Source organism: Macaca mulatta, chromosome 3, assembly GCF_049350105.2.
Source record: "Macaca mulatta isolate MMU2019108-1 chromosome 3, T2T-MMU8v2.0, whole genome shotgun sequence".
NCBI classification, from domain to species: Eukaryota; Metazoa; Chordata; class Mammalia; order Primates; family Cercopithecidae; genus Macaca; species Macaca mulatta.
In genome coordinates, this window is record NC_133408.1 from 11,115,097 (window position 1) to 11,402,634 (window position 287,538).

At 46.1% G+C, this 287,538-nt stretch overlaps 4 protein-coding genes, 2 long non-coding RNA genes, 2 other non-coding genes and 4 pseudogenes across 31 annotated transcripts; 5 read left to right on the forward strand and 7 right to left on the reverse strand.

The window, feature by feature from the left end:
- Window positions 1–24,285: 24,285 nt before the first annotated feature.
- Window positions 24,286–27,821, forward strand: LOC699038 (serine/arginine-rich splicing factor 9 pseudogene; annotated as a pseudogene).
- Window positions 27,822–29,039: 1,218 nt separating this feature from the next.
- Window positions 29,040–152,198, reverse strand: DOP1B (DOP1 leucine zipper like protein B). 2 transcript variants are annotated; one of them, XM_015132917.3, is made up of 37 exons: window positions 152,039–152,198; window positions 143,960–144,123; window positions 110,786–110,967; window positions 110,215–110,385; window positions 101,539–101,728; window positions 98,145–98,243; window positions 97,700–97,823; window positions 95,571–95,680; window positions 95,204–95,318; window positions 92,811–92,931; window positions 88,373–88,492; window positions 86,020–86,122; window positions 84,472–84,663; window positions 81,248–81,932; window positions 79,002–79,273; window positions 77,834–77,986; window positions 75,938–76,038; window positions 74,691–74,881; window positions 67,498–69,127; window positions 66,550–66,661; window positions 65,608–65,796; window positions 62,674–62,796; window positions 60,798–60,935; window positions 54,117–54,172; window positions 51,588–51,692; window positions 51,424–51,490; window positions 44,900–45,044; window positions 44,219–44,298; window positions 43,287–43,396; window positions 43,016–43,162; window positions 41,040–41,101; window positions 40,088–40,216; window positions 34,608–34,744; window positions 33,938–33,993; window positions 33,543–33,704; window positions 31,128–31,257; window positions 29,040–30,001 (listed from the first exon to the last, which is right to left on the reverse strand). In XM_015132917.3, exons 2-37 carry the CDS (start codon window positions 144,095–144,097, stop codon window positions 29,750–29,752), a joined length of 6,897 nt encoding a protein of 2,298 aa, XP_014988403.3. In that variant the 5' UTR covers window positions 144,098–144,123; window positions 152,039–152,198; the 3' UTR covers window positions 29,040–29,749. The 2 variants fall into 2 exon arrangements, with proteins under 2 accessions (XP_014988403.3, XP_077851912.1); XM_077995786.1 differs by lacking the exon at window positions 152,039–152,198 and adding an exon at window positions 151,385–151,404.
- LOC114677263 (small nucleolar RNA U13) lies at window positions 56,312–56,416 on the forward strand. The gene has a single exon (XR_003728550.2). It is a non-coding gene; the product is annotated as a small nucleolar RNA U13 (small nucleolar RNA).
- LOC106997251 (large ribosomal subunit protein uL3 pseudogene) lies at window positions 138,071–139,652 on the forward strand (annotated as a pseudogene).
- Window positions 152,199–152,668: 470 nt separating the features above from the next.
- LOC144339659 (uncharacterized) lies at window positions 152,669–188,054 on the forward strand. 3 transcript variants are annotated; one of them, XR_013414919.1, is made up of 5 exons: window positions 152,669–152,772; window positions 156,456–156,573; window positions 161,802–161,857; window positions 179,039–179,115; window positions 183,324–188,054. It is a non-coding gene; the product is annotated as an uncharacterized LOC144339659 (long non-coding RNA). The 3 variants fall into 3 exon arrangements; XR_013414921.1 differs by having other exon boundaries at window positions 183,342–188,054; XR_013414920.1 differs by lacking the exon at window positions 161,802–161,857.
- On the reverse strand, window positions 161,548–173,177 carry CBR3 (carbonyl reductase 3). Its single transcript, NM_001193746.3, is given in 3 exon segments — window positions 161,548–162,037; window positions 170,317–170,424; window positions 172,790–173,177. Coding segments are annotated over 3 exon segments (834 nt in total). The 5' UTR covers window positions 173,079–173,177; the 3' UTR covers window positions 161,548–161,600.
- LOC699424 (small ribosomal subunit protein uS4 pseudogene) lies at window positions 174,919–178,770 on the reverse strand (annotated as a pseudogene).
- A 19,470-nt stretch (window positions 188,055–207,524) lies between the features above and the next one.
- On the reverse strand, window positions 207,525–216,573 carry LOC144339658 (cytochrome c oxidase subunit 7A2, mitochondrial pseudogene; annotated as a pseudogene). Its single transcript, XR_013414918.1, has one exon. The product of XR_013414918.1 is annotated as a cytochrome c oxidase subunit 7A2, mitochondrial pseudogene (transcript).
- An 8,729-nt stretch (window positions 216,574–225,302) lies between these two features.
- On the reverse strand, window positions 225,303–228,432 carry CBR1 (carbonyl reductase 1). Its single transcript, XM_015132918.3, has 3 exons — window positions 228,050–228,432; window positions 227,407–227,514; window positions 225,303–226,024 (listed from the first exon to the last, which is right to left on the reverse strand). Exons 1-3 carry the CDS (start codon window positions 228,336–228,338, stop codon window positions 225,588–225,590), a joined length of 834 nt encoding a protein of 277 aa, XP_014988404.2. The 5' UTR covers window positions 228,339–228,432; the 3' UTR covers window positions 225,303–225,587.
- Window positions 228,433–231,909: 3,477 nt separating this feature from the next.
- On the reverse strand, window positions 231,910–232,012 carry LOC114677197 (U6 spliceosomal RNA). The gene has a single exon (XR_003728498.1). It is a non-coding gene; the product is annotated as a U6 spliceosomal RNA (small nuclear RNA).
- Window positions 232,013–236,182: 4,170 nt separating this feature from the next.
- On the reverse strand, window positions 236,183–237,837 carry LOC106997252 (uncharacterized). Its single transcript, XR_001443389.3, has 2 exons — window positions 237,756–237,837; window positions 236,183–236,295 (listed from the first exon to the last, which is right to left on the reverse strand). It is a non-coding gene; the product is annotated as an uncharacterized LOC106997252 (long non-coding RNA).
- A 304-nt stretch (window positions 237,838–238,141) lies between these two features.
- On the forward strand, window positions 238,142–262,791 carry SETD4 (SET domain containing 4). 20 transcript variants are annotated; one of them, XM_077994675.1, is made up of 13 exons: window positions 238,142–238,636; window positions 239,530–239,638; window positions 241,592–241,687; window positions 244,892–244,929; window positions 246,430–246,547; window positions 249,352–249,440; window positions 251,764–252,193; window positions 253,833–254,007; window positions 255,903–255,984; window positions 256,841–256,921; window positions 259,223–259,346; window positions 261,231–261,397; window positions 261,521–262,546. In XM_077994675.1, exons 5-12 carry the CDS (start codon window positions 246,533–246,535, stop codon window positions 261,363–261,365), a joined length of 1,131 nt encoding a protein of 376 aa, XP_077850801.1. In that variant the 5' UTR covers window positions 238,142–238,636; window positions 239,530–239,638; window positions 241,592–241,687; window positions 244,892–244,929; window positions 246,430–246,532; the 3' UTR covers window positions 261,366–261,397; window positions 261,521–262,546.
- Window positions 262,792–287,538: the final 24,747 nt, after the last annotated feature.

Consider the following 287,538-nt stretch of genomic DNA (forward strand, 5'->3'; position numbering starts at 1 on the left):
TAGGCAGAGGTTGCAGTGAGCCGAGAGCCACTGCACTCCAGCCTGGGCAACAGAGTGAGACTCTATCTCAAAAATAAAAAAATTTAAAACACAGTTAAAAGGTATCCTCATCAACCCCAAGACAGGAGCAAGTGGAACAACATGCATGAGTGTGTCCATTTAAGAACAAAAGAGGGGGGAGTGGCAAGATGGCTGAATAGGAACAGCTCTGGTCTGCAGCTTGTCTCCCAGTGAGACCAACGCAGAAGGCAGGTGATTGCTGCATTTCCAACTGAGGTACCCGGCTCATCTCATTGGGACTGCTTGGACAGTGGGTGCAGCCCACAGAGAGTGATCAGAAGCAGGGTGGGGCGTCACCTCACTCGGGAAGCGCAAGAGGCCAGGGAACTCCCTCTCCTACCCAAGGGAAGCTGGGAGGAACTGTGCCCTGAGGAATGGTGCACTCCGGCCCAGATACTACGCTTTTCCCACAGTCTTCACAACCTGCAGACCAGGAGATTCCCCTGGGTGCCTACACCACCAGGACCCTGGGTTTCAAGCACAAAATTGGGTGTCCATTTGAGCAGACACTGAGCTAGCTGCAGAGTGTTTTTTCATACCATATTGGCGCCTGGGATGCCAGCGAGACAGAACCGTTCACTTCCCTGGAAAAGGGGCTGAAGCCAGGGAGCCAGGTGGTCTAGCTCAACAGATCCCACCCCCACAGAGCACAGCAAGCTAAGATCCACTGGCTTGAAATTCTCGCTGCCAGCACAGCAATCTGAAGTTGCCTTGGGATGCTTAAGTTTAGTGAGGGGCGAAGCGTCCACCATTACGAGGCTTGAGTAGGCAGCTTTCCCCTCACAGTGTAAGCAAAGCTGCAGGGAAGTTCGAACTCGGGGAAGCCCACTGCAGCTCAGCAAAGCCTCCATAGCCAGACTGGCTCTCTAGATTCCTCCTCTCTAGGCAGGGCATCTCTGAAAGAAAGGCAGCAACCCCAGTCAGGGACTTATAGATAAAACTCCCATCTCCTTGGGACAGAGCACCTGGGGGAAGGGGCGGCTATGGGCACAGCTTCAACAGAATTAAACGTCCCTGCCTGCCAGCTCTGAAGAAAGCAGCAGATCTCCCAGCATGGTGCTTGAGCTCTGCTAAGGGACAGACTGCCTCCTCAAGTGGGTGCCTGACCCTTCTGCCACCTGACTAGGAGACACCTCCCAGCAGGGGTTGACAGACACCTCATACAGGAGAGCTCCCCCTGGCATCTAGTGGGTGCCCCTCTGGGACGAAGCTTCCAGGGGAAGGAACAGGCATCAATCTTTGCTGTTCTGCAGCCTCTGCTGGTGATACCCAGGCAAACAGGGTTTGGAGTGGACCTCCAGCAAACTCCAGCAGACCTGCAGCAGAGGGGCCTATTAGAAGGAAAACTGACAAACAGAAAGGAATAGCATGAACATAAACAAAAAGGACATCCACACAGAAACCCCATCTGAAGGTCACCAACATCAAAGACCAAAGGTAGATAAATCCAAGAAGATGAGGAGAAACCAGCACAAAAAAAGGCTGAAAATTCCAAAAACCAGAACGCCTCTTCTTCTCCAAAGGATCACAACTCCTCACCAGCAAGGGAATAAAACTGGATGGAGAATGACTTTGACAAATTGACAGAAATAGGCTTCAGAAAGTGGGTAATGACAAACTCCTCTGAGCTAAAGGAGCATGTTCTAACCCAATGCAAGGAAGCTAAGAACCTTGAAAAATGGTTAGATGAATTGCTAACTAGAAAAACCAGTTTAGAGAAGACCATACATGACCTGATGGAGCTGAAAAACACAGCACAAGAACTTCGTGAAGCATACACAAGTGTCACAAGCCAAATCAATCAAGCGGAAGAAAGGATATCAAAGATTGAAGATCGACTTAATGAAATAAAGCGTGAAGACAAGATTAGAGAAAAAAGAATGAAAAGGAACGAACAAAGCCTCTAAGAAATATGGGACTATGTGAAAAGACCAAACCTATGTTTGATTGGTGTACCTGAAAATGACGGGGAGAATGGAGTCAAGTTGGAAAACATTCTTCAGGATATTATCCAGGAGGACGTCCTCAACCTAGCAAGGCAGGCCAACATTCAAATTCAGGAAATACAGAGATACTTAAAGATACTCCTCAAGAAGAGCAACCCCAAGACACATAATCATTAGTTTCACCAAGGTTGAAATGAAGGAAAAAATGTTAAGGGCAGCCAGAGAGAAAGGTCGGGTTACCCACAAAGGGAAGCCCATCTGACTAACAGTGAATCTCTCTGCAGAAACTCTATAAGCCAGAAGAGAGTGGGGGCCAATATTTAACACTCTTAAAGAAAAGAATTTTCAACCCAGAATTTCATATCCAGCCAAACTAAGCTTCATAAGCAAAGGAAAAGTAAAATCCTTTACAGACAAGCAAATGCTGAGATTTTGTCACTACTAGGCCTGCCTTACAAGAGCTCCCGAAGGAAGCACTAAATATGAAAAGGAAAAACCAGTACCAGTCACTGAAAAACATACCAAATTGTAAAGACCATCACCACTATGAAGAAACTGCATCAACTAACGGGCAAAATAACCAGCTAGCACCATAATGACATGATCAAATTCACACATAATAATATTAACCTTACATTTAAACAGGCTAAATGCCCCAATTAAAAGACACAGAATGGCAAATTGGAAAAAGAGTCAGGACCCATTGGTGTGCTGTATTCAGAAGACCCATCTCGTGCAAAGACACACATAGGCTCAAAATAAAGGGATGGAGGAATATTTACCAAGCAAATGAGAAGCAAAATAAAAGCAGGGGTTGCAATCCTAGTCTCTGATAAAACAGACTTTAAACCAACAAAGATCAAAAAAGACAAAGAAGGGCATTACATAATGATAAAGGGAGCAATGCAGCAAGAAGAGCTAATTATCCTAAACATATGCACCCAATACAGGAGCACCCAGATTCATAAAACAAGTTCTTAGAGACCTACAAAGAGACTTAGACTCCCACACATTAATAGTGGGAGACTTTAACATCCCACTGTCAATATTAGACAGATCAATGAGACAGAAAATTAACAAGGATATTTAGGACTTGAACTCATCTCTGGACCAAGCGGACCTAATAGACAGCTACAGAACTCTGCACCCAAATCAACAGAATGTACATTCTTCTCAGCACCACATCACACTTATTTTAAAATTGACCACGTGATAGGAAGTAAAACACTCCTCAGCAAATGTAAAAGAATGGAAATCATAACAAACAGTCTCTCAGACCACAGTGCAATCTAATTAGAACTCAGGATTAAGAAACTCACTGAAAACCACACAACTACATGGAAACTGAACAACCTGCTCCTGAGTGATTACTGGGTAAATAACGAAATTAAGGCAGAAATAAGTAAGTTCTTAGAAACCAGTGAGAACAAAGACACAATGTACCAGAATCTGGACACAGCTAAGGCAGTGTTTAGAGGAAAATGTATAGCATTAAAAGCCCACAGGAGAAAGTGGGAAAGATCTAAAATCGACACCCTAACATCACAATTAAAAGAAGTAGAGAAGCAGGAGCAAACAAATTCAAAAGCTAGCAGAAGACAAGAAATAACTAAGATCAGAGCAGAACTGAAGGAAACAGAGACATGAAAAACCCTTCAAAAAATCAATGAATCCAGGAGTTGATTTTTTGAAAAGATTAACAAAATAGACTACTAGCCAGACTAATAAAAAAGAAAAAAGAGAAGCAGCAAATAGATATGGGCGGAGGACTACCCAGGTGCTGAGGCAAGAGACTGAAGGCACAAACTGTTTCAGTATAATAAAGAAAATAGTTAGAATAAGAATAGTCATAATATAAATTAGATACAGAGATGATCATGGACAATATCAATCATTAGTATAGACATTATTAATCATTAGCCTTTAATATTACTCTTTGTTTTATTACTAATATAACCAAGGAATAACCGGCAGATATAGGGTCAGGTGCTGAAGGGACATTGTGAGAAGTGACCAAGAAGGCAAGAGGTGAGCCCTCTGTCACGCCCGCATAAGAGCCACTCGAGGGCTCCTTGGTCAAGCTCCTTGGAGGAATCAGGGAACACTCTGCTCCACCAGCTTCTTGTGGGAGGCTGGATATTATCCAGGCCTGCCCGCAGTCATCTGGAGGCTTAAACCCCTCTCTGTGGTGCTGTGCTTCAGTGGTCACGCTCCTTGTCCACTTTCATGCTCCTCCCGTACTCCTGGTTCCTCTTTCAAGTTCTTAGAAAATAGCGGTAGAAAAAATATAGTGAAAGTCTTAAAGTCTTTGATCCTTCTGATAAGTGCATAAAAGAAAACACTGACATATGCTGCCTTCCCTCTCTGCTTCGGCTACCTAAAAGGGAAGGGCCCACTGTCCTATGATCACGTGACTTGCTTGAGCTTCTCAATCACTTGGACGACTCACCCTCCTTACCCTGCCCCTTTGTCTTGTATACAATAAATATCAGCATGCCCAGCCATTCAGGGTCACTACCGGTCTCCGTGCCTTGGTGGTAGTGGTCCCCCAGGCTCAGCTGTCTTCTCTTTATCTCTTTGTTTTGTGTCTTTATTTCTTACAATCTCTTGTCTCCGCACACGGGGAGAACAGCCACTAAGCCCCGTAGGGCTGGACCCTACAAATAGACACAATAAAAAATGATAAAGGGGATATCACCATTGATCCCACAGAAACACAAACTACCATGAGAGAATACTATAAACACCTCTACGCAAATAAACTAGAAAATCTAGAAGAAATGGATAAATTCCTGGACACATACTCCCTTCCAAGACTAAACCAGGAAGAAGTCGAATCCCTGAATAGACCAATAACAAGTTCTGAAATTGAGGCAGTAATTTATAGCCTACCAACCAAACAAAGCCCAGTACCAGACAGAGTCACAGCTGAACTCTACCACAGGTACAAACAGGAGCTGGTACTGTTCCTTCTGAAACTATTCCAAACAATAGAAAAAGAAGGACTCCTCCCTAACTCATTTTGTGAAGCCAGCATCATCCTGATACCAAACCCTGGAAGAGACACAACAAAAAAAGAAAACTTCAGGCCAATATCTTTAATGAAAATCGATGCAAAAATCCTCAATAAAGTATTGGCAAACTGAATCCAGCAGCACTTCAAAAAGCTTATCCACCACAATCAAGTTGGCTTCATCCCTGGGATGCAAGACTGGTTCAACATATGCAAATCAAGAAACATAATCCATTACATAAACAGAACCAATGACAAAAACCACATGATTATCTCAATAGATGCAGAAAATCCTTCAATAAAATTCAACACCCCTTCATGCTACAAACTCTCAATAAACTAGGTATTGATGGAACGTATCTCAAAATAATAAGAGCTATTTATGACAAACCCACAGCCAATATCATACTGAATGGGCAAAAGCTGGAAGCATTCCCTTTGAAAACTGGCACAAGACAAGGATGCCCTCTCTCACCACTCCTATTCAACACAGTATTGGAAGTTCTAACCAGGGCAATCGCGCAAGAGAAGAAATAAAGCATATTCAAATAGGAAGAGAGGAAGTCAAATTGCCTCTGTTTGCAGATGACATGATTATATATTTAGAAAACCCCATAGTCTCAGCCCAAAATCTCCTTAAGCTGATAAGCAACTTCAGCAAAGTCTCAGGGTATAAAATCAATGTGCAAAAATCACAAATATTCCTATACACTAATAATAGACAAACAGAGCCAAATCATGAGTGAACTCCCATTCACAATTGCTACAAAGATAATAAAATACCTAGGAATACAGCTTACTAGGGATATGAAGGACCTTTTCGGGAGAACTACAAACCACTGCTCAAGGAAATAAGAGAGGACACAAACACATGGAAAAACATTCCATGCTCATGGGTAGGAAGAATCAATATCGTGAAAATGGCCATACTGCCCAAAGTAATTTATAGATTCAATGCTATCCCCATCAAGGTACCATTGACTTTCTTCACAGAATTAGAAAAAACTAATTTAAATTTCATACGGAATAAAAAAAGAGCCCATATAGCCAAGACAATCCTAAGCAAAAAGAACAAAGCTGGAGGCTTTATGCTACCTGACTTCAAACTGTATTACAGGGTTACCGTAACCAAAACAGCATGGTACTGGTACCAAAACAGATAGATAGACCAATGGAACAGAACAAAGGCCTCAGAAATAACGCCACACATCTACAACCATCTGAACTTTGATAAACCTGACAAAAACAAGCAGTGGGGAAAGGATTCCCTATTTAATAAATGGTACTGGGAGAACTGGCTAGCCATATGCAGAAAACTGAAACTGGATCCCTTCCTTATGCCTTATATAAAAATTAACTCAAGATGGATTAAAGACTTAAATGCAACACCTAAAACCATAAAAACCCTAGAAGAAAATCTAGGCAATACCATTCAGGACATAGGCATGGGCAAAGAATTCATGACTAAAACACCAAAAGCAATGGCAACAAAAGCCAAAATTGACAAACGTAATTAAACTAAACAGCTTCTGCACAGCAAAAGAAACTATCATCAGAGTGAACAGGCAACCTAGAGAATGGGAGAAAATTTTTGCAATCTATCCATCTGACAAAATGCTAATATCCAGAATCTACAAAGAACTTAAACAAATTTAAAAGAAAAAAAACCCATCGAAAAGTGGGTGAAGGATATGAACAGACACTTCTCAAGAGAAGACATTTATGCGGCCAACAAACATATGAAAAAAAGCTCTTCATCACCGGTTATTGGAGAAATTCAAATCAAAACCACAATGAGATACCATATCATACCAGTAAGAATGGCAAGCATTAAAAAGTCTGGAAACAAGAGATGCTAGAGAGGATGTGGAAAATAGGGAATGCTTTTACACTGTTGGTGGGAGTATAAATTAGTTCAACCATTGTGGAAGACAGTGTGGCGATTCCTCAAGGATCTAGAACCAGAAATACCATTTGATCCAGCAATCCTATTACTGGGTATTCTATATCCAAAGGAGTATACATCATTCTACTATAAAGACACATGCACACATATGTTTATTGCAGTGCTGTTCACAATGGTAAAGACTTGGAACCAACCCAAATACCCATCAATGATAGACTGGATAAAGAAAATGTGGCACATATACATCATGGAATACTATGCAGCCGTAAAAAAAGGATGAGTTCATGTCCTTTGTAGAGACATGGATGAAGCTGGAAACCATCATTCTCAGCAAACTAACACAGGAACAGAAAACCAAACATCGCATGTTCTCACTCGTAAGTGGGAGTTGAACAATGAGAACACATGGACACAGGGAGGGGAACATCACACACCAGGGCCTATCGGGGGGTAGGGGGATAGGGGAGGAATAGCATTAGGAGAAATACCTAATGTAGATGACAGGTTGTTGGGTGCAGCAAACCACCATGGCACATGTATACCTATGTAACGAAACTGCATGTTCTGCACATGTATCCCAGAACCTAAAGTATATTTAAAAAAAGAAAAAAAAAAAAGAACAACAGCAAGATGGCACCTATATCAATGAATGAGAACCACCAGACTGTAGCTAGGACTCAGGGAGCGGGAGCAGTCTGGCCCACTCGGATTTTGAAAAATAAACCAACCAGCGTGCCTTTCCAGGACAAAGCCCTACATGGGGTGAAAGTACTGGGAAGACAACCAACTGAGCAGCAGGGAATCAATAGGGTCAAAGGCAAAAAGACATCTATAAATGTCAGGAAAACTAATTTCATATAAAAATGAGGTGTGGGCTAGGCGAGGTGGCTCATGCTTGTAATCCCAGCAGTTTGGGAGGCTGAGGCAGGTGGATCATGAGGTCAGGAGATCAAGACCAGCCTGGCCAACATGGTGAAACCCTGTCTCTACTAAAAATACAAAAATTAGCCAGGCGTGGTGGTAGACACCTGTAATTCCAGCTACTCAGGAGGCTGAGGCAGGAGAATCACTTGAAGCCGGGAGGCGGAGGTTGCAGTGAGCCAAAGGGTGCCACTGCACTCCGACCTGGGCAACAGAGCAAGATTCTGACTCAAAAAAATAAATAAGTAAAAAATAAAAATGAGGTTTGATTTCTTTGTTCTTTCTCCACTTCCACCGCTCTACGTGACTACTCTTTAAAGAAAATGAACTATATGGCCAGGTGCCATAATACATGGCTGTAATCCCAGCACTTTGGGAGGCTGAGGTGGGAGGATTGCTTGAGTCTGGGAGTTCCAGATCCTCCTGGGTAACAAAGTAAGACCCTCCTCTTTGCAAAAAATTAAAAGAAGAAAAAAAAAAGGTCTGGCACAGTGGCTCACGCCTGTAATCCCAGCACTTTGGGAGGCCAAGGCAGGTGGATCACTTGAGGTCAGGAGTTTGAAACCAGCCTGGCCAACATGGTGAGGCTCGGTCTGTAATAAAAAAATATATATATTTTCTTAAATTGGGTCAGATGCGGTGGCTCACGTCTGTAATCCCAGCACTTTGAGAGGCCAAGGCGGGCAGACCACCTGAGGTTGGGAGTTTGAGACCAGCTTGACCAACATGGAGAAACCCTGTCTCCACTAAAAATACAAAATTAGCCAGGCGTGGCGACGCATGCTTGTAATCCCAGCTACTCAAGAGGCTGAGGCAGGAGAATTGCTTGAGCTTGGGAGGTAGGGGCTGCAGTGAGCCGAGATCTTGCCACTGTACTCCAGTCTTGGTGATAGAGTGAGACTCTGTCCCCCAAATAAACAAAAAAAAGAAACAACATATTAAAAGGACACAGTTGGCCAGGCGCAGTGGCTCACACCTGTAATCCCAGCACTTTGCAAGGCCGAGGCCGATGTATCACCTGAGGTCAGGAGTTCAAGACCAGCCTGGTAAACATGGTGTGTCTACTAAAAGTACAAAAATTAACTGGGTGTGGTGGAACACGTCTGTAATCCCAGCTCCTCAGGAGGCTGAGGCATGAGAATCACTTGAATCCAGAGGCAGAGGTTGCATTGAGCTGAGATCATGCCGCTGCACTCCAGCCTGGGTGACAGAACAAGACTGTCTCAAAAAAAAAAAAAAAAAAAAAAAAAAGCCGGACACGGTGGCTCACACCTGTAATCCCAGAACTTTGGGAGGCTGAGGCCGGCAGATCACAAGGTCAGGAGTTCAAGACCAGCCTGCCCAACATGGTGAAACCCCACCTCTACTAAAAATACAAAAAATTAGCCAGGTGTTGTGGCAGGTGCCTGTTATCCCAGTTACTAGAGAGGCTGAGGCAGGAGAATCACTTGAACCTGGGAGGCGGAGATTGCAGTGAGCTGAGGAGGCGCCATTGTACTCCAGCCTGGGCAACAGAGGGAGACTCTGTCTCAAAAAAAAAAAAAAAAAAAAAAAAAAAAAAGGCACAGTCGACTGGGTGCAATGGCTCACACCCATAATCCCAAGACTTTGGAAGGTCAAGGCTGTTGAATTGCTTGAGCCTAGCAGTTTGAGACCAGCCTGTGCAACAACACAGTAAAACTCCATCTCTATTAAAAAAAAAAAAAAAAAGGCCGGGCGTAGGGGCTCACGCCTGTAATCCCAGAACTTTGGGAGGCCGAGGCGGGCGAATCACGACGTCAGGAGATCGAAACCATCCTGGTCAACATGGTGAAATCCCTGTCTCTACTAAAATACAAAAAATTAGCCAGGCATTGTGGCATGTGCCTGTAGTCCCAGCTACTCAGGAGGCTGAGGCAGGGGAGTCACTGAACCCGGGAGGCGGAGGTTGCAGTGAGCCAGATCATGCCACTGCACTCCAGCCTGGTGACACGGCAAGACTCCATCTCAGAACAAAAAAAAAAGACACAGTAAATGTCTGAAGACACTAACCTAGAACCACCAATACCAAGGCTTACTCTAGTAAAATTATTGGACTTTAATTTCTTACAAATCCAGGCAAAATAACCAAGTTATTTGTAAAGGAAAAAAAAATCAAACTATCATCAAACTTTGCCAGCAGTGCTTTAGGCCAAAAGAAAACTCAATAGTGTATGTTTTTTAATATACTGAAGGAAAGAACATATGCGCCAAGAATTTTATAATTAGCCAAAGTGAGATTCAAGATAAAGGCCACAAACTGTCATCAATATTCAATAACTCAAGAAATATTGTTCCTATGATTCTTTTTTAGGAATCTTCCAAAGAACAAACACTAGACAAATAAAATGTCTGGAAGTATATTAACATAAAGACGATGATGAATTTTAAATATATATATATGTTTACTTGTAGGAAGAAATCAAAATCAGGGATGTAAAAGATGTAAGGGCCGGGCGCGGTGGCTCACACCCATAATCCCAGCACTTTGGGAGGCCAAGGCGGATCACTTGAGACCAGGAGTTCAAGACCAGCCTGGGCAACGTGATGTATTTTTTCTCTACAAAAAAAAAAAATATACAAAAATTAGCCGGGCGTGGTGGCACATGCCTGTAGTCCCATCTACTCAGGAGGCTGAGGCAGGAGAATCGCTTGAACCTGGGAGGCAGAGGTTGCAGTGAGCCGAGATCACGCCACTGCACTCCAGCCTGGGTGAAAGAGCAAGGCTCCATCTCAAAAAAAAAAAAAAAAAAAAAAAAAAAAGACATACTGTATAAACATAATATAGAGAGTCAAGTAAATACCCAGCCAGCAGTTTTGACTGTGAACTGGAGGCATCAAGGCTTATGGGGGCTTCCTGACCATAGGAGCTGCTCAGCCACACACCTGTGCTGCTCATATCAGACAAATTCAAATTTACTTGTAAGTCTAACGAACAAAAAGTCAGACCGGGCGCGGTGGCTCACGCCTGTAATCCCAGCACTTTGGGAGGCCGAAGCAGACAGATCACAAGGTCAGGAGATCGAGACCACGGTGAAACCCCGTCTCTACTAAAAATACAAAAAATTAGCTGGGCGTGGTGGCGGCGCCTGTAGTCCCAGCTACTCGGGAGGCTGAGGCAGGAGAATGGCGGGAACCTGGGAGGCGGAGCTTGCAGTGAGCTGAGATCGCGCCACTGCACTCCAGCCTGGGCAACAGAGCGAGACTCCGTCTCAAAAGAAAAAAAAAAGACCAAAAAGTCAAATCTGAATTTGCTGTGAATCAGAAATATCACTATGAATTCATGAGAGGTTTTCTGGGGGTGGGGTTGTTTTTGTTTTTTGTTTTGAGACAGAGTCTTCGCTCTCACCAACGCGGGAGTGCAGCGGCGCGCTCACGGCTCACTGCTGCCTCAACGTCCTACGCTTAAGTGATCCTCTCACGTCTCAGCCTCCCAAGTAGCTGGGACTACAGGGCGCTACCACACCCGGCTAATTTTTGTATTTTTTTAATTTTTATTTTTGTAGAGATGGGATTTTGCCATGTTGCCTAGGCTGGTCTCAAACTTCCAGGCTCAAAGCGACCCACTGCCCTCAACCTCCTCAAGTGCTGGGATTACAGGCGTGAGCCACCGGGTCCCCTCCAGCACTTTAAGAGGCTGAGGCAGGTGGATTGCTTGAGGCTAGGAGATTGAGACCAGCCTGGGCAACATAGCAAGACCTTGTCTCAACAAAAATAAAAAAAAATTAGCTGGGTGTGGTTGTGTGCACCTGTGGTCCCAGCTACTTAGGAGGCTGAGGTGGGAAGACTGATTGAGCCCAGGAGGGCAACACTGCAGTGAGCCCTGATTGTGCGAGTACACTCCAGCCTGGGTAAAAAAGGGAGACTCTGTCTCGAGAAAAAAAAAAAAAAAGTCTGTTTTCTAGCTGTTAGTTCTTCACTGAAAAGGCCTAGAAACAATGACCAACCTAGCAGCAATGAGAACATATAGAATTAGGATTGTAGGCGGGGCGTGGTGGCTCACACCTGTAATCCCAGCACTTTGGGAGATCGTAGCGGGTGGATCTCCTGAGGTCAGGAGTTCGAGACCACACTGGCCAACATGGCGAAACACTGTCCCTCCTAAAAATACAAAAAATTAGTTGGGCATGGTGGTGGGTGCCTGTAATCCCAGCTACTTGGGAGGCTGAGCCAGGAGAATTGCTTGAACCTGGGAGGTGGAGGTTGCAGTGAGCTGAGATTGCACCACTGCACTCCAGCCTGGGCAACAGAGCGAGACTCTGTCTCAAAAAATAACTAACTAAATAAAAAGAATTAGGATTGCAATCTCAAAATACCATTTTCCTACTGTTTATTTGTTTGTTTGTTTTTCCCAGGAAGAAAAAAAGAACAAGACATCTAAGATGACTGATTCCAAGTCTGCTAAGAGAATCCTGGAAACTCTTGTCACAACAGATCGCAAAGACACTATTAAAGACCACCATACAGTGTCAAACAGATTGAGAGCCAATTTGAACAGACAGTTTTGTTAGGTTTCTCAAATGACCACATTTCTTTTTTTTTTTTTTTTTTGAGACGGAGTCTCGCTCTGTAGCCCAGGCTGGAGTGCAGTGGCCGGATCTCAGCTCACTGCAAGCTCCGCCTCCCGGGTTCACGCCATTCTCCGGCCTCAGCCTCCCGAGTAGCTGGGACTACAGGCACCCGCCACCTCGCCCGGCTAGTTTTTTGTATTTCTTAGTAGAGACGGGGTTTCACCGTGTTATCCAGGATGGTCTCGATCTCCTGACCTCGTGATCCACCCGTCTCGGCCTCCCAAAGTGCTGGGATTACAGGCTTGAGCCACCGCGCCCGGCCAAATGACCACATTTCAACAAATTTAGTTTAATGATAGAATTGGCTTTTTTTGTGAGTCATGAATGGGCAGCATCTCATTTAAAAACACAGGTGCTCTGTTGGGCAGAACAGTTGGGTTTGGAAGGTAACTTGAGCAGGAACAAGAAAACAGCAAATACAAAAAGCAGATTGGTTAATATCTGGTTACTTCAGGTTACCTTCCTTGTAAGGGAAAACAGAGGAGACTTCCTTATTACGCTGGCTAACACTGGCCCATTTGCGTCAAATTAACAACTTAGTTTTGTTTGGTGACGTGCAACTTTGGCATGAGTGACTCCATTTTGGTCTAATGCCAGTGTTGCATCCAAATAAATGGCTTTCCATATATTTTATTTATTTACTTATTTATTTTTATTTATTTGTTTATTTTTTTGAGATGGAGTCTTGTTCTACAGCCCAGGCTGGAGTGTAGTGTCACAATCTTGGTTCACTGCAACCTCCACCACCTGGGTTCAAAGGATTCTCCTACCTCAGCCTCCTGAGTAGCTGGGACTACAGATATGTACCACCAAACCCGGCTAATTTTTGTAGTTTTAGTAGAGATGGGGTTTTGCCATGTTAGCCATGCTGGTCTTGAAATCCTGACCTCAGGTGATCTTCCCACCTCAGTCTCCGAAGTGCTGTCATTACAGGCACGAGCCACCTCGCCCACCCCATAGATTTTATTTAATAGGCAGAATAGCCAAAGATAGCCACATCCTAATCTCTGGAACCTGTGAATGTAAACACATATGGCAAAAGGGAATTGTAACTGCCCAACGGGTTTATTTTGCCAACTGCCCGGATAGAGCCAATTTATCAAGACAGAGGGATTGCAATAGAAAAAGGGTTTAATTCACACAGAGCTGGCTGAATGGAGTTTTATTATTACTCGAATCAGTCTCCCCAAAAGTTGTGAGGACTAAGCTCTGAGTTTTTTTTTTCTTTTTCTTTTTTCTGAGAGGGAGTCTCCCTCTGTTTCCCAGGCTGGAGTGCAGCTCACTGCAAACTCTGCCTCCCAGGTTCAAGTGATTCTCCTGCCTCAGCTTCCTGAGCAGCTGGGATTACAGGCACACTCCACCACGCCCAGCTGATTTTTGTATTTTTAGTAGAGATTCAGTTTTGCCATGTTGGCCAGGCTGGTCTTGGAACTCCTGACCTCAGGTGATCTGCCCACGTTGGCCTCCCAAAGTGCTGGGATGACAGGCATGAGCCACCGCACCTAGTTTAAACTCTAATGTTTTTCTTATCTTGACGAAATTCCTATCTAAGGGATCTGGGGACTCATGCCCTACAAACCATAAATTCTCATCAGACGGGTTTTATTTAACCCTATATATTATGACTTACTTTCCAATCTGACTCTGGCATAACATTAGGTGACAAGAAAAATTTTAACCTAAAACATGTTTCTTTGTCATATTTTGCAATGGCCCTGCAAAGCCATCCTTTGTGCAGGGAAATTTGCATCTGTAAAGAATCTCTATTAACATAGCTGGATTTCTTTCTTCCCCACCCTTCCAATCTTGAAAAGATTAAGACTCTAGCACTTTTTGGCCTGGCCGTAACCCCAGCTACTGGAGATGCTGAGGCAGGAGCATTGCCTGGGAGACGGAGGCTGCAGTGAGCTGAGATCACGCCACTGTACTCCAGCCTGGGCGACAGAATGGGACTCTGTCTCAAAAAAAAAAAAAAAAGAAAAGAAAAGAAAAAAGATAAATTGGCTCATTTGGTCTTGTGGTCTCCACCCAGGAGCCGACTCTGGACGAAAGGACAGCTTCAACCCCCTATATTTCATCTTCAACCTGACTAATCAGCACTCCCCACTTCCTGGCCCCCATCCACCAAATTATCCTTAAAAAACCCCAGTCTCTAGGGAGAGGTTGCAGTGAGCCGAGATCACACCACTGCACTCCAGCCCAGATGATAGTGCAAGACTCTGTCTCAAAAAAAAAAAAAAAAAAAAAACCCAGTCTCCAAATTTTCAACTGTCTACGAAAAGAATCAAACTCTGTAAAATATGTGAAGAGATTTATTCTGAGCCTAATGCAAGTGATCATGGCCCATGACACAGGCCTCACGCTCAGGAGGTCCTGAGAACATGCGCCCAAGGTGGTTGGGGCACATTTTAGGAAGGCATGATAAATCAATCAAATACATTTGAGAAATACATTGGTCAGCCGGGTGCGGTGGCTCATGCCTATAATCCTAGCACTTTGGGAGGCCGAGGTGGGTAGAACACCTGAGGTCAGGAGTTTGAGACCAGCCTGGCCAATATAGTAAAACCCCATCTCTACTAAAAATACAAAAATTAGCTAGGCAAACTCGGGAGGCTGAGGCTGGAGAATCTCTTGAACCCAGGAGGCAGAGGTTTCAGTGAACCAAGATCTCAACAAGAGCGAAACTCTATCTCAAAAAAAAAAAAAGAAATACATTGGTTTGGTCCAGAAAGTCAGGATAACTCTAAGTTGGGGGGCGGGGTGGTGGGCAGGGTTGGAGGCTACAGGTAAATTTAAACATTTTCTGGTTGACAATTGGTTGAGTTTGTCTAAAGACCTGGTATCAACAGAAAGGAAATGTTCAGGTTAAGATAAAAGATTGTGGAGGCTGGGTGTGGGGGCTCACGCCTGTAATCCCAGCACTTTGGGAGGTCAAGGTGGGTGGATCATTTGAGGTCAAGAGTTCGAGACCAGCCTGGCCAACATGGTGAAACCCCACCTCTACTAAAAATACCAAAAAAAAAAAAAAAAAAAAAGCCAGGCATAGTGGTGGGCACCTATAATCCCAGCTACTCAGGAGGCTGAGGCAGGAGAATCACTTGAACCCGGCAGGTGGAGGTTGCAGTGAGCCGAGATCACCCTACTGCACTCCAGCCTGGTCAAGAGAGAGAGGCTCCATCTCAAAAAAAAAAAAAAAAAAAGGAAAAAAGATTGTGGAGACCAAGGTTCTTTTGAAGTCTTTATACTGGCTGCCCTTAGAGACAAAGATGACAAATGTTTCCTATTCAGACCTTTAAAAGGTGCTAGAGCCTTGTTTTTGTTTTTGTTTTTTGAGACGGAGTCTTGCTCTGTCACCCAGGCTGGAGTGCAGTGGCAAGATCTCAAGCTCTGCCCCTGGGTTCACGCCATTCTCCTGCCTCATCCTCCTGAGTAGCTGGGACTACAGGCGCCCACCACCATGCCTGGTTAATTTTTTTGTATTTTTAGTAGAGACGGGATTTCACCGTGTTAGCCAGGATGGTCTCGATCTCCTGACTTCGTGATCCTGTCTCGGCCTCACAAAGTGCTGGGATTATAGGCATGTGCCACAACACCCAGCTAATTTTTATTTTTTATTTTTCAGATGAAATCTCACTCTGTCACCCAGGTTGGAATGCAATGGCATGATCTCAGTTCACTGCAACCTCTGCCTCCCAGGTTCAAGCGATTCTCCTGCCTCAGCCTCCCGAGTAATTGGGACTACTAGCACAAACCACCATGCCCAGCTAATTTTTTGTAATTTTAGTACAAACGGGGTTTCACCGTGTTGGCCAGACTGGTCTCAAACTCCTGACCTCAGGTGATCTGCCTGCCTCAGCCTACCAAAGTGCTGGGATTACAGGCATGAGCCAACAGAAGATTATTTGACTGCTGAAGCAGAGAGAGACGAGAAGATGCTGTGCTTCTAGCTTTCAAAATGGAGAAGGGGCCTTGACCCAAGGAATGTAGGTGATGCAGCTCTGAAAGCTGGAAAGGCAAGAGACTGCATCCTAGAGCCCTTAGGGCCTCCAGAGGGATCGAGACCCTGTGGACACCTTGGCTTCAGCCTAGTGAAACTCGTTTTGGACGTCTGGCCTCCAGGACTGGAAGAGAATACATTTCTGTAGTCTTGTTTTCTTTGTTTTGTTTTGTTTTTGTTTTTGTTTTTTTGTTTTTTGAAACAGAGTCTCACTCTGTCACCTGGGCTGGAGTACAGTGGCATGATCTCGGCTCACTACAACCTCCGCCTCCCGGGTCCAAGCAATTCTCCTGCCTCAGCCTCCCAAGTAGCTGGGATTACAGGCACCTGCCACTATGCCCAGCTAATTTTTTGTATTTTTAGTAGATACAGGATTTCACCATGTTGGTCAGGCTGGTCTTGAACTCCTGACCTTGTGATTCACCTGCCTCAGCCTCCCAAAGTGTTGGGATTACAGGTATGAGACACCAAGCCCGGAATTCTGTGGTCTTAAGCCACTAAATTTGCAGTAATCTGTTACAGCAGCAATAGGAATAGAAAATAGTCTATTCATGTCTAAGTAAATACATACCTATACATACAAATTCTTGCCCGTCCCACTTCCCCACTTTTTTTTTTAACACAATAATAACATACTGTGAAATTAATTCTACATTCCCAAGTTTTACTTATATAAGAGAAGCAGATGGCAATCAAGTAGAGGTTAAACTTACAAGAGATTGGTATAAAATGATTTTTTTTTTTTTTGAGACTGAGTCTCGCTCTGTTGCCCAGGCTGGAGTGCAGTGGCGAGAACTTGGCTCACTGCAAGCTCCTGCCTCCCGGGTTCAGGCCATTCTCCTGCCTCAGCCTCCCGAGTAGCTGGGACTACAGGCGCCCGCCACCTCGCCCGGCTAATTTTTTTTGTATTTTTAGTGGAGTCAGGGTTTCACCATGTTAGCCAGGAAGGTCTCAATCTCCTGACCTCATGATCCACCCACCTCGGCCTCCCAAAGTGCTGGGATTACAGGCGTGAGCCACTGCGCCCGGCCAGGATTTTTTTAAATTATAAAAACTACTCCAGATGTGGTGGCTCATGCCTGTAATCCTGTAATCCTGCCACTTTGGGAGGCTGAGGTGGGAGGATCACTTGGTTCCCGGAGTTTGAGAGCAGCCTGGGCAACATAGTGAAACCCTGTCTCTACCAAATATTTTTTAAAATCAGCTGGGTGTGGTGGTGCACGCCTGTGGTCCCAGCTACTTGGAAGGTTGAGGTGGGAGGATCGATTAAGCCAGAGAGGTTGAGGCTCCAGTGAGCCTTGATCCTGCCACTGCACTCCAGTCTGGGCAATAGGGTGAGACCCTGTCTCAAAACAAAAACAAAAACAAAAACCCAAAACAAAACAACATAAAAAAACAAACAAACAAACAAACAAATCCCTATTTGCTCTCTTGGGTCCTTGCCTCCAAGATGACAAAGATAAGGACTTTGGGAGTCTGAGGCGGCGGATCACTTGAGGTCAGGAGTTTCAGACCAGGCTGGCCAAAATAGTGAAACCCAGCCTCTACTAAAGATACAAAGGAAACGAATAATGGTCCTGCCAAAAGGGGCAGCGGCCACATGCAGCCAATTCGCTGCACAAACTGTGCCCCATGTGTGCCAAAAGACAAGGCTATTAAGAAGTTCCTCTGGCCGGTGCTCATGCCTGTAATCCCAGCACTTTGGCAGGTGCATCACCAGAGGTCAGGAGCTCAAGACCAGCCTGGCCAACATGGTGAAACCCCGTCTCTACTAAAAATACAAAAACCATCCGGGCGTGGTGGCGCACGCCTATAACCCTAGCTACTCAGGAGGCTGAGGCAGGAGAATTGCTTGAACCTGGGAGGCAGAGGTTGCAGTGAGCCAAGATCGCACCACTGCTCTCCAGTCTCCAGAGCGAGGCTCCGTCTCAGAAAAAAAAAAAAAAAAGAGCTTCCTCACAGTATTTTGCAGCTTCATAATATTCCATTAAATTGATGTATCACAATTTATTTAGCCAGTCTCCTACTGGAGAACACAGAGTTTGTCTACAAACTTATGTTACTATCAGTACTACTTTATATTTTATTTATTGATTTATTTTGAAACAGGGTCTCACTCTATCACCCAGGTTGGAGTACAGGGGCACGATCTCAGCTCACTGCAACCTCCGACCCCCCGGGTTCAGAGATTCTCCTGCCTCAGCCTCCTGAGCAGCTGGGATTACAAGGACATGCCACCATGTCTGGCTAATTTTTGTATTTTTAGTATATATGGGGTTTCACCACGATGGCCAGGCTGGTCTTGAACTCCTGACTGACTTCAAGTGATCCACCTGCCTCAGCCTCCCAAGGCGCTGGGATTACAGCGTGAGCCACCACACCTAGCCAGTACTACTTTAATGTATAATTTGTACATAAGTCATTTTGCACATATGCACATATATCAGATAAATTCCTGGAAATAGATTTGCTGGGTCAAAAGGTACATGCATTTGTAATTTTGATAGAAATTGACAAATTTCTTCCAGAAAGGTTGAACCAATTTATATTCCCACCTGCAATATATGGGGTATCCTGTTTTCCCTTATTGATACCTGCAGATGATCAGTGAATAATATCTCAGAACAATTTTTATTTGTTTCTAACATTGTAAATTTCAGCATATTTTTACATGTGTCAAGGCCAACTGTATTTTTTGGTAAACTCCCTATTTATATCCATTGCCCATTTTTCTTTTGGTAGGCATTCTTCAAGTATTGGAGAAATAAGCTCTTTGTGATAGGAGTCTAAAATATTTTTCTCAGTTTACCATTTATCTTTTACCTTGCTTGTGATATTGATTATGCAGCTTTTTTTTTTTTTTTCTTTTTGAGACAGGGTCTTACTCTGTTGCCCAGGCTGGAGTGCAGTGGCTCGATCATAAGTCACCTGAGCCTTGAACTCCTGGGCTCAAGTTATCTTTCTGCCTCAGCCTCCTGAGTAGCTGGGACTACAGGTTTGTGCCGCCATGCCCAGCTGATTTTCTGATTTTTTGTACAGATGTGGTCTTGCTACATTGCCAAGGCTTGTCTCAAACTCCTGGTCTCAATCAATCTTCCTGCTTCAACCTCCTGAGTAACTGGGACTACAGGTGTGTCATGGTGCCTGCCTAGCTTCATGTGTACAAATTGTAAAAAGTAAAGTAGAGGTTCCTCTTCAAAGACTTTCCTCCCCATTTAATTAGGAATAAATAGTAACTTCTCTTAGAAGCAAAATGTATTCAAAGACCTGTGCTAACATTCTCAAATATCTGCTAGCCGCGATAAAGAAATCAATGTACTTTATGTTCTTCGCTCCCACAAATTAGCCTAAATATTTGCCTGGGCATGCTTATACTGGTCCAAGCAAGCATTAGGTCATAGCCTGCTCCTCTTCCTTATTTGAAGGTGTTTTTACCTTTCTCAGCATTCCACAAGTTACTTCCTCCTTTCTTTTCTTGCACTGTCATCCAGGCTGGAGTGCAGTGGTGCGAACTCAGCTCACTGCAAGCTCCGCCTCCTGGGTTCCCGCCATTCTCCTGCCTGAGCCTCCTGAGTAGCTGGGATTACAGGCGCCCGCCGCCAGGCCCGGCTAATTTTTTTTGTATTTTTAGTAGAGATGGGGTTTCCCCATGTTAGCCAGGATGGTCTCAATCTCCTGACCTCGTGATCTGCCCACCTCAGCCTCCCAAAGTTCAGGGATTACAGGCATGAGCCACTGCGCCTGGCCTTCCTCTTTCCTTTGTTCTCCTCTACCTTTGCCTCTTTTAAAAAGTTCTAAGTTGCTAGCCAATCGGGACAAATACAGAATGTGAGGTCCCGTTTCAGCCAATGGAAACCGGACACAGCAGTATAAATGACCCTGTCTCCTTTGTTCCGTGTACTCGTGTGGCAAAACTGCTGGTGACTGTACCCTTTCTGCAGGAAGTAAAAATGGCATTGCTGAGTAAATTAAATTTATGTTCAAGTGCTAGTTCTTTATGGCACCGGGGAACAAGCATTTCAAACAGCATTAACCTAATCGGTTGCTATTAGGCCAATCATCGTCTTCAGCTGGCCACAAGAACTACCCCTCCCAAAACATTAAACAACTTGTCTGTTTCCTGACACAATTTATTTATTTTATTTATCATTTATTTATTCTTTTGAGACAGAGTCTCATTCTTTCACCCAGACTGGAATGTAGTAGTGCGACCTGGGCTCATTGCAGCCTCTGCCCCACTGGGTTAAAGCGATTCTCCTGCCTCAGCCTCCCAAGTAGCTAGGATTACAGGCATGCATCACCACATCCAGTTAATGTTTGTATTTTTTGTAGAGACAGGGTTTCACCATGTAGGGCCAGGCTGGTCTCGAACTCCTGACCTCAAGTGATCTCTCCCAAAGTGTAGGGATTACAGGCGTGAGCCACCACATCCAACCACGAAATTTAGATTGTTATCTTGGATAAGATGGAAACAAACAAAACATAATACGAGGAGAAACACGGAACAATATTTGATTGAGTACTTCTTATTTAACGCAGTACCATTCACATAACACAAAGAGCTGCAAGAAGTGCAGCTGTTCACCGAGTTCTGTTTGCTTGTCAAAGGGTCCAGTGAGACTTATGGACAAGCCTAGTAAAGACAGCATGGGTGATCTTCACTGAGATGCTTTAGTGGGGTTGGACCGAAGATGGGTGGTCCTGGAACCAGCAGGGACTCATGCTGGCTGTCTTCACCGAGATGCTTTAGTGGGGTTGGACTGAAGCTGGGTAGTGCTGGAACCAGCAGGGAAGAGGTAAAAAGCATGTCAGGGAGCTCGGTGTGGTGGCTCACACCTGTAATTCCAGCACTTTAGGAAATTGAGGTGGGAGGATTGCTTGAGCCCAGGAATTTGAGACCAGCCTGGGCAATATAGGGAGATCCAGTCTCTTCAAAAAATAAAAAACAGGCCAGGTGCAGTGACTCATGCCTGTAATCCCAGCACTTTGGGAGGCCGAGGCGGGCAGATCACCTGAGGTCAGGAATTTGAGACCAGCCTGACCAATATGGTGAAATCTTGTCTCTACTAAAAATACAAAAATTAGCTCGGCGTGGTGGTGGATGCCTGTAATCCCAGCAACTCTGGGAGCTGAGGCAGGAGAATTGTTGAATCCGGGAGGTGGAGGTTGCTGTGAGCCAAGATTGAGCCACTGCACTCAGCCTGGGTAACAGAGCCAGACTCCATCTCAAAAATAAAACAAAATAAAAATAAAAACATTAACTGGGCATGGTGGCACACACCTGTGGTCCCAGTTACACAGGAGGCTGAACCTGGGAGGTTGAGGCTGCAGTGAGCCATGATCACGACACTGCACTTCAGCCTGGGCAACAAAGCCAAAGTGAGACCTTGTTTCAAAAGAAAAAAAAAAAGAGCCAGTCATGGTGGCTCACGCCTGCAATCCCAGCACTTTGGGAGGCCGAGGTGGGCACATCACTTGAGGTCAGGAGTTCGAGATCAGCCTGGGCAACATGGTGAAACCCTGTCTCTACTAAAAATACAAAATTTAGCCAGGCGTGCTGGTGCATGCCTGTAGTCTCAGCTACTCAGGAGGCTGAGGCACAAGAATCACTTGAATCCGGGAGACAGAGGTTGTAGTGAGCTGAGATCACGCTGCTGCACTCCAGCCTGGGCAACAGAGCAAGACCCTGTCTCCAAAAAAAAAAAATAAAGCATGCCAGGTAGAGCATCCTCGTGAGCAAAAGGTGGGTGATCAGTGAAATAGCATCTGCCTTGGGGAGATGATTATTAAGATGATGAAATGTCCAAGTTTGGGGCAGAAAACCCACTGTTCTCTGAGCCCCCCACCTGTCTAGTCCTACAAATTAATTGATGAAACATTTGGTTTAGTACCTTCTCTCTTCCTTCTAGCACCACCTTGGGCAGATACATCAATCTTCATGTTTATTTAGTCACGTACCGGGCATCTATATATGCCAGACACTGCTAGGAACTGAAGATAGAGACCCTGTTTGTTTCAAAAAGTACTCCTGCCCCACAGCCAGCAGTGGGCAACTACGTTTTTAGGTGCAATCATAAGGCCACCCTGTGACAAAGTTCCTCCCTGTACCTGAGGAAGTACAGAAAGAGAGCAGGAAGCTTCTCAGAACCAGATCTCAGACTGGCTCCCATCTATTTGTTAAATAAACCAACAAATGACTTAACTAGGGCCGGGCGCGGTGGCTCACGCCTGTAATCCCAGCACTTTGGGAGGCCGAGGCGGGCGGATCACAAGGTCAGGAGATCGAGACCACGGTGAAACCCCGTCTCTACTAAAAATACAAAAAAATTAGCCGGGTGCGGTTGTGGGCACCTGTAGTCCCAGCTACTCGGGAGGCTGAGGCAGGAGAATGGCGTGAACCCGGGAGGCGGAGCTTGCAGTGAGCCGAGATCGCGCCACTGCACTCCAGCCTGGGCGACAGAGCGAGACTCCGTCTCAAAAAAAAAAAAAAAAAAAAAAAAAAAATGACTTAACTAGGACTCTGCCAGGTGGAGGAGGAGGATAAAATAATATCAAGCAGATGGAATGGCATATGTTATGAAGTGCAAGAGATGATAATGCTGAGTGGTTGAAGGAGGCAGAAGAGACAGATAAGTGGCCGCCAGGAAGGAGGCTAAAGAGAAGGGCCATCTGTTCCCAAAAGTCATTATTATAACATCAGTTTAGGGTAAAATGTCAATTGACTTCCATATCTATAGCCAAAACATTGAAGGGCAAGCTTCTGCTTAATTTGCTACCTCTCATCTGCTTCTGGTTGACTTAGGGGTGAAAAACACCTCTGAGGATGGGACAGGCGCTTGCTCCTCGGAGAAGGCGGAGCCCCGGCTCTCTCCAGCTGCAGAACAATCACACTTGTCTCCCCTGCCCCCACTTTCAGCCCACAGTGTTTTGTTTTTAATTTTTTTCACTGTAGTAAAAGATACATACAACTTTTACTATTGTTAACTTTTTTTTTTTTTTTTTTTTGAGATGGAGTCTTGCTCTGTTGCCCAGGCTGGAGTGCAGTGGTGCAATCTCAGCTCACTGCAACCTCCACCTCCCAGGTTCAAGCAATTCCCCTGCCTCAGCCTCCTGAGTAGCTGGGATTTTAGGCACCCACCACCACACCTGGCTAATTTTTGTAGCGACGGGGTTTCGTCATATTGGCCAGGCTGGTCTGGAACTCCTGACCTTGTGATCCTCCTGCCTCGGCCTCCCAAAGTGCTAGGATTACAGGCGTGAGCCACCATGCCCAGCCGACAGCTGCATTCTTTTACCTCAGAGCATTTAAGACCGATAGCACAGAATCTGCCCCCCAAGACAGTTGTTTAAAACTTTACAGTCTTCATCAATGATCTCCATGATTCCAGCTACTTCTACTAATTTTCAATTGGGCATTGTGTGCAAATACTGGAAAGTAAGGCTTGCTCTCCTTTAAAACACACTTCATCACGCCTTGTAAGCGGGGAACCTCCTCTCCGTGTATGATCTCCCATCTCCTCTGCTGTGGGCCTGGCAGGAGCTGGTTTAGCAGGAAGTTGTAACTGGGTGGGGCAGTCTCAGAAACTGTCTCTTCCACACATGACCAGACAGCCCCAGCTATCTGGTTCCTGTTTAACTTTCTCAGCACTGCGGTTGACAACATAGAGCACTAGTGAGAGACCTAGGTTTCGATTCTTCACCCTGCTTCTCTGCGCCTCAGTTCTGCTGGCTTTGTAGAATGGGCCAAGGGTCCCCACTTTCTGAGGGGTGGTAATAAAATCATGCACATGAAGTCCTGAGCACACCCTGGCTGCTACGGTAGGGCTCATTTCTTGCCCACATACACACGGGCTATGCCCACACCAGCACTCCCTGAAGCTCCGTGTGTTCAACCCTCTGCTCGGTGAGAATTCCCAGTCTGTTCTCATTGTTTGCCACAGCCACCCTTGGCAAACACCAGCCCTTCCAAAACACTGCCTGCCCTTGGTGTAGCGACTCTTTGGTCCTACGGCCACATATGGCCTACTTCTGGGACAAACTGAGTTACAGCAGTTGTCTCCAAAGAGGGTGCAGAAGCTCATTGTTGGGGGCTAAGAAAAAAATATCAGGCCATGTGTGGTGGCTCACACCTGTAACCTCGGCACTTTGGGATGCCAAGGCAGGAGGATTGCTTGGGCCCAGGAGACTGACCTGGACAACATAGAGAGACTCCTGTGATATGGTTTGGCTCTGTGTCCCCATCCAAATCTCACATAGAATTGTAATCCCCACGTGTTGCTGTTGCGGGAGGGACCTGGTGGGAGGTGATTGAATCAAGGGGCAGTTTCCCCCATGCTGTTCTCATGATGGTGAGTTCTTTTTTTTTTTTTTTTTGAGACAGAGTCTCGCTCTGCCGCCCAGGCTGGAGTGCAGTGGCGTGATCTTGGCTCACTGCAAGCTCCGCCTCCCGGTTTCATGCCATTCTCCTGCCTCAGCCTCCCGAGTAGCTGGGACTACAGGCACCCGCCACCTCACCCGGCTAGTTTTTTTTTTTTGTATTTTTTAGTAGAGACGGGGTTTCACCGTGTCAGCCAGGATGGTCTCGATCTCCTGACCTCGTGATCCGCCCGTCTCGGCCTCCCAAAGTGCTGGGATTACAGGCTTGAGCCACCGCGCCCGGCCGATGGTGAGTTCTTATGAGATCTGATGGTTTAAAGTGTGTGACAGTTCCCCCCTTCACTCTGTCTCCTGCCGCCATGTAAGATGTGCCTTGCTATATATGCCCCTTTGCCTTCTGCCATAATTGTAAGTTTCCTGTGGCTTCCCCAGCCATGGAGAACTGTGAGTCGATTAAACCTCTTTTCTTTATAAATTACCCATGCTCAGGTAGTTCTTTATAGCAGTGTGAAAATGGACTAATACACCCATCTCTACTAACAATCAAAAAGTAGGCTGGGCATGGTAGTGTGCACCTGTAGTCCCAGCTACTCAGGAGGCTGAGGCAGGAGGATCGCTTTGAACCCAGGAGTTCGAGGCTGCAGTGAGCTATAATCATGCCACTCTACTCCAGCGTGGGTGACACAGCAAGACTCTATCTCTAAAAACTAAAAAGAACAAACTGGTGATTTTGTTTGTCTTCATTTTTTCTGTTTTTTGAAACAGAGCCTTGCTCTGTCACCCAGGCTGGAGTGCAGTGGGGTGATTACAGCTCAGTGCAACCTTTGCCTTCGGGGCTCAGTCAATCTGCCTGCCTTAGCTTCCCAAGTGGCTGAGACTACAGGCTTGCACCACCACACCTGGCTAATTTTTTTGGTATTTTTTATAGAGACAGGGTTTTGCCATGTTGCCCAGGCTGGTCTCAAACTCTTGGACTCCAGTAATCCTCCTGCCCCAGCCTCCCAAAGCTAGAATTACAGGCATGAGCCACCGTGACTGGCCTGTCCTCATACTTTTTTTTCTTTTGAGACGGAATCTTGCCCTGTTGCCAGGCTGGAGTGCAGTGGTGTGATCTCTGCTCACTGCAACCTCCATCTCCCGGGTTCAAGTGATTCTCCTGCCTCAGCCTCCTGAGTAGCTGGGACTACAGGCACGTGCGGTGCCACCATGCCCAGATAATTCTTGTTTTTTTTAGTGGAGATGGAGTTTCACCATGTTGGCCAGGATGGTCTCTATAGCTTGACCTCGTGATCCGTCTGCCTTGGCCTCCTAAAGTGCTGGGATTACAGGTGTGAGCCACCGCGCCCGGCCCCAGTCCTCATACTTTTAAAATCCCCATCCTCTGTTTTTTTGTTTTTTTTGTTTTTTTTTTTTTTTTTGAGACGGAGTCTGGCTCTGTCGCCCGGGCTGGAGTGCAGTGGCCGGATCTCAGCTCACTGCAAGCTCCGCCCCCCGGGTTTATGCCATTCTCCTGCCTCAGCCTCCCGAGTAGCTGGGACTACAGGCGCCCGCCGCCTCGCCCGGCTAGTTTTTTGTATTTTTTTAGTAGAGACGGGGTTTCACCGTGTTCGCCAGGATGGTCTCGATCTCCTGACCTCGTGATCCGCCCGTCTCGGCCTCCCAAAGTGCTGGGATTACAGGCTTGAGCCACCGCGCCCGGCCCCCATCCTCTGTTTTATAAAATACACATGTTGGAACCCAAGTAAATTAACGTAACACATAGCTTATAGATATTGGGGCTGGAGAGAAACTTAATTTTTACTGCTGGGTGTGTGATAAAAACTGCTTAAAGATCACAAGAGTGGCAGAACTGGTTAGTTGCTACCACCGTAAGAGGTAGTTACCATGGATATTCCTACCTTAAAGATGAGGAAACTGAGACACAAAGTATGCGCAGACCAGTACATGGCTGAGTCAAACCCAGGCACTGCGGAGACTATATGCTTAACTACTGTGCTATATCCTGTGACAAAAGGAAATATCTAGACGTACATCACGCGTGTAGGACTGTTTTATGAACATGAAGATATGAGTGCTGTTAAATCCCTATCTTTGCAGACATCGCTGTACATAACTGTAATCCCAGTTACTCAGGAGCCAGAGGCAGGAGAATCGCTTGAATGCAGGAGGCGGAGGTTGCAGTGAGCCGAGATCGCGTCACTGCATCCAGCCCGGGTGACAGAGCAAGACTGTGTCTCAAAAAAAAAAAAAAAAAAAAAAAAAAAATAGCCGGCCATGGTGGCGCACCTGTAATGCCAGCTACTTGGGAGCCTGAGGCAGGATAATCGCTTGAACCTGGAAGGCGGAGGTTGCAGGGAGCCAAGATCACGCCACTACACCACTACACCAAAAAAACAGACGCTGGCGGGGGGAACCGTGCTGAGGCGGCGGCAGCAGCGATGCAGGCCGATGCGGGCTGCGGTGGGCCCGCGGCGTCTGGCGGTGCGGGTGGGTGTCGGGCTGGGCGGACAGCGCCGCTGAGAGGGCGACGGGCGCATCTACCGGCGCATCTACGTGGGGATCCTTCCGACCGACGTGCGCGAGGACCTGGAGGGCCTGTGCTACAAGTACAGTCGCAACCGCGAGATCGAGCTCAAGAACCGGCACGGTCTTGTGCCCTTCGCCTTCGGGCGCTTCGAGGACCCCCGACATGCACAGGATGTTATTTATGGAAAAAATGGACTTCCTCCATCATGCAGTTGGCAGGACCTGAAGGATCACATGTGAGAAGCCCGGATGTCTGTTATGCTGATGTGCGGGGATGGTTGAGTATCCCAGAAAAGAAGACATGGAGTATGCCCTGCTTAAAGACACCAAATTCCGCTCTCATGAGGGTGAAACTTCCTACATCCGAGTTTATCCTGAAAGAAGCACCAGCTATGGCTACTAACGGTCTCTGTCTGGTTCAAGGGGCCGTGACTCTCCATAGCAAAACTGGGGTTCCCCACACTACTCTCCTTTCAGGCTCTACTGAGACAGGCGATGGGAATTTTTTATTTTTTAGGTTAACTGAGCTGCTTTGTGATCAGAATCTACATTCCAGATTGAGGATTTAGTGTCTTAGGAAATTTTTTTAATTTTTTTTTTTTAAGAAGAAAACAAACTACATAATTTCTACCAGGGCCATAATAGCAGTGAAACATTTTAAACTGCAGAAATTGTGGTTCTGGTTCAGAAACAAGTTGTATATTTTTCACCCCTGATTATGGGAAAAAGTCAGTTCTGTCTTTGTGGGTTGCTCTGCTATGGAGAGCAACAGTTACTGTGACTGAATCGGCCCATTCTGTTTAGAAATATATTTTAAACGTTTAGGGGGGAAAAAGAAAAAAAAAAAAAAAAAGAACAGAACAGAACGTGATGTCAGAAATTTAAAACCCTGGCCGGGCGCGGTGGCTCAAGCCTGTAATCCCAGCACTTTGGGAGGCCGAGACGGGCGGATCACGAGGTCAGGAGATCGAGACCATCCTGGCGAACACGGTGAAACCCCGTCTCTACTAAAAAATACAAAAAACTAGCCGGGCGAGGCGGCGGGCGCCTGTAGTCCCAGCTACTCGGGAGGCTGAGGCAGGAGAATGGCATAAACCCAGGGGGCGGAGCTTGCAGTGAGCTGAGATCCGGCCACTGCACTCCAGCCCGGGCGACAGAGCCAGACTCCGTCTCAAAAAAAAAAAAAAAAGAAATTTTAAACCCTGTACTTATGTTGTTAAACTGTGCAAACGTGATTTTTTTTTTTTTTTTTTTTTTTTGAGATGGAGTTTCACCCTTGTTGCCCAGGCTGGAGTGCAATGGTGCGATCTTGGTTCACGGCAACCTCCACCTCCTGGGTTCAAGAGATTCTTCGGCCTCAGCCTCCTGAGTAGCTGGGATTACAGGCATGCACCATCATGCCCAGCTAATTTTGTATTTTTAGTACAGACGGGATTTCTCCATGTTGCTCAGGCTGGTCTTGAACTCCTGACCTCAGGTGTTCTGCCCACCTTGGCCTCCCAAAGTGCTTGGATTACGGGCATGAGCCACCATGCCCGGCAAACATGTAATTTTTAATGTGTGAGGGTTGAATTCATTGGGGTTATCTTTGAATACATTGAGGTTACCTTACCTCTGCTGAATGGGTGAGGGGCAATTATTGTCCTTGGAAAACAATGTATTTTAGTTTTAAAATGGAGTACCAAAATAAGCACTTCAAAGGACATTTGTGTGAAAGATTAAAAATAACATTCTTTTAATAAGTTTAAATTTTAGAGAAATATACTAAGACCCATATAACTGCTTCAACAAAGAAAACAACTTCTTCATTATCTTTATACTTCACATTACAAATTTTGTGCTACTGTTAGATGATATATTAATTTTATTTTCATTACATAAATTGAGGAAGAAATGCAGAATCAGATTCAAATATATTACAAGGCATTAAGGGAGGTGTGTCCTGTTTGTTGCTGAATAGCAAATTGGCTGAAATCTACTTTCTTTCTTTTTTTTTTTTTTTTTTTGAGATGGTCTCATTCTGTCACCCAGCTGGAGTGCTGCAGTGGCGTGATCTCAGCTCACTGCAGCCTCCACCTCCTGGAATCAAGCAATTCTGTGCCTCAGCCTCCCAAGCAGCTGGGATTACAGGCACCGCCACCACACCCAACTAATTTTTGTATTTTTAGTAGAGACAGGGTCTCACCATGTTGGTCAGGCTGGTCTCGAACTCCTGACCTCATGTGATCTGCCTGCCTTGGCCTCCCAAAGTGCTGAGATTACAGGTGTAAGCCACCGCACCTAGCCTGAAATCTACTTTCAAAATGGAAATAGGCTTGTTTAAAAGCGCTATCCTGCCTTCTTTCTTCTTTAGAATATAACTTGGTTTTCAGTAAAGTACCAATACATGGATTAAACATATTCTCTCTCACGTGGTTAACATTCTGGATGTTCCAGAAAATCATATTCGATGCATTCTTCCAGTTGCTTTAAGACCCTTGAGCTATCTGTGACAGGAAAGTCCAAGAATGGAGCTCCTGGGGTATCAGCAGGCAGCTGTCTTTGGGTTTTAAATGCACAGTTTAGAGTCATGAAGAATGGCATCAACTGCCTGATGCTGGAAACAGAATGTTGGCGCAGAAGCGGGAACTCAGTCTTCATGGTGATCTCATCAGAGCTACTGATTTCCTGCAGAAGAAACAAACCCATAGCAATGATACGGTTTTACTGAGGGCTTTAGATGGCTGGGAAGCACATGCATGTGGCAAAACCTAAGAAATAAGGTCCTTTTTTTTTTTTTTTGAGACAGAGTCTTGCTCTGTCGCCCAGGCTGGAGTGCAGCAGCGTGATCTCGGCTCACTGCAACCTCTGCCTCCAGGGTTCAAGCAATTCTCCTGCTTCAGCTTCCTGAGTAGCTGGGATTACAGGTACCCGTCACCATGCCCAGCTAATTTTTGTATTTTTGTAAAGATGGAGTTTCACCATGTTCGCCAGGTTGGTCTCGAACTCCTGACCTCTGGTGATCTGCCCACCTTGGCCTCCCAAAGTGCTGGGATTACCAGCCTCGTGAATATAATTTTTAAAAATAAAAGCAGGCTGGGCACAGTGGCTGTCACCTGTAATCCCAGCACTTCAGGAGGCTGAGGCAGGCGGATCACCTGAGGTCAGGAGTTCGAGACCACCCTGACCAATATGGTGAAAACCTGTCTCTACTAAAAACACAAAAATTAGCCCCAAGTGTGGTGGCACGTGCCTGTAGTTCCAACTACTCGGGAAGCTGAGGTGTGAGAATTGCTAGAACCTGGGAGGTGGAGGTTGCAGTGAACTGAGATCTCCCCACTGCACTCCAGTCTGGGCAACAGAGTGAGACTTTGTCTCAAAAAAAAAAAAAAACAAAAAAAACAAAAAAACAAACCCCAAAACAAAAAAACAAAAATTAGCCAGACATGGTGGCATGTGCCTGTAGTTCCAGCTATTCCAGAGGCTGACAGGAGAATCGCTTGAAACCAGGAGGCTGAGGTTGCAGTGACCTGAGATTGCGCCACTGCACTCCAGCCTGGGCAACAGAGTGAGATTCCATCTCAAAACAAAACAAAACAAAAACGAAATTAGCCAGGTGTGGTGGCACATTCCTGTAATCCCAGCTACTCAGGAAGCTGAAGCAGGAGCACCACTTGAACCTGGGAGGTGGAGGTTGCAGTAAGCCAAGCCCACACCATTGCACTCCAACCTGGGTGGCCGAGTGAAACTCTGCCTCAAAAAAAAAAAAAAAAAAGAAAGAAAAGAAAAGAAGAGAGAAAAGAAAAGCACTTACCCCAAACTTTAATTTTAGAAGTTCTAGAATCTTGACAGTGTGGGGTTTGCATTCTTGGTGATTCTCCTCTATATCCGACAGGAAGGCAGGGTCCTCTGTGTCCACTTCTGGAATAAATGCCCACCTATAACTGCGGGGAACAAACAGAAGGTCAGGACTGCTGGTAAGAGCCCTTCAATGTCATTAAAATTAGTTTTACTAAGATATCATCCACATACTGTATCTATTTAATATGGACAACTCAATGCCTTTTATTATATTCATAGAGTTACATGTCTATTATCACAATCAATTTTAGAGTATTTCATTACCCCAAAAAGAAATCCTGCCCCGCTCAGCCATCACCACCCCAACCCCCTATGCCCTTGAGACCTAGGCACCCGCTAATCCACACTCTGTCTCATCATGGACATTCCATATGAGCAGAATCACACACTATGTGTTCCCTTGTTTCGGCTTTCACTTAGCATCATATTTTCCAGGTTCATCCAGGTTCCAGCGTGTCTCAGTTCTTCAATTCTTTTCACTGCTGAACCGTATTCCACAGAATGGGTATGTCACGTTATCTATCTGTTCATCAGCTGACGGCCGTTTGGGTTTTCTCCACTTTTTGCCTATTATAAATAACGCTGCTATGCACATTCGCATATATCAGAACCCAGTTTTGTTTTTTTTTTGAGACAGAGTCTCGCTCTGTTGCCCAGGCTGGAGTGCAGTGGTGCAATCTTGGCTCACTGCAACCTCTGCCTCCCAGGTTCAGGCAATTCTCTGCCTCAGCCTCCTAAAGTGCTGGGATTACAGGCGTGAGCCACTGCGCCCAGCCTCCACTTTTTTTTGTTTGTTTGTTTTTTGAGACGGAGTTTCGCTCTTTCTCCCAAACTGGAGTGCAGTTGTACGATCTTGGTTCACCACAACCTCTGCCTTCGGTTTCAAGCAGTTCTCCTGCCTCAGCCTCCCGAGTAGCTGGGATTACAGGCGTACGACCCCACGCCTGGCTAATTTTGTATTTTTAGTAGAGATGAGGTTTCTCCATATTGGTCGGGCTGTTCTCAAACTCCCGACCTCAGGTGATCTACCCGCCTTGGCCTCCCAAAGTGCTGGGATTACAGGCATAAGCCACCGTGCCCGGCCTAATTTTTGTATTTTTAGTGGAGACAGGGTTTCACCAGGTTGGCCAGGATGGTCTTGAACTCCTGGCCTCAAGTGATCCACCCACCTTGGCTTCCCAAAGTACTGGGATTACAGGCATGAGCCACTGTACCCGGCCTAATTTTTGTGTTTCTAGTAGAGACAGGGTTTTGCCATATTGGTCAGGCTGGTCTCAAACTCCCAACCTCTCAGGTGATCCACCTGCCTCAGCCTCCTAAAGTGCTAGTATTACAGGTGTGAGACACCACATCTGGCCCGAACCTGCTTTTTAAAAACTAAAAGACTTCCTTTTGTGGAACAGCTTTAGGTTCACAGCCAAATGGAGCAGAAAGTACAGTTCCCGTATATCCCATCCCTACACACATACAAGCCTGCCGTATTATTGACATCCTGCACCACAGCGGTACATTTGTTAAAACTGAAGAACCTCTACTGATTCACCATTATCCCCCCAAGTCCAGAGTTTACATCAGGGTTCACTCTTGGTGGTGTACATTGTATGGGTTTGGAGAAACGGACAATGACATGGATCTACCATTATAGCTCCGTATGCAATAATTTCACTGCCCTAAAAACCCTCTGTGCTTCACCCATCCATCCCTGCCTCCCTCTCCCCAACCCCTGGTGACCACTGATTCTTTTTACTGTCTCCACAGTTTTGCCTTTTCCAGAATGTCACATGGTTGGAATCATACAGTGTGTAGCCTTTTCAGTCTGGCTTCTTTCACTTAGCAATGTGCATTTAAGAGAACCCACTTTTTAACCACAAACATTTCTATATGCTTACTCTCTTTGTGGGGGTAGGAGAGAGAGAAATAGCCTCTGGGGCTGGTCATGAAATTAAACAAATGAGCAGCTGTGCTAAGCCTGCAGGAAACATAAGCCTAAGGGGCAAAGTGAATCGGAGATGGCAGGCTCCAAATAAAGGCATTCTTATCTAACTAAACAGACAAAAAGGTCTACACAAAGGCGGTGAGGACCACCAGTGGGTAAGCCCTGTTTTATAAGCATTCAGTAGCAAAAACCACACACACACACACACACACACCATAGAAACACATTCATAAACACTCCTATGAGCCAAATTCGCAGAGCCACAGATGTTGCAAGTAATCTGAAACTCGGTGTTCCGAGCTGGCTCAGCTGTCACTAGAAACCCAGATGGTGGTTTCCCATAAACTGTACATGAAAAGCAAGTGAAAGTGCTTAAAAGGAAAAAACAAAATCTCCTGCTTCAAAAAGGACACATGATCCTATCTGACTTACATTTGAAATAATGGCATCTTGTCAGGTGGAAAAGAAAGCGCTGTGTCCAAGAATTTGCAAGCTGATAAATACAAGATGAGTTCACTCTGGGGTATCTCCCCCACTGAGTGTCCATTTGCATCCGGGACTGAACCTTTCGTTCTGTTTACTTTGTTGTTGCTTCTGTAAATTTGCAAAGAAACGCTTGTTATAAATTCATTCAGAGCTGTTATAGTCCATTCACCTATGACATGTCCCTCAGAATAATTTTCCTTTTAAGAAATGTTTGGAATAGCTGGTCCTTTCACAAGTACTTCAAGAAAACAGCATTTAACATTAGATAACCATACATCTAAAGTAATGTCCTTTAATCGTGACCATCTTTTCCTCTTGTGCACAGATCTTGTACTGCTTACCTCAATGACTCATCTTCGTCTTTTAGATCTTCTTCAAGCTGTGTGAATGTCTGAATCTGAAAACAAAAAAAGCATTCAAGTTACTATCTGAGAGAGACTAAACCTACCCAAATTTTTTTTTTTTACTTATTTATTTAAAAAAATCGATTAATTTATGAATGAATGAATAAGATGGGGTCTTACTCTGTCACCCAGTCTGGAGCACAATGGTACAATCATGGCTCACTGCAGCCTCAACCTTCTGCAGATGTAACTTCCCACCATGCCTAACTAATTTTCCTATTTTTTTGTAGACAAGGAGTTTCATCATGTTGCCCAGGTTAGTCTTGAACTCCTGGGCTCAAGTGATCCATCCACCTTGGCATCCCAAAGTGCTGGGATTATAGGCATAAGCTACCACGCCCAGCCCAAATTTATAGTATATAAAAAAACTAGTAAATATTATCCAATGGTACAAGTTAGTTGGAATTACTGACAGGGTGAGAGATCAAATATGATCATAGGGTAAAATATTCTCTATTTAACCAAGAGCTAACCATGTGCTACCAACCTGATTAAAAATAACTTTTAGATAAAATGGGATATATATGAAATAGTATGTTATATGCTACTGAAAAAGCATTTTAGAAAGCTCCAACCTTGTTTTCAAGCTTACAATACTTGTACTCACCAATTCAGAGACCATTATTGGCCACAATGAAGTCAAATGCTGAGGAGATATTCTTAGCAGCAAAACTCTGAAAAAAAGAAACATCTGAGCAGCAACTGTGGATGTCTGTCCGACTCTGAGATTGTCTGTCAGGCGTTCTAAGGAGAGAAGATTTTAGAGACGTCACACAAATATGCAGTTTAAGGTTTCTTATCAGACAAAGAAAAATAAAATTGTGACTGTTCTGACATTCTGGTAAGAACCCAGTGTAAGGAATGAGTGTTACAGGCCAGGCTCAGTGGCTCGCGCCTGTAATCCCAGCACTTTGGGAGGCCGAGGCAGGCAGATAACAAGGTAAGGAGATCGAGACCAGCCTGGCCAATATGGTGAAACCCCGTCTCTACTAAAAATACAAAAATTAGTTGGGCGTGGTGGTGGGTGCCTGTAGTCCCAGCTACTTGAGAGGGTGAGGCAGAAGAATCGCTTTAACCTGGGAGATAGAGGTTGCAGTGAGCCAAGATCACACCACTGCACTCCAGCCGGGGTGACAGAGTGAGACTCCATTTCAAAAAAAAAAAAGAATGTTGGTGATGCTTTTGTGCAACTAGTCTACCCCAGCCCTCGTCTTTGTGAAATACAGCAGTTCATGGCTCTTGCCAAACCTCAAAGGAAATGATTCCCATGGGCTGTCCCCCTGCCACAGCTGAGTAGAAAGACATGAACATCTGTCACCAGAAATCCACTGGATGACCAACGGCCACTTAAAATGTTCTTTTAAGAATATGAATGAGGAGACACAGAAACCAAGCAGCCCATGGTGAGGGATGGATTTACACAATCATATGGACTGGCTGGCAGACAACACCGTATTTTGGGGGTGGTAGGTGGGAAGTGGAGCAAGTAAATATAATAGATTTATTCAGCAAGGTTTAAACTTGATGGCCATGACAAAAACTTTAATTCCTATGGAGGGAAATGTGTTTCAAATAACTCTCTAGTCCCTAACACTTCCCTGCGTCTCCCCTGAAATGGTTGTTTGTAGAATGAGACTTTTTTTTTTCTCTCATAGCTTAAGGTTTCCTAGGAATGTAACAAATTGCTACAGCAAACAGCTAAATGGTAGGCATGCTAGTTGTAGTACATTAGAACAGTATCAGTTGTAGTACATTAGAACATTAGTATATTAGTAATAAACTTTTCTTTCTTTTTCTTTTTTTGAGATGGAGTCTCACTGTGTTGCCCAGGCTACAGGGCAGGGGAGCAGTCTCCGTTCACTGCAACCTCCGCCTCCTGGGTTCAAGCAATTATCCTGCCTCAGCATCCAGAGTAGTTGGGATTACAGGTGTCTGCCACTACGCTCGGCTAATTTTTTGTATTTTTAGTAGAGACAGGGTTTCACCATGTTGGCCAGGCTGGTCTTGAACTCCTGACCTCAGATAATCCACCTGACTTGGACTCCCAAAGTGCTGGGATTACAGGTGTGAGCTGCCATGCTCAGTCAGTTTTTTTTTTTTTTCTTCTTTTTCCTTTTTTTTTTTGTTTTTTTTTGAGAGAGAATCTTGCTTTGTCACTCATGCTGGAGCACAGTGGTGCGATCTCAGCTCACTGCAGCCCCTGCCTCCTGGGTTCAAACGATTCTCATGCCTCAGCCTCCCGAGTAGCTGGGATTATAGGCACCTGCCACTATACCCAGCTAATTTTTGGTATTTTCAGTAGAGATGGGGTTTCACCATGTTGGCCACGCTGGTCTCGAACTCCTGACCTCAGATGATCTGCCCTCCTTGGCTTCCCAAAGTGCTGGGATTACAGACGTGAGCCACTGTGCCTGGCTTTGACCTTTCTTTTTTGTGGTAAGAGCACCTAAAATCTACTCTCTTGGCAAATTCCCAGTACATATGCAGCGTTATTAATGACAGTCCTCATGTTGTACATGCCTTCTCTAGACTTACTGATCCTACATAATTGCACCTTCGTACCCTTTCACCTACACCTTCCCAGCCGCCGAAGATGTGAGACTGCTGTCACTCTGAGCCGAGATGTACAGAGCTGCTCAGCTCCCACCCGTGCACCATCTCCTCCTCTGCTACTTGATGGTGCGACAGCGTCCAGGGAAAAGGACCCCAAACGGTATTCCAGGAGAGAAGCGTTAGAAATTCTCCACTCCTGCTTCTCTTTTTTTTTTTTTTTTTGAGATGGAGTCTCCCTCACTCTGTCACCCAGGCTGGAGTGCAGTGGCATGATCTCGGTTCATTGCAACCTCCACCTCCAGGGTACAAGCAATTCTCCTGCCTCAGCCTCCCGAGTAGCTGGGATTACAGGTACCTGCCACCATGCTTGGCTAATTTCTTGTATTTTTAGTAGAGATGGGGTTTCACCACGTTGGCCAGGCTGGTCTTGAACTCCTGACCTCAAGTGATCTGCCCACCTCGGCCTCCCAAGGTGCTGGGATTACAGGCCACTGTGCCCAGCCTCCTGCCTCTTTTAACTGGGCCCAGACTATTTACTATGGGACATGTCTTGGGAGCTTCTGGATGCATCTACCTCTCTGAGGCAGATGTGGGTATCATCCCTCCACAGGGCATCTCCAGGCAAGTTCAGTGTCCTCCAGCTCTGCCAGAGGACACTCTGAGTGCCATCAACCCAGGACTCAGAGGGGCTGGGCCTACCAACGGACGTCCTGGGGACAACAACATGTAGGAAAGTGCTCTGTAAACTGTCAGTTCATCAAAAATGAAAATGGGGCAAAAGGCTTATTTTTTAAAAAACATGTAGTATTTCTAGAAATATAGCACTTGAGCTATCCAAAATGAAGCGTATTTATTTAGAAATTCTTCTTTCCCTGCCAGGCACAGTGGCTCACGCCTGTAATCCCAGCACTTTGGGAGGCCAAGGCAGGTGGATCACTTGAAGTCAGGAGTTCGAGACCAGCCTGGCCATCATGGTGAAACCCCATCTCTACTAAAAATACAAAAATAAGCTGGGCATGGCAGCAGGTGCCTGTCATCCCAGCTACTGGGAGGCTGAGGCAGGAGAATCACTAGAACCTAGGAAGCGGAAGTTGCAGTGAGACAAGATTGTGCCACTGCACTCCAGCCTAGGCAACGGAGTCAGACTCTGTTCCCCCACCCCCCAAAAAAAAAAATTTCTCTTTCTCAAGAGCTCAAAACCTACCTCTGTTTTAGGTCAGCATTCTGCTGACTTTATTATATATATGAATATACAATATAAGCAAGTATATTATATGTTATATAGTATAATATTTAATATTACTATTTAGTTATTAGTTATTACAATCATGTCAATATAATACAAATATAATAATTACATGTTATAATGTCATATAATTATATAACATATTAATATATTATGTAAAACATGTTATATATGCATGTTATATATATATGGTGCGATATATATGTATATTCTATTATATTGCCCTTGCTTGCTCCCTCTCAGAGAAATAATTTCTCAGAATTGCTGGGTGTTTAAACTGTACCATGGTCAAATTCTCCACACCCCTGTTTGAGAATGACTGTTGTCTATCTTTTTATTTTTTTGGTTCTAGCTTCTATACACCTAATGCTGTCTCCTTAGCTATCTGGGCCTCCTCCCAAATTTGAGAGGAGTGTGAGATGGGGTAGAAAGAAGGAACAGGGCTGGGTGCAGTGGCTCATGCCTACAATCCCAGCACTTTGGGAGGCCAAGGTGGGTGGATCACCTGAGATGAGGAGTTTGAGACCAGCCTGGCCAACATGGTAAAACCCCGTCTCTACTAAAAAAAAAAACCACAAAAATTAGCCGGGCATGGTGGTGGGTGTCTGTGATCCCAACTACCTGGGAGGCTGAGGCAGGAGAATCACTTGAACCTGGGAGGCGGAGGTTGCAATGAGCCAAGATTGCGCCACTGCACTCCAGCCTGGGTGACAGAGGGAGACCCTGGCTCAAAACGAAAACAAAAACAAAACAGAATGTCAACTTTGCCACCTGAACATTCTATGAGAAGAAAAAAAAAAAAAAACAAAAAAAACCCCTGACAATCACGTATGATACGATGATGTTGGCAATAATAATAACAATTTATTATTATTATTATTTTTGTGTGATGGATTCTCTCTCTGTCGCCCAGGCTGGAGTGCAGTGGCATGATCTCGGCTCAGTGCAACCTCTGCCTACCGGGTTCAAGTGATTCTCCTGCTTCAGCCTCCCCAGTAGCTGGGATTACAGGTGTGAGTCACCACACCAGGCTAATTTTTGTATTTTTAGTAGAGACGGGGTTTCACCACACTAGGCAGGCTGATGTCAAATTCCTGACCTCAAGTGATCCACCCGCCTTGGCCTCTGAAAGTGCTGGGATTACAGGTAGGTATGAACCACTGTGCCCAGCCAGCAATAAATTATTTTTGATGCAGTCAAAGAATATAATGGGCATGAAGAAAAAAAATTGTTAAGGAAAAATTAGATCCTTCTCCAATATCTTGCCCCTTCCCTGGCCTCAACTGAAGGTGCGATTAAGGGAGTACTATAAACACCAAGTATCTTGACTGCAGGAGGACTCTAGCAAGAGATAGTGCTGAGGAAGTATTATTCCTATACTGTAGTCAGGCTTTTAAAAACTAATACAAATTAATAACACTGTAATTGATTTTATTAAGTATTTATTTAGAGACAGAGTTTTGCTCTTGTTGCCCAGGCTGGAGTGCAGTGGCGCAATCTTGGCTCACTGCAACCTTGGTCTCCTAGGTTCAAGTGATTCTCCTGCCTCAGCCTCCCAGGTAGCTGCAATTACAGGTGTAATTGCAAGTAGCTCCCAAGTAGCTGCAAATACAGGCACCACGCCTGGCTAATTTTGTATTTTTAGTAGAGACGGGGTTTCACTATGTTGGTCAGGCTGGTCTCGAATTCCTGACCTCAAGTCATCCACCCACCTGAGCCTCCCAAAGTGCTAGGACTACAGGCATGAACCACTGTACCTGGCTTATAATTGATTTTAAAATAAAGTTTCAGATTTACCAATATACTTCTGAAGTTCTATAACTCTGCAGAATACTTGTTTTAACACGTGGTAATCATGCCAAAGCACGCAGTAGACCCCTCTAGTACTTAATCATCTCAGCCCCTCATGGGTCTATCTGTATGTGGCGGGGTGAGGGCAGGTCACCTGTTGCTGTGGTTTGAATGTTTGTCCTGTCCAAAATGCATGCTGAAATTTTATTGTAAATGTAGTATTACTGGGAAGTGCGGCCTTTAAGAGGTGATTAGGCCACATCATGGATGGGATTGGTACTGTAATAAAAGGGCAGGTCAGCCCCGTCTTGCTCTTTTGCCTTTCCACCTTCTGCCATGGGATGTCGCAGCAAGAAGGCTCTTGCCAGATGCCAGCCCTGAATATAGGACTTCTCAGCCTCCAGAACTGTGAGGCAATAAATTTCTGTTTTTATAAATTCCCCAGTCTCAGGTATTCTGTTATAGCAGCATAAAACAGACTAAGACAGCTGTCTTACCTTGTATCAGTGGAAGGTAAAGGTGGTATTGATCAAGTTCTCCACTGAAGACAGCAAAAGCCTGGCGTTTTAACAGCATGGCTTTCTGTTCAAAACTTGAGAATAGTTTCAAAGAACTGCTCTGCATGTCTAGAATAAATACAGCAAATATGTTTTACTTAGTGAGAAAACCACAATTGGAGGTAAGTGATGGGAAATTCATACTAGCGTAATTCTGTATTCCCTGGTGAAAAATAATGATCTTTATTAAGTAAGGACATGAGATTATTGTTCCCATGTATATTTAAAAAAATACTTATTTCTCTTTTTATTTCTTATTTGAGACAGGATCTCATTGCCCAGGCTGGAGTGCAGTGGTGGGATCAGCTCATTGCAGCCTTGACCTCCTGGGTTGAAGTGATCTTCCTGCCTCAGTCTCCCAAGTAGCTGGGACTACAGGTGTGTGCCACCATGCCCGGTTTTTTGTAGAGATGGGGTTTCACTATGTTGTCCAGGCTGATCTTGAACCCCTGGGCTCAAATGATCTGCCCACCTCAGCCACTCAAAGTGCTGGGATTACAGGCGTGAGCCACTGTGCCCAGCCAATACTTATTTCTTTAATGATACTTAATGATAGTGCATGAGAAGGGATCTGAGGTGTACAAAAGTCCTCCCAGTAAATTATGGAAATTACTTTCAGCACAAACGTTCAGATGTGAAGCTAGATGCTTTCAGCAGTATTTCTCCACTAAAAACTATGAAAAAGGTTGTCACAGCATTCTTGTCAATAAATTGCAACTGGAAAAGACTCATTTATTTAGTTCTGCCATATTATGAACATCGCATTACAGTCTTTGTGGCTCAGACAGCACCATAAAAGTATGAGTAGGGTTCGGAAAGACATGATAAACGCTGGTTCTATTGGTATTGATCCTATCAAGTGTGAGTTATGCAAAAGTAACACAGAACTTACTCATTAAATCCTTAAACATTGTTTTCTCATGAGTCAAAAGATGGTCAATAATGGACTTCCAACTGGATATTAAAGAAAGCAAAATCAATTAAATTTGCAGTGGATGATAGTTTGATTCAAAACATTAAAAAAACAACATACCCTCTTAAGATATATTAAAAACTGCTTTCTGTGCCAGGTGCAGTGGTTCACGCCTATAATCCCAGCACTTTGGGAGGCCGAGGTGGGTGGATCACCTGAGGTTGGGAGTTCGAGACCAGCCTGAGCAACATGGAGAAACCCCATCGCTACTAAAAATACAAAAGTAGCAGGGCGTGGTGGCACATGCCTGTAATCCCAGCTATTCGGGAGGCTGAGGCAGGAGAATCGCTTGAGCCTGGGAGGTGGAGGTTGCGGTGAGCCGAGATTGTGCCACTGCACTCTAGCCTGGGCAACAAGAGCGAAACTCCATCCCAAAAACAAACAAACAAACTGCTTTCTGAAAAGAAGTTAGTGATAGAAATAAATAGTTTACATATAAAAGAAAGCTACACTAAAGCTTTTCATTTATAACCCTAACATAGGGAATGAATAATGACTTTTTCCAGTTTACCACAAAGAAACAGATTGACAAGGCACTCTGGCTTTTTCAAGGGTTATTCTTAAATATGTTCATACAGGATGATATTCACCCAGTTGTGTTGATGAAAAGAGTGGGGCAGTGAAGACAAATACCACCCTTAGCTCTTCTTTCCAAATGGGCTACCCCAGCAGAGCAACAAGATCACATGGAGGGAGGCCACAGGGCCACCAGCAGCCCTCTGGGGGTGGCCATGCTTTCATGCCATACAAAAAGGTTCCCAATCTCTACCCTCTATTGCTGAGCCTTCCTGTCATTAATAAAGGAGTAGCTTTCTTTCTGGTTATTTTCAGACAGGGCCCAGGGTCTTGTGCTGTCGCCCAGGCTGGAGTGCAGTGGCACAATCACAGCCTACTGCAGCCTCAATCTCCTGGGCTCAAGTGATCCTCCTGCCTCAGGCTTCCATGTAGCTGGGACCACAGGCATATGCCAGCATGCCTGGCTAATTTTTTTTTGATTTTTTTTTTTTTTTTTGGTAGAGATGGGGTTTCACTTTGTTGCCCAGGCTGGTCTCCAACTCCTGGGCTCAAGCAATCCTCCTGCCTACGCCTCCCCAAATGTTGGATTACAAGTATGAGCCACCACGCCCAGTCCTGAGTGATTTTCTTGATCTCAGGAAAAGGCCCAGGAGCACATCTTGCATCTGAGTCTCAGTGGATCTCTGCCTGGCTACTCGCTGAACTTGTGGAGTATTCAGCCGAGAAGTGGGGTAAAGACACCCCCAGGGTCACCCAGTGGGCTCTATCATCTTAACACTGGCCAATTACTTTGTGATTACAAGACAAAGCAGTATTAGACAGAACAAGTATCACTGGAACCCCAGGTTATGCTGCTTATTTATTTGAGACGGAGTTTTACTCTTGTTACCCAGGCTGGAGTGCAATGGTGGGATCTTGACTCACTGCAAACTTCACCTCCCAGGTTCAAGCAATTCTCATACCTCAGCCTCCCGAGTAGCTGGGACTACAGGCGTGCGCTGTCATGCCTGGCTAATTTTTGAATTTTTTAGTAGAGACAGGGTTTTGCCATGTTGGCCAGGCTGGTCTCGAACTCCTGGGCTCAGGTGATCCACCCACCTTAGCCTCCCAAAATGCTGGGATTGTAGGTGTGAGCCACCATGCCCAGCCAAGAAATAACATGCTCTCTGAATTAAGTGAAATTCTTCTTTGTACTTTAAAAGACTTAATCCCTTTCCCGTGAACACATGGTCAACATGTGAGCCTGTGACAGGGACGTCCTGTTATCTGGGGTGACGCTATGGCTCTGCTTCTATTTCAGGAATGAGAATTATGTAAACCAAAACACTGTTTCCACCTGAGGATCCAGAGCACATTGTTATCAGGACAGCATCTCTTACTGAACACAAGAAGTATCCATCTGAAAGAAAGCAGGGTCGAGAAACAGTTCCAGGACCTCCTTCCGCCAGGCTCGTTTGGTGTAGGCATAGCCACTCAGAGAGCTCAGCAGCTGAGCGCTAGCCCGGAAGCTGGGAGCATTGTAGGCACTGAGTGGGAGTGGGAAGAAAGAAGGGTCAAGGTCAAGGACTGTGCAAGGAAAACCACTTGATTCATTTCTCAAGACATATTTTTCTGCATATGGGTGGGAAGAAATGGCGACGATGACGTTACCTGTGGTTGCGTAAGTATGGAAAAACATAGTAAAGCAGACGGGAGATTAACGGCACAGCTTTCTCCTTCTCGTCACTTCGATAAACCATGTCCAGGAGGGAAGCCAGTACCTAAAAGAACAAGACCCTAAGAAAACAGAAACTGGCTGGGCGTGGTGGCTCACACCTGTAATCCCAGCACTTTGGGAGGCTGAGGTGGGTGGATCACTTGAGGTTGGGAGTTTGAGACCAGGCCGGCCAACATGGTGAAACCTCATCTCTACTAAAAATACAAAAATTAGCCAGGTCCTGTAATCCCAGCTACTCAGGAGGCTGAGGCAGGAGAACTGCTTGAACCCAGGAGGCAGAGGTTGCAGTGAGCCGAGATCACGCCACTGCACTCTAGCCTGAGTGCAGACTCCAGAGCGAGACTCCATCTCAAAAAAAGAAAACAGAAAGAAAAAAAAAAAAAAAAAGAAATCAGAAACCCTTGGAAGCAAGCGACAATAAGAAGTGCAGTCATGGCCGGGTGTGGTGGCTCACGCCTGTAATCCCAGAACTTTGGGAGTCCAAGGTGGGTGGATCACGAGGTCAGGAGATTGAGACCATCCTGGCCAACACAGTGAAACCCCATCTCTACTAAAATACAAAAAATTAGCTGGGCGTGGTGGCGGGCACCTGTAGTCCCAGCTACTCAGGAGGCTGAGGCAGGGGAATCACTTGAACCCGGGAGGCGGAGGTTGCAGTGAGCCGAGATTGCGCCACTGCCCTCCAGCCTGGCAACAGAGCAAGACTCTCCACGGTGCAGCTTGAGGCCAATGCTGCCTGATGGACAAGCTCACCTGGGAGGGTGCAGCCCATGCTCACTGGCACTCGAGAATGAACAAATGTCTTTGCAACAACTTGTGACGGCACTTACTTCCATAAAGGATGACAGGTCAGGTGTGTATTTACCTCTGCCAGGAGGGAGAGGGCTTGCACGCTGTACACGGAAGGGGCGGATGAAGACACCATTGCTGAAGCTGCAGCAGCATCTGTGAACAGAAAGAGGCATTTGTGTGTTAACTATGATGGATGGGTCACCATTTACTGTCCCCAAAAGCACTGCATGAATGTGAGCCATCAGCTCCCACCTTTCACACCAATTGTGTCCATATGACTCAGGTACTCCTCTCTGTTAACATTCAACATTCATTTATTTATTTATTTATTTATTTTTTATTTTTTATTTTATTTTTATTTTTTGAGAAGAGTCTCACCCTGTCGCCCAGGTTGGAGTGCAGTGGTGTGATTTCAGCTCACTGCAGCCTCCACCTCCCAGGTTTAAGCAATTCTCCTGCCTCATCTTTCCGAATAACTGGGACTACAGGCATGTGCCACCATGCCTGGCTAATTTTTGTATTTTTAGTAGAGATGGGGTTTTGCCATGTTGGCCAGGCTGGTCTCAAACTCCTGGCCTCAAGCGATCCTCCCGCTTTGGTCTCCCAAAGTGCTGGGATTACAGGAGTGAGCCACGGCATCCAGCTTATCTTAAATACTTTCTTTTTGTGGTGAGAACACTCAAGATGTCTCTTAAGGAAAAGCTAGAACCACCCGCTGACCAGAAGCACCATCCGCTGACCCGTCTCCACCTACCATACAGGTCCTCCTCAGCATCAGATTCTTCTAGAGAGGCCTGAGGTTGGGCCTTCACTTCCAGATTTCTGCTTAGCCAGCTGGTTTGCTCCAAGGAAGAGCCGGCAATGTTCCCCACAGCTTCTAGGATTTTCTGAGTGATTTCCTGAGAATAATCAGGAGGACGGGGAAAGGAAGTTAAATAAGGAAAAGAATGTTAAGTGCCTAAAACAGCACTGTCCAATAGAAATAAAATGCAGGCAACTGTGAGCATGTATGTAACATTAAGCTTTCTAGGAGCCACATTAAAGGTAAAAATAAACAGTTAAATTAATAATATAGGCTGGGTGTGGTGGCTCATGTCTGTAATCCCAGCACTTTGGGAGGCTGAGGCTGAGGCAGGGGGATCACTTGAGGTCAGGAGTTCGAGACCATCCTGGCCAACATGGTGAAACCCGGAGTCTACTAAAAAAAAATACAAAAATTAGCTGGGCGCGATGCCACATGCCTGCAGTCCCACCTACTCGGGAGGCTTAGACAAGAGAATTGCTTGATCCCGGGAAGCGGAGGCTGCAGTGAGCCAAGATCATGCCATTGCACTCCAGCCTGGATGACAGAGTGAGACTCTGTTTCAAAAAAAAAAAAAATTAATAATATATTTTATTTAACCCAATATATACAAAATATTATCAACATGCACTCAATATAAAAATTATTAATAGGCTGGGCATGGTGGCTCATGCCTATAATCCCAGCACTTTGGGAGGCTGAGGTGGGCGGATCACCTGAGGTCAGGCGTTTGAGACCAGCCTGACCAACATGGTGAAACCCTGTCTCTAGCAAAAATACAAAATTAGGTGGGTGTGGTGGTGTATGCCTGTAATCCCAACTACTTTGGAGGCTGAGGCAGGAGAATTGCTTGAACCTGGGAGGTGGAGGTTGCAGTGAGCCTAGATCGTGCCATTGCATTCCAGCCTGGGCAACAGGAGCAAAACTTTGTCTCAAAAAGAAAAAACAAAAACAAAAACAAAAACTATTAATGAGATTTTGCATTCTCTTTTGTGTGTGCCCTAAGTCTGAAATCCAATGCGTATTTTGCACTTATAGCACATTCAATTCAGACTACCACATTTTTTTTTTTTTTTTTTTTGGGAGGTGGTGGGCAGGACAGGGTCTTTCTCTGTCAACCAGACTGGAGTGCAGTGGTGCAATCAAGACTCACTGCAGCTGGGCGTGGTGGCTCATGCCTGTAATTCCAGCAGTTTGGGAGGCTGAGGCAGGTGATCACAAGGTCAAGAGATCGAGACCATCATGGCCAACATGGTGAAACCCTGTCTCTACTAAAAATACAAAAATTAGCTAGGCATGGTGGGATGTGCCTGTAATCCCAGCTACTTGGGAGGCTGAGGCAGGAGAAATGCTTGAACCTGGGTGGCAGAGATTATGGTGAGGCAAGATAGTGCCACTGCACTCCAGCCTGGTGACAGAGTGTTGCGTGAAGTCAGGGACCCCGAACACAGGGACCGGCTGGAGCCGTGGCAGAGGGACATAAATCGTGAAGATTTCATTTTAATGTGGACATTTATCAGTTCCCAAACAATACTTGTATAATTTCTTATGCCTGTCTTTACTTTAATCTCTTAATCCTGTAAGCTGAGGATGGACGTCTCCTCAGGACCACGGTGGTAACTGTGTTACCTGTACAAATTGATTGTAAAACATGTGTGTTTGAACAATATGAAATCAGTGCACCTTGAAAAAGAAGAGAATAGCAGTGATTTTTAGGCAACAAGGGAAAACAACCATAAGGTCTGACTGCCTGCAGAGTCGGGCAAAAACAGCTATATTTTTCTTCTTGCAGAGAGCCTTTAAATGGATGTGCAAGTAGGAGAGATATTGCTAAATTCTTTTCCTAGCAAGGAATATTAATATTAATACCCTGGGAAAGGAATGTGTTCCTGGGGGGAGGTCTATAAACAGCCACTCTGGGAGTGTCTGTCTTATGTAGTTGAGATAAGGACTGAGATATGCCCTGGTCTCCTGCAGTAGCCTCAGGCTTATTAGGGTGGGGAAAAACTCCACCCTGGTAAATCTGTGGTCAGACTGGTTCTCTGCTTTGGAACCCTGTTTTCTGTTAAGATGTTTATCAAGATAATACGTGCACTGCTGAACATAGACCCTTATCACTAGTTCTGCTTTTGCCCTTTCCCTTGTGATCTTTGTTGGATCCTTATCAGTAGTTCTGCTTTTGCTCTTTGTCCTGTTACCTCAGAAGCATGTGATCTCTGTTAGACCCTTATTAGTAGTTCTGCTTTTTGCCCTTTGTCCTGTTACCTCAGAAGCATGTGATCTCTGTTAGACCCTTATTAGTAGTTCTGCTTTTTGCCCTTTGTCCTGTTACCTCAGAAGCATGTGATCTCTGTTAGACCCTTATTAGTAGTTCTGCTTTTTGCCCTTTGAAGCATGTGATCTTTGTACCTACTCCCAGTTCTTACACCCCCTCCCTTTTTGAAACCCTTAATAAAAACTTGCTGGTTTTGAGGCTCGGGTGGGCATCACAGTCCTACCGATATGTGATGTCACCCCCCGGTGGCCCAACTATAAAATTCCTCTCTTTATACTGTCTCTCTTTATTTATTAGCTGGCCAACACTTATGGAAAACAGAAGAACCTACGTTGAAATACTGGGGGTGGGTTCCCCCAATAACAGAGCAAGACTCCATCTCAAAAAAATAAAAATAAAAAAGACTGACTGCAGCCTCGACCTCCTGGGCTCAAGCCATCCTCAGGCTCCCGGGTAGCTGGGACTACAGGTGCATGCCACCACATCTGGATAATTTTTAAATTTCTTGTAGAGATGAGGTCTCCCTATGTTGCCCACACTGTAGACTAGACACACTTCAAGTGCTCAACAGCCATCTGTGGCTAATGGCTACTATACTGGCCAATGTAGGTAAAATATACAGAGATTGCAAGTCATCGCAGCATGTGATGAAAAAGCCATAAATTGTATTCAGTGGATTGGCTTTCTGGTTTATCTAGGACCACGGGTTCTTCCTAGAAATGCATCTTTCAATAATATAACAAGAAACAAAGGTCAATAAGTTAAACTGACTCAGTGGGGTAAAGTGAGGAGTCATCCACTCTCAGGAGTATGATCAGTAAAGAATCTGGTTAGTAGCTAGAGAGACAAACTTGAAGCTGGCTTCTGAGCCAGTGTCATCAAGTGTCATCAGCTAAGAGTGGCTATAATCCTTGACATCTGAGAATTTTATAATCCTGATCTCAACTGTGCCACAAGGTTCCCAGGCTCAGCAGTTGTGTTGAGGCGTGAAGCAGGGCACACCTGCCTGCTGGGTGGGTGCGCTCGAGGGAACAGGCTAATCGGCTAACTTAGGCAGGGCTGGGTGTGAAGGGCAGAAGGAAAGTCAGGAAAAGGGTTTAGGGGCTTAGAGGAGTTCCTGTAAGGACCGATGAAAGCACTGAGTGGATGAGTGTGATATTGTGGAAATGTTTTCGGCCTTTCTCCCCATTTCCCAGCTATAACTCCTAAATTCCTTGGATTCTCCAAAGTAATATGTGTCTTTTTGTATGCTACTGAGATGGCTGTGGCTGCGGACCCCCAGATAACTTCAGCTCCCCAACCTCCAGGAAGGGGAGAGGGGTTAAAGGTTAAATTGATCAGCAATGACCAATGATTTAATCCATCATGCCTATGTAATGAAGCTTCCACAAACCCCAAAGTAACTGGGTTCGAATGAGCTTCTGGATGGCTAAACATGTGGAGGTTCCTAGAAGGTGGTGCCCAAGGAGGGCATGGAAGCTCCGTGCCCCTTCCCAAGTCCCTTGCCTAATCATCGATTCATCTGTATCCTTTCTAATCTCCTTTATAATAAACTGGTCAGCCGGGTGCGGTGACTCATGCCTGTAATCCCAGCACTTTGGGAGGCTGAGGCGGCCAGGTCATAAGGTCAGGAGTTCAAGACCAGCCTGGCCAACATGGCAAAACTCTGTCTCTACTCAAAATACAAAAATTAGCCGGGCATGGTGGCAGGCGCCTGTGATCTCAGCTACTTGGAAGGCTGAGGCAAGAGAATCGCTTGAACCTGGGAGGCGGAGGTTGCAGTTAGCTAAGATTGTGCCATTGCACTCCAGCCTTGGCAACAAGAGTAAGACTCCATCTCAAAATAAATAAATAAATAAATAAATAAATAAAATAAAATAAACTGTTCAATGTGTTTCCTGAGTTCCATGAGCCACTCCAGCTAATTAACAGAACCCAAGGAGTGAATGGGGGAACTCCAATTTAGAGCTGGTCTGTCAGAAGCACAGATAAAAAAACTTGGGGCTTGTGATTGGCATCTAAAGGGGTGGGGCAGTGTTGTGGGACTGCACCCTTAACCTGCAGGATTTGAAGATATCTCTAGGTGGAGAATGCCAGAATTGAATGGAACTGGATGACGCCTATCTAGTGTCCACTGCAGAACTACTAGCTTGGTTGCTGGTGGGGAGAAATCCCCACACATTTTGGTTACGAGGTCACCGAAGTATTTTATGTTATGAGACTGTGGTAGGAAAATCACATTTTGTTTTTTTCTATATCCCCAGTGGGGAAGAAGTATAGGGTGTGGCTCAAAATAGTAGGAAGGAATAAGTGTTGGGGATGCTACGTGTCATGAGACAGAAAGAAGCAGATGCCACCTGGTCCCCTCAACCAAAAGGAGCAGAGAAGAGGCGTTCCAGCTGCAACAACAGAGGGAATGTCTGTGGCCAGAGCCCTCTCCAGGCAGGCTGAAGAGAGAGGGTCCTGCTATAGGCAACAGGCCACAAAAGCAGGGAGGGCTTAGGTGAGCAAGTGCTGTCCCGGCACCTGGACGGGCAGCATCGGCACTGTAATGATGTTTTCTTCTCTGGCTACAAGTCAAGGCCAAAGGAGGAGGCACCGGAATTTTCCAATTATGCTTTATGGTATTTTTTTTTTTTTGAGACCAAGTTTCATGCTTGTCACCCAGGCTGGAGTATAGTGGTGAGATCTCAGCTCACTGCAACCTCTGCCTCCCAGGTTCAAGCGATTCTCCTGCCTCAGCCTCCCGAGTAGCTGGGATTATAGGTGTGCGCCACCACGCGTGGCTAATTTTTGTATTTTTAGTAGAGGTGGGGTTTCACCATGTTGGCCAGGCTGCTTTCAAATCCCTGACCTCAGGTGATCCGCCCGCCTCGGCCTCCCAAAGTGCTGGGATTGCAGGTGTGAGCCACCGTGCCCAGCCTACTGTGCTTTATACAGTACTTTTGTGGTTCAGAACTGCGGACCTGAGGCTGTTTCTGGATATACCTTTCACAAATGCCAGGGATCATAAAGATTAGCAGTAGTATCGCCAAGGCTATAAATATGATAGAAAAGCCAACTGAATCAAGGTCTATAATGGTTTGCAAAATAGTGATTATCCCAACTTCATCATAACTTCCATATTTATTAGTTGGCACTCCACTCTGAATTTTCCTTCTCCTATGGATGGGTTTTATTTTTCAGTATTAAACAAATTTTTATGAGCATATATTACTGTTATAATGGGAGATGAGGCGTTTAAGGAAAGAAATCCATGTATGGAGGCTGGGTGTGGTAGCTCACGCCTGGAATCCCAGCACTTTGGGAGGCCGAGGCAGGAGGATCACCTGAGGTCAGGAGTCTGAGACCAGACCAGACAACATGGAGAAACCTTGTCTCTATTAAAAACGCAAAAAATTAGCCAGGCGTGGTGACGTGTGTCTGTAATCTCAGCTACTTGGGAGGCTGAGGCAGGAGAATTGCTTGAACCCAAGAGGTGGAGGTTTCGGTGAGCTGAGACCGTGCCACTGCACTCTAGCCTGGGTGACAGAGTGACATTCTGTCCAACCTCCCACCCCCCCACCAAAAAAAAAGAAAAAAAAAAAAGAAATATCCATGTATGGAGATAGCTTCCTTTTTTTTATTTTTTTGAGACAGGGTCTCTGTTGCCAGGCTGAAGTGCAGTGGCACAATCACAGCTCACTATAGCCTCAACCTCCCAGGCTCAAGGGATCCTCAATAGGTGTAGCTACCACACTAGGCTAATTTTTGTATTTTTGTAGAGATGAGGTCTCACTATGTTACCCAGATTGGTCTCGAACTCCTGAGCTTAAGCAATCTGCCCGCCTCAGCCTCCCGAAGTGCTGGGATTACAAGTGTGTGCCACCGCGTCCGGTGGGAGATAGATTTCTAATTCCACTTATGTTTCACAGTGAGGTCCACATACATCTGCATACAGCGTGGAGGGTGAGGGGTGCAGCTGTCAGTTCCACAATCGATTGCTCAAGCATTACACAAGAACCTTCATGAGAAAACCTGGGCCCCAGGTCTGACTGAACTCTCCAGAGACAGCGAGGGGGGAAGAAAGACTTGAGAACAAGTGCAAAGCTAACCTCAGATTCTGTCCAACGTCTCTTGCCTATCTGCTATCTGATATCCCCAAAGGAGGACAGCACTGCTGGGGTAATATCATTTGGCTGAACCTCTTTCGTATACAAACCTGCAGGTCTTTTAGATCCTTCTTGTTTTCCAGGTTGGGAGTTCTTGTTACAAAGTCATTCAGCATGCTGTCGGGAGACAGTCAGCTTCAGATTAAAAATGCCGCAGAAATAAAATATGTGCCAAAAGAAAATATTACACAATGACAATGTGGTGACAAGATACCTGAGAAGCAGAAAATACCCAGGTGGGGCTAGATTCAACTGTACAGACTCCTTCAATACTCCCAACAGTGAAGAAAAGTTCTCTTGCAAGGCTGGTACTGGAAGCCTGTTTTTTAAAAAGATAGGAAAAACACTTAACCATGAACAGGTCAAAATACAACATTTATTTATAAGCACATTTAAGATCCTGGCGGTTGGAAAGCAAAGGGTAAACAGCACACCCCACCGACCTTTTTCTTTTTAAAAAATTACAACATACACAAGCTAAACTTTGGTATTCTGGCAAGCACTTGGAGTTTGGGAACCTGAAATCCTACTGCTGCCTGGTTTCCTTGTCTGTAAAATAAAAGCCTTAAACTAGATGATCAACCTTGATCTCTCAGGCCTTTCCTTTTTTGTAAGACAGAGTCTTGCTCTGTCGCCCAGGCTGGAGTGCAGTGGCGTAATCTCGGCTCACTGCAACCTTTGCCCCACCGAGTTCAAGTGATTCTCATTCTTCAGCCTCCCGAGCTGGGATTACAGGCGCCTGCCACCACACCCGGCTAATTTTTTGTATTTTAGTAGAGATGGGGTTTCATCACATTGGTCAGGCTGGTCCTGAACTCCTGGACTCAAGTAAATCCACTTGCCTCGGCCTCCCAAAGTGCTGGGATTACAGGCGTGAGCCACCGTGCCTGGCTAATCTCTCAGGCCTTTTTGAGCTGATATTTTGCTTCCCTAAAGTGGCTGGTAACAGAGCATCACCTGTCGGAAGGCTGCAAAGCAATAGGTCCCGGGACACTCACCAGGAAACTGGCCTATCCCCCTCTGTAGCTCTCAGGATGAGGATTCTGAGATGACTGCTCCAAAGCAAGACAGCGCAGCTCAGGAAGTGAAAGCTCAGACTGCAGTCAGAGTGTCCCAGGTCCAAGTCCTGGTTCTCCAACTTACTACCTACTGTGTAACCTAGGTGGTTCCTCCTCGGCAAAAGGAGGACGACCAAATCTAACCTGCAGCTGCTGGGAAAGCTCGGCTATCCCTTAGGCCCCTACAGTCAACATTCGCCAGCAACACAACATATATTAGCTGTCATAGGAGGGAAGTGACCGGCTCATCTTTAACTCCTGGAGGAAAGAACGACAATGATGCTCACGGGGGAAGTGGTCTGAATTTAACCCCACCCTGGTCATCTACCAGGAGGCCTCGATTTACCGTCCTGCAACTTCAGAATGTGGTGAGTGGGGAATAACCACAGAATGTTAACTGTGTGAACCAAGGAGCCTGTGCCTGGTTGTCAGCGTTATTTATAGTGAGACTCCTGATGGCTATGTAGGGATACTGAGGCTTCCCTGAGAAGTGGTCTCTACTTCCCTCACCCCCCCCCCTTTTTTTTTTGAGATAGACTCTCATTCTGTCCCCCAGGCTGCAGTACAGTGGTGTGATCTCAGCTCACGTCAACCTCTGCCTCCTGGGTTCAAGTGATTCACCTGCCTCAGCTTCCTGAGTAGCTGGGACTACAGGCATGACACAACCAAGCCCTAATTTTTTTTTATAGTTTTAGTAGATATAGGGTTTTACCACACTGGCCAGGCTGGTCTCAAACTCCTGGCCTCAAGTGACCCACCCACTTCAGTCTCCCAAAGTGCCGTGATTATAGGCATGAGCCACCGCACCCAGCCCCCTCACCCTCATTTACAGCAACACAGAGCTGTGCCTGGGATGCGGCCATTGTAAGATCTGAATGAGGTCCAATAAAGCTTATTTTTCATCCATGGGGAAAAACCTGGGGAATCCTCTTTAATGCTCTGTTGGCTAAGACACCTAATACCTATATTAACTTAGCAAATCAAAGCGGAAACCTCTCCACATCAAACACGGGATGGCACACTGAGAACGTCACCAGATTTTTTTTCTTTTGAGACAGAGCCTTGCTCTGTCACCCAGGCTGGAGAACAGTGGTGTGGTCTCGGCTCACTGCAACCTCTGCCTCCTGGGTTCATGCAGTTCTCCTGCCTCAGCCTCTGGAGTAGCTGGGATTACAGGTGCATGCCACCATGCCCAACTAATGTTTGTATTTTTAGTACAGACGGGGTTTTACCATGTTGGCCAGGCTGGTCTCAAACTCCTGGCCTCAAGTGATCGGCCTGCCTCGGCCTCCCAAAGTGCTGGGATTGCAGGCATGAGCCACCGCACCCCGCCCATTTCTCCTTTTTCTAAAAGAGGTCTTTAACACTTCCCTATCTGTGTTTTTTTTTTTTCTTTTTCTGTATCAATTTAATGCAAATCTGAGCCTTTTAAAGTTTAATAGGCCTCACATAAAGCTTTGCTCATATAAAGTGTTCGAGATACAGTGTACAGATTTTAAGATGTTAACTCTCTGGAGAAGGAAAAGTACAGATCAATACCTTGGGAAGAAATGATGACAACTTTAAGATATTTTCTGAACTGTGGCTCTCTGGTAGTCTAGAAATAAAACCAGAGATACTATGCATGCTCACTGCCACAGTATCTGTATTTAAGGAAGTTTTTAGAGGACGGGAGACTGGATTACCTTTGGAGAAAAGCATAGCAAAATTGCAACACAGGGATGTCCACTAGGGGCGATTTCTGAAAATGAAAGTAAAATCAATTACTCCAGGTTGGTGGGAAATAAGGCTAAAAAGAATTCAGATACAAAGTGAAACAGATCTATAGCCTAACAAAGCAAAGGTTTTCCACTAAAGAATCTTTCAGATAAAACAACAGACATGATAGTGCCCATCATGTACAATTAAAATAAGTGTGTCCTAGGAGCCCCCAAATCATTCGCGCCCCCTTAGACTTCTACAGTGATCTCCCATCCTGTGTACCCCCTTTCCATGCCAGGCATCAGGAAGCATTTAGGGAAAATCAGTATTGTAACTGAACTTCCCCAAACAGAGAGCTAGGGCCAGTGTTGACTCCAATGAATGCACATGATTACCAAGAGACAAGGCAAAATTCTAATTCTTTTGCTTCTTTCTCTCTTCTCTTCTCTTCTCTTTTCTTTTCCTCTCTCCCTCCCTCCCTTTCTTTCTCTGTCTCTTTCTCTTTCTCTTTGACACAAGAGTCTTGTTCTGTTGTCCAGGATGGAGTACACTAGTGCAATCTCAGCTCACTGCAACCTCTGCCTCCCTCGTTCAAGTGATCCTCATGCCTCCGCCTCCCAAGTAGAGCCACCATACCCAGCCAAAAAATTCTAATTCTTAGTTTAGAAGATTACTTCGAACCCAACCCAAACAGTTTCCCCAAAAACCCTGCGGCTGGAACTACTTGGAAACAAGTTCCAAAACACACGTTTCCCCCGCTCCTTGCTTGTAAAAAGCTATTTGCAGCTATTAATTAACTAAACTAACCACAAAATGTAGTTTTGTTATTTGAACCGCCAAAAACCAGTCAGCTAAATAAAATCCAGTTCCTTTATAGCCCAGGAAAGACTAGAAATTGCAGGTATTTGTAGAAATTCAAATAATGTGAAGGAACACAACCTAAAAACACTCGCTCTGGCTGTCACAGCCTCTGCAGAGCTGTCTTCAGGACAGCCCCTCGAAGAACCCCTTGGTTCTACGGCCACCAAGCCTGCAGTGGCACAGACTGCCCTGTGGCGTGTCATTCCCACTCCTAACATTTATGGACAAGAGTGAAAAGAGGCCAAGTGTGGTGGTTCACGCCTGTAATCCCAGCACTTTGGGAAGCCAAGGCGGGTGGATCACTTGAGGTCAGGTGTTCAAGACCAGCTTGGCCAACATGGCGAAACCCTATCTCTACTAAAAATACAAAAAAATTAACTGGGCATGGTGGCGCAAGCCTGTAATTCCAGCTACTCAGGAGGCTGAGGCAGGAGAACCGCTTGAACCAAGGAGGTAGAGGTTGCAGTGAACCAAGATCATGCCACTGCATTCCAGCCTGACTCCTGACAGCCTGGCTCTCTTTTTGAGAGCGAGACTCCACCTCAAAAAAAAAAAAAAAAGGCCGGGGACAGTGGCTCACGCCTGTAATCCCAGCACTTTGGGAGGCCAAGGCCAGTGGATCATGAGGTCAGGCGATCGAGACCATCCTGGCTAACACGGTGAAACCCCGTCTCTACTAAAAATACAAAAAATTATCCAGGCATGGTGGTGGGCGCCTGTGGTCCCAGCTACTCGGGAGGCTGAGGCAGGAGAATGGTATGAACCCGGGAGGTGGAGCTTGCAGTGAGCTGCGATCAGCCTGGGCGACAGAGCGAGACTCTGTCTCAAAAAAAAAAAAAACAACAAAAAAAAACAAAAGTGAAAGGCAACAGGACAACCATACGTTCTTGGGAGATTGGGAGACCTGGGCCAGATCCCCAAGAAATACTGTGGGAGTCATTGGGGTCCTTTTACATTTGGTGCCTTAAGCACTGAGCCGGCTCCGCAGCCCGGCCTCGCCGTGGTGTTACTGAGCCGGCTCCATAGCCTGGCCTCGCAGTGTTGTTATTTTTTAGGATGGCTTCGCTTCTCTTCTCTCTTCTTTGCCAAGCTAGAATATAGGAGGACTGAGGGCAGGAACTGTTCTTTTCACTATTTAGCCTCCACCACACCACTCAGTGCGCATAGGGCATTATCGATCAACACTGGAACGAAGGAAGAGACCAGGGGCTGGAGGATAACCAGCTGGGTGACGCCCAACGGCCAGGCCCTCGGGGCCTGGACATTTCTATAGGGGGCTGCCCTGCGTCATATGCGAGGCTGAAAAAAAAGTCTTCTGATCCATCTGTAGTTCATGAGTGTGATGACTGGGTGTTCACGTGCATGTGTGAGATGTACCACCCTCAAGCCTTGTTACAATGGTCGGCACATTACCTGTCTGATGTGAAAAAAAAAAAGTATTTCTTTCGTTTTGAGACGAAAGGGTCTTGCTCTGTACTGGAGTGCAGTGGCGTGATCTTGGCTCAATGCAGCCTCAACTTCCCTGGCTCAAGTGATTCTCCCACCTCAGCCTCCCAAGTAGCTGAGGCTACAGGTGGGTACTACCATGCCTGGCTAATTTTTTTTCTTTTCTTTTTTTTTTTTTGGAGAGTCAGGGTTTTACTTTGTTGCCCAGGCTGGTCTTGAACTTCTGGGCTCAAGCAATCTCCCTGCTTCGGCTTCCCAAAGTGTTGGGATTACAGGAGTGAGCCACCCGTTAACACTCTAAAATCATATCTATCTACCTACCTACCTACCTACCTACTTCTATCTATCTATCTACCTACCTACCTACATCTATCTACCTACCTACATCTACCTACCTACCTACATCTATCTACCTACCTACATCTACCTACCTACCTACATCTATCTACCTACCTACATCTACCTACCTACCTACATCTATCTACCTACCTACATCTACCTACCTACATACATCTATCTACCTACCTACATCTATCTACCTACCTACATCTATCTACCTACCTACATCTACCTACCTACCTACATCTATCTACCTACCTACATCTATCTACCTACCTACATCTATCTACCTACCGACCTACCTACATCTACCTACCTACCTACCTACTTCTATCAATCAATCAATCAATCAATCAATCAATCTATCTATCTATCTACCTACCTACCTATCTGTCTTCCTGCCTACCTCCCTATTTTTTTTAATGTGTTTCTGTCCAGTTCTTGGTTCGTAACTCCTGCCCTCCTTTTACCTGTCCCAAGGCAGGACTCTAATCTGACTATGGTTCATAAGACTCTCATTCTGGGGAGGGTCCTGTCCCACACCCTGGAGGAAGGAGTGCTGTGCAGACAGGCCAAGAAGAATCTGAACAGGCAGGCCCTACTGGGTTTCCCCAGTCACTGTATTAAGTATTAGATCACATTCTTTTTGTCCAATCACATTTCGACACGGTTGTCCATGCTTTAGTCATGCCCATCCAGTGAAGTTTCCATAAGAGGCCCAAGAGGACTGGGTTTGGTGAGCTTCTGGAGAGCAGAGCACATGAAGGTTCTGTGCCCACGGAGGGTGTGGGAGCTCCGCACCTCTTCCCCCATGCCTCGCCCTATGCACCCCTTCATCTGTATCCTTAGTAGTGGCCTTTATAATAAACCAGTAAACGTGTTTCTGGAGTTCTGCAAGCTGCTCTGACAAATTAATTGAACCCAAAGAAGGGGTTCGTGGGAATCCCAACTTGAAGCTAGTCAGTCAGAAGTTCCAGAGGCCCGGACTCATGACTGGTGTCTGAAGTTGAGGGTGCTCTTGGGACTGAGTCCTTACCCTGTGGGATCTGACACTGTCTCCAAGCAGATAGAGTAGGAATTGAATTGGAGGACACCCAACTGGTGTCCACTGCGGACTCAACTGCTTGCCTGCTGGTGGGGAGAACTCCCCGCATATCTGCGGTAAGAGGTCTTCTGTGTTGATTGTTATGTTGTTGAGGGAGGACACAGTTGAGTTTCTTTTTTTTCCCCCCAGATATAGAACTGTGTTAGTCCTCTTGTGACTGGCTTACTTCATTCAACTTAATGTCTTCAAGGTTCATCCATGTCGCCAGGCGCGAGGGCTCACGCCTGTAATCCCAGCACTTTGGGAGGCCAAGGCGGGCGGATCACGAGGTCAAGAGATCGAGACCATCCTGGCCAACACAGTGAAACCCCATCTCTACTAAAAATACAAAAAATTAGCCGGGTGCAGTGGCAGGCATCTGTACTCCCAGGTACTCGGGAGGCTGAGGCAGGAGAATGGCATGAACCCAGGAGGCAGAGCTTGCAGTGAGCCAAGATTGTGCCACGGCACTCCAGCCTGGGCAACAGAGCGAGACTCCGTCTCAAAACAAAAAAAAGGTTCATCCATGTTAAGGATCTGACATCCATGTTGTAGCACGTGTCAGAATTTCATTCCTGTTAAAGCTGAGTACTAACCCACTACATGCACAGATCTCACTTTGTTATCTGTGCACCCACTGATACACACATGGATTGCTTCTGCCTTTTGGCTGCTGTGAATAATGCTGCTATGAACATCAGCACACAAATATCTGTTCAAGTAAAGCTATATTTTTTAATAATCACTTTTCCATTGCACAAATTTTCTTTTTTGTGGACAGGGTCTCACTCTGTCACCTAGGCTGGAGTGCAATGGCTCCATCATAGCTCACTACAGCCTCATACTCGTGTGCTCAACTGATCCTCCTGCCTCAGCCTCCCAAATAGCTGGGGCTACAAGTGTGCACTACCACCCCCAGCTAATTTTTTAATTTATTGTAGAGACGGTGTCTCCCTACATTGCCCAGGCTGGTCTTGAACTCCTGGACTAATGTGCTAGGATTACAGGCATAAGCCACCATGCCCAGGTCCCCTAATTTTCATTTAGATTATTCTTAAATTTTTGCTAACTGTATGATTTTAAATTGTTTGACAGAAGGCAATTATTTCAAGATTGAAATAAATCCCTGGTTTTTATTAACTTAAGAGCAAAACGGCTCTGCTGCTTTCAATGATGAAGTCTGCTTTGGTAAAAACAAAAACAGAAGACTCTAAGGGAATGCAAATATTAAACCACACAGCTTGCCCTGTTTTAAATCCACTGTGTATAACTGAAGAAGCTCTCTAGACGACATGGGCCCTCCAGGCTGCTGTAATGAAATTGAGCAGAAAAATTACAAGGAACTTCTTGGTTCAATGACATCACCCTGAAGGTTTCTGTTTCACAGCAGCCAGATGAAATCTCTTTCTCAGAGTGTCTATCATGACTTATGTTCTCTGACATTTATTTTCTACTTTTATAAAAAATTATGCAGCCAGGCATGGTGGCTCTCGCCCGTAATCCCAGCACTTTGGGAGGCCGAGGCGGGAGGATTGCTTGAGCCTAGTAGTTCCAGACCAGTCTGGGCAACATGGCAAACCCCGTCACTACAAAAAATATAAAAATTAGTCAGGCGTGGTGGTGTGCACGTGTGGTCTCAGCTACTTGAGAAGATCACTTGAGCGTGGGGAGGTCGAGGCTATGGTGAGCTGTGATTGTGCCACTGCACTGCAGCCTGGATGACAAAGTGAGACTTCCATGCACCTCCACTCCCAGCTACCCAGGAGGCCGAGGCACAAGAATCACTTGAGCCCAGGAGGCAGAGGTTGCAGTGACTTGAGATCGCACCACTGCACTCCAGCCTGGATGACAGTGTGAGACTCTGTCTCAAAAAAAAAAAAAAAAAAAAAAGGTACGCAAATTTTAGTTTGCCCTTGACAAAGACTCTCTCCTTGAGCTGACTCTAGCTAGGCTCCTCTGAGCCCTCTGCTTGACAAATGATTCTGTCCACCCCCACACCAAGGGACTTGAGCAAACACCACCAGCATGGATCCCTAGGATGGGGACACCAGTCCTCTTCAAACGCCTGCCCAAGAAAGCTCAAGGTTGCCAAAGAATTTGCTGTTTGTTCCTGCCAACACCTGCAGAGAGGCCCCTGACCTCCCTTTCTCAGAGCATTTTAAGTTTACAATGATAAATACTTTCTCTGTCCCTTTGAGATGTGTATGTGTCTCCCACAGCCTAGGAATGTGTTTCTCAAGGACCTGGGAGCCATCCCTTTGAAATAGAATCACTGAGACAGACAGAGTCTTGATCTCCCAGCCTCTGTGGGAGGGTAGGAGCCTCATTTGGATAAGCCCCAGTTAGCAAACCCAGATGGCCTAATCACATCTATGGACTGAGCAGCCTCCCTGCCTGCTCTTTTGTAATTTTCTACTTCTCCAACTCTCCTTAAATCCCTGCTCCTTCTCCTCCCTCCTCCCTCATCCTTTCCCAGTCATCTCCACACAAATCTAAACTGAACCCAGCACTTCCCCTTACCGCAGTGGTTACTGAATCACATTTGTCTTTACCACCTTTCACTAGAGTCTGGTTTTGTTCCTCTTTGACATCTTTACAGCTGCAAGTTCCTTAAGGCAGGTGCCCTTTCCCCTTTCTAAAGATTTTATTCCATTTAGTGCCCAGAAGGCGTGTACCAGGCAGTGTCCTCAGCAGCAGGGTACAAGGATGAGAGCCCCTGACCTCAGGCAGTTCCCACCTTAAAAAAGGAGCACCAAATCTTCATAGGTCTCCCCCAAAGCACAGCAAACAGCACCTCCACTTCACTACCCCAAGCAGTCCCACTCACTCTTGTTACCTATCTTTCCCTCCCAAACACAATTTATAAGGAAGTAGAGTTATGACGAATGCCACCCACTCATCTACAGAAGCCTAGAGGACTCCCCAGTCTCCTTACCTCGTCACCCCCTTTGACTTGGGGTGGCCTCTTCACCACCTCCTTCACCAGGTGCAGCAACGTGTCAGTCTGCAGGGTGCTGAGTGCACACACCAAGTCGACAAGGGTCAGCTGGGATGCACTCGCCGCTGGGATAATCTGCCAAGAAAAAAAAAATTCCTTGAAAGCTTAAATAAGGATGATGTACAAAAAGTATTCTATAGTAGCCGTCCCTGGAGAAATCAATCTGCTTTCATCTTTTTTTTTTTTTTTTTTTTTGAGACAGAGTCTTGCTCTGTCACCCAGGCTGGAGTGCAGTGGCGTGATCTCGGCTCACTGCAACCTCTGCCTCCCAGGTTTAAGCGATTCTCCTGCCTCAGCCTCCTGAGTAGCTGGGATTACAGATGCCCACCAACATGCCTGGCTAATTTTTGTATTTTTAGTAGAGACAGGGTTTCGCCATGTTGGCCAGGCTGGTCTCAAACTCCTGATCTCAGGTGATCTGCCCGCCTGGGTCTCCCAAAGTGCTGGGATTACAGGTGTGAGCCACCACGCCCAGTCTGTTTTAATCTCTTAAACAAACATTTCCTATTGAACTAAGTAAAGGCTCCACCCATGGGAACAACATAATTTGATACAAATTAGGAATAAAAGGTGCAGTCCCTGATGGGGCTGTAATAGTGGTATGTTTGAATTTAGTAGAAAGCAGGCCGGGCGCGGTGGCTCAAGCCTGTAATCCCAGCACTTTGGGAGGCCGAGATGGGCAGATCACGAGGTCAGGAGATCGAGACCATCCTGGCTAACACGGTGAAACCCTGTCTCTACTAAGAAATACAAAAAATAGCCGGGCGAGGTGGCAGCGCCTGTAGTCCCAGCTACTCGGGAGGCTGAGGCTGGAGAATGGCGTGAACCCGGGAGGCGGAGCTTGCAGTGAGCTGAGATCCGGCCACTGTACTCCAGCCTGGGCTACAGAGCGAGACTCCGTCTCAAAAAAAAAAAAAAAAAGAAAGCATTTTAGAAACAAATATACTAAATTTGAAGGAAACAAGAGGTGGAATAAAAAATACGAAGACAGGAAGGAAAAACAGATAAACCAGCCTCCCATTTGCTGGGCTTGGAAGGAAAGGCCTGGTATGGGAGGCATATTTTTGATGACATAAGTCTGCACACCCTGGTCACGGGCATTTGGAAGAACAACAACTAGTGCCAGGCTCCTCACCAGGGAAGGAGCCCACAGGCGCTCAGGAGGGTGGCATCAGACACCGACCACTGACCCTTCCTCAGAGAACAGATGCCCATGTCAGCCACAGAGGCTGAGCACTGGGGGAGTGTCCAGGAGGTGCAGCAGCAGACCCTGAGCAGGGGATGGAGCAGGGGTGGGAGGGAATAAAGAGGACTGAGGTTGAAAAAGGTAGGCCAACCCCTGCAGGACTTCATGGTGGACCAGTCAAGTGGATAAAGAATGGGCAAAATGCAAACTGAAATTAATCTTTGGGCTCACGCCTGTAATCCCAGCACCTTGGGAGGCCGAGGTGGGCGGATCACGAGGTCAGGAGTACGAGACCAGCTTGGCCAACATGGTGAAACCCTGTCTGTACTAAAAAATACAAAAATTAGCTGGTCATGGTGGTGGGCACCTACAATTCCAGTTACTTGGGAGGCTGAGGCAGGAGAATTGCTTGAACCCAGGAGGTGGAGGTTGCAGCAAGCCAAGATCGCACCACTGCACTCCAGCCCGGGTGACAAGAGAGAGACTCCATCTCAAATCGATAAAATGATTAAATCAACTCAATAGTTTCCCATACTGGCCTCCAATGTCACCTTTGATTCCACATGATTCTGTGGTATTTCTTTGTCACGGTAAGTTTAACTGCTCCTCTAACTTTTTAAACTTTACCTTCATCTTACTGTGACGCTGGGCTTTCTTTCTGCTCCACACTGCCGCAACAGCTGCTGTCAACTGAACCCCAAGATGGGCCGTCAAGGGGTTTAAGAAGTCTAAAATTTTCTGTCTTATGGTCTAGAAAATAGGAAAAAAAAAAGTTACTGCGGGGTAATATTGGGGCTACGGCATCCTATACATTGAACCAGCACCTGCTGTCCATTCCCGAGATCAAAGACCCTGTCATGTTCGTGCCCAATGCTGTGCTGAGGTGCTTCCCTGACGGGCGGATCCCAGCAAAGGGAGGAATCAGAACCCTTTCCGGAAGGAGTCGGATGTGTGATGGTGGCGTGTCATGCCGGGGGGAAGGAGCAGTGAGCGGCCAAGGTGGAGAGACGGACGGCCAGCTCGACTGGCCAGGTGGGGGGACGGACGGCCATTTCGACTGGCCAGGTGGAGAGACGGACGGCCAGCTCGATTGGCCAGGTGGAAAGAGCGGGGGCCAGCTCGATTGGCCAGGTGGAGAGATGGACGGCCAGCTCGATTGGCCAGGTGGAGAGACGGACGGCCAGCTTATTGGCCAGGTGGAGAGACGGACGGCCAGCTTATTGGCCAGGTGGAAAGAGCGAGGGCCAGCTCAATTGGCCAGGAGCATCTCGGGAGATGATGAGTTTCATCCTTGCTGCTGTGAACACAGCAGGGGTCTTGCAGGAAGGCTGACAAGGCTTTGCAGCACTGTTTCCATCTGGAAATCCCACAGCCTCAGCTTGACTCCATCAGCTGCGGAAGGGCTTATATTCATTAGGAAAGTACTTGCTCAATTTCCAGAAATAAGCACCATTTAACTAATTTTATCATGTAATCAATTTAATTAAACCTGTAACATGGTCCCGATGTCACTCACCACCTTCCGCTTTGCTACTGATGAATTTCTCTGTGTTCCTGCCACGTTCCTCGCTCTGTAAATCCTGCTGCTCTCCCAGCCTGAAATGCCCACCCTAGTTAAATCCTCTCCACCTGGGGCCTCAGCTAAGTCACGCTGCCTCAGGAACCCCAGACCAGGCCAGGGCTCCTGTTCACACATTCTCAGGAAACCCTGCGTTTCTCTGAAGCCTTGCTCACATCGTTATTCCACCGCCAGTTAATGTCTGCCACAGCCAGGGGGCAGGGACTTCATCTCTCTTGTCCCCTGGTAAAGCAAGAGAGCCTGGTGCTTGGCAGCAGGCACAAAACGTCTTGTCGAAGGGACGGATTTACCCAGTGCTTCCTGTGTCAACTGCCCATGTTTATTCCACATTAGATACAACTGAGCCAGCATGGAGCTGTCCCCTCCTTTCCACCATGGTTTCCGCTCTAGAGGGACTAATGGGGGATCCCGCTCCTCGGCCCTGAGTTCCTCAGGGAGGGCTAAGAGTTAAGTGCCTAATGAGCATCAGCCTTTATCGTAATTACTCTTCCCACCAACCCATGAGGATAGGATGCTAGCCACAGCCTGGTTTAACAGAAGAGGAAATGGAGGCTCAGAGAGGCTGAGTGCTACAGGAAGTTCCTCTAAAAAAGGTTTAGAAAATCTTTTCTTTCTGAGTGAGAAAAAAGGTTTTCTGAATCTTTTTAAGAGCAAGTTCTTGTAGAAGCTTGAAATACAGAATTCCCTTCTAGGGCACCCTTGGAATCGACAGAATGTCTGGAGGCCACCTGTGCACCATGGTACCTAAACGCAGGATGGCAAGGCTCATCCCTGAGGCCACAGATGGCACCTGGGGGCACTCAACTGATGTCAGATGTGGCAGATAATTCTGAGACACCATACACAGTAACACAGATGGTGAGCGACCGAGTCCTGCGCCTACGGCCTTCTGAGGCAGACACTGAAAATGGAAGAAGACTAAACTATAATATAAATATTCATGGTTGTACATTTTTGGTTTAAGAACTCAAAGGCATCCTGACATTCCATACTGATGGGGCCATGTTTGACAGGCACCACTAAAAGCAGAACAGAGATGAGCTGTCCAGCAGAAATGCTTTAGAGACTCAAGACTTGGGTCTCTAAATCATTTAGAGGTGAGGACCTAGGTACCCCCGCCTTGAACCACTGGAGACTATTTTTTTTGAGACAGGGTCTCACTGTTGCCCAGGCTGGAGTGCACTGGCATGATCTCAGCTCACTTCAACCTCCACCTCCTGGGCTCAAGCAATCCTCTTGCCTCGGCCTCCTGAATAGCTGGGACTACAGGCGCCTGCCACCATATCCAGCTAATTTTTGTATTTTTTGTAGAGATGGGGTTTTGCCATGTTGGCCAGGCTGGTCTCGAACTCCTGAGCTCAAGCATCACCCATCTTGGCCTCCCAAAGTGCTGGGATTACAAGCATAAGCCACCATGCCTAGCGCTAGAGATTTTATTTATTTATTTATTATTATTATTTTTGAGATGGGGTTTTGCTCTGTTGCCCACACTGGAGTGCAGTGGTGTGATCTTGGCTCACTGGGTTCCAGCGATTCTCCTGCCTCGGCCTCCTGAGTAGCTGGGATTACAGACACGTGCTACCACACATGGCTAATTTTTGTATTTTTAGTATAGACAGGGTTTCACCATGTTGGCCAGGCTGTTCTTGAACTCCTGACCTCAGGTGATCCATCCGCCTGGGCCTCCCAAAGTGTTGAGATTACAGGTGTGAGCCACTGTGCCCAGCCAAGGCTTTATGTTTAACTACAAAATAAGGTGAATGGAAAATTAGAAGAAAACAGGCTGAAACCACTCGGACTCCTCCATTTAAGGTGTAGGAAACTTACTGATAACAAACGAACCAGAGATTTCTACTTCTGACCTCTGACGTGGGTTTCATCGAGCACATCTGTTGATTATGCACACTTTCCTGTACATATTTATTTTGGGTGGAACAATACAAGACCAAGTAAATGACAGAACTACACAGACATCCTCTTACTTTGGTGGTTTTAAAGTAAACGGAAGAGGATCCCTTTGTGGCCCCCAGGAGATCGACAGGTCTCTTTTGAGTCTCCTCCTTTCTGAGAACATTCCAGAGAAGGGCCATGGTGTTAACAGTTCGAGGCAACTCTTCCAAGATGGCATTTCTGGCATTCCTCAAGTTGGCAGGATCACCTGTGGCCATGGTCTAAAAATTAAAATGAATACATGAGGCCGGCTTTGTCTATGGAATGGTTTTTCTTCCCACAAGGGCAGCAGTGCTGGCGGGATTAAGTCTGGGCTGTTGGACTCTCTTCTAAGCAACTCATACATGTGGTGGTGTGGGAGCAATAAGCTTCCCTGTGCATTTCAACCCATGGTTCTCTTTCACAGAGACAGCTGTGAGTCTGATGTTCCAAATTACAAACTTTTCAACCACTCAACCAAAGTGTTAGATGGATTCTAAGACTTAATCCCACACAGGGTAGAATAACCAAGCTAAAATGTCTGCCAACTCAGATTTCACGAACACTATGACAGAAAGTAAAAAATATGTGGAAAAAGATGACTATAAGCCTAAAAATCAAACAAGTGGCTTTATACGTTATCTCATAGGCTACTGATGGAACAATGGGCAAAGGGCTGGCACAGGGATTGCCAGCAGGAAGAAAACTATGTTTTCATGGCTGACATACATACATTACTTATACACATGCATTTGCGTTAATTATATACATGCATTTGCATATGCATTTGCATATATACTTGCATTGCTAACACACATGCATTTGCATACATGTGTACATGACTTATGTAATATTTGCATACACATTTACATTACTTCCATATGCACATCAGTTACATACATTACATACATACGTTACTTATTTGAAACAGTCATAAACCAAAGACAAAACAATATATGAAAATTGCCTTGAACTCAGGAAAAAAAAAAATTTACCTTTTTGTTTTGGTTGGCTTGTTCCAAAAGACAAAAATGACTAATAGTCGTCAGACCTTCTAAAAGGGTGAGTGGATAATCTGGAGAAATATTTTCCCTCTTGGAGGTTGTGCTGTGGTGAAGAAAAGAGAAATTGGTTTGAGAATTTTTAAAGAATGAGGCCATAAGGGTTTCTAATCCTACATATAAACACAGGAACTAGAGAGAGATCACCATCTCAAATAAACTGGAGCTCTCGTCATGGAATATCATTATAATAATGTTAACCATCCTTTGTGCAATTTTACATTCATATAGTCACTTTGGAAAAATAGTTTCAATGTTTTAGAATTTCTGTGAAGATGATTCACATTTTTATTTCTGTTTTGCAAAAATAGTAGAGAGCAGCTGACATGCCCTGCAACACTGAGCTAGACTGGATACCTGTGTGTATTTAACATAAAGGATCAGGGCTGGGTACAGTGGCTCACTCTAGCGCCTCAGCACTTTGGGAGGCCAAGGCAGGTGGACTGCCTGAGCTCAGGAGTTCAAGACCAGCCTGGGCAACACGGTGGAATCTCGTCTCTACTAAAATACAAAAAATTAGCCAGGTGTGGCAGCAGGCACCTGTACTCCCAGCTACTTGGAAGGCTGAGCTAGGAGAATTGCTTGAACCCGGGAGGCAGAGGTTGCAGTGAGCTGAGATCACACCACTGCACTCCAGACTGGGTGACAGAGACTCTGTCTCAAAAATAAATAAAATAAAATAAAATATAATAAATAAAATAAAATAAAATAATATAAAATAAAATATCAGAACATTTAGTTGCCTGCTACCCTTCTCGACAATGCTAAACAGGCTTCTCGGTGGGATGAAATTATCCTCCAACCGACATCTGTGGCAAAACAGTCATTCGTTATAAAAACCATCACTAAAGCAATAAACATGTCACAAAGAGCACAACGCACCTGACAGAGAGCTTCACAGATTCGCTTTCATACTGCTTGACCAAGTCATCCAAGTTTTTGCAAATCTGGACAACAAAGGGTGTCACTGTCCAGCCCAGGGACTTTCCGAAGTAGGGCAAGGAATGCGTGACCAAGCTCACCCAGGCGGGATGCATGCCGTAGCCGTAGGCAGGCTGCAGACCCCTCACCACCGCAGAGACCAGCAGCCCCTGGGAGGTGAGGGGGTGCGGCTGCACGTACTGCAGGGCACTGATGGCCTGCTGGAAGTTCAGGGCTCTCTGCCACTCCCGGGACAGGTCCGGCTGGTTTTCCCCCTCCTCGTGGGCCCGGCCTAGGTGGTGCTCCAAGACAATCAGCACCTGCAGCAGCTTCAGCAGCTCAATCTGCAGTGGGTGCTCACTCCAGATCTGGTCCTGACCCAAGTTGATGAGACTCTCCTCAAAGAGGCTGTCCTCCGGCAGGGCCCTGCCGTGGTGGGCGGTGGCCAGCCCGTAGCGCTTCTGGCTCGTGTACATGGACGCCGACAGGGAGAGCAGGACGAACTCCTGAACTTTGCACCTCTGCAGCAAGCTGTGGATGAATTCCACGTTCTTCCCTTCCGAAGACTTGGCCACCGAGACCAGCTGCGTCATGATCCTGATCAAAACCTCGACACTTTTGACCTGCACGTCCCGGTTGCCGAGAATGTCTCGGTGCGTCACCTTCAAATAGCAGGGGTAGTAGGAGCGCAGGAAGCTCAGGCAGAGGTAGGTGAGCAGCTCCAGGAGCAGAGAGTGGGGGCACACGTTGGGGGCCTGGGTCTGGAGCTTTCCGTAGAAACTCTGGCCAATAAGGGCCTCCTGGTGGCGAGCCAGGAGGTTGGAGATGAGGTTGAGGTGCGCGGTGGAGCTGGTGTCCATGCTAGTCCTGGACACGGCCTCGATGAACTCCTTAGGGTTGGTTTTGAGCACAGCCTCCAGCACCGAGAAGGCATAGAGGACCCGCCGAGAGTCGTAGGGCTGCAGGTAGAGCAGGATGTGCTTGAACAAGGCCTCGACGGCCTCCTGCCTTTCCCGCTGCTGCTTTAGCAGCCTGGACGTAGTGAGGGCCTGGAGCTCCAAGTCGGCCTCCTCATCGCTGGAGAACGACTCAGAAGCCTGCGTCTTGTCCGAGTCCACCCGCACCAGGCTTAACTTGGCCCCAGCCTTGAAGCTTTCTGACTGGAAGGCCGCCAGCAGGGCCGAGCGCTTGGGGTATGCCCTGCCTCCCATGGGGATGGGCGCACAGCAGTTCTCTTCATTGCTCAGCTCCTGCGGGTCGTGGGAAGGGGAGGAGAAGGAGGACGTGTTCTCGCTGTCCGTGTGGCCGGAGCTCGTGTCTGCGGACTCGGTGTGCTCGCTGCTGTCCGGGGCGCCGTGGGCTGTCCTGTCCGGAAGCTCCACGTAGTAGGGCAGCTCTTCCTCGCTCAGCTCACCTTGTGGCGGGTACTTCTCGGGCTCCTTCTCTACTTCAGCCCAAATGGCTTCACGGTCCACTGTGGTGAACTGGCTCAGAGGCAGGTGCTCTTCAGAGCCGCTCTCCTGAGGCTCGGGCCCTGCAGATGCTTCTCTGAAAGAGGTTTTTTTCCTGTTAAACCAACGGTGCCAGTCATCTGAAAATGACAAGATGACAAACGACTTTAGAACAGAAGGCTCAGCTGTGACACATTAGCTGTAGGGCGGTCTTTGTCTTAAAGCCAGACAGAAAGATTAGTCTTCCTAAAACTCTCACATGAACCACCACCACCAGAGTCCGGGTTATATTACAGACAAAAGCAGACAAAGGAAGGTGGATAGGTTTTACAGAACGTTCAAGGATGGGATCATTTAGTTACATTGTTATAGTAAACTTAAGTATCATAACTCTTTGGGGGCAGCAATTTTTAAAAACACGTATTATTTTTTCCTAGGAATTCCCTTTCAAGAAATGTATCCTGGCAGGGCGCAGTGGCTCACACCTGTAATCCCAGCAATTGGGAGGCCAAGGCAGGTGGATCACCTGAGGTCAGGAGTTTGAGACCAGCCTGGCCAAAATGATGAAACCCCGTCTCTACTAAAAATATAAAAAGTTAGCTGGGCATGGTGGCGGTCTCCTGTAATCCCAGCTACTCGAGAGGCTGAGGCAGGAGAATCGTTTGAACCCAGGAGGCAGAGGTTGCAGTGAGCTGAAATTGTGCCAGTGAACTCCAGCCTGGGCAACAAGAGCAAAACTCCATCTCAAAAAACAAAAAAACAGAAATATATCCTGCAGAAATGTCAGCAGAAGACTTTCAAAGCCATAAGGATGTGGATATTCACCGAAATGTTATGTGTGTATAAAGACAAACTGGAGGCCAGGCGTGGTGGCGTGGTGGCTCATGCCTGTAATCCCAGCACTTTGGGAGCCTAGGCGGGCAGATCACTGGAGGTCAGGAGTTTGAGACCAGCCTGGCCAACATGGAGAAACCCTATCTACTAAAAATACAAAAATTAGCTGGACGTGGTGGTGCGTGCCTGTAGTCCCAGCGTGGGAGGCTAAGACAGGAGAATCACTTGAACCTGAATGACGGAAGTTGCAGTGAGCTGAAATCACACCACTACACTCCAGACTGGGCAAGACTCTGTCTCAAAAGAGCGAGACTCTGTCTCCAAAAAAAAAAAAAAAAAGAAAGAAAGAAAAAATCAAGCCAGGTACAGTGGATTATGCCTGTAATCCCAATACCGTGGGAGGTCAAGGTAGGAGGATTGTTTGGGAGTCCAAGGTAGGAGGACTGCTTGAGCCCAAGAGTTCCAAACCAGCCTGGGCAACATGGAAAAACACCACCTCTACAAAAAATTTAAAAGCTATCTAGGTATGGTGACACACACTGGTAGTCCCAGCTACTCGGGAGGCTGAGGCTGGAGGGTCTCTTGAGCCCAGGAGTTCGAGACTGCAGTGAGCTATGATGGTGTCACTGCACTCCTGCTTGGGCAACCAAGTGAGACCCCTGTCTCTAGAAAGAAAGGAAAAAAAATCAAGCAGCAGAAGAGTACTGTATAGAATGAGTCCAGTTAGGAGAGAATATGTATAATACACAGCCACTAGGAAAGTCTGGAAGACTACCTGCCAAACCATTAACAATCCCTAGTTCTATCAATGAGCTTTACAAAGGACTTCCATTCAGGTTTTTATGTCCTCATTATTTCCATTTTAAAAATAAGCATGTTGGCCGGGCGCGGTGGCTCAAGCCTGTAATTCCAGCACTTTGGGAGGCCAAGACGGGTGGATCACGAGGTCAGGAGATCGAGACCATCCTGGCTAACACGGTGAAACCCCGTCTCTACTAAAAACTACAAAAAACTAGCCGGGCGAGGTGGCGGGCGCCTGTAGTCCCAGCTACTCGGGAGGCTGAGGCAGGAGAATGGCGGGAACCCAGGAGGCGGAGCTTGCAGTGAGCTGAGATCCGGCCATAGCACTCCAGCCTGGGCGACAGAGCGAGACTCCGTCTCAAAAAAAAAAAAAAAAAAGCAAGCATGTTACTACTTCTATAATCAGAAAACATATGACACTTTTAAATATTCAAGTCTCTTTTAGGAGAAGTCAAACAGGCCACTGACCACTACCTATTTTTTTTAAAAAAAGAAGTGAGTCAAAAGTCTTTGATATTGCCAAACATTTTTAATAAGCAGTGTTCAATAAATCTATGCCATGAACCGGGCATGGAGGCTCACACCTGTAATTCCAGCACTTTGGGAGGCTGAGGTGGGCGGATCACTTGAGGCCAGGAGTTTGAGACCAGTCTGGCCAACAAGGTGAAACCCCATCTCAACTAAAAATACAAAAATTAGCTGGGCGTGGAGGCACGTGCCTGTAACCCCAGCTACTCAGGAGGCTGAGGCAGGAGAATGGCTTGAACCCGGGAGGCAGAGGTTGCAATGAACCAAGATTGCGCCACTGCACTCCAGCCTGGGCCACAGAGCGAGACTCTATCTTAAAAAAAAAAAAAAAATCTGTCATTCTCATAAGGTTTTTAGGATGATCAAACAAGATAAAGGCACACAAAAGAGCTTTAAAAAAATTCTACATCATGGACATTAAGCAAGATCAAAAATGGAAGAAGAATATCAGAAATTGATGAGCTGCTTGAAGTGCATAGCAGTATTTTAAAAATAGATTTCTACAGGATTACAGAAGTAGGGTAAGGGTAAGCAGGACACTTATTTTTTTCAGAGAAAGAAAATGGCAGAGCAAAGACGTTCTCTCCTACTTGGAGGTGGCAGACTATTTCTGTGGTCATTAGGAAACAGATTAGAGGAAGCAGCAAGGTAGTGCTGGGTGACTTTTAGAGACCAAGGAAGGCTAGGCGCAGTGGCTCACACCTGTAATTCCAGCACTTTGGGAGGCCGAGGCAGGCAGAACACTTGAGCTCAGGAGTTCAAGACCAGCCTAGCCAACACGGCGAAACCCCCATCTCTACTAAAAATACAAAAATTAAGGCTGGGCGTCAGGAGTTCAAGACCCAACCTGGCTAACATGGTGAAACCCCGTTTCTACTAAAAATACAAAACATTAGCTGGCTGTGGTGGCCATCGCCTGTAATCCCAGCTACTCAGGATGCTGAGGCAGGAGAATCGCTTGAACCTGGGAGGCAGAGATTGCAGTGACTTGGGATCACGCCACTGCACTCCAGCCTGGGCGACAGAGTGAGACTCTTCTTCTTCTTCTTCAAAAAATAAATAATAATAATAATAATAATAATAATAATAAAGCCCAAGGAACTATGGAGATAGAGCTTTCCTCTTAAAATAGAAAAGAAATACTAAAAAATGTAGCTGCCATGAATTGTAGCCAAACTTTTAAGAAGGTTCTTTGTTTACACTTCAGTTTTACTTTCTTATAATGTGGAACAATAAAATTTGATAGGGCCTATTTGATAGGGCAGCCAGCTTTTCCCCTAAAGAAAAACCAGAGGTTAGAGGTTTAGGCCAGGAGCCTTATAAAGACAGGAAGCCATTTAATATACCTCTGCTTACTTAGCCGATGGGCTGCTTTTCTCTGTAAGATAAGATTGAGACAGCCAGGAGAGGTGGCTCATGTTGTAATCCCAGCAATTTAGGAGGCCGAGGCGGGCAGATCATTGGGGGTCAGGAGTTCGAGACAAGCCTGACCAACATGGTGAAACCCTGTCTCTACTAAAAATACAAAAAGAAAAAAAAAAAAAATTAGCCAGGCGTGGTGGTACATGCCTGTAATCCCAGCTACTCAGGAGGCTGAAGCAGGAGAATCACTTGAACCCGGGAGGTGGAGGCTGCAGTGAGCTGAGATCATGCCACCGCACTCCAGCTTGGGTGACAGAGCAAGACTCTGTCTCACACACACAAAAAATGATTGAGATAAATACAGGATATTTATAACCCAGCAAGCTTGTTGTGGGAAACTGAGGACTAGAGAGACGGATATGGGAAAATAGGAGGATGTTTATTTTATGCTATGCACTGGCTCAGTGGATTCACATCCAAAAAACCGAGCATTGAACAGAGCGGCGGGGTTTTTACAAGCAGGCTTACAGAAGCAAAACAAAAGCAGTTAATCATATGACAGGTCACGTAATCTATAGCATAACTGATGACTTGGCATAACTTGTGGCCTTGCATAGCTGGTGGCCTTGTAGCTGCATCAAAAGAAAAAACAAAAACCGGCTAAATACAGACATTTGTCTTTTCTTTTCTACTACACCCCTTGTTCCGGAGTTGGGGTGTCTGGAGTCTATTCCTTTGGTTTCAACTTCTCGAACAGCGTTAGCTTATAACTATCCTTGAAGTGAGCTTGCTAGGCAGAGGAAAACTTGCTCTTCTTTTCTTTTTTTTCTTTTCTTTTTTTTTTGAGATGGAGTCTCACTCTGTGGCCCAGGCTGGAGTGCAGTGGTGCAATCTCAGCTCACTGCAACCTCTGCCTCCCAGGTTCATGCCATTCTCCCGCCTCAGCCTCCCGACTGGCTGGAACTACAGGCAACCGCCACCACGCCCAGCTTAGTTGTTGTATTTTTAGTAGAGACAGGGTTTCACCGTGTTAGCCAGGATGGTCACAGTCACGGGTCACAGGCCTGACCCCGTGATCTGCCCACCTTGGCTTCCCAAAGTGCCAGGATTACAGGGGTGAGCCACCGCCCAGCCCTTCTTTACTTTTTAACCCTTGTCTTGCCACATTCTGGGCCTTGGCTTTCACTTCTTAGACTAGGGCATTACAACCTTCTTATAGCCTTGTCTGTTACTTTTCTTTGAGTGAATGAATGCAGTACTTATTATTGTTATTATTTAAATTTCTGCCTCAAGCTAAACAAACTCACTCAAAGTTTGCAAACCATCCCTTAGAAAATTGGGAAGTCATTAAATACAGCTATTGTAGGAAGTAATGTTAGTTCATAAAATGCATTCGATATTAATCATTGAAGTTTAATTGACTCATCAGGCTTAGTTTTTCTTTTCTTTCCTAATTTCTACCTATATTCTTTTACATTTGTGTTAAAGATGCCTCTGGAAGTTCTCTGAACTGAAAGGTTTATTTCTTCTTCATTTCTGATAATCTGATTAATAGGATTTTATAGTCTAAAAGAATCTTAAAGCACAAAGAGAAAATAAACTACTTACCTTGTAGTTGAAGGTTCACAAATAAAAGTTATTTTATTTATTTATTTATGAATGACAGAGTCTCTCTCTGTCACCCAGGCTGGAGTGCAGTGGTGCCATCTCAGCTCACTGCAATCTCTACCTCCTGGGTTCAGAAGATTCTCCTGCCTCAGCCTCCCAAGTAGCTGGGATTACAGGCATGCGCCACCACGCCCAGCTAATTTTTGTATTTTTAGTAGAGACAGGGTTTCACCATGTTGGCCAGGCTGGTCTTGAACTCCTGAACTCTGGTGATCCACCTGCCTCAGCCTCCCACAGTGCTGGGGTTACAGTTGTGAGCCACTATGCCCGGCCAATTTTCCTTAATAACAAAATAATCTGGTTTTTCAGTGAAAACAGCAAACCCACTCACTAATAGCTCTAAATGCTAGATCACTGGGTCCTTAAATTGTCGAAGTCCTCACAATTTACAAAGCACCATTTGCATCTAATAAAACTACCTAGTGGGCCTCAGTCCCTCAACGATCACTACTGAGGTCCAGTCCCCTGACCCGTTCCTCCCTCACCCTCGGTCCCATGCAGGCTGCTCACCGGCCGAGTTCTCCTGCTTGAGGCAGTGGATGGAGGTTCTCTGGGTTTTTGGCTGCAGCAGGAGCAGGAGCACGGGTTCGAGGATGCGAGCCACGTCCCCGAGGGAGAGCGCACGCACCAGCCAGCCCTGGGCTGCTGCGCTGATGGCGCCATCCGTGCAGGCCAGACTGTCCAGCACGACGAACAAGGACCTGCGGTGGGAAACACACTGGTGAGTCTGCTCGCGGCCACCCCTGTGCGCCATGCACCATGGCGGACACTGGGCATAGGGCAGGGTGCCAACACAGGGCCCCCAGGAGCTCCACCCAAGCTGGACTTCCAGACCCAAGTGGATGAGGACAAGGGGGACTCCACTTGGGTTTCACGTTGGAATCACTAGTGGGAGCATTTAAAATCCCAATGCTCAGGCCTCACCCCAAATGGGTTATGTATCTGAGTCTGGGCCTGGGCCCCAGGCATCAGAATCAGCTGGCGTCTCTAAGGCTGAGTGCCTGGCCTCATGCCTAGAGTTTCAGAGGCACTCGGGAAAAGCAATGTGGAGTAGAATGGGCTGCAATCAAGTTCCCCTCTTCAGCATGAGTCAGTGATGGGACAAGCACGCACGCCAATTGTGGTCACTCCCCCAGGGGAGGTTTAGGCCATCTGACCTCCCTGCAAAGTCCCCTCGTAGGGGCATGTTGTAAAAGCTGCACAGGTGATTCCGGGGTATGCCGGGATTCCTCACATCCCAAACAAATTAACAAAATTCCTAACGTGTTCACATGTGTCTGGCCTAAATTCACTTGTTTATGGGAACCACTGGCTGTGCTCGGGGGGGTCATGAGCAGGGGTCAGGTGTTCTTTTTTTGAGATGGAGTTTCGCTCTTGTCACCCAGGCGGAGTGAAGTGGCGCAGTCTTGGTCCACTGCAACTTCCACCTCCCGGGTTCAAGCGATTCTCCCGCCTCAGCCTCCCAAGCAGCTGGAATTACACATGCCCACCCTCATGCCCGGCTAATTTTTGTATTTTTAGTAGAGATGGGGTTTCACCATGTTGGCCAGGCTGGTCTTGAACTCCTGGCCTCAAGTGATCCACCTGCCTTGGCCTCCCAAAGTACTGGAATTACAGGCATGAGCCACTGCGCCCGGCCATAGGGGTCATGTTTTCAACTGCATGCACCTCTCCCTCCCCAGCCCCACATGTTGGGCAGGAACCTCTGTGGAGTTTCCTTGAGAGTTAATGGTAGATCATAACGAAGACCGCCTTACCTGTCAAAGGAGCGATTGTGAGATGTTACTCGACTGCCTTGGATCTCTCTTGTCAGGTGCCAGATCACAGAAAATCTAAATAGAGCTTCCAGCCTTGTTCCCTTGATGAGGAAATAAATGGGAGTGAGGAACTTGGTTTCATAACTGACCGCTGTCTTCAGTCACCATAAACCCCATTTAAACAACAGATCAAAGACTTCAGCCGAACTGACAGCAACCACAGCAAAGATGCTGCATTCTCCTTTGACTGATTCGGCCAGAAGGAAAAGGAGAACCTGTGTTCTCTCTCTCTGATTGTTCACTTTAACAGAGCAGCACATTCAGAGCTCAGTATTGGAGTCCAGGGTCACCCCTGTGGTCTGCAGCCAAAGGAAAACACAAAGGAGCATGGCTTCCTTGCAAGTGTCAGCCCCAAGTGTCTTAAAGAACGAGGACACACAACAGACTGCAAAGGAGATCCAGGACAATAAATTCTCAATAAAATATATTTTTTAAAAACATTGGTTTATTATTTTTATTTTTATTTTTTATTTTTTGAGACGGAGTCTCGCTCTGTCACCCAAGCCAGAGTGCAGTGGAGTGATTTCCGCTCACTGCAACCTCTGCCTCCCAGATTCAAGTGATTCTCCTGCCTCAGCCTCCCAAGTAGCTGGGATTACAGGCACGTGCCACCACGCCCGGCTAATTTTGTATTTTTAGTAGAGACAGGGTTTCACCATGTTGCCCAGGCTGGTCTTGAACTCCTGACCTCAGGGGATCTGCCTGCCTCGGCCTCCCAAAGTGCTGGAATTACAGGCGTGAGTCACCATGCCTGGCCTTATTTATTTATTTATTTTTGGTAGAGATGGATCTCACTCTGTTGCCCAGGTTGGAGTGCAGTGGCATGAACTCGGCTCACTGCAACCTCTGCCTCCCAGATTCAAGTGATTCTCCTGCCTCAGCCTCCCGAATAACTGGGATTACAGGCATGTGCCACCACGCCCGGCTAATTTTGTATTTTTAGTAGAGACAGGGTTTCACCATGTTGCTCAGGCTGGTCTCGAACTCCTGACCTCAGGTGATTCGCCTGCCTCGGACCCCCAAAGTGCTGGAATTACAGGCGTAAATCACCGTGCCTGGCCTTATTTATTTGTGGTTGCTTAGGCAGGTCTTGAACTCCTGACCTCAATTTCTCCCACCTCAGCCTCCCAAAATGCTGGGATTACAGGAGTGAGCCACCATAGTGAGCCACCACGTCCTGCTTCAGTAAGTTCTTCCAGGGACAATCAATTCCCTACAACTGCCTATTCTGCCAACACCTGCAGAAGCCCTGCAAGTCCTTACAGCAGGTTTGGGCAGGTTTCCCTGGTGAGCCTCAATATGGTCACAAACCACATTTTCAGGGCTGTAAAATGAATGGCTCAAGCTTCCAGTGGCCTTCCAGGATTGAAATCCTGGAACACCTCTGCTTATTTTATTTTATTTTATTTTTATTTTATTTTATTTTATTTTTTGAGACGGAGTCTCACTCTGTCACCCAGGCTGGAGTGCAGTGGCCGGATTTCAGCTCACTGCAAGCTCCGCCTCCCGAGTTTACACCATTCTCCCGCCTCAGCCTCCCGAGTAGCTGGGACTATAGGCACCGCCACCACGCCCGGCTAGATTTTTGTATTTTTTTAGTAGAGATGGGGTTTCACCGTCTTAGCCAGGATGGTCTCGATCTCCTGACCTCGTGATCCACCCGTCTCAGCTTCCCAAAGTGCTGGGATTACAGGCTTGAGCCACCGTCTGCTTATTTTATTAATCACGACGTCCACTCAGCTCCAGAAAGACTTCGACTGGATGGATGTCGGCCAAGCGCATGTACAACAAGGGCCTGGGTGCTGCAGGATGGAGGTGGCAGCCAGAAAGGCTCACCTTGTCAGGGTCCAGGAGGGCGTGGCAAATGATGTCCTCGCAGATGTTGGCCGTCGGGGCCAGGCAGTGCAGCCGGTAGAACAATTCTACACAGGTGACGTGATGCTCCCGGGTCTCTTTGTTCAGCTGATTCCAAAGCACACGAGCCACCCTCTGGAACAAGGAAAAGGCAGGTGGTGGGGGGCCATGTCAACACAGGCAGCATCCGCTCACATCCTCCTCACTCAGTCCCAGCCCCGACACGCTGGCTCTCACCTATATTTGCCATGTGAGAATCCTCCATGCCCAGAGACACATCATCATCAAATAAAGCAAGAAACCCACCAAAGGCCGGGCGCGGTGGCTCATGCCTGTAATCCCAGCATTTTGGGATCCGAGGCGGGTGGATCACCTGAAGTCAGGAGGATCCCAGCCTGGTCAACATGGCAAAACCCCATCTCTACTAAAAATACAAAAACTAGCCAGGTGTGGTGGTAGGCCCCTGTAATCCCAGCTACTTGGGAGGGTGAGGCAGGAGAATCGCTTGAATCCAGGAGGCGGAGGTTGCAGTGAGCTGAAATGCTGAGATCACGCAACTGCACTCCAGCCTGGGCGACAGAGTAAGACTCTGTCTCAAAAAAGAAAAGAAAAGACCCACCAAAGTCATCCGGGCAGCAGAGGAGGTCAGACCTGGAGGTTTCTGGCCAAGAACACTGCAGCTCTTGCCTAGAGCTCAACGTTACTTTCAGAAAGGGAATTAACGGGAAACTGGACCAGAGGGGTTGAGGCATTCTTTCAACAGGCAGGTACCGAGCCTCACCCTATGCAAGTGATGCGCCCTGTAGGGAGTTTGATGTGGCAGAGACTAAATCCAGGTGAGTGCAGTGGAGGAGTCATGGGCTCCCTGCCTCCACCCAGACCCCACTCCCAGGCAGGGGTTCCACTCAGTCACGGCAGGCCCAGAATACTGGGGCCCCAGTTGCTCTCACCATAGCTTGCCCGGAGGGTGAAAGTTACATGCTGGGAGAGGCAGTCTCAGAAGACCAAAGGCTACTGCCTCTGCCCAGTGCCCTATAGGAATATCACTCCCAGAGAAGTGGGCCACTGCTCCCATCCCCAGCTATACAGTTCTGAGTTTTGCTCAGGGGGAGAAGGAGGCCATAAGAAGAGTGTTCCCAGTGGGAAATACCTGATAGAAATCTGTTTTCTCTGCAATGACTTTTAAAATCCCTGGAGCAATGGGAGGAACTGTCACCATCTGCAGCTTGCCAAAAAAAGGGTTGTGTCCAGAGCTCTTGTAACGTTTCATCTTGTCTTCAATGACAAGAGCCAGGGACTGGGAATGGTTTATCACTTCCAGCAGAGTGGAAATGGCCACGTTCTGGAGGTAGCAGTCAGTCACACAGCAGCAAATGGTCATAAGGGATTTCAGCCAAGATGGAAAACTGGAATCACCGGCTCCTGAAAGGAAGCCCACCGGAGAGGCAGAAACAAGCAGAACCACGTGAGAATGGGTCCCCAGTCTGCAGATTCTACAGCTCCCTAGATCTGGGAAGTTACCTGAGAAATCCATCTGGACAGCAGTGCACTAACTTCCTGCTGGTGAGACTCATTTGAAAATAAGGTCTTTACAGAGGTAATCAAATTAAGATGAGGTCGTTAGGGTGGGCCTGATTAATCCAATATGACTGGTGTCCTTACAAGAGGGACATGCCAAGGGAAGACAGGACATACAGAGGACACCTTGTGAAGACAAAGGCAGAGACGGGACTGATGCAGCTGCAAGCTGAGGAGTCCCCCAAGGGTTGCCGGCCAGCACCAGAAGCTGAAGAGGCCAAAAAATATTCCACCTGGAGTCTCAGAGGAGGAGTGTGGCTCGGCTGATACCTTGATCTTGGACTTCTGGCTTCCAGAACTATGAGACAAATTTCTCAGTTTACTGTACTTTGTTAGGGAGCCCTAGCAAACCAATATACAAATACTGGCCAGGCCTGGTGGCTCAGGCCTGTAATCCCAGCACTTTGGGAGGCCAAGACGGGCAGATCATAGGAGGCCAGGAGTTTGAGACCAGCCTGGCCAACATGGTGAAACCCCATTTCTACTAAAAATATGAAAATTAACAGGCGTGGTGGCTCACGCCTATAATCCCAGCACTTTGGAAGGCCTAGGCGGGTGGATCACGAGGTCAAGAGATTGAGACCATCCTGGCCAACATGGTGAAACTCTGGCTCTACTAAAAATAAAAAAATTAGCTGGGCATGGTGGCACGTGCCTGTAATCCCAGCTACTCATAAGGCTGAGGTAGGAGAATCACTTGAACCCGGGAGGTGGAGGCTGCAGTGAGCCAAGATTGTGCCACTGCACTCCAGCCTGGCGACAGAGTGAGACGCTGTCTCAAAAAAAAAAAAAAAAAAATTAGCTGGGCATAGTGGCACGTGCCTGTCGTCCCAGCTACTGGGGAAGCTGAGGCAGGAGAATCACTTGAACCCAGGAAGTGGAGGTGGCAGTGAGCTGAGTTGGTGCCATCACACTCCAGCCTGGGCAACAGAGCCAGACCCTATCTCAAAAAACAAAAATCTTTATCAACAGGTATCATGAAATAGTCTATTTACTCCCACTGAATGCCACTCATGTTTCAGGTCTTCTGATGGGCTGTGCTGGACACCCAAGCCTTAAAAATATAGGCCCCCCCTTACCACTTTGCCATGTAGCGAGACACAAGTCAAAAATGTCCTAAGTACAAATGAGGAAGGGAACAAATGAGGCCAATAGCGCCTTCTTGGCTGACACGATTTGAGCTAGTCTTTAAATACAGGTTGACAATCTCTAATCTGAAATCCCAAATCCAAAATCTGAAACCTTATTAGCACTGACATGATGCTCGAAGGAAGTACTCACTGGAGCATCTTGGATTTTGGATTTCTGGATTAGGAATGCTGAACCGGGGCTGGGCGCGGTGGCTCAAGCCTGTAATCCCAGCACTTTGGGAGGCCGAGACGGGCGGATCACGAGGTCAGGAGATCGAGACCATCCTGGCTAACACAATGAAACCCCGTCTCTACTAAAAAATACAAAAAACTAGCCGGGCGAAGTGGCGGGCGCCTGTAGTCCCAGCTACTCGGGAGGCTGAGGCAGGAAAATGGCGTGAACCCAGGAGGCGGAGCTTGCAGTGAGCTGAGATCCGGCCACTGCACTCCAGCCTGGGCAAGAGAGCCAGACTCCGCCTCAAAAAAAAAAAAACCCAAAAAAAAAAAAAAAAAAAAAAAAGGAATGCTGAACCGGTAAGTGTAAGGCAAATATTCAAAAAAATCTGAAAAAAGTCCAAAATCCAAAATAGTTTTGGTCCCCAGCATTGCGGATAGGGGATATTCCACCCACATCGATCGCCTCATTGTATGATTCCTGAAGAGGGACTTCGGCACGGCCGCCTCTCACCTGGCAGCTGGAAGAGCGTTGCACAGAGCTGCTCGGTCTCTTCCTCGGACAGGTAGACAGGGAAGGTGGCACAGTCCAGCAGCAGGTGGCAGGCGGCGGCAAAGGCCTCCCTGCATTCCTCCCTGGAACCCCTCAGGTCAATGACCACCTGTTCAACATCCCATTCTCTCCCGCTTTTCCTGGCGGGGCTGCTGGGCGAAGACGACGGTGACTCTGAATTTTTTGTCTTGAATGGAGACCCTCGCGCCATGAACAAGTCCGAAAGCATCTGCTTGAACTGAGGCACCGTGATGGGCTTGGGCTCCCACGAGTTCTTCCTGCTGCAATCCTCGGCCGCCAGGCTCTGCGTCCCACCCCGGTCTCTCTTCCCCGCAGGTTCCTCGGACTTGCTTTCTTCTCCTGACGCTGTCAGCTGTACTCCAAAAATGTTCTTGCTGGCAAAGTTGGCAATTAGCTCTTGGATGCAAAGAAACGTCCTCTGCATGCTCCCGCCCTTCTTCCAAACGTCGTCCCTTTCCAGAGAAACGCGAGGAACCCTCAGGTGCTCAGAGAGCTCTGGTGACGAGGCACTGAGCCCGATCCCACTGTCCTCAGACTTCAGAGGGGGAAACGAAGCGTCTTCATCACCGGGAATCACTGCCTTTGTTTCCAAAATTATTTTGTTGTTTTCACCTTTTACTGGACTCTGTAAAAAATAAAAAGACATGAATTGTGCATCTCTTAACACTAAGGTATTCAAGCATCAGTTGAAATCATGAATATATTTCAATTCTGTTTTTCAAAATCATCACTCTCTAGACTAGAGAATCTCTGTGTCAAGCGTATAATGAAATTTAGGAGGCACCCAAAGCAGGGGAAGGAGAGGAGTGGGTGGCAAAGAGGAGACTGGTGGACCCACATGCTCCCTGGGGAGGCTGGCTTTTGGGCCTATTTTTCTTGTGTTTTTGCCTAAATATACAAACCCTTCAGAGTTCAAAAAAGTTGTTGAAAAGTTGTTTCTGCCAGGGCATGGTGGCTCAAGCCTGTAATCCCAGCACTGAGAGGCCGAGGTGGGTGGATCACCTGCCACAGGTCTCTGGACAACAGAGCAAGAACGGTTTCCAACAAATTACCAACTATGAATGAGGAAACTGAGCTGAGGGTAAAGTAAAGGTATGAAGAAATAAAATAAGGTCAGGAGTGGTGGCTCATGCCTGTAATCCCAACACTTTGGGAGGCCGAGGCAGGTGGATCATTTGAGGTCAGGAGTTTGAGACCAGCCTGGCCAACATGGTAAAACACTGTCAATACTAAAAATACAAAACATTAGCCAGGCATGGTGGTGGGTGCCTGTAATCCCAGCTACTCGGGAGGCTGAGGCAGAATTGCTTGAACCCATGAGGTGGAGGTTGCAGTGAGCCGAAATCACACCACTGCACGCCAGTCTGGGTGACAGAGAGAGACTCTGCCTCAAAAAAAAAAAAAAAAGTAAAGCAAGTTAGAGAACAGTGTATGTTATGTTATCTTCAAAACGATGTTGAAGTCCTAACTCCCAGTACCGGTGAATGTACCTTAATTTGAAAACAGAGTCTTTGCAGATGATCCAATTAAGATGAGATCATTAGGGCCGGGCGCGGTGGCTCAAACCTGTAATCCCAGCACTTTGGGAGGCCGAGACGGGCGGATCACGAGGTCAGGAGATCGAGACCATCGTGGCTAACACGGTGAAACCCCGTCTCTACTAAAAAATACAAAAAAACTAGCCGGGCGAGGTGGCGGGCGCCTGTAGTCCCAGCTACTCGGGAGACTGAGGTAGGAGAATGGCGTGAACCCGGGAGGCGGAGCTTGCAGTGAGCTGAGATCCGGCCACTGCACTCCAGCCTGGGCGACAGAGTGAGACTCCGTCTCAAAAAAAAAAAAAAAAAAAAGATGAGATCATTAGGATGGGCCCAAATCCAGTAGGATTGGTGTCCTTATAAAAAGGAGAGATCTGGACATAGAGACAGATACGCACACAGGTTGACGGCCAAGTGAACATAAAGGTAGAGACTGGGGTGACGCTTTGACAAGCCGAGGAATGCTGAATGTTGCCAGCAAACCACCAGAAGCTCGGGGGACGCACGAGACAGACTCTTTCTCCCCAGTGCGCTCAGGAGGTGCCAACGTTGCTGACACCTTCCCGTCAGACCCTGGCCTTCGGAACCATGAGAAAACAAACACCTGTTGTTGAAGCCACTCGGTCTGTGGTACTTTATTATGGCAGCCCCAGCAAACTAATCCAGTACCTCATCTCGCTTATATTTGAAATAACCAAAATCACACACTACAAACACACACATGAAACAGTCTGCAAGGCTAGTTATAACTAGCCCATCAACTGTAGCTACATAGTTATTAACTATATCTAACCATTAACTGCAGTTACAGAGCAGGCAAGTAGCATGAGAGTGGGTGAAACAAAGAGTGCTAAAACTTAAATTTTTTTTTTGTAGAGACAGGGTCTTGCTCTTACTCAGGTTGGAGTGCAGCCGTGCAATCATGGCTCACTGCAGCCTCAACCTCTTGGGCTCAAGCGATGCTCCCACCTCAACCTCCTGAGTAGATGGAACTACAGGTGAACACCACCATGACTAATTTTTATTTACTTATTTATTTATTTTTTTGAGACGGAGTCTCGCTCTGTCGCCCAGGCTGACGTGCAGTGGCATGATGGCTCACTGCAACCTCCGCCTCCCGGGTTCAAGCAATTCTCCTACCTCAGCCTCTGGAGTAACTGGGACTATAGGCACATGCCATCATGCCTGGCTAATTGTTGTATTTTTAGTAGAGATGGGGCTTTGCCATGTTGGTCAGGCTGGTCTTGAATTCCTGACTTCAGGAGATCCACCCGCCTCGGCTTCCCAAAGTGCTGGGATTACAGGTGTGGGTCACTGTACTTGGCCTAATTTTTATTTTGTAGAGAGATGAGGTCTTGCTGTGTTGCCCAGGCCAGTCTCGAACTCCTGGGCTCAAGCAATCCTCCTGCCCCAGCCTCCGGAAGTGTTGGTATTACAGGTGTGAGCGACGGCACCATGCCAGGTGCTAAAACTTTTTCAAGTGAGAGTTTTACAAGCATATTTGACATATCACCTGGGTATCTTCTAGTGTTTATTCCTATCCTAACCAACCCTAAAGACTTTCTACTCCCATGAAGGCATAAGCTGCTTTTAGCCCCCAGAACCATTTCCGCCCCTCAGAGCACACACCGAGGTTCCGCTGGTGGACTCCGTGTCGAGGTAGGAAGGCGGCATCTGGACTTTGCTGAGCACCTTGAAACACGTCTTCAAGGCATGCGTGAGTTCAGGTAAACTTAAGGCCTCCATGTCCTCAGCAAGAGGCTGCACCAGGCAGCCGAGCACCTGAGGGAGATACTGGGTTTGCACCTCAGAGTACAGTTCCTGTGAAATAAACACATGGGTTAATCCCACATTGCTGGTTTACAATCAGAAAAACAATGCATCTCAAAATGGCATCTAATTCAATTTTTTAGGGCATAAATTTCACATTAATTTTCAAATCAGAAAACAAAAGAAGATTAGGTGCAGTGGCTCATGCCTATAATCCCAGCCAGCACCTTGGGAGGCTGACGCAGGGAGATTGCTTGAGCTCAGGAGTTCGAGACTAGCCTGGGCAATACAGTGAGACCCCATCTCTACAAAAAATACTAAAATAAGCCAGATGTGGCGGCACATGTCTGTGGTCTCAGACACTTGGGAGGCTGAGGTGGGAGGACTGCTTGAGCCTGGGAGGATGAGGCTACAGTGAGCTGAGATCATGCCACTGCACTCCAGCCTGGGTGACAGTGAGGCCCTATCTCAAAAAGAGAAAAGAGGCTGGGCATGGTGGCTCACATCTGTAATCCCAGCACTTTGGGAGGCCAAGGCGGGTGGATCACCTGAGGTCAGGAGTTCGAGACTAGCTCAGCCAATATGGTGAAACCCTGTCTCTACTAAAAATACAAAAAATTAGCTGGGCGTGGTGGCGGGTGCCTGTAATCCAGCTACCTGGGAGGCTGAGGCAGGAGACTCACTTGAAACCCGGAGGTGGAGGTTGCAGTGAGCTGAGATCATGCCATTGCACTTCAGCCTGGGCAACAAGAGCAAAACTCACACACACACACACACACACACACACACACACACACACAAAGAGAGAGAGAAAAGAACATTTCTATTGTTTTTGTTTGAGACTGGATCATGTTATGCTGTCCAGGCTGGTCTCAAACTCCTGGGCTCAAGCGATCCTCCTGTCTCAGCCTCCTGAGTAGCCGGGAATTACGAGCGCATACCACAGAGCCAGGCTCGGTATTTCAACTTGATCTAGACAAGTCAAGGATGTTACTTCTCTCCTCGCAAGTGGCTTTACACTTTCTAATAGAAAATAAAATTGGCACGTTGCTATATTAAGGAAATTAGTTTCCTTTGAGAAAATCAGCCAACAGCACAAATTTAACTAGGAAACGTATTGACTCTTCCCCTAAGATAACTGTAGTACAGGAAGGATACCCAGTTCATCAGCTGGTTGACCTAACTTCAGTTTTGCCCACTTACAACTGGCCCAAAAGTCATAGCCCTTTTAAATAAGACATTAAAAATATAAGAGATTACATCCAGCTGTATCTTTTATGCCAAAACAAACATCAAAACAGTGTTGCCTATTTATGTAAAACATTTTCAGTAATGTGAGGTTGATAAAGCAGGCCATCACCACCAGTAAGAATGTAAACAATAGCGGGTCTATTCCCCAGCACTCACCAAGGGAATGACATCCAGCAGGAAGACCAGGAGGGTGCAGAGCTCTGAGACCGTCGGGGGAGGGCTGACACTGCTCCTCACACTGTAATGCTGCTTCACTGGTCTATAAATCACAGCAAAGAAAAATCAATTCTTGGGCCAGGTGTGGAGGCTCACGCCTGTAATCCTAGCACTTTGGGAGGCTGAGATGAGCAGATTGTCTGAGCTCAGGAGTCTGAGACCAGCCTGGGCAACATGGTGAAACCCCATCTTTACTAAAGTACAAAAAAATTAGCCAGGTGTGGTGGCCCACGCCTGTAGTCCTAGCTACTCCGGAGGCTGAGGCATGAGAATTGCTTGAACCTGGGAGGCAGAGGTTGCAGTGAGCCAACATCGCACCACTGCACTCCAGCCTGGGTGACAGAGCAAGACCCTGTCTCAAAAATAATAATAATAATAATAATAAAAATAAATAATTCTTCCTGCAGCAAGTCCAAGCATTTCTTACAATTTCCAGTAACGTTATTCTACTTCAAACCTAACGAAAGTAAGACAGCTTTTGTAGTTCTCGTAACTAAATTTTGGTGACTAAAAGTATCTAACATGGAGAAGTGTCAATAAGTGTCCTGAATCTGTTGGTGTCCAAACAGGTTCCCTCTGACTTGAACTCTACCGATTCAGACACGTGTGGTCCCATACCCAGGAGACATGGGGTGCTGTCGACAGATGTAATCCCAGGTCCCCAATCCAAGCCCAAAGGCGCAATCCAAGGGAACGAGGCTGGGCTGGAGAACACCACAGTTTACACGGCTGTTCGCCCTGCTATAGGAGGTGGCCTCCTATAGCAAAGTAATACCAGGAGTTGATCAGCACCTGAGTTGCCTAGAATGCTTCAGCTTCTGTAGAGAAGTGTAACCCCACCAATCAACTATTGTTAGTTGCTTATCTTAAACTGAAATTCAAGACTTCTTTTTATATAAACAGGCTACCAGATAAATGGATAAGTTAAAAAGTATCTATTGCTTTTCATCTCATAAACCCTGGGATGAATAAATTAACTGTAATAGGATCCACAGGCAACAGCAAAGCCATGTTATACTGAAGACAGACATTAATCTCAGGACAGTGATTAACTCTGGGATGAAAGGAGGACAAAATGTTGCAAAGGTGGAGAGTCAGCTCTATCTGGGTAGAAACATTTTATTCTTTTTAAAAAAAAAAATAACCAGGAGAGCCAGATTTGGTGGCTCATGCCTGTAATCCCAGCACTTTGGGAGGCCACGTCGGGTGGATCACTTGAGGTCAGGAGTTTGGGACCAGCCTGGCCAACATGGTGAAACCCCGTCTCTACTAAAAATACAAAAATTAGCTAGGTGTGCCTAGCTAATTTTTTGGGAGGCTGTGCCTGTAGTCCCAGCTATTTGGGAGGCTGAGATGGGAGGATCGCTTGAACCTGGGAGGCAGAGGTTTCAGTGAGCTGGAATCGTGCCAGTGAACTCCAGTCTGGGTGACAGAGAGACACCGTCATAAAATAAAAAATAACATAACATAACAGCCAGGCTGACCAAAGCATACTCTAACCTCAATAAAATATGGCCTTGCTGTTGCCTGTGGATCCAATTGCAATTAACTTATTCATCCCAGGGTTGTGAGCTTATTTGGACAGAAAAGCATACTACTGGTAGCAGCTGAGAAGTAAGACTCTAAGACAGCCAAGAGCATTATAGTGGAGATGAACAAGAAATAAGTTTTAAGGCATGCCTCATAGGACAAAACAGGGTTTGCGACATGACCTTATTCCTCCCATAAAGAAAATGGCATGGGAAAGGCCTCTCCAGGAAAGCTCGGTGTTCCCGGGGTACGCCAAGGCAGACAATTTAGAGGTGGTGCAATTCACCCGGTTAAAAGAGATGGTAAAGCTGATTATAATAGCTTAAAACAGAAATGCTTTTATCTGACCAGTCATCCATTGATTTCAGTAAAAATTTAAGAAAACTGAAGATTTCAAAAATGCTCTATCCAGTCACAAAGCCACGAAACTAAGCTGCTTTCAACAGATCAGGCAGCCAGGAGAGGAAAGCTGATTTGATGAATGTAACGAGAAAATGCACGGAGGATTTTCTAAAGTTAGACTTTTAAAGCAGCTTCAGAATTACAAGGCAAAGATTATGTGAACCTTCTTATTGGAGATGTTTTTATTCTGCTAGAATCTTAAGTGAATTCTTTCCAATCCTGTTTTAGTTGAATTTTAAAACTCAGGAAAGACTACTCAGCTTCAGCTACTTATATATAATCTGACATTCTAAGCAGCTACAAAATCGTTAAACCCTCTCATCCTTCCTAAATATTCTGTATTCTCGAACTGCATACTTACCTAAAGCATTCCTCAAAACACCTCGTCATATAATCCCAGAGAAAGTCTGTGCTTAGAGAAGTGATCAGCAAATTTACCGTTTTGACAATCTCAGAGGCATTTCTGTTTTCTTTGATTGCACTGTAAAAGGGGAGGACATGAATAAATATATCTATTTAAAAATCCTGAATTATAAAAAGTGTCCAAAAAACTGTAATCGATTTCACCATCTGCAACTTATTTCTAGAGCTGACACATCCTGATAAAAATGAAAATACTACTGTTCTTATAATGTGTTTGCATAATGCCATCCTAAACAATATTTATATTGATACAGTCTCTTAAAAACAAATTTCAGGGCCGGGTGCGGTGGCTTACACCTGTAATCACAGCACTTTGGGAGGCTGAGGTGGGTGGATCAGCTTGGTCAACATGGTGAAACACTGTTTCTACAAAAATACAAAAATTAGCAGGGCATGATGGCGGATACCTGTAACCCCAGGTACTCAGGAGGCTGAGGTGGGAAAATCGCTTGAACCTGGGAGGCGGAGGTTGCAGTGAGCTGAGATTGCGCCACTGCACTCCAGCCTGGGTGACAGAGTGAGACTGTGTCTCAAAATAATAATAATAATAATAACAATAATTTCAGAGCTACTGTAAAAAGAATTTGTACAGAAAATCAGTTTTAGTCCATACTCTATTGGTGGAATAACATGGTACACGGATATTCAGCAGGGAAATTTAGCCAAGATTTTAAATGTTTATCTTCTTTTTTTTTTTTTTTTTGAGACAGAGTCTCACTGTTTCCTAGGCTGGAGTGCAGTGGAACAATCTCGGCTTACTGCCATCTCCGCCTCCCAGGTTCAAGCAATTCTCCTGCCTCAGCCTCCGGGGTAGCTGGGATGGATTACAGACGTGCACCACTTCAGCTAAGTTTTGTATTTTTAGTAGAGACGGGGTTTCACCATGTTGGCCAGGCTGGTCTCAAACTCCTGACCTCAAGTGATCCACCCGCCTCAGCCTCCCAAAGTGCTGGATTACAGGCATAAGCCACAGAGCCCAGCCTTAAATGTTTATCTTCTATGGCTCAGGAAATTTATTCAAGAAATTTATCCTACCAAAATCCCTGCATAGGTACATAGATGTGTGCAGAACTGCACCACTAAAAGGCCATTAAAAAATACTGAAAAAGGCCGGGTGCGGTAGTTCACACCTGTAATCCCAGCACTTTGGGAGGCCGAGGCAGGCGGATCATTTGAGATCAAGAGTTTGAGATCAGCCTGGCAAACATGGCAAAACTCTGTCTCTACTAAAAACATAAAAATTAGCCAGATACGGTAGTGGGCATCTGTAATCGCAGCTACTCAGAAGGCTGAGGCGAGAGAATTGCTTGAGCCCAGGAGGTGGAGGTTGCAGTGAGCCAAGATGGCGCCATTGCACTCCAGCCTGGGTGACAGAGTAAGACTCCGTCTAAAAAACAAACAGCCCACATGCGGTGGCTGACGCCTATAATCCCAGCACTTTGGGAGGCTGAGGCAGGCAGATCACGACGTCAGGAGTTTGAGACCAGCCTGGCCAACATGGTGAAACCCCATCTCTACTAAAAATACAAAAAATTAGCTGGGCGTGGTGACAGGTGCCTCTAATCCCAGTTACTCAGGAGGCTGAGGCAGGAGAATCACTTGAACCCAGGGGGTGGAGGTTGCAGTGAGCCAAGACCGCATCACTGCACTCAACAGAGCAAGACTGGGCAACAGAGCAAGACTCCATCTCAAAAGCAAACAAGCAAACAAAACTGAAAAAGCAGAAACTGTCTAAAAGTCAATCAATAAAAAATTGGTCAGTCAGGATTTATTATTTTTATTTAATTTTTGAGACGAAGTGTTGCTCTGTTGCCGAGGCTGGAGTGCAGTGGTGCGACCTCGAGTCACTGCAGCCTCCACCTCCCGGGTTCAAGGGATTCTCGTGCCTCAGTCTCCCAAATAGCTGGGCCTACAGGCACACGCCACCACACCTGGCTAATCTTTGTATTTTTTTTTTTTTTTTGTAGAGACCAGGTTTTGTCATGTTGGCCAGGCTGGTCTTGAATTCCTGACCTCAAGTGATTTGCCTGCCTTGGCCTCCCAAAGTGCTGAAATTACAGGTGTGAGCCACTGCACTTGGCCTTAAATAAATGATAAATGCTTAACAAAAAAATCCAAGGCAACTAATCCCATAGGAGAACAGTGTAGAGCTACTTACAACTTGCATTTCCAAAAAACAAGCAGTGGCCAGGCACGGTGGCTCACACCTGTAATCCCAGCAGTTAGGGAGGCTGAGGCAGGAGGACTGCTTGAGGCCAGGGAATTCAAGACCAGCCCGTGCAACATAGCAAGACCTCGTCTCTACAGAAAAATTAAAAATTAGCCAGGTGTGGTCGTGTGTGCCTATCATCTTGGCTATTTGGGAAGCTGAGGTGTGAGGATCACTTGAGCCCAGGAGTTCAAGGCTTCAGTGACCTTTGATGGTGCCACTGTGCTCCAGCCTGGGAGACAGAGTGAGACCTTGTCATGCTGGAGAGGGACACTCCAGAGAGTGCCAGGCACGGGGGCTCACACCTATAATCCCAGCACTTTGAAAAGCTGAGGTGGGCGGATTGCTTGAGCTCAGGAGTTTGAGAGCAGCCTGGGCAACATGGTGAAACCCCGTCTCTACAAACAAACAAACAAATATACATATATATATATATATATCAGCCTGGCAAACATGGCAAAACTCTGTCTCTACTAAAAACATTAAAATTAGCCAGGTATGGTAGTGGGCATCTGTAATCCCAGCTACTTGGGAGGCTGAGTCAGGAGAATTGCTTGAGCCCAGGAGGTGGAGGTTGCAGTGAGCCAAGATGGAGAACTGCAAAATATATATATACATACGTGCGCGCACACACACACACACATTTTTATATATACACATATATATTTATATATACATATATATTTTATATATGTATATATACACATATATTTATATATACACTTTTTAATATATTTATATATACACACATATATTTATATATACATATATACTTATATATTTATATATACATACATTTATACATATATTTTTATATATTTATATATACACACATATATTTTTATATATACGCATATATATTTATATATACACATATATATTTTTATATATATGCATATATATTTATATATACACATATATATTTTTATACATATGCATATATATTTATATATACACATATATTTATATACACACACACACACATATATATATATTAGCTGGGCATGCTGGTGCATGTCTGTAGTCCCAGCTACTTAAGGGGCTGAGGCATGAGGATTGCTTGAGCCCAGGACGCCACTGCACTACAGCCTGGGCGACCCTGTCTCAAAACCAAACAAACAAACCAACAACAAGAAAACAAAAGGAAAACCCCAAGCAACTAAGTAACTGGGTGTAATTCCACCTTTAAAATAAAAGACAGGCATCTATGTATTTACGTATGTAGTAGAAGTCTAGAAAGAGGTAAAAATGTTTTATGGTTTTCTCTGAAGGGTGCTAGGATTATGGGTGACATCTTTTTCTTTATCTTTCAAATATCAGTAAATTCGACAACGAACATGTATGACTTTCATATTCAGAAAAACAATAAACCGCTTTCATTCTGGGAGAAAAAAGCAAACACTAAGAACTCTTGGTACACTTATAACTAATAAACCAGAAAAACAGGAAAATTGATTTAAATTTTCAATGTACCCAATGCTAGTTCAGGCAGAAGGAAATTACATTAAGAGTAAAGCAAAAAAGAAAAGGTTGTATCCCTTTAAAAGGAACAAACTAAACAAACAAAACAGGGTTTGTGTATAACTGTGCACCTGAGGCCGATGTGCCTGCTCTCTTCCAAACACCACTCACTCTGCCTCCGGGACAGTGGAGCCTGTGCCCTCCGGTGCCCTGCCTGGGTCTCCCCCAATCTCCCCCAACACACCCCAGACTCCTGTCCTGAAGACTCACATCCCCTTTCCACTTGCCAGGCACACTCCCCTCCATTTTCCCTCTTCTCTCCATCCTGTAACTCACCACTTGGGTATACTAGATCAAGTTGCTTTTGTTAAATGAGTTTCATACTTGATCAATACATACATTTCATTGTTTCATACTTGATCAAAAATACACTTCATACTTATCAAAAAATCAATAAATACCTGTCATCCCAGGCTGGGGGAAAGACTACATCAAACTCCCTTTAAACTCTTCACAGTACTCAGTAGGGAACAGTCAATTCCCACTGACTGACTTCAAGGCATTGATTATTTTAACCAAGGGTCTCACCTGCTGCATCTCCACTTTCTCTACTACTTCACAATTTATAGTAAGCAAGAGAGGAAAAAAAAAAATCATAGTACCGGGGAGGGAAAGAGATGTGTGATGTTAAAGGCCAAACTCATACCTTATCAGCGAATTTCCACTCTGGGTGTAGCTAAGTTTAAGATCAGAACCAAGGGCATCTCTGCAGTAAGAATAAAAGGCCCTGATGACTTCGAGAAACAAATTCCCAACCACCTGAGGCCCTGCAATTAGAAGGAAGATGGTCAGAGACAGATTAACAATCCCTTTTAAATCAGTGACATATACATAAGACATATATACAGTAAACCTGCGCATACAATTTATATAGTCTAAAATATACAGAAACTTAACTTTAGTGGTGACAACTTTAGCTGGGGAAACAACATTCATGAAGATAGCCAACATTTTTGTAGAACTTCCTATGTGCCAGACACCCTTCTACGCATTTTACATCTATTAACGTATTAAACCCTCGTAACAGCCATCTGGACAGATCCTGTACTGCTGATTACACATAAGAAGATGGAGGCACAGAGAGGTTAAGTAACTTGCCCAAGGCAGACTCTGCTAGATGAAGGCAGAGAGCAGACAACGTGTGTTAAGTGTGCATAAACTGCTGGCCAGGGACATTACTCAACAGAAATATCCAGAGAGCAGGGCAACTTCTTCAATTCCTTTAGTCATGAGCTGGAGCAACACAAAAGAAATGATGCCCATCCTGAAATGCTGAGAAAGATGGCACAAGAGAACTGGACCAGCTGCATGTCAGAGAAGCTTCACTGCAACCAGGCAGGGGATGGACAGGGCATTTCTGCTCTGCAAACCGCAACCCTCAGGCAGCTGAGGGCCTGACTTCTTACCCACGTATCCAGAGGAAGAAACACGCAATCAATTCAGAGAAAACGAAAGCTCTGTCAACACTGGCAAAAAAGCAAATTAATCCAATCTTTTACACTTTCTTTTCACAAAACCAAAAGATGTGTCTCTGAGAGAACTATTTTCATGCTAAGTTTCCTGTGTATTTTTTTAAAGATAGAATTTATTATTATTTGTTTTTTGGAGACAGAGTCTTGCTCTGTTGCCCAGGCTGGAGTGCAGTGGCGTGATTTCAGTTCACTGCAACCTCCACCTCCCGGGTTCAAGCAATTCTCCCGCCTTAGCCACCCAAGTAGCTGGGATTACAGGTGTATGCCACCACGCCCAGATAATTTTTATATTTTTAGTAGAGGTGGGGTTTTGCCATGTTGGTCTCGAACTCCTGACCTCAGGTGATCTGCCCACCTCAGCCTCCCAAAGTGCTGGGACTACAGGCATAAGCCACCGGGCCCAGCCACAGATTTCTTTTTAAAGTGAGGGAGAGGGCCGGGGCGGTGGCTCACACCTGTAATCCCAGCACTTTGGGAGGCCGAGGCAGGCAGATCACTTGAGGTCAGGAGTTTGAGACCAGCTTGGCCAAGATGATGAAACCCCATCTCTACTGAAAATACAAAAATTAGCCAGGCGTGGTGGCGCATGCCTGTAAACCCAGCTACTGGGGAAGGTGAGGCAGGAGAATTGCTTGAACCCAGGAGACGGAGGTTTCAGTGAGCCAAGATTGTACCAGTGTGCTCTAGCCTGGGCAACAGAGCAAGACTCTGCCATTCATTCATTCATAAATAAATAAATAAATAGTGAGAGAAGGTCACTTTTCTCAACCTATGCTAATACGATCATAGTCTCTAAGAGGGGAGCCTTCGGTGACCAGAGTCTAGTTCACCCCCCTTCATTTTACAGTGAAAATGTTTTTACTCTACACAGCGAAAAGAAGTGGCTTGCCCAGGATCCCAAGGCAAAAAGATGGAGGAGGTCCCCTACTTAATTGAAAATCAAACCGAAGCTCATTTTAAGTATGACACTGCAGAAACAGTCTTAAAAAGGAAATACCACAGGCGTTCTGTAGACACTATAGGAGCGCAAAGGTATTTTCCTAAGAAAAATGTTCAGATTATTGTGCAAAACGTTTTTTTCAGATAGCGTCTCACTCTGTCACCCAGGCTGGAGGGCCGTGGTGCAATCACAGCCCACTGCAGCCTCGACCCCCTGGGCTCAGGTGGTCTTCCCACCTCCGCCACTTGGTAGCTGGGACTACAGGGAAGCACCACCATGCCTGGCTAATTTTTTTTGTATTTTTTTGTAGAGATGGGGTTTTTCAACGTGGCTTTTCAGCCATGTTACCCAGGCTGGTCTCAAATCCATGAGCTCAACTGATCTTCCTTCCTCCACCTCCCAAAGTGCTAGGATTACAGGCATGAGCCACTGCGCCCAGCCATGCAAAACTTTTAAGTGACCACAGATCTGATCATTGAACCATATAACATGACTTCAAATTTCTGAAATTCCAAAGATTACAGTATATTCAAAATAACACTTCGGTTGTATCTCACCGTGTTGTATTTCCCTGAAAACAGGTAATCTGTATTCGGCATAGGATTGTAGCAGCATTTCTAACATTACCTATCTCTGGCTTGTCAAGCAGACTGATGAGGACGCGAAAAGGCTTCAGGTATGCATGATGGCGTTCCTCCACGTCGCCATCTATGAACTTCTGATGCAATATCTCAGCCAGACCCTATTTATTTTAAAAAAGCCACATATTAGAATATCGTATATCATAAAGTGTAACAACATTACTGGCTATTTTAATTGTTAAATACTCTGGGACAGAAGGCAAACCAGTCACCCAGCATGCAACAAATACACTGCAGTTCCCCAAACCAGGGGCCAAGGAACATGCTCACTGCCTGTGTGGAAGCCTCCCAAAGAAATCCACCGGAGAATCATCACCAGGGATGCCCTGAACTTTCCAGAAATGCTCCTTTACCTCAACTAAAAGATCCTTGGAGTATTTTTCAAAAAAATAAGACGACTGATCTTCATAAGAATTTGAGATTTCAGATTCTGGCACAACGGTATTTCCTTTAATGTCTGAGCCTATAAAAGAACAAGCACCGAGCTGTAAAGAGAGCTATGTTTTTAAAGGACATCATATCGTGCAAAAGTCTCATGCTCCAATATTTTTAAAAGTATATTCCTCTGACGGAAAACCAAAATCAGATCCAGAAAGACCAAGTCAGATTTTCTTCTTCTGACAGGGGTGTGGCTAATGATCAGACAGGCAGAATTCCATCTCAATGGGTATCAATTTAGTTTGTTCTAAGAATTTATCCTGTTGGCCAGGCGCGTGGCTCATGCCTGTAATCCCAGTACTTTGGGAGGCCAAAGCGGGTGGATCACCTGAGGTCAGGAGTTCGAAACCAGCCTGGCCAACATGATGAAACCCCATCTCTACTAAAAATACAAAAAAAATTAGTCGGGTGTGGTGGCGCACACCTGTAATCCCAGCTACTTGGGAGGCTGAGGCAGGAGAATCACTTGTATTTTTTAGTAGAGATGGGGTTTCACCATGTTAGCCATGCTGGTCTTGAACTCCTGACTGCAGGTGATCCACCTGCCTCGGCCTCCCAAAGTGCTGGGATTTTACAGGCATGAGCCACCAGGCCTGGCTGAGGATCATTTTTTAAAACCAGTGTTTTTTTGTCCAGCATTATGTGAGATCAAGGTATTCTCATGCACATGCCCCCAGTAACTGGAGCCTTGGATAAGTCTGCGAGATTCTCAGGGCAAGGAAGTGCACCCTCATGGTACGGGCAAAGAATATGGGACTCCTGGGGCCGCAACTAAGTGAGTCAGAGTTGGCGCTGTGGTCAGGCCCAGTGCCCTCCACATAGCATATCAAGTCCCGTAAAAGCAGAGCTGTGCATTTAACAAAATCATCCTTTACATACAAGTCCTTAAAGAGCCGATAAATAGTCTCCTTAAAATCCTTAGTAAGCTTCCATGCAATGACTTTTAAAGGTTTTATAACTAGGGAGAAGAGAAGGAAGAAGGACTGAAGAGGACTTCTTGACTTTGGTAAGATCTTTGGTACAGATCTTTGATAAGATCTGAATGCTAGGCTGAGTGCGGTGGCAAGTAATCCCAGCACTTTGGGAGGTAGAGGTGGGCAGATCGCCTGAGGTCAGGAGTCCAAGACCAGCCTGGCCAACAGGGTAAAACCCCATCTCTACTAAAAATACAAAAACTACCCGGCTGGGGTGGTGGGTGCCTGAAATCCCAGATACTTGGGAGGCTGAGGCATGGGAATCACTTGAACCTGGGAGGCGGAGGTTGCAGTTAGCCCAGATTGCACCAATGCACTCCAGCCTGGGCGATGGATTGAAACTCCATCTCAAAAAGGAAAAAAAGGATCTAAATGTTGAGATTTAATCAGAGCTGTAAAGTCCTGTCACAATCGTTCTGCATACCACCTTTTCTTAAGTGTGTGAATATGGGACTTCAGAAAATTCATGAACATGCTATCTTTTAAGTTGCAATTTCCTAGACTCTGTCCCTGGGAGGCCTTCCAACCAACAGTCAAGGGGCCTTTGCCAACAAATTTATAGGCAGTCCACACACTCTGACACACAGAAACAAGGCCCTGGGGCTCTCGTGATCTCCAAAGTTATCCAAATGTCTCCCAAAACATTTCCACTTACACAAAACCTCCTCCTTTATTTACATATCTTCCACAATATTTGTAAGTTTTCTCCATGATACACCCTCATCCCATGAAACTTCTCCATAGCAACAGGCTTCTACTTGAATAAGGTTTTGCTACCATGTTTTGGTGGTATTTCAAGCTCTTAAAATGGAATTCGGTTGGCATTTTAAAAATCCCACTTATTATTTCCCCTTTTAAAAAACAAAAAAAAAAAAAAAACAACTGCAAAATAACCAAGCTATGTGTAGGCAGCAGACCTCAACTGATCAGTGCCGTATTTAGTCATTGTGGTATCTTTCCATACTTCATGATTCAGGGATACATCACCAAGACCAAATCTTATCCCAGAAGCCAGCACTAAAAGGTTTCACATTAACTTTGACTTTAAAAGGGTGCATACTGCTCAGTACCTAGTAACCATGCATACAGTCTTCTGTTCAGGGACATGTCCCTTCTCAGTAGTGTCTGGGTGGCAGCTGAGAGAATGCGCACGATGTCAGATCTGAGGAGGGGAATGGCTCTCTCATTGGAATCCTATTAGAAGGACAGAGAAATTTACTACAAGGGAACGATAGGGGAGATTGGTGACTTTTTGACATGCAGCCTTCCTTGCCGGTCTACAAAGCTCAGTCTCAAAAAGGGCTGGTTCCTTACACATTACCTATGGAAAGAAGCTATTCAATACGTGCAATGAAAACGCTATCCTTGCAAAAATGAACAAGGACTTTTCACTGGCTACCAGCAAATAACGCCCATGAGTGGCTGAGCTGTCCTCTTAGGATAAAACTGCTTGAAATCTATATTCCACCCCTTGGGAAACACCAGTGACTTACCAGAAGAGTACAAATGACTTACCAGACAGGTATAAAATGGGAAGAAAAACAGAACGATTTCCAGATTATTTCTTTGCACAAGAACATTTGAGTCCAACAGGGAGGCACACAAAGATTTCACCTGTAAACGATCAAATGATGTTAGCATTTTCAGGCTACTTTTTATGGTCATAAAAATGAAAGTAACCTTTCCCGGGAATCTTGAAACTGTGTTGTATCACTCAGAAGAGAACCAGAAGCCGCAGGTCAGGAGGGCGTGGGTTCTAGCTCTCGAGGCCGGCAGGCTGCGTGACATCAGAGAAGACGTTCAGCTGCAGACCTCACTGTTCCACGTGAGAGCCGGAGGGATTTGGACCAGATGGCCAGGTTCTATGATCTCAAATTCTACAATCCCAGAAAGGATCCAACAGGAACCTTAGAGTAAACTAAAGCTCTGAAGACACATGGGAAAATAATTCCTGATCAATTCAGTAGATATTTTGAGTGCCTTTTCTGAATACAGATAGGTAGACTAGAGATGCATAAGAAATTAGAGCCACAGACAAATGCTCAGAGTTCAGAAGAGGAGGGCTCTTTCAACTGCAGAGAACAATGATGCTCCACAGGAAAGCGGGGCTTGAAGGACAGGAAGGAGCTACACTGAGACTGCGAAGAAGGGCAGGAATCGAGAGCCAGTGGGACAGGAGGGAATGGCTGGGAGTAAAGGCGCTGTGAGGCCAGGCCCAGTGGCAGTTGTGTGGGAGCGCAGGGACTGCAGGGAAGTGTGAGGTGTCGTGGCTGGGAGCAGATGGTTAGACTGCTCTTGAGCTTGGACTATAGCTGTTGACAATGGGAAGTCAGATTTATTTTATTTTATTTTATCTTATTTTATTTTTGAGACAGCATCTTGCTCTGTCACCCAGGCTGGAGTGTATTGGCGCAGTCTCGGTTCACTGCAAGCTCCGCCTCCCGGGTTCACGCCATTCTCCTGCCTCAGCCTCCCGAGTAGCTGGAACTATAGGCACCCGCCACCACGCCCGGCTAAGTTTTTGTATTTTTGGTAGAGACGGGGTTTCACCGTGTTAGCCAGGATGGTCTCGATCTCCTGACCTTGTGATCTCCCTGCCTCGGCCTCCCAAAGTACTGGGATTACAGGCGTGAGCCACCGTGCCCGGTCTATTTTTTTTATTTTATTTTATTTTTCTTTTTTTTAGACAGAGTCTTGCTCTGTCGCCCAGGCTGGAGTGCAGTGGCGTAATCTCGGCTCACTGCAAGCTCCGTCTCCCGGGTTCAAGACATTCTCCTGCCTCAGCCTCCCGAGTAGCTGGGACTACAGACACCTGCCACCACGCCCGGCTAATTTTTTGTATTTTTAGTGGAGACGGGGTTTCACCGTGTTAGCCAGGATGGTCTCGATCTCCTGACCTCGTGATCTGCCCGCCTCAGCCTCCCAAAGTGCTGGGATTACAGGCGTGGGCCACCGCGGCCAGCTATTTTTTTTTATTTTCTTTGAGACAGGGTCTTGCTCTGTCACTCAGGCTGGAGTGTAGTGGTGTGATCTCGACTCACTGCAACCTCCGCCTCCTGCGTTCAAGTGATTCTCGTGTCTCAGACACCTGAGCAGCTGGGATTATAGGTGCCTGCCACCACACTCCGCTAATTTTGTTTGTTTTTGAGATGGAGTCTCGCTTTGACGCCCAGGCTGGAGTGCAGTGGTGCAATCTCAACTCACTGCAACCTCCACCTCCCAGGTTCAAGCGATTCCTTTGTCTCAGCCTCCCGAGTAGCTGGGACTACAGGCGCCCATCACCACACCCGGCTAATTTTTGTATTTTTAGTAGAGATGGGGTTTCACCATGTTGGCCAGGCTGGTCTTGAACTCTTGGCCTAAGGTGATCCACCCGCCTCAGCCTCCCAAAGTGCTGGGATTACAGGCGTGAGTCACTGCGCCCAGGTTAATTTTTGTATTTTTAATAAATGTGGGGTTTCACCATGTTGGCACGGCTGCTGCTGACCTCCTGACCTCAGGTGATTGACCTGCCTCGGGCTCCCAAAGTGCTGAGATTACAGGCATGAGTCACCACACCCAGCCGGGAAGTCAAACATTTTTAAAGCACAGGATACATATGAGCAAAGTTAGGCTTTGGAGAACCAAATCTCTCAGCAGTTGATAAGGACTAGATGGGGAGAGAGTAGGATGAGGATAAACCAGTCAGATCCAAGAGTAAGAGATAAGCCAGAGCAAGGCTGAGACGATGGAGAGAAAGAGACAAAGGGGATACTGACAGGGCAGGAAAGGGACGTGTTCATTGGGATCTCCTGTGTCCTGATCATTGTGCAAGGCGCTTTTCATCCATTTTTCCACCTTGTCCTCAGAGAGACCCTGTGAGGCAGGTCTACAACCCCCATTGTGCAATGAGAAATGGACTCAGAGGGGTAATTTACACCCAGCTGCAGACCTTCTCACCTGCGAATTCAATCTAAACACTTTAAGATCAAAGTGTGGGAACACCACCAGGTAGCGAAAGACAGCAAGCCATAAAAACACAAGAGGCAGGTTTGGGGAAAAGAGACAAGGATCTGTGAGGTTAGCATTTCTAAGGGCACCAGAAGGGATGTCATTACCAGGGAAGAAAGCTTCCCTTGAAGGGCCTAGAGATGGATACCTGACGAACCCCGATAATTTAGATTTGAAAGCAGCCAATGGAGACAGGAGAGCAGGGGGAGGATGCCAAGGGAGGAGGGGGTTGCCATGTGCGAGTGGGCAGTGGCCCCCGTGACACAGGACAGGGGAAGGAAACAAAGACCTGAAAATGCGGCAGACCCTGTGCGTGCAGAGGCCTTCTGAGCACTGTGTGCAGCTAAGCACATTTCTGCAAAGCCAGGGGCCTCCAGAAGGGACCTCTGAGGGTGTGAACACTTATTTGAATGTATAAATCTTAATGCCACTTTGGGAGGCCACAGTGGGTGGATCAGCCGCCAGGCAGGCAGTTCAAGACCATCCTGGCCAACATGGTGAAACCCCATCTCTACTAAAAACACAAAAATTAGCCGGGCGTGGTGGCAAGTGCCTGTAATCTCAGCTACTCGGGAGGCTGAGAGAGGAGAATTGCTTGAACCTGAGAGGTGAAGGCTGTAGCGAGTCGAGGTTATGCCACTGCACCCCAGCCTGGGCAACAGAGTGAGACTCTGTCTCAAAACAAAACAACAAAACAACAACAACAAAAACTTAATGCATATGTTAAAAAAGCCACCACCATCCTCAACTGCACGAGGCCTCCTTCTCGCCTTGCTCAGCCATTTGTTACCCAGACTCAAGTGTAGTGCACTTCCCTTTCCTAGATGTCCCTTTGTAGCTTCAGTGACAACCTGCCCATGAGGATGCTGTGCCCACGTGTCGCCCCCTCCCCATGCCCCGTGAGGAGCACGGCACTCACCGTGAGTTGGTGATCGGTCCCCAGCATGTACTTCTGCTCCTGGCCGGGGGCGTCCCTGCTGATGTGGTTCACCACGAAGACTGAGGCGGGGAGGCGGATGGACGGGCTGGCCAGGACGCTCCCCCAGAGGGCGGTGTAAAACACCTCTTTGCCGACCACCAGCGATAGTCTCAGGAGCAGAGCATCCGTTCTGTTGATGAGACAGGAGAGGGTTCAAGGGCTCGCCCCGTCTTCCTGAGTCCTGCTGCACACCGCTCTGTGAAAGCTGCATGAAGAACCGCAGTGGATTCGTCTGGCTGGGGAAGCCCCACCTTCCTCACTGCCGGGAGCCGCTGCCATCTCTCACCCTGCTGTGTGTGTCCACCTGCTGGCTGTCACACTGACCCTGGATTTGCTAAAACCAATGTCACTAGGCAGCGCGGTGTCCTGGCCAATGGGAAGTGTCTAAGCAGTTATGCGTGGCGGGGCAGAGACCCATCCCCACCCCGGCCGCGCCACGGATGCCGAGGTGCTCACAGAAGGGAGGTCCCACCATAAGAGGGATGGGCAGGTCAGCCACTTCATAGAAAAGCAGAAGCCATTTGTGCATCAAAAACAAGGATACGCCGAGGACACTGATGACTTAAGCAATTAGATGCCACCAACCTGAGCACAGGCAAAAATGTGCCAAGTAACATCTGCCTTTAGAAATGCTAGGGGCAAATCTGCCTGGGGCTTCCCACGACCCTGCAAATTCCATCAGCCTGTTTCCTTTCAGTCTGCCCATAGCACCTGCATGTGCTGACTCCCGCTCCCAGGGGCTCTTGTGCTGAGGCCGGGCATTTGTTCGCCTCTCATCTCTACCTAGGTCTCCCATGATACAAAGTCAGCACCTTCTCACGCATCCTTTAAGAGAAGCAGCATCACCAGTGGATCAGGGCTCGTTTTTCCACTGACACTGACCAAGGCCAGACCTGTGTCTGTTCGGTGGTGTCCCTGCAGCTGACTGCGGCCCCTTCCCTGTCCACAGTGCACACAACCTGCAGGCTGGGTGACAGCATCTACCAGTAAAGCAGCAGAGGCACATTCCCCCTCAGGGATTTCGCCCCACGAAGGATCTGATTCATTACCTGAAAGGATTCATCCGCAAAGACCACAGAAAACAATGACAGCAAAAGCAACCCAGGGGAATGTGTTGGTTCACCCAGCTTGCCAGAGTGGGCCCTCCCGTGTCCAGATCCTGGCTGGGATGCCTCCTAGCTGCAGGACCTCGGACAAGTCTAACATCTGTGCATGCCCGTGCTCAGCTAACAGACTGGGAAGTAGCCTCGACCTCATGGAGATGTTGTGAGAATGAAGTGAGAGTCCCCTCGGAAAAAAAAAAAAAAAAAACAGTTTGGCTTGGTGCGGTGGCTCACACCTGTAATCCTAGCACTTCGGGAGGCTGAGGTGAGTAGATCACCTGAGGTCAGGAGTTTGAGACCAGCCTGGACAACATGGTGAAATCTCGTCTCTACTAAAAATACAAAAATTAGCCGGGCATGGTGGCAGGTGCCTGTAATCCCAGCTACTGGGGAGGCTGAGGCAGGAGAATTGCTCAAAGCCGGGAGGCGGAGGTTGCAGTGAGCCAAGATGGCGTCACTGCACTCCAGCCTGGGCAACAGAGTGAGAAGGAAAAAAAAAACAAAAAAAAAAACTCAGCGCTGGAGAACAGACCCAATGCTTGGGCCATGCCCCCTGCAATTACTAGTAGGTCCGCTCTGTTTGCTGTCACAGCCCCAGTGCCTATTTGAGCGTCTGACTTCAGGTTGGCACTCGAAAAATCCCTCAGATAATTTTTTTGTATTTCCTTCAAAAAATAGGTACCATCATGTTATATTAAAAATGCATTTTGTTGGCCGGGCGCGGTGGCTCAAGCCTGTAATCCCAGCACTTTGGGAGGCCGAGGCGGGCGGATCACAAGGTCAGGAGATCGAGACCACAGTGAAACCCCATCTCTACTAAAAAAAATACAAAAAATTAGACGGGCGCGGTGGCGGGCGCCTGTAGTCCCAGCTACTCGGGAGGCTGAGGCAGGAGAATGGCGGGAACCCGGGAGGCGGAGCTTGCAGTGAGCCGAGATCACGCCACTGCACTCCAGCCTGGGCAACAGCGTGAGACTCCGTCTCAAAAAAAAAAAAAAAAAAAATGCATTTTGTTCTCCTTAAAATTAGCCTGAACTTTTTGGGGTCTTGTAAAATGTTGTAGGAAATAGTGCATGGTACCCTCTTCTTAGAAAAAATAAAACTGAAGAGGCATAAGTAATGGCTAAGTGTTCAGAAGAAGTACACAGGGCGATTTAGTGGCCTTTCAATCAGGGCGATTGATTGGCCTTCTATTAAAGGTTGAGTAAACAAATAGAGCTTGTCTTTGCCCAGCTCTGAAATCATCACAAATACTATAATGTACACACCCTGGTGTCACAGTCCCCCTTTGCTTAGAACTGCATATTCCCAAAGTATGTTCCATGGAACACTGGCCGCTAGAGATGTTCCACCGAAGAGGGGTTCCACTGTCAAAAAGCTTGGGAAATGCTGTCTACGTTATCTCTTCAATATTCTGAAAACTGGCTACTAGCTTTCTATTAAAGAAATACATCTTTTTTTTTTTTTTTTTTTTTTTTTTTGAGGCAGGGTCTCATTCTGTCACCCAGGCTGGAGTGCAGTAGTGCAATCACAGCTCACTGCAGCCCTGACCTCCCGGGCTCAAGCAATTTTCCTGCCTCAGCCTCTGAGTAGCTGGGATTACAGACCCATGCTGCCACACCGGGCTAAGTTTTGTATTGTATGTGTAGACAGGGTTTCATCATGCTGCCCAGGCTGGTCTTAAACTTTTGGCTTTAAGTGATCTGCCCTGCATGGCCTCTCAGTGCTGGGACTACAGGTGTGAGCCACTGTGCCCAGCCAGTTTTATTTTTTAAGTCTCATTTTATTCTTAAAAAAAATGGACGCATGCTAACAATTTAAATGACATCACAGTAGAAACTACAGCAATTATGACAAACCTTTGGTATGAGAGAGCAAAATAACTGGGGTTAAAAATGAAATAACTTCCTATTCAACAAGAGTTCCTTTGATCATCTGGGTTGTTAAATTCCAATATTAGTGTGCAGTTTACAGGCCAGAACTCCAAACTTTTTTTTTTTTTGAGACGGAGTTTCGCTGTTGTTGCCCAGGCTGGAGTGCAATGGCACGATCTTCGCTCACTGCAACCTCCACCTCCTGGGTTCAAGTGATTCTCCTGGCTTAGCCTCCTGAGTAGCTGGGATTACAGGCAGCTGCCACCATGCCTAATTTTTGTATTTTTTTGGTAGAGATGCAGTTTCACCATGTTGGTCAGGCTGGTCTTGAATACCTGACCTCAGGTAACCCACCCACCTCGGCCTCCTAAAGTGCTGGGATTACAGGCATGAGCCACCACGCCCCGCTGGGAACCCTAAACTTTTAATTCAAAATCACAAACAGGCCAGGTGCGGTGGCTCCTGCCTGTAATCCCAGCACTTTGGGAGGCCAAGGCAGGTGGATCATTTGAGCTCAGGAGTTCAAGACCAGCCTGGCCAACATGGTAAAACCCCGTCTCTACTAAAAATACAAAAATTAGCTGGGCTTGGTGGTTTGCACCTACAATCCTAGCTTCTCGTGAGGCTGAGGCAGGAGAATTGCTTGAACCCGGAAGGTGGAGGCTGCAGGGTGCCAAGATTGCACCGCTGCACTCCAGCCTGGGTGACAGAACGAGACTCTATCTCAAAAAACAAAACAAAAACAAAAAACCAACAAACATTTAAAAAAAACAACAACAACTTCCAAACCCCAAGTATTTCCATCCTTCCTAACTCATCCTGGCTTATGCTCTTTCATGCCTCTTGCAAACACAGCTCCTTCAAATGACACTGGCATGCTCCACTCTTTGCAACTGAGAGCAGGTGAGCGGCATGGGCCGGGCACTGCTGACCCCAAGCACTCCACAACTTCGGTTCTGCAGCTGCTTGCCGAAAGGACAACCATGGAAAGACAAGCTGTCACAAGACAGCACCATTTTGGTACAATCATCTGAAACTGAAGAGGCAGGGCAGTGACAACAGCGCCCTGTACCGCAAACTGCAGGTCAGAAACAGGGCTAAAGAGGGGGTAAAAAAAAGTCTCGAACCAGCACAGATGATTATCACAGTGCCTGAAACCAACCAAAAGAAATGTTGGTGCTCGGTGCGGTGGCTCACGCCGTTAATTCCAGCACTTTGCGAGGCCGAGGCAGGCGGATCACTTGAGGCCAGGAGTTCAAGACCAGCCTGGCCAACATGGTGAAACCCCGTCTCTACTAAAAATATGAAAATTAGCCAGGCGTCATGGTGCATGCCTGTAGTCCCAGCTACTCGGGAGGCTGAGGGAGGAGAATCGCTTGTTTCCGAGAGGTAGAGGTTGCAGTGAGCCAAGATTGTGCCACCGCACTCCAGCCTGGGCGACAGAGTAAGACCCTGTCTCAGAAAAAAAAAAAAAAAAAAGGTATGTCAGCCAAGTGGGGTAGCTCATGCCTGTAATCTCAGTGCTTTGGAAGGCTGAGGCCAGAGGATTGTTTGAGCCCTGGAGGCTGAGACTAGAGTGAGCTATAATCCTGCCACTGTACTCCAGCCTGGGTACAGAGCAAGACCCTGGAATTCAATGTGATCTTGTGCGTCATGCATACTGCAAGTCCCCAGTAAAGGGTCCATTGGTTTCCTCCACAATAGGGGCCCTAAGAGGGTACGTCTTCCCCCCCTCACACAGTGACACTGTGGGTAACTGTAATGGGACAGGACATCATGGGAACCCTGCACTATGGCCTCCCTTATTAATGAGCTCCAAAAGAAAAAAAGAAGAAAAGAAATGTCAATAAATATTTTTCAACTCTTTAAGTCAGGATTTCTGAACTTCCACCCCACTGACATCTAGGGCCGGGTCTTTGCTGTGGGGCACCCGTGTGCACTGTACAATGTTCAGCAGGCCCCTGGACTCTACCCACTAAATATCAGTAGCACCTTCCCCACCCCCAGTTGTGACAACCAAAAATGTCTCCAGATATTGTTAAATGTGTCCTGAGAGTCAAAATTACTACTAGATTGAGAATTACTGGTTTAAATGGAAATATCTGGTGAGCTAGTTGTTGCCTTCTTACAAACCATTTAAAACATTCAGCTCTCCTCATCTCCTTAGAAGAAGGGTTTGGTGCTTTCCCTGTTCTAATCTTGTTTTCTTAGTACAGCAAACAACAGCTATGTAGCTATTTCATGGGCACTTAAAAAAAAAAAAAAAAAAAGGATTTCTGACCAGTAATAGGTTATCTGCAGACCCCAAAGGGTTAGAAAGCCAGGGTGGATAACAGGTCCTAACAGGGGCCAAAAGTTTCATTTCTTATGGTTCACTAAAAATCACACACCAGGAACAGCCTCCACCTACATGAAACCTGTGAGTCACCCCAGCCTTCACCAGCTCAACCTAACTCACCACTTTGCAATTTCTACCCACGTGCTCAACATGACCCCTACTGCACCCTCCCTTTCTGCTCTCTGTACATTTTTTGGGGTGTTTCACTCAATTCCCAAGCATTTTTTTTCTTTTCTTTTTGAGATGGAGTCTTGCTCCATTGCCCAGGCTGGAGTGCAGTGGTGCAATCTCAGCTCACTGCAACCTCCACCTCCTAGGTTCAAACGATTCTTCTGCCTCAGTCTTCCAAGTAGCTGGGATTACAGGTGCCTGTCACCACACCTGGCTACCCAAGAACTTTTGGGAACAGTTACCAAACTGTCTCAGACTAAAATGGGCACAGCAACCAAAAAGTCTTGCACAGTCACTTCAATTACTGTGGCTGCAACACACTGGCTCAGAGGTTATTGTATAGCCTTTCACCGGCATCCACCTTGGAGAGCTGATAACTAATCACTGCTGGGTGCCACACTGCATTTGGTTTTCTGTCACAGCTAAATTGATTCAGTGATTCATGAAGCTTTACTTGGCTCTTGGTTCAATGTCAAGAAACCACAATATTTGGAAAAAAAATCAATGTTAAGCAACTTTAGCAACTGTTCACATGAACCTTCATTTATCAACTAAGAAAACAAACAAAAACACTCCAACTATTTCCACTTCTAGTGTGATTCACACAGATTTAAAAGATCACAGTAAGCTTTAGGGAACTAATGTGTTCATCGGTCCAATGATGGAAAAATCACGTAGGACATATACTCACATATCTGTCATCAGAACACAAACATAGCAGAACTTCTAGAAAGGGCCTGGGATTAGGAGTCCATTGGCATGGAGTCTGGTAATGTCCTCCAGCTGCCTCCTGTGTGACCTGGACGGCTCATTAACTCAACACACACTTACCGAGTCTCACCGTGTACCAGCCACAGGGCCTGCAGCTGGACTTAAAACTGCAACGAGACAGATTGTGCCTCCTAAGGTAGAAACTGTAAAGGTGGATTCTCCTCTGGGAAATGGAAAACCAACACCTGGTCTATGTGAGAGCTTGAAATGGTTAAAGGGCAATGTTTTGGTTACATCTGTCACGTCCTGATATAGAGCTCATGAAATGCACCCTTGGCTACTTCCTGACTAACCCTTCAAACCATTCTGATTACTTGGTTTACTTCAGGCTGGGGGAGCTGTGCAAAGGGACCTGGATTGATTCATGGGTTCCACTCCAGCCTCCTGCACCCCTCAGTCACAGCTAACACCACAGGAAAGGGTGACCTGACTAGGGCCTCCAGCACAGGGAAATGTGAGCAGTGCGTTGTATAATCACATGGAAGCTTTTACAAGCACAAAAGTCACCAGTGACTGAACATGGGCTCTTAAAACAGGTCCCATTAACAGAGATGAATCACTGTGGCGTCTCTCAGAAGAGTTAATAAGCTGGAAGTGAGTTCTTACTTTATAATTCTCCGGAAACAAAGGTCACTGTATATACTCAATAGTTTTTTTTTTTTTGAGACGTAGTCTTACTCTGTCAGCCAGGCTGTAGTGCACTGGTACAATGTCGGCTGACTACAACCTTCGCCTCCCCGGCTCAAGCTATTCCTTTGCCTCAGCCTCCCAAAGAGCTCGGATTACAGGTGCATGCCACCATGTCCAGTTAATTTTTTTGCGTTTTTAGTAGATACAGGGTTTCACCATGTTGGCCAGGCTGGTCTTGAACTCCTGACCTCAAATGACCCACCTGCTTTAGCCTCCCAAAGTACTGGGATTATAGGTGTGAGCCACTGTGCCCAGCCATACTCAATAGTCTGAACAGATACACTTTCTCCCATTCCTAAGCAGTGACCGGAAAAAAAAAAACAAAAAAAAAAAACATGAACTTTTGTGCATATGAGTGTTACACATTTCTTCAAGGTGCTACTGAAATCTGTCAAGATATTCTGCTTCATATCACACTAAATTGCCTTTTCAAGCCCTGCCCTGGCTTTGCTTTTTAATTTAGAAGCAGCCTAGTTTAATGGAAAGAAGAAGGACTTTAGAATCCGATACGGGATGGGCGCGGTGGCTCACGCCTGTAATCCAGGTACTTTGGAAAGCTGAGGTGGGCGGATTGCTTGCGGTCAGGAGTTTGAGACCAGCCTGGCCACCACAGGGAAACCCCATCTCTACTAAAAATACAAATATTAGCTGGGCGTGGTGGCACACGCCTGTAATCCTGACTACTTGGGAGGCTGAGGTGGGAGAATCGCTTGAACCCATGAGGCAGAGGTTGTAGTGAGCCAAGATCGCACCACTGCACTCCAGCCTGGGCGATGGAACATGATAGAACAAGACTCTGTCTCAAAAAAAAAAGAATCCAATAGACACAGTGGAATAGAATCCCAGCTCTGGGGCTCGCTGACTGTGCGAGTGGGAAACCTTCTCACCCTCGGACCCTCACCTGTAAATGGAGGTAACTCCTGGAGCAGAGGAATTCATCACGCAACGTGATCAGGTGTGTAAAGCAGGCTCCAAGCGCCCAGGAAAGGGTCCATTCATTTCCGCCACACTAGGGGCCCTCAGAGGGTATGTCTTCCCCTCCACACTTGGTGACTCAGCGGGTAACTCCGTAGCAGGACAGGACACCATGGGAACCCTACACTATGGTCTCCCTTATTAATGAGCTACATTTCTCTCCACATAAAGGATCTCATCGCTCCAGGCTCGGGACTTCCCCTTTGGTAAAGAGACACAGAGAGATTCCTGGGAGGAACACGGCATTTTGAAATCACAACCACCAAGGAAATGTGAAAGAGCAACCCGACCTCCACACCTACTGCTGCTTGCCATGTCTCTGCACTTCCTTCCCCATGTCTTTTTTTTTTTTTTTTGAGACTGAGTCTCTGTTGCTCAGGCTGGAGCACAGTGGCATGATCTGGGCTCACTGCAAGCTCTGCCTCCCGGGTTCCCGCCATTCTCCTGCCTCAGCCTCCGGAGTAGCTGGGACTACAGGCGCCCGCTACCATGCCCGGCTAATTTTTTGTATTTTTTAGTAGAGACGGGGTTTCACCGTGTTAGCCAGGATGGTCTCGATCTCCTGACCATGTGATCCGCCCACCTCGGCCTCCCAAAGTGCTGGGATTACAGGCGTGAGCCACCGCGCCCGGCCCCTTCCCTGTGTCTTATAAAGCAGTGGAGTAAACACAGCCTGGACAGGACGCCCACGCACCTGTCGGAGATCTCGGAGCCTTCTTCGAGGCCGGGCAGCAGGCCCACGATGAACGCCTGCAGGCTGGGCAGGAGCAGCTTCTGCAGTGGGAGGAAGTACTTCTCGTACAGGGCGAGCAGCACCGGCCTCACCGACACCGCCGCATGTGCCAGGAGAGGAAATAACCCGCAGCTTCGAGAAAGAACGAGAGGGAACGGGGCAGAAATAAGATACCCAGTCAGAAGTCCCACGTGACAAGCCAGCCCAGGGGAGTTTTCAGAAGCAAACAGCTGGCCATTTAAACTGCTGGTTTCGATGTGTGTGTGACATGAGATGGTCACAAAACACTGTTATATAATGAGCCGGCAATGAAGCTGTCCGCACGTTCAGATCCTAAAGTTCCCTTACAGAAAAGTCGGGACGGATAGACTCTAGAAGGCGCCCAGTGACGTCTCCTGATGATGGCTTTATGATTAATTGCTGCACACACAGCCCCACGCTTATATTGCCTGTTTGTCATTTTCTCATCTTGTGAGCTGAAATACTGGTTACTTGGGTAATAAAAAGGAACACAGCAGAGAAGCAATCGTACCTGTACAGAAACAAGTCCTTGGCCAGCCATTTGGTCCCCACAATTTTAAAGATAATCTCATAGGTTTCTAGGGCTTTTAAGTGCACACCACTGGGCAGGGCAGGATGCAAACACTGAGCTAATCTTTTACTGATGAGGAGCCGTCTTGGCAACAAGGAGTACCTCAGGTTACTCTGAAGAGCCTGTCAAACGAGAAAAAACAACACATGAGGAAGAAGGCAGTGATACTTACAATGGAGCGTGAATCTGCTGAAGCCAGAGAGACTGCAGCCGTGCCCTGGTGTGGCTGTCAAGAAAGAGATGCACGCAACAAGGGGGTAGAGGGACTGCATGGCGAGAGTCCACGGCAGCTCTGGCAGCGCTGGAGATGAGGCAGGCACAACGACTTTCTTAGTACGTGGCCAGCTTCTCGGTCACACCTCGGAGCCCATGGTGGGTGAGGGCCATGTGCTTCTCTGTCTCAGGAAGCCATGAGTAGGGGTTCACCCAGAAGATATGGATTGGGATTAAAGGAGACCCTTCCAGGCTGTGACTCCTGACATTTCTACCAGTTGGAGATGGTGCTGGGAGGGACCCGTGTTCCCAGGAGGAAAACGGCACCACCCCACCGGCCTGGAGCAATGGTTGTCCCGAGCTAGGCTTCCATAAGCAGGACACACGACATGCCTGCGGGAAAGCATCCCAGGGTGCTCGCTCTACCCAAGAGACAAAGCCGAGAGTGTGAACAGATCTATGCCGTCCTTTATGGCATCGAGTAACCATGGGCAGAGCTTTGTGTGTGGGAGGCCCCTCATGGCTTAATCTTTTTTTTTTTTTTTTGAGACACAGTCTTGCTCTGTCACTCAGGCTGGAATGCAGTGGCGCAATCTCAGCTCATGGCAACCTCTGTCTCCCAGGTTCAAGCAACTCTCCTGCCTCAGCCTCCCAAGTAGCTGGGACTACAGGAGAGTGCCACCACACCTGACTAATTTTTTGTATTTTTAGTAGAGACAGGGTTTCACCGTGTTAGCCAGGATGGTGTCAATCTCCTGACCTCATGATCCACCCGCCTCGGCCTCCCAAAGTGCTAAAATTACAGGTGTGATCTACTGCACCTGGCCGGCTTAATCTTACAACAGAGTGTCTGATGTTATGGGGGAACGATCCGCATAAGTAGTTCACTTGCTCACACAAATATTTACTGAAAGCCTAAGGGTAAAGTTCACGCTTCTTTTTTTTGAGATGGAGTCTTGCTCTCTTCTCTCACCCAGGCTGGAGTGCAATGGCATGATCTTGGCTCACTGCAACCTCCACCTCCTGTACCTCCTGGGTTCAAGCGATTCTCCTTCTTTAGCCTCCTGAGTAGCTGGGATTACAGGCACACACCACCACATCCAGCTACTTCTTGTATTTTTAGTAGAGATGGGGTTTCACCATGTTGGTCAGACTGGTCTTGAACTCCTGACCTCAAGGGATCCACCCGCCTTGGCCTCCCAAAGTGCTGGGATTACGGACGTGAGCTACTGTGTCCGGCCAAGTTCACGCTTCTTAAAAGATCATTCAAAGGCCTCCCAAGCACGGCTCCTGCCTGTTCTGCCTGCAATCTGTGGCTCCAGCCTGCCTTTCACTGCCCCTCGCCTAAATGCCCTTCCGGCCACCTTGCTAACTCTTCCTCACGTGTGATTTAGCTCAGTGCCCCCATCTCAGGGAGGCAGAACAGGCCCCCCTCTGCAGTGCGAGGGCAGGGACTATCTTACTCTTCTCTGCTGTCTCCAGCACCTTGCACAGTGCCTAGAACAAAGCGGGCAGTCAGGAAGAGCATCTAAGACGTGTGCAATGCCAGCTGCATTCCATCCACATCAGAATCGTGGGCCCTCAGCCTCATGACCGCAGGACCATGACAACTTTCCTCCTGTATGCAAAGACTGCGATCCCACCTCTAAAACACACTCAGGTTATGTAGGACATAAAAGGAAGACAAGGAAAACAAGAATATTTTTCATCAGAGGCCTGTGGTCTAAGTGAATTCTCAAATTCAACAAAACGACATCTTTAAAAATAAAAATCAGATATGGCCAGGTGCGGTGGTTCACACTTATAATCCTGGCACTTTGGGAGGCAGAGGTGGGTGGATCACAAGGTCAGGAGTTCAAGACCAGTCTGGCCAACATGATGAAACCCCGTCTCTACTAAAGCTATAAAAAATTAGCCGGGCGTGGTGGTGAGTACCTATAATCCCAGCTACTCGGGAGGCTGAGGCAGGAGAATCACTTGAACCCAGGAGGTGGAGGTTGCAGTGAGCCAAGATTGCACCATTGCACTCCAGCCTGGGCGACAGGGTGAGACTCCACCTCAAAAAAAAAAAAGGAAAGAGAGAGAGAGAAAAATGCAGGAAGAGCAAAGGCAATGAGCCAACAGGACTTAGAAAAATGAGAAGATGCCTTCCCTTTGTGATAAGAAAAATAAAATTAATATTATAGTGAAATATCATTTTCTTCACCTGTCAGAGAGGTAAGCTTGACTCAAGCACATAGGTTCAAGCATACAGCAGAGCGATCTAGAGATCAGGAACAAAGCTAATCAAAACCAGGTCTGGATTTGGCCAGACAGAACTTGCTGGACTGCTCCTTGGAGCTGTCATCACACAGAGATTGAGTGTTTACACACTCCACATGGAGGCTCGCACTTAACAAATGCTTCAAAACTAAGGCTAAACAAACCAATAAACGAAACTGAGGCTATTACTAATGCCTGGTCTAAGTATGCAAGCTTGGGCACCAGAGCCTCCAATTCCAGTTTCACAATTTGCTGGTTGGGCAAATCACCTTTCTGGGCTGCAGTTTCATCTGTAAAACTGAGGACCGTGATACCTCACGAAGTTACAAGCGTAAAGAGATACCATGTGTAAGGAGTTTAGCATAGTGCCCAGCACAAAGTAAGCAATCCACACACATGACCTCTTATTATAATAACAAACTGAAAAATAAGCAGAAGATTTAAAGAAGGAGACAAAATGCATTGCCTTTTAGGAGAATCAGTTGAAACCCAGTTGTTTACTAGTGATGTCCTTCATCGTTACAAAAGCAACAAGGGCATTAATTAGAGAAACTGAGAAAAATATAGTATTAGAAAAGAAACTGTTGTATGTTTGATGGTGAGATCAACTGCAGGCCCAAATATGGCGAGAATTTTAACAGATGCCGAAGTCATGGAAGAAACCTGCATGTAAGAGGTACAGCTGAAGAACCTAAAATTTCCTTTTAAGATGACACAAAAAAGATAAATAATAATTTAACATTAAAAGGAGATAAGGTATTATTTCTTACATGACACAGTGAATTTTTTTTTTTTTTTTTAAAGACTGAGTCTCACTCTATTGCCCAGGCTGGAGTACAGTGGTGAGATCTCGGCTCACTGCAACCTTCGCCTCCCAGGTTCAAACGATTCTCCTGCCTCAGCCTCCCAAGTAGCTGAGATTACAGCACCACCACCACGTCCAGCTAATTTTTGTATTTTTAGTAGAGACAGGGTTTCACCATGTTGGCCAGGCTGGTCTCAAACTCCTGACCTCAAGTAATCTGCTCGCCTTGGCTTCCCAAAGTGCTGGGATTACAGGTGTGAGCCACCGCGCCCAGCCGACACAGTGAAAAATGTCTAAAGAAACAATCTGCCTCCGGACACAAGACTGGAGATTAGAATCAACCAGGTGAAAATGCTTTCCATTTAATAGATTTGAAGCACTTTTGGAAACAAAAGGTTACTCACTCTAGTCCCCTAGACAGAACTCCCTTGTCCCCCTGTGTAGACTTAATCCATGCAGAAAATAGGGTGGTGAATCCTATTGAAAAATATCTTCCGCATCTATTAGAAGGACCAAAATCCAGAACACTGGCACCACCGAATGCTGGTGAGGATGTGGAGCAAGAGGAACTCTCATTCATCGCTGATGGGAATGCAAAATGGTGCAGCCACTTTGGAAGACAGTTAGCAGTTCCTTACAAAACTAAATGTACTCTTCCCAAATGGTCTAGTAATCATGCTTGCTGGCATTTACCCAAAGAAGCTGGAGATCGATGGTAGGGTACACATCGATGGTAGGGTAGAATGTACTTAATACCACTGAACTGTGCACTTAAAAATGGTTAAAATGGTCAACTTTAGGCCATGTGTATTTTACCACAATAGCATAAAGAGAAAAGAAATAATGCTATTTCGTGGCAACTGCTCTTGCCGGCTAAGGCTGCATGAGCCACAAACTCTCTTTTTTTTGAGACGGAGTCTTACTCTGTTGCCAGGCTGGAGTGCAATGGCGTGATCTCGGCTCACTGCAACTTCCACCTTCTGGGTTCAAGCGATTCTCCTGCCTCCGCCTCCCAAGTAGCTAGGATTACAGGCACGTGCCACCATGCCCAGCTAATTTTTGTATTTTTAGTAGAGACGGGGTTTCACTATGCTGGCCAGATTGGTCTCGAACTCCTGACCTCAAGTGATTCGCCTGCCTTGGCCTCCCAAAGTGTTAGGATTACAAGCATGAGCCACGACGCCTGGCCTAGCCATGAACTCTTGAGTGACGCTTGGACGCCAGCCCCTCCTGGACTGAACTGACCAGAGAACAATGGCACTGATTTCACAAATCCTGAGGCAGCCCAGGGATTTGGTTCAGCTCTCTTGAGAGTGAGCTTTCAATCTTTAATTAGCACAATAACCACCTTCTAGGGCTTGCAAACTCCTGACTTCCTCTTCAGGGTGTGTGTGTGGGTATGTGTTTTTTTTCTGGCTTGTTTTTAAAGTTCTAGTGGGCTTTGTCTTATTCTCTGACAGCGTCTTCACCCTTCGCCAAACAACACACTTCAGCTCCCATTTGGCAACGTAGCTGACACTATGACCCACTAACCACGGCTAGAAAAACTCCAAGATAAGAAGTATTTGGAAGCCAAGAAGGAAGCCCTGCTCTCAAATTCCTTCTAACTCTCATCTAGGAGGAGAACCAAGAGCTCCTGCCCTCATGGACAGTCTTGGTGACTTTTCCTTCTTTGAGCTAAAACTGGGCCACATGTCACTCTCATCCCTCTCCCAGCAGGCCCAGGGCTGCCAAGACTGGAATCACAGCACAAATTGGGTGTGCCACCCTCACACTACCTTTCTCATCTCCATCCTCCATCCAGGCTTTGCCAAGAACCTTCTCCAGCAAGAAAAGCTCAACAAACATTTCCGGGACAGTTTCACTATCCAGAAACCCAAACTGGCTGGCCAGTAAGCTTAATATATGTATCAGATGAGAAACGTTTTTCTGCAACTATAGAATAAATATCACAGAGAAACAGATGAACTGAGGCCAGGCGCAATGGCTCACACCTGTAATCCCAGCACTTTGGGAGGCTGAGGCGGGCAGATCACTTGAGGTCAGGAGTTTGATATCAGCCTGGGCAACATGGTGAAACCCTGTCCCTACTAAAAATACAAAAATTAGCCAGGTGTAGTAGCATGCACCTATAATCTCAGATACTCAGGAGACTGAGGTGGGAGGATCATTTGAACCCCAGTGAGTTGAGATTGCGCCACTGCACTCCAGCCTGGGTGAGAGAGTGAGACTCCATCTCGAAAAAAAAAAAAAAGAGATGAACTGGCCAGGAAAAATGGCCATGTTTTCAAAATCACCTTTTTTTTTTTTTTTTTTTGTTGAGACGGAGTCTCGCTCTGTCACCCAGGCTGGAGTGCAGTGGCCGGATCTCAGCTCACTGGAAGCTCCGCCTCCCAGGTTTACGCCATTCTCCTGCCTCAGCCTCCCGAGTAGCTGGGACTACAGGCGCCCGCCACCTCGCCCGGCTAGATTTTTGTATTTTTTTAGTAGAGACGGGGTTTCACTGTGTTAGCCAGGATGGTCTCGATCTCCTGACCTCGTAATCCGCCCGTCTCGGCCTCCCAAAGTGCTGGGATTACAGGCTTGAGCCACCGCACCCGGCCTCAAAATCACTTTTAATTTCATTAATTTATTTATTTAGAGACAGAGTCTCACTCTGTCCCCAAGTGCTGGAGTGCAGTGGTGCAATCTCAGCTTACTGCAACCTCCACCTCCTGGGTTCAAGAGATTCTCCTGCCTCAGTCTCCTGAGTAGCTGCGATTACAGGCGCCCACCACCATGCCCAGCTAAATTTTTTTTAATTTTATTTTTAGTACAGACGGGGTTTCACCATGTTGGCCAGGCTGGTCTCAAACTCCTGACCTCAGACAATCTACCTGCCTCAGCCTCCCAAAGTGCTGGGATTAAAGGTGTAAGCCACTGTGCCCAACCCAAAACCTTTTTTTTTTTTGAGACACAGTCTCTCTCTGTCACCCAGGACGGAGTGCAGTAGTGCGATCTTGGCTCACTGCAACCTCTGCCTCCCAGGTTTCAGCAATTCTTCTGCCTCAGTCTCCCGAGTAGCTGGGACTACAGGCGCGTGCAACCATGCCTGGCTAACTTTTGTATTTTTTAGTAGAGACACGGTTTCACCATATTGGCCAGGCTGGTCTCGAACTCCTGAATTCATGGTCCACCCACTTCAGCCTCCCAAAATGCTGGGATTACAGGCGTGAGCCATTGTGCCCAACCCAAAATCACTTTTTTATTTTTTTTGAGACGGAGTCTCACTTTGTCACTCAGGCTGGAGTGCAGTGGTACGAACTCGGCTCACTGCAACCTCTGCCTCCCAGGTTCCAGCGATTCTCCTGCCTCAGTCTCCTGAGTAGCTGGGACTACAGGTGTGTGCCACCACACCTGGCTAATTTTTGTATTTTTTAGTAGAGACGGTGTTTCACCATATTGGCCAGGCTGGTCTCGAACTCCTGACCTCGTGATCCACCCGTCTCGGCCCCCCAAAGTGCTGGGATTACAGGTGTGAGTCACTGCACTCGGCCTTCAAAATCACTTTTTAAAGTGAAAAAAAAAAAAAAGGAGAAACTGATTTAACAGGAAATTAAACTTTCTTACTGATTTCACTCAGGAACTATACTGTTCTAAAAGCATTCCTTGAGATATAATTAGGACATAATTATAATATTTTTGACCTCATTATATTCATAGGCTCAGTAGGCTGGACTTAAAATACTAAAATGTAAGTATAAAGTATGTTTGGAAAAAAAGATTCAAACTACATCCAAGCTTAACAGAAATCAGGAAGTGTCGCCATTGCTCCACCCAAGAAAATATCTTTGTTTTCCTTTGACTTTACACAAACTGACAGTATGACAGTCCCCAGGACACGGCATGATTTAGAAGCATTCTGTGTAGGCCACACGATGAAAACTTCCAGAAGGCTACACCATGGATACAAAACTTAATATGCTTAAAAATGGTTAAGATGGTACATTTTATGTTATATGTATTTTACCACAATTTACAATGTTTATATGTATTTTACCACAATTTAAAATACTTTTAAAAAGGAGTAATTTAACATATGGGTGGGGAGGGGAGAGAATTATGTTTCATTTTTAAAACGCTTTATTTAGCCTGTAAAATAAAAATGTGAAATGTTTCCTTTAAAAGTTCCTAGAAGAGAGAGTCACCCTACTGTTGCACAGAGTACAATGCTGACTTCAGAACGCCAGATGTCTTTGTCTAGAAAGAAATGTAAGTCGGCCAATGTAAAAGCACGTCTCCCATCAAGCGAACGAGGAGCTGCATTTTTCGCGGTGAAACACCGACACGTCTTCCTTCTGGAAGTCAGGCATCTTTATAAGGGTGTTCTTTTCATGCCACTGAGAGGAAGCTGCACAGTGGCACAGTGAGTCGGGGAGGCCAGGTGGCACAGGCTCGAACGCTCAGTGAAGCACTTGCCAGGGGGCACTGTTAGTGCCCTTTAGACAGGATGAAAATGGAACAGACGCAGAGCCGTAACAGACCAGCACTTGGCCGTGACTTCCCAAGTGCTCACGGTGTGGCATTCCCCCTTGCCTGAAATGGCATGACCCGGTTGCTTTGCCAGGTTGAGGGAGTGGTGGTGGCCAGAGATAAGCTGGAAAATAGGCACAAGGCAAGGCTGTCCAGAGCCATCTCAGGGAGTCAGGGTTCCACAGGTAACCAGTGAGACCAGCTTTTGTTGAACTGGGAGAGCAATGCTGCTGTAACTCCTATGTAAACAAGGAGCTTCCTTCTCTGAAAGGTCACAGCTGAAATATCATTGTGTTCTATTTACCTAAGTCAGCTGAACCCTAACAGGGCCATGCACGCGATTAATCAGCTCTCAGCATGAGTTATGACATCCACATCCCCAAATCCCAGCTTCCAATAAAGCTGCTAGCAAGGAATGGGTCACTCAGGCTAACTCCATCTTCTGCATCAGGTAAGGAGACACATTAGAATATGCATTTTTTTCCTTTTAAAATGTTCTTAAAATTACTATGCTGCTTGAGTAGGCGTAGAACTGAAGGCTGAGTATATCACCTACTAGAGATTTTAAAAGCATGTTCAGAAAAAGAGGCAGGCCAGGTGCAGTGGCTTATGCCTGTAATCCCAGCACTTTGGGAGGCCAAGGTGGGTGAACTGCTTCAGTCCAGGAGTTGAAGACCAACAACATGGCAAAACCCTGTCTCTACAAAAAAATACAAAAATTAGCTGGGCATGGTGACGTGCACCTGTAGTCCCAGCTACTCTGGAGGCTGAGGCAGGAGGATCACTTGAGTCTAGGAGATCAAGGCTGTGGTGAGCTACGATCGCACCTCTGCACTCCAGCCTGGGCAACAGAGTGAGACCCTGTCTCAAAAATAAAATAAAAAATAAAATAAATAGGCTGGGCATGGTGGCTTATGCCTGTAATCCCAGCACTTTGGGAGGCCGAGGAAGGCAGATCACCTGATTGGGAGTTCAAGACCAGCCTGGCCAACATAGTGAAACCCCGTCTCTACTAAAAAAAATACAAAAATTAGCCAGGTGTGGTAGCAGCCTCCTGTAATCCTAGCTACTCGGGAGGCTGAGGCAGGAGAATCACTTGAACCTGGGAAGCGGAGGTTGCAGTGAGCCAAGATGGTGCCACTGCCCTCCAGCCTGGGGACAGAGTGAGACTCTGTCGAAAGCCGGGCCTTAGCTTCAGCAATGTCATTCCCCCAACAGACGGTGAGTGGGTGCTGGCCACAGTCAAGCACCCGCTTGACAGGGGAGGGGAGGGGAGAGGAGAGGAGTGGAAGGGAGGGGAGGGGAGGGGCGGAGCAGCCAGCTCATCCAGGCCAGGCCCTGGGGGAAGAGCACAGTGGGTGCTTGACTGTGGCCAGCACCCACTCACCATCTGTGGGAGGAATGACATTGCTGAAGTCAAGACCTGAGTCTTGGCAGCTTGGCCAGTTCAGAAACTCATTTGTATCAGTTTACCCAGAGGTGGCTCTGCTGTGGAGGGAATGTTTTGCTGGCCGCTGGTCGAGTTCCTAAGACGAGCTCCAAAAGTCAGTGGGAGGGGAACTGTGACAGAGGCCAGGCTCTGAACAGCAGGCCGGGGTCTGAGTCCAGGCTCCACCTCTCATCTGAGCAAGCCTGTCACAAGTCACCAGATAGCTCTGAGGCTCTGCTTTCTCACCCATTATTTCTGAAATCTGGAATCCTCCAAAGTCGGCACCATTCAGCCCCTTTTACTGAAGAACGAGCTAGAGCTCAGAGGTTTGCCTGCAGCTTCCCAGGTGCACAGAGTATTTCAGGTCCGCCAGCGCCCTGCAAAGCCCACACTCCGGGTAGGGGTGGAACATGCAGACATGTCAGGGGAGGCTGAGGAAGTGCTGTAGGTGACCAAAAATGTGCTATCACCTACTCATAAGCTGGTCATGCAGGATAAACTCAAAGAGGAGCTGAAACATACAGAGTATTCATTCTATTTCCACTTCCCCAGTGTGTCAGGGTTAACACTGGATATGCATACACATGTCCACACATGCAAGCACACAAATACATACATACATACTTCCCATATACACACACCCTCTACACATGCACATACACATTCCACACATATACACTGCATACACACACACACATGGATACACACATCCCACACGTGTACACATGCACAAGTCATGAGCAATAGGGCCTGTTAACGACACAGGCTGTTCCCAATCTCTTAGTTAAGACGACTCAGGAATCCACATGCTAGATCAGAAAATCACTTCTTTTTTTTTTTTTTTTGAGACAAATCGTGCTCTGTTGTCCAGGCTGGAGTGCAGCGGCACGATCTTAGCTCACTGCAACCTCCGCCTCCTGGGGTTCAAGCAATTCTCGTGCCTCGGCCTCCCGAGTAGCTGGGATTACAGGCGCCCGCCACCACGCCCAGCTAATTTTTGTATTTTTAGCAGAGATGAGGTTTCACCATGTTGGCCAGGCTGGTCTCAAACTCCTGACCTCAAGTGATCCACCCGCCTTGGCCACCCAAAATGCTGGGGTTACAGGTATGAGCCACCACGCCCGGCCCAGAAAATTACTTCTTAAAACACAAGGCAATAAACTCACCGCTGCCTCACAGCGGGTAAGCTGCAGCACACATGTGCACATGCCGTCCCTTATTTCTCCTGTCAGAGTTTATTATGACACTTAGACTCAAAGCCACTCCATCTTGCCACTAACGCCTATTTTCCCTGTCTTCCCACAGAGGAAATTTAGGTAGCTGTGATGCTGTATAGTACCTTCCGCATTTCTAGACTTATTTTATTTTATTCTTTTGCAATTGCACAGCACTTCCTCAGCCTTCCCGACATTGTCCCGTGTTACCCTCAACCCTGGAGTGTGGGCTTCACAAAGAGCTGGCCGACCTGAAATACTTGTCGTATACCTGGAAAGCTGCAAGCAAGCCTCTGAACTCCAGTTTCTTTGTCAGTAGAAGAGGCTGAGTGGCACCAGGTTTGGAGGATCCCAGGTTTGAAAAACAATGGTGGCAGGCATATAATACGGGCTCACAAAGCAAATTGTTCTATATGGGGGGTCTAAGAGCTAACAGTCTCAGAAGTGGTGAAAAATGGCAGGAGGAGGTGAAGGCAGCTGAGTTCCGTAATAAATCACAGGAAAAGAAGGTAAGGATGTGAGGCCAACTCACCCTTCAGAACACAGTCTACACCTTGAAACGTACATGATGCAGAGAACACTGCCATTCTCACGCATTTATCATCACAAACCAGAAAATCAAATAATAGTGATCATACCATTAAAAATATAAAATGACATGGTATCGGGAAATATTATTTTTCTAATTTTTAAACATATTTTAATCTGCATACGAATGATCTGTTTAACAAACAGCAAAGCTTATAGGGAAACCTGCTTGTTAGAGACAGAAGAAAGAAAGAACGCCTTGGGGACAGAGTCATCTTATGAATCCTCAACACGTTTCAGTCCCCAAAGTCCTACTGGTAGAACTCAATATTCTTCAAAAATCACATCCAGAACAGAACTGGCATGCTCTAATGAAATGAGATGTTATCTCCTCCTCCCCAGTTCCTTCTTCTAGAGAACTCCCAGAGGTCTTCCTGATCCTCATTGCTACAGCAGAGTGGGTGCAGAGTGGCTGTTCAGAGTTCCAGCCTCAACCTCTCACAATGATCCGGTTCCCTGCAGCCCGCAGAGCCTCCCACACCTGAAGCGCATGTGGGCTGCCTGCTGGGACAGCACTTGTGTATGCCGGGCAGCCTGAGCACCAAGGAGAACGCAGAGCCTCAGGCCAGCAGCGAAGCACACAGCTCTCCACGATGGCCTGTTCTGAATCCAGTCTGTGGTCTTCCTCCTCGAGCTTTTTCATCCTGCTTCCCTAAGCTACTTGCATGGAAACAGGAGGCCTGTGAAAGAACCAGCTCTCGGCAGCTGAGTGGGAAGGGGCCTTTAACAGTGTATACAGGGGCTAGGCGTGGCGGCTCATGCCTGTGATCCCACCACTGGGAGGCCGAGGTGGGTGGATCACTTGAGGTCAGGAGTTCGAGACCAGCCTGGGCAACACAGTGAAACCCATCTCTACTAAAAATACAAAAATTAGGCCGGGCATGGTGGCTCACACCTGTAATCGCAGCACTCTGGGAGGCCAAGGCAGGTGGATCACCTGAGGTCGGGAGTTCGAGACCAGCCTGGCCAACATGGTGAAATCCCATCTCTACTAAAAATACAAAAATTAGCTGGGCGTGGTGGTGCACATCTGTAATCCTAGCTACTCGGGAGGCTGAGGCAGGAGAATCACTTGAACCTGGGAGGCGGAGGTTGGAGTGAGCCAAGATCACCCCACTGCTCTCCAGCCTGGAAGACAGAGTATGACTCTGTCTCAAAAAGAAAAGAAAAAAAAATAGAAAAAGCAAAAAACAAAAATTAGCCAGGCGTGGTGGTGTGTGCCTATAGTCCCAGCTACTTGGGAAGCTGAGGCAGGAGAATAGCTTGAACCTGGGAGACAGAGGTTGCAGTGAGTTGAGACTGCACCACTGCACTCCAGCCTGGGCGACAGACCAAGACCACGTCTAAACAACAAAAACAACAACAACAAAACCCACGTACACAGGAAATGTGAAGACGGCATGAAAGCTGGGCTATCTCCAGATATGTTCAAGCCCAAAGCTGACTCCTCTCTCCAAAAGGCAGCAACTATACAACTCCGTCCCAGGCACTCAGAACAAAGAGGCAGAGTGCTGTGGCTGGCAGAGGTGGCAGGTGCTAGAAGCACAAGACCCCCTCCAAAACACAACAAAGGTTCTGTACTTGGAATGGTGCCTCCCCCATGGGAGACAGAAGGTCCTCCGCAACTGCTCTGTAGGAGTCCTGCTCCCAGCCAGAAACCACTCCAACGGCTGCTAGACACTGCACGTTTTAAGGATGCACAAAAAACCTTTACTGTCAATAGACAAGCACATCTACGTCTGCCTGCAGAAGAAACAGGCTCTGGCTCTGGGGTTAAGGATGGTCCAGGGTTGTGAGCTCAGCGAGGACATGTGTGGCTGTAAAGAACAGACCATCCAGCCATACAGGTTTAAATGAAGAAATGTATTGCCTCACAAAACCAAAGTCTACAGCAGTGGTTCTCAACTGGGGAAATTTTGCCCCCAGGCGACATTTGGCAACGTGTGGAAACATTTCTGGCTGTTACAACTTTGGGTGGAGGAGGCGGTGATGCTGGCATCTACTGGACAGAAGTCAGGGAGGCCAGGATGGGAATAAGCATTCTACAGAGAGCTGGACATGGTGGCACACACCTGTGATCCCAGCTACTCGGGAGGCGGAGGCAAGAGGATTGTGTGAGGTTGTAGTGAGCTATGACTGCATCTGTAAACAGTCCCTGCACTCTGGCCTGGGCAACATAGTGAGACCCTGTCTCTTAAACAAAACAAAACATCCTGCAGTGCACAGACCACCACCTACCCGCAGCCAGAATGTCTGCCACGCCACAGCATGCCAAGGCTGGGAAACCAGGGATACAGGAGCTTATTTCTGCATTTTGTTCATGCAAGGGCTCAGTGACATCCTCAAAAGATCCAAGCATTTTGGTGCCTTACATGCTGCCAATGATGAGTCGGCTCTTTTTTTTTAGACAAGGTCTTGCTCCGTGGCCCAGGTTAAAGTACAGTTGTGCAAAGACAGCTCACGGTAGCCTCAACCTTCTGGGCTCAAGCGGTTCTCCTGCCTCAACCTCCCAACTAGCTGGGACCACAGGTACACACTATCACACCTGGCTAATTTTAACTTTTATTGTAGAGATGGGGTCTGGCTACATTGCTCAGGCTGGTCTCAAACTCCTGGTCTCAAGCCGGCCTCCCGCCTCAGCCTCTCAAAGTGCTGGGATTATAGATGTGAGCCAGCACGCCCCGCCAGTGAGTTGACTCTTAACCTATCTTTCCCTGTCATGGCAGTGTGTGCTCCTTTTTGTCTCTTTGTATGAGAACAAAACCTTTCCAACAGCCACCCTGCAGCCTTCCCTGAATCTCTCACTGGGCTAGAGCAGGTCATGTGCCCACCTTGAAATTAATCCCTGCCAAGGAAAACAGGATTTCTAGGATGAAGTCCTAGGACAATAACATTTACTGCTGGAGCACATCACCACGTGATCCCCAAATATAACTGGGGTTCTCTATTGGCAAGAAAGAAGAGGGGAGAATGGTTATCAGGTAGGTAACCAGCGAGTCTGCCCCAATCTCAGAAGTAAGTGGTGAGTCTGAACATGACCCCAGGTGCTCCAATTCCAGGCTACTTCCCAAATTCCACAAATCTGAATTAGATTATTTTCCAACCTATTTGCTTCCCAGGCACATCTTAGGCGTTGGGAAAATCTAGCCTAAGTACAAGAATCACCCCCAAACACAAGAGTAATATGGAAGGCAGAACTGTGATGTCTGGCAAAAAGCAATTCAATACTTGACATGTTGATCAGGTAATGAAATGACATGCCTTTCTTGCCATATAAAGATAAGTAGTTATTAAAGTTAGTAACCAAGGAATAAACTGATCCTTTATGAGACAAGAAACAGAGGGAGGTCACAGGGCAGAGATAACGGCGAAACACTACAGACTCTTCCATTAAACTCAGTGCATGCCAGGTGAGTGCAGGCACTGGACCTGGCCCACCCAAATCACGGCTCCCTTCTTCAGTTAGGGCTGCAGCTGGGCCATGGCTGCCCAGTCTCCCTGGGAGGCACGGGTGGACATAACACGTGCCATCAGGACCTGGCTTGTTAAAACCTCAGTATGTGTGCTTCTCTGTATCCTTCTCTCTTCCTGTGGGACAGAATGGCAATGAACACAGAAACTGTGAAAGTCACGTGTTCAAGAAGACAGAGTCCTGAGCTGGGCGTGGTGGCTCACACCTGTAATCCCAGCACTTTGGGAGGCTGAGGCGGGTGGATTACCTGAGGTCAGGAGTTTGTAACCAGCCTGGCCAACATGGTGAAACCCCATCTCTACTAAAAATACAAAAATTAGCCAGGTGTGGTGGCACACGCCTGTAACCCCAGCTACTCGGGAGGCTGAGGCAGGAGAATTGCTTGAGCCTGGAAGATGGAGGTTGCAGTGAGCCGAGATCGTGCCACTGTACTCCAGCCTGGCTGACAGAGCGAGACTGTCTCAAAAAAAAAAAAAAAAAGAAGAAGACAAGAGTCCTGGCTTGAGTTTCTGGAATGACCGTGTAGAAGAGAGCTGCCCATCTACCTGAATAATATGCTTAACTGATACATGAGTGAGGATAAACTTCAATTATATCAAGGGCATTGACTTTGGACTTTGTTACAGCAGCCAACATTATATGGTTAATACACTGAGAGTAACATTGCTATTCAACACTGTTCCAGGAAATGCTAGCAAAACATTAGAAAAAAATAAAAATAAAAATCAGTATTGGTTGATGGTACACCTGTCTACCCGAGGAAAATAATCCCATTTACAATAGCAAAACAACATGTATAAAATACTTAACATACTTGAGGAACAGGAAGGTCTTATGTAAGAAGAACTCTTAAGGACACAAGTGAATACTTTTTTTTTTTTTTGAGACACAGTCTCACTCTCTCTGACAACCCAGGCTGGAGTGCAGTGGCATAATCTCAGCTCATTGCAACCTCTGTCTCATGGGTTCAAGTGATTCTCATGCCTCAGTCTCCTAAGTAGCTGGGAATACAGGTGTACGCCACCATGCCCAGCTAATTTTTGCATTCTTAGCAGAGACGGGGTTTTGCCATGTTGGCCAGGCTGGTCTCAAACTCCTGACCTCAGGTGATCCATCTGCCTTGGCTTCCCAAAGTGCTGGGATTACAGGCATGAGCCATTGTGCCCAGCCACTTTTTTTTTTTTTTTTTTTGAGACGGGAGTTTCACTCTTTTGCCCAGGCTGGAGCACTGTCTATTGCCCAGGCCTGATCTCAGCTCACTGTAACCTCTGCCTCTTGGGTTCAAGTAATCTTCCTGCCTCAGCCTCCCGAGTAGCTGGGACTAACAGGTGTGCGCCACCACACCCAGCTAATTTTTTGTATTTTTGGTAGAGATGAGGTTTCACCATGTTGGTCAGGCTGGTCTCGAACTCCTGACCACAGGTGATCTGCCTGCCTCAGTCTCCCAAAGCGCTGGGATTACAGGTGAGAGCCACTGCGGCCAGCAAAGTGAGTACATCTTAATGAATGATGGGAACTACCACATTTCTAGAGGGAAAGTCCCAAGTGTGTAAAGATGTCACTTCTTCCCAGAATAATCTAAACTGTTATTATCTATAATGGTTAATATTAATAACCCCCTCCAGTTTTTTTTTTAAATTTATAAATTATCCAAATGCTCCCAACATGGGAAGGGTGGAGAAATTCTGGAATCAGAAGAGTGACAAGATTGGGGCAGAAAATGTGGTCCTGCTGGATAAACACATGACAAAGTACAGGAGGTGACAGCCTGTGACTCTGGCATCTGTGCAGGCAGAAGAGTGGGGCAAATAAAGGCCAGCACATACCCATGTGTCCAGAGGCTTAACTGTATGTCCACTGACCCAGCTGTTCCACCTCTAGCAATTTATCTTGACAAAAATAGCCACGTGCGTAAAGATGTTCATCACAGCTTTATTCAAAGTCGTGAAAAACTGGAAATACACTAGTCCAACAATAAGGGGCTTTGAGATCTTGTCCACTCCTATACAGTACCCCCTCCTTTTCTCTCACACATACACAAGATTGAGTGGGCTATACGTAAACTGTTCGCCTATGCTTTTTTGCCCTCTTATTTATAAGCATTTTTCATGTTAGTAACTACCAGTCTACTTGGTTCCACGGCTGTGCGTGCATTATATTGTCGTTTCATGACTTGCTTCACAACTACTCCCCCACCAGGGGTGGTCACTCCCAATTTTTTCCTATTACATACAATAAAACAGTGAAGATTCTCACAGTGATCTTTATGTTATGCGTCTATGGAAGTAAAACAAAGTTACAATGACCGCTTACTGACTTTCTAATCATCTGTCACGTGAGAAATGCAGAAGCCACAATAAGAGAGTATTACACTCTCATTAAAATGACCAAAGTGAAAAAGACTGACCATACCAAGTGTTGAAGAGGATGGGGGAGAACTGGAGCTTTCATACACTGCAGCTGGGAAGGTAAAACGATAAAATCACTTTGGCAGCTTCTTAAAAAATTAAACATGTACCTACTGGAAGCAACCCAAATGTCCACTAATGGGAAATGGATAAAGAAATTGTATCTATCCATGAACTCTGACTCAGCAGTAAAAAAGAAGGAACCTTTGATGTACACAACAGCCTGAATCACTCTCAAAATAGCTTTGCTGAGTGAAAGAAGCCAGACCAGAAGAAGAGAGAGAGGGCACATACTGTGGGATTGCATTTATATAAACTTTCAGAAAATGCAAACAAATCTATGGTGACAGAAAACAGATCAGCAGTTGTCTGGGGACAAGGGAGGGAGGGAGAGGACAAAGAGCAGGAGGAAACTTCCGCGGGTGACTGATCCATGCTCATTGTCTTGATTGTGGTGATGGTTTCACAGAGATAAACGTTATGTCAAAATTCTTCATACACTTTTAAATGCCTGAAGTTTATTGTATGTCCAATAAAGTTGGAAAGAAATTTAAAAGGAAAAGACTATTTTTAAAAGATAGGTAAATGCGAATGCCTGTATGTGACTCAAATACAAGCTTGAATGTTGGTATTCCTGTTCAAACAGTTGTGGTTTTTTTTTTTTTTTTCCTGAAAAATACAAGTTTAACTTAGTTCCTTCTGTATTAGTTGGCCCAGGCTGCCGTAACAAAACACCACAGAGTGGATGGCTTAAACAACGGAAATGTACTTCTCCCAGTTCTGTAGGCTGGGAGTCCACGATCAAAGTGCCAACAGTTTCAGCTCTCTTCCTGGCTTGCAGACAGCCATTTCCTCACTGTGTCCTCACATGGTGGGAGGTGGGAGGACGTCTGTCTCTTCCTCTTTTTTTTTTTTTTTTAAGAGACACCTGGGCTCAAGCAAACCTCCCACCTCAGCTTCCCAAGTAGCTGAGACTACAGGTGCATGCTACCACACCAGGCTAATTTTTTTTTTTTTTTTTTTTTTTTTTTTGTAGAGATGGGGTTTTCCCATGTTATCCAGGTTGGTCTTAAACTCCTGGGCTCAAGTGATCCACCCGCCTGAGCCTCCCAAAGTCCTGAGAGTACAAGTGTGAGCCACTGCGCCTGGCCTCTTCCTGTTCTTGTAAGGCCACAGTCCTATTAAATTAGGGTCTCATCCTCATGACCTCATCTAACCTAAATCATCTGCCAAAGATCCTACCTTGATATACAGCCACACTGGGGTGAAGACTTCAGCATATGGGCTTGAGGGGAGGAGGAGACACACAATTCAGTCCACAGCACCTTCCATACCAAGGCCTGACACGGAGTTTCTAGCTCCTAATTTACATTTCTGGGCAGAATTTACATAGTGTAGCTGGGTCACAAACCCTTTCCCTCATCCATAAACTCAATTCTGTTAGGTTACTGGATGTTTTAGTCTATTTTCTGTTGCTATCACAGAATACCTGAAACTGGGTCATTTATAAAGAAAATAAATTCACTTTTTACAGTTACAGAGGCTGAAGGGGCTGCATCTGGTGAGGGCCTTCTTGCCGGTGGAGACTCTGCAGAGTCCCGATGTGGCGCAGGATATCACATGCCAAGGAGGCTGAGCATGCTAATGCTAGCTCAGGCCTCTCTTCCTCTTCTTATTTAGCTACCAGTTCCTCACCCAGGATAACCCATCAATGCATTAATTCGTAATCGAGTAACCCATTTATGAGAACAAAGCCCTCATGATCCAATCACCTTTTAAAGGCCCCCCAATCCCAATATTGTCATATTGGGGTTAAGTTTCAGCATGAACTTTGGAAGGGCCATTTAAATCACAGCACTGGAGGAATAATTCATCTCTAAATCTGGACTACCTCCATCCCCACAGCAAACCTGAAAGGAAGAATGGCAAAAATATTCCTTCACTCAAACACAAAATAAATAGACTATCCTGGCTACAAATTATCGAAAAGCACATCAGACTCTTCAGCAAAGAGAAATGCTCTTTTCAAAAAGACCACCTCAACCTTACAGTGTGAGTGGCCCTCACTGAGGCTGCTGTCAAGCCTGGGGTAGCAGTGCCCTTGCACATCCTCAGCTCCTCCAGATAACCTGGGGTAAGGGGCGAAGCTGCAAAGTCATCAGAGCCCCAGCATGGCAACCACAACAGAATGACAGCAAAGTTATTCAGCAGCCTTTGCCACACCTTAGAAACGGAAGTTAGGGCTGGGCACAGTGGCTCACGTCTGTAATCCCAGCACTCTGGGAGGCCAAGGCAAGAAGATCACCTGAGGTCAGGAGTTCAAGACCAGTCTGGCCAACATGGCGAAACCCTGTCTCTAATAAAAATATTAAAAAATTTGCCAGGTGTGGTGGTGCATGCCTGTGATCCCAGCTACTCATGAGGTTGAGGCAGGAGAATCACTTGAACCAGGGGGTAGAGGTTGCAGTGAGCCAAGATTGAGTCACTGCACTCCAGCCTGGGCGACAGAGTGAGACTCTGTCTCAAAAAAGAAAAGAAATGGGAGGGGAGGGGAGGGGAGAGGAGAGAAAAAGAAATGGGAGTTGGATCTGCATCTTTAAAATCCTGGTGCCAAAAGCATCAGGACACTGCCAGAGACAAATGGATGCTGGGCTGGCCCCTCTCCTGCAGAGGTGCAGGATCTAGTTTAATGTGAAGCCTGTCAAGAATTCCCATCAACAGCATCCTTTCCATTTGGTCTCTTCTCAAGCAATTCAGGCCTTTATCATTCCACAATGACCCTGGCCCTGCACTTACCTGACCACCTCCACCCTCACGGTCACAGCCACCAAAGTCATCAGAACAAACGTTGCTGGAAAATGGCTAAAATCGTAGCCCCAAATTTAGGTGTCACACTCTAACAGATGAGGCCCTACAAGTGAGATGCTGAGATGAAACCAGGCACCCTGCAGGCTGAGAGGTGCAGCTCATATACAAGGAGGCTGGCAGGGCTGGTGGCCTTGTTCCAGTCCACTGAGCAATGCAGGGTCTGGCCAGCAGGGATAAGCAGTGCAGAGCTAACTGTGGCAGCAGCACCAAGGCTCCAGTGGGGGAGGAAGGCTGAAAGGACCATCCCCAGCAAACATGCAGGATACCCCCACAATGCAGTGCCCCATGAATAAGCTGGTGCAGAGCTCTTGGCATGCGATGGAGGGGGCACAAATCACCTGGAAGGCTTTCCTGACTCAACAGTTCTGGGTACGTCACTGTGTCACCACACACATGCACGCACACGCACACACGCACAGGCACGCACACGCGCACATGCATACATGCACGCACACACCCCAAAGCCAAAGCTCACTGGGCTCCTGGACCACGAACAAGACTAAAGAAATCACACTTCCTCTGTTCCTCCACTAGGTGCGTGATACAAGACCATCTGGGCTTCCACCAGAAATCAGCTTTGTAAACAGATGACAGGTGGAGAGACAGCCTGCACCTCCTCATCACACTCTGTCATGGTTGAACTGTATCCCTCTCAAACTCGTATGGCAAAGACCTTCCTGACCTCCACCTGAGACTCAGACTGTATCTGGAGACAGGTTTTGTTTTGTTTTGTTTTGCTTTTGTTTTTGTTTTGAGACAGAGTCTCACTCTATTGCCCAGGCTAGAGAACAGTGGCGCAATCTTGGCTCATTGCATCCTCTGTCTTCTGGGTTCAAGTAATTTTCCTGCCTCAGCCTCCTGAGAAGCTGGGATTACAGGCATGTGCCATCACACCCAGATCATTTTTGTATTTGCAGTAGAGACAGGATTTCGCCATGTTGGTCAGGCTGGTCTTGAACTCCTGACCTCAAGTGATCCACCCACCGTGGCCTCCCACAGGCCAAGGGATTACAAGCATGAGCCACCATACCTGGCTGGAGATAGGATTTTTAAAGAGGTAATCAAAGTAGAATGAAGCAGTTAGGGTGAGCCCTAATGCAGTCTGACTGGTGTCCTTATGAGAAGAGGAAATCTGGGCCGGGCGCAGTGGCTCACACCTGTAATCCCAGCACTTTGAGAGGCCATGGCGGGTGGATCACTTGAGGTTAGGAGTTCCAGAACAGCCTAGTCAACATGGTGAAACCCCATCCCTACTAAAAATACAAAAATTAGCTGGGTGTGGTGGCAAGCACCCGTAATCCCAGCTACTCTGGAGGCTGAAGCAGGAGGATCCGGGAGGTGGAGATTGCAGTGAGACGAGATCACGCCACTGCACTCCAGCCTGGGCAACAAAGTGACACTCCATCTCAAAAAAAAAAAAAAAAAGAAGGAATCTGGACACAGATACATTCGGAGGGATGATCCTGTGAGGACCCTGGGAGAAGACACCATCTCCAAGCCAAGCAGAGAGGCCTCAGAGGAACCAATCCTGCCGACACATTGATCTTGGACTTCTGGCCTCCCGAACTGTGACAAAAAAATTCTGTTGTTTAATTCACTCTGCTAGTGGTATTTTGTTATGGCAGCCCTGGCAGACTAACACAGTCTCCAAGCTGAAGAGGGCTTATGTGAACTATACTAGTCAACAGGGAAGAGGAGTTGATTCAGGCAGTGGTAAAAAATCAGGATCCTGGCCAGGTATGGTGGCTCACGCCCATAATTCCAGCACTTTGCGAGGATCACTCGAGCTCAGGAATTTGAGACCAGCCTGGGCAACATAGTGAAACCCTGTCTCTACAAAAAGAAAACACAAAAATTAGCCAGGCTTGGTAGTGCACACATGCCTATAGTCTCAGTTACTTGGGAGGCTGAGGCAGGAGGATGACCTCAGCCCAGGAGGCAGAGGTTGCAGTGAACTGAGATCATGCCATTGCACGCCAGCCTCAAAAAAAAAAGGATTCTGTTGGACTCACCAAGTTTTTATTAATTAATTTATTACTTTGGTTTGTGGTCACCCAGGCTGGAGTGCTGGAGTGCAGTGGTGCAATCTCAGCTCACTGCAACCTCCACCACCCAGGTTCAAGAAATTCTCTGGCCTCAGTCTCCCGAGCAGCTGGGATTACAGGTGTCCACCATCACGCCCAGCTGATTTTTGTATTTTTAGTAGAGATGGGGTTTTGCCATGTCGGCCGTCGGCCAGGCTGGTCTCGAACTCCTGACCTCAGGTGATCCACCCACCTTGGCCTCCCAAAGTGCTGGGATTACAGGCATGAGCCACCACACCAGGCCTCTCACCAAGTTTTTAGGTAAAGAGGTCTTGTAGCCGATCTGTAAAGGGCTAGAGTAGTTCACCAGGTCTCCAAACTCCAGCCCATGTTCTTCCCACCACACTGCAGCACTAATTCTGAAACACCACAATCAGGAGGCTCTGCTTTAAACAGGAGGTGCTTGTAGCTAAGTGATGAAGACTCCGGAAGCTGAACTGTGTGACACCACAGACCTCATATTGCCCTTCCTGTTCATGGCTGCTCTGTGAAACTGTAGTATGTTATCAGATAAAAGCAGTAAAAAAAAAAACAAAAAAACAAAAAAACAAAAAAACTGGTTCATTTAGGACCATTACGACTTTTTTTTTTTTTCTAAAAAGCTTTAATGATAGGATTTTTAAATCCAGAGTTAATTTATTTCTATGAGCCTTCATTTCCAAAATCAAAGCTGTAAATCATGCTTGGTAGAGCACTTGGGTTCAGGACTCAAAAGGCACTTGATTAAAATGTTTTTCTTGGGCTGGGCAAGGTGGCTTATGCCTACAATCCCAGCACTTTTGGAGGCCGAGGTGGGTGGATCACTTCAGCCTAGGAGTTTAAGACCTGCCTGGGCAACATAGCAAAATCCTGCTTCTACAAAAATTACAAAAATTAGGTGGGCATGATGGCATACACATGCCTGTAGTTGCAGCTACTCAGGAGCTGAGGTAGGAGGATCACTTGAGCCCCGAAGGTTGAGGCTGCAGTGAGCCACGGCTGTGCTACTGCACTCCAGCCTGTGTGACAGCCAGATCCTGTCTCAAAAAAAAAAAAAAAAAAAAAAAAACCAAAAAAATTTTTTCAATTGACTAAATTTTTTTATGTTTATCATATGCAACATATGAAATATGTATACGTTGTGAAACATCTAAATCAAGTTAATTAACACATGCATTACCAATATTTTCTCATTTTTGTGGTGAGAAACACTTAATACCTATTCTCTTAGCAATTTTCTATTTTTTTTTTTTTTGAGATGGAGTTTCATTCTTGTTGCCCAGGCTGGTGTACAGTGGCATGATCTCAGCTCACTGCAACCTCCGCCTCCCGGGTTCAAGTGATTCTCCTGCCTCAGCCTCCCGAGTAGCTAGGATTACAGGCGCCTGCCAGCATGCCCAGCTAATTTTTGTATTTTTAGTAGAGATGGAGTTTCATCATGTTGGCCAGGCTGGTCTCGAACTCCTGACCTCAGGTGATCTGCCCACCTCGGACTCCCAAAGTGCTGGGATTACAGGTGTGAGCCACCACACCCGGCCTCTCTTAGCAATTTTCAAGTATATAATACATTGTTATTAACTATAGGTGCCATGTTGTACAACAGATCTCTTGAACTTATTCCTCTGATCTAACAGAAACTTCATATCCTTTGAGCAACCCCTCCCTATTTCAGCCCACCCTGTCCCTGACCCTTGGTAACCATCATTTTATTCTACCTCTGTGAGTTCACCTTTTTTACACTCCACATGTAAGTGAGATCATGCGGTTATTTGACTTTCTGTGCCTGGCTTATTTCACTTGACATACTGTTCTCCAGGTTCATCCATGTTGTCACAAATGGCAGAATTTCCTTCTTTAATAAAAGGTGAATAGCATTCCAGTGTGTATATTTTGGTGATTAAAATGTATCTAAAATAATCAGGGAAAGATGATGGCTTGAAGTCTCAGACAAACCATTAACCAAAAGTTACCCTATTCCTGTTACCCTATTCAGGCTGATATGCCTAAAAACTATAAAAGAAACTAAAAACTATAAAAAAAACTATTCTTGGGGCCAAGTATGGTGGCTCACACCTGTAATCCCAGTGCTTTAGGAGGCCAAGGCGGGCTGATCACAAGGTCAGGAGATCGAAACTATCCTGACTAACACAGTGAAACCCTATCTCTACTAAAAATACAAAAGAAGAATTAGCCAGGCGTAGTGGTGGGCACCTGTAGTCCCAGGTACTCAGGAGGCTGAGGCAGTAGAATTGCTTGAACCCAGGAGGCGGAGCTTGCAGTGAGCCGAGATGGCGCCACTGCACTCCAGCCTGGCCGACAGAGCGAGACTCCATCTCAAAAAAAAAAAAAAGATAAACTATTCTATAACACAGAAAAATTCTAAAAATGATACTGAAACATTGATCAAGTTTGAAAATGATACCATTAGAATCTGTCTATAGCTGACATACCACGACCTTCTGGGACGCAGTTTTCTTAATTGTAAAAAGAGTTGACTAGATGAGTCTTCTCCTCCAGATCTCAGGTTTATGCATTATAACATTTAGTCACCTACCTTTAAAAAAAGTATGTTGTGCTTTTGTGTCCTAAATTATTGTTTAAATCTGTATTACAAAGAATTTTACTAATTCAACTCTCAACTCTTTTTTTTGAGACAGACTCTTGCTCTGTCCCCCAGTCTGAAGTGCAGTGGTGCAATCTTGGCTCACTGAAACCTCTAAGTGATTCTCCTGCCTCAGCCTCCCAAGTAGTTGGGACTACAGGCACTCGCCACCATGCCTGGCTAATTTTTTGTATTTTTAATAGAGACAGGGTTTCACCATGTTGGCCAGGCTGGTCTCAAACTCCTGACCTCAGGCGATCCACCTGCTGCCTTGACCTCCCAAAGCGCTGGGATTACAGGCGTGAGCCACTGCACCCCGCCCAACACTCAACTCTTACTCGCTGAATTTCTGTGCATAAGTCCAAGAAATGTGATGATCACCAGAGCCTTAAAAAAATTCCTTTTTTTTGAGCCAAGGTCTCACTCTGTCACCCAGGCTGGAGTACAGTGGTGCAACAGCTCCAGGCTGAGGCTCCAGGGATCTTCCCACCTCAGCCTTCTGAGTAGCTGGACTACAGGGGTGCACCACCATGCCCAGATAATTTTTGTATTTTTGGACAGACAAGGTTTCCCCATGTTGCCCAGGCTGGTCTGAAACTCCAGGGCTCAAGTGATCCTTCTGCCCTCAGCCTCTCAAGGTGCTAGGATTACAGGCATGCACCACTCCACCCAGTGAAGAAAATTCTTTATTCATATCAGCTCCTATCAGGGACCCTTGAATGCAGAAGTTGCAAGTTTCACAGAAGCAAGTATTCCTGATGATGATCAAGACATGCTCCTCCAGTACCATCCAAACCCTCCACATCCAGTAACGGCAGGAACTGATTTCAGGGCCAAAGGTGCGTGCCTCCACACTGGCTCTTGTGCTTGGTGACAGCCCAGGGGATTCTTGCAATGGGTGAGACAGAGGTTCCCTTGCTCATAGCCTCCCTGGGAGGAAGCTCAGTGGCTTCCCCTCCCCGCCAGACCAAAATCCTATCAGTGGCCTGACCCTGCTGTATCTCTGGTCACTCTGTCCTCTGGCTACTCCTGTCCCCTTCCCATGCCTTGGACACAGGCCCATGCCCCAGCAGATGGCCCTTCCCGCCAGCTTGCTCACTTCGCCCTGGCCTCTGCTTTAATGTCACGCTGTCAGTGCTCTCTCTGTCTAAAATAGCACTCCCTCCTCCTTCCTCCATACCCCACTTCCCCAGTTCATTTTTCTTCTTAGCATTCAGCATCTGACATCACAGTCATCTGTCATCTGTCTCTCGCCAAGAAAGCGTCATTTCTTTCCATGAGAGCAGGGGCTTAGTGTTCAATGCCTTATTCCCAGCACTGAGGTGTTAATAGATCTTGTCCTACCACTGTCGTAGCATTCTAAGGCTGCTGTAACGAAGCGCCACACACCAGGTGGCTTCAACAACAGAAATGTGTTCTCTCATATTAAATCTGAAATCAAGGAGTCAAGAGAGTGGCTTCCTTCTGAAGGCTGCATAGAGAATCTGTCCCGTGCCTCTCCCCCGCCTGCTAGGAGTTTGCTGTCACTCTTTGGCACTCCTTGGCTTGTAGATGCACCTTCCTGGTGTCTGCCTTCATCCTCACATGATGCCTTTCCTCATGCATGTCTGTGTCTACATTTCCCCTTTTTCGTCAGGACACCAGTCACAATGGATTAGGGCCACCCCCTAATGACCTCCTCTAGCTGGATTAACTCTGTAAAAATGCTGTTTCCAAATCAAGTTACATACTGAGATACTAAGGATTAAGACTCCAGGGTTTTTTTTTTATGGAGGCAACAATTCAATCCATAATAACCACTCAGTTGCATAAGACACCGGACAAGTGAGTTAACCTTCATCGGTAAAACGGGCCTACTAATTGCACCTACTGCATTTGGGTGATGGAGACAGGGTCCCTGGCAGAAAAGAAGCACAGCCCTTGCCCCTTATGTGAGCTATACAGATATTGACGTGAAGAACGCTGGAGGCTCTGCTCATGAGCATGGGCCTTGGAACCATGCTGGTCGGGGTCTGAGCCCTCACTCTGCCGCTGGCTGGCAGTGGCCTCGCACAAGTGGTTGAAACTGAGACGAATCTCAAGATACATTTTAAGTATTATACAACAATGCACACCAACTCCTTAGCACACACTGAGCTCTCTGTGAATGTCAGCCGCCACAGGCAGGGCTGAGGTAGGGCCTGACAGCGTCACCTTTGTCTCAACTGTATCTTGCAAATTCTTCAAGGTAGTTGCTTGAACTCAATAGTTAATCACAGCAGCAGGGAACAAGAAATGAGATCCAAGAGGAGACCGTGCTGGGATTCCTCAGGTAACTTCTCTAACAAAAAATTATGTCTTTTTTTTTTTTTTTTTTTTTGGAAACAGGCTCTTGCTCTGTCACTCAGGCTGGAGTGCAGTGGCACGATCATGGCTCACTGCAGCCTTGATCTCCTGGGCTCAAGCAATCCTCCTACCTCAGCCTCCTGAGTAGCCGGGACCACAGGCATGCACTACCACGACTGGATAATTTTGTATATATATACATATATACGTATAATATAACATATAAAAATATATATATACACACACACACACATATTTTAGACAGTCTCACTCTGTCACCCAGGCTGGAGTGCAGTGGCACGATCTCAGCTCACTGCAACCTCTACTTCCCGGGTTCAAGCAATTCTCCTGCCTCAGCCTTCTGCGTAGCTGGGACTACAGGTGCACACCACCATGCCCAGCTAATTTCTGTATTTTTAGTAGAGACAGGGTTTCACCATGTTGGCCAGGGTGGTCTCGATCTCTTGACCTTGTGATCTGCCGGTCTCGCCTCCCAAAGTGCTGGGATTACAGGCGTGAGCCACCGCGCCGGGTCTAGAATAGAAATTTCTTCCAAAAAGATACACAAATGCCCAATAAGCACATGAAAAGATGCTCAAAATTATTAGTCATAGGGAAATGCAAATCAAAACCACAGGGAGAGTTCTACCAGTGGAATCTGATGGTGTGATGTCTCACAGAAAGTTCTCCACTCCCAGACATGGGTCCCTCTGCTTCCTGCCATGGGAGCACAGATATAAGCATCGTGGGAAGGTAAAGAGCTTCCCTAAGGATGACCCTTCCAAGCTGGTCAACGTCACAGCCTTCCTGGGATACAAGGCTGGCACGACCCACATCACACGGGAAGTCGACAGGCCAGGATCCAAGGTGAAAGAGAAGGAGTTGGTGGAGGCCGTGACCACTGTGGAGACACCACCTATGGTGGTTGTGGGCATTGTGGGCTACGTGGAAACCCCTTGAGGCCTCAGGACCTTCAAGACCATCTTTGCTGAGCACATCAACGATAAGTGCAAAAGGCATTTCTCTAACAACCGGCAGAAATCTAAGAAGAAGGCCTTTACCAAGTACCGCAAGAAATGGCAGGATGAGGATGGCAAGAAGCAGCTGGAGAAGACTTCAGTAGCATGAAGAAGCACTGCCAAGTCACCCGCGTCACTGCCCACACCCAGACACGCCTGCTTCCTCTGTGCCAGAAGAAGGCCCAGCTGATGGAGAGCCAAGTGAACAGAGGCACCATGGCTGAGAAGCTGGACTGGGCCCAGGAGGGGCTACAGCAGCAGGTACCTGTGAACCAAGTATTTGGGCTGGACGAGATGATTGACATCATCGGGGTGACCAAGGGCAAAGGCTACAAAGAGGTCATCAGTTGTTGGCACACCAAGAAGCTGCCCCACAAGATCCACCGAGGCCTGTGCAAGGTGGCCTGGATTGGGGCACGGCATCCTGCCCATGTGGCCTTCTCCATGGCATGCATTGAGTAGAAAGGCGACCATCAGCACACTGAGATCAACAAGAAGATCTATAAGACTGGCTAGCGCTACCTTACCGAGGATGGCAAACTGATCAAGAACAATGCCTCCATGGACCATGTCCTGTCTGACAAGAGCATCAACCCTCTGGGTGGCTTTGTCCAATATGGTGAAGTGACCAATGACTCTGTCATGCTGAAAGGCTGTGTGGTGGGAACCAAGAAGCGACTGCTCATTCTCTGCACATCTTTGATGGTGCAGACCAAACGGCGGGCTCTGGAGAACACTGACCTTAAGTTCACTGACACCACCTCCAAGTGCGGCCATGGCCACTTCCAGACCATGGAGGAGAAGAAAGCATTAATGGGACCACTCAAGAAAGACCGAATTGCAAAGGAAGAAGGAGTTTCATGCCAGGAACAGGTTCTGCACCTGGTGGGGCCTCAATAAAAGTTATCTTTAAAATATTATTAATTTTAAAAAACCACAGGGAGAGACCACTTCACACCACTAGGATGGTTATCATTCAAAAAAAACAAAACTGAAAATAGGTTGGGCACGGTGGCTCATGCCTGTAATCCCAGCACTTTGGGAGGCCGAGGTGAGTGGATCACCTGAGGTCAGGAGTTCAAGACCAGCCTGGCCAACATGGTGAAATCCCATCTGTATTAAAATATATGTATATATATATTCAAAAATTAGCCAGGCATGGTGGCTAATGCCTGTAACCCCAGAGTCTGAGGGATGAGAATCGCTTGAACCCAGGAGGTGGAGGTTGCAGGAGCCAAGACTACACAACTGCACTCCAGCCTGGGCGACAGAGTGAGACTCTGTGTCAAAAAAAAAAAAAGAAAAAACTTGAGGCCAGGCACGGTGGTTCACGCCTGTAATCCCAGCACTTTGGGAGGCTGAGGCGGGTAGATCATGAGGTCCGGAGATTGAGACCATCCTGGTTAACATGGTGAAACCCTGTCTTTACTAAAAATACAAAAAATTGCCCGGGCGTGGTGGCAGTTTCCTGTAATCCCAGCTACTCGAGAGGCTGAGCAGGAGAATGGCGTGAATCCAGGAGGTGGAGCTTGCAGTGAGCCAAGATCGCACCACTGCACTCCAGCCTGGGTGACAGAGCGAGACTCGTCTCAAAAACAAAAAAAAAAAAACAAAAAAAAACCAAAAAAAACCCTGAAAATAAGTATTGGTGAGGATGATGTTAGGAAATTGGAACGTTCACGCATTGCTTTTGGTGGATATGTTAAAATAGTGCAACTGGTGGCTCCTTAATAAGTTAAACATAGCGTTTCCATATGTCCCAGCAAATGCCACTTCTAAGTATGCATCCTGAAGAGTTGAAAACTGAGGTTCAAACAAAAGCTTGTACATGAATGCTCATAGCAACACTATTCGCAATAGCCAAAAGGTAAAAATCTAAATGCCCATCAACTGATCAATGGATAAAGAAAAATGTGGCTTGGTGCGGTGGCTCATGCCTATAATCCCAGCACTTTGGGAGGCCGAGGCAGGCAGATCACTGGAGGTCAGGAGTCCAAGACTGTCCTGGCCAACACAGTGAAACCCTGTCTCTACTAAAAATACAAAAAGTATCTGTGTGTGGTGGTAGGCACCTGCAGTCCCAGCTACTTGGAAGGCTAAGGCAGGAGAATCGCTTGAACCCAGAAGGTGGAGGTTGCAGTCAGCTGAGACTGCGCCACTGCACTTCAACCTGGACGATAGAGCGAGACTCCATCTCAAAAAAAAAAAAAGAAAAGAAAAGAAAAGAAAATGTAACTTATGCATACAACAGAGTATTATTCAGCTATAAAAAGGAAGGAAATTCTAACACATACCATAACACGGATGAACCTCAAGAACATGATGCTAAATGAAATGAACCAGTCACAAAAAGCCACATATGGTATGATTCTATTTCCATGAAAAGTCCGTACAGAGGGAAAGTAGATTTGTAGTTACCAGGGCTGGGGGGAGGGGGGAATGCGGGGAACTGCTGAATGGGTATGGGTTTCCTTCTGGAGTGATGAAATCGTGTGGAACTAGAGAGCAGTAATGGTTGCACAACATGGTAAACGTACTAAAGGCCACTTAACTGTATACTTTAAAATGGGTAAATGGTGAATTTTGCATTATGTGAATTATATCTTGATAAAGAAAAAGAAAAAACAGAAATAATGAAGACTGTTCCCTCCCTAACAATAAATATGCTGTTTGGCTGGGCACGGTGGCTCACGTCTACAATCCCTGCACTTTGGAAGGCTGAGGTGGGTGGATCACTTGAGGTCAGGAGACCAGACTGGCCAACATGGGGAAACCCCATCTCTACTACAAATACAAAAAAATTAGCTGGGCATGGTGGCGGACACCTGTAATCTCAGCTACTCGGGAGGCTGAGGCAGGAGAATCACTTGAACCTGGGAGGCTGAGGTTGCCATGAGCCAAGATTGCGCCACCGCACTCCAGTCTGGGTGACAGAGCAAGACTGTCTCAAAAAAAAAAAAAAAAAAGAAAAAGAAAAAGAAAAAGAAAAGTAGGCTGTTCTCATAAACCAGGAGGGCTGAGTACTGAAACAGTGAAACATCCAGAAGAATGTGGGACTCAATGGGGTTCTACTGCTCCTCCCTTTCCCCTAAAAGAGCAATCCACCTTTATGCAAGTCTGTAAATGCAGTCTTCAATCACCTGGAGAATTCCTGATATAGAGCTGTACAACCAAAGAATTTGCAAGCCCTTATTTCCTTTTTAAGGACCTTAGAAACATTTATCCACCCCAGCCGGCACGAGGCCGTAACATTTACATGTCGTAAATATGCCTTGCAAAAGACCAGCAGCTTACCGGCTAAGCTGTAAGAACTGCTTATCTCCAGCATGCCTGATAGCCATCTGTGGGGGCTGCAGGGTCAGGCTGCTGAAATTCCTTACTCACCCCAATTCCCCTGGCGTGTTTGGCCTGGGGAGCTGAGATCTGCAGAGTAGAGTGAGACATCTCCTAACTCCCACCTAGCACTTGGGCTCTAAACTCAGGTCCCGTCCAAACAGCAACAGAGCCAGGTACAGTTTCTCTAAGCCCAAATATCATCTACCTACATCTTGTAGTGGTCATCTGAGTACTTGAAGGTCCCTGTGTCACTTTCTTTCTGGGAAAGAAAGGATGGGAAAATATAATGCTCCCATCTACAGGTCACTTATATAGAGGTATGGTTCCTAACCTTTTTGGCACCAGGGACCAGTTTTGTGGAAGACAATTTCTCCACAGATGGGGTGGCAGAGGGGCAGGAGGGCGGAAGGTTGGTTTCAGGATGAAACTGTAGATCTGCTGTTGTACCACCTCCAATCCTCAGGCATTAGTTAGATTCTCATAAAGAGTGGCCAGGCTTGGTGGCTCACGCCTGTGACCCCAGCACTTTGGGAGGCCAAGGCAGGTGGATCACTTGAGGTCAGGAGTTCGAGACCAGCCTGGCCAACGTGGCGAAACCCAGTCTCTACTAAAAATACAAAAATTAGGCAGGCGTGGTGGCACATGCCTGTAATCCCAACTACTCAGGTGGCTGAGGCTAGAGAATCGCTTGAACCTGGGAGGTGGAGGTTGCAGTGAGCCGAGGTTGTGCCACTATACTCTAACCTGGGCAACAGAGTGAAACTGTCTCAAAAAAAAAAAAAAAAAGAGTCTCATAAAGAGCATGCAACCTAGATCCCTCGCATGTGCAGTTCACAACAGAGTTCATGTTCCTAGGATAACCCACTACCACCACTAACCTGACAGAAGGCAGAGCCCAAGCGGTAACGCCCGCTCATACCGCTCACCTCCTGCTGTGCATCCCCGTTCCTAACAGGCCACAGACTGGCGCTCATACCGCTCGCCTCCGGCTGTGCGTCCCCATTCCTAACAGGCCACAGACTGGCGCTCATACCGCTCGCCTCCGGCTGTGCGTCCCCGTTCCTAACAGGCCACAGACTGGCGCTCATACCGCTCGCCTCCTGCTGTGCGTCCCCGTTCCTAACAGGCCACAGACTGGCGCTCATACCGCTCGCCTCCGGCTGTGCGTCCCCGTTCCTAACAGGCCACAGACTGGCGCTCATATCGCTCGCCTCCGGCTGTGCGTCCCCGTTCCTAACAGGCCACAGACTGGCGCTCATACCGCTCGCCTCTGGCTGTGCGTCCCCATTCCTAACAGGCCATAGACTGGTACCGGTTAGCGGCCTGGGGGTTGGGGATCCCTGATATAGAGGACAAGGTCAAGCCCACATTTGACCAGTTTTGGTTTTCCTAGATCTGATTCCATACACACACACACGCACACACGTACGCACGCACAAGCACGCACCTGCATGCACATGCACACACACACAAGTTCTGGGCAGATTTCAATATTTATTTCAACTTCTATTCTTCTAGGAGTTACCAGACAGCAGTAAAAGGATCAAAAAAGTAGATCAAAGAAGAAAAATAAATAAAAATCCTAAGGAGTATACAAAGAACAGTCTTTGAATGCCTAATTTGACAATTTTAAATTGTATCTTATCTAGACATAAATATTGTTAAGAAAAAGACTGTTTAACTACATGAACACCATATATAATTTTATGCTCAGAAAAAGCTGGAAGGAGGTACATACATTGATAGGTTAACAGTGGGTAACACTGGAGGACAGAATTATGAGTGGTTTTTTTTCTTTTCTGTATTTTCTAATTGTTGTAATCATCATTGTATATATAATGGTATTTCTTTGAAATAATATAAAGATTATACTGTATAATATGTAATAATATAAAGATTATAAAATACAAATAATATAACCATGTAATTTCTTGTAATAATAAAAAGACAATTATGTCCCCACCTCCACGCAATCCAAATAGGATACACCCGACATACCTTGTTGAGTTTGCCAAGTGAAGATATGAGATCCGCCCATTCACTCGAGGACTCAAAATTTCTCAAAGCCTTTTCAATCACTGAAGAGTAGCTTCTGTATCTGTAATCATTTAAGAGCTCCTGCTCTTCTGGATCCATCTTACATTCTCACAGCAGAAAAGTATCTAAAAGCAAACCAAAAAATAACCAAATGAGAGAGCCATTCGGGGATACAAATCATTCCCAACCCAGAGCTACAGAAGACAGGTGTCCACAAACACTACTGTGCACAAACTCACTGGGCAATCCTGTTCAAATATTTAGCAAGGCTTCTGGACCAGGCACTGTGGGAGATGAAAGATAAACAGTTCCCACCCTCGTGGATTCTGGGGGAGAACAGGAAACAGGAGTAGACAGTGTAAGAGTGCTAGGGCTCCAAGTAATTGACAAAACTAATTCCAGGATCAAAGCTCCAAAGCTGCTAGACTATATGTTGTCGCCAGCCGGTAATTTTGAATGAGCACAGCCCCTCCTATCATATGAAATTTTTTATTTTATTTTTTATTTTTTATGTTTTGGAGGCAGGGTCTTACTCTGCCACCCAGGCTGGAGTGCAGTGGCATGATCATGGGTCACTGCAGCCTCGACCTCCTAAGCTCAAGTGATCCTTCCTTCCACCTCAGCCTCCCAAGCAGCTGGGACTATTGGGATGCGTCACCATACCTAGCTGTTTTATTTAAAGTGTGGCAGGCATCTACCCAGCATGCCTTGTTCTCCTTTTCTGTATTAAGGGAGCACTGGTTTTGTTCACAGTAACACTATAATTCCCAGACTCCCTTGCATCTAGGTGGCCATGTGATAGCTCTTGACCAATGAGATGTCAATAGAAGCTGTGGGTCAAAAAGGCAATTGGAAAGGAGGCAGACTCCCTGGCATAAGCCTTTTGCCCTCCATTCTTCTTCTTTCTGCCTGCAACAAAGGCATGATGTTGGAGTGAAGCTACATCTTGCAACTGTCATGAAACATGCACAAAAGTCACAAACTAACGATGACTGAGTGGAATGACAGAGCCCCTGCAGCCCCAGATGGCATGGTGAAGGTACCACACGCCAACTCTGGATGCTGTAATGTCTGGTGTATGTTTTCTGCATATAACAGCTGTTTAAGCCTCTGTTCAATCAGGTTTTCTGTTATAGCCAACCACAATCCTAATTGATATATGAGGACAAACAGTATTTCACTAGTACGCTCAGTCTGAAAGGAAAGACAAATACAGAGCAATGCTATACAGTTAAACACGAGTGAATGCAGTTAGCTGGGTAGATTGCTAAACAAGTTGGATGTAGTCAATCAAATAAAAAGGCAAATATGGTAAATGGAAGAAACTGAACTGAAGGTACAACACGTTCTTTAAGCTTGAGTCTTTCATTTACGGGCCGGTACAGTTATAAAAATTTCATGAAATCTCATACTTCAATATCCAATCACTCCAGACCCAATCCAATCTTCACCAGGCCACCACTACTTTCTTTCCTTTTTTTTTTTTTTTGAGACAGAGTCTCACTCTTGCTGCCCAGGCTGGAGTGCAATGGCACAATCTCGGCTCACTGCAACCTCTGCCTCCTGGGTTCAAGCGATTCTCCTGCCTCAGCCTCCCAAGTAGCTGGGGCTACAGTCACGTGTCACCACACCCGGCTAATTTTTGTATTTTTAGCACAGACGGGGTTTCACTATGTTGGTCAGGCTGGTCTTCAACTCCTGACCTCGTGATCCGCCCACCCCAGCCTCCCAAAGTGCTGGGATTACAGGCATGAGCCACCATGCCTGGCAACCACCACTACTTTCAAGTCACCAATGGCAGAGGTTCTTTCTGTTTCCTCACTTTACCTCTCAGTAGCACTCTGCGGCAGACCACTTCTTCTCCAAGCAGCCTAGCAGCCTCCGCTTGGCCCACATACTCCTCTGGCCCCTCCAGCCCCAGAGCTTGTTTCTCACCTACCTCTCTGAAGTTCTTTCCTCCTCCTCTACCAACTGCTAAATACATTCCCTGGTGGCCGGGCATGGTGGCTCACACCTGTAATCCCAGCACTTTGGGAGGCCAAGGCAGGCAGATCACTTGAGGTCAGATATTTGAGACCAGCCTGGCCAACATGGTGAAACCCCATCTCTACCAAAAAATAAAATTAAAAAAAAATAGCTGGGCATGGTGGCACACACCTGTAGTCCCAGCTACTTGGGAGGCTGAGGCATGAGCATTGCTTGAACCCAGGAGGTCGAGGTTGCAGTGAGCCGGGACTGTGCCAATGTACCCCAGGAAGGGTGACAGAACAAGACTCTGTCTCAAAAAACAAAAAACAACAACAAAAAAAGAAAGTGAAGACTTTGGAAGGTGATTACATCATGGGATTAATGCCCTTTTAAAAGGGACACTAGCTGAACAGAGTGGCTCACATCTGAAATCCTGGGAGGCCAAAGCAGGTGGATCACTTGACTCCAGGAGTTCGAGACTAACCTGAGCAACATGGTGAAACCCCATCTCTACAAAAAATACAAAATTTAGCAGGGTGTGGGGGTACATGCCTATAGTCACAGGTACTCAGGAGTCTGAGTTGGGAGGATCACTTGAGCTTGGGAGGTTGAGGCTGCAGTGAGCCATGATCATGCCACTGCACTCCAGTCTGGGCAACAGAAGGAGACCTTGTCTCAAATAAATAAATTAAATTAAAGAGACCTGAGGGAGCCTGGCTGTTCTTTCCACTGTGAGGACACAGCTAGCAGGCCCTACCAGACACTGAATCTGCCAGCACCTTGATCTTGAACTTCTCAGCCTCCAGAACTACAGGAATACATTACTGTTACTTATAACAGAAATACCTAGTTTACACTATTTTGTTGGAGCAGCCTGAATTAACTAAGACAAGCATCTATCAACAAAATATGGTCTATCCACAAAGGAATGCTGAGGCAATGGAAAGGAACCAGGTACTGATACGTGCTGCAACATGGATGCACCCTGAAAACACACGCTCAGTGGAGGATGCCAGACACACAAGACTAGACATTGTAAGATTCCACTGATATGAAATGCCCTCCACAAGCAAATCTAGAGAGATGGCAGTAGGTTAGTGGCTGCCTGGGTGCAGTGAAAACAGGGACTAACCGCCATTGGGAATGGCGATCTTTCTGAGGTAAGGCAAATGTGCTAAAATGGGATGATGGCGATGCTTGTACAACTCTGTAAATGTATGAAAAAAATCACTGAAATTATCTGGGCACAGTGGCTCATGCCTGTGATCCCAGCTACTCCAGAGGTTGAGGTGGGAGGACTGCTTCTGCCCCGCAGCTTGTGACCAGCCTGGGTAACATGGCAAGACCCTGTCTCAAAGACAACAACAACACTGAATTACATACTTGAATGAATTTTATGAGCTGCAAATTATAGCGCAATAAAGCTGTTTAAAAAAATAAAAGTAGGTCGGGTGTAGTGACTCATGCCTGTAATCCCAGCACTGTGGGAGGCTGAGGTGGGTGGAACATGAGGTCAGGAGTTCGAGACCAGCCTGGCCAACATGGTGAAACACCATCTCTACTAAAAATAGAAAAATGAGCCGGGCATGGTGGTTGTAATCCCAGCTACTCAGGAGGCTGAGGCAGGAGAATCACTTGAACCCGGGAGGCAGAGGTTGCAGTGGGCTGAGATCGCACCATTGCACTCCAGCCTGGATGACATAGCGAGACTCTGTCCCAAAGAAACAAACAAAAAAACCCCACTAAACTCTCAATTCCATCTGCTCAACATGCTCCTTCTCCAGTCTTCCCTTCTCAGAAAGTAGCCCCTTCACCTGTGGGATCATTCTGGACTCTTCCTTCTCTTCACCTGCCATGCTCAACCCCAGTCCTGTTTGTCTCCTCTTGCTAAACACCTGTTGACTCAATTCCTCTCCATCTCCGCCGCACCGCAGTCTGGGCTGCCTGTTCCCTGCATGTTTGCAGAAGCTTCCCAATGATTCTCCCACACTTGCCCCTTTCCAGTGCTTTTACACACAGTGCTCCAAGAATCCTTTTAAAACACAATGCATACAACTGCCATGTTTAAAACTGTTTCCATAAAGCTTCAAATAAGGCTGGGCGCAGTGGCTCACGCCAGTAATCCCAGCACTTTGGGAGGCTGAGGCGGGTGGATCACCGGACGTCAGGAGTTTGTGACCAGCCTGATCAACATGGAGAAACTGTCTCCACTAAAACTACAAAAAATTAGCCCGGTGCGGTGGCACATGTCTGTGATCCCAGCTACTCGGGAGGCTGAGGCAGGAGAATCGCTTGAACCTGGGAGGTGGAAGTTACAGTGAGCTGGGATTGCAGCACCACACTCCATCCTGGGCGACAGAGCGATACGTTGCCTCAAAAAAAAAAAAAAAAAAAAGAAAAGAAAAGAAAAGAAAAGGAAGCTCAAAACAGAACCAAACAACCCCTTTTCCAGCTTACAAGACTCTACCCACTTCTCACTGCACCCTCCAACCCCAGGACAAACCCATCCTGCCACAGAGCCTCTGCATTCATGCCTCTCTGCAAAAATACACTGCACCTTGCACACCCAGCCACAAAATAAGACCGTCTACTCAAGATTCCTGGGAGGGCCTGTCCCTTTTTCTGAAATAACTGCCTTCACACGTTTTGAAAATATTAAGGAAAAGATGGTAATGAGAGCTGGTAGTTTGTTCCTTTTGCCAAGTAAAGACTAAGTTGATATATCCAAACAGTCCATACTATATTTTTTCCAGAAAATTCACAGTTCTGAAACCCAGCATCTCTAAACCACCGCAATACTCCAATGGGGCACAGTCTGTTCACTCTTCTAAGTGTCTAAACATGGGAAAGAAACATAAATAAGACAAGGTCCCTACTCTCATCGTTCACAGCCTAATAAAAGTGGAAGTACATGGTCCCTACTCTCATCATTCACAGCCTATTAAAAGTAGAAGTACCTAAATACATAATTCCAGTTTAATGTGGCTCACATTAAAATACCTAAATACATAATCTCAGTTTAACATGGCACACATAAGTGTCAGAGGGTGGAAAAAGTGACCTTGCTCTTTTTAACACACATAAGTGACAGAGGGTGGACAAAATGACAGAGTCTGATGATAGCAAGAGGAAACTCAGCCACTGGCAGAGGAGTCCTCAAAGTTTAGAGGTGTGGGCGGCTGGAGTTACCAGGAAGAGGACTGTGATAAGGTGTGTATTGACAATAAGGTGTGTATTTAGAAGGTGGAGGGCAAGGGACGCCACTGCTCATGACAAGGAGGGCATCAGCCAGGTAAGAGCAGGTAGCTGGAGCAGTTCAATGTTATGGTTGGCCATATGAAGAAAGTGCTATTTGGTGTAACTACCAGCACAGGTGAGAAGTTTGGAAATTGTCATTTATGCAAGCTCCTTTATTTCAAAATAGGGGGCACGTGGTATGCTACCAAGCAAGTCTTCTGGGCGAGCTTGGAAAATTCACCATTTTCCAAGAAAATGCATGCATTTCTTTTTTTTCTTTCTTTCTTTCTTTTTTTTTTTTTTTTTTGAGATGGAGTTTCCCTCTTGTTGCTCAGGCTGGAGTGCAATGGCGCAATCTCAGCTCACCGCAACCTCCGCCTCCTGAGTTCAAGCGATTCTCCTGCCTCAGCCTCCTAACTGGGATTACAGGCATGTGCCAACACACCTAGCTAATTTTGTATTTTTAGTAGAGATGAGGTTTCTCCATGCTAGTCAGGCTGGTCTCGAACTCCCAACCTCAGGTGAACCTCCTGCCTCGGCCTCCCAAAGTACTGGGATTACAGGTGTGAGCCACTGTGCCCGGTCTCCTTTTTGTTTTGTTTTTGTTTTTTGAGGTGGAGTCTCGCTCCTGTCACCCAGGATAGAGTAAAATGGTGTGATCTTGGTTCACTGCAACCTCTGCCTCTCGGGTTCAAGTGATTCTCCTGCCTCAGCCTCCCAAGTACTGGGATCACAGGCGCCCACCACAATGCCTGGCTAATTTTTTAAAAAATATTTTCGGTAGAGACGGGGTTTCATCATGTTGGCCAGGCTGGTCTCGAACTCCTGACCTAAGGTGATAGGCTGGTCTCGAACTCCTGACCTAAGGTGATCCACCCACCTTGGCCTCCCAAAGTGTTGGGATTACAGGCATGAGACACCGCACCCGGCCTCATGTATGCATTTCTTTTCTTCTTTTTTCTGTTTTTGTTTTTTTTTTTTTTAGACAGAGTCTCGCTCTGTCGCCATGCTGGAGTGCAGTATCGCCATCTCGGCTCACTGCAACCTCTGCATCCTAGGTTCAAGCAATTCTCCTGCCTCAGACTCCAGAGTAGCTGGGACTACCAGCACGCGCCACCACGCCCGGCTAATTTTTGTATTTTTAGTAGAGACGCAGTTTCATCATGTTGGCCAGGATGGTCTTGATCTCCTGACCTTGTGATCCGCCCCCTTGACCTCCCAAAGTGCTGGGATTACAGGTGTGAGCCACCTCACCGGGCCGCATGCATTTCTTGATGCAATACACGAGTCCTGTGAGACGGGTATTAGGAAGTCAGGCCATTCGGAAAATTGCCCAGGTCACACACCCAGCAGCTGGCAGAACCAGATTCGAGCTCAGGGAAGTGAGATAGTACAGGGTCTCCAGTACATTATGCTAGTGATAAAATTATTGGTTCAGTCCTTAAATAGCTCTTTTGCCAATGATCTTGCAATCTATCCTAGATATGTCTCCTGTGAGAGACTGAACAGTTCAGTAAACCCGACAGTTATACAGCCTATAGATAACTAGACACACAAAGAAGTAATCACATAAGAAGTGTATCTACTCAGATACCTTAAAATCGAAAACGTCAGCAAGAAATCTCTCACTTTACCCATTTTTAATTTCACAGAAAATCAAATTCAGGGTTGAGCACTGTGGCTCATATCCGTAATTCAAGCACTTCAATAGGCCGAGGAGGAAGGATTGCTTGAGCCCAGGAGTTTGAGAGCAGACTGGGCAACACAGTGAGACCTTCGTCTCAAAATAATAATAATAATAATAATAATAATAATAATAATATAGAAAAAGAAAAAAACAAGTTCAAGAGAAAAACCAACTGCCAGATCCCAAAAAAGTTCACTGTAAATATGTTTATATGAAGGAACATTTCTGAGCTCGATGAAAATGAGGACACAGTGACCCTACCACATAAGCAAAAACATTTAGCAACAGATAACAGATATGTACTATTAGTAATAAAATGATAACGATCCTTAGTCTACAGCACAGAAACACTCATTACCAATGGTCTTAACTGTGGGACACACTGTTTTGAATTTGGTCTTTCAGAGTGGTAATCAAATTGTACTGGAAAAATTTTAAGCCACCTAATGCCAGGAGGCTTGTGGGGCCGGAGGCACGGTCTTCCATCACCTTACCAAAAAAATCCTAGCAAAGTCTTCCCAATTGCGGGGCTGCAGTCGCGAGTGTGGGGCAACACCTGCGGGTAACAGTCCACGCGAGCAGTCGGGAACCCCGCAGGGCGCAGGGGCCAGGATGGCGGAGCGCGCACTGCGGCCCGGATACCTTCTCCTGAGGCCTGGCTGGAAGACTGGGGTCTTCCCCGACGAGGAAAGCCCTCAGTTCTCACAGGTCCGCGTCCCCAGTCTCCTCCCCAGCCAGGACCGCACGAGCAAACAAAGGCTGAGCGTCTCGCTGTGGGCCCGCCCCGGGAGAGCGCGCGGGCCGCGATCCACCCCTGACCTGCACCTGCCGCCCCGCTCGGTGAGGGCGTGGCCGGCATCACATCCTCCGCGCCAGGGTCGGGTAACCCGAGGGGACCCCACCCAGTCTCCCAGCTGCCCTCCGGGTCTACGGCCCCGAGCTCCCCGCCCCTGCACTGCAGCAGCGCGCGCCGCGGGCCCGGGCCGCGCGCCGGGAAACCACCTGCACCCCGAGCCGCCCACGGCGCCGCCCAAGCCCTCTGGACCTGGGGAAGGGCCCGCGGGCCGGCGGGGAGGAGACGCGAGGCTCCTCCGGCTTCGCCCAGCGGCTGAGGACTGGACGCCGGGCAGGGCGCGGGCACGACTTACCCGCGGCAGTGGCCCTGTTGGCGGGCGCGCTCACGTGCGGCGCGGAGGAGCCCGCCGAGCTGAGGGAGAGAGACTGGGCAGGGGCTGCGGCGCGGCCGGGAGCCAGAACCACCGATAAAGCGCCGCGCCTGAGAACCAGCAGCGGCTGCTCTTCCTTACTGCGGGGGTCGGGGCGGAGCCTGGAGGCGGGGCCTCGGAGCTTGGGCCGGGGATGGAAGGCGGGGCTGGACGCCTGGAGGCGGGGTTAGGGGCGGAACCTGGAGGTGGGCCATAGGCACGCGGGGGCGGGGTTTCCGCGGGCCGGGCGGAACTAGAAGACTGGGCCTGACCCATGGAGGCGGGATCAAGGGCGGGGCCTGGAAGTGGGCCGTCGGTACAGGGGCGGGGCTGCGGCAGGCAGGGCTGGGTTGGAAGGCGTGGCCTGACTCATGAAGGCAGGATCGAGGGCGGTGCCTGGGGGATGGGCCATAACAGCAGGGGCGGGACCTGGGCGGGCCGGGCTGGACTGAAAGGCGAGGCTTGACTCATGGAGGCGGGATCAGGGGCGGGGCCTGAAGGTGGGCCATTGGTGTTAGGGCGGGGCTTCGGCTTGGGAGCAGAGCTTGGGGAGGGCCCCGGCGTGCTGGGGCCATTCAGTCGCCACAGCCGCGGAGTGAGGGCCGAGAGTCTTCCTTAGCTTCCCCGCCATAGGCGTCGTTTCGTAGCCGGGCTGCTCCGGGGAAGGCCTCGTACAGGTGGGTAGGGCGGCGTCTGCGCCTCACCTGGGGACCCCCGACACAACCGAGTGGAAGGGGACAATGGTCAGTGCCCGCCCAAGGTCGTCCGGGTGTGCATCGGCCCTCGGAGGTGCTTTGGAGTCATTCACAGAAACGGAGAAGCGGGGGCTCCTCGAAGGGTGCGCGGCACCTGGTTCACCCCATCTTTTCCTTCTGGACCACGTCCAAGCCCTCCACACACGCTTGGGGCGCAGAGGTCGCAGAGGGCGCGGCCGGCTTAGGACCCCCGCTAAGTTGCCTCAGCCCGCACGGGCCTCAGGTTTCCGACCCCGGGCGACGGGAGAGATGAGATCATTTCTACCTGGACGGAGCTTGTCACGTGGGCTGTGGCTCAGGAAGGAGACCTTGACGTCAACCTTAGAAAGCATTCATATCTCCAGACAATCCCAGCCCCTGCCTGCCGTCCTCTCGAGCGCTGGGACCTGGACGGTCCAGTCCGACCGCTTCAGGACTGGACGCACCTGGATGGTGCTTGTTAGGCAGTGCAAGGCCTGTCCCCACCCAGCTGTGGCTCCAGCCAACCCGAAGCGGGCCACTTGTGGATGAAGGCTGTCATTTCTGCAGTGGCGTCGCTCCTTTTAACCCCCGAGCGTCCTTTAGAAATGTTCAGACCAGGTCTGGAGTTCGTGAAGGCGAGGCAGTAGTCAATGAGCTTGGGAGGTGGGGGAGGTATGAGCACGTGAAAGTTGTTTAGGACACTTTGTGTTTATGCATGTTTCTAGGGAAGGGGTATATTATCAGATCCCAAAGTGGATCTGACACTTCCCTGGAAACAGTAAGAATATTTTAATAGTTTGGGATGCTGGACCTGTGGCCCAGCCAGGCTGCTGATTCTGATTTTGTCTCCATTTGGCGTATACCAAGTGCCCCAGATGTAAATCCTCTCATGGTCAATTTGAGGAATGCTCTTACGATAGAAGCAGAGAGAAATGAAAAGATTGGGCCACAGTTAGCAGGAAAAAAAAAATTAATTTCATGAAGATTGATTTCCTAATGAGAATATGATAAACTGGTTTTACAAAAGCAGCAAACAAAAACAGCAAAAAAAAAAAAAAGAAAAGAAAAAGAAAAAAAAAGATGGCAAGCAGGTGATTTTTTTTTTTAAGTTTCTGCAAATCCTAGTCACACTCAACACTGCACTGAACAGAGATGAAAGAACTGCTTTACACTTAACATTAAAAAGAGAACCAGTCTATTTGTGCCAAAGCTACCATGCACATACAATTTTTACCTTATATTCATATACCACCTATCTGTAAAGGACTCTGGATGTGTGTGTGGGGGGTGGGGTTAATTTAATTTTGACAAATTCATTTGTAAATCATTAAAAAAACTCAATTTATAATTGACAGTATACTGTCAATTACTGTATACTGTGTACAATATACTGATACTGACAGGATTGACAGTAAATGTATAACATTGAGATTTGAGTATTCTGGCCGGGTGCAGTGTCTCATGCCTGTAATCCCAGCACTTTGGGAGGCTGAGGCGGGCGGATGACCTGAGGTTGGAAGTTAAAGACCAGCCTGACCAACATGGAGAAACCCTGTCTCTTCTAAAAGTACAAAATTAGTTGGGTGTGGTGGCACATGCCTGTAATCCCAGCTACTCAGGAGGCTAAGGCAGGAGAATAATTTGAACCCAGGAGGGGGAGGTTGCGGTGATGAGCCGAGATGGCAAGAAGGTGCCACTGCACTCCAGCCTGGGCAACAAGAGCAGAAACTCTGTTTCAAAAAAAAGAAAAATGGGCCGGGCGCGGTGGCTCAAGCCTGTAATCCCAGCACTTTGGGAAGCCAAGGCGGGCGGATCACAAGGTCAGGAGATCGAGACCACAGTGAAACCCCGTCTCTACTAAAAATACAAAAAATTAGCCGGGCGCGGTGGCGGGCGCCTGTAGTCCCAGCTACTCAGGAGGCTGAGGCAGGAGAATGGCGGGAACCCGGGAGGCGGAGCTTGCAGTGAGCCGAGATCGCGCCACTGCACTCCAGCCTGGGCAACAGCGTGAGACTCCGTCTCAAAAAAAAAAAAAAAAAAAAAAAAGAAAAATGTATCACTGAAAAGCTGATATGGAAAGAACCACTGGCTTCCTCTGTTGTCTAAAAAACACATTGTATTAGCCAGGCGTGGTGGCACGTGCCTGTACTCCCAGCTACTTGGGAGGCTGAGGCAGGAGGATCACTTGAAACCGGGAGTTGGAGGTTGCAGTGAGCCGAGATTGCGTCACTGCACTCCATCCTGCGTAACAGAGTAAGACTCTGTCTCAGAAAACAACAAAAACAGTATAAAACAAACAAAAAACACATTGTATGAGATAATCCATTTAAAATATGCTGCATTTAAACCATATTTCATTTCTCTATGGAAAAGTTCACATATAGGCTAACTTGGGGATCTATTAATAATAACCATATGACTTACACTTTAACCATAATCTAATTTACACTTAGATTTAATGTATTATCTCCCTTAGTTTTTACACCAAAAGAGTTACTACTCTCTAGACTCAAAAGTGAAGCTGGATCTGCCAAGCACTAGAGACCACAGGACTTTGTAGTCAGTCCTGGATATGATCTTGGCTTTAGCTCTGAGATCTTGGGCAAGTTAATTAACCTCTCCAAACCCTTATTTCTTCATTTGAAAAATGACATTGATTCCTACCTTAAAGGATGCAGTGGTTTCAATGTGTCCCCTAAAGTCATGTATTAGAAACATAATCCCCAAGCCAACAATGTTGCAAAGTGAAACCTTCAAGATCATGAGTGAAGACTCTGCCCTCATAAATGGATTAATACCTTTATCAGTGGAGTGGATTCCTGATAGAAGGATGAGTTTAGCTTGTACCTTGTGATCATTCTCTCGCCGTTTTCTGCCTTCTGCCATGGTAGGGACACACCAACAGGCCCTTGCCAGATGCTAGTGCCGTGCTTTTGCACTTCCCAGCCTCCAGAATTGTAGAAATAAACTCACTTTTTTTTTTTTTTCTTTTTTTGAGACAAGTGACAGAGTCTCACTCTGTTGCTTAGGCTAGAGTGAAGTGGCATGATCATAGCTCACTGCAGCCATAAACTCCTGGGCACAAGTGATACTCCTACCTCAACTTCCCAAGTAGGTAGTACTAAAGGTGAGCATGATCACACCTGGTTAATTTTTAGTTTTTGTAGAGACGGGGTCTCTCTATGTTGCCCAGGCTGGCCTTGAACTCCTGGCCTTAAGTGATCCTCCCACTTTGGCTTCCAAAAGTTATGGGATTATTGGCATGAGCTACTGTGCCCAGGCAAATTTATTTTCTTTATAAATTACCTAGTTTGTGATATTCCATTATAGTAACACAAAATGAACTAAGGCAAAGGACTATAGTCAGAATTACCTAAAACCATGTTGGGAAAGCATTAAGCAGGACATATGGTCTAATTTGCCATAGGTTCTCAATTCATGATTTTTTTCTCCTTTTGGTTCCAAGCCCAGTTGTTTGTTTCCTACAGCATACAGTGAACCCCCAACATCTGAGACAGGTCTCAGTTAATTTAGAAAGTTTATTTTGCCAAGGTTGAGGATGGGCAACCATGACACAGCCTCAGGAGGTTCTGACAACATGTGCCCAAGGTGGTTGGGGCACAGCTTGGTTTTATACATTTTAGGGAGACGTGAGACATCAATCAATATGTATAAGATGTACATTGGTTCAGTCCGGAAAGGTGGGACAACTCCAGGCGAAGGCGGGACAGCCGGAAGCATGGAGGGGCTTCCAGGTCATAGGTAGGTAAGAGATAAATGGTTGCATTCTTTTGAGTTTCTGATGAGCCTCTCGAAATGAAGCAATCAGATATGCATTTGTCTCAGTGAACAGAGAGGTGACTTTGAATAGAATGGAAGGCAGGTTTGCCCTAAGCAGTTCCCAGCTTAACTCTTCCCTTTAGCTTAGTGATTTTGGGGCCCCAAGATTTATTTTCCTCTCACAATACTATAAAACATGTTAATGCACTTCTATTGGTTAGGCTCCTTTTGATTGCAAGCAACAACTACCCAATTCAATGTAGCTTATGAAAAAGGAAAATATATTTTAAGGATACAAGGGTATCTTGGAGCATCTCTGAGAACTCAAGATTTCAGGAATGATCTAAGGACAGGGAAGGGAGTTTCTCTTTGGGCCAATTCCTTTTTTTTTCCCCCCCAAGACAGGGTCTCGCTTTGTCATCCAGGCTGGAGTGAACTGATACAAACAGGGCTCGCTGTAGCCTCCACCTCCCAGGCTCAAGCAATCCTCCTGCCCCAGCTCCCCAAGTAGCTGGGACTACAGGCATGTACCACCAAGCCTGGCTAAGTTTTGTATGTATGTTGTAGAGACAGGGTATCACCATGTTACCCAGGCTGGTCTCAAACTCACGAGCGCAAGCCATCCACCTGCCTTGACCTCCCAAAGTGCTGCGATTGGAGGCAGGAGCCACCACACCTGGCTTAAAAGCTCCTCCTGATGGTTGGCCTCCTTCTCTGGTGATGGCTGGCTCCCTCTGCTCCTTAGGCACATGAGGTGGGATGCACAGTAACAGCTCTGATCCAATCCAACTGGTTCTTTTTAGAGGAAAGATCTACAGCTGGAGCAGTCAACAGAGGCAAGGTCACCTTGTGGCTGCTGCCGCTGCAAACATGGGAAGGAAGCGGGGGGCGGGGGAGGGCAGAAGTTCATATATTGGAAGAGGGTGCTGGGGAGACCATCCAATAGGGGCCAACGGCAGCCCTTCTCATAAGAATGAGAAATGTCATTCTGACCAGCAGTTGACAATTAAGGGTCATCCAAGTGAGCTACATGCTTATCCAAAAAGGACTGGCTAGAGACAAAAGAGGAAGTGGGTTACACACTTATACAAAAAGGATTAGTTAGAGACAAAAGAGGAAGAAGAAATAAAAGGGACGGGTTCATTTTCTCATGCACTTCCTGTCTGTGAGTTTGTCAGGCAGAGCCTGAAGTGCTCTGTGGTTCCTGGGCTATTGCCCGTCATTAGCAGGACTGGAGTTTGGCTGCAGAGGGAGATGACAGTATAAAAGATACTCAGGAAGCTGGTTGAAAGCCATTAAAATGTTTTTAGAGCCAGGAAGGGAGCCATTAAAATGTCTTAGGAGCTGTGACCTGAGATGAATACTATAAGAGCATGTTGGATTTAATCAGTGACATACAAATAGGCTGAAGGATGTTTTTGTTGTTGTTTTGGTTTTTTTTTTTGAGACAGGGTCTTGTCCTGTCACTCAGGCTGAAGTGCACTGGCACAATCATGGCTCACTGCAGCCTTGACCTCCCGGGTTCAAGTGATCCTCCCAACCTCAGCCTCTAAGTAGCTGGAACTACAGGTGTGCACCACCACGCCCGCCTAATCTTTTTTGAATTTTTGTAGAGAGGGGTCTTGCTATGTTGTCCAGGCTGGTCTCAAACTTCTGGGCTCAAGCAACCTGTCTGCCTTGGCCTTCCAAAATGCTGGGATTACAGGCATGAGCCACTCCATCTGGCCTGCACTCTCTTCTGGTCCATGTTTGTTACAGCTAGAGCTGAGCTTTCGCTCGCCGTCTACTATTGCTGTTTGCCGTCCACCACTGCTGTTTGCCATCCACCACTGCTGTTTGCCATCCACCACTGCTGTTTGCCACCATTGCAGACCTGCCACTGACTTCCATCCCTCTGGATCCGGCAGGGTGTCCACTGTGCTCCTGATCCAGCGAGGCGCCCATTGCCACTCCCGATCAGGATGAAGGCTTGCCGTTGTTCCTGCACGGCTAAGTTCCCGGGTTCGTCCTAATCGAGCTGAACACTAGTCACTGGGTTCCACGGTTCTCTTCCATGACCCACGGCTTCTAGTAGAGCTATAACACTGACCGCATGGCCCAATATTCCCTTCCTTGGAATCCGTGAGGCCAAGAACCCCAGGTCAGAGAGCACGAGGCCATCACCTTGGGAGCTCTGGGAGCAAGGACCCCCTGATAACAGTATGACCATAGCTCACTGCAGCCTTGAACTCCTGGGTTCAAGTGACCCTCCCACCTTACCCTACCAAGTAGCTAGGACTACAGGTGTGTGCCAACATGCTGGCTAATTTTTGTGTTTTCTTGCAGACATGGAGGCCTGCTGTGTTGCCCAGGCTGGTTTCAAACGCCTGACCTCAGGTGATCCTCCTGCCTCAGCCTCCCAAAGTTCTGGGATCACAGACTTGAGTCACTGTGGCCAGCCAGAATTTAAATTCCACTGAATTTCTGTTGTTTGACCAACCATTCTTGCCGAAGCCTTGACACTCTTGCAAACCTTTGCAAGTGCATTTCTTCTTTTTCAGAAGGCTCCTTGGTCTCCAAGTCTTTTTTCCACAGAGTGTAACCTGAAGCCAGGAGGCCTGTTGCAAAACCAATCCCATTTGAAAGCAGGGAATGTGAACTCACCTATTGTCATAAAGATTATAAAAGAGGTGCTGGCTCACTCCTGTAATCACAGCATTTTGGAAGGCTGAGGCAGGCGGATCACCTGAGGTCAGGAGTTCCAGACCAGCCTGGACAACATGGCAAAACCCCATCTCTACTAAAAATACAAAAATTAGCCAGGCATGATGGTGCACACCTGTAATTCCAGCCACTCTACTCGGGAGGCCGAGGCAGGAGAATTGCTTGAACATGGGAGGTGGAGGTTGCAGTGAGCCAAGACGGCACCACTGCACTCCAGCCAGGTGACAGAGCGAGACTATCTGAAAAAAAAAATTATAAAAGAGGGTGGGTGCGGTGGCTCATGTCTGGAATCCCAGCATTTCAAGAGGCAAAGGAGTGAAGATTGCTTTAGTCCAGGAGTACAAGACCAGCCTGGGCAACATAGTGAGACCCTGTCTCTACCAAAAATTAAAAAATTATTTGGGCATGATGGCACATGCCTGTAGTCCCAGCTACTTAGGAGGCTGAGGTGGGGGGATCACTTGAAGTTTTAGTCTTGGAAGTCTCTTGCCCTGGAGGTCGAGGCTGCAGTAACCCATGATCATGCCACTGCACTCCAGCGTGGGCAACAAAGCAAGACCCTGTCTCAAATTTAAAAAAAAAAAAAAAAAAAAAAAAGGCTTAGGGAGCCACTGAAGAATCACTCTGGGCTGTAGTTCACAGGGGGTGTACACAGGTTAAGAAGAAGACATCTGCATGTGTTTTGGTAAAGAACTAAAGGGATAAAGTTGCGGTGGCTGGGCAACCTTGCAAACATTCTGGGAAGGAATGCAGAATGCAAAACCCAGCTGAAAAATCTAGAAGAAATCATGTCCCAGTTAAAGAAGATATTCCTTCTGAGTCCCTCAAGCTCTACTACTTCATAAGTATAAGAACCAGCCAGGTGTGGTGGCTCTTGCTTGTAATCCCAGCACTTTGGGAGACTGGGGTGGGCAGATCACTGGAGGCCAGGAGTTTGAGACCAGCCTGGCCAACATGGAGAAACCCCATTTCTACTAAAAATACAAAAAATTAGCCGGGCGTGGTGTTGGGTGCCTGTAGTCCCAGCTACTTGGGAGGCTGAGGTAGAAGAATTGCTTGAACCCAGGAGGTGGAGGTTGCAGTGAGCTGAGATTGTGCCACTGTACTCCAGCATGGGCAACAGACTGAGACGCTGTCTCAGACAAAAAAAAAAAAAAAAGTATAAGAACCAACAAAAATATACTCAAAACAGAATGAGATGCAAAGAAAGCTTGCAGAGCTAAGGAAATAGAGGATAAAGCATCACCCTTACAGAATCAAAAAACTGGAAACAGCAAGGAACAGCTGGAAAATGGCTCCATAGTTCTAAAACCACTTGCTATGCCAGTGGTTCTAAGTGCAGTCCCAGGACCAGCAGTGTCAGTACCACCTGAGAACTTGTTAGAAATGAAGTGAATTGGTGTGGTGAGGGGAACCAGCAATCTGTTTTAATCAGCCCTTCAGGTGGTTCTGATGCCCACTAAAATTTGAGACTATGTTCTTCTCCCTCTCAGGCTAAAGAGTTGGGCATAGCAAGGTTGTTCAGCTCCAGATTCCAGAACTAGACACCTTTCTCCCAGAGAGATTCTTATGAACATTCCTTTTCAAGAACAGAAAGAGGCTGGGTGTGATGGCTCACGCCTATAATCTCAGCACTTTGAGAGGCCAAGGCAGGCAGATCACCTGAGGTCAGGAGTTCGAGACCAGCCTGACCAACATGGAGAAACCCCATCTCTACTAAAAATACAAAATTTGCCAGGTGTGGTGGCACATGCCTGTAATCCCAACTGCTCAAGAGGCTGAGGCAGGAGAATCACTTGAACCTGGGAGGTGGACGTTGCGGTGAGCCGAGATCATGCCATTGCACTCCAGCCTGGGCAACAAGAGTGAAACTTCATCTCAAAAACAAAAACAAAAACAAAGAAGAAGAAAAAATAAAAAAGGCTGGGTGCCGTGGCTCACGCCTTTAATCCCAGCACTTTGGGAGGCCGAGGCAGGCAGATAAACCAAGGTCAGGAGTTCGAGACCAGCCTGGCCAACATGGTGAAATCCTGTCTCTACGAAAATTACAAAAATTAGCCAAGCGTGATGGCAGACTCTTGGTAATCCCAGCTCCTCAGGAGGCTGAGACAGGAGAACAGCTTGAACCCAGGAGGCAGAGGTTGCAGTGAGCTGAGATCGCACCACTGCACTCCAGTCTGGGCGACAAGAGCGAGACTCCATCTCAAAAAAAAAAAAAAAAAAAAAGAACAGAAAGGGAATCAAACCACAACATCATTCATTCATTCCACCAACCTTTATTAAGCATCAAGCTCCGAAGCAGATGTTTACCAGTTTTGCACAACTTTGTCATGGACCAGCTGGCCTTGTGGCTCAGTGGCATCTGGAGGTAGGAGGGCCAAGTAGACAGGGCTTTCAGCCCCCTCCTCCACAGTCCTGATGCTGTATTTCCCATCCATGTCTGTCTGCACTGGTCCTGGGCAGCACGCATTCACCAGAATCCTGTCGGCTTTCCTCTTCTCATCCAGACGCCTGGCCAGAATCCTCGATAAGACCGTGACCCCCAACTTGGACACTCCGTAAGGTGAGCTGGGCCAGCCTTCCCTCTCATGCACCTCATTTTTTGTGTCCTCCACGAACTTTTTCATGAGATCCACCAGGTCTCCCTCTGTGAGTGTGTCACTGTGGAACTTTTCCTGCAGATCTTCACTGCAGTTTTCAAAAGCCCTTAAACACTGTAAACTACTGATATTTACCACTCTCCCTGAAACAGAGTGAGAAAAATATGAAAGCATATCACAGAGATACAACCATTGGTTGAATATACCAAACATATAATTGAGTCATTGTGCAGGGGTTTTTTTGTTTGTTTGTCTGCTTGTTTTTGAGACGGAGTCTCGCTCTGTCGCCCAGGCTGGAGTGCAGTGGTGCAATCTCGGCTCACTGCAAGCTCCGCCTCCCGGGTTCATGCCATTCTCCTGCCTCAGCCTCCCGAGTAGCTGGGACTACAGGTGCCCGCCACCATGCCCGGCTAATTTTTTTGTATTTTTAATAGAGACGGGTTTCACTGTGTTAGCCAGGATGGTCTTGATTTCCTGACCTCGTGATCTGCCCGCCTCGGCCTCCCAAAGTGCTGGAATTACAGGCATAAGCCACCACACCTCGCCTTTTTTTTTTTTTTTTGAGATAGAGTCTCGCCCTGTTGACCAGGCTGGAGTGCAGTGATGCCCTCTTGACCCACTGGAAACTCCGCCTCCCAGGTTCAAGCAATTCTCCTGCCTCAGCCTCCTGAGTAGCTGGGATTACAGGTGCCCACCACCACACCTGGCTAATTTTTGTATTTTTAGTAGAGACAGGGTCTCACCATGTTGGCCAGGCTGGTCTCGAACTCCTGATCTCAAGTGATCTGCCTGTCTCAGCCTCCCAAAGTGTTGAGATTATAGGCGTGAGCCACCACGCCTGGCCATTGTGCAGGTTTAATTGCTGATTAAAAACAAAAAAGTGATTGGACACTGTGGCTCATGCCTGTAATCCCAGCACTTTGGGAGGCCGAGAGGGCTGGATCACTTGAACCCAGGAGCTCAAGACCAGCCTGGGCAATGTGACAAAACTCTATCTCTACTAAAAATACAAAAATTAGCTGGGTGTGGTAGCATGTGCCTGTGGTCTCAGCTACTCAGGAAGCTGAGGTAAGAGGATCACCTGAATCCAGGAAGTAGAAATTGCAGTGAGCCATGATCACACCACTACACTCCACTACACTCCAGCTTGGGTGACATGAATGAGACCCTTTCTCAAAAAGTAACAATGAAATTTTTAAAAAAATTTAAAATGTGACTATAGAAGGCATAAAATCTATGCACCCATGGGTTTTGATATTTTTTTGGCCCTATGCTCCCAAGGGGAAGAACACACCTCCATCAGTGAGAAGGGCTCCCTTTCTCATGGATTCTCTGAGAGATGGGTGAGGTAGTAAATTTGTAGATTCCCCAGGCAGTTTTATTTTTACTTTTACTTAAATTTATTTATTTATTTATTTATTTATTTATTTAAAGACATAGTCTTGCTCTATCGGTAGTAAATTTGTAGATTCCCCAAGCAGTTTTATTTTTACTTTTAAATTTATTGATTGATTGATTGATTTTTAAGACACAGTCTTGCTCTATCACCCATGCTGGAGTGCAATGGTGCAATCTTAGATCACTGCAACCTCTGACTCCCGGGTTCAAGCAATTCTCCTGCATCAGCCTCCCAAGTAGCTGGGATTACAGGTGCCCGTCACCACACCCAGCGAATTTTTGTAATTTTAGTAGAGACGGTGTTTTGCCATGTTGGCCAGGCTGGTATTGAACTCCTGACCTGAAGTGATCTGCTCGCCTCGACCTCCCAAAGTGCTAGGATTATAGGTGTGAGCCTCTGCACCCAGCCTAAAATTTTTAAATTTTGTTTTGTGAGACAGGGTCTCGTTCTGTCACCTAGGCTGGAGTGCAGTGGCACAATCTCGGCTCACTGCAACCTCCGCCTCCCAGGATCAAGTGATTCTCCTGCACCAACCTCCCAAGTAGCTGGGACGACAGGTGTGCGCCACCACGCCCAGCTAATTTTTGTATTTTTTTAGTAGAGATGAGGTTTCACCTGTTGGCCATAATGGGCTTGAACTCCTGACCTCAAGTGATCCACCCGCCTTGGCCTCCCAAAGTGCTGGGATTACAGGTGTGAGCCACCGTGTGCCCAGCCCCCGGCAGTTTTAGGAAACCACTCCTCCCCAGCATACACACTCCAAGTACTTATAAACCTGCTTTCTGAGGGACAGTGCTCTCACCCTAAGGACTAATGCTCTCAATTTCCTAGGCACACCCAATTTCCTAGGACCGTGGGCAGCCACCCCAATTCCTTAGTGCCACAACCAGCAGCAGTAAGGAATCCCTGGGGATGACTCTGTCTGTCCTTCATTATGGATACTTCACATGTGGAATGGGCTGTTTTTCCATCCTGGTTTTTATGTCATTACTTTATTTTTTGAGACAGAATCTCACTCTGCCACCCAAGCTGGAGTGCAGTGGCAAGATCTCAGCTCACTGTAGCCTCCACCTCCCATGCTCAAGTGATCCTCCTGCCTCAGCCCCACAAGTAGCTGGGACCACAGGCACACACCACCACGCCTGACTAATTTTTGTATTTTTTGTGGAAACGGAGTTTCTCCATGTTGGCTGGGCTGGTCTCAAACTCCTGAGCTCAGGAGATCTGCCTGCCTCTGCCTCCCAAAGTGCTAGGATTACAGACGTGAGCCACTGCATCGGGCCTGATTTCATTACTTTTTAGTCCCTATTTGATAATATTAATATTCATTAGATTATGAATATTCATGTTGATCATAATTCACAGCTACTAAAGGGACAATTGTGCCCACAGAAACAAATATGCAGGCCAAATATTTTACAACAATTTGAAGTACTGGTAGAAATCCAAAAACCAGTAAATGTGTTAATTTACACATTTCATCAGCATCAAACCCCACTAATTTTAGGGAGTTCTTTTCTTACATATTATTCCAAATGCATATTCTCTGTGTCCAGTAGGATCTCTAGTTTTTTTGTTTGTTTGTTTGTTTTTTGAGATAGAGTTTTGCTCTGTGATCCAGGCTGAAGTGCAGTGGCACGATCTCGGCTCACTGCAACCTCCATCTCTCGAGTTTAAGCGATTCTCCTGCCTCAGCCTCCCAAGTAGCTAGGATTACAGGTGTGTGCCACCACGCCCAGCTAATTTTTGTATTTTTAGTAGAGATGGAGTTTCACCATGTTGGCCAGGCTGGTCTCAAACTTCTGACCTCAGGTGATCTGCCTTCCTCAGCCTTCCAAAGTGCTGGGGTTGCAGGCGTGTGCCACCATACTGGCTGGATCTGTAGATTTTATTTCATTTTCTGATTGGCATTCCCCACAGGTTCCCATTGCAGGGGAGCTGCACATTCTTATGGACCCCAATTCCACAAGAGAGACCCTCACTCTGTCCTTGGAAACTAGCACCTCACTCATCCCCCCAGATACCTAGTACTATTCAGTATTTCTTTCCTTCTCTCTCTCACCTTCAAAGATGAAGTGAATGTATGTATTTCTTTCCTGTTACAGAGAAGTTGCAAGAATAGTTCGATAAACACCCTATATCCTTCACCTAAGTTCACTAATTGTTAATATTTTGCTATGTTTGCTTTTCCCTCTCTGTTCCTTTTTCTCTCCAAGTTGCTGATATCATAAACCTTCATCTTAAACACTTTAGTATTATATATGGTAACAAGGGCATTCCCCTACATTACTACAGTTATGACCACATGCTAGGCATTTATCGTTACATGACACTATTATCTAAAATATAGCCCATATTCAAATGTGTCCAAATTGTCCCAGTAATGTTCTTTTATAGTTTTTGTTTGTTTTAATCCAGGGTCCAAAGTAGGATCATGGATTGCATTTTTTTTTTTTTTTTTTTTTGAGACGGAGTCTTGCTCTGTTGCCCAGGCTGGAGTGCAGTGGCGCGATCTCCGCTCATTGCAAGCTCCACCTCCCAGGTTCACGCCATTCTCCTGCCTCAGCCTCCCAAGTAGCTGGGACTACAGGCGCCCACCACCATGCCCGGCTATTTTTTTATATTTTTAGTAGAGATGGAGTTTCACTATGTTAACGAGGATAGTCTCGATCTCTTCACCTCATGATCTGCCCACCTTGGCCTCCCAAAGTGCTGAGATTACAGGCATGAGTCACCACGCCTGGCCCATGGATTGCATTTAATTGTCTCATCTCTTTCATATATTTTAATGTAGAGTAGTTTGCAATGACCTTTTTTTTTTTTTGAAGACTGTAGACCATTATTTGGTGGTATTTCTCTCAAAGTGAATTGGTCTGATTTTCTCATGATGAGAGTCACATCAATATTTTGGCCAGGAATACTACATCAGTGATGTTGTGTTCTTCATTGCTTCCTAAACAGCTTTGTTCTCAAAAACTTGGTGGCTACAAGGAATTAAATGTAAAAGGGAAAGGAAGAAATAAAACACAGATCATAGAAGCTGTGCCTTCGAGGAAACAAATCCTCTTAAGGGGAGGAGGTGTCCTCTTTGATCTGAAGGCACACCTCTGGGAGAGAGGCCAGGGGCTGACGGTCAGCTTCGTCAGCCAGGTGGGTCACCCGCCCTGGGAAGGGCTGCACCCACACCACCCTCCACTGAGGTCCAGGTGGCCCCACCAGTCCCGAAACACCTGCTGCCTTGCTCTAGAAAGAGTAGGCAAGTTGCTCCCTCTAGTGGCTTAGTAGTTGCTTGGCCTATTTACTCAGAACCTCGAACAAATAAGCAAGTCAAATACAGATGGTCCCTCCCTTCTGATGGTTCGTTCCACTTAGGACTTACTGATTTCACTGATGGGTGAGGCAAGCGATATGCATTCTGCAGAATCTGTATTTGGAGCCCCCATACAACCATTCTGCATTTCACTTTCAGTACAGATTCAATAAATTACAGAAGATACTCAACACTTTATGATAAAATAGGCTTTGTGTTAGATGACTTTGCTGGACTACAGGCTAACGTAAGCGTTCAAAGCACTTTAAAGCTACGTGAGGCTGATCTATGGTGTTTGGTAGGTCAGATGCATTAAATGCATTTTTTGATTGTTTGTTTGTTTGAGAGAAAGTCTTGCTCTGTCACCCAGGCTAGAGTACCGTGGCGCAATCATAGCTCACTGCAGCCTTAACCTCCAGGGCCCAAGCGATCCTCCCACCTCAGTCTCTCGAGAAGCTGCAGCATGCCGCTATGCCCAGCTAACTTTTAATTTTCATTTTTTGTGTAGAGATGGGGTCTCCCTATGTTACTCAGGATTAAGTGCATTCTTATGATATTTTCTTTTCCCTTCCTTCCTTCCTTCCCTCCCTCCCTCCCTCCTTTCCTTCCTTCCCTCCCTCCCTCCCTCCTTTCCTTCCTTCCTTCCTTTCTTCCTTCCTTCCTTCCTTTTTTTTGATGGAGTGTGGTGCCGTCGCCCAGGCTGAAGTGCAGTGGCACGATCTTGGCTCACTGCAAGCTCTGCCTCCCAGGTTCACATCATTCTCCTGCCTCAGCCTCCTGAGTAGCTAGAACTACAGGCACCCACCACCATGCCTGGCTAATTGTTTTTTGTATTTTTATTAGAGACGGGCTTTCACCGTGTTGGCCAGGATGGTCTTGATCTCCTGATCTCGTGATCCACCTGCCTTGGCCTCCCAAAGTGCTGGGATTACAGGTGTGAGCCACCGCACCTGGCTGCAAAAACTTCTTAACCTAAAAAGGTGAATGGTAGGAATTGTACTTGTACTCTTGTACTTGCTCAGTTTCTTAGGAAGATGGGATTGTAGAAAGCCTGCGGGGAGAACTGCAGGTGCTCTGAAAGGGGATGGAGTTTTAAAGGTGTCTTTAATAGCTTGCAGCTCTCAAGTTCCCATTCAAAAATTTATCAGGAGAAAACTTCCCAACCCTGAGTAAAAGACATCCCTACAATGGCTGCATCCCTATGCAGCCACAAAAAAGAGAAAAGCTTCCTGACCAAATCTGGAGAGAGCCCCAGACATAGGGAGTAAAGAAAGCCAAGTGGCGAACATTGTATGAAATGTTACCTTTTGTGTAAAAAGGAGAGTTTTTAAAATGTGCATTTATATTGGCTTAGATTTGCATTTAGAAACTCCATCCCCTTTCAAAGCACCTCCAGTTCTCCCTGCAGGCTTTCTATGATCTCATCCCACTAAGAAATTGAGAGAGTACAAATGCATCTCTCACCATTCACCTTCTTAGGTTAAGAAGTTTTTACGGCTGGGTATAGTGGCTCAAGCTTGTAATCCCAGCATTTTGGGAGGCCAAGGAAGGTGGATAACCTGAGGTCAGGAATTCCAGATCAACCTGGCCAACATGGTGAAACTCCGTCTCTACTAAAAATACAAAAAAATTAGCTGGGTGTGGTGGTGCTCACCCATAACCCCAGCTACTTGGGAGGCTGGGGCAGGAGAATCGCTTGCACCTGAGAGGCAGAGGTTGAAGTGAGTCGAGATTGTTCCACTGCACTCCAGCCTGGGCAACAGAGGGAGACTGTCTCAAGAGAAAAAAAAAACAAGTTTTTGCATCCAGAGATAATTTTGTTCGTTTGGTTTGTTTGGTTGTTTTTTTAAAAAGTGACGAGGATCTTGCCGTGTTTTCCAGCCTGGTCTTAAACTCCTGGGCTCAAGTGATCTTCCTGCCTCAGCCTCCCAAAGTGCTGACATTACAGCATGAGCCACCACACCTGGTCAATAATCATTATTCAAAATGTTAAATTAAGAAAAGCACACTTCTGGCCAGGTGCAGTAGCTCACGTGTGTAATCCCAGCACTTTGGGAGGCTGAGGCAGGTGGATCACTTTAGGTCAGGAGTTCAAGACCAGCCTGGCCAACATGGCAAAACCCTGTGTCTACTAAAAATATAAAAATCAGCTGGGCGTAGTCGCACATGCCTGTAGTCCCAGCTACTCAAGAGGCTAAGGCAGGAGAATCCCTTGAACCCGGAAGGTGGAGGTTGCAGTGAACTGAAATCTGCCACTGCACTCCAGCCTGGGCAACAGAGCAAGACTCTGTCAAAAAAAAAAAAAAAAAAAAACAATTTAAATAAGAACCACAGTTCTAAGAATCCACAGTTAACTTCTTGGGGAAGAAAATCCTCAAGGAAGCAAGCTTCCCTGTCCCCCAGCCCAGCTGTCATTTCACACTTCAGATTCTTTGCTAATGGTTGTCTCCCCTGCTAGACTTTCATGAGATGGTCCTTGTCTATAATGCTCACCATTGCACACCCAGAACCCAGCATAATGCCTGGAATATGGCAGGCACTCCAATATTTGTAGGAAAAGTATAACAGTAACATTTATTGAACACCTGCAGGTATAGGCAAGATATTTCCTAATAAAGAAAATTTCTAGTCCAGGCACGGTGGCTCATACCTGTAATCCCAGCATTTTGGGAGGCAGAGGTGGGTGGATCACTTGAGGTTAGGAGTTTGAGACTAGCCTGGTCAACATGGTGAAATCCCATCTCTACTAAAAATACAAAATGAGCTGGGCATGGTGGTGCACACCTGTAATCCCAGCTACTTGGGAGGCTGAGACAGGAGAATCCCTTGAACTTGGGAGGTGGAGACTGCAGTGAGCCAAGATCCCGCCACTGTACTCTAGCCTGGATGACAGAGCGAGACTTTGTCTCAAAAAAAAAAAAAAAAAAAAAGAATGAAAACTTCTTTTGGATTTTCTGAATCAACTTGAGAAAGTTTGGTACAAGAAGAAAGGAATATAGGAAAAGTCGTAATGCTAGAACAGATACCAAGGTCCAGAGATGAGCTAGATGTGGGCCCATCACCTTGGAGGGCTGGAGGACTCATGAGATTGACCAGAGGCAAGAGGCCTTTGGGAACTCACAACATTCTATCATTCTGGGATTGAGTTCATGACATGGATCCCAAAGCATTATGATATGTCATACTTACCTTTGAAACTTAAAGCTAAGGCTGGGCGTAGTGGCTCATGCCTGTAATTCCACCACTTTGGGAGGCCAAGGTGGGTGGATCACCTGAAGGTCAGGAGTTTGAAACCAGCCTGGCCAACATGGTGAAACTGCATCTCTACTAAAAATATAAAAAATTAGCCAGGCGTGGTGGTGGTGGTTGTGGGTACCTGTAATCCCAGCTACTCGGGAGGCTAAGGCAGGAGGATTGCTTGAACCCAGGAGGTGGAGGTTGCAGTGAGCCAAGATCATACCATTGCACTACAGCCTGCACAAGAGCAAAATTTCTTCCCACCACCCACACCCCTGCAAAAAAACAAAAAAAAACAAAACCTTAAATGTTGGAGTGAGAAGCTAAACACTGGGAAAATGAAGCCATTTTCTATTTTTCCCCCTTCAGAGAACTAGCACCGCTGAGTGATTTCTGCAGGGCAGCCCTGCTCCGAGGAGCCTGTGGCCCGCTTCTTACTGAGGGAAGCAACCCGACTGTCCACACGCTGGGCTTACCATGAGGTTTCATTATCGGTAGTAACTCGTTGCACATGTTTCTAGTGGCAAAAAAATTTGTCTTCAGTGTCATCTCGGCTTTAATGTCAAAGGGCATTGGATCATCACCTTTCAGAAAGAGAAAGAAACAGAAAGAAAGTCATATTTTTCCCCCTGAAACTCACATGACAATGTGGATCCTAACTCCGAACAACTAAAGGGAAAAAAAAGTTAATTTTAAAACAATTTTTAAAAACGAGGTCAGTGATTCTCAAACTTTAGTGTGCATCCGAATCACTTGTAGAGTCACCGAATCACAAGTGAATCGTCCGAATCACTTGTAAGCTGTTAAAACACAGCTTTCTGGGCCTCACCATCAGAGTTTCTGATTGCAAAGGGCTGGAGTAGGGCTCCAGAATTTACATTTCTTTTCTTTCTTTTTTCTTTTTCTTTCTTTCTTTTTTTTTTTTTCTCCGAGATGGAGTCTTACTCTGTCACCCAGGCCGGAGTGCAGTGGCACAATCTCGGCTCACTGCAACCTCCACCTCTGGAGTTCAAGCGATTCTCCTGCCTCAGCCTCTGGAGTAGCTGGGATTACAGGCACGTGCCACCACGCCTGGCTAATTTTTTTATTTTTTGCAGAGATGGGGTTTCGCCATGTTGGCCAGGCTGGTCCCCAACTCCTGACCTCAAGTGATCCACCCGCCTCGGCTTTCCAAAGTGCTGGGATTACAGGCGTGAGCCATCGCACCTGGCCTGAGTTTGCATTGCTAAGTTCCCAGATGATGTGACAGCTATTGGTCTCTAGCCACACCTTGAGAACACTTGGCTTTGACTACCATTTCTCAAAGGTGCATAGGAGGGAGCTGGGGATTCTGTTGAAATGCAGATTTTTTTTTTCTTTTCTTTTTTCTTTTCTTTTCTTTTTTTTTTTTTTTTTTTTTTTGAGACTGAGTCTCGCTCTGTTGCCCAGGCTGGAGTGCAGGGGCATGATCTCCTCTCAGTGCAACCTCTGCCTCCTGGGTTCAAGTGATTCTTGTGCCTGAGCCTCCCGAGTAGCTGGGATTACAGGAGTGAGCCACTATGCCCAGCTAATTTTTGCATTTTTAGTAGAGACAGGGTTTCACCATGTTTCCCAGGCTGGTCTTGAACTCCTGACCTCAGGTTATCTGCCTGCCTCAGCCTCCCAAAGTGCTGGGATTACAGGCGTGAGCCACTGGGTCCAGCGGAAATGCAGATTTTAATTCAGCAGGTGTGGGGCAAGGCGGGAGATTCTGCCTTGCCATGAGTGCCCGGGTTTGCAGCTGCTGCTGGTCCATTCCCTACACTTTGAAAGGCAAGGGGAAGTCCCTCCGCCTGTCGTCCAGGAAGCCGGGTATTTATCCGCCAATTTCTCAGCCCATGACTGAGGGCTGCTTTAGGGGTGTTAATCCCCACTCCTGCACCCCAGCTCCCAGAAAGCCGGCTGGCTGAGTTGCCGGTGCGGGTCAAAGAAAGTCTCAGGTCCCCGTGTACAACAATGCAGAGTGCCTAGGGCCAAAGGGATGAGTGGAGACTTCTGCTCCCCCATCCTTCATTTCACTCCCTCTTAGGCTCCCCCCTCCCCCCCCCACTAGGTTGGAGGTGAAGCCGGCCTGTTTATTTCTCCGTGGTAACTTTTTTTTTTTTTTTTTCCAGACGGAGTCTCGCTCTGTCGCCCATCCTGGAGTGCAGTGGCGCGATCTCGGCTCACTGCCTCCAAGGTTCAAGCGTTTCTCCTGCCTCGGCCTCCCAAAGTGCTGGGATTACAGGCGTGAGCCACTGCGCCCGTCCTGTAATTTTCTTCAGTAGTAGTTAGAATAAGTAATCTGATCCCCGCCCCTCTCCTTAAGGAAGATGCTTTTAAGACCACACACACATGTTTTATAACAAACATAAGCTCCCCGGGGGAGGGAACGAGAGGGCTCGCTTCCTTTTGGTCAGAGCCTATCAAAGCTCTGCATTACACAAATTGTGAAGTCCACCAAGTGCAAGTGCGCGCTAATCCTGTTCTAGCGATTCATTTCCTTCCCCAAGCAAATGCCTCCGGGCATCTATGAATGCGCCCTTTCAAGGAAAGCGAAAGCCCAAAGCGAGCGGTGACACTTTCTTTGCAGAGAAAATGTTTCTTGCGTTGGAAGGAAAGCTGATGAACTCCAGCAGGGCGTTGCCGCCTCCCAGGAGGCCAGTTTTCCTGCACACAGCAGCGGCTGACAGTTCGGGGAGGGCCCCGGGCCGCGCACAGGCCCACACAGGCCGGCGGGCGGGGCGCCCTGTGTCTGTCGCCCGGGCCCGCCTGGGGCTCAGCGAATCACGGAAAGCGAAAACCGCCTCGCGGGAGGCGTGGGCTGAGCGCATCCCTAGGGGCCGGCGCCACCCTCCTTGGTCACTCAAGTGGTTGGGTGGGGAGCCTGCGGCTGGCCGCCCCGCACCCTCGGAGCGCTCCAGGGGGCCCCAATCCAAGCCCTGCACCTACTCTTGAAGGCGACTGCCGCGTTGTTGACCAGCACATTGAGCCCGCCGTACTCCTTGCGCAGGAAGTCGCGCAGGGCGCGGATGCTCTGCAGGTCGTCGATGTCCAGTTGGTGGAAGCGCGGGCTCAGTCCCTCCGCCTGCAGCTGCTGCACGGCCGCCTGACCCCGCGCCACGTCCCGCGCGGTGAGCACCACATCCCCCGAGAACTGTCGGCACAATTCGCGCGCGATGGCCAAACCGATGCCCCTGTTGGCCCCGGTCACCAGCGCCACGCGGCTGCAGGACGACATGACTGACCCGGGCGCGCGGGACACCTGCGTGGACACCTGGAGGGCGGACCAGGCTTCGGACCACCTGGGGCGCGCCCCGAGGAGCCCAGCTAGTGTCAATGCCGCTAGTGTCAATGCCGCCGCGCAGACTAAGATCCAGCGCTGCGAGTCTTAAAGAACAAGGCCCCGGCCTCGGTCCCTCCCCTCCGAGGAGGGGCCGTCTGTGCCTTCTGTTCCAACTCCTGGGCCCGCCCCCTGCCCACGATGCGCCCTTCAGGATCCGGGCTCTGAGCCGCAGAGTGATCTGAGAGGTGTCTGAAGCCAAATCGAACCTTGATGGGTCAGTCGGGGGCTCCAGATTCATGGCAGCTGGACTGAAGAAGTTATTTTGGGAAAACCCCAAAGTGAGAAAAACAAGTGCTGAGTAATTTTCTTGGGTGTGCGCCCATCATGCACGCAAAATGCGAATGTTTGCCTTTTCCTAAGATGCAGTAACTTTACTTAGACACAGTAACTGCTTCTCTGGACATAGATCCCCTTGCTTGCTTAAAAGGAACTCAGGAGAGGGAATTAGATGCCCTGTGAGCACACCTAGCAGGTGTGGGCAGGCGACATCGCTCTGGGATTCCCAGCGAATGTGCCCCCAAGTGGGAGGGAATGTTCTTATTTAATCCTGACTTAACTCCTATGGGTGCTAAAAGTGTCTGCATTTAGGTTTGCCCAAGGAGGATATAGATCCATAGAGATCTGGATTGATCATATATTCTCACAGTGAGATCTGTGTACCGGCAAAGAAAGTTAAACTGAAACCAAATTCCCAAAGGCGTGTCAAGCTGTGGGCACCAAATTAGAGCCCCATCCATCGTCTTCAGTGTAAACTGAGTTGTTTGATCAGTGACTTTGAGATTTGGGGAGAACTGTGACATCATCACAACTCAGTCTTTTCCATGCAGAGCTGGCTAACCTGCCTGTGTCTGTTACTCTGACTCCACCTTCTCTCTCAGGTCCTTACTTGAGGTTCCGGAGGTGGGCCCCTGCTGTGATCTCCTACTGTGCTTACCCCAGTATTTCCTTTTTTCTCCTAAAGATCATTTGGTCTGGATGCGGTGGCTCACACCTGTAATCCCAGCACTTTGGGAAGCTGAGGCGGGTGGATCACGAGATCAGGAGTTCAAGACCAGCCTGACTAACATGGTGAAACCCCATCTCTACTAAAAATACAAAAATTAGCTGGGTGTGGTGGCGTGTATCTGTAATCCCAGCTATTTAGGAGGCTGAGGCAGGAGAACTGCTTGAACCTGGGAAGCGGAGGTTGCAGTGAGCCGAGATCATGCCACTGCACTCCAACCTGTGCAACAGAGTGAGACTCCTTCTCAAAACAAAAACAAAAACAAAATCATTTGGAACCTTGTTTTAAGGATATGGGGCTATTTAGGTTTTCTATTTCTTTCTTTCTTTCTTTTTTTTTTTTTTTTTTGAAACAGGGTCTTCTCTGTCACCCAGGCTGGAGTGTAGTGCTGCAGTCATGGCTCACTGTAGCCTTAATTTCCTGAGCTCAGGTGATCCTCCCCTCTAGCCTCCCCAGTAGCTGGGACTACAGGTGTGCCACAGTCATGCCTGGCTAATTTTTAAATTTTAATTTTAATTTTTATTTTTGAGATGGGCGTCTCACTGTGTTGCTCAGGCTGGTTGAACTCCTGGGCTACATCGATTCTCTCTCCTCGGCCTCTCAAAGTGCTGGTGTTACAGGCTTGTGTCACCGTGCCTGGCCCAGTTCTTCTTGAGTGACCTTAATTTCTGTTTTTCACTATTTTAGTTGGTTAAATAAAGCATTGATCCTGTTTTATCACTTGGCAGGAAAACTAGACAATCCACCAGCCCAGGAGGGGACAAGCAGGATTAATCCTCCTCCTTGTCATCTCTGGCTCCAGCCCCACCCTGGTCCATCTTGGCATTCTTCCTCTTCACGTGGCTGGGGTGGCCACCCCCATAGGGAGGCAGAGGGAGAAGTCGATTGCTTCTGGGAATCCAGGCGGACAGTGAAAAACGGGATATTCACCACCTGCTCATGGACACGGATATGACCTGGCGGATAAGCACACAACCGTGGCGGATGGACTTACCCAAGCCCAGCTTGAAGACCTGGGTCTGTAGGCATCTCTCTAAGAAATCATCGATCTTCAGGCCCACGATGTAATCCAGCTTCATCTTTCCCTCATCCAGCTCCCCAGTGCGGACCAGCCACTGCAGCAGGGAGTGACTTCGAACAGAAGCTGTGGGTCCTTCTCGTCAAGTGTCAGCGGCTCCCTGGCAGCCTTGTGGATCTTGACCAGGGTAAATTTGACCCTCCACACCTCACATTTGTTCTGGAGCCCATACTCGCCAATCAGCTTCAGCTTTTGGTCGAGATGAGATTTCTCGAAGGGTCTCTGCGGGGTCACATAAGTTTTGCGACAAACCCAGCTCCGGGCCGCTGGCGTGTTGGCTCCACTTGCCCATCTATGCCTAAGCGCAGGCCCTGGTCATTGACAAAGAGCTCAAAATTTTTATATGTTTCATCTAAGGTGCTGATTCTATTGATACAAAGTTGTTCATAATATGCCCTTATCCTTTTAACATTGGTAGTGATGCTACCTGTCTTTTCTGAGATTGGTTTGTGTCTTTCGTATTTTTTTCTGATCTGTCTGGCTAGAGGTTTATCAATTGTTTTGATTTTCCTCAAACTTTTGGTTATAATGAGTCTCTCTCTCTCTCTCTTTTCCTGATTATATTAATTTCTGTTCTGTTCTTTGTTTCCTTTCTTCTCCTTACTGGATTTTATTTGCTCTTTTTCTAGTTTCTTACTGTAAAGGCGGAAGTCATTGATTTGCTTTGATTTGAGACTTCTTTTCTAATGTAGGCAGTAAATGGTGTAAATTCCCTCTGAGTATGACTTTAGTGGCATCTCACATTGATATGTTTTCACTTTCATTCAGTTTATTTTTATTTTCATTCTTATTTATCTTTTGAGACAGAGTCTTGCTCTATCATCGAGGCTGGAGTGTAGTGGTGCAATCTCAGCTCACTGCAGCCTCCACATCCTGGATTTAATCGATTCTTGTGCTCCAGCTTCCTGAGTAACTGGGATGCGCCTTTCACCACGCTCAGCTAATTTTTGTATTTTTAGTAGAGACGGGGTTTCACCATGTTGGCCAGGCTGGTCTTGAAGTCCTGACCTCAAGCGATCTGCCTGCCTTGGCCTCCCAAAGTAGTGGGATTACAGGCATGAGCCACCACGCCTGGCTAGAAGTGTATTTTTTAGTTTCCAATTTACTTGGGGATTTTTCCAGCTATCTTGTGATTGATTTCTAACTTAAATCCATTGTGGTCAATGAACTTACATTGTACAACTTAACTACTTTTTAAATAATTTCAAAAGCTGAGAGAGATATTTAAAGCATGTTTTTATGTAATGATAATAATCTCAGAGAGAACACAGTTGAAGAACAGGAAGAATTACAAGAACAAAATGTGTGGGAAGACCAAGCACGGTGGATCCAGGAATCAGGTGGGGGCGTGGAGGGGGAAGCAGTGCACTTCTTCTCTTGTAACAGAAGGGAAGGCAGAGTGTGTGGGTTTAGACCCAAGCATGTTGGGGAAACTAAGGCCTTCCTGAGGGCATCTGCTATCTCTTTGGAGGGTGACAGATTTGAGGTCATAATTGAGAGGCATTAGTTTGGGGAAATTGAGGACAGTAGCCATTTTGCAGATTGGGAAAGTGATTTTTTTTTTTCTAGGCTTTAAAAAGAATGGTAGGGGCTGGGCACAGCGGCTCACACCTGTAATCCCAGCACTTTGGGAGGCCAAGGCAGGCAGATCACTTGAAGCCATGAGTTTGAGACCATCCTGGCTAACATGGTGAAACCCTGTCTTTACTAAAAATACAAAAAAAAAAAAAAAAAATTAGCTGGGCGTGGTGGCGGGTGCCTGTAGTCCCAGCTACTTGGGTGTCTAAGGCAGGAGAATGGTGTGAACCCAGGAGGCGGAGCTTGCAGTGAGCCAAGATCGCACCACTGCACTCCAGCCTGGGCGACAGAGCGAGACTCTTGTCTCAAAAAAAAAAAAAAAAAGGCAAGTGTGGTAGCGTCCATCTGTAGTCTCAGTTACTTGGGAGGCAGAGGTAGGAGAATCACTTGAACTCGAAGGGGGTGGGAGGCGGAGGTTGCAGTGAGCCGAGATCACACCACTGCACTGCAGCCTGGCAATAGAGTGAGATTCTGTCTCAAAAAAAAAAAAAAAGAAAAGAAAAAGAAATGGCTCTGGTTATTGCCATCAACAGAATAATGCCCCTCCCCCAAGAGGTCTGCATTCCAATCCACAGAGACTGTGAATGTTGCTTTCCTTGACAAGAGGGACTTCGCAGAAGTGATTACAGATCTTGATGTGGGGAGACTAGCCTGGGTTATCCAGGTGGGCCCAGTGTAGACACAAGGGTCTTCATGAGAGGGAGGCAGAAGGGTCCGAGATGAAGATGTGGTAGAAGCAGAGGTCAGGTGAGATTTGGAGATGGAGGAAGGGCCTGTGCCAAGGAACACAGACAGCCTCCGGAAGTTGGCAGGACAGCAGAGGGGTTCCTCCCTCAGGGACTCAGCACGGCTCTAATTCCTTGACTTTAGGACTTCCAACCTCCAGAACGGTAAGATCATACATGTATGTTGTCTCACGCCCCCTCAGTTTGTGGTAATTTGTTATAGTGGCCGTAGAAAAGGACTGCAGTTAGAGGAAGATTCCTACTTTCTGTCCTGGCTGAGAGGAAACACTTTTCTCTTGTACTTAGTACAGGCTTGCACAAATAATTGGAATTGTGAGCAGATCTTTTAAGAAAAAGACTGGGCCGGGCACAGTGGCTCACGCCTGTAATCCCAACACTTTGGGAGGCCAAGGCGGGTGGATCACGAGGTCAAGAGATCAAGACCATCCTGGCCGACATGCTGAAACCCCATTTCTACTAAAAATACAAAAATCAGCTGGGTGTGGTGGTGCACGCCTGTAGTCCCAGCTACTCGGGGAGGCTGAGGCAGGAATCGCTTGAACTCGGGAGGCAGAGGTTGCAGTGAGCTGAGATTGTGCCACTGCACTCCAGCCTGGCAAGAGTGAGACTCCGTCTCAAAAAAAAAAGAAAAAAAAAAAAGTAGACGACTAGGGTTCAGGCACGGTGGCTCATGCCTGTAATTCCAGCACTTTGGGAGACTGAGGTAGGCGGGTAGCTTGAGTCCAGCCTGGGAACATAGTGAAACCCTGTCTCTACCTAAAATACAAAAATTAGCTGGGTGTGGTGGTGTGTGCCAGTAATCCCAGCTGGGAGGATTGGGTGAGCCTGGGAGGTGGAGGTTGTGGCGAGCCGAGATCGCGCCATTGCATTCCAGCCTGGGCAACAAAAGCAAAACTCTGTCTCAAAAAAAAAAAAAAAAAAGAAAGAAAAAAGAAACGTTGTGGGTTCTTGTGGTTGACTGCTGTGATTCTGTTTAGATTGGCTTTGCTATCACTTAGCGCTATTGTCCCTTTGTGTTTACAAATCATTAGGGTAAGAACCCAAACCTTTGCCAGTAACATGGCATTCTTCCAGGGTTCTTCTCCTTCCAAAGTCCTTTTGTGGTCTGAGGGACTGAATGTCCACAGCTGTTCCCTCATCTGCATCCAGCGGCTCTCTGAGCACCTGTGAGGTACCAGTCATGCTCAGGAGTGAACAGAGGGCTGGGGAGGGCAGGAGTGGAGCTCCCTGCCCTCGTGGCTCCTTATTGTATCTCCTACTTACTCACTGGGCAAAGTTCCCAATCTCTCAGTGTCTCAGTTTGCTCATCTGTACAATGGGAATAGTTTTAGTGCCTTGCTCTTGTGATTGCTGTAAGGAGTACAGCATGAATGTTTAATATTATAAAAGTGCTTTGAGCAGTACTGACAAATGGTAATATATAAATGTTTGCTCTTCTTACCTTTTTCAGCAAAGGCAGGCAGACACCATCTAAAACCATACATTCATGTCTTTACAGCCATTGATTGGTGTTCTCCTGGATAACAGGTACAGTCATGACTACCATTATTTGCTAGAGGCAGATAATGTGGGCAGAGGTGGGAGGTGAGGGGAACCTGTCTACAGCTTCACCTTAAAGAAAGCGTTCTTGACTCCCATCGCGTTCTAAGATAGTCTGGGTTGCAGAAGGCAAGCTTGGGCAGGAATGGGGCCCATTGTTTTTCTGGAAGCAAGATTAAGGTCAGGTTCTGAGTCAAACGAAGAGGTCAGCAAACAGCTTGGTAACTCCCCAACTCCTCTTCTCTATCCGTAGTTCTTCACTGCCTGCCCTTCCCAGGGGTGAATCACAAAGTGGTTTAGGGTCAGGACAGTGAGGCTGTTGAGTGCCATTGGGGGGTGTCAGGGAGAAGACAATTCCTATGATGCCACCTCATGCAGCTGAAACCTCGCCTTCCTCTCCTAAGTGTTCTGTGCCTGAGCACTGAGGACAGGACTATGCATGGTCCCAGCAGGGCTTCACCAGGCAGAACAAGCAGGTGTGTGATTTGTATGCTTGAGGTCACCATAGTGGCTGTCCCTTTGCTACCCTGGAATTGGTTTCTGGTCTCTATATTCAGAGTGACTCAGGGAAAAGCGTACTGCTTATTGTAAACACTGCTGACTTGGAGGAAGAGATTCTCCTTGCAGATGTGGTAGGAACCAGTTTAAGTGTGATGTCTGGAAGGCTGGGCTCTGTGCCTGCAAGGAAATCTGCCACGCCCTTGCTAAACTGGACGGAGAAGGGGCCATGGCAGGCTGGTGAAGCACCTGTGCTAGGAAATGTGGGTCTGAGGCCCCTAGTCCTGTCCTTGGGAACTGCATCGGGGTTTGTTTTAAAGCCTGTTCTTACCTCTTAGCTTGGCAAAGTATTGCCAAGGCTGGGGAAAACAGCCATTCACACATATTTCTGGCGAGTGTAATGTACCTCCTCCTTGGAGGGCAATTCGGCTGTTGTCTATTGAAATTAAAAATATACATCTCTTCCTGGAAAGGGAATTGTTGGGGGAATTTATCCTACAGATACCCTCCCATGTGTGTAATGATAGCAGGACCAGGATGTTCTTTAAAAGCGGTTCCCAGCCAGTTTGTTACAAAGGTCACAAATTATTCAGCAAGATGATAATGGTTTTATGTTTTTTAAAATGATAAATTGTAGCCTGTTGATCATCGTTAAAAATATTTGAATGCTATTTGTATGGCTTTCTCTGTGAACTTCAGTAATTATTTTGGACCTTTTGTGTTTGTAGAACTTGCTGCCAGACAGTGCCCCTTGTGGTTGAGTGGCTGCACTACATGGCATATGTATCAGTTTCCTGGGGTCACCATAACTAAACAGCAAATACGGGTGCAGAGGTTCATTCTCTCATAGTTCCGGAAGCCAGGAGTCCGAGATCAAAGTGTTGTCAGGACCATGCTCTCTTTTAAAGCGCTGGGAAAGAATCCTTCCCTGCCTCTTCCACTTGCTGGTGGTTGCTAGCAATCTTTGGCGTTCCTTGTCTCGGGGCAGCATCATACATACCAACCTCTGCCTCTGTCTTCACACGGCTGCCGTCTCTGCTGGGCATCTGTGTGTGTCTTCTCCTCTCCTCTTTTTTTTTTTTCCTGACACAGAGTCTCATTGTGTTGCCCAGGCTGGAGTGCAGTGGCATGATCTTGGCTCACTGCAACCTCCGTCTCCCGTGTTCAAGTGATTCTCAAGCCTCAGCCTCCCAAGTAGCCAGGATTACATGCACCCGCCACTATGCCTAGCTAATTTGTGTATTTTTAGTAGAGACAGGGTTTCACCATGTTGGCCAGGCTGGTCTCGAACTCCTGACCTCAAGTGATCCACCCGCCTCGCCTCCCAAAGTGCTGGGGTTACAGGCATGAGCCACAGTGCCTGACCCTTCTCCTCTTATTATAAGGAGTCTTCCAGCATAATCTCATCTTAACTAATTACATCTGTAAAGACCCTAGTATCAAAAGGGCACATTCTGAGGTGGCAGGTGGATGTGAATTTTGAGGGGACACTACAGAATTAACCCACTATAGAATCTTTCTTTAATGTTTCTATTGATCCCTTTCAATTGGTCTAATATATTACTTAGCCTGAATTTTTTTTTTTCTTTTTTGAGACAGTGTCTTGCTCTATTGCCCAGGCTGGAATGCAGTGGCATGATAATGGCTCACTGCAGCCTTGACCTCCCAGGCTCAAGTGATCCTCCCACCTCAGCCTCTTGAGTAGCTGAGACTTACAGGTGTGTGCCACCATGCCTGGACAATTTTTTATTTTTATATATGTTTTTAAGAGGCAGGGTCTTGCTATGTTGCCCAAGCTGGTCTTGAACTCCTGGGCTAGAGCAATCCTCCTACCTTGGACTCCTAAAGTGCTGGAATTTCAGGCATGAGCCATTGCATCTGGACAGCCTGACTTGTTTATCATAAATTCTTTTTTGAGATGGAGTCTTGCTCTGTTGCCCAGGCTGGAGTACAGTGGCATGATCTCAGCTCACTACAACCTCCGCCTCCTGGGTTCAAGCGATCCTCCTGCCTCAGCCTCCCAAGTAGCTGGGATTACAGGTGCCTGCCATCACACCCAGCTAATTTTTGTATTTTAGTAGAAATGGGGTTTCACCATATTGGTCAGGCTGTTCTCGAACTCCTGACCTCAGGAGATCCGCCCATCTTGGCCTCCTAAAGTGCTGGGATTACAGGCATGAGCCACTGTGCCTGGCCTATCGTAAATTCTTGTCTGCATGTCTTAGTCCATTTGTGCTGCTATAACAAAATACGTGAGACTGGGTAATTTATAAACAATAGAAATTTATTTCTTGTGGTTCTGGATACTAGAAAGTCCAAAGTCAATGTTCTAGGAAGTCTGGTGAGGGCCTGGTCTGTACTTCCAAGATGATGCCTTGTTGTTTTGCCCTCCAGAGGGGATGGATGCTTTGTCTTCACATGGTGGAAGGGCGAAAAGGAGGGAGGCAGCTCCCTTATATATCTTTTATAAAGTCATTAATCCCATTTGTGAGGACAGAGCCCTCATGACCCAATCGCCTCCCTGAAACCTCCACCTTCTAATACCATCATCTTGGTGATTAGGTTTCAACATATAAATTTTGGGAGGACACATAATTCAAACTATAGCAGTATATATAAAATTTAGTTTCCTTTTGGTACAGTTTGCTCTTATATTTTTCTATCATCCTAGGAGCTTGCTATGGTTTGAATGCTTCTCCCCTCTGAAACTCACGTTGAAACTTAATCCCAAATGTAACGATATTGACAGGTGGAGCCTGTACAAGGTGATTGGGTCATTAGTGCTCTGTCCTCACCAATGGATTAATATATCATGGATTAATGGGTTAATGGATTAATGGGTTATCTTGGGAATGGGTTAGTTATTATAAGACCGAGTCTGTTGTAAGAGTCAGTTGGCATTCTCTTGTGTACTCCTTGCCATGTGACCCTACACCAATTTGGAACTCTGCAGAGAGTCCCCACTAGCAAGAAGGTCCTTACCAGACGCAGCTCCTTGACCTTAGACTTCCAGCCTCCAGACTGTAAGAAATGAATGTATTTTCTTTACAAATTACCCAGTCTCAGGCATTCAGTTATAGCAACAGAAAAGGGACTAAGATAGCCATCTTTACTGTTTTTGTTATCTGGTATTGGGTGTCTCTAAAGAGAATATAACTGCATTGTTAACTATTTCCTACCCTCCTTTGTTAGTGACTTCATTTTTTTTATTCTTTTTTTTTTTTTTTTTTTTTTTTGAGGCAGGCTCCCTCTGTTGGCCAGGCTGGAATGCAGTGGCATGATCTTGGCTCACTGCAGCTTCAAACTCTTGGGTTCAAGCCTCCTGAGCAGTTGGGACTACAAGCGTGCACCAAACTTGGATAAATTTTTGGTAGACATGGGTTCTCACTGTGTTGCTCAGGCTGGTCTCAAACTCCTGGGCTCAAATGATCCTACCCACTACAGCCTCCCAAAGTGCTGAGATTACAGGCATGAGCCGCTGCGCCCAGACTTTTAGCAGGTTTTTAAAAATAGAAATCTAATATTCATGGAGCTCTTGCTCAGAGTCAGGTGCCTCTCTCAACACTTTACACTGACCTATGTGTTCCACTCTAACAAGAGACTTACCCCATATCATGAGCCAAGCATGGGTGGGACCCTCTTGAAAGCAGACACTAAAATGTCTTGGTAGCCACACTGATTTTCTTTTTCCTTCATAGCTATCTTGTTGCTTTCAGTTCTGTATCACCGCCTTCAGGACAGCCAGCTATCCAGGTTCAAGAGAAGATCCTGTTGCACTCATTCTGCAGGGACATTACACTTTTTGGGAAAGAACCTTTGTGCTGCTGTCAAACAACAGTTATCCTCTGTTATTTAGCAACCCTTGTTCTTTGAACATTTTCTTCTTTAAAAAATAGTTTTATTGAGATGTAACATGAATTAAATCCCAGTAAAAATACACGATTCAGTGATTGATAGTATGTTCACAGAATTGTATAACCATTACCACTATGTTGGGATCTTTTCATCACCCCTAAAAGAAACCCCATAGCAATTAGCAGTCATTCCCATTTCCTTCCATGCCCTCATCCCTAGGCAGCCACTAACCTGCTTTCCATCTGTATAGACTTACTGATTCTAGGCATTTCAGATAAATGAAACAGTAAGATGTGGCCCTTTGTGACTGACTTTCACATTGTGTGTGTGTGTATATGTGTGTGTGTGTGTGTGTTTTCTTTCTTTTTTTTTTTTTTTTGAGACGGAGTCTTGCTCTGTCGCCCAGGCTGGAGCGTAGTGACCAGATCTCGGCTCACTGCAAGCTCCGCCTCCCGGGTTCCCGCCATTCTCCTGCCTCAGCCTCCCGAGTAGCTGGGACTACAGGCGCCCGCCACCGCGCCCGGCTAGTTTTTTGTATTTTTTAGTAGAGACGGGGTTTCACCGTGTTAGCCAGGATGGTCTCGATCTCCTGACCTCGTGATCCGCCCGTCTCGGCCTCCCAAAGTGCTGGGATTACAGGCTTGAACCACCACGCCCGGCCGTGTGTTTTCTTTTTTAAGACCAGGTCTCGCTCTGTTGCTCAGGCTGGAGCCCAGTGGTGCAATCATAGCTCACTGCAGTCTTTACCTCCCTGGGCTCAAGTGACCCTCCTATCTCAGTCTCCTGAGTCGGTGGGACTATGGGTGTGCACCACCATGCCCTGCTCATTTTTTTGTATTTTTTTTGTAGAAACAAGGTTGCACCATGTTAGCCAGGCTGGTCTCGAACTCCTGGGCTCAAGTGATCTGCCCGCCTCAGCCTCCCAAAGCCCTGGGATTACAGACATGAGCTAACACACCCAACCTCTCTTAGTATGTTTCAAGGTTCATCTGTGTTGTAGCATCTTACTGGCTTTTAAAGTTAACATTTAGTAAGTTTGATTCTTGATAGGATTTATAATGAATTTTTAGTTCATAGAAATATTCTGAAAAATATTAATTGAACATAAAGTTGATACAATAAAGGAATAGACTTTGTGACTTCAGGAATCAGTTTTTTTCACAATTGATTCTACATGAATATAATATTTTGTTGCTTTTTCAGAATTTTAAGTAAAACTAATATTTCTATATTGTATTTCGCTCATCTATGCTTAATCTAAAAAGGTTGAGTTGGTTTAAAGCATTCCTAAGAAGTGGCTGATGTAAGATGGATTAATTGATTCACAGACTCACCCTGTCGCCCAGGCTGGAGTGCAGTGGCATGATCATGGCTCGCTGTAGCCTCAACCTCCTGTGTCTCTTCAAGTTGTTGGGACTATAGGCATGCACCACAATACTCGGCTAGTGTTTTGTATTTTTTTAGAGATGGGGTTTTGCCACATTACCCAGGCTGGTCTCGAGCTCCTGACCTCAAGTGATCTGCCAACCTCAGCCTCCCAAAATGCTGGGATTACAGGCATGAGCCACTGTGCCCCGCCAAGATTTATTTTTTGAAATATCAAATTTCAAAAGTTTGAAAAAAACTGTGAAAAGTCTTTAGTCTCTTAAATTCTTTATATCTAAATATAACATTCTGTCTTCTAAATATAACATTCTATATATCTAAACATTATTATTATTATTATTATTATTATTATTATTAGATGGAGTCTCATTCTGTCGCCCAGGCTGGAGTGCAGTGGCGTCATTTCCACTCACTGCAAACTCCCCCTCCTGGATTCAAGCAATTCTTCTGCCTCAGCCTCCCGAGTAGCTGGGACTACAGGCACCCGCCACCACGCCCGGCAAATTTTAGTATTTTTAGTAGAGATGGAGTTTCCCATGTTGGCCAGGTTGGTCTCGAACCCCTGACCTCAGGTGATCTGCCCACCTTAGCCTCCCAAAGTGCTGGGATTACAGGCATGAGCCACTGTGCCCAGCTAAATATAACTTTTAAAGTTAAGTCTGTGTGTTAGTAACTTATTGCTACATAACGAGTTACTTCAAACTTCGGTGACTTAAAACATTTATTTTCTCAGTTTCTGTAGATCAGGAATGAGAGTAGCTTAGCTGGGTAGTTCCGCCTCGGGGCCTCTCGTGAGCCATCTTGCTGTCAGCTGGGGCTGCGGTCATCTGGGGGCAGAAAGCTCGTGGCTGGAGGCCTCAGCTCTTAGCCAAGAGGGCCCCTCCTTGGGTGGCCTCAAGACACTGCAGCTGGCTTCCTCCAGAGTGAGTGAACCAAAAGAGGGAGAAAGAAGAAAGCCAAACTGTGTTTTATGACCTAGTTACTTCTACCATTCCTTCCGCATGTCTGCTGGTCACACAGAGCAAGTCTGATCCAGTGTGGGAAGGGCCTACACAGGGTCTGAAGAACAGAAGGCAGGGATCATGGGACGGTCTTGGAGGCCGGCCACCACAAGCTGGACAGTCATCTGACTCCCTAGACTGGCAGTCAAAAAATCACTTACATTGCCCAGTAGGTAATACAGTAAAGATTAGGGAGGCGGAGCGCGGTGGCTCACACCTGTAACCCCAGCACCTTATGAGGTTAAGGCGGGAGGATGACTTGCGGCCAGGAGTCTGAGACCATCCTGGACATCATAGTGAGACCGCATCTTCACAAAAAATTTTAAAAATTAGCCATCTCCACAAAACATTTAAAAAATTAGCCAGATGTGCACCTGTAGTCCTACCTACTTAGGAGGCTGAGGCAGGAGAATCCCTTGAGCCCAGGAGCTTGAGTCTGCTAGTGACCTATCATCACACTACCACATTCTATCCTGGGTGACAGAGTGACCCTCTAATCCTAAAAAATTTTTTTAAAAATTAATATTGCCAAGCACAGTGGCTCATGTCCATCATCACAACACTTTGGGAGGCTGAGGCAGACAGATAGCTTGAGCCCAGGAGTTCCAGACCAGCCTGGGAAACATGGTAAAACTCCATCTCTTTAAAAAAGACAGAAAATTAGCCAGGTGCAGTGGTGCACGCCTATAGTCCCAGCTACTTGGGAGGCTGAGGTGGGAGGATCACTTGAGCCTGGCAGGTAGAGGTTGCAGTGAGCCAAGATCATGTCATACCACTGCACTCCAGCCTGGGCTATGAGAGTTAGACCCTGTCTCCAAAAAAATAAAAACAAAAACAAAAAGACAAGAAAGAAAAGAAGGAAAGAAAGAAAAGAATACTGCATGGATCATGTGAACATATTTCATATGTATGTACAGATACAAATGTGTATTGAAAAAGTGTGTGTTTCCAAAGCAAAAATTCAGCTTTGGAAAAGTGAGTTTAGGAATTGTTTACTAGTAGCTACTAGCCAGTGTTATTAATACAAATTTAATTCTAAAAAAAGTTATAGCTACTAGAATAATATTTACATGTACTTGAGGAATGGCTCGAGTGTTGTTTTTGAAATAAAACTGTGCTGTTCAACAAGATCTTCACATAGCGAGCACTTACTGTTAATGATACCAGCCTGAACGAGATGTTGGCATCAACATACACTTCCAAAGACTTAGTACAGAAAATTGTTAAGTACCTCGCTAATGTTTTTCATGCGGATCGTACTGCAAAATACATCATTTTCCAATGATATTTCATGTTGGGTGAAATTAAATGTTAAAATGTTAGTTTTACATGTTTCTTTTTTACTATAATGTGCGACTACAGAATTTGAAATGACATGATTGCATTTGTAGCTGAAATTGTGTTTCTTTTGGTTAGTGATGATTTGAAATGGAAAAGTTTGCCTGGACTCAGAATTCATTGACGATATCACAAGACAATGTCAATTTGTGAATGAAAAGAAAAGCTATTAGATTTCAGGACTAGACGATTGCTTTGAACTATGAATTAAATAGATTAAAGTATCTGAAATCTAGTTAATGGCAAGAACAGAAAATGTTTAAATAGGGATAAACAGTCTCCTGTTTGTTCCCACCTACTTGAGCAAACACATTTTTTTTTTTTGAGAAGGAGTCTCACCTGTCGCCCAGGCTGGAGTGCAGTGGTGCGATCTCGGCTCACTGCAAGCTCCGCCTCCTGGGTTCACGCCATTCTCCTCCCTCAGCCTCCCGAGTAGCTGGGACCACAGACGCGCACCACCACACCCAGCTAATTTTTTGTATTTTTAGTAGAGACAGGGTTTCACTGTGTTACAGGGTGGTCTTGATCTCCTGACCTCGTGATCCGCCTGCCTCGGCCTCCCAAAGTGCTGGGATTACAGGTGTAAGCCAACGCACCCGGCCTGCAAACACATTTTCTAATCAATGAGAACTCTAAAAAAAAATGGAAGCGATCATCTTTAAAAAGTTATCTTGATCAGCAATTGCATCTAGAGAGTCCTCATTATTCATTAACTCTATTTTGTGAATTCAACTACTCACTAAAATTTACTTGTAACTCCAAAATCAGTTCTCCTGGCACTTTTGCAGCTGTTTGTAGATATGCACAGAGTGGCAAAAATTTTTATCACCTAACATGCATGTTCGCAAATGAAGTCAAACAAGGTGACACCCTGCCTTCTTCTTTTGCACTCATATTGTAAATCAGTGTCCTTTTTGTGGTCTTCGTGCCACATTTTTCACATTTTTGTGCCTTTTGGTGGTGATTTTTTTTTTTTTTTTTCTGAGAGAATCTTGCTCTGTTACCCAGGCTGGAATGCAGTGGCACAATCTCAGCTCACTGCAACCACTGCACTTTGGGGTTCAAGCAATTCTCCTGCCTCAGCTTCCCTAGTAGCTGGGATTACAGGTGTGCACCACTACGCCCAGCTAATTTTTGTATTTTTAGTAGAGATGGGGTTTCACTATGTTGGCCAGGCTGGTCTCGAACTCCTGACCTCAAGTGATCCACCCACCTTGGCTTCCCAAAGTGTTGAGATTATAGGTGTGAGCCACTGCACCTGTTCAAAACGGCTCCATACAGAGTGCTGAAGTGCTGTCCAGCATTCCTTGGCACAGGAAGGCTGGGATGGGCCTTCAATAGTCTTCGTGTCAGGTATGAGTTGTAGTGCTGTTGGCTGTGAGTTCAGCGTGAATGAGTTAACAATACAGTCCATCCAGAAAAAGGAAGAGGAAGACTGCCAATCTATGATGAAGCTATGGAGAAGTGGCTACATTTGTGGATTCCTGAGATGACGACCCATTTAACCAACCATAGCAGACAGCACTGTGAAGCTGAAAGCCCAAGAAACTTCCAGTCACGCAATACAGGATCAGAACATTGTTAAACCCTTCTCAGCCATTGCTGGTCAGCAACGTGTTTCAGAAGGTGACATGGAGTGAAAAACATCAAGTTGCAGGTGAGGCATGTTCTGCAGATCAGGAGACTGGAAGAATTTTTAAAATACCTGCCGAGTGTTATACAGGAAAAGCATCCTGTGGAAGAACAGGTTTGCAATGCTAATGAAACTGGTTTGTTATGCAAGGAAGTTGGCAAATGAACCTATACCACAAGTGGCATTCCAGTTTACAAAAATGTGGCCAGAGGCTCATAGGAACTTAACCCTGTATTTCCACTAGGAGCAATAATTTAGTATTAACAGATTCAGTGTTTGCAGTGACTTTATAGAACATAACTGTGGTGAATAATGAGAATCAACTATTTCAGGCATAAAGCCTGATATTTAAAATATTAAATCTTATAAAGCCTGATATTATAAATTAAAAAATTTTTTTAAAAATCAACTTCTTCAAAATAATTAAAGACTTAGAAGTTTTGTATAGGCCAGGTGTGGTAGCTCATGCTTGTAATACCAACACTTTGGGAAGTTGAAGTAGGAGGGTTACTTGAACCCAGGAGTTTGAGACCAGCCTGGGCAATAGAGACTCTGACTCCAAAAAGATAAAATAAAATTACATGGGTGTGGTGGCGCACACCTGTAGTCCTAGCTACTTGAGAGGCTGAGGTGGGAGGATCCCTTGAGCCCTAGAGTTTGAGGTTGCAATGAGCTAGGATCATGCCACTGTACTCCAGCCTGGGTGACAGAGTGGGACCCTTGGTTTAAAAAAGTTTTATATATAAATTCAATATCAATATATTTTCCTGTATGTGTGTTGGTGTGTTTCATAACTATATGTCAGGTGTGGTGGCTTACACTTGTAATCCTAGCACTTTGGGAGCCAAGGCAGATGGATTGCTTGAGTCTAGGAGTTTGAGACCAGCCTGGGTAATATGGTGAAACCCTGTCTCTACCAAAAGGATACAAAAATTAGCCAAGTGTGGTAGTGCATGCCTGTGGTCCCAGCTACTTGGGAGGCTGAGGCAGGAGGACAGCTTGAGCCCAGGAGGGGGAGGTTGCTGAGGTCATTTCACTGCACTCTAGACTGGGTGACAGAGAGAGAGCCTGTCTGAAAAAACTAACAAAACTATATAATATAAAGAATATAGGCTGGGCATGGTGGCTCATGCCTGTAATCCCAGCACTTTGGAAGGCTGAGGTGAGAGGATCGCTTGAGCCCAGGAGTTCCAGACCAGCCTGGGTAACGTATAAGACCTTGTCTCTACTAAAAATAAAAAATTAGCCAGGTGTGGTGGTGTGCACCTGTGGTTCCAGGTACTTGGGTGGCTGAAACTGCAGTGAGCCGTGATCATGCCGCTGCATTCCAGCCTGGGCAACAGAATGAAAACTTGTCTCATTGAAAAAAGAAAAATAAAAAGAAAATGTATTATTAGTAACCTTTTCCATCAAGGTCCAAGGTAAATGACCTCAGTGCCTTCAATTTGCTTCAGTGTGTTATATAAATATTAACATATTTGTGTGTGCTAAGAGATGAGAATAATTGGGAAGTATGACATTACAGACTTATTTATAACTTATTTATACATCTCAAGTAGCCCCGTGACCATCCTTAATAGAACGATTAAATACTCACATGATGAGATGCTATGCAGCCATTAAAAAGAATGAGGCAGCTCTAAATATTGTAAAAGGCTTCAAAATGTATTAAGTGAGGAAAGGAGGTGGGGCACGGTGGCTCATGCCTCTAATCCTAGGACTTTGGGAGCCTGAGGTGGGAGGATTGCTTAAGGCCAGAAGTTTAAGACTAGCCTTGGCAACATAGACCCCATCTCTACAAACAATTTTTAAAAATTAGCTGTGTGGTAGTGCATATCTGTGTTCCCAGCTACTCCCGGGGCTGAGTCAGGAGGGTCGCTTGAGCCAAGGAGTTTGAGGCTGCTATAAGCCATGATTGCACCACTGCACTCAGTCGGGGCAACAAAGCAAGAGGGGGAGGGGGAGGGGGGGAGGGGAGGAGGAAGGGGGGAGGAAGGGGGGAGGAGGAGAAGGAGGAGAAGGGGATGGGGAGGAGGAGGAGAAGGAGAAGGAGGAGAGGGAGGAGAGGGAGGGAAGGAGAAGAAGCAGGTGGGCGCAGTGGCTCACGTCTGTGATCCCAGCACTTTGGGAGGCTGAGGTGGGTGGATCACTTGAGGTCAGGAGTTCCGGACCAGCCTGGCCAATGTGGTGAAACCATGTCTCTACTAAAAATGCAAAAAAAAAAAAAAAAAAAAAAATAGCCAAGTGTGGTGCTGTGCATCTGTAATCCTAGCTGAGGGTAATCCTTGGAAGGCTGAGGCAGGAGAATCGCTTGAACCTGGGAGGCAGAGGTTGCAGTGAGCCGAGATCACGTCACTGCACTACAGCCTGGGCGACAGGGCAAGTCCCCATCAAAAAAAAAAAAAAAAAAACAAAAATGAAAGAAAGAAAGAAGGAAAGAAAAGGGTACTAGTGTATTTATTAGTTTTCTATTGTTGCCGTAGCAAATGGTCTCAAATTTAGGGGCTGAAGACACAAACTTATGACCTTCTGATTCTGGGGTAGGAAGTCTGACACAAGCCTCACCTGCCTGAGACCAAGGTGCCAGCAGGGCTGCCTGCCTTACCGGGGCCAAGGAGAGAATCAGTGCTTTTGCACCTGCATTTCTTGGCTTCCTCTATCTTCAGTACCAGCAACTCTAGGTCTTTCTAACCCCAAAGTCACATCTTCTGACTACAGCCTGGGAAGGTTCTCAGCTTTAAGGATTTGTGGGATTACATGGGGCCCACCTAGATAATCCGGGCTAATCTGCCACCTCAAGGTCTTTAACTTTAATCAGCTGCCAGTCCCTATTGCCGTGTCACATATTTACTGATCCCAGGCATTAGGACACGGACATCTTGGTGAGGAGGCTTTATTCCGGCTACCATGGTGTGCTATTATTTGTATCAAAATATTTGCTTACTTACACTGTCTCTGGAAGGGGACATAGGAAGCTGGTAACAGCAGTTGCTTCTGGGGAGGACTGGGTAGCTGGGGGATATGGAGGCTGACTTCCCACTGTATCCAGCCTTCGTTCATTTGGGTTTTTAATCAGTGTGCATCTATTTACTTGAAAAAGTAAAGAATTGGCCGGGCACAATGACTCACACCTGTAATCCCAGCACTTTGGGAGGCTGAGGCGTGTGGATCACTTGAGGCTGGGAGTTTGAGATCAGCCTGGCCAACATGGCAAAGCCCCATCTCTACAAAAAGTTGGCCAGGTGTAGTGGCACATACCTATAATCCCAGCTACTCAGGAGGCTGAGGCAGGAGAACTGCTTGAACCCCGGAGGTGGAGGTTGCAGTGAGCCAAGATTGTGTCATTGAACTCCAGCCTGGGTGACAGAGCGAGACTCTATCTCAAAAAAAAAAAAAAAAAAAAAAGAGAAAGGAAAAGTGAAGAAAGTTTAAAGCTCTTAAGCTACATGGTGGTGGTTCATTGATGTGGTGTTTTTGCTCTCTTGCTAGTAGTGGAAGTTATCTGAGATACTGGCAGCAAATCTGTACAGGTCTGCAGCAGCCTCAACTCTTCCTTCCTCACAAGAAAAAATTAGACGGAGTGTCATAAGGCAGGAACAGAGACCGAGGCAAGCCTTAGAGTGTAGTGGAAGTTGATGAAAAAGATTTAGAACAGGAATGAAAGAAAAGAAAGTACACTTGGAAGAGGCCTAAGGGGGAACCTTGGAGGCCAAGTGCTCCGTTTGACCTTGGACCTAGGATTTTACACGCTGGCCTGCTTCCGGCGTCTTGCACCCCTTTCCCTTCATTCTTCCCTTAGGGTGAGCCACCCGCATGCACAGTGACCTGCTTGCGCTTGGGAGGCGAGCATGTTTGCGGGAGTTACGTGTGTTCACTGGAGCTGCCGGCGTGCTCACCTGAGTTGTTCTTCCCGTTTCTGGTGGAATGGCCCCCAGAAGGTTACCCTCTGCCGCCGTTTTGCCTCTGTGTGTGTGTGTGGTTTTGTTTGTCTGTTTGTTTCTTTTGAGTTACAGTTTCACTGTTAGTTGCCCAGGCTGGAGTGCAATGGTGCGATCTCGGCTCACTGCAACCTCCGCCTCCCAGGTTCAAGTGATTCTCTTGCCTCAGCCTCCTCAGTAGTTGGGACTACAGGTGCATGCCACCATGCCCGGCTTATTTTTTCTTTTAGTAGAGATGGGGTTTCACCATGTTGGCCAGACTGGACTCGAACTCCTGACCTCGTGATCCATCCACCTTGGTCTCTCAAAGTGCTGGGATTACAGGCATGAGCCACTGTAATGTGCCAGCCACCAGTGGAGTTTTTTTAGGTGCTTAGTACTGTATTCAAGATACCCAAGAATGTTACAGTAGGTAGCTAGTTGGGGCATGAGCAGGGCAGGAGACAGCTCCCCCCACCCACCAGAAATGTCAAGTGATGGCCCGGAGGTTGTCATACTGCCTCTCTAAAATGATAATTGGCTGCAGCTGGCACCAGAGAGCGGCAGTTTCTCAATAGATAGAAACAACTGAAATTGGTAATCAGCAATTGTGCTCCAGGCTGGGCAACAAGAGCAAAACTGTCTCTCTCTCTCACACACACAAACACACACACACACACACACACACACACACACACACACACACACAGACACACACACAGACACACACACACACACACACACACACAGACACACACACACACACACACACACACACACACACACACCCCCACTGTACTGCCGACCACCATGACAGTCACTAGATGGCGCCCTTTCACTCTTTCTGGTGCCGCTGGTCACAGAGCTTTCTCCTTGCCTGTGCCATTCACGTTGAACCCAGCAAGTATGGGTGACAGGCAGGCTTCACTGATTTCTGCACACATGTGAAGCCTGTTTCCTCCTCTGTAAAAGTTATAATAGTACCAGCTCATTATGAGCTGTATTAAAACTAAACGAGAGTGTACGTAAACATCGCTAAAAATAGCATACCTCGTAAGTAACCATTGACTAATGTTCACTGTGGACATTAATGTCTACCTTCCTGGTTAGAAATTTTTCCCAGGCCTCTCTTCTTCCTAGTAAAGGGCAACTCGATCCAACCTTAGGGTACCCTTTCCTAACGCTATCTTAATTCTGTCCCAACCTATCAGTCCTTAGATGCCACAAACATTTGTTTCGGGTAAGAAAGAACTGTATTTTGTCTATTTAGCTTTGTAGGCAATATTTAAATTCCAGATCTACATTCTGATTTTCCCAAATGGGACCAGCTCCAAAAAAACCAAAGTTTGTACCAAATGAAGTGAAGTTACATGATAAATCTATGGCTCTTGTGAACAGATCTCAAAGTGATTGCCTTAGGGTTATGATGGAATTTGTAAACTTTTTTTTTTCTTGAGACAGAGTTTCGCTCTTGTTGCCCAGACTGGAGTGCCGTGGCACAATCTCAACTCACTGTAACCTCTGCCTCGTGGGTTCAGACCATTCTCCTGCTTCAGCCTCCTGAGTAGCTGGGATTACAGGTGCCCACCACCACGCCCAGCTAATGTTTTTTATTTTTAGGAGAGTTGGGGTTTCACCATGTTGGCCAGGTTGGTCTTAAACTCCTGACCTCAAGTGATCCACCTGCCTCGGCCTCCCAAAGTGCGGGAATTACAGGCGTGAGCCACTGCACCCAACCAGTAAACCTATTTTTGATGGAACACAGGCTAGCACTACATTAGAAATGCTACCCCACTCTGTCCTATGGGGCATTTGTCATTTTGGGGCTTTGGTCCTCACTGATCCTTATTCAAGTATATATCTCTTTCCTTCCTTTCTTCCTTCCTTCCTTCCCTTTCCTTCTTCCCTTCACCTTCCTTCCTTCCCTGCTTCCCTTCTCCTTCCTTCCTTCCTTCCTTCCTTCCTTCCTCCTTCCTTCCTTCCTTCCTTCCTTCCTTCCTCCCTCCCTCCCTCCCTCCCTCCCTTCCTCCCTGAATTCTTGCCTCCTCAGAAGAATTTGGCAGAAGGGCATGAGGCAGAATAAGAGACGGAGTCAGTTGTCAGAGCAGGAGTGAAAGATTATTACAAAGCTTTAGAACAGGAATGAAAGAAAGGAAAGCACACTTGGATGAGGCCCAAGTGGCAACCTGAAGGACAAGTGCCCCTCTTGACCTTGGATTTAGGGATTTAGATGCCGGCATACTTTCAGCATCTTGTGCATCTTCCCCTCATTCTTCTCGTAGAGTGCGGGGGAGCCGCGTGCATGCGTGGTGGCCTGCTAGGCTCGGGAGGTGAACATGCGCAGTGTGTTTGCTAGCGTCATATGCATGCTCCGCTGAGGTAAGTGTTCTTCCCTTTTCTGGTGGAATGCACCTGGAAGGTCATATGCCAGTTAAACTCTGCTATTTTGCCTCTTAATGCACATGCTTGAGCCCACTCACCCAATTCCTGAGATCTTAACGGGAAGCTGCCAATCACCAGTTTCAGGTGTTTTTTCAATCTATTGGGAAACTGTCTTTCCCTGGTGCTGGCTTAGACCAGTTACTATTTTAGAGAGGCAGCGTGACAACTGCTGGACCATCACCTGACATTCCTGGTGGGGTGTGGGGGCCTTCTCCTGCCCTGTTCATGTCTGACTACTACCCTCTGTAACATTACCTGGCATAGATTCCAGCTAAATATGAGTTCCTTTCTGGTAATGACCAAAATGAGCGATTGAGGCACTAAGAAGAAGAGGGCATCAGCTAACAGAACAGAAAGCTTTGCAATGCTTTTTCATATAATGTCTGGAATTTACAGATAACACAAGTAGTTTAGGTCAGGGGTTGATGATATTATTATTACTTTTTTAACTCCTAGGGCTGGGTGGTGGTGCCAAGGTTGTCTGACTATTTATCTTACTTTTGTTTCTTTCCGACTTTCTGCTTTCTCTCTTTCCTCCCATCTTGTGAACTAGGCAAGGTTGGGGGAGGAGGGCAGCAGGAGTAGTAGTGGTCTCCTTCCTTAGTGTGACACAGCACCCAACAAGAATAAGTACTCCCATGATGGCTGCGAAGGAAGTAAGAATTGAGGCTATTTTTCTTTTCCATTTACTGAACCACTTTTCTAGCCATCCTATAAAGGGGTCATTTACCCCTGAGTTGTTGGCTAACTCATTGGATAGAGCAATCAGACCTTGCAATGCCTTTGTTATACTTCCATTAGGGGCATGTTGTTTGGGGATGAAGGTACAACGTTGAGTTTTAATTATGATGCAAATTCCTCCTTTTCCTGCTAGTATCATGTCTAAGGCTATCCTATTTTTCCCAAGCCATCTGGCTAGTAGCCCCTAATTGCTCAGCTATTCCTTTAACAGCATCTCTAATGTAGTTAATAAATGGCTGTTGGTTGTAATAAATGTAGTTTATCCAATTTATATTTTATTGTCACCCACCAAAATATTGACTCAAATCCTGCAGATATTTGATTTTGGGCTTTTAATTGATCTGGTATTTGCTGTGGGACTCTAATTGTGTCTAAATAGATGTGAGAGTCGAGAGACCCATAAGGGGCTTCTTTTGCTTTACGATATCTTATTTTTTATTTTTATTTTTATTTTTGAGACGGAGTCTCGCTCTGCCGCCCAGGCTGGAGTGCAGTGGCCGGATCTCAGCTCAATGCAAGCTCCGCCTCCCGGGTTCACGCCATTCTCCTGCCTCAGCCTCCCGAGTAGCTGGGACTACAGGCGCCCGCCACCTCGCCCGGCTAGTTTTTTGTATTTTTTAGTAGAGACGGGGTTTCACCGTGTTAGCCAGGATGGTCTCGATCTCCTGACCTCGTGATCCGCCCGTCTCGGCCTCCCAAAGTGCTGGGATTACAGGCTTGAGCCACCGCGCCCGGCCACGATATCTTTTTTCTTTCTCTGGTTGATAAAATGCCAGGGTGAAAGGGATAGCCAATTGGACTAAAGCGTAAGTGCCACTTCAGTTACTCGGCAGAGTGTCCAGTAAAGGTCCATCATAATAGCACTACACATCTGCTCAGGGATGAATAAGGGCTGACTGATTAGTAAGTTCTTGAAAATTCTTAAGCTCACTGCATCCCTTCAGGTCTCCAAGGAATGCTGAGTTTCCTCCTAGTCGTAAGAGATACGAAGTGAACTTAGTGTTGGGAGACAGAAGCTGGATGGCCCTTGGGGGCTGACCCACAGGGTGTCGAACTTCGGGATATAGCAGACAGAGAGCTTGGCATGACTTGTTATCCCAGGCTGAATAATCCTGGAAAACAGCTACCATGCAGCCCATGCCCGGTCAACTAGAGGACCACCCTAGTGGAAAGGGGACAGTCTGGGTTTCTGGCCTGCCGTGTGCACAAGCATAACAGTTGCCTTTGTTTAACGTGTGGACAGAATATTTAATCCATTTTAACCAGGCATTTACATTTTTATACCCTGTTTTAATGGTTTGCCTTAGGTCTCCTATTTCTACTACTGGGACCTTGCTTTTGTCATTTGGCATGAGGTGAGTCATAGTTTGATTTCATAGGTTTGGGAAAGGGGCAGCCATGGGAGGTGGAGGAGGGAGAACAAAGTGCACCTTAAAGAAACCCATAGGATCCTTTCCAGTGACCTCTGCTTCTAAACCATAGAAGCACTCTACTCCATAGCCAGAGCAGCCCTGAGGGCTGCTGGTTACTCATTTTTATGGTTATTTCTTGATTATATGCTAAACAAGGGACAAATTATTCATGCCTCTCCTTTTTAGACCATATAGGGTAACTTCCTAACTTTGCTTGGAATAAGATATCTCCAACATTTTTTTTTTTATTTTCAGTGGTTTACTTAGTTCCAACAGTGACTCAATCCAAAAGCTCCTTTCAAGCCTAGGTGGGAATTTTCCAGGTTTTTTTTTTTTTTTATCATATAAACAAGAGATATTCCTAGAAAGGGTATAGAGGAGGCATCTTCATGATCCCCCAAAATTTACTCTTAGAAATAGACTTAAGATAGCAAAAGATGGCCAGGCATGGTGGCTCACGTCTGTAATCCCAGCACTTTGGGAGGCTGAGGCGGGCGGGTCACCTGAGGTTGGGAATTTGAGACCAACCTGACCAACATGGAAAAACCCCGTCTCTACTAAACTACAAAATTAGCTGGGCATGGTGCCAGACACCTGTAGTCCCAGCTACTCAGGAGGCTGAGGCAGGAGAATCACTTGAACCCGGGAGGCGGAGGTTGTGGTGAGCCGAGGTCGCACCATTGCACTCCAGCCTGAGCAACAAGAGCAAAACTCCGTCTCAAAAAAAAAAAAAAAAAAAAAACAAGGAAAAAAAAAGAGAGCAAAAGGTGACAAAAGCCCTGTAGGGAGGGGACCTTTTAAGACAAAACTCCCATAAGAGCCTGATACATTCAGAGTAAAAAATGAGCTTCTTAAAATATTATGTGTCTTGGACCCTCAGAAAATCAGATGAGGACCTGAAAAATCACATTTTCTGGATGGCAGAGACTAAGAGTATCCCCTTTTAGTCACAAAGTGAAGCTCTCAAGGACATGAAACAAGAAGACTGGGAAACTTCATCTGGTTTTTGTTTCAGAGACCCATAGCAAAGTTTGTCTTAACAGACACTGGTCCAGTCAGAACCACAAAAGACTGACCAGGCAGCAGTGCCGTTTTGAACAGCAGGCTTACGGGGGCTTACAAGAGTTCTAGGCCCGTGTTCTACCCTATGGTACCCCCCTTTATTGTTACTGAAACCCTAGAGGTTTAGGCTAAGTCCCGCTGCTCACTGCACAGAAAGCCACTCACTGAGACAACCAGTATTGCTAGGCTTTAATTGGGTGCTGCAGCAGAGGAGATGGGAGATCAGACTCAAATCTATCTCCTCACTGACTAAAGTTAGGAGTTTATACAGCAGAAATGTAACAACATGCAGGAAAACAGGAATTAGGAAGGGGCAGGAAAGGGACCTTGGTCAACAGGCAGCAGTTGGTGGGTTTGTCAATCATAAAGCGAGAGAGGTCTGGCATCTCATTATTCAGGTGTGGTGATCCGATGAGTTTCAATTCTTTGATTCTATCTGGAAGACCTGATGGCTGGTTTCTTGAGAAAGGAACTGAGATAAGGTGAATATAACTTTCTCAAGTGTCAAGACTGGAAAGGTAAATTTCTATGTTTATTCAAAAGAAACTGTAAACATCTATGAGATGGTGAACTGTAAATTTCTATGGGATAATTGGGTCAGTTTCATTCTGACAGAAGAACACAGAAAGAAGAAAAGTGGCAACAAAAAAGGAGATTAGAGGAAAAGGGATCAAATGATGTGAATATTCATAACACAAAATACCAGAGTTACAGCAGAGTCACCACAATGCAAGACTATCATACAAATCCTTTTTTTCTATAATCAAAACTTTGCAGGTGAGGTTGGGCATGGTGGTTCACACCCGTAATCCCAGCACTTTTGGGAGGCTGAGGCAGGAGAATCACTTGAGCCCAGGCATTTGAGACCAGGTGGCAACATGGCAAAATCCTATCTCTACAAAAAATACTAAAAATGTTACGTGGGCATGGTGTGCACGTCTGCAGTCCCAGCTACTTGGGAGTACTGAGGTGGAAGGATCACTTGAACCCTGGAGGTTGGGGCTGCAGTGAGCTATGTTTGCACCCCTGCACTCCAGCTTGGGTGATGAAGTGAGATCTTATCTAAAACAAAAACAAAAACAAAACAAAAGAAGAACGTTGGAGATGAGACAGTGATTTTTACCATCCACCCAGCTGGAGTCCACAGACAGCCTGGCTGATGAGAAATTCCTAGTTCTTGGCTGGCAGATCAGGCTCCTGGGTTCTCTTCACTGTGGGTTCCAGAAGAGAAGAATGGCTTTGGCCACCCTGCTTGCTGTGCCACACTGTGGGAGTCATAGGCCCTTAGCCCCCTAAAAGTTCACTGAAAAAAATCACTGGTGTGAAGCAGATTATGAGGAAAGGCATGCACATTTATTTAACGTGTGTGCAAAGGAGCCTTCGGAATGAAGGCCTTAGCTAACCTTTCCGAGATTCAGACTACAGAAAGTCTGGCAGAGCTGCTTTAAAATATGTCAAAGATATATATTTTGGCCAGCCTGGGCAACATGGTGAAACCCCATTTCTACAACAAATACAAAAAATTAGCCGGGCATGGTGGCATGCACCTGTAATCCGAACTACTGGGGAGGCTGATGTGGTAGAAGCACCTGAGCCTGGGAAGTCAAGGCTGCGGTGAGCTGAGATGCACCACTGGACTCTAGCCTGGGCAACTGTAGCCTCTTCTCTTTTAGAAGAGTCTGTATCCAAAAAAAAAAAAAAGAAAGAAAGAAAAAAAATATATATATATTTTAAATATTTGGGGGGTAAAATATTGATTTATTTTAACCAGCCAGTGTTTCTAAGGTTGAAACTTGATTTTCTGTAGCTGCAGGGGTTTTACTCAACATGGGGGGCATGGTAAGATTTGGTCAAATCTAACAGAAGATGGACGAAACGAAAAATGCAGAAAAAGCAATAGCAAAATTTACCTATTGCTGGGATCTCTGAGTATAAAGGAGAAGTTACAGCCAGCTGTCAATAAACCTTGACCTTCAGCTACCAAATCCCCAAATGAAATCCCAAGCCACCTCCTTACTTGGAGGTGCAGCCCAAGCTGAAGACTGCTCTTTGTTGGGATGAAAGCAGCAAACTCAGCTTCCTTATCGGAAGTGAGCAAACTCCCTTTCTAGAGGAGTTCCCTGGCAAAATAAACCTTGAATCTCAAACCAAAAATTTCAGGAGATCAGGGAACCTCAGGAGAGAGAACAAGCTTTTGAACCTTTGCAGTTTGCACAGTCAGAGAGAATCTCTTGGCAGGAGAATTGCTGCAGGTCAGAGGAGCTAATCTCTTCTCTGTAATCCTTTCATGGTTACCAAAATTATAACCAAAATGAGTGACTGAGGCACTAAGTCTCACACTACCAAGGTTTATTAAGCCAGCTTGAGGATGCACAGGGGAAAAACATGAGTCATAGAATCTGTGGCTGCTTTTTCCAAAGAGGTTCTTAAAAAATTTACTATTTGCCGGGCGTGGTGGCTCACGCTTGTAATCCCAGCACTTTGGGAGGCCGAGGCAGGTGGATCACCTGAGGTCGGGAGTTCAAGACCAGCCTGACCAACATGGAGAAACCCCGTCTCTACTAAAAATACAAAATTAGCCGGGGTGGTGGCACATGCCTATAATCCCAGCTACTCGGGAGGCTGAGGCAGGAGAATCGCTTGAACCCGGGAGGCGGAGGTTGCGGTGAGCCGAGATCGCGCCATTGCACTCCAGCCTGGGCAAAAAGAGCGAAACTCTGTCTCAAAAAAAAAAAAAAAAAATTTACTATTTATTACATTTTCCTTAAAAAAAAAGGGGGTTGGGGCAGCAGTGAGGCAAATGATTACATACTTGTAAGACTTTAGTTAGCGCCCAGGGAACCAACATTTTACAAACGATAAGGTGAAGATCTGGAGAAAAAGCGAATAGAAAAGGCTGAGTCTTGGGAAGGGATGAAGGAATGATTAGTTTCATCTTGTCCTTGTTCTGTGCCTGGGAAGATGAGCTAGTAGTCTTTTGCAAAGACTGGTTCCTGTTTAGCCCTTATGGAAGAAAACCTAAGTACTGTTAGCGAGAGAGTGGGTATAATGAGGTGTGTTCGATCTCCTATCTTATGGCTGTGAACTCAGCTTCCAAGCTTTCTCTGGAGTCCCCTTGGCCAAGAGAGGATCCATTTAGTCCGTTGAGAGGCTTAGAATTTATTATTTATTTTTTATTTTTTGAGATGAATTCTCACTCTGTAGCCAGGCTGTAGTGCAGTGGCATGATCTTGGCTCACTGCAACCTCCGCCTCCCAGGTTTAAATGATTCTCCTGTCTCAGCCTCCTGAGTAGCTGGGATTACAGGCGTGCACCACCACGCCTGGCTAATTTTTTTGTATTTTTAGTAGAGACAGGGTTTCACTGTGTTGACCAGGCAACAAGTGATCCACCCACATTCAGCCTCCCAAAGTGCTGGGATTACAGGTGTGAACCACCGCACCTGGCCGATTTTTTTTATTTCTCATTGGGAAATACTTTTACTGTGTCTTCTTTCTCAGGTCCATCTCCACTTTCTCCTCAAATACTCAAGGTGAAATGTCTACTAGTCTTATTGGGAGGGGTGTGTGTGTTAATCTGTAAAGTATAACTCTTGTTAAAAGTGTAAATTCAATATCATAATTTCATGTTTTTTTTAAAAATTAACTCGTAGGGCACAGTGGCTCACGCTGTAATCCCAGCACTATGGGAGGCCGAGGCACGGAACACCTGAGGTCAGGAGTTTGAGACTGGCCTGGCCAACATGGTGAAATCCCATCTCCACTAAAAATACAAAAATTAGCCTGGTGTGGTGGCGGGTGCCTGTAGTCCCAGCTACTTAGGAGGCTGAGGCACGAGAATCGCTTGAACCCGGGAGGCACAGGTTGCAGTGAGCCAAGATCATGCCATTGCACTTCAGCCTGGGTGACAAGAGCGAAACTCCATCTCAAAATAAGATAAAATAAAATAAGAAAAACTCTTAATCAAATATCCAGACAGTATTTAAATTTCCACAATTGTTTCTTTTGTAAAAGACACTTTATTTGAATTAAGATCTAAATAAGGTACATACACTGTATCTCTTAACCTACACGTTTCCTACCATTCTTTTTTCTTTTGTAACAGTTTATTTCTTCAAAATTAATTCTTTTTGTCTTGAAAAGCAAATTGAAAGCTTTATGGTGCATACAATTTTTATAATTAGAAAATGTTTTAGTCTGGACATGGTGGCACATGCCTGTAATCCCAAGAGCTCTGAGAGGCCAACACGGGCAGATTGCTTGAGGCCAGGAGTTGAAGACAAGCCTGGGCAACACAGCAACACCCCATCTCTACAAAAAAAAAAAAAACAAAAAAACACAAAAATTAGCCAGACATGGTGGTGCATGCCTTGTGGTCCCGGCTACTTTGGAGGCTGAAGTGGGAAGATCACTTAAGCCTGGGATGTCGAGGCTACGGTGAGCTGAGATCATGCTACCACACTTGAGCCTGGGCAAGAGTGAGAGCCTGTCTCAAAAAAACCAAAACAGAAACAAAAAACAGAAAAAAGTTTCAGAGGAAAAATAACCTATAAAGGAAATAAAATTCACCTATACTTTTATAAGTTTCTTAAACGTTATTTTTAATATTGGCAAAATACTTCATTGTGTGACGTGCCACAATTTAATGACTGCTATTTTTTGGACTCTTAGGTTGTGTCCAGTTTTCTCCTCTGGTTAATTGTGTATCAGGGATTATTGTGTCTGTAAAGCATTATGCACATCTGATTATTTCTGGGGGAGGATAAACTCCTAGAAGTAGAATTAACAGTCACAGTGTATATATGTATATAAAAAAAAAATCTAAGGCTGCTGAAGCCTGTTGAGAAAATTCTTCATAAAGCCTTATATTTGGGCCAGGGATGGTGGCTTACACTTGTAATCCCAGTGCTTTAAGAAGGCCAATGCAGGAGGATTGCTTGAGGCCAGGAGTTTCGGATCAGTCTAGACAATATAGCTAGACCTCCATTGCTGCAAAAAGTAAAAAAAAAAAAAAAAAAAAAAATAGGCGAGTGTGGTGGTGTGTGCCTGTAGTTCCATCTACTCTGGGTGCCGAGATGGGAGGATCCCTTGAGCCCAGGAGTTTGAGGCTGCAGTGAGCTGTGACTGTGTCCACTGTACTCCAGGCTTAGGTTACAGAGTGAGACCCTGTTTCAAAAAAAAAAAAAAAAAAAAAAAGAACCAGACATGTTCATAGTCAGGTATCTTAATCCATTTTCCATTGCTTATAAGAGAGTATCTGAAACTGGGTAATTTATAAAGAACCAATTTATTTCTTATAGTTCCGGAGGCTGGGAAGCACAAGGTCAAAGGGGTGCATCTGCCTACTTGCTGGTGGGGACTCTGTAGAGTCCTGAGTGGGGTGAGCATGCTAGCTCAGGTCCCTTTTCCTCTTATAAAGCTTCCAGTCCTACTCCTGTGATAACCCATTAGTCCATGAATGGATTAATCCACTCGTGGCACAGGGCCATGAACGAATCACCTCTTAGAGGCCCCACCTCTCAATACTGCCACATTGGGGGTTAAGTTTTTTGTTTTTTGTTTTGTTTTGTTTTGTTTTCTGAGATGGAGTCTTGCTCTGTCACCCAGGCTAAAGTGCTGTAGCATGATCTCGACTCACTGCAACCTCTGCTATCTGGGTTCAAGTGATTCTCCTGCCTCAGCCACCCGAGCAGCTGGGATAACAGGTACCTGCCACCATACCCAGCTAGTTTTTGTATTTTTAGTAGAGACGGGCTTTCACCATGTTCGCCAGGCTGGTCTCAAACTCCTGAACTCAAGTGATCCACCTGCCTCGGTTTAACATGAGTTTTAGAGGGAACAAAAGTTCAGACCATAGCATCAGGAGTATAAGAAAATAGCACTTCTACCACAGTCTTGCAAATACCAGGTATTAAAAACAAAAACACAAACTTCTCAAGTTGACACATAGTCTATTTGTTTCAGTTTATTCTTTATTATTAATAATGAATTTGGGACACAGTTTCTCCATATTCTCAGTAGTCTATATTTCTTCTATTGTGAATTATCTGTTTAAGATATTTGCCCATTTCCTACTAAGAGTTATATTGGTCAGGGGTTCTAGCTGTCCATTACTATGTAACAAATTACCCCAAAATGTATTGGCTTAAAATGACAACTATTCTTATGCTTCTGTGGATCAGGGAATTTGGGCAGGACATAGATGACCAGTTCTTTTACTTCATGTGGTGTTCATTGGAATTCCTTGGTGATATTTATTGCTGGCTGGGGTTGGCTGGAGGGTTCAAGATGACCTCAGTCACATGCCTGTGTGGGGCATGCCAGTGCCCTGTGTGGGGGAAGGCCAGGTCCAGCCAGGTTGCCTCTCCATCCCTGAGTTTTAGGACCTTTCCTTATGGAGGAGAGCTTTTTCTCTCCACTCGCTAGGTGGCTTAGCATTGTGGGTTTTATGGCCATGAAAGATACGCACTGGGAAGAGTCTGCAAATAAACCTTACTAAAATAACCCTTATCTTCTATTACTTTCCCCCATATATTTACCTTCCCACAACTTACTGCCCCATAGAAACTCAAAACCCTTTCCCTTTGTCGTGTCTTGTTTCCACAATTTATCGTTCTTTGATAAAATGGTATACTGGGTCTAATTGCTTCTTTGGGTCTTCACTTTTCTATTCTTTTATTTATTTATTCTTTTATTTATTTATTTATTTTTGAGACAGAGTCTTGCTCTGTTGCCCAGGCTGGAGTGCAGTGGCGCGATCTTGGGTCACTGAAACCTCCACTTCCGGGTTCAAGTGATTCTCGTGCCTCAGTCTCCAAGTAGTTGAGATTGCAGGCATGCACCACCATGCCTGGATAATTTTTGCATTTTTAGTAGAGACAGGGTTATGTTGACCAGGCTGGTCTCAAACTCCTGACCTCAGGGGATCTGCCTGCCTTAGCCTCCCAAAGTGCTGGGATTACAGGTGTGAGTCAGGGCGCCCTGCCCTGGGTCTTCACTTTTTTATGAAGACCTCTATATGCACATGTAATGATAAACCGTTTCTCCTGTTTTTTGTCACTCTAATTTGCAGGGCCCCAGCCATTGAACCTGAGGGGCTAGAGGAAAGTTTTTTTTCTCTCTCCCCTATAATGACTTGCTTTAGTGAGTGACATATTGGTAGATGTGATACCTAGTTTTGAAAAGTGTGTGTGTTGAGGCTTGTTTTTTTTTTTTTAGACAGAGTCTTGCTCTGTCACCCAGGCTAGAGTACAGTGGTGAAGTCTCAGCTCACTGCAACTTCTGCCTCCCTGGTTCAAGTGCTTCTCCTGCTTCAGCCTCCTGAATAGCTGGGATTAAGGTGTGCGCCACCACGCCTGGCTAATTTTTGTAGTTTTAGTAGAGATGGGGTTTCACTATGTTGGCCAGGCTGGTCTTGGACTCCTGACCTCAAGTGATCTGCCCGCCTTGGCCTCCCGAAGTGCTGAGATTATAGGTGTGAGCCACTACTACCAGCTGAGGCTTGCTATTCTTATACCCCTGCCAGTGCTATGATGAGAACATACCTGGGCTAGCCTGCTGTCCCTGAAAGAGATTGAACCATATGGATTAGAGCCATATCCAGCTAAGCTCAACCTAGATGAACTGCTCCACAAGCAACCACAGACCTGTGGGTATACCTAGCTTAGATGAGATGGCTGCAGACTCTTGAGAGATCATAAATTGTTGCCGTTTTAAGCCACTAAGTTTTTTGGGGGTGGTTTGTTACTTAAAGACAGCTGATGTATAGAGCTTCTTTTACCTTTCTGGCCTTTGTAGGTGCAGGAAGGCGTGTAGCAGGTGGGCATGAGTTTTCAGTGCTAATTCATCATTTCTACCACAGTCCCTCTTTGCTTACTGATTTGTCAAAGGTCTTTATATTATCGAGGATATTAAGTCCTATTCATGAGGCTATAAATGTTCTCTATACTTGTATGTTTTTTCTTTTGTTTATGCAGCTTCTTTGGTGTAGAGAAGTCATCAATATGAGTTCACCATATCAATTGTTTGCTTGGTAGTTTCTTGTCCACACTTCCCATTTTGGCAGTTCTGCTATGCAGATATCCTCTTGCCATCTGATAATATTCTTCCTAAAAACATGCCTAAACATCTTAAGAATTCATCAATTCATAAATTCATCATATATATATATATATATATATATATATTTTTTTTTTTTAAACCTAGAGTCTCAGATTCTTCAAAGTCAGATGGCTTCCCAAACAGCAAGCTTGGAGTCAACTCTCTCGCAGTCGAGGCTCTCGGCAGTGACCTGGGAGACTGCCTTCCTGAGACTTGCACATCAAATCTTTTGGAACTGGGCAGTACGGGATAGTTGGACTCTCCTCGCCTTCCTCGCTCATATCTATAGAAAATGAAAGGCCATGTTTTTAGACCTTTACCCTCTTATCATATTTTGACTGAAGTCAAGGACTGGTCTAATTACTGTTGACTCAGCTGTTTCACTGAGATAAGTTTAATAAAAGAAAGTATTCTTGGCAAATTGGCCAACTAGTGCCATTTTCTTTGATGAATGGCTCATTTTTAGCAATGTTATTATGGAAATCTGAGAATAATCTATTCATTTGGCTTTTATATAAGCAAAATCCCCCATCATCCTGGCTTCAGCAGTTAACACACTGATGGTCTTGTTTCATGAATATCTCCCTTCACTCCCACATTCTTCACCCCCCAGATTTGTTCTAAAATCAGACACATCTCCCACCCCCTGTGGTAAAAACTGCTTTATTGGTGATGGTAAGTATAAGTCAATAAATATTGATGAGGCCGGGCGCGGTGGCTCACGCCTGTAATCCCAGCACTTTGGGAGGCCGAGGCGGGCGGATCACAAGGTCAGGAGATCGAGACCACGGTGAAACCACGTCTCTACTAAAAATACAAAAAATTAGCCGGGCACGGTGGCGGGCGCCTGTAGTCCCAGCTACTCAGGAGGCTGAGGCAGGAGAATGGCGTAAACCCAGGAGGCGGAGCTTGCAGTGAGCCGAGATCGCGCCACTGCACTCCAGCCTGGGCGACAGAGCGAGACTCCGTCTCGAAAAAAAAAAAAAAATAAATAAATAAATAAATAAATATATATTGATGCCCAAAGAAGAGCTCAGATAATTGGTCCATATAGAGCTCAATGAAATTGAACCAAGTGATTGCTGGGATAACCGAAGTCAGTGTTGTTTCTTGGGAAAGGAAGCCATGGCCAGCAGATTTATGGCGTTTGCCATCCCAGCAACTCTAAGAACCATGGTTACTCTGTAGAGGAGGGTATCAGTTACCCTACCCTTTAAATGTACTGGAATTCCATTATCCTCCTGAAACAGCTTTTGCTTTTCTGGAACTTTATTTTCAAAATACGTATAAAAAGCAGTGCTTATGGTCCTCTGGGCAATCTGATAAACAGCCAGTAGATTCCACAGCATCTTGGTTCAGTTACTGCCCACCAACTGTGACAATGGAACACTGGGAACCCAAAGATATCTTATTTTCTCCACAAATATTCACCATGGGCCAGGTGCAAGTGGCCTACGCCCATAATCCCAGCACTTTGGGAGGCCAAGGTGGGCAGATCACTTGAGACCAGGAGTTCGAGACCAGCCTGGCCAACAGGGGAAAACCTGTCTCTACTAAAAATATAAAAATACACATGCCTGTGATCCCAGCTACTTAGGAGGCTGGGACATGAGAATCACTTGAAACTGGGAGGCAGAGGTTTCAGTGAGCCAAGATTGTGACACTGCATTCCAGCCTGGGCAACAGAGTGAGAGTCTGTCAACAAATAAAAAAGAAAAGTCACTATGTTCCTCTAAGAGATAAGGACTCTAAAAATAAATTACCAGACTAGGTGTGGTCACTCTGTCACCTGGGCTGGAGTGCAATCACACAATCACAGCTCGCTGCAGCCTCAACCTCCTGGGCTCAAGTGATCCTCCTGTCTCAGGTCCCCCAGTAGCTGGGACTATAGGCTGATGTAGAATTTTTCTTCTCAGTCACTTTGTAAGCCAGGGATCCTGGGCAATATCCCACCCAGGCCACACTTGGCCATGCTGGCATGCCGCAGCTTGTCTGTGTCATAGTTTGTACCTGAGTTTGGTGGTTCCTGAGCTCTTGTACTGCATCCAAGAAGAATGAGGATACACAGGATGTTGAAGGATGAGGAGGGCAGAGAAAAATGTTATTGAGTGATGAAAACGGTTTTCAGCAGAGGGAGGACTCGGGGTTGGTCCACCTATTCAAAGGTGGGAAAGTTACCCCCAACTCCACAGGATCTGGGGCCTTTTATGGACTCAGAATGGGGAGTGTGTGCTGATTGGTTTGTGGGTACGTGAAAAAGGTTAAAGTGAAGACATCACTCAAAGGTGGGCATGGCAGTGTAGGAAACCAATTAGGAGAGGGTAGATATATGTAAAATAGGTGAGAAGGGTGGGGATTAATCAGAGGAAAGTGCGCCAAAGGGGAAGACAAGGTCTCAATCTAGTCCATGGATTGAACTTGCAGCTTGGCTTTCAGGTTTTAAACTGTATTCGGCTTGGAGGTGGGGTTTCCTGGGGGACCCATCCCTATCTGCTTAGGCATTTGGCCATCCCCTGTTGCTATTGCCACCACACCTGACTAACTTTTGTATTTTTGGTAGAGACAGGGTTTTGCTATGTTGCCCAGGCTGGTCTCAAACTCCCGGACTCAGGCGATCCACCTGCTTCACCCTCCCAAGGGGTTGGGATTGTAGGTGTCAACCACCACACCAAGCCAAGATCTTCATTTTCATGAATCAAACACTTCTGTAAATGATTTGCTTAAAGTTGTGGGTTCAAATGCAGTTGGCAGAATGTAGAATTGCCTGTGGGTGTTCTGAGCTCAGCGAGAGCCACTGAGGGACGGTGTGTCCCAGATGCAGCTGGTGGTGGAGGAGGCATCACAGCGCCCTCCTTGGTGTGAGCCACTCTGTGATTGTGCACTTGTTCATAGTGTCCCTTTATTTAGCCCTTATTTTTGCCTCCCGTTGTACAATCAGTCCCCCAAAAAGCTGAAGATGTGATAAAATCATGAATAAGAACGCTGATATGGTTTGGCTCTGTGTCCCCACCCAAATCTCAGCTTAAATTGTAATCCCCATGTGTTGGAGGAGAGACCTGGTGGGAGATGATTGGATCATGGGGGCAGTTTCTCCCATGCTGTTCTCATGATAGTGGGTGGGTTCTCATGAGATCTGATGGTTTAAAGGTGTTTGGCAGTTCCCCCATCTTGTGCTGTCTCTCCTGCCGCCACATAAGATGTGCCTTGCTTCCTCTTCGTCTTCCATCATGATTGTAAGTCTCCTGAGGCCTTCCCAGTCATGCAGAACTGTGAGTCAATTACACCTCTTTTGTTATAAGTTACCCAGTCTCAGGGCGTTCTTTATAGCAATGTGAAAACAGACTAATACAGGAAATTGGTACTGGGATAGTGGGATACTGCTATAAAGATAACCTGATAATGTGGAAGCAACTTTGGAACTGGGTAACAGGCCGAGGTTGGGTTGGAACAGTTTGGAGGGCTCAGAAGAAGACAGGAATATGTGGGAAAGTTTAGAACTTCCTAGAGACTTGCTGAATGGTTTTGACCAAAATGCTGATAGTGATGTGGACAAGGAAGTCCATGCTGAGGTGGTCTCAGATGGAGATGAGGAACTTATTGGGAACTAGAGCAAGGGTCACTCTCACTATGCTTTAGCAAAGAGATGGTGGCATTCTGTTTCTGCCTTAGAGATCTGTGGAACTTTGACCTTGAGACAGATGACTTAGGGTATCTGTCAGAAGAAATTTCTAAGCAGCAAAGCACTCAGTGTGACCTGACTTTTTCTGAAAGCATACAGTCATATGTGTTCACAAAGAGATGATTTGAAATTGGAACTTATGTTTAAAAGGTTTCATCGTATTGCCCAGGCTGGACTTGAATTCCTGAGTTCAAGTGATCCACCCACCTCGGACTTCCAAGGTGGCCTTCCAAGTGCCGGGATTACAAATGTGAGCCACCTTGCCTAGCCTGGTGTCATATTTTAAATGCCTCTCTGGGCCTGATAACTTAAAGGGGCTCACATTCCCCAGATAGTTTTTTTTTCCTATAGCAGGTGGCTGGATGTAGTCCTTGGGTTGTGGCTGTATCACTGTAGTCTCTGACTCCGACTTCACATCACCTTCTCCTGCTAGTCTGTAAAAACTCCCTCTGCTTCCTTTCTCCGTATAAGGATACCTGTGATTGTGGTTAGGGCTGACCCAGATAATCCAGGATTAATCTCTTCCTTCAAAATCCTTAACTCGGCTGGGCACGGTGGCTCACGCCTGTAATCCCAGCACTTTGGGAGGCTGAGGTGGGTGAATCACCTGAGGTCGGGAGTTCAAGACCAGCCTGACCAACATGGAGAAATCCCATCTCTACTAAAAATACAAAATTAGCTAGACGTGGTGGTATATGTCTGTAATCCCAGCTGCTCAGGAGGCTGAGGCAGGAGAATCGCTTGAACCCAGGAGATGGAGGTTGTGGTGAGCTGAGATTGCACCATTGGACTCCAGCCTGGGCAAGAGAACGAAACTCCATCTTAAAAAAAAAAAAATCCTTAACTCAATCCCATGTTGCCATGTAAGGTAATATTTAACTTTTTATCAATACATAATGTTCACAGCTCCTGGGGATAAGAAATAGAAATTTTTGGCAGGGAGAGAAGGGCATTTCTTTTAACCTACCACAGAGGTTTGTTAAATTAACTAAATAGACAACTCATATTTACATACTGCCTCAAGCATTAGAAAGTAAACCCAAGGGCCGGGTGCCCAGCACTTTGGGAGGCTGAGGTAGGTGAATCATTTGAGGTCAGGAGTTTGAGAATCACTTGAACCTGGGAGGTGGAGGTTACAGTGAGCTGAGATCATGCCACTGCAGGCCAGCCTGGGTGACAGAGTGAGAGTCTGTCTCAAAAAAATAAACAACAAAATAAAATAAAAAATAAAATAAAATAAAATAAACCCATGGCCAGGCACGGTGGCCCACACCTGTAGTCCCAACTACTCAAGAAACTAAGGCAGGAGGATTGCTTGAGCCCGGGAGGTTAAGGCTGCAGTCAGATATGATCATGCCACTGCACTCCAGCCTAAGCAACAGAATGACACCTTGTCTCAAAATGAATAAATAAATAGAAAAGAAAAAGAAAAGAAATCCAAGAGCTTAGCCTTAAAGGATTTTGGGGTAAGTTTCTTATTTTATCTTCTTAAGTCCAACTGGACCTTCCAAAACCCAGCATCCCTTTATAGCTAACTCTGGCAGGCCCCAGATCCTCCTGAGGGCAGCTGGCAGACGGCCACGAGCTCTCTGAGCAATGTCCAGTCACCCACTAACTCTTCAGCATCCAGGAACAGAGGAGCCATTCTCTGAAGGTTGCAGAGATTGTGAATGAGGGACTGGAAGAGAGGGAAACTTCCAGTCTCTTCTTCTCTTAAGCTTCTCCCTCTCCCACTGCCTGATAAATCCCTTCCTTGGTGGGAAATATGAGCTCTCATTTGCCCTTGCTCCTCTGTGTGAAAGGGCAGGCAGCTGAGGTATGGTGGCAACTGTTGGCTTGCCTGAGTGTCTGGAAGCCTGGTGCTGAATGCTAATGAGGCCTTTCCACGCTGGCTGGCAGTAGGATGGAGGCTTGGGTAGGCTGGTACTTGGCATTGTGTAAAAAGAGCAACAGATAACACTGTCTTTGTTCACCGGCCATGATGTCATCTCAACACAGAAAATGACCCAGTCCAAGGATACACCCTGGGAACAACTCCAGTGTCCCTGTGTGATGTGGGAGAAGACTAGGGGACTCTTGGGGGCATGGGCTGTACCACTGGGGGCTGGCTGAGGCCAAGCCTACCGTGTGCCTTAGTAACTTAAGAAAGGATGGCTATGGATCAAATCTGAGGCAGAGAATCTCACTCAAAGAAAGACAAAATCTTTAAAGCTACTACATATAAAAATAAGCTAATAAGCACTACTGAATTATGAGAGAATTCACCACTGTTAGGCCCGTGGCATTTAGAAATGCTAAAGGGAGTTCTTCAATTTGAAAGAAAAAACATTAATGTGAAAAGAGAAAGCAATTGAAGGTATAAAACCCATGAGTACAGTTAAGTACATGGACAGACCCAGAATATTTTAATGCTATAAGTATGGTGTGCGGTCCACTCATCACTCTCATATGAAACCCAAAAGATAAATCTATCAAAAAATAATAATAGCAATAGCAACTAGTTAGGAGGTGATATAAAATATATAAATTGAGACAATTAAAAGTCAAAATATGTGGAAGGGGATGGAGTTAAAATGTAAACTTCTTTCGTTTTTTGTTTCTTTGTGATCTAAGTTGTCTTCTCTTTAAAATAACTTGTTCTAAGTCTATGAATTTTCTTTTTTTTTATCTTGGCTCACTGCATCCTCTGCCTCCCAGGGCCAAGTGATTCTCCTGTCTCAGCCTCCCGAGCAGCTGGGGTTACAGGCGCCTGCCACTATGCCTGACTAATTTTCATATTTTTAGTAGAGATGAGGGTTTCACCACGTAGGCCAGGCTGGTCTCAAACTCCTGACCTCGTGATTCGCCCACCTCAGCCTCCCAAAGTGCTGGGACTACAGGCATAAGCCACCGCACCTGGACTCTAAGATGTTTTTTGTAAGCTTCATGGTAACCACAACACAAAAACCTATAATAAATTCACCAGAAATAAACAGCAATGAGTAAAAACGTATTTCCTCCAGAGGAAATACCTTAACCACAAAGGAAGACAGAAAAGAAGAGGGGAGTTACAAAACAACCAGAAAACAACCAACATAATGGCAGTAGTATGTTCTTACTTGTCAGTAATGAAACAACATAAATGGACTCAGTTCTCCACTTAAAAGGCATAGAGAGGCTGAATGGATAAAGAAATAAGACCCGCTTTACCTATAAATTGGGTCTTCTTACCAACAAGAAACCCACTTTACCTATAAAGACACACTTGGACTGAAAGTGTAGGTGTGGAAAAAGATATTCCATGCAATTGGAAACCAAAAAAGAACAGGAGTAGCTCTAGTTATATCAGATAAAATAGACTACAAATCAAAGACTAAAATGAAAGAAGGTCCCTATATAATGATAAAAGGATCAATTCAGCAAGAAGGTGTAACAATTACAAACATATATGCAACCAACGCTGCAGCCCTCAAGTATATAAAGCAAACATGAATAGATTTAAGGGAAAGACAGACTGAAATACAATAATAGTAGAAGACTTTTAATGTGCAGATTATTCAGATAGAAAATCAAAAAAGAAACATCAGAGTTAAACTATACACTATATCTAATAGGTCTAATTCACAATAGGAGAACATTTCAGCCAACTGTCGCAGAATACACATTTTCATCAGCACATAGAACATTCTCCAGAATAGACCATATCTTAGGTCACAAAACAAGTCTGAAGACATTCAAAAAAACATAAATCATATCAAGTATCTTTTCTGACCACAGAGGAAAAAAACTAGACCTCCACCTCCCAAGTTCAAACAATTCTCCTACCTCAGCCTCCCAAGTAGCTGGAATTACAGGCGTGAGCCACCGCATCCGGCCTAATTTTTGTATTTTTAGTAGAGACAGGGTTTCACCATGTTGGTCAGGATGGTCTCGAACTCCTGACCTCATATGACTCAGCTGCCTTGGCCTCCCAAAGTATTGGGATTACAGGCGTTAGCCACCACGCCTGCCCCTAGAAGCTGTCTTCTTTTGTGTCTTTCACAATTGTCCAGAGACCAGCCCTGCCAGGGGCCTGTTTGTGTTTCCAGTGGTTGCAGTCCTTTAAGGCCTCTAGCATGAAGTGGAGGCGCAGGAGGGACGGCAGAACATTAGTGCTCCTGAGCTTGGACATGGGGTTGGGGTGAGGACCAGCACCAGCAGCACTAATGTGAGCAGCGATGACGCTTCTAGGCCCCACACTTGTGACCTTGCTACCTCTGGTGCTTCTCCCTGATGTGTTCTTCCTTGTAACCACCACCGCCAAACCCTCACCCACATGGCATAGAGAGATGGGAGTAATGACTCGAAGAGCTACTCTTTGAAGTTATGTGTTTTGCAAATGTGTGTGTGTGTGTGTGTGTGTGTGTGTGTGTGTGTGTTTGTTTTTTGCAACACAGCTTCACTCTGTTGCCCAGGCTAGAGTGCAGTGGTGTGATCTAGGCTAATTGCAACCTCCGCCTCCCAGGTTCAAGTGATTCTTATGCCTCAGCCTCCCAAGTAGCTGGGATTACAGGCGTGCCACCAGGCTCGGCTAAGTTTTTGTATTTTTAGTAGAGGCAAGATTTTGCCACGTTGGCCAGAGTGGTTTTGAACTCCTGACTTCAGGTGATCAACCTGCCTCGGCCTCCCAAAGTGCTGGGATTACAGGCATGAGCCACGGTGCCTGGCCCCAGCAAATGTTATACTAACTCACTGTCACATCTCCAACTTAACATGGTTTTGCATGGATGATTTCAATATGGCCAATGGTTTTGACACTTTCTCTAGCACTACCTGGAGAAGCAACTTACTTCCTTCACTGGTACTGGCTTACTGCAGTTGTGCTTCTGAGTTTGTTTTGGTTTGTGTTGCAGGATCTTGTTGGAGATTGGGGAAAGTAAGGCAATATGTAATTTGAACAAACAACTTCCCTATTCTTACATTATCTGTCCCAGAATCATTGACTATAAACAGTATGAAAGAAGGCGAGTTCAAGGGTATAAAAAGCCTTCTTTACTGCTTCCTGAATATTACACAATGAGCTTTCAAAGACTCGTATAAGACCACCAGAAAGGCCGGGCGCGGTGGCTCAAGCCTGTAATCCCAGCACTTTGGGAGGCCGAGGCGGGCGGATCACAAGGTCAGGAGATCGAGACCACAGTGAAACCCCGTCTCTACTAAAAATACAAAAAATTAGCCGGGCGCGGTGGCGGGCGCCTGTAGTCCCAGCTACTCAGGAGGCTGAGGCAGGAGAATGGCGGGAACCCGGGAGGCGGAGCTTGCAGTGAGCCGAGATCGCGCCACTGCACTCCAGCCTGGGCAACAGCGTGAGACTCCGTCTCAAAAAAAAAAAAAAAAAAAAAAAAAGACCACCAGAAAAACCTGATTATTATTAAAAAAAAAAAAAAAAGCTAACTTTATTAGAAGCTTACTAGGTAAGGGAGCCACTGGCTGAATAATTCCACCCAATAGACTCCCCCAGGGTCTTGAGCCACGAGGTTTTATGTTTGGATGGTTAGCCACAGGGTGATCTTGGAGCAGAAGTTCATAATTGAGGTTTAAATTGTGGCTGGCCAGAATTTGTAAACTAGGAGAGGTGCTAAAGTTGTCTGTATTTGAACCGTTTATGAGCTTATCTTTCTAAAACATGACTCCACCAAACAAACTGACACTCAAGGTGTTTGAATTTGAACCAGTCTATCTGGATTTTAAGTTTGTGGTCTCTATATAGTTAATCTGCTTGACAAGTTATAATTTCTTCACCTTTCTATTACTGAGACAGAATTTTTGAATCATATTTCAACCACATCTATGGAAGAGAAAACATCTTTGACCTACAGCACTGGATGAGGTATTCATGGTTGGAAGTCACTTCAGTTTCAATAGATATGAGGTCTTCTTGTTTTTGTCAATAAGATCATTGATAAAATAGCGACTGTGTGGCAACATTTATGATTCTGTAGAAGTACATGTTTGATCACTGAAACACTGAAGAACTTTGTTTGTCATCTACTTCTCAGCCAGGAACCAAATTTGCACAATTTAAGCCAAGAAATCTGATGTTATCTGCTCTGTTTGAAGAACCCAAAGAACTGGATGTGTGACTGTCAACCAGATTACTGAATTTTCTTTTTTCTTTTTTCTTTTTTTTTTTTTGTGAGATGGAGTCTTGATCTGTTGCCCAGGCTGGAGTGCAGTGGCGCGATCTAGGCTTACCGCAACCTTCACCTTCTACGTTCAAGTGATTCTCCTGCCTCAACCTCCCAAGGAGCTGGGGCTACAGTCATGGACTACTCCATCTATACTTAAAAACAACACACAATTAGCCAGGTGTTATCTCCTAACTTTTGTATTTTTTTAGTAGAGACAGGGTTCCACTATATTGGACAGGCTGGTCTTGAACTCCTGACCTCAGGTGATTGCCCACCAGGGCCTCCCAAAGTGCTGGGATTACAGGCGTGAGCCACCACACCCAGCCCAGATTGCTGAATTTTCTAATGTCTTTATTTCCCAGATCTCTATAATATTAAAGATCATAGAAAAGACTGTAGGATGGAAGTTTAACGTTCTCTAAGATGGTGCCTGTTCTGCCTTGAGAAGGCAGTAGTATATCTAGAATGACTCTTTTTAACCCACTGTCAATCCAGTCCTGTGAATTTCTTAGGCAAGGAGACCTCTGGCTTTAATTACACTCCCTAGTTCTCTGTCAGTCTCTGAACCAAGGCACGTAGGGTTTTTTGAGCCACTTTTTGGGCCTTCTTTAAAGTGTGAAATAGGTATGCCTGAAGACAGAATAAAGCAGCACAGAATTGTTCCTCAAAGGTTAAGATTTAGGGTTTTAAATTGAAGCTCATATTTTCTTTTCTTTTCTCTTTTTTTTTTTTTTTTTTTTTTGAGACAGTGTCTTGCTCTGTTGCCCAGGCTGGAGTGCAGGGGCATGATCGTAGCTCACGGCAGCCTTAAACTCCCAGGCTCAAGGGATCCTCCTGTCTCAGCCTCCCCAGCAGTTGGGACTACATATATGTGCCACTATGGCCAGCTGATTTTTAAATTTTTTTGTAGAGATGGGATCTCACTATATTGCCCAGGCTGGTCTTGAACTCCTGGCCTCAAGCAATCCTCCTGTCCCGGCCTCCCAGAGTGCAGGGAATATAGGCATGAGTCACCATGCCTGGCTTCTTTATCTTGAATTAAGAGATTTGAAGCCTTTTTTTTTTTTTTTTTTTAAATGAGGGGAAATCAATGGGCCAAAGGGACTCAGAGAAATATCAGGAACTTTCCTGATAGTTGGCATCAGCTTATAGGGTTGGCAAGTCTCTGTCCGACTTGTGGGCAGTAGCCAATTAGCTTTTGTAGCATAAATCCACTATCAGTCACTGGACGCCACCCAACGTTCCATTGTTGGCCAAAATACCCCATGATGTTGTGTAATTGTCCTACAGCTTTGACACAAGTCAACACAAGTCTATTCCAGTACCAGGCAGTGAGATGTAGACATCAGCACATAGTTCCATAGTCAAGGAGACTAAGCAGAAGTAGAAACCTTCCTTAAAGCATCTGTGTAAGAGAAGAATCTTCCACTTGTACAGTTAGTCCCACATCAGTTGGTTACTTACTAACCTCTATTAGTAAGTGTGGTTGAAGTGCTAATTTCTATGAAAGGATACCCAAGTTTCATTTTAACCGAGACAGAAAATTCCCATTTTTTTTTGCATGACCTTATAAATAGTACTCAGTTTTTGGCCATCTGGCTTGTTATAGTATTTGCCATTTACACAACTGATTCACTACAAGGGATCGGTACTAATAGAAACTGGGAAATGCCCAAAGGGATGCTGTATCAGTCCATTCTCTCGCTGCTATAAAGCAATTCCTGAGACTGGGTAACTTACAAATAAAAGAGGTTCAATTGGCTCACAGTTCCACAGGCTATACAGGAAGCATGGCTGGGGAGGCCTCAGGACATTTACAATCCTGGCGGAAGGCAAAGGGGAAGCAGGTACGATTTACACGGCTAGAGTAGAAGGAAGAGAGAAAGGGAGGAGGGGCCGCACACTTTTAAACAGCCAGATCTCATGAGAACTCTATCATGAGACAACACTGGGGGGGATGGTGCTAACCCATTCATGAGAACCCGCCCCCATGATCCGATCACTCCCACGAGGACCCACCTCCAGCACTGGGAGGATTATTGACATGAGATTTGGGTGGGGACATAGCAAAACATATCAAACGTGGACATAATTCCAATGGTTGGTTAAATTAGGTTTAAGCCATGGAGCCACGAGGGGTACAAAGGCAGTATTAGGAACAGGGGCCCACACGGGTGACATAGTTAGGAGATAACACGTAGCTATTTGCAATCCAGAACCTTAAACCAGCAGAGAAAGGGGGGGAACAAAGGTAAATAAGGAACAAAGGTAAATAAAAACAAAGCTATGTAAGGAACAAAAACGTGAAGACGCGTACAGCAGTCAGTTGTTCTAGGCATTTGAGATCTCGTTCTAATGTCTCGGGAGGTGAATCAGGTTGACTATTTTCAGTGAGAAGCAAAAATTGTGCAGCTGGAGGGCCCACTATGTTAAAGCAGGCTCCAGGGGTAAGGCGACAGAGGGCTTCAGGCACAGCTGCTGCTGCTACTGCTGCTCTGAGATGAGGTGGATGGGTCTTCGCTGCTGGATCAAGAAAAAGGTTGTCACAGGTTTTTGCTTCTAGGCTCCAGAGAACTGGATAAAACTTGGAAGGCTGTCTATATGAGTGAGCAGAGAGGTTTATAGTTAGGTAAGGCCAGAGTGGGAAGTTGTTGGAGGGTTAATTTCAGTCACAGGATATCTGCTTATGTTGGGATTTTGGTTTCTCTTTCCTAGGGCCACCATAACACATCTGGGCGGGCGTGGTGGCTCACGCCTGTCATTCCAGCAGTCTGAGAGGCCAAGGCAGGTGGATCACTTGATGTCAGGAGTTTGAGACCAGCCTGGCCAACATGGTGAAACCCTGTCTCTACAAAAATACAAAAATTAGCCGGGCATGGTGGTGCGTGTCCGTAGTCCCAGCTGCTCCTGAACTTGGACCCGGGAGGCGGAGGTTTCAGTGAGCCGAGATCGCATCACTGCACTCCAGCCTGGGCAACAGAGCAAGACTTTGTCTCAAAAAACAAAACAAAACGAAACAGATAACCCCAAACTTGGTGACATACAACAGAGATTTACTCTCACGGTTCTGGAGGCCAGAAGTCTGAAATCAAGCTGTGAGTATAACCACATTCCCTCCAAAGTCTCTAGAGGGAAATCTTTTCTTGACTCTTCCAGCTTTTTGTGGGCTGCAGGCTTTCCTTGGCTTGGGTCTTTGGCCACATCCCTCCAATCAACCTGTCTTCATATGCCTGCCTTGTCTCTCTCTGTTTTGTAAAAAGACACTTGTCATTGATTTAGGGCCTACCCAGATCATCCAGGATGAGCTCAGCTTGAAATCCTTAATTACATTTGCAAAAATCTTTCTTCCAAAGAAAATATTCATAGATTCTGACGCATGGACATATCTTCCTGGCAACCAGTCTTCAATCTATTACTGTTCCCCAAAATGGGAATTATGGCATAGATGACGTAAAGTTATAGAATTGTGATTACAGGTTAGGGGCTATCTGCAATAGCTAGCGTGACCCTAAATCTCCTTTGTTGTCTTTTAGTGTCAGGACTGGGCAGTTCTGAATGGCAAATCCTTGTGAGGGATGGACTTCCTGGGATAGTCCATATCCTAACAAATGTACCTTGTTCTGCCAAAATTATACTTCGCAGGGTATAGACACCTTCTCACCTATATTGGGATTATGGAGATCCGAGTAAGTAGCCCAGCTAATGGAAGGCATGGATTCTGACCCCATGTCCTGAGCAACTCCTCTTTCCCTGTACCTCCGTGTGCTCCACCAGATGCTACTTTGTTTGCAGCCAACATGCCCAGTACTGTTTATCTGAGACTAACACCTTGTACACATTAGAAGTGGTATTGAGACCTGTGTGTACAGAGATGTCCATTCTCCGAATTGTTCCAGCCTGAAGGTGCCTCATGGTTGCAAGCCGGCATGGCTGGGTTGAGGCTGTTTAGCAGAACTAAGTTCTGCGTTCCAGAGCTGCAACGCCGGAGGGGCTGAATGTTCCAGAAAGTTTTCTAATGCCCCGACTCCCGGATCTACCCTCTCCATGAGCTGTGTATTGTGTCATGCCAAGACACATCCCTCTTTTGATCCTGGCTGAGCCAAGCAATGCTTCGCAGGGCTAAGAGGTCTGCCTCCCTGAAAGCAAAACTTGATGGTGATGGGTCAGTAGGGGGCCTGAGACAGGTGACAGTTGAATTAAAACTATTTTGGGAGAATCCCAAAGGGAGGAAAACACGTGCCAAGTAATTTTCTTGGTTGTGCACCCATCACTCACTGCGAAATGCAGATGTTTGCTTTATCTTAAGATGCAATGAAATTATTTACACACTAACTGCTTTAGTTAGCAGTTAGATCCCCTTTCTTGCTTAAGAGAAACTGAAACTTAAGAATTAGAGAAAAAAGATGTCCTGTAATTAGACTTCCAGGCATGGGCAGGCAATCTCTGTGTGGTTCCTAGTATTCTCAAATGGGAGAGAATGTTTATGAAACTCCTACTATGCCGTAAGCCATTTATTAGAATGTTTTCTCTAATTGTTATATAACCCCTGTTTGCTAAAAGTATCTACATTTTTGTTTTATCCAAAGTCACAGTTAATATGTAAAATATATGGCATCTCCCCATGAGACGTGGACCCATAAAACGAAGGAATTGCCAAAGGTGTGTCAATGTATGGACGGTCAGTTGGACTCCTTCATTCATCTTCTTCACTGTAACCCACGTGTTTGATCTGAGTGTGTTTGATTAGTGACTCCGAGATTAGCAGAGAGCTACCGTCTCATCATGATTCTGCTTTACTCAAGCAGATCTGGCTGAACTGCCTGTGCCCTGCCACCCTGAGTCCACTTTCTCTACCAAAGTCAATAGCTGGGCACCTGCTGGGTGTGGTTTCCTTTATGCCCCAACCAATATTTCTTTCTTTCCAAAGAGTATTTGATATTTCACTTTACAGACATGGAGCTATTCAGGTTTTCCATTGCTTCTTCAGTGAGTTGAGTGTTTTTCTAAATATTAATAAATGTGTACATTTTATGTAAGTTACCTCCAATGATATGAGGTTGTTAGTAATATGCTCTTGTTTGTTTGTTTGTTTTGTTTTTTAGACAGAGTCTTACTCTGTTGACCAGGCTGCAGTGCAGTGGCATGATCTCAGCTCACTGCAACCTCTGCCTTCCGGGTTCAAGCAATTCTCCTGCCTCAGCCTCCAGAGTAGCTGGGATTACAGGTGTCCGCCACCATGCCTGGCTAGTTTTTGTATTTTTAGTAGAGACGGGGTTTCACCCTGTTGGCCAGGTTGGACTTTGAACTCCTGAGTTCAGGTGATCCACCAGCCTCGGCTTCCCAAAGTGCTGGGATTTTAGGGGTGAGTCACTGCCGAACCCCTTATTATCTTTTTATTAATCATAATGATGCTATTTCTCATTCCTGACATTGGTAATATGTGTCTTTCATTTTTTTTTTTTTCTTTTTCTGATCTGTCTGGCTAGAGGTTTAGCACTTTTTTTTTTTTTTTTTTTTTTCTCAAGGAACTGGCTTTTGGCTTCATTGATTTTTTTTTTTACCTTCATTGCTTTCTTCTGATTATATTGATTTTTGTTCTGATCTTTATTTACTTTCATCTGCTCATTTGGGGTTTCATTTGCTCTTATTCTAGTTTCTTACTAGAAACTAGAGGTCATTGTTTGAGATAGTTCTTTTTTTTTTTTGAGACGTAGTTTGGCTCTTGTTGGCCAGGCTGGAGTGCAATGGCGTGATCTTGGCTCACAGCAACTTCCGCCTCCCGGGTTCAAGTGATTCTCCTGCCTCAGCCTCCCTAGTAGCTGGGATTACAGGCATGTGCCACCACGCCCGGCTAATTTTGTATTTTGAGTACAGACAGGGTTTCTCTATACTGGTCAGGCTGGTCTCGAACTCTCGATCTCAGGTGATCTGTCCGCCTCGGCCTCCCAAAGTGCTGGGATTACAGGTATGAGCTACTACGCCCGGCCGAGATAGTTCTTTTCTAGTGTAGGTGTTAAGTAGTATAAATTTCCCTCTAAGTACTGCTTTAGTGCCACCCCACAAACATTGATATGTTGTGTTTTCAGTTTCATTCAGTTCAAAATACTTTTGAATTTAACTTTCAGTATCTTTTTAAAAATTTTTTAATTTTTTGTTTTTTCCTTAACTTTTGATATCTTTTTGACTAAGGCTGTTTGAAAGTGTATTTTTTTGGTTTCCAACTATTTGGGGATTTTTCTGGCTACCTTGCTATTGATTTCTAATGTAATTCCAGTGTGGTCAGAGAACCTACTTTGTGTGACTCAACTCCTTAGTTTTAAAAGCTGGGACAGATATTAAAGCATGTTTTTATGCAATGGTAACCTCAGAGGGGTGAATTTGGTGAAGGAAAGAAGGGGAATAATTACAAGAACAAAATGTTTGGGAGGGCGATAGTGGACAAACCAGGACTCAGGTGGGAGCGCTGCCTGAGAAGCAGTGTGCCTCTTCTTGTAATGGAAAGCAGGGCATGGTGTGCTGTCTGGTTAGAGGTATGTTGAACGACTCTCAGGGGCACCTATTTCTTTTTTAGGGAACAATTTGAGGACATCCTCTCGCATGATTAGTCTGGGAGATATGCGGAAAGAATAATCATTTTACAGCGTAGGAGAGTGAATTTATTAGGGGAAAAGACAGCATTGGCTAGGAGAATTGCTGTCCGTTTGGGATTGGGGTGGGAACATAAAAGAGCACAGTCAGCCTCTTGTTTCCTTTCTCCCCAGCGTCATCATGTGTTAAGAGCTGCTAGAGCAGGCTGGCATGGTTATTAATCTTGGGGATGGGTGTTTTGCCAGACTTACACAAGAGTGAAGGGTGTTTGCAAGGCAAGACTCGTAGCATCGAGCTATGGCCCTGTTCATTCTTGCATCTCTTTCTAAATTGTACGTAACAGAGGTGCAAGTGCTGTCCTGTCTAGTGGTGATTGAATTGACCTCCTCCTCCCTGTGAAAACACCAATGTTGTCGTCATTTGCAATTCAGCTCAACATTTGTTGATTCCATATAATCTGTGCCCTTTTAGCTTTTCCTTTGAACCAGTTATAACATTTCCCTGGTTCCCGCAGGAGTAAAATACATTTTTTGAATACTACTTTTATATCTGTATGTCATGATTTTACCTTTCTGAAAATGTTATTTTAGCACCATATACCTATCACCTGGCATAAGAAATCCTTAGCAATAAAGACGGAACCATGTGTGTGTCCTCCTCCCCTCCCCACTAGAGGTAAGCAGGTACTTGAATTTGGAACAATGCTTTCTCTAAATCTCTTAAAGAAGCTAGGTGTTATTTGTAAGGTATTAAGGGAAAAATATCTTGGCAATACAGGTATACGTTTCTAAAGTAGCACTTGAGAATACCAGTCTTGCTGTAGTAGATGTGGTTGTTTTCTGGTGTCTGTTTACAAAAACTAGGAAGAAATGAACGGCCCTACTGAAAGGTGAAACTTGTTAAAGTAAACCTCACTTTTAACATAAGGGACTAGGCCGGGGCCGGTGGCTCATGTCAGTAATCCCAATACTTTGGGAGGCTGAGTCAGGCAGATCACTTGAGGCCAGGAGTTCGAGACCAGCTTGGCCAATATGGCGAAACCCTGTCTCTACTAAAAATACAAAAGTTAGCCAGGGGTGGTGGCGGGCACCTGTAATCCCAGCTAGTCAGGAGGCTGAGGCAGGAGAATCACTTGAACCTGGGAGGCAGAAGTTGCACTGAGCTGAGATTGAGACTGTCTCCAAAAATAAATAAATAAAATAAATAAATAAATAAATAAATAAAATAAGGTACTCTTCTGAAGCAGTTTGGAGAATTAAAAAAAAGAAGACGGGTGATCGCTTTTTGTTTCTCTAAGCCTTAATTCTCACTGGTGAAGTGTGAGAGATCGCGACAATGTGATTCTGTGGAAGAAAGAGAATGGCGTGGGCACTTACTGGGTGTTAGACAGTAAACACACACTTCTCATTACCAGCAGGGATGGTGTCAGGCCCATTTACAGGAACTAATGACAGCAGGGGCTGTTCTCAACACTATTTTTTTTTTTGAGGTGAAGTCTCGCTCTGTCACCCAGGCTGGAGTGCAGTGGTGCTATCTCGGCTCACTGCAACCTCCGCCCCCTGGGTTCAAGTGATTCTTCTGCCTCCGCCTCCCGAGTAGCTGGGATTACAAGCACCCACCATCACACCCATCTAATTTGTTCTCAACACTTGATCTCAATACATATAATCCTATAACTGTCATCCCAATTTGATAGTTGAGGAAACAGAGACAAAGCACGATACAGTATTCTGCCTGAGGTCAGGAAATCAGAGGGCAGAGCTAGGAGTTTCCACTCCCAACCCCCAGGTTTTGAAAGCTTTCAACAAACAGAAAAGTTGCAAGAATAGAATAACAGATACCCAGACACCAAAGTTCAACAACGTGCACATTTTGTCACATTTGCCTTATCTGGTCGTCTGTAGATGCTGTGCTGAAACACATTTATGTTGTACACCTCATGACACTTCATCTCTACATAAATAACATTCCTATGGAGATCTGATAGGTCCCTCATCAGCTCGGTATTTCATGCAAGTGCACACTCACGTTTCACACATTGCAACTAGCTGTTTTTCCCCAATGACTCTGGCTTTTTAAAGAAACCAAGTCAGCTGCCTTTGCCTTTGTGGTACTGTCCATGTTTTCCTAGAGGCTGGGAAGGGCCAGAGCCAGCTATGTTCACAGGCTTACATGCTGTCAGCTTGTGTTACATAATGTGGATATGGGGAGTTCCAATGCATTGTTTGACCTACGACATTGAAACTATTGACTAACTGGCTCTTTATTTACTCTCTGAGTTCGCTCACCGAGTTGTACTGTCCCTTCCCTCGACCTTTTAGGTTGATTGTACTTGAGACAAAGATTATTTAGCATCTAAACAATCCATACAAATGGACACTTATAAAGAACCATTTATTCATCTGTTGATTTTCATTCATTATTTTCATCAATTACAATTTTTCCTCTCCCTGCATCAGAGGAAACCACAAAAGACCTGACAGATTTAGGTAGTCAACTGAGTGTGCAGGCTGCTCAATTAGTAGTGTATTAGTGAGTACTAATTGATAAGAGATCTTTTTTTTTCTTATATAAGGATATTTATGACTTTGTAAGTGCCCTTTAGACCAACTCAGGACAGGGTACAAAATGGGGCCCATGGATGGAGCTGTGAGCCCAGCTCACCACTGTTCAACTCTCTTCTCCATAACAAATTGTCCATGGGGACCCTCAGCATCCAGGGGCAAAAGGGCCAAGTACACAGGGGTCTCTGCTCCTTCTTCTGGGCTCTTGGTGGCACTGGGTCCCGCCATGTCGGTTCTCACCCACCCTGGGCAGCAGGCATTCAGGAGGATCTTGTCCCCTTTCCTCTGCTCACTCAGTTTCCTGGCGTGGATCCTGGAGAGAACGGTGACGCCAATCTTCGTCACTCCGTATGCGCTGCTGGGCCAGCCCTCCTTCTGGTGCACTCCCTTCTTGGTGTCCTCCACAAACTTGTTCATGAGCCCCACCAGCTCCTCCTCGGTGATGGTCTCACTGCGGAACTTCTGCTGCAGCTCTGGGCTGCAGCTTTTAAGGGCTCTGAGACTCATCATGCTAGATATGTTCACCACTCTCCCTAAGATACACCACAAAGCATTATGTAGAAAGGTGTGCAACAATCCTGTAGAAAGGTGAATGCCAAATTTGCAGGGATTTTGAAGCAGAAAATTTTCACATGAGAGACAGTTGCTGGTATGAGTTCTAAGAGGAATGCGCATAGCAAGTGTGGGGGTAGTTGCATAAAGAACTTCATTCCTGCCTTCAAATTTTGGCTGAGTAGAGTCAGGTGAGATCTGGAAGAGCTGCCCTTTGAGGTCCTGGTGAACCAGAGCCTTAGAAGTAGCACAACTTAATAGGATGACAGGACAGGGAAACAGGATAAAAGCTGAGAGTAAGCCGTACATGCAAGTACCCAACTCGAAGCCACACATTTAAATTTTTCTAAAAGTAGCTGCTTAATTGCTGCTTTATTTAATGGGTGGGTTCATCTCCTGTCCCATTACTTAGGGTAACCATTACAGCAGTTTACAACCAAAGAAATGTGATAGTCGTATCCAGCACCTTGAGCACGTTGAAGGGGAGTTAAAACGGGCCCGGAGTTAAGCAGCGGCAGATTATGGACATCTCTGTGTGCCATGCTAAGGGCTTGGACTTTCCTCCTGAAGGATTTTTGGGAGCGGCATGACCTTGCAGACAGCATGCAGGATGCTGGGAAAGGAAAAGACTCAAGACCAGAGGTGCCCTGTGAGGGTTTGCAGTTGTCCAGAGGGACAGGTGAGGGCCTGCTGTAAAGCCGGAGAGATGGATTCAGGAGGAACTCAGTGGGCACAACTCCTAGGACCTAGTAAGTGATTATGAGGGGCGGGGCATGGTGACCTGCACGATCCTGGTGGGTAGGTGGTGGGGTCTGTGTCCCAGATAACTTAGGGAAAAGGACAGGGATCCTCTGGAAACATCTTAGATTGTGGGGAAAGGCATCAGAAAGAGACGGAAAGGCAGCAAGACAACTATGTGGTCGGGAGCTTAAGGAGTGTTCCAGACAGGTGACAGGTATTAGAAGGGCCTAATGAACTGGTGGTAGTAAAGGTTCCACCAGCCTGAATAACATCTCTCTGAAAGAGCAGGGAAAGGGTACAGGATGGACTCCCACGCGGAGAGGCATGGAGCAAAGAAAGAGCATCTCTCAGGAGACGTTTGAGCTAAGACCTGAAGGCTAAGAGAGTTAGCCAGGTGCGCAAAGACCAGTGGGATGGGGAGGACGAATGGCCATGAGAGTGGGAGAAGTGAGGACAAAGTCCTGAGGCAGAATGGCATCTATCAGCTGGCAGGAGACAAAGCACAGAGGTCAGTGCACATGCAGCATGGAGAGGAAGCAGGAGCCTGCAGGAGAAATCCCAGACAAGCAGGGGCCAGAGTCAAGCCCCAAAGAGAAGGTGCGCTGTTTCCCATCAGACTCACCTTGGGGTTTTATTAGAGGGAGTAATTCTGTGCACACATCTCGGGTACCAAAGAAGTTTGTTTTCATCGTCACTTCCGCTTGAATATGAAAGGGTGTGGGATCAGCAACTTTTAGGAGAAAAAGAGAACATAGTTAACACATTGTACCCACAAGGTAAAATTCTATAGAATGATACTAAAAATAAAAAATTAGTGCCTTCCGTCTAAAGTCTGTGTCTGGTTACAGTATTGTGCCAATCTATTGGTTTGATAACGTTCTAGTGTTTTTGTAAGATGGTACCATTGGGGGAAAGAGGATGAAGGGCGCACACACTGGATCTTGGCATAACCATTTTTTCTTTTTGCAATTTATCGTTTATTTTAAAATCAGTTCAAAATTCATTCAATGGCCTTAAAGCTCAATTCAGAAAAACTGCAGAAAATCTGAAAGAGATCCCCAAAAGTCCGAGCCAGGGAAACACAAAGTTCCCTTTGGCTGGAAAACTCCCTTTCTCTAAGGTTTCTGCACTCCCTACATCTCCCAGCTCCTCCCTCTCTCCTCCCTAGGGAGTCCTTCTGGACCCCGCAGCCGGTAGGAGCCCCAGTGCAGCGCTTCTTCGACAGGAGCAGCCCACGTCGGGGAGGCCACGTCCCCTCCCCATACCCTTGAAGGCGATGCCCGCGTTGTTGACCAGCACGTCCAGGCCCCCGTACTCCTTGAGCAGGAAGTCGCGCAGGGTGCGGATGCTCTGCGGGTCGTCGATGTCCAGCTGGTGGAAACGTGGGCTCAGACCCTCCGCCTGCAGCTGCTGCACGGCTGCCTGGCCCCGCGCTACGTCCCGCGCCGTGAGCACCACTTCCCCCGAGAACAGCCGGCACAAGTCGCGCACGATGGCCAAGCCGATGCCCTTGTTGCCTCCAGTCACCAGCGCTACACGGATGCCGGACTTCATGGCTGAATGGGACGCGCGGGACACCTGCGTGAAGAACAGACCTGGCTCAGGCCCTGGAGATGCGCGGCGTGTATCCCAGAGACTGCGCGAATCCGGCGGGCGTGGGGCGCCCACCCGTAGGTTACACGCCCGGCCGCTGAGCGCGCAGGCGCAGGCCCAGGCCCAGGCCCCGCCCCTAGCGGGGAGGGGCGGGCGCGGGGCGGGCGCGGGGCGGGCGCGGGGCGGGGCGGAGCGGAACCACCCCTACCCCTCCCCACCCGAACTTCGCCTGGGTGCCGAGCGGGCGGAGAGCCAGCAGGCCTGACTTTGCAGAACCTGCTGGCTGAAGAGCGAGCCCGCGGGCGGAGAGCCAGCTGGCCTGACTTTGCAGAACTGCTGGCTGAAGAGCGAGGACGGACTCTAGCTGCTGGCTGCCGGCTGCCCACATAGCAGTGAAGAACCATTCGTAGTGGCCATGTGCCACTGCTTGTCCTTGGTTCTCTGAGGGGTTTTCTTCCTATTCCCCCAGCTGTTCAATCATTCCTAGTTGTGTTTGAAGAAATAGTACATTTGCATGTTTTTTTTCCTGTTAAAAAAAAAAAATATATATATATATATATATATATATACTGAAGGAACTGCAGTCTTTGGAGCTAGAGTTGCAGAAGAAACTGGAAGGAAATGACAGGGTATCAAGTTTTTGTTGATTTCCCCCCTAAGTATATGAAAACAAAGCTACTGACTTAGCCAGATTTTCCAATAATGGTGGGAAACATTCATTAAATCTTTACAAGGTGACTTCTCTGGGCATTTGCAGGGCCATCAGTTTACCTGTGCATAGGTGTAGGAGGTTTCATAGCCATATTTTACACTGAAAATAACACTCCAGGATGTACCTTTTAATCCCCATCTTAAAATGAAGAAACAGAGATCTATCCTGAGAGTTTATAACTTAGTTCAGTGGTGGGAAATAGAGAAATGCCAGGGGTTCAGTCTAGGTCCGGTGGTTCACAGCACAGAAAGCCTATCACTGAGACCCCATTATTGTCAGGGAAGAAGGCATTATTTGGGTGCTACAGCCTATGGGGGGAGATCAGTCTCAAATCTATCTTCTCAACTGATTAAAATTAGGATATAGCAGGGAAGAAATGTAACTGCATGTGCAAAAACAGCAGGATTTGGGGAGAGATGAGGAGGAGTGGATCAACAGGCATCAGTTAGGAAATTGTTAGAGGTGAGGGGTCTGGCATCTGATTGTCCAGATGTGGTGATCTGATAAGTTTCAGTTCCTAGGTGCTACCTGGGAGGTCTGATGGCTAGTTTCCTGAGAAAGGAACTCAGATAAGACAAATGTAAATTTCTCAAGTTTTTAGACTGGGAGAGTCAATTTGTTTATTTAAAGGAGACCAGGCCAGACGCGGTGGCTCACACCTGTAATCCCAGCACTTTGGGAGGCTGAGGCAGGTGGCTCATGAGGTCAGGAACTCAAGACCAGCCTGGCCAACATGGTGAAACCCCATCTCTACTAAAAAAAAAAATACAAAAATTAGTTGGGTGTGGTGGCAGGCGCCTGTAATCCCAGCTACTTGGGAGGCTGAAGCAGAGACTTGCTTGCTTGAACCCCAGAGGCAGAGGTTGCAGTGAGCCGAGATCACGCCACTGCACTCCAGCCTGGGCAACAGAGCAAGACTCCGTCTCAAAAAAAAAAAAAAAAAAAAAAAAAGACCATAAACATCCGTCCTATGGGACAATTGCATGGTTTCAAAATGAGTGTTCTTCCTTCCTACTTACAAGGGAATCGGGAATAAGGTCAAGTTTCATTTCTGTGCTGTCCCATAGGTTGCCACTATCACAGGTGGCCTTTTAAACATAAATTCAAATTAAGCGATATTTGTAATTCAGTTTTTTAGTTGCACTAGCCACATCTCCGGTGCTCAATATTTGCATGTGTTAGTGGTTACTGTATTGGGCAGTATAGATTTAGGATATTTCCATCCTTGCAGAAAGGTCTGTTGAACAGCACTGCTTTAAATAGATTGCAATTACATTGCAATTTCAAGGTAGGATTCCAATCAGTTGCTTTAAAACAAGTTAGTAATCAAGGAAAGACCCTTGTTTTTTTCAACTGAAATTTTTGTTGAGCTAATTATAGATTCATACGCAGTTGTAAGAAATAATACAGAGATTCCTTACCCTTTACTCAGTTTCACTCAATAGTAACATATTGCAGAAGTATAGTACAGCATCACAATGAAGATATTGACAACAAAATAGTCCACCAATCATACTCAGATTTCCCCAGTTTGATGTGTACTTTGTATATGTATTTAGTTCTATATAATTTTATCAAATGTTGGTTTGTGTATCCACCACTACAGTTAAATGAGTATGTTTCCATTAGCACAAAGAGCCCTCCTGTTGCACTTTTATCACCAAACATACCTATTACTCCCCAAACCGACTCTATTTCATGGCACCCACTAATCTGTTCACCATTTCTACAAGTTTGTTGTTTCAAAAATGTTACATAGATGGAGTCATACAGTTTGTAGTCTTTTGTTTTGTTTTGTTTTTTTCCACTCAGGATAATTCAGAGCTCTGTTTTGGATTTTCTTTCCTATCCCAGGGTGTGGGGTTGGGTCTGTCATTGGCTGGGTTCTCTCCACTTCATCAGCTACTGTCTTCTGTAGCGGGTGTGAGTCAGTGTTAAGAGTGGGATGGATTAAATTTATTAAGAGGGCCAGTCACAATAGAACATGGTGTACAGGGAACTTTGGACAGGGTGAGGGTCCTGCTGTTTCAAAAGGCAAATCCTATGAGGGCATGAATCATGAGTTTGAGTCTGATTTGTTTATTTTTTTAGGACAGGTACCAACATAAGAATTGACAGGTACATTGGGCAGGATGCTCCGGAAAATATATAAAATATGTATTAACAAGAATTTACTGTATGATAAAGGTGGCCTTAACAACTAGTGAGGGAAATAATTATTCCAAAATTGGCACTGGGGAAAGGGCATAGTGATTGGAAAGAAAAAAGATCCCTTACAACATACACTAAATAATTTCTGGAGACAGAAAGAGAAACAGTGATTTATAAATGAATCCATAAAACAACTAAAAGAAAACAAAAGTAACTTTTATTTTCAATAGGGGAAAATGCTTTATTTTATAAGCATAAAAATAAGGGAAGAATCATAAATGTCTGATGGGTTTGACTATGGGAAACTTTTTGAAAATTTGTTTTTGAAAAGCACAATTTAAAGCCTGTGAATTAAGCTCTACTTGGATGATTTTGTATTGTTTTCTCTGTTATATCTGGGTCTTGATTCTGGTGCTATATGTGAGGAGCCTCCAATATGCAGCACCTTGTCTGGATTCTGAACAATTTAAGAAATAAAACAGAAATTTAAAGATGGAGTTTCCAGATCTCTGCTATTACTGCTCTGCTATTGGCTAAGTTGGAAGACATGCCTTAGTTGTGAGAATCAAAAGTCTGAGACTATATTGGCTGCTATATAGATCAAGAATTTTATAATACCAATTAACCTGTGGAATGAATTCATATCTTTACTACCCACCTTTTTTTTGTTTTTTAATAGAACACTTCATGAATTTGCATGCCATCCTTCTACAGGCACCATGCTAATCTTGTATCATTCCAGTTTTAGTATATATGCTGCCCAAACGAGCACTACTACCCACTAGTTTAAAGCAATTAAAGAACACAGTTCCCACAGTCACAAAAAAGAATGGAATCATTTCCTTTGCAGCAACATGGATGCAGCTGGAGGCTATTGTGCTAGGTGAATTAACACAGAAACAGAAAACCAAATAATGCATGTTTTCACTTATAAGTGGGAGCTAAACATTTGAGTACACAGGGACACAAAGAAGGGAACAATAACACTGGGGATTCCAAAAGGGGGAGAGTGGGTAAGGATTGAAAAATGACCTATTGGGTACTATGTTTTCTACTTGGGATCATTAGATGCCCAAACCTCAGCATCAGGCAATATACTGATGTAACAAACCTGCACATGTACCCCCTGAATCTAAAAACAAAAACAAAATACCCTAAAACACAGTTCCATGGTATATATTAAAAGATGTTGGAAAATAATATTCTTAAATTACGAATTGTGAGGTTCTCTGGGTTGTTCCTTTGATTATTTACTCTCATGGAGCTCTGCTTGACACTGACTGTGTTCCTCTTTCATTTTATGTTTGTTTAGGATATTCAATAAGCCTTTCTAAAGTGGTAGACCATGGACTTTGAGACCTGGAATCAATCTGTGGCTTAGGTGCTTAGTAGTTATGTAACTCAAGCAATTTGCTGAATTCTGTGAAAGACAAAGCCAGACACTAAGGTGGTAAGGACAGATTTTAGTCAATAATGAACTACTATAATAGAAAGAGGGTCTAGTGTAAATGAACTTTCATTTGTACGGAGGTGACTGTGCCTTTTAAAGGGAGAATGAAGGATCAGGAAGGGGGAGGAATTAGGGAAATGACAAATTACCAAGGATTGCTCAGTGGAAATGTTGGTTAGGCCAGCTGTGTCTGTTAGCTGGCAATTAGCAAAGTTGGGATTCTATTCTCCCACTACAAAGACTGAAAGACAGGGGCCCTATCATTTCTGATGATTACATTTCAGAGGAATGGCTTTCAGGTCTGAGAAAGACATTCTTTTTCTTTTCTTTTTTTTGAGACGGAGTTTCTCATTTCTGTCTCAGGCTGGAGTGCAGTGGTGCAATCTTGGCTCACTGCAACCTCTGCCTCCCAGGTTCAAGAGATTCTCGTGCCTCAGCCTCTCAAGTAGCTGGGACTACAAGCATGCGCTACCACACCTGGCTAACTTTTTGTATATTTAGTAGAGAAAGGGTTTCACCATGTTGGCCAGGCTGGTCTCGAACTCCTGACCTCAGGTGATCTGCCCGCCTTGGCCTCCCAAAGTTCTGGGATTACAGGCGTAAGCCACCTCACCTGGCCAAAAAACACTCCTGAGTAGGACATACATCTCAAAGGGTCAGAGGAAGAATTCACAGCTGTAAGCCGTTTTCAGTAAATGCTTTAAGAAAGGGCAGTCAGGGACCTATTGTCAGAAGTTGGTTATTACAACCACCACATTTTTTTTTGGCAGCTTAAACATTCTCAGTAAGGGACTAGAGTCATACTAGGTGTTAGGGTCATCCTAGCCATGTAGTCTTGAACTGTGTGTGTTTTTTTTTTTTTTTTTAGAAAGAAAAACAAAAACAACTCACAATGTATAAATTTAGAAAAGGAGATGGAGACTTTATTTCTTCTAAAGGGGTACAACCTGCAAGGTAGCCATCCTGGAGGCTGGGGAGCTGACTCCAGCAGAAACTCAGAGACAGGCACTTTGAAGGGGGAGGCTTTGAGGCAGGAGCTTTAGACTGCACAGGTTGGCTAAACTTACACATTCAACAGGTTACATGAGGGGCTATGAATATTCATGAAGGTGGACCTGATACATGCATATTGAAGAAACATGCATGTAACATATGACTCATGTATATTCAGTTTGGGATGGTGACTTGACATTTAAGTGTATTACGATTAGGTCCTATCTGTCAAAAGTCTTTCAGGACATCAAGGCACACAAGTACACAGCCTCTGTAAACCAGAACCAGTCCATTCCATAGTCCGTGTTCTTCTTATAGGGAGAAAGTTGTTGAAATCAGTCTCTTGTCTAATCAAAGCCGTAGTTACGGCTTTTGTGTAAGAGTTAGAGAAAGAGGAAAGAAGCAAAAATACGTTGGCAGTTAGAAACAGGTTTACTTTAGATGGCCCATTTTGGTTCGGAGCCCTTTCTCTTACTAAGAGTATATATTGGTTTTAGGGTGAGGGGGCTTATCACAAGCTTGGAATGTTTATGTGTGTGGATAAGTTTATGGCGGGGTTGGAATCCCGCCATAAGGGGAGGAGGGGAGGTTATCTTGAGGCAGACATTTTTCTGGCCTGGAGGGGGCTTTATCTAGGGTCTAGCATGTCTCTGGTCAGGAAGGAGTTTGGAATGTTTCTGGTTGGAGATGTTACTTGTGATTTATGGTCATGCTGACCTTAGCCATTCGGCTGATGCCCTTCGGATTTAGGCAGTTTTTTATTAAAGTGAACTTTAGCATGAGGGGCTTGTCCAAGATGACGATGCTCCTGCTCTGTCAATCCAGACCCTATAGTTATAAAAAGGAGGAGGGACAGCATTTTCTTTCTGGCTACTTCCTGCTGATGAGGGTACAGAGAGTTTTCTGGTCTTGGGTTGACTGTAGGAGCAATGCCGTCTATAGATGTTTTTGGGTAGTTGTTTGTGAAATGGCCATGATCCTGTCAGTTAAAAATCTTTGAAAAAGGTTAATTAGGCAGGGTAAGAACATTAGTCCCAGGCATATTATTAGAAGAGGGCCCAGGAATGGAATGACCCATGCTATGATTTTGTTCCCAAACCAAGCATTTATTTGGTTGTTTTGGTACTTCCTTTTTAGCCCTTTCCTTAATAATAATCAATCAAAATGCTACAGTAATTGAGATTTTCTGTCCGATATTCCACCCTGAGAGTGCTACAGTATATAGTCCTACTGCAAATAGTAGAGTAAAGCAATTTCCCACAAGGGTGGTATAGTAAGTAATTTCCATTAAAAAGTTTTCACATTTGACTTAAAAGGAGAGATAGGAATGACAAAAACTATTTGGTGAGGTAGGGATGAGACTAAGGTGAGTAGTTCTCGGTTACTTATCACTTATCTTCATTTTTTTTTTTTTGAGATGGAGCTTTGCTCTTGTCACCCAGACTGCAGTGCAATGGTACAGTCTTGGCTCACTGCAACCTCCGCCTCCCGAGTTTAAGTGATTCTCCTGCCTCAGCCTCCCGAGTAGCTGGGACTACAGGCACACACCACCACATCTGGCTAATTTTTATATTTTTAGTAGAGACGGGATTTCACCATATTGGCCAGGCTGGTCTCGAACTCCTGACCTTGTGATCTGCCTGCCTCGGCCTCCCATAGTGCTGGGATTACAGGCATGAGCCACCGCACCCAGCCTAGTTACTTATCTTTTATGATTTTCAGTGTAAGATTTCCTATTTATTTACATTAATATTTAAGATTTTTTTTTGGGCTCTCAGGTTGCTTCCTTAGCTTTCCAGGCTTTGACTTGCCCGTGATGTATTTAGGAGTTGATTCCTGTAACAGATACCCTCTTAATTACCCTGGGTTCCATGGACTCACTAGACTTGGTGGGAAGGATTCCAGGAACCCTTAGTTATTAGTTGTCAGCACCAGCAGTGAAGAGATTTTCTCCTGTCATGGTTGGGGGGCTTAGAGGCAGCATCTGCTGAAACATCTAGTTTTCAGCTTCTAGGGCTTTAAGAAAGCACAGCTTATTTTGGAATCTTGTAGCCAGAACAATTAGAATTTAATTTAAAATGAAGAAAATAACAAAAATTGAAAAACATACTAGAATTTAATGACAGGTGTGCTATAGTTTTTGAAACATAATTTTCTTTCTCCAGTTTCCCATTTTTATTAAAAGACAAATCATGGTAGGCCTAGTTTGCTTTATTATATGTGGCTTAATTATCTGGATACAGTGCAGCAAGAATAATTATTTGTTACATAGGCCTTTTAAATTAGCTTTGATGGAACTTTGTTCTGTAGAGAGAATCTGAGGTGAGACCTTTTTAAAGGCATGCCCAGTCATAGATTTGTACCATCAAATACCTATGAGTTGTTGAATTTGTCTCTTCTTGAGGTCCCAAGATAACCTGGGGTTCCTGGCCTGTTAGAAAGGGACATTCTTTACTTGCCACAGATCAGAAACCCTGTACAAGAACTTTGTACACAGAATATGAGGCCAGTTTCCAAGGGCTTTATTGGCTTCATAAATTTTGATTCCTCAAAGGAAAGCACACCATTCCAGTCAAAGCCTTGGTAAAATAACCAGTTTTTCCAATTGTGTCCTGTTACAAAAGAAAACAGATACTTATTGCACTTATGCAAATAACTATATTGCCATAACTTAAGAATACTCACAGATAGTTTCCAAATTCTGGAGAAAATCAGGTAGAGAGAAACAAGTATGCTCCAAATTTTGTTCATCGGCGCATACTAAATTGTTAAAAGCTGTCAGTATCTCCAAAGAACAGTTTCTTTAACTTTGAAAAACGAAACAAAACGTTGGCAATATTTTAAGCGAAACATCAAGATTACTACAGTCTCCTATTAGTTTAGTTCATGCAGTTAATTCCTGTCCTACTTGATATTAATGAAAATTTTAGCTTTTCAAGAGTTCTGAACGTTTTTCTTCCATTCTGATGTTACAATTTCCAAAGTTATCAGAAACCTGCATTCAAGAGCACCTGTTAGACTTTTATAGCTGATCATAAAACCACCTTTTAAGGAGCGCCAAAATAAGACAATTGTATGGATGAGAAAAATTTTAGGGTGGCCATAGGTAAAGACACAATTGACAAGGATAGCTGTTACCTCTGTGGCACACAGTAAGTTTAACATAACAATTATAATTATTACTGATAATGTACACTAAGATATATCAGAATTATCAGAGTCTCCTATAACCCTGGAAAACATATCAATAACATATCATATAAATATAGATCAAAGAAAACCAAATACCATTTTATATTTAGCAATGCTTCCTTGTATGATTTTATACCAAATAAACTAAATTTTACCTTTATATTAGTGTGCTATTAATGTTAAACTCAATTTTAATAAAACCTTGTAGACATAGTTACCCGATTTTAATGTTTGACGACGAGGTAAGATTTTCATAGACTCTTTTTAACCCTTTATAATTTTTGTTAAAGAACAGGTTAATGCTTTAAGAGAAACCCGTTGTGCTTTTATTTTAATGCCTAATTTACAGAAAAGCTGGATGACACCCCTTCCATCTTTAGCCAAAATGTTTACACACAGAATTTCCTTTACAATTAACCTTTCGAAACTTGCTTAAACCTTCAAAAACAATTCTTTAAACTTTTAACATAGGTTAAAAATCCACGTTCTTATGCCTACCAAAATACACTTTTTACCAAAAGTGTATTTTATTTTCCTTATGCACCCCTTGCACATAAACTGTCTCTTTAATAGTTTTAAATACATGTTGCACTGTTAACTTTTAGCAACCTTTACCTTTGTTGAGAACCCTGGTAAGTGGGATTTTAATGATGTGCTAGGTGTAGAGCCTAGGACCTAGACAGAAATGCAGATAAGGTCTGGCTTAGCCCAGCATTTAACTCCATGTGTCCTAGATTTTCCCTAGCTGCAAAGCAGGCAAATTGTATTAGCCCAGCATTTAACTCCATGTGTCCTAGATTTTCCCTAGCTGCAAAGCAGGCAAATTGTACAGCCAAGAGTTCTAGCGACATTTCATAAAGCACTCGGGAGGCCTACTTACTTTTAAATTATACATTTCTTGCCTAAATTCCAGGTTACTGGGTTTTCTGACCCCACACTCCACGTAGGGGTTATGGGAGTGTACGGGTGCCGACCTCGTCCCAGACTATTGGGCATTGGCGGCTAGTCCGCGGACACTGCGCATGCGCGAGCCGGAAGCTGCCGCCCGCGGCGGAAGGGGCCGACCCGGGAGACTGAGGACTTGGATTGCTTAAGGACACCAGGCGGGCGGGACGACCTTCAGCCTCTCTCTCTGCAGCTTTGGCCGGTTCCTTTAACTTTTGTTCACTTGGGGCCGTTTGGCGTTTCCACGTGCCTTGGGCCCGCCCACTGCAGCCGCCATCTTGGAAACGGCCGCTGGCGCCTAGCTGAGCTGGTAGGACTTCCGGGTCGGGCCTCCAGTTGCCCGGGTAACGGGAGCAAAGTCTCGCTGGTGAGTTACTTAGTCTTTCATTCATCAGCGTAAAAAGAACTGAGTTCAGGTCGCAGGTCTCCTCCAGGGCGGACATTATCGTGTGCGCTGTAGTAACCTCTCATCGTGTGGAGTCGTTCACTTAGCGCGTATTGCTCCGGTGCCCTGCGTAACGCTAAGGAGCCTGAGGCCTGGGGTCCGATGCCCGCCTGGCTGTACTGTGGCGGCGGGAGCGGTGTGTGTGGGACCGTAGGGCGGCCTCACGGCTAGAGTTTCAGGACTGTGGGGTGCCTGTGTCTGTGGCGGTCGCCGGTGTCCTCGTGGTCCTCAGCAGGGTGCGGGTGGACAGCTCGCGCGAGGGCCCGGGAGTCTTGGAAACACTTTCCGGCGCGGTCTCTGGACTGAGCGCTGGGACCCGGACCGAACCAGCCGCGCTTGCCTCTGGAGCTGGACTAGCCGACTTTCGTTAGGTCAAATAATGAACCTTATACTGCTCAAGTGCGGTATTAATACCGCCTGGAGTTCTTGTCTCTTACTCATTACTATCCCCGTATATTTTAGAAGTAGATTTATTTTATTTTTATTTATTTATTTTTTTCTGTGACAGAGTCTCGCTCTGTCGCCCAGGCTGGAGTGCAGTGGCGTGATCTCGTCTGGCTGCAATCTCCGCCTCCTGAGTTCAAGCGATTCTCCTGCCTCAGCCTCCCGAGTAGCTGGTATTACAGGTGCCTGCCACCAGTCCCGGCTAATTTTTGTATTTTTAGTAGAGACGGGGTTTCACCATGTTTGCCAGGCTGGGCTCGAACTCCTGACCTCAGCCCGCCTCGGGCTCGAAAAGTGCTGGGTTTACAGGCATGAGCCACCATGCCCGGCCCTTATTTTGTTTTTATTTTTATTTTTATTTATGCATTTATTTTTTGAGACGGAGCCTCGCTCTGTCGCCCAGGCTGGAGTGCAGTAGCGCGATCTCAGCTCACTGCAACCTCCCCCTCCCGGGTTCAGGCGATTCTCCTGCCTCTGCCTCCCAAGTAGCTGGGATTACAGGCGTGTGCCACCACGCCCAGCTATTTTTTGTATTTTTAGTAGATTAAGCTGTAGTTACTAGGTCTGCAAGATAAAACTGTTTTAGAGGGACTGATAATAATGGGAATTCTGTAACTGTAGGGATCATGATTTAGCTTACAGTATAAACCTTTCATTTACAAAAACACTTGAGAGAAACAGTTTACCAAAATATACATTTGTATACTTAAAGGTACAAAGAACAGTGATTATCATATAACTGGAAAGTAAAAGAAATGTTTTTTATTTTAGATTGAGCATTTCCACAGAAATTACAGTTTTATCCTTTTTGAAAAAATAGAATTGTGTTTCAGAAAGAAGAAACTACAGTTTTAGCATGCAGAAAGGAAAAGGGAGAACAAGCCGGATCAGAAGACGAAAACTTTGCAGAAGTTCTGAACCAAGAGGAGGTACAGTTTTTGTTTTAGTGACAGTGATGAAAAAAGAAATCCTTTTGTGATTGCTTGTTTGTTCATACGTAGCTTTCCTTTCTTTCTTTTTTTTCTGAGACGGATTCTTGCTCTGTTGCCCACGCTGGAGTACAGTGGTGTGATCTTGGCTCACTGTAACCTCCACTTCCCAGGTTCAAGTGATTCTCTTGCCTCAGCCTCCCAAGTTGCTGGGACTACAGGCATGAGCCACCATGCTCGGCCTAACACATAGCTTTTCTCAAAGGCACACAGTGTTCAAAGAGAATCTTTCTTTTTTCTTTTCTTTTTTCTTTTTTTTTTTTTGGAGACAAGGTACAGTCTGTTACCCAGATTGGAGTGCAGTGGCGTGATCATGGCTCTCTACAGCCTTGAACTGCCAGGCTCAAGTGATCTCCTGCCTTAGCCTCCCTCCTGCCTCAGCCTCCCAAGTACCTCGGACTACAGGTACATGCCACTCCATCCGGCTAATGTTTTTTTAAATTAGTTTTAGCAACAGGGTCTCACTATGTTGCCCAGGCCAGTCTTGAACTCCTGGGCTCAAGTGGTCCTCCTGCCTCGGCCTCCCAAAGCACTGGGATTACAGGCATGAGTCACTGTGCCCAACCCAAAGAGAATATTTCTTAAATAACACTCTTTTTTTTTTTTTTTGAGACGGAGTCTCGCGCTGTTGCCCAGGCTGGAGTGCAGTGACCGGATCTCAGCTCACTGCAAGTTCCGCCTCCCGGGTTTATGCCATTCTCCTGCCTCAGCCTCCCGAGTAACTGGGATTACAGGCGCCCGCCAACTCACCCGGCTAGTTTTTTGTATTTTTTTAGTACAGACGGGGTTTCACCGTGTTTGCCAGGATGGTCTCGATCTCCTGACCTCGTGATCCACCCGCCTCGGCCTCCCAAAGTGCTGGGATTACAGGCTTGAGCCACCGCGCCCGGCCTATAACACTCTTTTTAATGGTGCCATTGTATTCTTTTAGATCCTGGTGGGAATGTGAAGATATCTAACTCATTGTTTCAACTGTCTTCTCTGGGGGTGACTCCAAGTTTCTTTTTCTGGTCTTGACCTTCAGCCACCTGTAGGATATCAGTGTTTGGATGTAAATTTATCACTTCAAATTCGGGGTAAACCTGTCTGAAGAAGATACTGTATCTTGTTCAATACAAAAGTGGCCATCTGGAAAGTCCTATGTAAATCCAACTGAATATGGTACAAGATATGGATAAGTTCACTTGTTTTTTCTCTTACGGAGATCCAGTTGTTGGATCATCATTTATTGAAAAGACTACCTTTTTCCACTGATTTGCCTTCACACTTTGTCAGAAATCAGTTGTTCATTTACATATGGGCCTCTTCCAATTTTCTGTCCTGTTCCATTGACCTATTTGTCTGTCTTGACAATATCACAGTAATTTGATTACTGTAGATTTAGAATAAGTTTTAAAATCAATCTTTCAAAGACATCGTGGCTATTCGAGGCTTTTTGCATTTCCATATGAGTTTTGGGATCAGCTTGTTAATTCCTGTACGAAAGCCTGCTTGAATTTTGATTAGGATTACATTGAATGAATATAGTCATATGTTGCATAAGGATGTTTTGGTTGATGGATCACATGTACAGTGGTGGTCCTATTAGATTACAATACCGTATTTTTTTTTTTTCTTAAGAGGTGGGGTCTTTCTATGTTGGCCAGGCTGGTCTCAAACTCCTGGCCTCAAGCAACCCTCCCGCCTTGGTCTCCCAAATGCTGGGAATACAGATGTGAGCCACTGTGCCTGGCCAATACTGTGTTTTTATTGTAGCTTTTCTATGGTTAGATACACCAGTTCTCACTATTGTGCAAGTCTCTCTGACACATTTCATCAGACATGTTCTTTTAAAAATGGTAATCTGATTATATAGTGGTTTTAATCACCATTTGTTCTCTCCTTGCCTGATAGTGAATGAGAGCCACAAGTCTGAATTTATAGAGCTAAGGAAGTGGCTGAAAGCTAGGAAGTTTCAAGATTCAAACTTAGCGCCTGCTTGTTTTCCAGGTAAGATCTAGCCTTCAGCTGTCCTGCCCTTTCCCACGCGAGAGCCAGGTAGGCAGCAGGGGCCACTCTTGCAAGTGGGCCTCAGCAGACATTGTCCCTCAGCTGGTTTGCTTGTGCTCCCCTTGGGTTGGAGGAGGAGCCCCCTGTGTGTGGCCAGTTAATTGCAGAGCTGTGGGCTTCAGCACTGAGCTGAGGTAGATTGACATTCTCTTCTGGAACTTGCGCTTATTAGGGAGGTTAGGTTAACATTTTGCCAGGCGCAGTGGCTCATGTCTGTGATCCCAGCACTTTGGGAGGCTGAGGCAGGCAGATCACTTGAGCTTGGGAGTTTGAGACCAGCCTGGCCAAAATGACGAAATCCTGTCTCTACTAAAAGTCCAAAAGTTAGCCAGGCGCGGTGGTGTGCCCTGTAGTCCCAGCTACTCTACAGGCTTAGGCGGGAGGGTTGCTTGAGCCCGGGAGTTTGAGGCTGCAGAGAGTCATGATCATGCCCCTGCACTCCAGCGTGGGCGATAGAGTGAGACCTTGTCTCAAAAAACTAACAAAAACCAAAAACCACTTTCTTCTGGAACATTCTCTCACAGAGGTTGGGCAGCTTGCTCTGGGTGTGTGCCTGCATACATGGCCACTCCACTCTTCCACAGGTGGGCAGGAGATAACCACAGGGAGGACCAAGATGCTCTTTACAAGGATTTGGAGTCTGCTGCAGCACAGAGATAGTGGTGCAATTAGGGCCCCAAAGTTCTACATCACAGGGCAGGCTGCACCTTACAGAAAAGTTAAGGCATATGCCACACAATGCTCCCATTGTCCATCAGAATTATTACTCAAGTACCCGTTAGGTAATTGAACTTTGAGCAAATTAACTTCCTCATATACCCCCCACCAAGGCAAATGATTTCCCACTTGTGCCCCTTGCTGAGTGAGGTGATGTGTGTAAAGTTGTTTTCCATGAGTCAGTTACACATCATGACTTTGAACGAAAATGCTTGATTTGAGCCATTTTCTCTTAGGGCCCCTTCTAGTTGATGGTCATGAACCATATTGTCAGCCTCTAACATAATGGTTGCCTTTCTGTTTTTCTGTGTCAAAGATGGTCATAACTTAGATGGTCATAACTCTTAGATTATACTGAACAGAGTTCTTCCCCAGATGATCAAGAGAGTCAGTAGTATCAGAGGTAGACTTGCCGTGTCTAAGGCCTGCCCACATCTCAGGTGTCATTTGCCCTAAGAAGGATGGGTTTAAAATCATCAAGCAGGAATCAGCAGATGGTTTAGATGGAATACCTGAGAATAGGTCATCTGTTTGTAATTTGGAGCAGTAAAGAGTTCCTATTTTTAAAAGTGAGAGCAACTTGCCCTGGCCCCAGCCCCAGATTTCAGGCGATGCAGGTGCAGAAGCACAGTGGCTTGGCAGTGACCTGAGCCCAGTGCTTACAGTTCTGGGGACAAGGAACCTTCTGTAAGTGCTTCATATAGTTTTTAGCTCCTAATCAGTGTATGATAGGAGGTAACATTTTTGGGCTTCAGTCAAAATGTATGAACTCTGGGGAATTCATCTTAGTTTGTGGAGGGGCATAGGAAATCTCCTAAGCAGGATTCCATCTTTAGACTCTCTCTTCTTTTCTGCCTTGGAAACTGACCCCAGCATTTCCTTTCACCACCAAAAGCGCTAGCCAGGTCAGGGCCTCCCATGTAGATTGATGATAGTGGAAATTTTAAGGCTTTGAGACATTTGTAATAAGCTTTACTCTTACGAGCTCCTAATGGCCACTTTTACTTTGCCTAATATATGCAATATGAAAATGAAAGTAAGTGTAGATTACTATGTGTTTTTTGATATTAAACACTATCATGTAAATATAGGTAAAGGCTCTTCTAGATGTATTCCATAGGCCAGCTTTTGTTCACATACATGTTTGGAGAGAATTTCCACTTAGATTAGCACGTAAGGTTTTGGAAGGATAACCACGCAGAAGAAAATCTTCCCGTTAGTAATTGATTCTAGGAGGAGTTCTGGTGCACAGGGGCGATTAACTCCACAATGCGGTACACGAAATCAATGAAATACGCTATCAACACTAGAACCAGCTGTGTGAGCAGACAGTATCCTCCTGGGAGGGGAGATGAATTGAGACTCATCAACTCCAACTTGGCTGGGAAACCCATAGAGGACTTGAGGCAGGAATTCCCACCATGAACCGGGAACATCAAATCCAACCTGCCAGGAAACTGATGGAAGACTTGAGGCAGGAATTCCCACCATGAAACAGGAGCATCAAATCCAAGTTGCGGGAAACTGATGAAGACTTGAGGCAGGAGTTCCCACTGTGAGCCAGGAGCTCCCAGTAGTCCTGCATTGACTTGGCTGAATTATTTTCCCTCCCAGCTAAGAGAGGAAAGGTGAGGAATGATGAATTGGAGACGTTAATGCTCTAGGCCTCTTATGATCATGTAATACCTATGCCTGCCAGAAAAGCTGTCATCTGAGCATCCTTTCAATGTTCGTCTGACTGCTCCAGGAGCAGAAGCTTAGGCATGGAGGGAGAAACTTCTGGAAGTTGGTGGGGTATTAATGCAGCTGCTGAGGTTACTGTGGTGACTGTGCTCCAGCTGGAGCCTTGGCTCACAGGCACCCGCTGGAGCTGACCTACCCAGCTGAGCTCACCAGGTCATGGAGAGCCCATCTCATGGGTTACCTGATCAGAGAGGGGAGGATGTCTGCAGGCTTTGTGGGGACTTAAGTGGGGTTTACTGGCCAGCCAGCCAATCAAAGGGGTCTCAAGGTTTTTACTCCGGAGAGCTGAGTCTGGTAATGGGGATAAGTGGCCTGGGGCTCTAGCCTCAGAGGTTGGCTGGGCATTGGGAATAGCACCTTATTGGCCAGTAGGCCCCAGGGGAGAGAGTCCAGCCAAAGCTTTCTGCAAGAGGCCAGGAGTAGGTCTGTATCAAGTCCACGGTGGTCTTTAGGTCTCACCTCTGAAGCTGACTTTGCCCTTCAAGGATTATAACTCACTGGAGGTCAAGACATTTTCTGGAATAGCTTTCTGATTCCCTGTTTCTCCTTGGAATCAAAGACAGACACATCCAGCTTCAGCCTTGTGTAATTTTGAAGTTCACATTTTTTTTTTTTTTTCATAATGATATGTCTAGGGCCTCGAAGGTGTAGTAGGATTTACTCTTTGTGTCTTTGCTTTCCTAGGTACAGGAAGAGGGCTGATGAGCCAAACATCCTTGCAGGTGAGAATTTTCCTTTGATCCTTGAAACCCAGTGTAGATTTTGCTGCTTTGTTTTTGTGGTTCAAATGAAGTGGATTAAAAAAATTTCAGACATACAGTCATTTCTTACTTACCTAATAGATATGTTTGAATATGGTTCTATCAACTAGGATTAAGTTTGTTGCAATGAAAGACAAGCCCAAAGTTGAGGTGCTTAAGCAGCATGGAAATTTATTTTTTTCTCACTCATAGAAACAAGCTTGGAGTAGGCTGGCCCGAGCTGGTGGGGCAGTCCCATGGTCCGTGGAGGCCCCAGCTCCTTCCAGCTCTCTCATGTCCTCAAGGGAACTGCACCCTCAGGTCAGGGTGCAGGTCTTGGAACTTGGGCAGCAGGAGAGAGCAAGGGGGTGAGGAAGGGCAGGCTTCCTCCCTTTAAGGAAATTCCAGTCCCTCTGTCCTTGACCGGTGATCAGGTACACAGCCCTAGCCAGCTGCAAGGGAGGAGAGCAGTGCTGGCCTTTCCCCAGCCATGTGCCCTCTAAGTAGGATTCTGTTAGTGAGGACGGGGTGAGAAGGCGTGTTGGGATAGGCAACTAGCAATCTCTGCCACAACACATTACATGTCAGATCACGTTTAAAGTGTGCTGAGGCAGCTGCTGCTGTTTGTGAGGCAGTTGTGGTGCAGCAGGTAGAAACCAGAGCTAAGGGAGGATGAGGCCTCGGGTTTGGGCCAGAGTGGCCTTCAGCTGCCTGGGGGCCCCAACCCGAGACCCCCTCATACCCTTGCCTTCCGTTTCCTCCTCTACAAAATGAGGAAGTAAATGATGACCTCCAAGGTTTCTTTTCGTTCTTCCGATCCTGTTTTAAAGATCTCTAATGCACGATTTTCTGTAAAGCTAGAAATTAATTTCTTTTTTTTTTTTTTTTGAGACGGAGTCTCGCTCTGTCACCCAGGCTGGAGTGCAGTGGCCGGATCTCAGCTCACTGCAAGCTCCGCCTCCCGGGTTTACGCCATTCTCCGGCCTCAGCCTCCCGAGTAGCTGGGACTACAGGCGCCCGCCACCTCGCCCGGCTAGTTTTTTGTATTTCTTAATAGAGACGGGGTTTCACCGTGTTAGCCAGGATGGTCTCGATCTCCTGACCTCGTGATCCGCCCGTCTCGGCCTCCCAAAGTGCTGGGATTACAGGCTTGAGCCACCGCGCCCGGCCTAGAAATTAATTTCTTCCTTTATTTAAAAATTGTCCTTTAAAAAATTCTTTATTTAAAACTCATACTCAGATGTGTACATATGTTTAGTCTAAGGAATGGTATCTTTTTTTTTTTGTTAGTAGATAAAAAGTAATTTTTTTTTTTTGAGACAGAGTCTTGCTCTGTCGCCCAGGCTGGAGTGCAGTGGCATGACCTTGGCTCCCTGCAACCTCCGTCTCCTGGGTTCAAGCAATTCTCTTGCCTGAGCCTCCTGAATAGCTGAGATTACAGGCGTGTGCCATCAAGCCTAGCTAATTTTTTTGTGTTTTTAGAGACAGGGTTTCACCGTGTTGGCCAGGCTGGTCTTGAACTCCTGACCTCAGGATCTGCCCGCCTCGGCCTCCCAAAGTGTTGGGATTACAAGCATGAGCCACTATGCCTGGTCCAAAGGTAATTTTAATTGTTAAAAATGTTGTGCTAAAAAGATAAATTTTTAAAATATTAAAGGAAAATATAATTTCTTTAAAATGCAAACACAGTCAGCAAGGGAATTCAGGTTATGTTTCCTAAACAGGTGAAAATCACAAACACAAGAAGTCCAATATATAAAGAATGGTATGTTTGGAGGTTGTAATTCTATTATGCTGTGTTAATGTTTTCGTCATTTAAATTTTTTTAATTGTGGTAAAATATATGTAATGTAAAACTTAACATCTTAACCATTTTGAAGTTCAGTAGTATTAAGTACTTTCATATTGTCATGCAGTATTTTTATTTTTGGAGGAAAGTGTAATTGACTTTATTCTGTAGCAGAATTTGGGGATGAGAAATGTCATGTATGCAGCAGTAACTACAGGTAGTCTTTGTTTAGGTCGTGAAATAATTGGCAGTTGTTTCACATGTACATTCAAATGTGGTGGTTTTATCAAAAGTTTTTGAAATTTGAGACGTATTTTACATATAGTGAAATGCACAGCGAAGTGTACAGTTTGCATTTTGATGATAAAGAGATTTACCCAAATATTTTCTAACCATAAGATCATAGGATGTTGGAATGGGAAGTGACCATGGTGATCATCCAGCTTAATCTTGCTTTACAGATGAGGAAACCAGAAATTGATCCCGGAAGATTTTTTGGCTGAGATTTTTTTTCTCTTTCTTTTTTGAGAAGGAGTCACGTTCTGTCACCCAGGCCAGAGTGCAGTGGCGCAATCTCCGCTCACTGCCATCTCTGCCTCCTGAGTTCAACTGATTCTCCTGCCTCAGCCTCCGGAGTAGCTGGGATTACAGGCGCCTGCCACCACGGTCGGCTAATTTTTGTACTTTTAGTAGAGATGGGGTTTCATCATGTTGGTCAGGCTGGTCTTGAACTCCTGGCCTCAAGCAATCCACCTGCCTAAGCCTCCCAAAGTTCTGGGATTACAGGCGTGAGCCACCATGCCCGGGCTTGGCTGAGATTTTTAACCAACTTAGATGCCAGTTAGAATTAAAGGAGAATCTCACATCTGGCTTCATCATGTTGTGTTTATTTAAACTGTTTTCTATTACTTTACATTGAATTTTTCTTCTGTGGTTCTATCTCAGTGGGAGACACTGAGAACGATACTCTTGCAAGTGGTAGAATTCGATCCTTACTACGTTGGGCATGCTGGCCTTTCTTTAGCTCCTAGGCGTGGGTTATGTAGAGAGCAGACCATTGCCTAGCCACTTGGATTTCACTGAATACAATTTTTTGGGGGTAGTTTCTGAAGGGGGCTGCCCCTCTACACCTGTGGGTATTTCTCATCAGGAGGGATGAGAGACTGAGAAAAGAAATAAGACACAGAGACAAAGTATAGAGAAAGAACAGTGGGCCCGGCACACTCAGCATGTGAGGACCTGCACCAGCGCCGGTCTCCGGGTGTCCTCAGTATTTATTGATGACTATTTTCACTATCTCGGCAAGGGGAGTGGGGCAGGAGAACAGGGTGAATGGGGTGATGGTGGGGAGAAGATCAGCAGGAAAACATGTGAGTAAAGGAATCTGCATCGTAAATAAGTTGAAGGGAAGGTACTGTGTCCGGATGTGTACATAGGCTAGATTTGTTTCTCTTTACCCAAGCATCTCAGTATAGGAAAGAGTGACAGAGCAGTATTGCCGCCAGCGTATCTCGCCTCCAGCCACAGGGTGGTTTTCTCCTGTCTCACAATAGAACGAATAGTTGGATTTACACCGAGACATTCTGTTCCCAGGGACTTGCGGGAAATAGGCCTTCCTCTTTTACTAATCCTTCTTAGCACAGACCCTTTACAGATGTTGGGCTGGGGGACGATAAGGTCTTTTCCTTCCCACGAGGCCATATGTCAGGCTGTCTCAGTGGGGGGAAACCTTGGACAATACCCAGACTTTCTTGGGCAGAGGTCCCTGCGGCTTTCCGCAGTGCATCGTGCCCCTGGTTAATAGAGAATGGAGAATGGCGATGACTTTTACCAAGCATACTGTCTGCAAACATACTGTTAACAAGGCACATCCTGCATAGCCTTAAATCCCTTAAACCTTGATTCAATACAGCACATGTTTCTGTGAGCACAGGGTTGGGCCTAAAGTTACAGATTAACAGCATCTCAAAGCAGAATGATTTTTCTTTGTACAGATCAAAATGGAGTTTCTTATGTCTTCCTTTTTCTACATAGACACAGTAACAGTCTGATCTCTCTTTCTTTTCCCCACAGTTTCTGTTTGTTTGCTATTGGTAGCACTATTTCCTGGCATAAGAAAGTGCAGAAACAGGTGAAACCCTGTCTGTACTAAAAATACAAAAATTAGCTGGGCATGATGGCAGGCGCCTGTAGTCCCAGCTGCTCAGGAGGCTGAGGCAGGAGAATCGCTTGAACCTGGGAGGTGGAGGTTGCAGTGAGCTGAGATCGCGCCATTGCATTCTAGCCTGGGAGACAAGAGCAAAACTCCATCTCAAAAAAAAAAGTGAAGAAACAGTATAATTTGAATTGTCAACATGTTTCCACCACTCATTCTGGTGAAGGGTTGACTGTCTGTCAATGCTTTCATTTTTGTTGGGGTTGTGGGACCTGGCATTGGAGCAGCCTTATGTGCATCTGCTGACTCGCAGAGTTGGGAGCGACTCCATTGGTGGCTTTTGGTTGAGTTATAGTGGGTTCTTGGTAGGTGACTGTGGGATCAAAGACTTTTTCAGACTCATACTCCTGGGTTCTTCCCAAAGCATAGGCATCCTCAACTTTGCTTTCCTTTTGGCCAGGAGGGACAGATGATTATTTCGTTGCCTGAGAGTTGCCTGCTCACCACGGACACAGTGATTCGAAGCTACTTAGGGGCATACATTACTAAGTAAGTGACCACACACATGCTTACCTGGTGCAAGTGCTTCTCCTTAAAGTCTGTCATTGGCGAATATGTCTCTTGAGACATAATTCATTAATACCCAGTCCCTTTTAGAGCAGATAAATACCTGAAATGATGTAAAAAGTTTACTCTGTTCTAGAAAGTTTGTCCTTCCTCTTCCCCTCCCTCCTTCCCCCCTCCCTCCCTCCCCCCTCCCCCCCTCCCCCCCTCCCTCCCTTCCTTTCCTCCCCTCCCCTCCCCTCCCCTCCCCTCCCCTCCCCTCCCCTCCCCTCTCCTCTGTCTTTCTTGAGACGGAGTCTCACCTGTTGCCCAGGCTAGAGTGCAGTGGTGTGATCTTGGCTCATTGCAACCACTGCCTCCTGGGTTCAAGCGATTCTCCTGCCTCAACCTCCCAAGTAGCTGGGATTACAGGGGCCCGCCACCATGCCTGGCTAATTTTTTTTTTTTTGTATTTTTAGTAGAGTTAGCGTTTCACCATCTTGGCCAGGCTGATCTTGAACTTCTGACCTCGTGATCCTCCCGCCTCGGGCTCCCAAAGTGCTGGGATTACAGGTGTGAGCCACCGTGCCCAGCCGGAAAGTTTGTTCTTAATTCACTGTAAATGGCATTTTTAAGGTTTTTAATAGGCTTCCTGGAGTGTGGGTGTGATACCACCATCTATCACTTACTAAGAAATAAAAATTAAATGGGATAATATATGTAAATCACAGCTGAGTGCTTTGGTTCTTAGTAGCCTGTTCTCTTCCATCACAGTAGCTCTTGACAAATGTAAGTTACTCTCTCTTATTTCTACCCTTACTGTACTTCAGTTTTTCTTGAACTTTGAAGAGCTGTTGACATTATGAAAGAATTAGTTTTATTTGGGTATAGAAGAGAGGAGGCTGATGTGGGAGAACTGTTTTCTGGCACACGTTCTGCTGGGCGTTTGTTTTGGGGCATCTCTGAAGACAGAGTGAGAGACCCGCAGTGGAAGGGATTTCTAAATTACGAGGGACCGTTTCTTTCTTTCTTTTCTTTTTTGTTTTTTTTCTTTTTCTTTTTCTTTTTCTTTTTTTTTTTTGAGACAGGGTCTTGCTGTGTCGCCTAGGCTGGAGTGCAGTGGCAATCTTAGCTCCCTGCAACCTCCACCTTCTGGGTTTAAGCAGTTCTCATGCCTCAGCCTCCCAAGTAGCTGGGATTACAGGCATGCTCCACCGTGCCTAATTTTTGCATTTCTATTAAAGATGGGGTTTCACCATGTTGACCAGGCTGGTCTCAAACTCCTGGCCTCAAGTGATTCACCCACCTCAGCCTCCCAAAGTGCTGGGATATAGGCAAAGGGCCACTGTGCCTGGCATATACTGTTTCTTGACTGTTAGGTAAGTTCTGGACTTTCTTCCCCTGGCATGTTTTTGGAAGAAGGTGAATAGGTCTTTTAGGCCCGTGTAGAGGCAAGGATGCTGTCATTATAAACATTTTCTGAATCATTCTGAAATTTTGAGTAGAATGTATGGCAGTATAGGAATCTGGACCTTGAAGGATTGATGAAAACTTTTTCTAAATACCTTCAGGCAACATGAGATCTTTTTATTGGCAATTGTGCAAAACAAATAAAAATACTGTGATACATAATTTGTAATAGAGCAGGTAAACTTAGGAATAAAAGCGTTAGAACTGCACAAGTGTATATGAGCATATTCCATTTTGGTTAAGGTTGGTGCCTTCCAACAGAGCTTTCAGCAATGACAGATGTTTTTTCTGCATTGTCTGGTATGGTGGCCATTAGCTCTGAATGGCTATTGCGCACTTAAAACATAGCTTATCTCACTGAGGGATTGAATTTTAAATATTATTTAATTCTAAATAATTAAGGGTTAAATTTAAATAGCTCTGCGTACCCAGTGATTACTATATCGGATGGTGCAGGTCTCTGTTCTTTCCACCATTTTTTCCCCACCATATTTTATATCTTTATTTAGGTGAGACAAATGGAGTTAGGTCAAAAGCTTTGTAACTGGAGAACCAAGTTGGAAGCAAAGAGGTTTTTTTGCAACGAGGAATCTCTTGCAAACAAACCTGGAACTTGGCCTAGTGAGTCAGTTTTTCTGACATGTAAGTATGGCTCTTTCAGAGCACTGGCACTGGGGCTGTGCTCCCCCGGAGAGGAAGAGCCTTAAGGAAGGAAGGAAGGAACTCTTTTGAGTCTGTTAAGTAAACTGAGTGTGTTGACAGTTTGAACACACTCCCTCTGGCAGCAAAACAAACTGCTTGGCTTATTTCATATTTTGAATCAAAGTAATTCCTTTAAACCGGCTTTTAATTTTCAAAGGTGGAAGCCGCCTCCGTCTCCTCTGCTGGCGCTGTGTACCTTTTTAGTTTCAGAGAAGCATGCTGGGGACCGATCTCTTTGGAAGCCTTACCTGGAGATTTTACCCAAGGCCTATACCTGCCCTGTTTGTTTGGAGCCGGAAGTGGTGAACCTTCTTCCCAAATCTTTAAAAGCAAAGGCTGAAGAGCAGAGAGCCCATGTGCAGGAGTTCTTTGCTTCCTCCAGAGACTTTTTCTCTTCTCTGCAGCCTCTGTTTGTGGAGGCTGTTGACAGCATCTTCAGCTACAGTGCCCTGCTGTGGGCTTGGTGCACCGTCAACACCAGAGCCGTGTACCTGAGGCCCAGGCAGCGGGAATGCCTTTCTGCAGAGCCGGACACCTGTGCGCTCGCTCCATACCTGGACCTGCTGAATCATAGCCCACGTGTCCAGGTGAGAAGCTGACAAGGGAGCAGCTATTCTATTTGGATAGGAAAGCTTCCACTGCCCAGAACCTGTGACTGTAGATGGTGAGTGACACCACAGGGAGAGGCGTCGGCAGCTTCAGGTGACCCTGTTGGGATGGCCTGCCGTCAGGAGGCTCCTGTTGTTCTTCCAGACCCCACTGTCCCTCTTGCAGTGCTTGCCTCTGCCCATTTTTTCCACTTTGCTCTTCAGGCCTACAGAACCTCATGTTGCATCCCCTGTCCGGTCTTTCCCAGCAGGTGGTGCAGAGCCCTCCTTCCTTCTCCCTCGTTCCTCCTTCAAGACCAGGAGTGAAGCCCAGCCTGCTTTCCTGCCCTGTCGCTTTTAAACTTGGTGTTATAGCTGTCACAGCTTTTCTCTTTGCTCTGATCGCTGACTGACTTGATCTTTTTCCCACTGAGCTCTGAAATCTTTGAGAATGGGGTCTTTGCCTTGTTCCTCTTTGTCACCCCAGTGCTCATGCAGGGCCTGGCACATAGTAGGTGTTCAGTAAATGTTTATTGAATGGATGGGTATTTGTGGGGAAAGGGTTCTGGGAAATAATGAAGGAAACCCGATTTGGGAGGTGGTCACAGATCGCATCCTCCCGAGCCTTTTCCCCAGGTGGCTCATTTGGGAAACGAGTGTTATTTGCAGGGCATGCAGGGGTAGAGGCCTGGCTTGGAGAGCAGGAGAATGTCCATCAGTCGACTCACCTGTAACGCTTTTGGGGTGTGTTGTGGAGGGACATGGCTGGGATCCATGTCCTGGCTGTCACCTTTACATGACACTCCACTGTGAGAAGAGCAGTCATGCCTTGTGAGCCCACGTGCTAAGCTCATGTGCTCTCCACATGAGATCAGAGCTTAGGGAGGTTCCCGCTCTGCTTTCTTAGCCCAGGAACAAGGGCTGTCTGCTTGTTACTTTTGTAGAAAGAAGTATCTTTAACAATCAGGAGCAAAGGAGCCTGGGATTAGATGAGTGTTTCTGTGGTTGATGTTGATGAAATAATATCAGGGGTGTGTAGTGTGATAGGATGCTAGACATGGGAACTCCGTCTGTCCCCAGTGCAGTAATTTATTTTTATTGGGACTTTTGGTGCATTTATGTGCCAAACCAATGATTTTATAGTCTACTGTAGGAAGACCACACCACAAACTACAGCCTGTGGGCATGTGGCCCGAAAGCCCTGAGCTAAGAGTGGTTTTTACACTTTGAAAGGATGGTAAAAATACAACTTGTGACAAAGACCACATAGGGCTGGCAAAGCTGAACATGTTTACTCTCTAGCTTTTTACAGATAAAGTTTATTGGCACCACCATGTCCTCCTTCCCTGGGCTATGAGTGGACGTGACCAATAAACTGCTGATGATCTCATCTGTGCTGTGTCAGGTGATGTGGTGTGGCCATCCCCAGCGCCCTAGGGCAGGACTCCCTCCCTCATCAACAGGGTGAAGTCGAGGTGGATGAAACCGGAAGTGGCATGTTCCCTATGCATAGTTACATTTATTGATGGGTGTTTGAAAGCTGCACTTGACTCACATTAATATTACATAATAACTTAATTAGTTTTTGTAGTTTTACACCTTACTTTAAAAAAAAACCTTTAACAGTTTTTCTTTCTAGGTAAAAGCAGCATTTAATGAAGAAACTCACTCTTACGAAATTAGAACGACTTCACGTTGGAGAAAGCATGAAGAGGTATTCATCTGTTACGGCCCTCACGATAATCAGCGGCTGTTCCTGGAATATGGATTTGTTTCCGTCCATAATCCTCATGCTTGTGTTTATGTCTCAAGAGGTGGGAATCAACTTTGTTCTTAACGTAAACACTGTATGATTTTTTTTCCCAGTTGGAGATGTGTATTTTCAGTTTTAATAAAAATATCAAAACCATAAGACTGACATACACATCACTAATTTTCTTCTAGGTAGGCCTAGCCTTACTCTTACTGACTGTAATTTCAGTGTTGAAGTAAAAACAACAAAGCTCTGACTGATATTTAGGATAAGAAGAATTAAGAAGTTTTCATTGCATTGGGTCAAAATATAGAATAGAAGAAGAGGAAAACTGCTAAGGAAATAAATACAGTATTAAAGGATGGAAATCTTTATACTGAGATGTTGGCACTGGCACTAAAGACAATAGAATTAGCGAGCAATGAATAAAAAATATTTATTAAGCACCTACTGTGTGTAAGACACTGTGCTAATCACAGAGATAAATCTATAGTCCTTGTTTCTGGAGGTTGATGCCATGATGACATTTGATTTCATCTATGTTCTTTTGTTTTTGGTTTTATTATTTTTGGTTTTATCATTGGTTGTATTTTTGAGTGAGTCGCACTCTGTTGCTCAGGCTGGAGTGCAGTGGCGTGATCTTTGCTTGTTGCAACCTCCGCCTCCCAGGTTCAGGCGATTCTTGTGCCCTAGCCTCCGGAGTAGTTGGGATTACAGGCATGCGCTACCATGCCTGGCTACTTTTTGTAATTTTAGTAGAGATGGGGTTTCACCATGTTGGTTAGGCTGGTCTTGAACTCCTAGCCTCAAGTGATCTACCTGTCTCAGCCTCCCAAAGTGCTAGGATTATAGGAGTGAGCCACTGCACCTGACCTGGTTTTATTATTATTATTTTTAATTTTTGTTTTTTCATATGATAGAGACAAGCTTGTTATGTTGCCCAGGCTGTCTTCAAGTCCTGGGCTCAAGAGATCCTCCTGCCTCAGCCTCCCAAAGTGTTGGTATTACAGGCGGGAGCCACCATACTTGGCCCAGTTTTATTATTTTAAAATAGTAAGTTAGCCATTACACTTAAAATGTGAAAATTCCAAATATAGTGTTAAAAAAGTACATAGAAGACTGATTTTTCCCTTTGTGAAACAGTAGAGAAGCAGTTTTCTAGGCCATGAAAAAATGGCAAGAGACTTATTAAATAATTTGATGCATTTTTAAGATAGATTTGATTGGAAATAGAAACTTGGCCAAGCTGTTACTACTCCATCTTATAAGGCAGAATAATAATGTGATTTCTCAAAATAAAAATAGAAAAGCAAAAACTGGGTCTTGCTGCTAGAAAACCAGCTTTGAGATTGGCTTCATGTTTTCAAAATTCTGATAAATTTAATATTGATGTCCATGAAGTATTCATTTGTTGAATAAATTAATTTGAGCAAAAATTATATTTTAGTTATATTTACATTTTAAAAGTAAAATAGAAAAATCTCTCATTACCCTGCTTCTCCAAATAGCTTTGTTAGTTTGTGCGTATTTACTTTAAGTTTTTTGTAGTTGCAGTCACTAATATCCAGACTACTTTGAATTCTGGTTTGGAAAAAGCTCAGTATTGTAAACCTTTCCTCATGTTTTTGCATGGCCTCTACTTTTGTTGACTGTAATTTTCCAACAGTCATGCTGATGTCCTAATGACCTGCTTGTTTTTGGTGGATTTACTTAGTGGGAGCACGAGCTGAGGTTATGCGTGTTTAGTCCTCCAGCCTTGGAATTCTGATAGCCTTTCAGGGACTCAGTACTGATGTGACTGAATTGGACTCGAAGAGTAGACTTCCTTGTGAATTAGGTGGAATTGTTTGTGCATGTCTGGGTTGCTAAGGGGAAAGGAGGTGAGTTGAGAAGGGAAGGAAGACATACTTTCGTCCAAATTTACGCCCTAACAGTCTGATTTTTTTTTAAATATAGAAATACTTGTTAAATATCTTCCATCAAGAGATAAACAGATGGACAAAAAGATTTCTATTCTAAAGGTTCATGGCTATATAGAGTAAGTGTTTCTCTTTCCCTCTTAGAATTATTCCTTTAGGAAATGTTCATGGAAAACCTGGGGTTAAATTTTCCATGGGGGTGAGACACCTCTTGACCCTGTGTCAGCTGACGGGTAGGTATTGAGCACTTACTGTGTGCAGTAAAACTGCTTGATGTTGTGGAGGACATAAGGAGTAGAAGACAGTTGAAAGAAACTTCTTTAGGGACATAAGGTACAAGCTAGAAATATTAAATTACAGTACCAAAAGAGAGCTTGGATGTGTTGATGGGTGGCCCAGGATGAGTCTGTCTACCCTGTGGTCATGTGGAAAGGCCAGGCTGGCCCTCAGGAGAGCCCAGGCACCTGGCACCATGGTGCAGGCTCTTGGGGTAGGTGGGTAGCCAGGTGATTCCATGCCAAGTGGCTAAATGGGGTTCAAGGCTCTCCCTTTTGGATTTTCTTTTCTGGATGAAATTAAGTTTGAAATGATCCCGCCATGGTGTGAGAGCAGCCTGGCAGTGGTGGCTGCCATCTGTGGGATGCCCGGGTAGTTCCAGTTCTTAAGCGTTTCTCTTACTGGGAACTCCTGCCCTTGGGCCCTGCCTCAGGCCCCTCATTCATGTTCAAGCTTCTTACTAAAATTATTGCAAAAGAGCTGTTTACTCTTTAAAAAAAATGGGGAGAGAATTTTCTGTTACTTAGGCTTTCTTTTTAAGTATTTGCAGACTGATTTTCTCCTGTCCTTTGACCAAGATTGCAGGTTACATGACATTTAGCAACCCCTTTAAAAATGTGTTTGACTCTTCAGTCATTTGCTATGAGGTCATGAAATACTGAAATGACGGATTTGTCATTATTTGTTTTTCTGCTTCAGAAATTTGACATTCGGATGGGATGGACCATCTTGGAGGCTACTCACAGCCCTTAAGTTGTTATGTCTGGAAGCTGAAAAATTGTAAGTTTCACATGTGTTGGTCTTAAGCTGAGGCAACAGGCTAGATATAACTTTGGAGCGTTTGTTTGTGTTTTGGCTTGCATTCAGATACCCAACCAGGGAGGAAAAAGGAATGTCCTACATTGAAGTTGCTTTTTTGTTATGTAACTTGCCCATGTAGTGAATGTTTCATTTCTCAGTTTTAACCGTTTTGGAATTCTGGTTTTAGAATCATAATCAGAATACATAGTTCTGATAATTTTTTTGTTTCTACTCATATTTTCCTACTGGTGACCTGAAATCCTTTAGAAAGTGTGGGCATTGGCACCGTTCAGAGGAAAGTCTGAGAGTAGGTAGGTTTTGCCCGGGACAAATAGAGCTCGAGCTCCTAACGTCGGTCCTGCCCTGGGGCAGATCCAGAAGCCTGGCTGAAGAGCTGGACTTTTCCATGGGGGAGGCAGGTCGGGGAGCCCCCGGTGTGGGTCTGCATCCTGGCCAGGCTCCCTCATGTTCCTGCCTGCTGTCAGTCCTGCTCCCTGCAGCCACCTGTCGGCACATCCAGCTGTGCTGTATACCCAGTACAGGGGCCGCTTCGGCCTGAGTCCCTGGCAGGGAGAGCAGCCTTCAACCTTCTGCTGCTAGATATCCAGGGAGAACCTCTTGAAGATGGTGCAGGCTGTCCTTGAGCAGTTGGGAGGACTGACTGAGATGAGGCACAGTGCCTGGGAGCAGTCAGTGCCCCTTCTGTGATGCCTGTTCTTCTTGTGGATGAGATGATGTTGCTTCCTTCTTTTTCTCTAGGAACTTTTGGAGTAAAATTTCTCCCTGGTCTCAACACCAAACATAGTTTTTGTTTTTATTCTTAGCAAATGGAGTGTTTTTATCTTACAGATACTATGAATTCTTTAACTGATGTTTCCTTCTTTTTCTTGTTCGCTGGAAAACTGAGAGGCAAATCTGAGGTCCATCCAAATGTACCTAATGTTAGGGCGTGCGGTTTCACACTGGCCCGTTCCTGCTGTGTCTTGTCTTTTCTCCCCTCTTCTTCCTTTGTCTTGTTTTCTGCCTTCATTCATCTTACCTTTAATTTCGTGTGCATTCATGTAAGCTTCTTTAAATCCTTCTGGCAACAAGGTATGAGTTCTTTTTGGACACTTCAGCCTAAAATTAAATACAACAACTGGCTGTTTCCCAGAGGTCTTCCTTAGGCCTCTTTTCTTCCATTTGAGTTACTGCTTACTGAGTGGGTGGTGGAGAAAACATGTGTGGGCTCTGGCTGATGCGTGTTTGCAGTTCTTTCTGCCTTTCATTAGGTCTGTCACTTAGGGTGGGTGCTTCAACTTTCCTGAGTGAGCCCTGGCATGGGGATAATCGTGCTTTCTTTGCTAGGTAACTGTGAAGATTAAATTAGATAATGGTTATTCATGAACACCATGCCTGACAATCATTTTTTTTTCTTTCCTGAGAACTCATTTCACCTGTCATCTCTGACGCTGAAGCCTTCTGAGACTATTCCGGGCTGTGTCTTGCCAGCTGTTCTGAATTCTAATGGGCTCCTGTTTACTTCCACAGCAGCCATCTTTCCTCCCCTTGGAAGCCACTTCCACTTCCAGATTCTCGGTGTTCAGAATCCGGTCCTCCATCCTTTTCTCCCGGTCGTTCTTTCTAGTGTCTAGGTCTGGCGCTGCCACCTCTGCTCCACATCCTGCTGTGGCTCCCTTGCACCTGCCACAGCAGACCTGCCAGAGTGGGCCCTGCCTGCTGACTGAGCCCCATTTCCTACGAGCCTTCGTAGTAGAGCTTTGGAATGACTTGCATGGGGATAGAGGCTTGCTGTAGATTCCTCCTTCCAGACGCGGAGCATTTGGCTTTGTGAATTGTGTCCCAGTTTGCTACTATTTTGGACAGACTGTCACTTGAAGAGAAGGAAAACTCCCACCTTTGCTCCTTAGTCCTCTGCCTTTCGGCTGTGGACTCGCCCTCCTGTTCTGTCACTGGCTTCGTTCCCATGGCTGGGGGCAGGACTTCATTCACTTATGGGTCACACAGGCTTGTCATGATGATAACATTCAGTCCTTGCCTGCAGAGAGCACCCACCCCTTGTGCTTTTTCTTCTCAGCTCCTCCTCCTCCTTTCTTATTACCTGGTCGGCTTCCACACAGGAGCTACAAGTGGCGTGGAGGTTTGGGGAGTCTGCTTATGGAATGAGTTGTATTATGCTCCTGGAGAAATAGGAGAAGGAGTTTATGTGTTGCATTGAAATAGAAAAGTCTGCTTTTTGAGAGCCTGCTAAAATTGTGTCATGGAACATTTTGGTTCTAGTACATGCTGGAAAAAAGTACTTCTTGGGGAAGTAATTTCAGATACGAATGAGAAGACAAGTTTGGACATAGCCCAGAAAATATGCTATTATTTCATGGAAGAGACTAATGCTATGCTTCAAAAGGTATGTTTCCAGAATGTGACATCCTTAAAGAAGTGTCTGGATTCAGCAGTTCCTTGTTTTGTACATGTTGTTAGGGATAGTGCATTTCATAAGAGCATTGTTTAGTCCCTTAAATAAATAAATGTTGATGTAATTACCTCTATTTTTGTTTTCTTTGAGATGGAGTTTCACTCTTGTTGCCCAGGCTGGAGTGCAATGGCACGATCTTGGCTCACTGCAACCTCCACCTCGCAGGTTCAAGCGATTCTCCTGCCTCAGCCTCCCAGGTAGCTGGGATTACAGGTGCCCGCCACCATGCCCAGCTAATGTTTGTATTTTTAGTACAGATGGGGTTTCACCATGTTGGCCAGGCTGGTCTCGAACTCCTGACCTCAGGTGATCCACCCACCTCAGCCTCCCAAAGTGCTGGGATTACAAGTGTGAACCACTGCGCCTGGCCTGAACCACTGTGTCCGGCCTCCATTTTTGACTGTTAACCTTGTCCCTATGCTTTTTCTCTCAATTTTTTCTTTATTTTTTCTTTTTATTTTATTTTTGAGACAGGGTCTTGCTCTTGTCTCTCAGACTGGAGTACAGTGGCACAATCTTGGCTCACTGCAACCTCCGTCTCCTGGGTTGAGGCGATTCTTCTGCCTCAGCCTCCTGAGTAGCTGGGATTACAGGCGCCCACCACCATGTCTGGCTAATTTTTGTGGTTTTAGTAGAGACGGGGTTTCACCATGTTGGGCAGGCTGGTCTCGAACTCCTGACCTCAGGTGATCCACCCACCTCAGCCTCCCAAAGTGCTGGGATTACAGGCATGAGCCACCACACCTGGCCTCTTTATTTTTAATTGTATGTATTTATAGTGTACCACATGATGTTTTAAAATATGTATACGTTGTAGATGGCTAAATGAAGATATTTAACATATGCATGATCACATATACTTATTTTTTTGTGGTGAGAACACTTAAAATCTACTCTTAGCAATTTTCAAGTACATGATATGTTGTTACTAACTAGTCATCACAATGTACAATAGGTCTCTTGAACTAATCCTCTGTCCAGCTGAGATTTTGTGTCTTTTGATCAACATCTCCCTAATCCCCCTCCAACCCCTCAGCCTCTGGTGACCACAATTTGACTCCCTGCTTCTATGAGTTTGATGATTTTAGAGTCCACATATAGTGAGATCATGCAATATTTGTCATTCTGTGCTGGCTTATTGCCCTGTGACAACATGTCCTCCAGGTTCATCCATGTTGTCACAAATGACAAAATTTCCTTTTTTTTTTTTTTTTTATAAGGCTGAATGTACTCCACTGGGTATATATGCCACGTTTTCTTTCTTTCTTCATCTGTTGATGAATACTTAGGTTGACTCCATATCTTTGCCTTTACCTTTTATTAAAAGGTAGAAAGTAAAAAAGGTAAAAAGTAAAAGTTACTGTATGACTTCAAGCATTTTTTCTCATTGATGCGTTTATTTAGTAAATGTTTTAGTTAAATGAGAAATCAGCTCATTCGTATGAAAACACGCCTGGGATTTAAGGAGTGATTTTAATGTAGAAGACATTATGGAAATGAAATAAGCCAGACACAAAAGGACGAATACTGTATGATTTCACTTCTGTGAGGTTCCTAGAACAGGCAAGTTCATAGAGACAGAGAGTGGAGTAGAGGTAACTGGGGGTTTGGGGAAGAGGGGAATAGGATTACTGATAAATGGTTATAGAGTTTCTGTTTGGGGTGATAGAAACAGTTCCAGAGCTGGAGAGTGGTGGTGGATCTATAACAGTGCGAATATACTTCATGCTGCTGAACCGTACACTTAAAAAGATACATTCTATGATATATATATATATATAACTGCAATAATAATAATTAAAAAATATCTTTCAGGTGTCGCATATGAAGGATGAAAAAGAGGCCCTAATAAATCAACTAACTTTGGTGGAATCCTTGTGGACGGAAGAGCTAAAGGTTCTCAGGGCATCTGCCAAGACCCTGCACAGTTTGCAAACAGCTTTTACCTGATTTCACCAAAGTGCGTTTGGTCACCTCCTCTGGTGGGTGTTAGTCACACATTTTAGACTAAGGTTTGATGGACTAAATTTATATAGTTTAGAGTCGAGAGTGGCATCTACTCAACAATTAGGAACGTCATCCTTTTCTTTTTGCTTTTCCTACAGAAACAGAAGTTAATTTGAAGAGCATCATCATGGCCTGGGGCGGTGGCTGCCCCCAGGACGTGCAGGATTTCTGCAGGGGGCAGCACAGGTTCTGGGACTGTGAGGCTGTGAGTGAAGGTGGACAAGCTGTCTGGATAGCACGTCTAATACTCTTCCGAATAAAGTGCTGAACTGTGAGGAGGGAGGCGGACTGCCAGGGAGCCAGGAGCCAGCTGCGTCCGTGTGTGGTCTGTCACCACGGGGCCTGCTTCTTATCTGACACAGCAGCTCTCAGAGTCTAGCGGTTGTGCTTTTAAGATGCTCTGATACCGTTGGGTTAAGGGGCAGGTTGGCGGTGGGTGGCTTTGGGCAGTGGGTGTGGGGAAGTGTGAGGTAGTCCTGGGTTCCCACCAAGGTGGCCCAGCCACCAGCCGTTCCCTGTGTGACTGCACTGAGGTGGGCGTTGAAGAGTCCCCTGGGGGACACAGGGCTTCCAAGAGGAGGGAATGTCCTCTAAACATGCTCCTGGCCTCCCAAGGCGGCGCTTGTCTAATTATTCACTTGGGAAGAATGACTGGCTTAGCCAGCGGCCCTTTCTGCTTTGTTCTGGTGGCTGTCCTGGGCAGGCCTTTCAACCTGGGGAGCTGGCCCATCCGCGGTGGGCCTGTCTGCTTGATTCTGGGGTTCAGTGTAGGTCAGCTGATTGCAAACCATGGTGGTGGTTTGGCCTCTGTTCTTACTCTGGAGTTTTGATCCTGCTCAGACCGTGGGTGGGGAAAAGGGGCGCTTCCTGCACAGCTCTCAGCTGCCTGTGGCCTCAGGACTGCCTGCATAAGTAACGCAGGGGCTGCTAGTCCTGTTCAGGCCCATGCCGGAGACGCTGTGTAGACAGTGTTGCCCAGGGTCCTGTTTACCCTCCCAGGGTTCATTCTTCCCAAGAACTGAAATTCCTTTCTCACTGGAGCCCAGCAAAACCAAATGAATGGGGCCTGCTGGCCTCAGAAGGCAGGCAGAGTCTAAAATAAAACTTTCTCATGATTTCTTGAACATCTTTCCCTGTTTGTATATACATTTTGTGTTTATTTTTCAATAGTTGCAGTATATTTCTTTTTTTTAATATTCAGTATAATGCAGTGTATTTCATCATACAATGTATGGAGAGTGGGCAGACTCTTCTGTGGAGGGCCCGGTAGTGACCATTTGAAGCTTTCTGGACCTGTGGCCTTAGTCCCAGCGATTCTGCAGAGCAGCTATCAGCAGCATGTCAACCACTTGCAAGGCTGGGCTCCCGGGAAACTATTGACAGTGACAGGTGGTGGGCCGTAAGTTTCCTGACCCCTGTGCTGTGCCAGAATTTCTTTCTCCTGTTTCCTGTGAATGCACCTAAATATGTTAATTCCTTTACACCTTTCAAAATGGACAGCCCCTTGAACATTAAAAACTTTGCAGACCCTACATGGTCATTGTGCTTCCCTCATCTAGTGATTAGAAAAAATGCACAATGGGTGGGTGCGGTGCTCACACCTGTAATCACTTTAGGGGAGGCTGAGGGGGGAGGATCTCTTGAGTCCAGGAACAGCATGGGTGACATAATGAGCCTCCCCCACCCCCCCCACAAAACAATTTAAAAAATGAGCGGGCGGGTTGACCTGTGCCTGTAGCTGCAGCTACTCGGAAGGGTCAGGCAGGAGGATGGCTTAGAGCCCGGGAGTTTGAGGTTGCAGTGAGCCAGGATCGCGCCACTGCACTCAAGTCTGGCCAACAACTGAGTGAGACCCTGTCTCTCAAAATAATAATAAAAATTAAAAACACAGTGACAAAAAGAAGCTACCCAGAAACGTTTACAACTGAGTAATACTCCATCAGCACAGCAGATCTGCATTTATATACAGCCGAGTAATACTCCATCAGCACAGCAGATCTGCATTTATTTACAGCCGAGTAATACTCCATCGGCACAGCAGATCTGCATTTATTTACAGCCGAGGAATACTCCATCGGCACAGCAGATCTGCATTTATATACAGCCGAGGAATACTCCATCGGCACAGCAGATCTGCATTTATATACAGCCGAGGAATACTCCATCGGCACAGCAGATCTGCATTTATTTACAGCCGAGGAATACTCCATCGGCACAGCAGATCTGCATTTATTTACAGCCGAGGAATACTCCATCGGCACAGCAGATCTGCATTTATTTACAGCCGAGGAATACTCCATCGGCACAGCAGATCTGCATTTATTTACAGCCGAGTAATACTCCATCGGCACAGCAGATCTGCATTTATTTACAGCCGAGGAATACTCCATCGGCACAGCAGATCTGCATTTATTTACAGCCGAGGAATACTCCATCGGCACAGCAGATCTGCATTTATTTACAGCCGAGTAATACTCCATCGGCACAGCAGATCTGCATTTATTTACAGCCGAGGAATACTCCATGGGCACAGCAGATCTGCATTTATTTACAGCCGAGTAATACTCCATCGGCACAGCAGATCTGCATTTATTTACAGCCGAGGAATACTCCATCGGCACAGCAGATCTGCATTTATTTACAGCCGAGGAATACTCCATCGGCACAGCAGATCTGCATTTATTTACAGCTGAGTAATACTCCATCAACACAGCAGATCTGCATTTATTTACAGCTGAGTAATACTCCATCGGCACAGCAGATCTGCATTTATTTACAGCCGAGTAATACTCCATCAACACAGCAGATCTGCATTTATTTACAGCCGAGTAATACTCCATCGGCACAGCAGATCTGCATTTATTTACAGCCGAGTAATACTCCATCGGCACAGCAGATCTGCATTTATTTACAGCCGAGGAATACTCCATGGGCACAGCAGATCTGCATTTATTTACAGCCGAGGAATACTCCATCGGCACAGCAGATCTGCATTTATTTACAGCCGAGTAATACTCCATCGGCACAGCAGATCTGCATTTATTTACAGCCGAGTTATACTCCATCGGCACAGCAGATCTGCATTTATTTACAGCCGAGTAATACTCCATCGGCACAGCAGATCTGCATTTATTTACAGCCGAGTAATACTCCATCGGCACAGCAGATCTGCATTTATTTACAGCCGAGGAATACTCCATCGGCACAGCAGATCTGCATTTATTTACAGCCGAGGAATACTCCATCGGCACAGCAGATCTGCATTTATTTACAGCTGAGTAATACTCCATCGGCACAGCAGATCTGCATTTATTTACAGCTGAGTAATACTCCATCGGCACAGCAGATCTGCATTTATTTACAGCCGAGTAATACTCCATCGGCACAGCAGATCTGCATTTATTTACAGCTGAGTAATACTCCATCAGCACAGCAGATCTGCATTTATTTACAGCTGAGTAATACTCCATCAGCACAGCAGATCTGCATTTATTTGAAGAATAGTAGTATGAGACTGTAGACAATGCTAGTTATGTGAAGTCACAGACCCTTTGCAAGAAACCTGTGGCTCCACACACTTCCTTTTGGCTGCTCTTTTGTTTTGGACTCCAAGACTCCAGTGGCAAGCTGTTCTTGTAAAATCATTCTGAGGGCAGCAAACCCATCTGTCCCCACCTAGGGAGAGGCAGCTTGCACTGCTGTTTAACCAATGGCGCTGTTTTCTTCCTTTTTCTCTAATCACCACCGCCCTCCCCAATGCCCCCTGCCATCTTTCTTTCTTGGTTTTCTCTTTGCTGGTGCTTTGGGTGTGCCTGAGGCTCCTAAAGACTCGCACCCCTGTTGGTGTCAGGTTCTGAGTTTGGGTGGTAAACCTCCAACTGCTGACTTGGCCTGAGGGGACAGACCGCAAGAAGTTAAGGATGATTGGAGATTGGAGGCATTCCTCGATACTCTTTCCAGCTAAGCATAGAATAGGCCCTCCTCTGTGGAGGGTGTGAAGTCTGGAGGCTGGTAGTGATGTTTGAGGAAATAGAAATAGAAAATAGGTCTGTAATTCTGTGAAAATGGCTTTCTCACTGAAACTCCTGGCCGTGCCCCTTGGGGGCCTTTGGGGTCCAGAGAGGCAATTCTGGCTCCTCCTTGGTGGTCAGCTGCTGCCTTCCATACTGTAGGTAAATGCTGGACAGCAGGTTTTGTCCCGAGGGGGAACCTGTAGCAGAACCCGTGACTTGTGGGCTGATATTTGAACAGCCTTGTCAGGAATCCCTTGTGAAAGGATTGTTTTCACAGCCCACAGTCCAGAACGCCCTGTGGGAACTAAAGGGAAAAAAAGGGAGGAAAGAAGGAGCAGGAACAATGCATCTTTCTCCAGCCCGGCCCACTGTCTATCCATGCATCAGCGCCCCCACAATAGGACAGCGACCCCTACACATCAGAGCCCCCCACAATCAGCGGCCCCCGTAATAGGACAGCAACCCCCCCATAATCAGCGGCCTCTGCAATGGGACAGCGACTCCCCCAGACATCAGAGCCCCCACAGTAGGACAGCGACCCCCACACCATCAGAGCCCTGCACAATAGGACAGCCACCACCCGACACATCAGAGCCCCCCACACATCAGAGCCCCCCATAGTAGGACAGCGACCCCCCCACACATCCGTGCCCCCCAAAATAGGACAGCGACCCCCCACATCCGTGCCCCCTACAATAGGACAGCGACCCCTACACACACATCAGAGCCCCCCACAGTAGGGCAGCAACCTCCACACACACATCAAAGTACCCCTCACACAACACACCAGTGTCCCTGCAGACAACACGCCAGCATTTCCCACACACGCCAGTATCCCCCACACAACACGCCAGTATCCCCCACACACATGCCAGCGTCCCCCAGACATGCTGAGTCCCACCGACAGCACACCAGCGCCTGCCCTCACCAACACATTCCTCTCCTGTGCTCATCCCTCTCACCTTTCAGAGGGCGTTTCTCATCTTCATGTTACAACCTTTCACTATTTTCTTGTGTTAATATCCTTTTGTTCTATGTAGTTTTAACATTAGGCTATAAGAAAATTAAAAAACAAAAAACAAAAAAGAAAAACAACTCCTGGGCCGGGCGTGGTGGCTCACGCCTGTAATCCCAGCACTTTGGGAGGCCGGGGCGGGTGGATCACGGGGTCAGGAGATTGAGACCATCCTGGCAAACATGGTGAAACCCCTAAAAACACAAAAAATAAGCTGGGTGTGGTGGTGGGCGCCTGTAGTCCCAGCTACTCAGGACACTTAGGCAGGAGAATCGCTTGAACCCAGGAGGCGGAGGTTGCAGTGAGCCAATATCATGCCACTGCGCTCCAGCGTGGGCAACAGAGTGAGACTCTGTCTCAAACCAAAAAACAAAAAAGTCCCCAAAATACAATGTATTTAATAAAAATGTAAGGTTACCACTCCACACCTTGATGGCTGTAATTAACAAGGTAGATAGTAGCAGGTGCTGTTACTATCTGAGGTGGGAGGATCACTTGAGGCCAGAAGTTTGAGACCAGCCTGGACAACATAGTGAGACCCCCATCTCTACAAAAAATTAAAAAAAAATAGCTGGGTGTGGTGCTGCGTGCCTGTAGTCCTAGCTACTTTGGAGGCCGAGGCAGGAGGATCACGAGTCTAGGAGCTTGAGGCTGCATTGAGCTATGATCACACAGCTGCACTCCAGCCTGGATGACAAATCTGTGGAGACCTAATTAGGCCAAAGGAGTCAGGCTGGTGGGACTGAGGGAGTTAAAGAGATAAAGCAGGTAAGTTATCAGCCTCCCTTTCTTCATGGTCCAGGACACATAGCCCTCCAGTGCAGATAACGTACATTACCCACAGTCCTCCTGCACCCAACTTAACATCAAACACTTCCGTTTATCATGAGACACCTTGGCTGATAGAAAAAGGCACGTTAGCTCCATTGCAGCCCTGGCGTTATCAGTATTGCGTGTAGCCTTCTGCAGCTGAAACCATCCTATAAATCTCTAGGAACCTTTGTCTGGCAGTCAGCTCCTCTGCTGATCCGCCCGTTGCCTCCTCACGTGTTTTCATTCTTCTTCGTGTAAATCTGCCTTTCTTTACCTACAGCTGTCTTGGTAAATTCTTTTACCCCTGCATGCCACTGACTCAAATGGTTGTCACCCACCTGTGACAAGTGAGACCCTGTCTGTTAAAAAAAAAAAAAAAAGGTGGAGTGGGACTCACAGCCACTGTGTCCTCCTGGTGCCAGGCATGATATCCCTTTCTCATCTAATTGTCACAGTAGCTCTATGAGGTAGGTATTCCATCTTTTGTTAGAGTTGAAGACACTGAGGCATAGACGGGTCAAATGACTTCTCCCACATCACATGGCAGGGATTAGAACCCAGCAGTGTCTGGTGTCTGAGTTCCTGCCTCTGATGTGTGATACCTGTTTCTGCCTCCTGAGTTAGGCAGTCTAGGGTATGGGAGGGGACCTGCCACCTTCCAGCAATTTGTGTTGTCTGGTTTTTGCTTTGTGAAAGGCCGCGTGACTGCCTCACCTTGCAGGCTGTTCTGGAGGAACCGGGCAGCTCCACCCCCTGGCCTAGCCGCAGGGCAAAGAGCGAGCCAGTCTGTCTCACTGCAGCCTCGCCTCGAATGGTCCCATTTCAGTTTTATAGCCCCCTCCTCATCACACTGACAACCTGGATCTCATACAGGGCATACCTGTTATTAGAGGGCCGAGAAGGGGTGAGTGAGCCCAAAGCATGCCTTCTCCCATTTCTGTGGAATTCGTGCTGGGGGAGAGGCTCTCCTGTTGCCGTTGAAAACATTGTCTCGGTACCACAGAAACTGCTCAGAACCCTGAAATCTCTTCCTAATGCCCAGATTCAGAAGATAGGGCCAAGACCAGAGAAACAAAGCCTACTCAGCAATGATTGGGACAGTCAACAATTCCAGTTTTTGCTGTGATAATCACAAAGGGAGACTAAACTGCTGACAGATAAAAGGGAGTTCAGGATGTCACAGAGGAAGCAGGTTGGGTCTAGGGGAGTGTGTTTGGGACAGGCAGCGTAGACTTCTGCTTCTCGCGCTGTGGCTGAGACCTGTGTCACTGGACGTCTTTGCCTTCCAAGCCTCTGATGGTAAAGGCTGTAGCAGTGGTTGGCGGCTTTGCTGTTTCCTGGAATCACACGCGGAGCTTTAACAACTTCTAAGGCCGGGTTCCCACTGCAGGGGTCTGAGCTAGTTGGCCTGGGGTGCGCCGGGGTGTTGGAGATTTAAAGCTTCCACGTGACCGATGTTCACCAAAGTCCCCTTTCTGAACCGCTGGGTTATGGGAGCAAGTGATTTTACCTTTTCCCAGCTGGAACTTTCTGGTTTTCGGAGGTGTGGGAGGCAAGCTGGAGAGTGTCAATTCTTTTTTTTTTTTTTCTTAATTTTTTTTGGAGACAGAGCCTTGCTCTGTCGCCCAGGCTGGAGTGCAATGGTGTGATCTCGGCTCACTGCAACCTCTGCCTTCCGGGTTTGAGCACTTCTCCTGCCTCAGCCTCCCGAGTAGCTGGGATTACAGGCACATGCCGCCACACCCGGCTAATTTTTTGTATTTAGTAGAGATGGGTTTTCACCATGTTGCCCAGGCTGGTCTCGAACTCTTGAGCTCAGGCAATCCACCCGCCTCGGCCTCCCAAAGTGCTGAGATAACAGGCGGGAGCCACCAGGCCTAACCAAGAGTGTCAATTCTTATACTACACAAGTTCATGCTGCCTAAGTGGTCTTTTAAACAGTACCACTTCATGTTGAGCACAGACGAATCCAGAGATCAACTCTTTATCATTTGGCTCAGTAAATACAGCTGGAGTGAGTGCCCCCAGCCCACAACAAGTGATTAGCAAATGTTAATTCCACGTGTCTCCCTTAAAAGGCGCCACACCTCTCCGTGTCCAGAGTGTGTCGGCTGATGCTTGGGAAGTACCAGGTGGATCTTGTGGAATCCTGGTGGGACTTTGCAACGTGCTTGAATCACTTCCACCTTTGGGACGCTAGATGGCGCGAGAGGACCGCCGAGCTGACCTGGGTACGGAGGCTCGGTCAAGTCAGGCAGCAGAGAGTGGTTTTCCCAAATAGTAGTAGCATCTAAACAAGGCAAAAGCAGCTCTCTGCGTTTCTTCTGGGAGATAATGCCAACGTTCACCTTCTCCTTTGGGCGGTTAACACCACTTCAAGGTGATAGCTGCTTTGGAAGGGACCTGGCCAGGTGGGGCAGGGGCTGGAGGGGGCAGCGGTGGCTCAGAGGTCATAGCGAGAGAAGGAGGGGTGAGAACCATGCAGGAACCATCCTGGCTCTGCCTACAGAGGACCCACAAATAAAGGCATATATTTAGCCCTTACTTTTGAGAAGGAAAGGACTTTTCACACCGGGTAGCAGGTTTCAGTTTCTATCCTAATTGATAGCAGGTGGACTCAGGCTGTTTCAGGCAGGCCAAGAAAAGAAGGACGGCTTTTGTTTTTTTTTTTTTTTTGAGACGGGAGTTTCACTCTTGTTGCTCAGGCTGGAGCGCAATGGTGCGATCTCTGCTCACTGCAAACTCCACCCCCGAGGTTCAAGTGGTTCTCCTGCCTCAGCCTCCCAAGTAGCTGGAATTATAGGCATGCACCACCAGCCTGGCTGATTTTTTGCATTTTTAGTAGAGATGGGGCTGGTCTTGAACTCCAGACCTCAGGTGATCTACCTGCCTTGGGCTCCCAAATTGCTGGGAAGTGCTGGGATTACAGGCGTGAGCCACCGAGCCCGGCCAGAAGGATGGCTTTTAAGGAGTTGAAACTGACCACCCAAACAGAGACAGAGGGACGCATCCAGTGACTCCTAGCTTCTCATCTGCCAGGTGTTTCTAGAATAAGAACGTGAAGCATTTTGTGGTGAGGTGGAAAGAATCCATTTCTGCTGACCAAGGGGAGGCCTGGCCCATCTGTTGTTAGAGGTAGGTACATGATTGATCAGAGGTTGGGGCCTCAAGGTAGAGTGAAAAAAAAACAGGGTGCCCTTGAGCTTCTCTGTCCACAGGTGACTGAGACACTGTAGATCCCCAAATGGCTGGTGATGTGGACTGACTCAGTACAACATCAGTACAGTATCACACGATGACTTGACGCTGGTGGCCTCACTTGAAATGATTTCTTTGGTCAGCTGGACTTGATCAGAGGCTCTGTCATCTGCTTTTATGTGCAGACAAATTCAACTTGTGAACCGGGAAGCTGCTGTAATGCTTTTCTTCCCTCCTGATACCCTTCTCTTCCCTGGCCCCGTGCAATTGATACACATTCTGGCTTCTTCTTGAGTGGAAGTTTGTTTTCTCTTTGGCATGTTGATCTAGAGTGCTACCAAGACCTCGATGAGGCCAATATTCAATATCACAATATTGAAGGGTTTTTTTTTGTTTGTTTTTTAATTGGAGTAGAGAAAGGTATACATTACTGTTTATCTGATTGGAATTGTCTCACTGGTGATGGTGGTTATGTATATGGAATTCAGACGTTATTTAAGAGTATTCAGGTTGGGGCCAGGCACGGTGTCTCATGGCTGTAATTCCAGCACTTTGGGAGGCTGAGGTGAGCATATCACTTGAGGCTAGGAGTTCCAGACCAGCCTGGTCAACACAGCAAAACCCCATCGCTACTAAAAAACACAAAAATTAGCCAGGTGTGGTGGCTCGTGCCTGTAATCCTAGCTACTCAGGAGGCCAAGGCATGAAAATTGAATCAATCTGGGAGGCCCAGGTTATAGTGAGCCTAGATCATGCCACTGTACTCCAGTCTGGGTGACAGAGCAAGAATTTGTCTCAAAAAAAAAAAAAAAAAAAGAGTAGGCCTGGCGTGGTGGCTCATGCCTGTAGTCCCAGCACTTTGGGAGGCTGAGGCAGGCGGATCACCTGAGATTAGGAGTTCGAGGCCAGCCTGACCAACATAGATGAACCCTGTCTCTACTAAAAATGCAAAATTAGCAGGGCATGGTGGCTCACACCTGTAATCCCAGCTACTCGGGAGCCTGAGGCAGGAGAATCGCTTGAACCTGGGAGGTGGAGGTTGTGGTGAGCCGAGATCATGCCTTTGCACTCCAGCCTGGGCAACAAGAGCGAAACTCCGTCTCAAAAAAAAAAAAAAAAAAAGTATTCAGGTTGGAATAACAAGTTTTGTTTTGAGACAGTTTCGTGCTCTGTCGCCAGGCTGGAATGCAGCAGTGGCACAATCTCAGCTCACTACAACCTCTGCCTCCTGGGTTCAAGTGATTCTCCTGCCTCAGCCTCCTAAGTAGCTGGGGTTGAAGGCGTGCACTACACTGCTACTCCCAGCTAATTTTTTTTTTTTTTTTTTTTTTTTTTTTTCAGTAGAGACAGGTTTTGCAATGTTAGCCAGGCTGGTCTTGAACTTCTGACCTTAGGTGATTCAACTGCCTTGGCCTCCCAAAAGTGCTGGAATTACAGGCGTGAGCCACCCACACCTGGCCACAAGTGATTTTTGATTGTTGTGGTTCAATGTTAAGAATAGGTAGCCACCATGTAGTCCAGTCGGGGAGTCTTGACTCACAACCATAGCAGCAATCATGCAAGAGAAGAAATACTGTCTCTGAATTAGAAGGCAGTGTCTTTGATACCAGCAGGAGGAAAGTGCTGGCAGGGGGCAACTGCTAGGATTTATCTTCTTTCTTTTATAGGTCCCCAGGGCAGACGTCTATAAAGGAGGCCACTACCACCAAAAAATGTCCCCCAGGAAGCTAAATAAGTGCTTTCAGCTTCATTGACTGGGGCTGTTTGCCTTAGAACCCTGCTCCTCACAGGCTGATCTGAGAGCACAGCATCAGCAGCACCTAGGAGCTTATTAGAAATTCAGGATCTCAGCCGGGCGCGGTGGCTCACACCTCTAATCTCAGCACTCTGGGAGGCTGAGGATCACCTGAGGTCAGGAGTTCACGAGCAGCCTGGCCAACATGGTGAAACCCCGTCTCTACTAAAAACACCAAAATTAGCCAGGTGTGGTGGTGGCGCCTATAATCCCCGCTACTCGGGGAGGCTGAGCCGGATCACTTGAGGTCAGGAGAATCGCTCGAACCTGGGAGGTGGAGGGTGCAGTGAGCCGAGATCATGCCACTGCACTCTAGCCTGTGCGACAGAGCGAGACTCTGTCTCAAACAAACATACGCACACACTCACAAAAAAAAAAAAAAAAAAAAAGAAATTCAGGATCTCAGGCCCTGCCTAGACCCACTGAATCAGAATCTGCATTGGAACAAGATTCCTATGTATGTGAAAGTTAGAAAAGCAGTGTCTTAGAGGTGTGACTGACTCCAGGGATCAAGCCAGTTGGATAGGTTATGACCTGTCTTCTGGGCTGTCCATCGGCAATCCCTTCAGCCCTGTTGTGGTTCACCCTTCCTTGACACGAGGTGCCAGTGGAGATGGCTTATTTACAGAAAGTGAGGCGGGGCTGGGGTTCTGCTCAGGGGACCTACGAAACCCGATTATCAGCACGATGATCATGGTTTTCCCCTTTTACGTTGGCGCATGGCAGTTCCCAAAGACCTTGAAGTGGGAGGCAGCTGGACAGAAAGCCACCAGCCCCTTACACCACGTGCTGGGGAGCCTGTGTGCCCTGGGGCTGCCGACCTCCAGCCTAAATCACGCACAATTGTGAGTTTCTCATTCACTCGGAAAAACAGGTTCCAGTGCAGCAGTGTGGTTACAAAATCTCAGCCCCACAGCTGCATTAGGACCGGTGCACCCTGATTGGAGGGGTCCCCGGATGTTCAGACTGGGCCGTGGCATTGACTTAGCATTTCCAGGTGCCAGCACGGTACCACAGGCTGCCAGCCCCGAATCAGTTTCATCCTCAGTGGCTACACTAGTCTCCTCCCAACAGATGGGGAAAGTCCAGCTCAGTCCGTCAGTCCAGCTTATTAGCTAGCCAAGTCCCTTCCTTGTCTGAGGTTCCTGGCTGGGATAGACAGACCAGCTTTGGGTCCCGGTCTGCTGGATACCATGCGGGCACTTGGTCTTCACGCAGCCTTGAGACACAGGGTCTTGCTTTTTGCCCAGGCTGGAGTGCAATTGCCAATCATGGCTCACTGCAGCCTCAGATTCCTGAGCTCAAGCAACCATCCTGACTCAGTCTCCTGAGCAGCTGGAACTACAGGCATATGCACCACCACACCTGGTTAATTCTAAACATACTTTGTAGAGACAGGGGTCTCACCATATTGCCCAGTCTGGTCTCAAACTCTAGGCCTCAAGCGATCCTCCCACCTTGGTCTCCCAAAATGCTGGGATTACAGGCATGAGCCACCATGCACAGTCACCACCCAGGCTCTTTCCAGTCGTTTCCCCTGGCTGCTCTCTGATTCCCCACAGCACTGAGGTCAAGCTTGAGTTTTGCCAGAGTCTTAAAAGAACGGGGAGCAGAGAAGGATGTTGGGAAAGGCGGTGGTGGAGGGGGAGCAGACTTCACCTTTCCTTTGTCTTGGCCATCGTAGATTCTGGGACAGGAACCTCAGAAAAGCAGGAAACTTGGCCGGGCGCCGTGGCCCACACCTGTAATCCCAGCACTTTGGGAGGCCAAGGCCGGCAGATCATTTGAAGTCAGGAGTTTGAGACCAGCCTGGCCAACATGGTGAAACCCCGTCTCTGCTAAAAATGCAAAAATTAGTCGAGTGTGATAGTGGATGCCTGTAATCCCAGCTACTTGGGAGGCTGAAGCACTAGAATCGCTTGAACCCGGGAGGTGGAGGTTGCAGGAGCCGAAATTGCACCACTGCACTCCAGCCTGGACAAAAGAGGGAGACTCTGTCTCAAAAAAAAAAAAAAATAATAATAATAAAAATAAATAAATAAAATAAAAAGGAGGAAACTTCTTTTTATAGGTGTGGGGGGGAACAGATGACTGTACTTTGAAAGCTGACTGTGCCCTCTCTTTCCTGTGGCTTTGGTTGCCTTCAGCTGGTTCGAACATGCTCAGAGCTCACGTATGGAGGCAGGCGGGGCTGCTGGCCGCCCGGGCATGCCGGCTTGGCTGATTTCATGGGATTGTTTTCAGCCATTAGTGTGTATTGTGCAGAATGACGGGGAACAGGGCCTAGTGTCCCTTTTTCCCTTCTTTTGTTTATATACTTTTTTTCCTCCTTGTGAGGGAGAAAAAAGAGCTGACTCCCTTTCAAGGGACATGAAAACTGAGTTTTGTCTTCCCTTCCTATTACTGTCAAACAAAAGTCACCTTCAAACTCCAGCTCACATGGAGTCCGTCACTGGCAGGAAGCAGGACCTTCCCTCCTGAATGTATAACTTACAGTAAGTTCTCAGCAGACCAAAAAAAAAAAAAAAATTCCTTTTATCATGTTCTGGTTTTTTTCCTTCTACTGTTTTATTTCACTTACAACATCACTCAGGCCCAAATGGTATTTGTCAGGAGTAATTGGCAAATGCTGGAGGCTGTGTTCAAGGCTGCTTGAATGGAAAATCTCAAAGCAGTTGTCCATGTTGAAAGAAAATATTACATTTGATCTTTTTTAAAAATGATTTTTGCAGACATGATGTGTGTCTGCATTCTTTAGCCTTACAACCTCTTTCTATTTGGGGGGGAAAAAACCTCCCTGCAGGAAGTAGCACTTCACAGTTAATTTACAGTATGCCTGAGAAGTAACGACAACACATGAAAAGTCATTTTAAAAACACGACTATGATTTATTTTATTAGCTAGCTCGTAAACCTGTACTGGTTTGCAGGTTGTTATGTACTGAGTTATGACTTCAAGCTTTGCATTTCATGTGTATTTCTCTGAGGATGTTTATTCTTCTGGATGAAAATATGCTGAAGGATGGTGGCAGCCGTCCACGGGGGGTGGTGTAACACCTTCACATGCTGTCTCATTTCTAAGCTACATGCTTTTCCAGAGCAGGACATCATATAGCCAGCAAATGAGAATCATCTGATTAAACTGAGGCCCAGAGAGCAGGGATAACGTGACTGAGGCCTTGCAGTGAGGGTGACTGGGCACCCTAGACCCGTTATCATCATACTCTACCAGCTGGTTCCTCTGTCTGTGCATTTTCCCTTCCAGGAACAGAGCATAGCATCAATGACACAGTTTTGAGGCTTTTAAACCCATACTACCCCCTATTAATATGCCTTCCTCCATGTTCCAGGGGCACACGTGCACATCCCCAAAGGAAATGATGCAGTCCAGGGACTGAGGTCCTTCCCTTGTATCTGTTGTGCTGGAGGAATTCTGGAACAATCACATACCAAGAGCCACTTTGATGTTATACAAAACTCTATACCAGGAGTTGGCAACCTATGGCCAGTTTCTATTTTTGTAAATAATTTTTTTATCTAAGACAGGCATGGTTGCTCACGCCTGTAATCCCAGCACTTTGGGAGGCTGAGCTGGGTAGATCACTTGAGGTCAGAAGTTTGAGACCAGCCTGGCTAAAATGGTGAAACCCCGTTTCTACTAAAAATACAAAAATTAGCCGGGTGTGGTGATGCATACCTGTAATCTCAGCTACTCAGGAGGCTGAGGCAGGAAGAATCGCTTGAACCTGGGAGGCGGAGGTTGCAGTAAGCCGAGATCATGCCACTGCAGTCCAGCGTGGGTGACAGAGTGAGACTCTGTCTAACAACAACAACAAAAGGAAGGTGGTTTAAGATTCTTGTCTATTTCTCTCTTCCCAAAGGATCTGTTGGATGTCTTCATTGTTGAGTTCACAGCACAAGTAGTTCCTCTATGTTTCTGAAACACTGATTCACTTTAATCAGTTCCTAAAATGTTGATAAATACTGACTAATGGATGTTTGCAACATTTGTAATGCATTTGAAAAGCCACTAATCAGAAACACAGCAATCAAGTCATTTATCAAATATGAGAAGTCCCTGTTCACAAGACTGTGAATTCTCATGATTGATTCCATGACTATAAAATAGCATCATGGTTTTTTAGATACTCAACCTGCAGCGGCATACGCCCCATATTTTGACAATGGGGGAAAAAAGCCTAGTATCTTGTGTCTTCTTTAACTTGATGTTGAATATTCAGAGCTTTGAGACTTTCGGGATGCCTGAGTCATATCCAACATTTTACTCAGCAATTTTAAAGAAATAGTGGATTGGAACAAAACATGCTGGATTGAGAGCCGTGGACGGAACTTCCACCTGGACCTGTCAGGGACTCATTTCTCCGGTGTTTCTTCCTGGGTAACTTGATCCAGCTGACACATCTAGGAAGTAAGATTGATTTGCTCACCCTTCAGAAGAGCACTGAGAAAAGAATCTGTTTCTCAATGGCTTTTGCAGTAAAAGCTCATCAGTTGGGACTCTGGAATAGTTTGGATATAGCAGATCCCTGAGGAGTTCTGTTTTCACAACTCGGACACAGGTTGGATTGTCCTGGAGCAGTATGCTATTGAAGGGAGCATGGCCCCCACAGGAGTTTCAATCTCTTTGGAGGATTTTTTGTTTGTTCGTTTTCTGAGATAGAGTCTTACTGTGTCGCCCAGGCTGTAGTGCATTGGTGTGATCTTGGATCTCTGCAACCTCCGCCTCCTGGGTTCAAGCGATTCTCCTGCCTCAGCCTCCTGAGTGGCTGGGATTACAGGCGCCCACCACCATGACCAACTACATTTTGTATTTTTAGTAGAGATGGGGTTTTGCCATGTTTCCCAGGCTGGTCTCAAACTCCTGACCTCAAGTAATCCACCCGCCTCGGCCTCCCAAAGTCCTGGGATTACAGGTGTGAGCCACCGCACCCGGCCTGCTGAGAGTATTAAGACGTTCACTGCGTCACTCCAACACGCCTTACACTAAGCGCCCATGCGTGCCTTCTCCTCGCTAGGTGTGAGGCTCCCTTCTGTTTTCTGAGCTTGTGTCCTCGGTCTCACAAGAGGGATTGGAGGGGAGCCCTGTTACACACAGCAGCATCAACTTAAAATTGTACCTTAGCAGCTCTGCGTTTCAAGGCCTTCCAGTCCTTGTGAAGCTGACTTCTCATCCATTGCACCAGCCCATAAGCCTGTGCTCCTCATGACCTCATGATCTCACCCCTTCTCCTTCTTTTCTCTCGTATCCTGACGACATCCCTTTCAGAACATTCTTGGGAACTTCGAATTCTCATTGTGTTTTAAAAAATCAAGATATAGGCCAGGCGTGGTGGCTCACACCTGTAATCTCAGCACTTTGGGAGGCTGAGTCAGGCGGATCATGAGGTCAAGAGATCGAGACCATCCTAGCTAACATGGTGAAACCCTGTCTCTACTAAAAATACAAAAAATTAGCTGGGCATGGTGATACGCACTGTTGTTCCAGCTACTTGGGAGGCTGAGGCAGGAGAATCGCTTGAACCCGGGAGGAGGAGGTTGCAGTGAGCTGAGATCACGCCACTGCACTCCAGCCTGGTGACAGAGTGAGACTCCGTCTCAAAGAAAAAAAAAAAAAGTCAAGATATAATCCACATATAAAATTCACTCTTTAAAAGTGCAAAATTCACTAGTTTTTAGTATAATTACAACATCGTACAACTATGACTACTCTCATCCCAGAACATTCTCATCACCCCTAGAAGAAATACCCATCAGCAGTCACTACCTACCACAGCCTCCCTTCAGCCCCAGGCACCCACCAATCTAGTTTCTGTCTCTATGAATTTATCTATTCTAGGTATTTCATATAATAAAGGAAACTGGGTATTTCATATAATAAAGGAATCTGGGTCATATAACAGGAATGTAAAGGAATCATACAATGCGTGGCCTTTTGCGACTGGCTTCTTTCACTCGGCATAATGTTTTCAAAGTTCATCCATGTTGCAGCATGTCTCTGTACTTCATTAATTTTTATGTGGAGTAATATTCCATTGTATGATATACCATGTTTTATTTGTCCATTCATCAGTTGATGAACATTTATTTAGGTTGTTTCCGCTTTTTGGCTCTTACGAATAATGCTGCTGTGAACATTTCTATACATGTTCTAGTGTGAACATGTGTTTTTAATTCTCTTGGATATATAACTAGGAGTGGAATTTTGAGGAACTGCCAAACTGTTTTTAAAAGTGGCTGCACAGGCCAGGCACGGTGGCTCACACCTGTAATCCTAGCACTTTGGGAGGCTGAGGTGGGCAGATCACTTGAGGTCAGGAGTTCGAGGCCAGCCTGGGCAACATAATGAAACCCCGTCTCTACTAAAAATACAAAAAATTAGCCAGGCGTAGTGTCATGCACTTGTAGTCGGAGCTACTTGGGAGGCTGAGGCAGGAGAATCATTCAAACCCAGGAGGCGGAGGTTGCAGTGAGCTGAGATCATGCCATTGCACTCCAACCTGGGTGACAGAGCAAGACTCTGTCTCAAAAAAAAAAAAAAAAAAAAAAAAAAAATTGGCTGCATCATCTTACATTCCCACCAGTAATGTATGAGGGTCCCAGTTTCTCCACATCTTCACCAACACTTGTTTTTTTGTCTTTGTGATTGAAGCCATCCTAGTGGGTGTGAGGAAGTATCTAGTGGTTTTGATTTGCATTTAACAATTGAATTATTTATTCTTTTATTGTTGAGTTATAAGATTTCTTTATATATTGTGGATGCTAGACCCTTAACAGATATATATGATTTGAAATATCTTCTCCCATTCTGTAGGTTGCCTGTGCATTTTCCTGACAGTGTCCTTCGAAGAACAAAATTTTTGATTTTGATGAAGTCCGATTTATCTATTTGTTTTATTTGGTTGTCTGTGCTTTTGGTGTCATATCAAAGAAACCGTTGCCTAATTGAAGGTCTTGAAGGCTTATTTTTTTCTTCTGAGAGTTTTAGAGTTTTAGCTCTTGCATTGAGGACTTTGATTCATTTCAATTACTTTTTGTATATGTTAAGAGATAAGGGTCCAACTGTATGACATTGGTCTGGGCAATTATTTTTTTGAATTTGACTCCAAAATCATAGGCACAACAAAAATATACAAATGGGATTACTTCAGACTAAAAAGCTTCTGCACCACAAAGGAAACAACAGAGTGAAGAAACAACCTATAGATTGGGAGAACATATTTACAAACCATACATGTGATAAGGGATTAATATCCAAATAATACAGTTGACTGTATCCGAAGAATACAGTTAAAAATGGTCAAAGGACTTGAATAAACATTTCTTAAAAGAAGACCTACAGGCTGTGTATGGTGGCTCACGCCTGTAATCCCAACACTTTGGGAGGCCGAGGCAGGTGGATCGCTTGAGCTCAGGAGTTCCAGATCAGACTGGCCAACATGGTGAAACCCTGTCTCTACCAAAAACATAAAATTAGCCGGATGTGGTGACACACGCCTGTAGTCCCAGCTACTCAAGTGGCAGGGCACAAGGATCACTTGATCCCAGGAGGTGAAGGTTGCAGTGAGTTGAGATCATGCCACTGTACTCTAGCCTGGGCGACAGAGAGAGACTCTGTCTCAAAAAAAAAAAACAACAAAAAAAACCCAGAAGACATACAAATGGCCAACAGCTATATGAAAAAGCTTTCAACTTACTAATTAGTAATTCAATTTACTAATTAGTAATTCAAATTACTAATCATTAGGCAAATGCAAATTAAAACCACAATGAAATATCACCTCACACCTATCAGAGTGGCTATCATAAAAAAGATGCAAGCTAAGTGTTGGCAAGGATGTGGAGAAAAGAAACCCCTTGTACACTGTTGATGGGAAGATAACTTAGTACGGCCATTATGGAAAATTGTATGAAGATTCCTCAAGAAACTAAACATAGAATTACCATATGATCCAGTAATCTCTGGGAATGTATCCAAAGAATTTGAAATCAGTATGTCAAAGACATACGTCACTCCCGTGTTGCTTGCAGCATTATTCACAATCAACCTGAATGTTCATCAGTGGATAAATGGATACAGAAAATGTGGTATATGTATACAATGGAATACTATTTAGCCTTAAAAGGAAGGAAATTCTCTTATTTGCAACAACATGGATGAACCTGGAGGACATTATGCTAAATGTAATAAGTCAAGTACCAAAAGACAAATACCGTATGATCTCACTTGTATATGGAATCTGAAACAATCAAACTCACAGAAGCAGAGAGTAGAAAGGTGGTTGCTGGAGGATGGGGTTGTGAGAACAGGGAGGTTATGGTCAAAGGATATAAAGTTTCAGTTAGAAGGAATAAGTTTCGGAGACCAATTGCACCACAGGGCACCTATAATTAACAATAGTGTATTGTATATTTCTTTTTTTTTTTTGAGACGGAGTCTTGCTCTGTCGCCCAGGCTGTAGTGCAGTGGCACAATCTGGGCTCACTGCAAGCTCCGCCTCCCGGGTTCACGCCATTCTCCTGCCTCAGCCTCCCGAGTAGCTGGGACTACAGGCGCCCGCCAGCTCACCCGGCTAGTTTTTTGTATTCTTTTGAGTAGAGACAGGGTTTCACCGTCTTAGCCAGGATGGTCTCGATCTCCTGACCTCATGATCCGCCCGTCTCGGCCTCCCAAAGTGCTGGGATTACAGGCTTGAGCCACTGCGCCGGGCCGTGTATTGTATATTTCAAGATTGCTGAGAGTAAGTTTCAGATGTTCTCACCACAAAAAAATGATAAGTATTTGAGGTGATGGGTATGTTAGTAGCTTGATTTAATCATTCCACATTGTATAAATATATCATAAATCTTTGTACATCATAAATATATACAATTACGATTTGTAAATTTACAATGAAAAATATGATATTAGCTATGAGTTTTTCTATATGCCCTTTGTCAGGTGGAGAAAGTTCCCTTCTATTTCTACTTTATTCGTTGTTTTTATCATGGAAGAGTTTTGGGTTTTGTTAAGTGCTTTTTTCAGGTCAGATCATGTGGTTTTTGCACTTTATTCCATTAAGGTGTACTACATTGACTGATCTTCATATCAACCAACCTTGTATTCCTGAGATAGATCCCACTTGGTCACAGTACATAAACCTGTTTTTATGTTGCTGTTATCAGTTTGCTAGTATTATGTTGAGGATTTTTGTATCTCTATTCATAAGGGATATTGGCCTATAGTTTTCTTTTCTTGTAATATCTTTGTGATGGTTTTGGTATCATGGTAATACTAGCCTCACAGAGTGAGTTGGGAAGTGTTTCGTCTTCTTTTTGTGGAATGATTTGTGAAGCATTGGTGTTTTTCACTATTTTGCAGTGCAATTTAGCTCTTTTCAGCCTCTATTCTAAAAGGTAAAAAGAGGCAGGTGAGAAGGACTACCTTGTGCCTCTAGATTTCATCACTGTGTGATACCTGGATCTATGGCAGCCTCTCTGGGAATATAATGGGAGATATTCCCAAGTCAGCATCCTAAGGGTGGCGGAGGAGAAAGAAGGAAAGAACCCATGTACTTTATGAGCAATTGAATAATCAACCTGGAGCCTCTCTCTCTCCATACCTCATATGGACACGTTTTTATTGTGGTTTAAGCCCCATTTGGTTAGGGTTTTAGTCATTTGCCGCTGAAAGCATATCTGATAGTTAATATCATATCCATTGCAATAGGAGCATTCTCTGTTTATTGTCTTCCACTTTCTGTGTCATCAGGCTGAGAACACTAATTGTGCCTACAGAAAAGTCTCCCAAGGGGGATGTGATGGTCACTGGTTTCTGGGTAAAGTAAACCAACGACAACCTCAAGGTTACATGGAATTCAAGTCTGCCGGAGCCCTCTGGGCTGAACTGAACGTTTAAGCATCCTTGAGGGTTAACATTCTTGCCCCTCGTGTGAAGGCAGTTAAAACACGGGACAGTTTGGGTTTGGGGAGATGCACAGTGGACCCGAATTGTAACTCACACACTAACCTTGTGTATGTGCCAGCGTTCTCCAGAGGAATGCAACCAATAACATTCTGTGATGGCCCCAATTCCTGCCTCTGGTGAACATACCCTATATAATCTCCTTCCTTCTTAAGTGTGGATGGGACAGTGAATACCATGTTATAAGACAAATGTGAAAGGGTTTTGTAGGTATAATCAAGGTCCCAAATCAACTGATTACGAGGCAATTAAAAGAAAGACTATCCTGGGTGGGCCTGGCCTAATCAGGTGAGTCCTTAACTAGATCTTTAGATCCTTCCTGAAGAGATAGATCTGAAGTGGAGAGGGCCTATTGAGGGCACCATGTGTCAAGGGCTTGAAAGCAGCCTCTAGTCACTGAGAATGCTTCCTAGATGATGGCTAGCCAAGAAAATGGGGACCTCAGTCATAGAGCTACAGAAAAATGAATTCTGTCATCGATCTGATGGAACTTGAAGATGGCACTTTTCCTGGTTGAACCTCCACATGAAGATGAATCTGGCTAGCAAGTTGATTTCAGCCTTGTGAGACCCTGAGCAGAGAACCCACTTAACATGTGCTGGGCTCCTGGCCTCAGAAACTGTGAGATTATAAATTCGTATTGTGCTAAGATAACTAGGTTTATGGTCATTTATTATGCAGTGATAGAAAATTAATACAGGTACCATTTCAAATATTGCACCTTTATATTGGAAAAAAAAGCTAAATATCAACAAAGAGCAAATTGCAAAAAGTAATGTTTGACAATGCAGGAAATGACAGAGATCAAATGCTTTTGTGTTTCTTCATTCAACTTTGTCACTTCTAATGAAACTCCATGGACAAGGGACTGGATTGGGGAGAATTTAGGGGATGTACTTATATCTTCCTCCAGATGGTTGACCACACATGCTCAGCCCTTGGGAGGCTAGTGCACCTGTGTGACCCTCGTCCTGGCCCTGGGACAACCTCAGCCAGTGGAAGTCACAATCAGCCCTGGCCTGTACACATTCTGGGGTTCCTTCTGTCAACAAGAGATCTACTCTAGGTGAGACTATCCAAGTTAAAAAGAGTTACAGCTTTGAGAGAGAGTACCTATAATACATGGGATAGATATCTGGTTGAATTATTGTTCTCTATGGTGTGAGACGTGGTTATTTCTTAAAATCTTGTAACCCAGTAGAAATGATTTGGGCAGATCAGCTTGCTAGGTAGCTCCACTTGTGCTATGACCAGTTTTGGCATGAGAGTAGTTAGGAATAGCAGGAGGATCATGTCCCATCTATAAGTGACTAAATTATTTATAAATTGATTTTAAAAAATGATCAAAACTGCTGACTTTTTATTAACCTTAGAGAAGACGTTTTGGGGATTACTTTTTAATGTCATAGATCTGTACAGGACAATTTTCTTTTCTTTCTTTGGCTTTGATGGGATCAAAGGTACTTGTGAGAATTTCTAGCTTGCAAGACAATGGAAAATGAGAAGAGAATTGCATACCTTTTTTGTTGATTGACAATGAAAATGAGAATCAGATGGAGGGCCTTTTTTTTTTTTTTTTTTTCAAATTTAAAAAATGTCCAGTCATTTGTACAAATGCTTTAAAAGCCTTGAGATTTTAGGAATGTTGTATTTGCAATTATTCTCCTTTAATAATTAATTACTAATATGTTTTAATCACTGAGAACCTTGTTTTGATCATTAAGAATTTACAATGTAAAGATTATTTCAAGGTCAAATTTCAGATGTTAATCATCATAACCTAATGCATGTAAATCTCTGCAGAATTCAGTTTAAAAATAAAAAGTAAATCATTAATTCGAACTGGCATACTTACTGGAAATCGTCTTTTATTTTTCTTTACTGTGGTTCAAGGTCATTTCTTTAATCAAACCTCAGAGTTTGATATAGTCATCAAAAGAAAAATCATTCTTCTTCCTCTCTTTCTTTCCCTAAAAATACAACACTCACAGGAGACCTAACTTTCCTTTTTTCTTAATTGTTCTCATCTCATCTTTAATTATTGCTGCTGCTGTTATGTGTTTATGTTTACTTTTTTTTTTTTTAAGTTTTGAGGGCAGATCGTGTCACTGGGCATAAGATACTGAGAAATCAGGTAACTTCACTGACTGGTAGGGGACTTTTGCTTTTGAAACGTCACAGGTTGTCTTCCTTTGGATGTAATGACACCCTGATGACCCAAGTCGTCTGCTTAGCTGTGTTCTGACCAGGGCCTTGGGGATATGGATGACCAGCATGGGCTCTACAGTGGCCTTCCCTGGGTTTGAGTCCTCAGCACCACTTGTTAGTTCTGTGACTGTGGAAAGTTTTCGTCCATCCTGTGCCCCACCTCCTCATCTGTAAAATGGGAACAAGAAGAGCACCAATTACTTAATTAGCCAATTAATTAACTAGAGATGGTGTCGCTCTGTCACTCAGGCTAGTGCACAGCAGTGAGATCATAGCTCACTGCAACCTCGAACTCCTGAGCTCAAGGCATCCTCTTGCCTCAGCCTCCAGAGTAGCTGAGTCTACAGGCATGAGCTACTGCATCCAGCCAGGTAATCTCTTTAACTCATGCTACAGACAAAATGTAACCCCTCATCTCCCCTCCCCTCCCCTTTTCTTTTCTTTTCGAGACGGAGTTTTGCTCTGTTGCCTAGGCTGGAGTACAATGGAGCAATCTCAGCTCACTGCAACCTCTACCTCTCAGGTTCAAGGGATTCTCCTGGCTCAGTCTCCTGAAAAGCTCGGATTACAGGCATGAGCCACCACACCTGGCTATTGTTTTTGTATTTTTAGTAGAGATGGGGTTTCACTATGTTGGCCAAGCTGGTCTTGACTCCTGACCTCAGGTGATCCACCCGCCTTCCAAAGTGCTGGGATTACAGGTCTGAGCCACCCTGCCTTTACTTTGATCTGGTCTTTTCCTGAACCCACTCCACAGGTTATTGGGTAAAATATGACTTCTAATCCCATCCAGTTTAAATCTTTGTCTCATCCAATTTAATTAAAAAAGTCCCCATTGAATTTGCATAGCTTCTTTTGGTAACAGCCCAAAGAGAAACATACTCAAAGCGCTGCCCCTTGTGTCGTCCCCAAAATGTCGCAGGGTGTGTGGTGGGTTTGCGTGTTTACACAGCTTCTCCACTATGCTGATTCTCCTGTCTGTAACTGGTGAACTCGTGGTCTATTCTTTGGGCTCAGGCACTATATCGGGGACACATCTGCTATCTATCCCTGGCTGGCTTTTTCTACCTGCAGACCCCTGAGCTTTATTCTCTACCTGGCCCCAGGCTGGGATCCACAAGGCCAGGGAGGTACTTGGCTTACTGCCTCTCGGCTCAGGGTCTCTGCCATGTGAGAATGAAGTGGCCTGGGACAGCCAATCTTCAAGGTTTCCTTTGAAATGTTTTTGACTTTTTTTTTCTTTTCTTTTTTTTTTTTTTTTGAGACAGAGTCTTGCTCTGTCTCAGCCCAGGCTGGAGTGCAGTGGTGCAATCTCGGCTCACTGCAACCTCTGCCTCCCGGGTTCAAGCAATTCTCCTGCCTCAGCCCCCTGAGTAGCTGGGATTACAGGCGCCCGCCACCATGCCCAGCTAATTTTTGTATTTTTAGTAGAGACGGGGTTTCACCATGTTGGTCAGGCTGGTCTCAAACCCCTAACCTTGTGATCCACCCACCTCGGCCTCCCAAAGTGCTGGGATTACAGGCATGAGCTACCACGCCCGGCCCTGCTTTTCGTTTTTAAAGAGTTTTAGAGACAAGGTCTTGCTCTATTGCCCAAGCTGGAGTGCAGTGGTGTGATCACAGCTCACTGTAACCTTGAACTCCTAGGCTCAAGCGATCCTCCCACCTCTGCCTCCTGAGTAGCTGGGACTACAGGTGTGCACTGGCACTCCTGGTTAATTTTTAATTTCTTTGTAGTGATAGCATCTCGCTATGTTGCCCAGACTGGTCTCAAACTCCTTGCCTCACGTGATCCTAGCCCAGACTGCTTTTTGAGCTGTCGAATTTGCTAGGACATCTCCAAGCTCTGGATTGGTATATGGGGCAGGCTGTTAGGTTGCTCTTTCTATAACCTGACACATGGGGAAAGACAGGATATACTCATTGAAAAACAGGACAACTGTTGGCTTGGCTTGACTTCCTGGCTTCAGGTTCCCATTTTTCCCACTTTACCCCTGGCATCTTTCCGCCTGGCATCTCTGTCCCCATTTTTCCTACTTTACCACTTCTTGTTGGTCAACCACTGAACAGTTTTTTTTTTTTTTTTTTTTTTTTGAGATGGAGTCTCCCTCTGTCGCCCAGGCTGGAGTGCAGTGGTGCGATCTTGGCTCACTACAAGCTCTGCCTCCCGGGTTCACGCCATTCTCCTGCCTCAGCCTCCAGAGTAGCTAGGACTACAGGCGCCCGCCACCACGCCTGGCTAATTTCTCATATTTTTAGTATAGATGGGATTTCACCGTGTTAGCCAGGATGGTCTTGATGTCCTGACCTCGTGATCTGTCTGCCTTGGCCTCCCAAAGTGCTGGGATTACAGGCGTGAGCCATCGCGTCCGGCCTGAACAGTTTTTATAACATTTCCTGTTTTAGTCTTCCACCTCTGGCTCTTGATATGCCAAGGGGAGGAGAAAAGCTGGACACTCTCTCTCAGGTCATCAGTCCGGCCTGAAAGACTAGCTCTTACTGCAACATCGTCCTCTTGAGTGCATGAAGGAGAATCTCACGTTGGCCTATCTCCTTGCATTCTTTCTGTATTCCTTATCTTTCCACTAGGCAGAGGGATGTCTCCAAGATCAGAGCAAAGAGAAACTCTGCCAAAGAGAAAAGCACCTTAATGCTTTCTGCAAGGCTCTTGGATCTGTTGGAACCCTGAGAGCGCACGCACAAAGCGGTGTGGAGCAACACACTGTTTCAATGAGGGCCTGGGTGCAGATGGGCTGAGGCCTAAATCGGCGTCAGCCCCAAATGAGGAGGAGGCAGGAATTGTATAGTCTCCAGTAAACAGGAAGTGGCTCAGTCTGATGTAACTGCTACGCGGTAGACCCACCGTCTCTCTCTCTCTCGGTCTTCCAGCGGGTGCATGCCTTCTGGCCAGCTCTCTTCCTGCTTCTGCTATAGGCGGAGTTATTCACCTCCCTATGCTGGCCTCCCCGCGCCCCACCACCCCCCGCCTCCCCCCGCCTCCCCCCGCCTCCCCCCGCCTCCCCCCGCCTCCCCCCGCCTCCCCCCGCCTCCCCCCGCCTCCCCCCGCCTCCCCCCGCCTCCCCCCGCCTCCCC

Coding starts and splice junctions, on each gene's coding strand:
- DOP1B (XM_015132917.3), bottom strand. CDS start 144,097: ATGGATCCAGAAGAGCAGGAGCTCTTAAATGATTACAGATACAGAAGC. Junction 86,123..88,372: donor TGTTTTGAGGAATGCTTTAG/GTAAGTATGCAG, acceptor TGTGATTTATAG/ACCAGTGAAGCAGCATTACA. Junction 51,693..54,116: donor TGCTATGCTTTTCTCCAAAG/GTAATCCAGTCT, acceptor TTTAAAAAACAG/GCTTCCAGTACCAGCCTTGC.
- CBR1 (XM_015132918.3), bottom strand. CDS start 228,338: ATGAAGTCCGGCATCCGTGTAGCGCTGGTGACTGGAGGCAACAAGGGC. Junction 227,515..228,049: donor CGCGGGCATCGCCTTCAAGG/GTATGGGGAGGG, acceptor TTCTCCTAAAAG/TTGCTGATCCCACACCCTTT. Junction 226,025..227,406: donor CCCTCTAATAAAACCCCAAG/GTGAGTCTGATG, acceptor GGTGTATCTTAG/GGAGAGTGGTGAACATATCT.
- SETD4 (XM_077994663.1), top strand. CDS start 238,368: ATGCCCGCCTGGCTGTACTGTGGCGGCGGGAGCG. Junction 244,930..249,351: donor TGAGCCAAACATCCTTGCAG/GTGAGAATTTTC, acceptor CCTTTTGGCCAG/GAGGGACAGATGATTATTTC. Junction 249,441..251,763: donor TTAGGGGCATACATTACTAA/GTAAGTGACCAC, acceptor TAATTTTCAAAG/GTGGAAGCCGCCTCCGTCTC.